The sequence below is a fragment of the Pelodiscus sinensis genome, chromosome 20 (genome assembly GCF_052426305.1).
Source record: "Pelodiscus sinensis isolate ZL-2025 chromosome 20, ASM5242630v1, whole genome shotgun sequence".
Classification (NCBI taxonomy): Eukaryota; Metazoa; Chordata; order Testudines; family Trionychidae; genus Pelodiscus; species Pelodiscus sinensis.
In genome coordinates, this window is record NC_143071.1 from 4,809,732 (window position 1) to 5,097,205 (window position 287,474).

Genomic DNA, 287,474 nt, shown 5'->3' on the forward strand with positions numbered 1-287,474 from the left:
GGAAGTGGCACTGGGCCAAGTCGCACACCCTCAGTAAACAGCTAGGCTGTGTCTACACTGGCAAGTTATTCCATAAAATCAGCCGCTTTTCCGGAAAAACTTGCCAGCTGTCTACATTGGCCGCTTGAATTTCCGGAAAAGCACTGACGATCTAATGTAAAATCATCAGTGCTTTTCTGGAAAAACTAGGCTGCTCCCGTTTGGGCAAAAGTCTTTTTCCGGAAAACTTTTCCGGAAAAGGGCCAGTGTAGACAGCACAGTAGTGTTTTCCGCAAAAAAGCCCTGATCGCGAAAATGATAATCGGGGCTTTTTTGCAGAAAAGCGTGTCTAGATTGGCCACGGACGCTTTTCTGCAGAAAGTGCTTTTCCGGAAAAGCGTCCTGCCAATCTAGATGCGCTTTTCCGAAAATGCTTTTAATGGAAAACTTTTCTGTTAAAAGCATTTCTGGAAAATCATGCCAGTGTAGACGTAGCCCTAAAGTATAAGATCACTGGGAGTCCCGCCCCTTTGTGAGTCTCACCAGGGACGTAGACCTCGAAGGGTGCCCTGGATCCCCTCAACTGGAGCCACGTGCATTGCGGCCTGATGTGTGGTGACCGGAATGGCACTCCCCACAGACTGAAGGGGTGTAAGTATTTCCAAGTGCCTGTTACTCTTTTATGCATTGCTGTGCCTATGCTAATCGGTGTATTACTTTGCAGTAGCTGTGTACCCATCTGGCAGTATTAAGCCTGTAAGAGTAGTGACATAGTGCGATTCATAAAAGCAACTATTCCTAATCGACTTTGTCTTGAAGCGAATCCACAACTCTGTTGGGCCTTGCCCCTGTGAGTTGACACCGTCTACCATGGCAGCCTGAACGGGGGCGAGAGGGCGTATTATGGGATGGCAGGTCCGCCACAGCTCCTGATCCGGATGAGGACTGGAAAACGGAGCAGGAGTCGGAAGGCTGGGGAGGCATGGGGTGCGCTCTCCAGACTGCTGAGCTCGTCAAGATCAGGAATGAACCTCACTCACCCCCCCGGGCACCCGCCAGTGGTCCCTGCGTTAAAAATCCCATGGGTACATCTACACCGCAATAACCTGTCCCTGGTGTCGAGTCTCAGCCGGGATCAGCAGATTTGGGCGTTGGGCTTTGGGGCTCAAAATTGCAGTGGAAACATACAAGCTTAGGCTGGTGTCTGAGTTCAGAGACCCCCCTGCCATACCCCGCACACACCTGGATTCTGCATCCTGCGTCCGAATGTCTCCACTGCAAGTTTTCACCCCAGGAGCCCACGTCAGCGGACCTGGGCCAGCTGCAGCCACGCCAGGGACTAGTATTGCCACGTAGATGCATCCTACCAGACCCTGCTCTAAAGCAAAAACAGTCCCACTGCTTTTCCTCCCCCATCTCGGCTAGCCCGCCATGCCCAGATTAGCACCTGGCCCAAGACAAAAGACTGCATCCAGCCACCCCCGTTCCTCTCTTCTGCCGGAGCTGTCAATTCTGGGGATTTTATGATGGGTCTCGTGGGACTGGGTTTCCTGGGGTTAAGGGATGGTCTGCAACTCTCCATCTTCATTAAAATAAAAAGGAAGTTTCTTGCCTTTATGGCTGTAGAGAAAAGGTTGAAAATGTGACCCAGGTGCACCTTAAAGACTAGAAGGCAATAAAAATAATTTTATTCTGTGCCCACGAAAGCTCATGATCCCATCTACATGTTTTGTTAGTCTTTAAAGTGCTGCCAGACTACTTGTTGTTTTTTAAATTCTTCCTGTTATAGACTAACCTGGCTACCCGTCTGACATTTTTATTATTATTAAATCTCATGATTTTGGGGGGCTTGATTTGTGTTTTTTATAATAGCTTCTGCATGTCCAGAGCCATACCAATGTTCCCTCTAACCTTTTCCATTTTTGTGCGGAATAATTTTGATGTGCACCATGGCATGGGTGAACGTGCACCACCAGTAGAAACAAACAAACAAACAAAAAAACCCAAAACAAACCAACAACTAGCAGTGGGGGCTTCGTATGTCAGCTGGGAAGCATTTGAATCTCCCCTGAGTGGCCACACTGTGCTGCTTTCTGTGTTGTACCAGAGCTGAGCTGAACTATAGGGATGTTTGGATCCCGCTCAGAACTCAGCAGCTTGGTTCCCATCTATGAGTCTGACGGGAATCCTACCAAGCTAGGGCCCCCTCTCCAAACCTCAGCCCTTGTTTTTCCCTCAGGCGGTGGCCGCGGGAAGCAAGTGGACGTGTTCGTTGTCCTCTAGCTTTGGCAGCAAGGGGCCTGCCTCTCTCCAGCCTGCGTTTCTGCCGGTCCAAAGCTCAGGCAACAATATTGTTCAGTTTTGCACAAAATATGATCCCTCAAAGGGTGGCTTTGTGTGTCCCCACTCTCTGGTCTGGTCCAACAGAAAGCAAACAAGGACTCGGGTGGCCGAGAAGGCAGCTCGTAATATTTGCCCCTCGGCGGGCTTAGCTCCTTGATTCTTACGGAGGAATTTTCTGACATTTCATTCACAATTTTTTTTGGAGCGGGGAGGCTGGGGAGAGGGCAATTAAATAACAATTTTCCCTCCCTGCCTTCCCCCCCCCCACATTTTTTCCATTGTGTTGTAAAACAGGGAGAGCCAAAGTTGATGACATCTTTATGAGGATGCCTCCGGTCAAGACTATTAGCATCTATTCAGTCTGCTGGAGGGGAATTTTTCCTCTCTTCCATCCCCCCGCCTTCCTCTTTGCGCACAGGCTGGGGGAGAATGACCTCGCGGCTGCTTTAATTCACCACACTTCTATAGTTTTGAATGGGACTGACTTGGCGAAAAAGGGTGGAGGGGAACAAGCGGGGGAGGAGGGGAGGGAAGGCGATTACATCACCAACTCAGCTGCTGATTGGCTGCCTGCCTCCCACAGAGGTGACATCATCTCTGCCCCCTTTTTTATTCTCTGCCCATCATTCCCTCCCTCCCCCTGGGATGCAAAGTTGCCAAGGCGACAACAAGTTTTCAGGCTTGCTGTCCAAAGGAATGGCTGTTCATTATATGTCTGACCTGGACAGGGGGAGACAGGGAAGGGGGGATCTGTGATGGGTGGGAAGTAGGTTTGGAAGCAACCCCAATCAAATAGCTATAGTTTTATGTTTTAAGAAGCTGGTTGACGTGAAATATGATGGGGAGGGCGATAACGGACAACATTTTAGGAAGACTTTTAGTTATGCATAAAAACAACTCAGTTTCCTCTTCACTCCAAGGTCTCTGCAGCATTAGGACGGCTCCCATTTGAAAAACAAAACTCCCGGCTGAGAATTTCAAGCAGATTTTTAGCAGAGGACTGCAGCCCTGTCCTACTTCAGAAATAAAAGGTACCCAGCATCATAGCCAAAGGTTTGAAATCTGCCTCACCAACCCAGCAATAAGTCCCTTCAAAATTCTGAGCTAACACCCATCAAAGCAAGTTGAATCCCTTTCGGAGCAATGTGGAGTTAAAAATCCAGCCCGACATTTAAAGGGGCATGGTAGCTTGAGATGTTAGCCAGGTTTTGAAAAGTGAGCGAAAAGTAACTGCCCGTCTCTTCTTCAGAAGGGACAATTTGCGCCCCTCTCCAATGCCAGTGCACATACATCCAGCTGCTGCAATTTGACTATTGTGTGGCGATTGGCAAACTCATTAAAAGGCTGCAACAAAAACTCTTCCTCTAGAATAGTCTTCTAAGGAGTAAAATTGGTTGAAGATAAACCATTTGCTTCCAAGCAGTTAACGTGTCTGGTTTTATTTCTTTACCGACTGGCCTGCTTGGTTACTGAGAAAGCAGAGAATCATAGAACACTAGAACTGGAAGGGACGTTGAGAGATCAATGAATTCAGTGCCCTCACAGCGGGACCAGGGACCATCATCCCTGACTGGTGTCTGTCTAACCTGCTCTTAAAATATCTCCAGTGATGGAGATTCCACAACCTCTCCAGGCAATTGATTCCAGTGCTTAACCGCCCTGACAGACAGGACTTTTTCCTAATGTCCAACCTAAACCTCCCTTGCTGCAGTTTAAGCCCACTGCTTCTTGTCCTATCCTCAGAGGCCAAGGAGAACAATTGCAAAACCAAAACAACCTCCCCCACCTCAAACCCTCAACTGTAGGCCAAATTTCTGAAGGCACAACTGTCGGGACGGTGGCACAGTTGAACAGACACCATTTTAACAGCACTGTTTGAAATACAGAGAGGATGGACTCCCTCTTCCCCTTCACAGGTTTGTCTTGGCTCATTTGGGCATCTTCTTTTTAAGCTTCTCTTGAGAGACTGAGCATAGAGAACAGAACGGGGCATGGAAGAAGCTGTTGAGGAATAGAGGTTTTTAAGTCTCGGCTTGACAAAGCCCTGGCTGGGTTGATTGAGTTGGGATTGGTCCTGCCTTGAGCAGGGGGCTGGACTTGACCTTCTGAGGTCTCTGCCAGCTCTATGGTTCTATGAAAGCTATTAAAGGGTGTCAGTGTGGTATCAATGCTAAGTGTGACCTGTCATGGTTCTTTCCCCTTTCTACGGGTGTCTCTGTTCCATGTACCACGGGAGGCGGGTCACAGATTTGCCTGCGCTGGCTGGGAACTGCAGTTGAAAATGGAAAGTCGAGTGGTGCGTCTTCTCTCCTGTATGGGTTGAGTGAGGGACGAGCTGGTCTGAGCCGGACCTGAGGAGATCTGGGACTTCAGCTACCAGCTCTTCAGTGCTCCCTATGCAACCTTGGCAAGCGATTTAATCGGTTAGGCCCCGGTGCCCTGGGCAGGGGCATCGGATGGGCTCGCAGAGTGGGGTCAGGGGTGAGGCATGAGGAGAGCCCCGCAGAGCCATGGGGTGGGCCTGGATGCAAAGTGGGTCACAGCCCACTCAGGCCCACCTGTGGCTCCTCCCCTGCTTTATGCAGACCTCCTGTCGTGGGTCTGTGGAAATGACAGGGCTTGGAACTGAGCAGGCCTGGTGTTTCAAAGGGGGCTGTGGCTCCTGGCAGCTGGAGCGCCAGGCCCTTTTAAATCGCCGCTGGAGTGCCGTGCGCTCCGTGAGGCTCTGAGGGCTGGAGGGGGCGGGATGGAGGAGAGGGCTGGCTGCCCCAGCCCCACCCCTTCCACTCGAGGCCCCACCCCTTCTGGGGGAGTGGAGCTGCCCCCCCTCCACCTTGCCCAGGAGGCTGCACAGGCTGTCAGCTCCCCTGGGCTTGAGCCACAACAGGATTTGGGCTCTGCCCCATCTCCTCAGACCTGATACGTGAGTGCCTGCTGACCCTGAGTGTGTGGACGGAAAGGTGGCTTGGTTTCAACACAGAATCAGATCCCAGGGTTGGTGTGCAGTATAGCCACACCCGCTGAGCCTGATTATGGACTCACTTGCTAGCCTGTTCTGGACCTAGCTCGATTAACGTTAGTGTAGCTACGTGTACCCACAGGGCAATCACACCTCAGATGGCAGGTGGGACGCAGAAGGCCTCTGTTCCTCTTCTGGTCATAAATGGGCCCCACGGCCATGTCTGGTGAAAGCGCTTAACTCATCAGGAGACAGACTCTTCCTTTGGGCACGTCCGCACTAGAAAGTTTTACCAGGGGCATTTTGGCTGGTCTACGGCCACTGATGTTGTCACTTTGCTAATGCGCAGGTGGGCGTGGCCGCTATCACCGTGCATCCCCTCCGCAAGAGCTTGTCCTGCCAAAAGACACCCACCCCCTGGGTCCTTTTGTCTCCTGCACTGCCTGCTACATTTTTACAGAGCTCTGTATGGGCACAATGGCTCCGTGCTGCTATTAAACAAATATTTAGCAATGACTAGAACTGGCCAACACTGATTCTTTTTTTCCCACTGGAGTTTTCACAAAGCCCTCCTCCCTTTTCTAATGATGCCTGAAATGAGAATAATTTGTTCGCCGATGTTTCAAATTTCACAGACGCGTTAGCTGGTCAAAAACATTCACAAAATATATTGGTCACAGTTTCATTCCATTCCCCCCCCCCCTTTCCTCCAAATAAAACCACATTCCTGCCCCTCCCCAAACAAAGCAAGTCCACAAGCTCTCCCTTGCCGCGGCAGGTCCCAGGATAGTAGATAGACGAGGAGGGGAAGGTTGGGTCAACTTCTGCGGGAGACAGAGAGAGACAGGAGTTGGTCCAGTGAAAGATGTTACCTCCTCCTTTTTGTGTCACTAACCAGCTCTCATAACTCTCGGGTGGTGTTTACATGAGCCTTTTCCGGCCACTGGTACCACCCTCCAGCTCCAGTGGGGTAGTGCAGGCTGTTAAAACTGACGGCTGGGGGATTTCGTCTACACAGCTGCCTTTCCTATCACAGGCACATCTGTAGAGCCCTGCACGGATACACCGTGTGCAGCCCTATCCACAGAAATGAGCGGTAGCTATCTGGGTAGGCAGGTTCCTGTTCCCAGTGTAGGCTGCCAGAGACGGCTGGCCAGCAATTAAGACAGGCAGGCACCTGGGACTCATTAAGAACCGGCCTGCAGCAGCAGCCTAATTGGACACCTGCAGCCTGTTAAGGCCCGCTGGGCTGCTATAAAAGGTTTCCCCTCGGGTAAGGCAGGGGCAGGAGAAGAATGGTGGACCAGAGAGGAGGAAGCATGGGGTGGAGGAGAATGGAAAGTGAATCCTGGGAGAAGTTCTCTTCTAGTGGCCCAGGAGGAGGTAATGTGGGGAGCAGCCCAGGGAGAGGGGGGCTATTCTGTGGGGACAAGGGCAGGAGCCCCACTAGTGGCTGCTACCTAGGGCCCTGGGCTGGAACCTGGAGTAATTGGGTTGGGCCGGTTTCCCCCAAACCCTTCTCACACCTGGTGGATGGTCCCTGGGGAAAAAAGGAGGCCTAGGACCACGGAAGAGTTTTTTTTTTCCTCTCCCAAGCTGGTGCCTGCCCTATGTGAAAATGGCTCATTAAGCGGGGGACCTATGCTTCTGGGAGAAACAAGAGGCAGTGGAAGGGTCACCACGAGCCTCTGAGGCACACTAAAAAGCCACCCGGGAGCGCAGGACCCAGGGCATATGGCCAGAGCTCTGCCACGGTAGCTATTCACAAACTTGCAGTAGTCTAGGTACAAAATCTGTATCTGTATGAATGAGCTGAGGATAACTGCATTCACATCCACGAATATGGATACCCTCGGGCATAAAGAGGAGATCCACGGATTTGCAGGGCTCTAGGCATCTGTGCTAGTGGCGGCAAAGCTAAAGTGGCAAAGTCTGCTGTAGCTGAGTGCTTACAGACCTTTGCAGATGAGTGGGACAAATTTTCAGGCGTTCAGACCCTTCCCTAGTAAAAAATGGTGTCGCTTTATTGCATTTTAGTTAACATCCTAATGTGCACAGGGCACTTTTATCAGGTTGAGGGAACCTAGCCCAAGTCTACACTAGGGAGTTGTTCAAAATAACCTCCCTTATTTTGAAATAATAAGCGCACCGTCCACACGACCAATCCCGTTATTTTGAAATAGGCTGGTTTTTTCAAAATCTGTTCTCCTGCTTTCCTCGGGGGGATAACGCTTGTTTCAAAATAGGTATTTTGAAACAACGGTCATGTGGATGCTCCGCTGCTGCTATTTTGAAATAACGACCCTCCAGAGTCATTAGAAGTAATTACTCCCCAGTGCTTCCTGGCGTTAAGTCGAGGTAGCGTGTCCACGGTAACGGAGCCTGCCTTGGAGTAATTTTGAGGCTCCTTTGTAGCGGGGACACGTTAGTCTGATTTTGAAACAAAAGACAGGACTATGCAGCACTTTAAAGACTAACAAGATGGTTCATTAGATGACGAGCTTTCGTGGGCCAGACCCACTTCCGCAGATCGTCTGACCCACAAAAGCTCATCACCTCATAAACCGTCTTGTTAGTCTTTAAAGTGCTGCATAGCCTTGTCTTTTGTTTCAGCAAGACCAGACTAACACGGCTACATCTCTATTACTATTCTATTTTGATTTTGTTGTTTTGGGAGTTATTCTTTCACATTGAGTTATTTCAAAATAATTTCCTCGTGTAGACTTGTTCCTCGTGTTTACCTCGACCCTTAAAGTGTTAAAATCACAACTGCCTTCTCCGCGCTAAGATTTGACCACACACTGGCTAACGTGATAATCCTCTTCCCCGACTGCCTCCTGGTGTGGCTGCCCCCTGAGTGGGAAGCGGAGAATCCAGAGCTGCAGGTTTGCTCTTCCCTAGCTGTGGTTTCTGGCAGGGCTTCTCTTGACACTCGGCAAGGCATTTTTCATTTGTTATATAATGGGTGAGCATGACTAATGAACAATTAGGCTGGATGTGTGTGAACCTCCACAGAAAAGGCCTCCGAGCCTCCTGAAGAGGATGATGCAGATAAATGATTTCCTGCCTGTCTAGTTGCCAAGGCTGAGCTGGCGGGGTTCTGTCAAGAAATAGCTAGCAAGCTGCAGGAACGTAGGGGAGGGAACTGATTGCTAAGGACTTGCTACTGCAAGGGGCCATGCGCCGTCCGTTTCCACCACGCCTCGGGGCAGTGGAATGTTCTCCATCCTTTGCAGGGTCAAGACTTAAATGCCAGCAGATTTGTGGTGTGTGTGTGTGTGTGTGTGTGTGTGTGTGTGTGTGTGTGTGCATGTGTGGGAGTAGGGAGGGGGTGTGGAAGGACATCAGCAGGACGGGCTAGGACGGCGTGTCCCTGATGCTACTGTCAAGAGAGTGACTCAGGCTCTGCTGAAGTGGAAGGCTTTTGACAGGCTGCTGCTTTTGTGTGGCAAGAGAGGTGATTAGCCGTGTTCAAATAACCAAGACGGGATTACGAACCAGGGCATGGCTTGAGAAGTGCCTTCCCCCAGACTTGCTGAAAGGGGGGTTCATATTGTGTTCATTTGCCTAGCACGGCAGCTCTCCACCTTTCCAGTGTACCTGACCCCTTTCAGGCGTCTGACTTGTCTAGCATCCCCCCAACTTTTACCTCACTTAAAAATGGCTTCCTTTCCCATTTTATCATATCCTCTACTATAAATGTTAGAGAGTTTGTCTGTTGGTGAGTTTGATCAAGAACTCCTCCTAACTGGTAAGAGCTAGGACCACCAAATTTGGTATGCAGCTTCCTCTTATCATAACTTAAAGCCAGGCCAGGGTTCGGTTGTGCCAGGGAGCCTGGATGTGCCTGGAATGGGATTGGTTCTCAGAACACTATACAGAAAAAAGACAATCACCATATCAAGCACACCTCAAAGTTAACATAGTGTATGGAGATAGACCATCTCCTAGAGCAGGGAGAGACCTTAAGAGGTCATTGAGTCCAGTCCCCTGCCCTCACAGCAGAGCTATGTACCATCCCTGAGAGATTTGCCCATGGCCTCCTCAAGGATTAAACTCACAGCCTTGCTATGAGCAGACCAATGCTCAAACTACTGAGCTATCACTCTCCCTTCCATCACTGAGCACCTGTTGAAAGAGATTGAACCAAGATGAGTCAGAACTATAAAATGAACCTGGAATAGGACTGCTTCTCAGAAAAGAGATAAAACAAACACTGGGAATAGTGCTTTGTTTTGGCAAAGCTAAATCAATGTTTAAAGGTTGGAAGCTAGAAGATCATGTTATGCCGTTTTGTTAAAACATAGAAAATGATAAAAGTTTATTGGAATGAAGAAAAAATACACTTCATGGAATGCTCGTGTAAAAACTTTTGCTTTTGCTAAGATTAACTACATAAACATAACACTGTAGTTTTGAAAAATGCAATCATTTCAATAAAGCATGTACATTTTCCTTTATAAAAAAAAATAGAGTTGAGAACCCATGTAAAACTACTAATAAAATCAAGTAGAATATAAGTATTGTACTTACCACTCATCAGTGTATATAGTCTCTAGAACAGCATGAATTGTATGAAATTTTAGTTTGTATGGACTTTGCTTGTGCTTTTGATGTAGCCTGTTGTCAAGAGGCACATATCTTAATGCATCCTCTGGAAGGCGACTGTATAATACATACCCCTGGTTAAGAACCATAGCTCTAGAATAATGGTGCCACATCGTTCTTGACGCTGGGCCGATACATACGAGGGAGTCCCTGCCCCAAAAAGCTTACAATTTAAGTAGCCAAGAAAGACAAAGAATGTTAACCCCCATTTTTACAGATGGGGAGGGGGAGGGGTGAAGTTGCACAGATCAAATCAAAGGGGTTTGGAGACTGAACTGATAGAGATGCAGAGTCTGCCCAGATTCATATTTGGGGGACTCCGTTATTCTATTCCCTGCTGATTGTGTGCCACTTCTTTGACAGGGGCCGGAGGGAGATGGGGGATGAATTATGTGACTCCCCCCACATCAACAGTACTGATGGGAAAGGAATCATCTGGCACCTGTTTTCCCCCATCCCTCTTTCTTCTTCTGTGCTACATATTTGCCGCAGCCCCTAATCAGAGCCAAGACTGGAGTGCTCCCTCCTGTACCTGGCATTAGCTCTGTCACAGGGCGCTGAGCCGTGCGCCATGGTCACCGCAACCTGGAATCAGGTGTGATCCATCCGGTTTCGTACCTTGCTGCTGCTTGTGAGGAATTCTGGGGAGCTCTGGGAGGAGGAGATGGAAGCCATCACATGACAAAACATTTGACAGACTTTGAACTTGGGGTGCAGGAGAGGCTGGGTTCCCACCATGACTCAAGACCTTTTGAGACAACCCAGAGCAGATCTGTGGTTCAGCTGGGAAGGCTGGACGGGACCTTGTCGGTTTCGGTGTGAAACCAGAGAGGCGTTCGGCACTTTGGAACTGTTTTGCTTGGCGTTTGGGAGCGGGGGATGGTGAAACCCCAAACTCAGGCCTTGGGGGCGGGAAATGGAGGGGGAAACGAAAGAAAAGGCTGGCCTGAACCACTGAGACCCCAAACCATTCAGCTAGGTGGAGACAGAGACGAAGGTCTGATTCTATTTTTGCCTTGCACCAGTGAAAGACAAAAGCCACTTCATGGCCCTTCAGATTTCAATTGCTTCGTATAAAACCCTGTAATACCGTCAGAGAACTGAGGGAAGAGGTGGAGAAGGGGAGGGAAAATCTCGTCGTTTTCACCCCCTGGCATTACTAAGCAGCTGTCCTGAAATTCACAGACCAATGGGGAGAATTTTGTTGACCAGGAAGAAAACAGTTGAGAATCTTTGGCGGAAACATGGCTGGGATCAACATGGGGTGGCGGGGGTGGGGGTGGCAGAGTTTTTTCATGTCTGGCCTTAGCGCTTCAGTTTGCCTTTAGCAAGTGCCTCACTCCCTGTCTAATTCAGACTGTGGCCTTGGGAGCCGGATGGGAAGCTGGGAGGGAGCAAGATTTGCCAGTGCAAAAAGGAGACTGAGATTATCTGGTTAAAGGCAGGGGGAGTTGGTCGTTAGATGCTGTGTTTTTGGAAATCCTGCTGTAGTTAATTTTCTCCTGATTTAATTAGAGGACTCTTGGGGAGTGGGGGGAAAGGACAGGGAGGAAAGGACTTGGTGATGCTTTTCCAGGGCGATGTAGAGATGGATGAAATTAAAACGCAGAGCACAATGGTGGTAATACACCCAACGGGGCCCTGTTTAGTCTTGAGAAAAGAGGGCCAAGGGAGGGGCTGGAGAACACTCTTTGAAAAGGGCCCCCGGCAAAGTGGGTTTTACCCACCAAAGCTTATGCCCGTGAGAATTCCAGGTGCCACAGGGATCCCCGTTGCTTCTCCGGTCACAGATCGGCTACCTCCCGAGGTTAGCCTTCAAGTAGGTGAAGACAGAGCAGCTGACAGGACTGCCGGGCCCCTGGGCGAGGTGAGTGTGGGGGCCCGCTCAGCACTTCCAGATGGGGCAAGACCTCAGGCAGAGGGGGCAGACCTGGGCGGCCAACCCCCCCATGCCACCCACCCCCAGCGGCCCGCAAAGCAGGCCGGAGTGTGCCGCACAGGGCTCTGTAGTCAGGTGACACTCCTGGGGTAAGTCTTTCGAATTGCCAGGCCCCGGGGAAATTATCCCCTTTGCTCCCACTGTCAGCAGGCCCGCGGGAAGGGCTGTTCTAGAAAGGATGGGACTCTGTTGCTCTCCAGGTCCACTGAAGGCAGGGCAAGAAGCACTGAGCTTAATTTGTAGCATGGGGCATTTTCGTTAGGTGCCAGGAAAAACCCTGCTGTAAGGCCACGTCGGCGCCGGAGCTCCTTCCCCAGGAGGAATCCCCCTCACTGGCGGTTTTGAAGAACAAGTTAGACCTGTTGGGGCTGGTCTAGGGAGACTTGGTCCCACCTCAGTGCAGGGGGGCTGACCCCTGGAGGGTCCTTCCAGCCCAGTGATTCTGAGATGCGACGATAAGCCGAGGAAGAAGCCAAGAAGCAGGTGACATCTGAGGCGTGGGCCGCTCTCCTCTTGTGGCTTCCGGACGCACAGGGGAAGCAGGCCAAAACGCGCCGTGCGGGGCTCGAGAGGGCTGGGTTCTCTTCCTGGCTTTGCTTGTTGGGTGACTGTGGGCCAATCACGCTCGCCGTTCTGTGCCTCAGTTTCTCTATCCGTCAAGTAGGGGCAAGAGGATATAGTCGCCTCAGAGGGCATATCCTGGGCTCGCAAGGCTCCCAAAAGGCCAAGGAGCTGGGGGAGAAAAGAGGGTGGTAAGCAGTGGTCTGATTTGAGCTGCAGAACTGTCATGAGAAGGGAGGTGGATACGAGTCGGAGACGGGGCGCAGGGTCCTGGATGATGAACCATGCAGCCTTTCAAAACTACCCAGAAGGCGTATAGGGGAGGTGGGGGGAGGAATCCTGAGCTGTAAATTGGCATGACTCCCTTGGCTTTAACTGAGCTAGCTTGATTTACACCAGCAGGGCATCTGGCCCTGCATGGAGGTGCTTTGGGGAAGGAGCTGGGTTAGGTGTAATCTCTCCTGGGAAGGTCTTTCCTCTGCCACTGCATTTCTGGGCCCTGGTGGCCAGCTTCCGGACTCTTACCTGCAGCCAGCGCAACTGAAAAGGAGACGGGATGGGGTGGTGTCGGGATCCCACCTGCCTTTCACCTGCTTCTCCCGCGCAAGAGGACTGGTGCAAAAGGCACCCTCCTCCCCAGCAGCACTGGCCCATTGCTCGCAGTTAATCCGTCCTCCCGGCAGAGAAAGGGTGGGAGGAGAACCCAAACTGACAAGCCTGGGAATCTGGACGGCTATTCAGCAGTAATGATCAGCCTCAATATGGAGTGAAAGCGGGGGCCGGGAGAGAGGGGAAGACCCAGGCAGGAAGGCAGCTTTCCAGGGGGAGAGCGCTCCGGGGCGGGGGGCTAACTCGAGAGGCGAGTGCATGCCTGCTCGGAGTCGGGGGAAGATGAGGGTCTAAAAAGGGAGAGTGCAGGCCAGTGGGGGTGGGGAAAGGAGGAGACGGCACTAGGAGCAGAAAAATAAAGAGTTGAGAACAAACTTGGCTGAGACCTGATGCTTTGTCCCTGCATCAGACTGTGTGGGGAGAGGGGGGAGTGAGAAGAAGCTGAGAAAATGTGACAGGCCAAAGGTTTTCCATTGGCAGAGGCTTTGTGCTGGTGGGACTGGGCCAGGTTAAGGGATGGGCACGGCCCTGCTATGACACTGCTGATCTTGTGCTCCGTATCGGAGGCAGCAGCACTGGGCGACAGGCAGCTGGTCTGCGAGGGGAGCTGGTTTTTAAACTGGCTCCCCTTGTGGACCAGCTCCTGCCTGGCACCCCACACTGCTGCCTCTGTATTAGAGTGGCAGGGAGCTCCATTGGGAGCAGGGCCGGAGCACACTAGTCAGGTAACTGATAAAAATTCCTGAGGTTAATCGACTAATCAATTAACTGATATTTAACATCCCTAACTGGGAGATGCCTCTCAGAACAGCAGCTAGTCCTCTGGCTACTTGAGAGAGGCCCACGGACTCCTTGGTGGGAAATGTCGATCTTTCTCGACTACCTTCCCTCCTAAAGATTCCGTGTGGCTAGCGACTCGCATAGGAACACAGAGGTAGAAGCCGCAGCCTAAGCTGTAAAGTTTGGATCCATCCAGGGTCTTCAATCCCAGCGTTCTGCTTTAGGCCTCCCACTAATGTACATTCACCACCCATCACTGAAATGCAGCCACCTCTGGGGGAGAAAGCTGTCGTGGGTTCGCAGGGCAGAGCAACGCCATGGAATGATTTGTTTCACGGCCATACGTTGTGGACTCAGCTGAGATTGTGGCCATTTAACAGAGAGCTGTGAAACAGCAACAGAAAAAATGTGAAGAGCCGTGCCAGAACTGTCAAGCAAAAAAAAAAAGAGGCTGCCCCTTTAAGAAATAATCTTAGGCTCCTGTCAACAGCCACCATCTTGGCTGCCATTTTGAATCGCTGCCCCGGGGAGCTGGGGGGGGGGGGGCAGTTTGGCAGGGACACAGGAGTGGCTTCGCGAGCCACGCTTTTGGGGGAGAAGAGCCGCATGCTGCTTGTGAGCTCCGTGTTGGCCACCCCTGTGCTAGGCGTTCTGTGCAGGCACTGGTGGAACCGAGCCCCGAAATAAGCAAGAAGGGAAAAATGGTCAAAATGATGTCCCATAGCAGGTTAGCTGTGAAGCTAGGACTTAAACCTGCTTCTAGCATCTCCACTATCTCTGCTCTAGCCACTAGACCACGCTACTTGCAGCAAAACAGGTTGGGCCAGGAAATGAAGAATGACATCTCCTGTTGGAAACCCAGGCAGGGTTAAGTTACTCAGCTTGTAATCTGGCCAGGACCCTGAAACTAGCAGAAACAGTCCTAACTGACATCAAGTAGTAAAGAGCATAGGCACGTCTCCAGCAGCACACCCGCTGGTTACACCCTGCGGGGGTATCGGCTCTGTATGAATTGCCCATCCGGCTCCCTGCAGCAACCTGGTATGCATTGGAGGTTTCTCATTCCAGTAGGTCGACCCAACCTAGCTTAGCTATGGAGATTCAGCAAACCGCTAAAATGGTGTGGAGCCATCAAAGAGATGTGCTCCTCTAGGAGAACGTGCCTGGTTCGAAGTGCTGATCTCTTCTCAGGATTCTGTTCACAGGAACTGAGGGGGGGGGGAGGGAATCTTTATCTAGGTTTTGAGCCCCACCCTGGTCTTGTTTCTAGATCACATTTTCTTTCTCTAAAAATATTTTAAATTTGAGGAGAGGGATTTCAAAGGTGTCTTACGGCATGTCTACATTAGGAAACTATTTCAAAGTCGATTTTTAGTTAATTTCTGAAATAACAAAATTGAACTAGAGTGGACACGCTATGAGGGAGGCTTGAAATTAGTCCGAGGCAGGCTCCGTTCATGTGGATACGCTATCTTGGACTTTATTCCCCAGTGCTTCCTGGGGCTCTTAGTTCAAATGACTCTGGGGAGTCGTTATTTCAAAATAGAGGCATTGGCGTGTCCACACTAACACCATTTTGAAATACTGTTACTATTTCAGAATTAGCATCATTTCCCGAGGAAAACAGGAGTGCCGATTTCAAAATAAGCAGCCCGTTATTTCGAAATAATGGTCCTGGTCGTGTGGATGCTCCGCTTATTAAATCGACCTAAAGGGGGTATTGCCAAATATTAAGCCCTGGTCTACACAAGGGCTTTGAAGTAGAGGCCCAAAGTTTACTGAAGCGCCATAGAGCCTGACCATTCCTCTCCAAGGTTCCTTTGATAGCCCCAGACGGATAGTAAGTTTTGCAAGTTTGCTTGAGCGATCTCGGTACGTTCACACTAAATCTTCAAAACAAACAGAACCAGGTAATTAGTAAATGACCCATCCCCCGCCGTTCGACCCAACCTTTGGCATTTGGAGAGTTAGGGACACTGAGAGCATGCGGTTGCATCCCTGATCATCTTGGCATTGACAGATAAAATCATGGAGATTAGATCCATTTCCTTCTTGGACATTAAAAATAAAACACAGACTTGAGCAATAACCGCAGGTGCAGACTCACCTACAGTTTGAAAACTGATTTATGTATTGGATTTCATAGTAAGTAAACATCGAGGGCAAGGATGGGGACTCTAATGCGGCCTTCGAGGCTCAGGGGGCTGGAACACACAAAATCAAGTAGCCCAGCCCCCTCCCCCTGTCCCCCATGTTCTGGCATGTGAGTGGGATTTAGGGAGTGTCTTTCTCGTTTGGTTTGGTGTGTGTGTGTGTGTTTCTTTTGCTCCTCCTCCCTCCCCGACTGATTGATTTATTTTTTTTCCTGTGTGGTCAGCGGCCCTGGCCCAAAAAAGGTTCCCCTGTTCTAGAGTGAGGTTCCAATGGCGTACGTGAAATGCTAACCCAAGAATGAAAGTGGCAAGTGACCATGAATAAGTGGCTAATGTTGATTTAACTTCCTGACAGATCCCTGGATAAAAGAATAGCAAGACATACCAATAGAATGTACACGGCAAAATAAATACATAAATAAATAAAACATTCGAAGTGTTGAATGCAATTTAAGTAACCATCTTAACTCTTTGGAGGTTTAGATGAGGGGAGTGATGCATAGTTTATTCCTGAGATCCCTAGCTTTGCTAAAACCTGCAGAATAGATGCCGTGAAACAGCCAGGGTTAAAACTCTCTCATTCTGATCTGCAGTTCTTCCCTCCGCTCACTGGACTACCGCTGTGCAACAAATTGTAGTTAAATATTGCAGATTTTCATGTGCTCCTGTTTGCTGCTTTTTCAGAGCCTAGCCAACAAAGAGGCAGAAATGTGACATTGAGAAACATTCTGCAAAACCAATGCACTCGCTTGCTTTGTTTACCTTGTGGCTGGGCATATATATAAAACACTCTTGAAAATTTAGTTTTCTCCTGTGTTTTGTATGCATAAGCTGGGCTTGCTTAGCAAAGGCAAAGCCTGCTTCCTCGGATTAAAACCCCCCGTAAGTGCATAGCTCACCAAAAGGTCCTGCCACACACGCTAGCTTTTGAGTTGATACAGTCCCCAAAACCTTGCTTTGAATTTCTATTTTGTAACCAATGTGGGCACACCTGCCCTAAGACAGGTGTAGCTTAGATCCGTCCACACTCGACTGCGCCTTTCTGGTGAATTTCAACTTTGAAAACCAGGAGGCTTCCTTCTTTCATCTTAATATTAGGGTTACACCAGAGAGAATCTTACAATATCCAGCGGATTCAGGAACCTGGAGGCCAGGCCTGTGAAAAGTGTGTGTGTGTGTGAGTTGGCTCTGTGTCCCTTCCCACGGGGAGGCTGTGGAGTGCAGTGAGTTTTCGGAACTGTATGTTCCCATTCCAGTGTGCGCTGTGAATGGAGCTTTCACCCTGCAGGAGCTAATCGCCGTATGAGTCACACTCCCCTCGTTTATAGTTTATACGGGGTATAATTACAGTGGAGACAGGAGCACACGGGCTATGCCAGGGAGCTTTGTGTACCAAGTAAAAGGAGGTGGAAAGTGATGGGTTGACCTGATAGGGGCCTGGCTCAGAGGGCTGGGACAAAGCCATCCAGCTTGTGCAAACCCCGCCTGCTGTACTCTGGGAAGGTGGAGACCTACATCGGCGCTCTCTGCTGAGTGGGTCTCCTGTCATTTAGTGGGTGAGAATGAACTCAGCCCATGTGGTTTTCAGGGCACTGACTCTCTGCAGTGGTCGATTAGCTACTGGGCCAACGGGCCCTGACCAAATGGGGGGGGGGCCCATATACGGACCCACGCTGCCTGCCCCATGCTCCTGCTGGGGGTCAAGGCATAGGGCCCTGCCCTGTTCTGCCTGCCTGGTATTGCTGCCAGGAGCATGGGTGTTGGGCAAAGGTAGGGCAAGCTCCCAGCCCAAGCCCCGCCCCTTCTGTTCAGACCCCGCCCTACAGGATCCAAGTTGTCTCAGTAGGTGTTCTGGGGGCGGGGCCAGGATGGCAGTCTGGGAAGTCTGTGCCCTCCCCCTCCTATTATACTCTCTGCCTCTGGGGGGAAGCCTCTGTACCCCACCCCATTTCCCTGGGAAGAGTGTGTGTGGAGGGGGAGGGGGACTATAGGCAGAGGCTCCCACTTGTTCTGGCCCAGGGTCTCACAATCAGGGGCGGCCCGTCCATATAGGCAAACTAGGGGGTCGCCTCAGGCGCCAAGTTAAATGGGGCACCAAATGGTGGCGCAATATCATTGAGGGGTTGGGAGGTGGGGGCGCCGATTGTGTGGTTCGCCTCGTGCGACAGTTGCTGGCAGCTCGTCTAGGGCCGCCCCTGCTCACAATCGCTTAATCCGCCTCCGTCTCTCTTGGCAAACCTAGCATATAATGCGCCTCTCTATCCCCCAGACTCAAACCTGAGGTCTGCAGTCCAGACAGCTCTGAAAACTGACCTGCCAGCAGGGGGTGCTGCGGAGTGACGTGAGCCTTGCGACCCCTGTGTCCTTCCCCGCTCGGAGAGGAAAATGACAGACTCTCTCCGAAACGGATTTTTCCGTTCTAGAGCTCACACGACCCAGCTCAGGAGAAATCCAGTGTCGTTTCCCAGGCATCTAAGGGACAGCCTAAGGAAATATCAGATGAGCGTCCTTGTGTCAGACTCCCTTCGAAGCGCCGATGCTCCCTCTCTCCTTTGGTTGTGTAACAATCTAAGCACTGAGCGGGGGCTTGGCTACCCTCTTCCAAGTGGGCCCCGCACAGCTGTGAACATCAGGTGTGTGCCGCGTTCCATGCTGTCGTCTCAAGCGATGCACTGGGAATGCAGAGCCCCCTCTCCCTTTTCTCCTTCTTCGGCGCTACAATGACTAGGGTAATGAAAAACGGCGAGGTTCCTCTCCCCACTCTGAATAGAAGCTTTGTCTTTGCAAAGAAATGACTTGAAACCTATCCGGGGAAAGGCGATTGTTATCGGAAGGCTCCTGAACTGTTTGGATCCTGACTTTGTTAGGGATCTTGTAATTTAAACTTCAACCCGCTTATTAGAAATTTGAGATAATAGTTTAATAATAAAAAAGCAGGCTTTTTTTCTCATTCCCTGCATTCCTGTCCTCTTCTTTCTCTCAGCCGCTTCAGAGGTTGAATCAGCCAACCCCATTTTCTCCCCTTTGCTTTCATGATTATTATTATTATTATTATTTATTATTATTTTAAACCTCACCAGACCAAATGCCTAGATAAGTCTTTGGTAGGTCTCACAGAACATCACCCAAGGCCCAATCTTCAAAAACCCACTGGGGGCCATGGATCAGTCCCATCAAGTATTAAAGGGGGGTGGAGAGAGAATCTCTGTCTGTCTGCTGGGTGGGAGAGACAGAATTCAAAAGTCTGATTTGTTCTTAGTTCAGCCAGACCATTCAGCCCATCCCCTTGCTAGGCAAAAAGCCTGTTTGAAATCTCTGTGTTACAAGAAAAAGACCTTTCTCTGCTTAGGACGGTTTCTAGAGGTGAGAGAAATTCATAGTCCTGCCGGCCCCCGGGCTCCATTCTTGCTCTATTCCTCCCCTGCCCACAGCCCCATAGGTTTGGGGTGTTCTTTTTTTTTAATAGATCTCATTAGCTCCTTCCAAGAAATTCCACTCAGCAAATTCTCCCATCTGAGCAGCAGCGTGCTGGCCCCCCTAAATGCACAGAACCAACGTGTTTGGACATGTGCCGTTTGTGTTCGCTCGCCCGCTGGCCTGTCTCCTAACATGACACAGTGGTCAGTCACTGTAACCTATTTGTATTAAAGTGGAAACCAGAAACCCCCCGCTGCGTCTGAAATTTGTAAGAGGAGGAGGGCTGGGTGGCATACACTATAGGTCCCCGGGGTCTTTTTATTTGATGTGGGTGGGCAGGGAGCACATCAAAATCAGTTCTGCTGTGTCTTGATTTCCTGCGGCTTGCTCCGATTAGCACATGTAGCTGGACACACTCGGCCCGTTGCTGGGAGTGCAGTGCCAAAGGCCTTTGTCTGCCGAGATCGAAGTGGCTTCCAAGGGCGTAAGAATGCAAACAGTTGAGGAGACGGAGGAGGAAGTGCCACTGGGGTGACTTGTGTGGGTGTGGGACCGACCAAGACGGAAACCAACCAAGCAGACACATGTTGATCTCTGAGCTCTTTACTTTTAATCCGGCTCCTTCTTTGCTGCACCCAGTAATAAGGAACATAAAAATGACCAGGCTGGCTCAGATCAAAGGTCCATCTAACCCAGTGTCTTGTCTTCTGACAGTGGCCAGTTCCAGGTGCCCTGGAAGGAGTGAACAGAACAGGGAATGATCACGTAATCCCTCCCATCGCCTATTTCCAGCCCCTGACAAACAAAGGCCAGGGACACCATTGCTGCCTCTCCTGGCTCATAGCCATTGATGGACGTAACCTCCATGAATGTATCTAGCTCTTTTTAACCCTGTTAAAGTCCTGGCCTTCACAACGTCCTCTGGCAAGGAGTTCCACAGGTTGACTGTACCCTGCCTGAAGAAATACTTCCTTTGGTTTGTTTAAAAACTGCTACCTATTCATTTTGTTTGATGACCCCTAGTTCTTGTGTTATGGGAACACGTTATGGGAATAACTTTTCCTTATGCACTTTCTCCACACCAATTATGGTTCTATCATGTCTCCTCTTTTCTAAGCTGAAAGTCCCAGTTTTTTCATCTCTCTTCATATGCAGCCGTTCCAAACCACTCATTATTTCTGTCGCCCTTTTCTGAACTTTTTCCAATTCCAATATATCTTTTTTTGAGATGAAGCAACCACATCTGCACGCAGTATCCAAGATGTGGGCGTCCCATGGAATTATACTGCAGCAATAAGATATTTTCTGTCTTATTCTCTATCCCTCTTTTTCCCGACTGGGCTTTTTCCCAGCCCCTCCCTTGGGAAGATTGTGAAGTGGGCTGCAAACACTCATTGGATTGAAACAACGTGCCCGTGAGGCTGATGCGGATTCAACCCATTTTCTAGACTGGCGCATGGCAGCAGAGAGGTTAAACAAGTTGACCGAGGTCATGCAGAAAGCTAGTGGCAGATTTGAGATGGGGGAAATCTGGGCCCCCACGCTGGTGCTCTAAGCACATAGACCGGCACGCTCTCTCATTGGAGGGTTCAGCTTGTTTGCACATTACAGAGCCAGACTGTCAATCCAGCTATTAAAATTCCCCAGAGTTTGGACTTCATTTTGGGCTGCTCTGAACATGTTGGCTAAGTGATTTGAACCCTCCCTCCCCCCCCCCCCCCCCCAAATAAAGACATCCTTAATTATCTTAATCAGAGAAGGATGGAACAGTCTGAGACCCAGTTAAAAGGATGGAAAATAGACACACAGCTCATGCCTGCTGTTTTTTGGTGCCATGTTCCTGTTCTCCAATGCAAACTTTTCTGGTTTTGGACTACTTAGCAGGCTACAGACTGCAAGGCTTATGTTACAGGGATGGGGAACCTAAGACCTGGGGGCCGGATACAGCCCCTGGCTTGCCTGGATCTGTCCTCCAAAGCTCAGGGATTCCCCCCTGGAGCCCCCTAGGCTCTGGGGTGCATGGGCAATGCAGGCGTGTCTGTCTTCTCTGTCCGGGGCAGCCTGAGTAAGGGTTTGTTTTGTTTTCTTGCGGGGGGGGGGGGGGGGGGGGTTGCTTCTCACTTGTGTGCAGCCCCCGACTGATTTTTCTTTGGGCCAGTGGCCCCCAACCCAAAAACAGTTCCCATCCCAGCTTCCAAATCGAGGCTCATGTTCTGAGGTGGTGGGCACGTGAATGTTCAGTGCCCTTTTATAACTCCCGGGGTACTGTGGACCAGTGAGTTTGTGGGCACTGATCCCCTGCAATTCATCCTTTCGGGAGCCACTCTGCGTTCTCCTTCCGAGTCAGCTGTTGGTGGAATTCTCAGGTAGGTGTGGACGTGCGCCAAAAATCTTCGGCTTTCCTTTCCCTCATGTATCCCATATCCTTGAAGGCGGATACATCGAACATTCAAAAGCTAATGTGTCTCTAATCAGAAAATAGCCACCTACAATCTCCCTCCTCTGTCCAGCCCTCTACCCCACCCCACCCCCATTAGCAGCCAGACTTAATGCGCTGGGTTTTGCAGCCAGCTGACTGCTTTTTGCCTGGCTTTCCCTTTCCCCTGCTTTTGGAGCTGCCTGCTTTGTCGGCTCGCTAGCAGAGTGAGAAGTGATTTGACTGGGGCGCGTTGGCTTTGTAGCCATGCGCTGCAGCGAGTCTGTGCAACTCTTGGGTAACAGGCAAACCTACACCAGTGGCGCTGAGTTTTCATTAACTCGCAGGCCCACGCGGTTCTACTGCTGCATTTGCAGAATGAATCCGACCTTTTCCAAGTGTCCCTTTAGACGGTCATGTTGGGGGAAATTGTGGCCGGCACAAACTTTTCCAACCTCCCCGGGCCGGCAAATGAACATGCCGACATGGCACCAGGCTCCCCTGCTTTTGTGCAGAGCTCCTGAAAGAGCTTTTCCGGCTGGCACGGCAGTGGAGTTAAGCCCATGAGAGGTCCCTCTTAATTAAATTTGAAAACGGCTCAGCTAAGAGGGCTTTCCAAGGGAGTCAGGCGGTAGGCCGTGGGCCTGAACGACTGCCACAGGCTAGCACCGCCACCCACAGTCCTGATCCTCAGGACATGTGTTCAGATTATGGAGAAATCCCTCAGCAATGAGGTTGCTTTAACTCGTGAGCACGTGAGGCGTTTGGAACACAGCGAAGAAATATTGCACAGACTTTGCAGCGTTGACCCAGCGCAGGCTGGCAGGGACGACAGAGGAAGGAAACTTGGTAGATTTCTCCCCTGTAGCTCTGCACATTCCCAGTGAGGCCACGATTCCGCACAAGCTCTTGGGTGATAACGTGGGCCCTGAGCGGAAAAGCCAGGTGAAATTGTTTGGGGCAAACCTTTCTGCCCTGAAAACATGCGTATTTGGCTTGGCCAAACCATTTTGTGAATTCGTGGCAAATTCACTGATTTTTGTGGTTGTGGTTGTTCAGCCTCTGCCCTCCAAAATCCCCCCCCCCCCCCGAGTTTTTGATTGTTTTGATTTGAAAGGATTTCTATTAAAAATGCCCCCTCCCCCATCCGATCTCAAATTCTGAAAACCAGAAAGAAGCTTTTCCCTGAAACTAACCATTGTCGGCTTTTTTGTCCCCCTCCCCATGTAAAAAAAAAAAAACCCCAAAAGTCTTTCAGGTTCACCCAAAATGAAATTATTTTTCAAGGCTGTTGGTTCAGCCAGCGAATCGGAGCGATGACGGATCTGCACACCCCCAGCTCCATCACAGCCACACTTAAAAAAAAAAAAAAAGCCAGATATCCCTCCCCTCCCCACCCAGCTCCTTCCGTCTGACTCTCGAGTTCCGTCAGAACTGTCACTTCCCCCCATGCAGGTGAGAATGAGAGATGCTGAACTGTGCATCGTAAGGAGGCCTGGAAGCTAAGGTCGCGGTGTCCCCTCGACTCAGACCCCACAGTTTGACTCCTGGATCGGTTTGTTCATCCCACCTCGTTTGTTTCTGCATTCTTATATTTCGACCCCCCCATTCTTAGCTGATCTTAAGGAGTCCTGAGTTTGCCGTGAGCATAAAATTCCATTCTGTCTCCCGGCCCGACTGGAGCTGCAAAGGGAAGAAAAACAAATACGCGGCATGGGACCATTAGGGTCTTGTTTTCTCCTCTTCTTCGCTTCCCTCCTTGGTGCTTTTAGACAGAACTGCGATCCCCTTGACCTTCGGCTGACTCAGTCCCATAATGTATCTGTCTTGCAGGAGTGCAGGGGCCCTGCTGAGATCAAGGCCCTGTTGTGCTAGGGAAGAGCATGTCCCTGCCTCCAGAACTGTACCATCTAAATAGGGGCTGTGTTGCAGAACGGCTACTAGTAGCACAGAAGCACTAGTTGAGGTCAAAATGTATTTGAGAAAGTTTGTCTGACTCTAACTCCTCATCCCCACCCTGATTTGAGCCTCCCACCCCACCAGGTGCCCTGCAGGGATGACGGGGGGGGGGGGGTTGAAGCTCCCTCCCTGCCCCCCAATTCGTACGGGAACATTGCGCGAGGATTCACTCATTTGCTGGGAAGTGCGAGGGAAGCACCACGGTCATTTCCCAAATGCTGACCGGGCGCCACTCTACTTCATGGAAGAGCTGTGTCCTGAGTCGAGCTGGGGCGGCGTGGCTGTCGGAGAGGCGGATGCACGAGTCTCCTCCACTCCTGGGGGCAGGTGGGCGGCCGAGGGCACATGCGGTTTGGCTGGCAGAGTGTGTGGCGTCTCCTTTTTCCATAACCCCTCGTTTTGAATCGCCCCCTTGGTTTCCCTTCCATTCACATTGCCAATCCTGGATGGGAACAGGCTCCGAGGGAATACCGAGAAGCCACTAATGCCGCCTGTTGAAGGAAAAGCCGTCTCCTTTCAGCCTCGAGTTGGCTGTTTCAGTCAGCCTGGGTCTCCTGTGAAATCACACAGCCGCGAGGACCCTCTGAGCGCAACAGGGCTGTTGTGCGGTTGTAAGCCAGGCAAGTTTCAGAGCCCGGCCAAAATCAACAGTTATCTCCAGTTTCAGGAAATTTAAAGCTGCGGTGAACGGTGTCTTCTTGAGGACTGACAGATGACACAGGTGGCCAAGCGCGCGGCCAGTGCAAAAGCAGCTTTTTGATGTTATTAATCATCTTGACAGGTCGTTGGGTGGCACACGGCTTAAGGTGGGTCTCTTATTTACAAGGTCAGGGGGGTTCAACTCCCCAGAGAGGCTTGCGTTAACACCGGCTTGCAGCCAGCCATCTTTCGAAGAAGAAAGGGCTTTCTCCACTTACAACGCTGGCTTCAACAGGTCCGAAGCATGCTGTTCACCAGCGTGGCTCTCGATTGACTGGTCTCCCCCATAAGGATTTTCATGGGGGGCTAGGAGAAGCTGCTGGGTAGCTTCCTTTCAGGCAGGGGCCTCCAACCGTTGGAAGCACAAGCTCGCATTTTGAATTTAAGTCAGTCCAGGATCCAGGAGCGGCCTGAGGTGGGCTGCAGCAGCTGGTGCCCCAGGCAGAACGCATGATCGGCACCCCTGCCTGCACGGCCATCAATGGAGTGACATCATCGGACGCCCCGTAACGTCATCATCGGGCACCATTGAAGGCGACGGCCGAGTTGGCCTATAGTGATGGGCTGCCCCGGCTAGGATCTACCTCAGAGCTCAGCACCCTGGCCCTACCCCTGCCTCTGCCCCACCCCTTCTCCGGCATCCTGCTCTGCTCAGTCTATGGAGATGGGGCACAGAGAGAGACACCGTCACATCCGCAACCCACCCTTCGGCCCCCCACCTTACACATGCCGAGGGCAGGAGCAGACCAGCAGTGGTGGGGAGGGGCAGCTGAAGTGTCGGCACTTGATAGCCTCCTGGCCAAACCAGTCACGATCACCTGTCAGAGGTGCCAGGATCTACCAGTAGATGCCAAAGGAGGTTGTGAAGGCCACGACTTCAAAAAAGAACTAGCTAAATTCATGGAGGTTAGGTCCATCAATTCTTATTAGCCAGAATGGCATCCCTAGCCTCTGTCGGGCTGCGAATGGATCACTTAAAACTGTGTTTCTCAATCTTTTTTTTTTTTTTAAATAAAGTACCCCTTAAAAAAAAAATAACAAGTACCCCCCCGTACCTACAGTTTTCAGGCTCACAATTTTTTTCCTACCATTGCAACACATTTGTTTAAACAGCTTAATCGTAGCCGGGTGCGGTAGGGGAAATTTTTGGGTGTAAAAAGTAGAAAAATAATAAAGTGCTGTAAAACTTAAAACAAAACTTCATTTTTCTCCAAATTTCAGTTGTTGATATTCCCCTCCCCCCGACTTCTCTCGAGTACCCCTGAGGGTACTCGTACCGCTGGTTGAGAAACACTGACTTAGAACATAAAAACAGCCATACTGGGTCAGACCCTTCACCTAAGGGTCCGTCTGGCCCAGTATCCTTTCTGCCGACAGTGGCCAATACCAGACGCTCCAGAGCAGTGTTTCCCAACTTTATTTGGCTACGGAACCCTTTTGAACTCGAAAGAATTTCGTGGAACCCCTGACTGACTGCGTGCACAGCGCTGAGTAGTGACATCATCGACCCCTCTCTCTGGCTAAGCTGGCATTCCACAGGGATTCTTATCGTGGCAAACAGATGAAAATGGTTTTCAATAAAATTCATGAATGAAAATTCCATTCCATTACAATAATTCTAGTTTTCTACCGGAACCCTTATTGTCACTCTGCAGAACCCTGGGGTTCCGTGGAACACCATTTGGGAAACAGTGCCCAAGAGGAAGGAAACACAGCAGGTAATCATCACATGATCTGCCCCTGTCACCTACCTCCAGAGAAACAACAGCTAAGGACACCATTCTTACCCATCCTGGCTCATAGCCATTGATAAACCTAACCTCCATGAATCTATCTAGCTCTTATTTGAACCCTGTTAAAGTCCTAGTCTTCACAACATCCTCTGGCAAGGAGTTCCACAGGTTGACAGTGCACTGAGTGAAGAATTGATGATTCCCTGCTCTGTTCATTCCCTCTGGGGCACCTGGCATTGGCCACTGTCGGAAGATGGGACACTGGGCTTGATGGACCTTTTATCTGACCCAGTATGGCCGGTCTTATGTTCTTAGTCTGATCTACTAGTTCGTGACCACTGCTTTAAGGAAATGGAAGGTGGGCAGTACAAAAGCAATTTCTTTACCAATAAGTCTTATGTTAGCACTAGCTCATAACAAGACAAAGTTTGAACCTGCTGCTCCTGTCAAACTCTTGGCTTTCTTGTAAGGGATCCCCTCAGCTGCTGTTATTTCTGGGGACAGCCCCAAGAGGCTGGGTTGAACATTGAACAGGAATTAAAATCCTAAATGTCCGAGGGAGGTGGGATTTTGCTGGAAGGCAACTGTGTGGTTTTGTGAAGTGCTTGTGAGGTCTTTGCCATCTTCTACAAGAAACAGGCTATGACACGGATATATTTGCCCACCTTTCTTCTCTTTTTTTTTTTTTTTTCTCCGCTTGTCCACTCAGTTGCCTACATGCCGTCCTAAACCCTGTCTCCTAATGGATCTGGTAATCTGGGTATCGGAGAATCTCTCCCATCCCGCTACTGGTGGTGGCATAGCAGATGAACACCTGAGGGAATGCTTTCCGTGTGCAGCTAAAAATAATTATTCTTCCTTCGGCTTTCCACTTGAACACCATTCAGTGCAAAGAACCATTTTGGCACTTACGAATGTGACCTGGGATTAATAATAAAGAACCGAAGGCCTGGCATATGATAGAATTGAATCAGCAAATCATGGGCGGCTGTGGGTATTCTGCACAGCAAGTCATATTGCAAAACTTCCGGGGCCCAGACTTATTGTTATCTTGTTGGTATCACTTTTCACTTCCTCTGGGCTTGTGGGAACTGGGAACAAATCAAATTCCATCTGTTTCCACTGAAATAAGGAATTGAGTGAAGGGAGTTGCTCGAAATAAGGAATTGAGTGAAGGGAGTTGCTTGGGATTCCCAAGAATCAGCAGCAAATGCCTCTTGGTGTCCTCTAGGATTTTGATGTGCTTGGGCAACTTGCAGAAGGGAAACAAACTGCTTGGGTGGGAAGAAATCTGCACAACCCGTTCGGTTTTGCCTACTGCTCCCCATCTAGCGTGAAAACTGAAACCACCTTGCTTTCTTCAGCTTACAAGCTGTGGGCTGACGTCTGAAGGGCTGCAAATGTGATTGGCTGGCCAGAGTTATAAGAGCATTTATTATTCGGGTTGCCGACTTTCTATTGGTACAAAATTGAACACACAGCCCTGCCCCTTCCTGAGGCTCCGCCCCTTCCTTGAGGTCCCTCCTCCAGTCACTCCATCCCTCCTCGCCCCTCAGTGGCGTGCTCTCCCACACCCTCACTTTCATTGAGTGTGTGTGGGGTGGTGGTAATTGAGATGTAGCCGTGTTAGTCTTGTCTTGCTGAAACAAAAGACAGGACTATGCAGCACTTTAAAGACTAACAAGATGTTTTATTAGGTGATGAGCTTTCATGGGCCAGACCCACTTCCTCAGATCAAATTGTGGACGAAAATTGGCACAACCATATATACCGAAGGGATACAATCAAAAAAGGTGAACACATATAAAATAGACACATCAGATTTTAGAACAGAGTGGGGATGCGGCGGGGGGAGGTTAGTGTCTATGAGATAATGATATTAGAGGTGATAATTGGGGACGCTATCTTTGTAATGGGTAAGATAATTAGCATCTTTGTTAAGGCCCACTGGTAAAGTGTCAAATTTAAGCATGAATGACAGTTCAGAGGCTTCTCTTTGAAGTCTTGTGTTAAAGTCTCTTTGAAGCAGGATGCAGGTAGTCAGGTCGTTGAGACAATGCCTAGTCTGGTTGAAATAGCAAGAAATTGTTTTTTCTTTGTGAAACTGTCTGATGTCTGTTTTGTGGGCATTGATTCTTTGGCGAAGTGTCTGAGAAGTTTGTCCAATATACATAGCAGACGGACACTGTTGGCACATGATAGCATAAACTATATTTCTGGATGAGCAGGAATATGTGTTCTTGATCTTATAACTGAAATGGTTAAGTCCAATGATGGTGTCAGCAGAGTAAATATGGGGACAAAGCTGGCAATGGGGTTTGTTGCAAGGGAAAGTTCCAGGGTTGGTATTAGTGTGGTATGTCCTGTGGTTGTTGGCAAGAATCATCCTGAGGTTAGGTGGTTGTCTATAGGAGACTATGGGTTTGTCTTCCAGAGCCTCTCGGAGTGTAGTATCCTGTTCCAGTATAGGCTGTAGTTTATTGATAAGTGTTGGACGGGTTTAAGTAGGGGGCTGTAGGTGATGACAAGTGGTGTTCTATTGTTGGTTTTCTTGGGCTGTCTTGAAGTAGGTGATTTCTGGGTTTTCGTCTGGCTCTTTCAATTTGTTTTTTTTTTTTTATTTCTCTGGGTGGGTAATTGAGGTTTATAAATGCTTGGTAGAGATCCTGAAGTTTCTGGTCTCTGTCAGTGGGATTGGAGAAGATGCGGTTGTATCGAAGGGCTGGGCTATAGACGATCATATGGTGTGTTCTGGATGGGAGCTGGATGCATATAGGTAACTGTATGAGTCAGTGGGTTTTCTGTACAGAGTGATATCTAATTTACCATTGGTGATTTGTACTGTGGTGTGATTTTTTGTGTGGGGGTGGAATGGGGAAGGGGCGAGGGAGGCAGTGAGGGGGATCCAGCTCCAGGTGCAGGAGACAGTGAGGGATCTGGCTAGGTTTGGGTCTGGGTTAGGGCTGGGGATGAGCGGTTTGGAGTGCAGAAGTGGGCTCCAGGCTGGGAAGAAGGGGGCAAAGGATTTGGGGGGTGGGGGTTGGTGCAGAAAGGGGTGAGGGCGTGGAGATGGGGTTGGGGATGAGGCGTTGCAAGTGGGGGAGGGGGCTCTGTATGGGGGCACTAGGTTGAGGTGCAAGGGGGTGAAGGCTCTGGGCTGAGGTTGTGGGCTCTGAGGTAAGTCCAAGGATGAGGGGGTTGGGATGCAAGAGTGGGTTCCAGGTTCAGGGAGGGGCCCAGGCCTGGTGTTTGGGGGTCTGAGAGGGGTTTCAGATTTTTCTGAGAGGCGTGTGGGGGCGGGGGATTGGGACTTGGGTGTCTCCTGGTCTGTGGCAAAAAGGCAAGCAGCTGGGAACCCACTAATGGGAGCATGGAGTCAGCAGGTGCAGTGCATGGAGGCCCGTGGGCCCCCTGCCTAGGAGCCGGACCTGCTGTCCACTTCTGGAGGATAGCCTGTCTCAGCTCCACGGCAGCACCGTCTGGACTTTTAATGGCCACCCGGATCCCTTTTTGACTGGGTGTTCCAGTCAAAAACTGGACGTCTGCTCACCAATGTTCTCTTTAATTTTTTTGCACCCATGTGTGGAGTAATTTTTGTTCTGTGCACCAAGGCAAGTGCAGATGTGCACCACCAGGAGGAACACATGGTGCTGGCTGTGGGAGACTGTGGGTGCTCTGCTAAGCAGCTGGGTAGCATTGGACTCTCTCCTGGATGGCCCCTCCCCTTCCCCCAAGCGCTCAGCTTACGGGGAACACTGCTGGTCACCCTGTTCATTATAAAACTATAGCATCAGAGAAATTTCGGGCTTGAAAGGACCTTGAGAAGTCTTCAAGTCATGTCCTCTGTGCACATGTGGTCAGTGTTCATATAGCACCTAGCATAATAGGATCCTGGTCTGACACTAAAATGCTACAGTGATACAAATAAATAATTCATGTTCAACTTACTTTTGTAGAACAAAGAGCAGAGTTTGGCCCACTGCAGCTCATTTAAATTTCTGGGTTTAATTTAGGCGGGTACCGAGAGAAATAAGGAACAAAGCCCATTTCGAGGGGAAATGTTAGCTCCTGAAAACAAATCCCACACCAAGATTTGCTGATATCTATAGTAATCCAAATAAATCCAGAACTTAACTGTATTAAAATATTTTTTCTGCTTCTTAAAAACTATTTCCACCTTCCCTTTCCCTTGTTATCCATGTTATAAATGGCCTAATTATTGAAAGTGATGAGTTCCTTTCCCAAGTACATCTATAAAACCAGACAAGCTTTTTTAAAAAAAAAATCTTTCTAAAGAGTTGCCAATTTTTTTTTATTTTGTTAAACATTTAAATATAAAACCGAGCTCCAAACATTCCTGTTAAGGATTGTATTTCAGGTGAGCATAGACGGATGCTTCCTGCTGAGACTTTTTTCCTTTGAGGGTAATGAACGTGAAATGTTTGGCTTGTCACCATGCCATTGGGTGCCTGCTGCCTGTGCCATGGTACATGATGGTGATCAGCACTTGGACCTACCCCATAGTTCCTCATGACATGCTGGGATTTGAAAAGAGAGACATTTTCTGCATAGGACTTGCCTGTAGAAGAATGCTGAGAAATAAAGGTAACCACCACCTGGTTGATTTGAACCCAGGACCTCAGCCTTGGAGCCTCTACAGATTGATCTATAAAGCTAGGCTCTCAGCATACCCTGTAGAACTCCCTTGCATATATCTCTCACTTTAAGTGGTCTAAGTGCCGCTATATGGAACAGTGAACCACACTAAAGTATGTGGGTTATATTATCTGGTTCCCTTTGCTGCTTTACTTAGTAGCACTATGGTGGGGGTGACAGTCCAGCACTGGCCAGAAGGGGTTAAAGCAGGCAAGGGGGAGCCTGTGGAGAGCCCAAGCCAATCAGAGAGATGCTTTGAAGGAGCCAATCAGGGTGTAGCTTGCTGTGGCAGTCCTATATAAAAGGAGCTGCTCAGCACAAAGCAGACAGTTAGGCCATGACCAGGGATGGTGCAGGCCTCGGTTGCTGGAGGAGCACCATCTGGGCAGGCTTGGGGGGAGGGCTAGAGAGGGAGGCTGACGCCTGCTAGGCTGCTGGACTTGTTTCAAGGGTTTGGTCCTGCCTAGAGCGGGGGGCTGGACTTGACGACCTTCTGGGGTCTCTTCCAGTTCTATGATTCTATGATAAGGGGATGGTTGGATGAAATAACATGATCTTGGTAACTAATTGACCATTCATTATCAGTTGGAAATAGGTCAATGGAGGGATGATAGGAGTTGCTATAGGGAACTTTCTGGGTGTCTGGCTGGTGAGTCTTGCCCACATGCTCAGGGTTTAGCTGGTCGCCATATTTGGGTCGGGAAGGAATTTTCCTCCAGGGTAGATTGGAAGAGGCCCTGGAGGTTTTTCACCTTCCTCTGTAGCATTGGGCACAGATCACAGCTGAAGGCCTCTCTGCATGTTGGGTCCTTCAAAGTATTTCAATGCTTCAATATCTTTGATATAGGTGAGAGGATTATTCTAGGGGGGTGGGTGAGATTCTGTGGCCTGCACTGTCCAGGGGGTCAGACTAGATGATCATAATGGTCCCTTCTGACCTTAAAGTCTATGAATCTAGGGTGCAAAGAGTCACAGGGGAAGTGGCTCATGGAACTAGAAGTGGTGGAGGGGAGTAAAGGAGGACAGGACAAGAGGGCCCCTGGGTTGGGACCCAGAGTAGTGGGCAGGCCTGGGTTCCCCTCTTCCCCATGTCTAGCCACCATGGTTATGTGGCCTGGAAGGCTGCAGTTGGCCTTCGTGGCAGGCGCTGCATGAAGGACTGTTGATAACTCCCAGACGGGGGAGGAAAGACCGCTGATGTGGGCACTGCCGGAGGGCAGTGTCCCGAAGAGGCTGCTGTGGTCGGGGAGCGGGACCGGAGCGTGGAGTGAGGGCAGGGGAGACAGCAGCCCGACGGAGGTGCCCTATGGGCTAAAGAACTAATTCCCCAGAGCGACCTGCAGGAGGCGCCGCAGGGCTGAGCTTGCCCCGTGACAAGCGGAATGCTCTGTTCCCGGCACGTTCGGTCTGAGGGCTTGGGGGAGCGGCCCTGCATGTTTTGTTCGGCCTTTCGCTGTTACTGCAACTTGACTTTGAGAACTGGGGTTGTCTTCATATCTGGTCCTCTTCATGACCTTACCTGTGTTGCAATCTGTCCCTTTTGGGGACAGAAAATGACAGGTAAGGTTGTTGAACAAATGGAGCATCGTTTTACTCCCTGCCCAATCATTATTCCATATTTCCAAAGGGGCTTTCTTAAGGTCTATATAAATCCTGTAACTTTCAGAAGGATGGATGGGCAGGCTAAGGAGGGATCCTGACTGGCTGCTTTTCAGTGGATTATACTATCGGGGAGCGGGGTGTACGTGAGCCATTATAATAGCTCAGTGTCCAGCAAAGAGCACAGAATAGTAAGATCCAATTCTTGTTCAGGGCTTCCCCTGGTCTTGCTCTCGCTTCTCCACAACATCTCTCCTAATTTTCATGTGGCACCACCTCCCAGTCACAAATTAGCACTGCTTTCTAAGCCAGCCTTTTTCTGTCTGTCTGTCACTCTCCCTTCCTGCCAATCACTCTTGCAACTTTCTTTTCACACAAAACTGAACACCTAGCCCCGCCCCTTCCCTGAGGCCCTGCCCTTTCCTTGAAGATAATCAATGGGGCATGGTAGTTCTGGGGTACAAAATATATTGGGCAGAACAGGTCATGCTGGTTGGGGAGTGGCACTGTATGTGAAAGAGAGCATAGAATCAAATGACGTAAAATCTTTAAATGAACCGAACGATTCCGTGCTTTAATAATATGAATATAACAGTAGGGATATACTACTGACCACCTACCGCAAGGGATATACTACTGACCACCTGCCACCCAGGGAGAAGCAAGGCACAGTTGGGGGATGGGTGGGTGGGGGCTTAGAGGAGGGGTGGGGCCAGTGGTGGGGGGTTGCCATGGGCCCTATACTGGAGACACTGGGGGAGGATCCCCCAGGTCCCGCATTCCCCTTGGTGTGCCCCGGGTCTGTTTAAATTTCAACTTCAGTGCCCGTTGGGGTGAGTTACTCGATCTGCTGCGCCTCTTTTGGTGGGTGAATTACCCCAAGCCAGCCTCTCTCCAGCTCAGTGGGCCTCATGCACAGTTGATGCATAAGTAGGGTGCTGTATGTTCTGGGTTGGGAACCGGTGACGGATCCAGGGTGAAGCGTTGCTGGGGCTGTTGGAAGACCATATTAGTTATACGGACCAAGGCATCCCGTAGCCCCACTCAGGGTCCCAAGGCCTCATCTCTGAATTTGCCCCAAGCTTGATCCCCTTGTTAACTAGCATGAAAGGGTCGGTTGCTGCTCCCCCAGTCGGCAGATTGCCGTTGCGCACTCGTTCCTTCTGGCTGTCGTTTCCAAAGGCATTCCCCTTGCAGGCGTCCGTGTCGCTGACAGGAAGCAAAGTGCCCTGTTCTAGTGGCTTGCCAGCCATCAGCTGGTTAGATTCCTTTTGGGCCTTGCTCCCTGAAAGGTTCCGCCTTTTCTGAAAGAGCTCGTTACTAACGGCATCCCGAGACACAGCTGAAAATTGTCCTTTTTTAAAGAGACGTTTCCCTCCTCTTCCTCCACCACCCCTGTTGTTTTTAAAGCCCATCTCTTCCTCCTCCCGAGCAGGCAAGCAGCCATGGGGTGGGCGGATCAGTATCCAGACGAGGTGGTGCCAGATCAGCTAGCCCTCAGGCTCCTTGCGGTTTTTCATTATTTTTTTTTCCCCTTGGGGAAAATGGTGGTGGTGGGGCGGGGGGGAATTACAGGGAGCTCTCAAGACTTCCTGCAGCCGGGCAAGTGATCTCAGGTTTCAACCTGAACAAAACGAGCTGTTGTTCCCCTGATGATTACCTGTCCTTGGCTTCCAAATAGGTGTTCTCTGTCGAGTCAGAGATTGCGGTTCAGAGCAAGGACAGACTTAGGTACACGTTGCCGTGACAACGTTTAGGCAAAAGCCGTGACAAAGCACTCGGGTGCACACGGGGGACTGTTGTCTTGTTGTTGGTTTTTTTTTTTTTTTTTTTTAACCTTTACTGACTCCACCTTATGAGGCAGGTAACCCCTCAGTTGGATTAATTGGCTTTTGTGCCTCGGTGTTTTTAAACCCCCCCAGCCTGTATTTTGTGCTGGTTTAGTTTGATTCCCAACATGTTGTCGCACTTCAGGCAAGGAATCGCTATAGCCAGATGAAATTCAGCATGCCCAAACTGGATTCAGGATCAGCGTTATTTAGGTGAACTATTGGCCCAGTATAAAAGTAAGTGGGAGTGTTTCGGTTGGCTTTCATGGGCCTTGGATCTTTTTGTGTTAATGTCCTGAGGTCTAATCCGAGAGGCAGGGCTGCTCTGAAAATCGAGGGAAGGATATCTGTGAAAAACGAAGGAATTTCATTTGTGTTTCAACCATTGTTGAAAGCCTTCCTCTCCCGCTGACATCTGTGGAACGATTTGCATATATGCACATGATAAGAGGCACTCTCTGCTCCTAAAAGCTTACATTCTAACAGGCCCGTCAACAGCAGACGGGGAGGGAAGGAGGACTGCTCAAAAGGACCCAGGCCTCCCGGCCATTGTTACTATGGCAACAGCGGCGGATGGAGCCCCGGGCCCTTTAAATTGCCACTGGAGCCCGGCATGGAACATTCCAGAAGCGCTGAGGGTTGCTGGTGAAGGCACTGTGAGCTCCAGATGGTGCTGAGAGCTGGCTGTCCAGACCCCGCCCCTTCCACCTGAGTCCCCACCCCCCGTTGCCCAGAGTCCTGGTGAGTCTGTTGGCTCTAAATGGACAAGACCGAAGAAATAGTCTTTATTTAGTTACATTTTACAGATTGGAAACTGAGTCACTCAGATGACGTGACTTGCCCGAGGTCATACAGGAAGACTGTGGCAGAGACAAGAACGAGTTTAGTGTGGTACCCTCACTTCAAGACCATCTTCCTTCTCTTCCTCACCTTTTTTTGCCTGATAAACCAGAATTATTAAACTTCTGCTTAGTGAGGATTATCTAATACATGTTTCAAACACCTGCATTTGATCATGAATCATACATTCATTTTAATAGGACACTTTGAATGGCCAAATGGACCTGTCAAAAACACAGCACAGCATGGTAGCAAAGGGTAGACATATGAAGATAGGATGTAGTATGCAACCTTCGATCCGTGAATGTGTCTTCATGATCCAATATTATTTGACGATTTGGAAATACCTCATTAAATTGTTAATTATATGAAGTGCATGTGTGGGAACATTCATTTCAAGGATAATACTTAGTGTTTCATCTGAAGCTGCTCTTAATTCTGTATCCTTCAGAAAATCCTTCTCCTTAATTACTAGATCTTAACGATGGTAATTGGTGGTAATAGCGGGCTAGTGAATTGAGCAAAGCCCTGGAAGTCGCAGCCTCCTGATTTCAATCTCTACTCTGCTAATCCTTTTGTGGCCCCGGGCAAGTCTCTTATCCGCTCTATATCTCAATTTCCCTCTCTACAAAACAGGGATGAGTAAACCCCAGCCCTTCTAAGAGGGATGTGAACAATACAATGTTAATATTGGCATGGCACTTTGAAAATGAAACACTATGTCTTACTATATATTTTAGACATGTGTGTCTGTCCGTCCATCTGTGAATCTATTGTTCAAGATCTCCTCCTAAGTGGTAAGAGTGAGGACTGCCAGATTTGGTAGGCAGCTTCCTCTTATCCTAACTTAAAGGAAGGTCAGGGTTTGGTTGTGCCAGGACAGTGGGATGTGCTTGGAATTTAATTGTTTCTCATAAAATGGAAAGGGAGGGGGTCTGGCAGGAGAGGCCGTTATACTTCAGAATGACCACAGGGGGCAGCAAAGGGCCAGAGATGGGAACTGGGACAGCTATAACCCGTTTGGGTCAACTGGGGGCAAGGGTGGAGAAAGGGAAAGCTGTCTACTATATATTTCTGTTTGTGTATCTGTTTGTCTGTGTCCCCCGGCTGAGGGACATGGACCCCTCCCCTAGCTGCAGCAGCCATGGGCAGGTGCTTCTCACCTGGCCCCACGCTGATGTGGTAAGAGAGGGCTGGGGTTGTCCTTTCTCCCTGGGGCTCCTGCATACTGAACCCCTCATCCCCAGCCTTACCCCAGAACAATAATTTTAAATGAAGAAAAACAAAACTTGAGTTCAGTACCCAAGCAATGCTGGGTAAATCTTCTAGTAAGATTATATATGTCAAATTATTACCTTGGATGGATTAGATAAAAGTATAATCCGAAGAGATACTCCCAAAATACAAGCCCATTTGCAAAATAGAAATGGCATGTTCGTTCTTGTCTAGGTGCAAAGCAGTCTGCTTGCTCAAACCAAGCGCTTTGTAGTTTATAGCTCTCTGGAAGATGCCTGATGATACAAATATGTTTCAAACTGAAACGAAGCATTAGCCAAACAGTGTCTTCTTGTGCCTTTCAAATTCATGGTGAGATCACTGACTCTTAAGGGACGGGGAAACAGAGTGCAATAAAACTCACTTTTCAATTTTAATCGTTCCAGACACACGGGAATTTGGAGGATATCAGTTAAGCATCTTTGGTTCCTTGACAAGTGCTTGAGAAGGGCCCATGTACAATATATTCTGTGGCAGCAGTAGGAATTTATAAGGATGAGTAGAATTGTTTCCAGGCAGGCTGTTGAACAGTTTTTCATCGTAAAACGCTAGTTTCAATAAATGGGAAGCAAGAGACTTAAACTCAACCTTTGATTCTAAGAAGTAAATCACGTGGTTCATCCTAAAACGTCTTTCTATGTTGTTGTTTTGCTGGGTAAATAAACACTGGCCTTATACCTTGTACAAAGTGTATGGAAGGTCAACAAACGTCTCTTGAAAATTGTTTCACTTCTCTGTTGGGTAGCCACACACGGTGGTTTTGTGAGTAAATAAGGCCAACAGCAGTGAACTCTTCTGGTGATTTTGAAGGGTGGATTTCCAAAAGCAAAAACCTCACCCGGCTGTTGTGCCAAGTAGCACGTGAGACCTACCGGACTCTCTGGGGCTATTACCAGATGACTGGCCATTGGAGAATATTTTACGATTCAGTTAATTAGAGGGCAACTACTTCATTACTAGGCCAGATCCTCAGCTATGTAAAGGGACATTTTTCTGACGTCAATGGAGCCTTGCTGATTTTCACCAGCTGTAGATCTGGTTTGCACGACTCAGGCCAGAACCAAGCTTTGGATAACATGGAAAGGTGGATAGATAGGATCAGCGGGGTGACAGCCACCGTGGGCCCCAGGGAGCAAGGTGTCGGGGGCGGGGGCTGTGTTCCAGAAGGGGTGGGCCAGAGGACAGTCAGCCCTTAGCACTGCCCACACCATGGCACCCCTCCTCAGGCCTCAGAGCGGTGTCCCTACATTCTGTCAACCAATCAAAGGGGTTTGGGGCACTGTTGCCATAGTAACAGAAGCGCTGGGCCCCTTTCAATCTCCGGGCCCTGGGGCAGTTCCCCCTTTTTGCCCCAGCTTGTGGGCAGGCCTGGATAGGATTCAGAAGATGGGGGTTTGCCTTTACTTAGTGTAGCAGTTCGGTTTCACTGTGAGGCGTAACCCGGGGTAAGTAATGAGTTTTGTGGCAGCGATTGCTACATGGGATGGTGGCTGATGCAGCTAGGCATTAAAGACTTTAAAAGGACCTATGCCTGAATGAGCAGTGTAGCACGACTGGGTCCCTAGTGGGCCAAAAGATAAAACATAAGCCATGCAGCCCACACTTACTAATGTTACATTGCAAAGAGACTCAGTATTGTACCAATGGTATGTAACATAGTTCATGGCTAGAGGGGTTAGAGCAGGGGTGGGCAATAATGTTTTCGGGGGGGGGGCACTTAATGAATTTTGGTAGGTGGTCATGGGCTGGTTCCACTCCCAGAAGGGATCGGGCCTGGGTGGAAGGGGGAGCTGTGGATTAGCTTCCCCCATCAGAGTTGTCTGGGGCTGGAGGCTTTGAATTAAAAACACAGCAAAGGGCTCACAGCTCTAGCCACACCCGGACTGGATCAAAGTGTTAGGTGGGCCAGATCTGGCCCCCGGGCTGCATCTTGCCTAGCTCTGGGTACGATTGAGGTCTGGAGATTTTTCAATACAAAAGGGATCTTTAGGCTAGCAGACAAAGGCTTAACAATATCCAGTGTCTGGAGGTTGAACTCAACAAAGTTCAAGTTGGAAACACCAATTTTTAACCATGACGTTTATTAACCAGAGGAAGAGCTTCTCACAGGATGTGATCAGCAGTGTTCCCTATAAAGCTGAGTGCTTGGTCGTCCACCCAGGACAGATTTAAATGCCACCCAGCTGATTAGCAGAGTGCCCACTGCTGGCAGGGTGTGTTTCTACTGGCGGTGCACATCCGCACATGCGCTGGTGCACAAAATAAAAACTTTTATTCCGCACATGGCTGGAAAAATAGAGAAAACATTGGTGGTCGGGTCTTCTTTTCTTGGAGCCTTTAATTAGTGCTGGACATCTTTCTAAACAATCTGCTGTCATTCCAGCACATGGTGGTGAGCAATATACAGAAATTCACTGGCTGAAATTGATGGGGGGGGGGGGGGGGCGGTATTTCAGATGAATGATCACAGTGATTTCTTCTGGCTTTAAATGAGATGGAGGAAAAAACATCGAGTTAGTGGGCCGGATTCTTAGCTGATAAAAATCTGTAGGTCTGCCTTGACCTGAATAGCGCTATGCTGATTTGCCATTAAAGAAGGAGCTACTCCTGTGTTCCAAGAACTGTCGTTAAGGTTGCTCCTGCTGGGCACACCTGATTGCCTCTGCTCCCTTTTTTCACCACCTTTATTGCCTCACTACAGGGTCGCTTTTCCTGCCCACTGGTTTTCAGTGGTTCCCCCCTCTGCCCCTAGTTCTCTTTTTCCCCATTGTGAAATGGTTTTCCTTTCTGTTTCTACCTGTTCCAGCCCTGAGGCAGAGAGCAGAAAAACACATTCATTAGGATTTGCCCTGGCCTCTCACATGCATCCAACTACAGTGAATGAGACTCTGCTGTTTGGCAGGTATGTGGTGTTGCCGCTTGACTTGGCTTTTACCCTTACATGGTTTTGGGGTTTGAAGTTACTCTAGTACAGTGTTTCTTAAACTTTTTAAGACCAAAGAACACCAAACAATATTTTTTTTTATGAGGAACACCAAGGAAAAAAAGGTCGGGGAGGGGGAAAGGGGAAGGATCAGGGGGAAGTTATTGAGGAAAAAACGGTTTTGGGAAAAGTTATTGAGCAAAAAAAAAAAAGGTTGCCTGCCCCTTTAAGTGTGGCCATTTTGAATTCTGTTCTCCGTGGCACACCTCCAACTGCTTCGCATGCATGCTACGGAACACAGTTTAAGAAAGATCTACACTGCTCTAGTACATATGGCCATACCAAAGGTCCATCTAGCCCAGGAGCCTGTCTTCTGACAGTGACCAATGCCAGGTGCCCCAGAGGGAATGCACAGAACAAGCAGTCTTCAAGTGAGCCCCCCCGTGTCGTCAAATCTAAATTATCCTTCTAAGTTACACAAAGGGCTAGACCCTCATGTGGTATAAATGTGGATAGTTCCACTTGAAGTCAATGGACTCATGCCTATTACAGCAGCTGAGCATCTGGCCAGGGTAGTTCTACATCTATTCTACTATATATCTGAGAGAGGGTGTGCTTCTGTCTGTGTGTCCGTCCAGCTAGCTGTGAGTCCTTTTGTTCAAGAACTCCTCCTAAACAGTAAGAGCCAGGACCACCAAATGTGGATGCAGCTTCCTCTTATCAGAATTTAAAGCAAGGGCAGGTTTTGGTTGTGCCAGGGCAATGGGTTGTGCCTGGAATTCGATTGTTTCTCATAAAGTGGAAAGGGAACGGTCTGGTAAGAGGGACAGTTATGCTGTAGAATGACCATGGGGGAGGGGGGGAGCTAAAGGCTAGAGATGGGGTGTGTCTAGACTACAGGGTTTTGTCGACAAAAGTGGACTTTTCTTGACAAAACTATACCTGTCTACACACTACGGCCGAGTTCTGTCGACAGTAAGTCGACAGAACGCAGCAGTTTTGTCGACAGCGGTAAACCTCATTCTACGAGAAATAACGCCTTTTTTTTGACAGAGTTATGTTGAAAAAGGCACCATTGCATCCAGACGGTGCTTTTTCCAAAAGAGAGCATCTAGACTCTCTGTCAAAAAAGCAGCTTGCTTTGTCGACAGAACTGGCTGTAGTCTAGATGTACCCATGGAGACCAGGACAGCCGGGATAGCTGTAATACTAGGGACCTGGCAGGGGTGAAGAAAGGGACAGCTCTCTACTATATATATCAGAGAGTTTTTCTGTTTGTCTGTGTGTATTTCTTCGCCCTGGTTGGGACATGCACCTCTCCCCCAGCTGTGCCCTCTGCAGCTGCAGCAGCCACGGAGAGGCGCTTCTCACCTGGCCCCAAGCTGCTGTGGTAAGAGAGGGCTGGGGTTGTCCTCTCTCCCTGAGGCAGCCTGCACCCCGACCCCACCCCAGAGCAACGATTTCAATGAAGCAGAACAAAACGTATTTGCGTTAAGGACCCAAGCAATGCCGGGCAAATCTTCTAGTCAGATGACATCCATGGTTGGTTAAACCGCAAAAGAGACAATGGAAGCGTCTCCCTCCGAGGTTTCCCCATTCAAACTCACTTCCTCTGTCTGGGGAGGTGTTTTTAAGAAGCAAGTGCCTCCCTTCCCACAAGCGACAGGTGTTGCATCACAGCTGCTGGGCCTTCCCCTGTTAGCTAAGAAACTCACTGAGCTGCTGTGTGGAAACGCTGAGCTGTCAGTGACCGAAGGGCAAAAGGCACTTGGTTCTTGTGAGATGGTTTCCCACATCTACATAAGCCTGTCTTGAACACTATGCAATTAACTCCAAGTAATGGGTTTATAATGACCGAAGAGAAGCCCCGTGAAAAAGATTGCAGTGGCCTTGATTTCATAAACTTTATTATCCCAGGCACCTACCTCAGCTAAGAACGGCCGGCTGCTCGTCTGAAACCAATTTAAATGTTGCCAGACCACCACCATTGAGTCCTGGCTTAGGTTCCAGGTGCCATAAAGTAGTTGTGTGATTTTTTTTTTTTTCCCCTCTAGGTTCAGCGTCAAGCGACTGAGGAGTCCTGCAGCACCGTAAAGACTAACAGATTTCTTTGGAGAGAAGCTTTCGTGGGCAAAAACACAACTGGGGCACCGTAAAGGCTTCAGCCTTGTCGACACTAAAAGGCAGATCGCTGCTGCCACGATGGATCTTCCAGAGTTTGATTTAGGTATGTGTGGGTTACACTGAGTCTCCTAAATGTTATTACTTTTGCTGGCACACAGTGGCTCCCCCGCAGAGGTAGCTGCATTTCAGGCATTTCTGGCAAGGGCTGCTAGCCCCTCCTCCCAGGGAGGTGTCGCTGTGGGCTCTTGCTCCTGGGGAGTCAGGATGTAACCTGCGGCGTCAGGGGAGGCCGGACCCACCACGGGCACAGGCTGGTTAACCAGAACTGGTAAGCCTCACACGTTAAGAGTGAGGCTTTCTGGTTAACTGGTTAACCGTTTACATCCCTAGACACTTACTGGGTTGAAGATGCTGGGTACCAAGTAAACATGAGTTGATTCGATTGTAACCTACTCAAAGAAAGGTCTTCATCTTTCAGGAAATCCTGAGATAGCTACAATATGAGATTTTCCAGGGAAGCCTCCCTGAGACTTTTTCTCTGTCCAAGTATGCTCGCTGTCTTTCGGTTTCAGAGGCTGGAGAGGGATGGCAGGAGACAAATCGCTTGATCATTGTCTTCGGTCCACCCTCTCTGGGGCACCTGGTGCTGGCCACTGTCCGCAGATGGGATACTGGGCTAGATGGATCTTTGGTCTGACCCAGTATGGCCGTTCTTATGTTCTTATGTAGGGTTCAGTAGGAAGGCGCTGACAAAGCAGTGCACGTTTGGTTATTGGTTCCTCGCATAATCAGTTCTTAGCTCAAGCCAGCCTTTGGGATTAGTGTGCCAAAGGGTAATCAGTCTTTGCAAAAGCAATGCTTCAAGTTCCCCCGTTCCCTTCTCACTTGCTTTGGCTCTCGGGAAGAACCCAAGGACGCACTGCATCATTATGCCACATTCAGGTGACAATAATAGGAGGGATCCTCATGAAAGCACTAAATGAAAGAAGAATATTTCCTCTTTTGTCCAGCTCTGAGTGCTCCGTGTCAGTGGTGCCATGGATTAGATCACTTAGTGGTTTTAACCTTTTCAACACGCGGGGGGGAGGGGCATGTTATTAAGAGGAGATTGGGAAGAGTTGTGATGTGGAAGAGACGGTCACTTTCCCCGGGAATAAAGGTCCTTGCCTGGGATTAGCATCACTTAATTTTCAGTAATCCATCTACCTACGTGGTTTCGCGTGCCTTTCTGCAGGGGAATGGCAGGTGCTGAGTTAATCAAGCGGTGTTGTAATTAGAACTGGCTGACTAAGGCCTTGTGTACACTGGTATGTTTTGTTACCAAAAACTGCCTTTTGACGACAAAACAGTGAGAGCGAATTTGTTGTGGAAAGCGCCCAGGTTTTGGGACAAAAAACTTCCAGTTTTGAGAGACACTTTTCTTTTCCCCTCCCTTTATTGTTGACAAAGAGCCAATGTGGACTTTGTTGTTTGTTTTGTTGAGAGAACTGGCTTCCGCCAGTATCCCACATGCCTGCCCTGATGGCTGTGCTCAGTGTTTTATGATCTCAGCTGCCCTGCAGACATGCACTCCTCTTTCAAAGCTCCAGGAAGTATCTCACAGCTGAGTGAGCTGCTCTGCTTGGGGAACAAAGAACAAATTGTAGAAAGGCTCCTGTTCTGCTCGGCTGGGAACACAGTGGCAGGTAGACAGCTGCTGCAGAGGAAGGGCTGAAGAGACGGCCGTGCTGCTTTGACATTCCTCAGCCCGGAGAGCTCCCAGAGCTAGGAGGGAATCCCAAGAAACCCAGGGATCACCTCTGCTTTGCCACAACACTGCACTGTGGAATGTCAACATGGTGCTGGCGATGTGGCCATGAAATGTCAACAACGGGAGGCAAAAAAACCTGGTTTGACCAGTTTTCACTTTTGGCGACTTTTGCATGTCGGCAGCACTGTTGTTGCCATCCCTTCCCAGTGCAGACCTAACCTAAATGGTGCCAGTGAGCGTGGCCATTCTGAGAAGGAGCTGGGATTTCGATACAACCGATTCTCTCATGTTTTGGACAAACCAATCCAGTTTTTTTTTTTACCAATCTGATTGGATTGATTTTTTTTGTGTGTGCACGTGTTTATTTTAAATGAAAGAATTTGGGGCCTAACATTTAATTTTCATCTTTGCATCTCTAAAATGAAGAACAGTGACCCTCCCCCCCCTTGAAGGTCCATGAGTCGATCTTGAAGCATGAGTCAGTACGATGACTTATGAACATTACTGACTTTGGGTCTTCACTTTGTCCCCTTCCTGCACTTTGATTTGTTCTCATTCTTAGATGAGACGATGAACAGCTGCCTACAGCTCCCGCCTGCTTTGCTCCTTCCTGACTCACCTGGTTCAGTTCCCACCTTTGGACCCGGCGGTTCCTCATTTAAACCTCTGCTGTGATCTTGCGCAGGATTCACCTACGTAATCTAGACACGAGATAGGGATTCCATGAATCGAGCAGACCTGGTCCCATCTCTGGCCACCAATGAGCACTTCTACAAATGTCCTATGAAGTCTCATCTTGCTGTTTTCAAGAGTTGGCTGCCATCTTCATGGAGTGCAACTTCCTTGGCTATTTATTATTGCTTGTGTTGCAGTAGTACCGGCAATCAAGGCTGAGGGCCCCATGGTGCAAGCCACTGAACAAACTCATGGTGAAAAGCATGCCCTGCCCTGACAAGCTTGCAAAGTATTGTGGCCATCAACAATGCTAGATCATGAGCTGGGATGTGGTGCAGCACGTAATCTTCCTCCAAATTCACAAGTGTTCAAACCTGGAACAGCTGGTTGGCCACAAACAACAGCTCAGGAGCCACACTTTGGAAAGCTGAGGGGGCATTTCTGGATCTGATGTTCTGGTTGAAGACCATCTCTAGTCAACACATGGTGGTTTCACCCTTCCTACTTTCTCCCTCCCCTCGGTCTGGTCTTGTCTAATTATCCATTTAGTTTCAAAATGCCAGAGATGAATGAGCTTGCAAATCTGGTCTAATTTAGGGATAAGCTCTGCTGCTTTGTGGTGCCCAAAGCCATAAACTGCTGCTGAGATTAATAGCTCATATTTAGCCAAAACCGTCCAAAGCTGTTTCATGCCAGTGTGCTACAATGCTGCTGAGGTAATAGCAGTTTATACAACAAATTGATACGTCAATAAAAAACTTTTCTTTCCCTTGTTAGGGTTGGAAAATGCTACTTGCATTGGTTCTTGGAGCTTTCCGATGATCTTGGATCTGATATCCTTGGCTGAATCCCAGAGAAAGTCCAAAATGGTCACTTTATTTTTTGCTGAGAAATTTGAATTTTGTGTGTGCACGTGCACGTTTATGGTCGTTTGCTGTGAGAATTTGTTGGTTATGATGAACAATTGAAATATATAACTAAAAAAAAATAGTTTCCATTGAAAAAATGGCAAGTTCTGAAGGAAATGAACATTTGAGGCCACAAATCAAAACTGTTTTTCCAACAAAAGGTTTTGGCCAACTGTATGGAATAGTTAAACAGAAGCGGGGTAAGGAAATGGCTTTATTGGGAGGAGATCCGGCCGGCTGAACAGTTCTTTGACATAGCAGCTTGTGTATAAACTAGAGAGATGAGGAATTTTAGTTCATTTGTGAAAGAGTTAATCTTAGACTCTTAGGATAGGTTGAAATCTCACGATTACCATATAATAAAGTAGGGATGTGAATGACTGGTCAACACATTAGTTGACTAGTTGCTTCCCCCCCCTTGCTGCCTCTATCAAAAAGAGGCAGCAAGGTGGGAAGAGGGGAAGAGGTAGGGGTACTTCAAAGTGGCAGATCCACATGGAGCCCGGGGTCAGCTGGGGACTCAGAGTTCCCAGCTGACCCCAGTCTCCATGCGGTGCTGCCGCTTTGAAATGCCGCTGGGAGCACGGGGCCAGCGGGGGACTGTTTGAGTCCCTTTGTCACAAGTCACCCCGTAGGGCAGCTAGTGTGACTGTAGATACCGCCTTCCGGGCGGAGTGGGGGTCCAGGCCCACCCTCTCTCCGGACCCCAGCCCAGGGCCCTGACGCCAAGCGCGAGGCTCTCAGCGGTAGCAGACGGGGAGATTCCCCCAAACGCGCCTGCTCTCGGGTTTCACGGCCCGCCCTGGGCCTTGGTCACTCTGCCCTCAGTCATGGTCGGGAGCGTGCTCTCCCCTCTTCTCTTCCTGCTTGCCACCCGACCACCAACCCCTGGCTAACTCAACGGTGGCTTTTAAACCCAGCCCTTCCGGGTCGCCCTCCCCTCTGACGCACCCGGGCGCGCCCGTGACGTCAGCGGCCGGCTCGGGCGCGCTCGTGACGCAGGCACCCTGTTCTGGCGCCTGCTGATGCCGCGTTACCCCGCTGTCCTGTTGCGCGCCTGGGGCGGTTTGGGTCCCGGTGCCATTTTCTACCCCCCCTCTTTGTCTTGCACTAGTGGGGGGTGGCGGGGTTGCTCCACCCCGTCACACCCTTGCTAGCCCCATGCTCCCTGCAGCCATGGGGCTGTTGCTACGCTTCAAAGGCAAAGGCGCCCTTATCGACACTTCGATTAGTCAATTAATGGAAATGAAACATCCCTATAATAAAGAACAAACCTCCTTCAGGCCTGGTTAGCCAGCGAGTGGGCATAAGAAATGAAACTTTTCGGCTAGAGTTTTTCTCAGAGTCCAGCTCCCAGTTGTGGCCACGTTTTCTAAAGCTTGGGGAGCTCCCTTGAAAACCTGGCCCAGTCTGGGCATTTTTAAGTCACCCCATTTTGGTAGAGCTTGAACGTTGCTAACGTTGGATGGTGTTTGGAGGAAATGAGTTGGTGGTCTCAACTGTTTGCCTGGTGGCGGAATCTCCGTGGCACTCAATCCACCTTGCTGGGAGTCCCCATAGGAAGCTCATGGATCGAACGGCCATGGGGAAGGGGCGCTAATGCCTCCTTTCGCCACAGAGTAGTGTTCTTTGAGGTCTGACGTTGTGGTGTCTCCAGCAACCGATGCTCCATGTTCCATGCAGGCTGCTACAAAGCCAGCATACTGGCGAGGGCGATTCCTGGCTAATACAGTTCTGTGGAGAGGCTCGTCAGTCCATTCTGTGGGGGCGCCAGCCTCAGCGCATCTCATAAGTGTTACCTTGGTGGGTGATCATAGCTAAGTTTTCTTTGTGAGATGTCACAGTGTCCACTGCCCAAACGAATCATGATGCAAGGTGTTGCAGGTGACTTATCTTTTAAACCATTATAAGCAAAAACCCAAGGAGATATGGAAGGCCTTGAATTACCTTTTACTAGGGGAAGCTGGAATTCATCTGCCAACATATATCTCTCTGGATGCCTGTGCCTGGAGAGGCATAGGTCCAATATCCCCACTAATTTTTCCATCCACATGTGGAATAAATTTTGTTATGTGCACCAATGCATGTGTGGATGTGCACCACCATTAGAAACACATGGTGTGGGCACTCTGTTAGTCAGCTGGTCGGCATCTGAATCTATCCTGGGTGGCCACCCAAACGCTCAGCCTTCAGGGAGCTCTAGTCCAAAAGTTGGTGGGGTTCTGTGTTAAGGGCTTCATCCGTGTTTGTGCTGTCCTGGTGATACGGTGAGTTCCCTGTTTGGTTTGCTAATGTGTCCTGGATTGTAGAGGCTTTGCTGGGATACCGCTAACGAAAGCTTGAGGCAGCAATCTGCCAGCCCTGGGCTTCTGTGTAAACCATTGTTTTCATTCCAGATTTGTTGTTTCTGGCTTTTTTTGTTCGTGTGCGGTGAGAAACCAGCTGTGAAATGATGGTGCCTGTCTCATTGGGAACAGCGATTCCCAGCCAGTGTCGTTTGCGACTTGCCCTCTTTTCAAATGTCTCTCGGCAAAAGGAAGGATTTACAGACAATAATCTGCACCACTCACCTGAACAAGTTAGACATGGCAACTTATGGCTGTTAAGAGGTTGTCCCATTGAGTTGAGCCTTTCTTATCAAAGTGATGTTCAGTATGCTTGTCTTTTCCTGCGTATAACCAGTGGCGCAGGAACATTTTTCAAAGTGGGGGTGCTGCGCTCTGTGTCCCCCCTCCCCCCCAACCTCAGCTGACACCGACAGCAAAACCCCAACATGTGGGGCCAGCAGCTGGGATCGTGGGCACTGGATTCTCGGCTGCCACCCTGCACCAGGAGCTCTGCTGCTCCCTGGCATGTGGAGCTTTAACCGGGACCCCAGTTTGCGGCGTTGGCGGCAGAGCCTGATGGAAGCCAAGAACCAGCATACGGGGCCAGCGGCAGCATACGGGGCCAACCTGGTGCATGGAGCGGCAGCCAGGAGCCCAGGGCTGCTACAGCACTTCCCACACTCCTAATTCCCATGTGTATGTTTATAATCCCTTATTGACAATCCCTTATTATTCTGTCCCAGGAGGCCAATGGGTGTTGGCCAGGTTGAGATGGATCGGAATTGAAAGCATTTCCCTGAATGGGGCTCTGATTTAAGCCACCTTCTGGAGTTTGTTTTGAAAAACGGAACCCTGACTCATGCATTAGGAAGGGCTTAGAAATTCGGCATCTGCAGAGTTGAGTCTGAGAGAGAATGGGCAAGCTCCCCTCTGCGGCTTTCTCGCCCCTACGAAGAGGGCACAGCGGTGAAAAGCTAGACGCGCCCTCGGTGCTCGAACATTACTCATCAACAGCGCCCTGCTGCTGATTAAAAGAGTTAAACAACAGGGTTATTTCACTTTGCTGAGAACCTCACACCTGTCGCCCACGTAAGATCTGCCAGAGGCCGTTCAACATCTTGTCATTCACCACATTGGGCTGTTGCTTTATGTGTGACCGTAAAGATACAGCTTAAGGTAAACCACCAAAATCTTCCACTCTTCATCGGTGGCGGAACGATCCACTCCATGCAGCGACTCTGGGCGTTGTCAGAAACATCACACCATATTTCTCCAGTGTAGGTCTGGCCGGGTAAAGAGTAGGGCTAGACCTAGGAGCCACAGTGTCCTTCTTCCGGCAGTGTCGGTGCTTGAAGCCAAAAGTGTCTCATCACTTACCTGATCAATTGCACGTTGCTGCACTGGGTGCCAGGGGGAATTCCCTGTGGACATGTGTGCTAATCAACTCGTAAGAATGGCCAGACTGGGTCAGACCAGAATTCCATCTAGCCCACTGTCCTGTGTTCTGACAATGGCCACTGTCAGGTGCCCCAAAGGGAGTGAACAGAACAAGAACCATCAAATGATCCCACCCATTCCCAATTTCTGATAAACAGAGGCTAGGGACTTATCCTCCATGAATGTATTTAGCTCTTTTTTGAACCCTGTTCAAGTAGGAATAAAAGATCCTCCGGAAAAGGGTTTATTTTCCGGAGAATCACGTCTAGACTGGCGCTTTTCTCCGGCTTATCCCCAAGCTGGAAAAAAGCGGCAGCCATGTAAATGCAAATGCCGTGGGGGATATTTAAATCCCCCGCGGATTTGCAATTCCGACTGGTCTAATCTGCATCTCTTTTCTGGAAAAGGGGTGCAGTGTAGACACAGCCTACATGTTTTGTTAGTCTTTAAGGTGCTACTAGACTAGTTGTTGTTGTTTTTAAGCTTCAGGGGGTAGCCGAGTTAGTCTGTACAGGATAAACTTAAAAAACAACAAATGGTCTGGTAGCACTTTATAGACTAAGAAAACAAGTAGATTTTCCTAGTTCTTATGTTATGGGAACAAGTAAATAACTTTTCCTTATTCAGTGTCTCCACACCAGTTATGATTTTGTAGACCTCTATCATATCCCCCATAATTCTCCTCTTTTCTAAGCTGAAAAGTCCCAGTTTTTTTTAATGTCTCTTCATATGGCACCTGTTCCAACCCCCCCGTCATTTTTGTTGCCCTTTTCTGAACTTTTTCCTCTGCGTAGATATCTTTTTTGAGATGAGGCAACCACATCTGTACACAGTATTCAAGATGTGGGTGTACAACTCCTTATGCGGAAGAATTTGTTGCCCTTAAGTGAGCACATGGCACTAGAAAAGATGATGGTGTTAATAGAGTGGGGCCGATGTTGTCCAGAAGCCTTTGCAAACTTTCTTTCATATAAAGAGCCTGAATTCAGCTGTGTTAGTGCCCCATGGTACGTGCTTTCTGAAAATGTTGCTACCCACTGCAAGGGTGCTGTTTCCAAAATTGTTCCTGGAATCTGAAAGTTGTGCAAACACTTAGGTGAAAAAGCTTTCAATGCTGGATATTTTCATGCAGCATCCCCGAAAATAATTGGCTATTTTCCCTTTCCCTCCATTGATAAATTTCACTCTCCATTCAGGGATCGGAAACATCCTATGTGACCTGGGTGCCCAATCATTATGAACGGTGCATAGTCAAATGCCTAATTGCGGTGGTTAGCTTGTAAGCAGCCTGTAGGCTGACATACCGTGGAGGAATCAAGGAACTTTGAAAAAGAAGCCAATTGGTAAAAATCTCTGTATTAGCAGAGAGTTTGTGAACAAAAAATGAAAATTGAACTATGTGGCTAAAAACTCTTCACTAATTATAACTTCCCTGGTCGTTACGGTTTTTCAATTTGTTTGAAATCTTGGTGTCATGTTTGTGAGCCCAACCAAGAGGTTAATAGAGGAAGGAGGCTTTAAAGATTTGGGAATTATTCTAGGACAAAGGAAGCTCAGTTTCAGCTCCCTGCTCTACTGCCGACTTCCTGTGTGGGACTACACTTTAAAAAACAACGAATAGTCTTGCAGCACCATAGAGACTAACAAAAAATGTAGATTGGTAATAGAGAGGTAGCCGTGGTATCATGAGCTTTCCTGGGCACAACCCACTTCTTCAGATGAATGGATTTAAGGTGTCCAGTTTTCAAATAAATAGCACAGAGAGAGGATGGGGGAGAGAAGGAAAAAAAGGAGAAAGAAATTGTCAATTAGAGAATCCATGCTAAATGAAGCTGATAACAGTACTTAGTACCCACTCTATGTACCCTTTGATTGGGTTTTTTTGTCATTAGGATGTGGAACGTAGTGGGCCATCCAGCCAATGTCTTTGTTTAGACTTCTGTTGTATGTATCAAACTTGTCAATGAAATTATGTTCTGTCGCTTCCCAGTTGAGCTAGCTTTTGAAATTGCTTTGAAGTAATACAGTGACTTTGAGATCCATTAACGAGTGCCCGGGCAAGTGAAAATGTTCCCCAGCAGGTTTATGTGTGTTGCCTTTTTGGATCTCTGATTTGCGTCTATTAATTCTTTCTCGTAGAGACTGTCCAGTTTGGCCACTATACATGGCCGAGGGGCATTTCCTGTGTGACCTCAGTCAGGTCACATGGCCTCTCTGTCCCTCAGTTTCCCGTTTGCAAAATTGTGATTCCCTACCTCTCACCGGGATGTTTGAATAAACACGTTAAAAGCTCGCCAGGCACCGAGGCAATGCAAATACTAAGAGTTCAGGTCGGTTTGGCTTGGACTAGAGTTTCATGATGAAAAGTTAATTTGATTGTAAAGTAATTCCACATGGCCCGGCCTGTTAAAATCACAATCTCAAGAACTTGATTTCTTACGGGTAGGAATGTTGTGCTCAAAGCCAGCCACTGTTTTTATAATACTTCATCTATAGATAGATAGATAGCCCATCTAGTGCTAGCTTCATCTGAAAGGCTCAAGTGAAGGAGCAACTTTTCAAACATAAACTAATTAATGAGAGCCAGTGGCTGGGGAGTCACAGTCAAACAAAGTCAAAATAAGGCACATGTTTTTAACGGGGAGGTGCCCCGGGGCTTGGCCATTTAAAAAGACCATCAGCAGTAGTGGCAGCAGGAACTCTGAGCCATTGAAATCACCACCTGAGCCCCGAATGGTATGCTGTAGGTGGCACCGAAGGGCCGACTGGGGCAGCCTAGTTCCACCACCCGCCCCTTCCAGGGGCATGCAGCTGCCCCTCCCCATCTTGCCCAGGGGCCTGACAAGTCTGTCAGCCACCCTGTAATAGTGTGAGTAACCCCTGGAACAACGTGCCCAGAGAAGTAGTGAATTCTTCATCTCTTCAAGTCTTCAGATCAAGAAATTGTACCTTTCTGGAAGAGACGCGTTAGCTAGACACACGTTCTTGGGCTCAAAACAGGATTAACTGGATGAAATTCTGCCTGTGTCATACAAAAGGTCAGATCAGATAACCTAAAAGTGCCTTTAAAAAATCCACTCATTATCTATGGCCACGAGAGTTTGTAACTCCTGGTTCTTGTCTCTCGCGGCTCTCTGAGGGGGCGTCTATAGTAAGCTACGCAACTTGTCGATTTCAAAATAGCTTATTTCATAATTTATGCCAAATTTCAAAATAACCCGCTATTCTGAAATGTCCCATACTCCTCGTGGAACAAGGTTTACAGATCGTCGGAATAACAAGCCCGTTATCTTTTGAAATAACGGGTGCACTGTTAAGATGCTGGATAGCTATTTCGAGATACCACCGGTATCCCGAAATAGCACCGCAGTGTAGACGTAGCCAGAGTGTTTGGGGAGGAGGTAGACTGTGGACTGTATTGGATATAACTGAAGGTCTGACTCCTTTGCAGGTAATGTAAGAGTCTTGGTGCAGGTCTAATATACAATGAAACTTTTCATTGTGGTGTACGCCAGGTGAGTTTTAACTTCTCTGTGAATGACTGGAGAACAGGATGGGGACTTATAGGTATAAATAGGAAGGGAATTAATTACATATGTCTTTGGAGATTCCCAGAATAAACTATGGTGCAAATTACTTCTGCGTTCACCTCCTTGCTATCCTTGTGTCCTGGAAAAAAAATTTCATATCTGCTTTGCACTTTAATTTAACTCCCTCCCCCCCCCCCCAGTTCTTTGGTTTATGTGCGAGGAGGGTGAGATTTTTCTGATGACTTTGCAAATCTTTTGAAATACCTGAGGTTTCCCCACCACCCCTGCCCAGCCCTGTCCCTTCCCTGCCCCCTTGCCTCGGTGTCAGTTCTCCAGTCTACGTGCTGAGAAGAAAAGTTACAAAGGTAAAAGTCTGTAATCCGACTCCCCGGTGACCTGTCCCATCCTGTTCCGCAGCACTGTAAGAACTGAAATACCTGCACCGCAGAACTGTGATTCCAGGAGACGAAAGCAGCCAGGTGGGAACCAAAGGTTCCTTCGTCATTTTCCTTCACGCTTTCTGACAAAAACCTGTCAATGCTGAGAGAGTTTACAAAGGTGAAAGAGGCCTCTGCAGCCAGAGGTGGTTATTAATGAGGCTAACAGGAGGTGTGCACCAGCTTCGCTTGGGAGTGTACGGTTCAGGATCGCAAACTTTGAGTGAAAGGCGCTGGTCTAGCAAAAAGCTCTGCACTGTGTAGATTTCGAGCTGCACGGTTTTACCTCTGCTGCGATCTCGGAAACACATTCTTCTCTTGTCCCTTTACACATGTCCCATAGGCTTCCCCAGGGCTGGGGACAGACTTTGTTGGCTTTAAGGGGGCCTTGGCTTTGGGACCCCCAAAAGGGGCGGGGCCTCAGGCAGAAGGGGCGGGGCCTTGGGATAGCCAGCCCTCAGTGCTTCCTGGAATGTGTTATACCTGCCCCAGCCAGCCTTCAGCACCACCCAAATTGCACAGTGTAGAGCTCTGGCAGTGATTTAAAGGGCCCACATCTCTGGTTACCACTGCAGCAGCAGGGACAGTGGCCTGGAGCCCTCAGGCTGTTTTAAATCACTGGGTCCTAGCTCAACTGTCTGTTTCCTCCTGCCTCCAGCAGCAGCCCTGGGCTTCCCCCATTCTGGACTTTTTTTCCCTTTCATTTCCTTTCCTTTTACCATTATCTAGCAGCTTGGTTCCTTTGTAGGCTTATCACCTTTTAAGACATCAGAGTCCAAGGGGACGTTATGGATTCCATCCTTTTCACGGGGCAGGATGTGACAGCTTGCAATTATGACAGTATCTCTGAAACTCCCCTGGGCATGTGTCCTTGCTGTTGTGGAGGGCTTGCCTCTCATTCTGCACGGTAAATGTCTTCCCCGTAGCGCTGACGGGAGGGGGGGGAGAGGAGGGGAAGTGTTGTGCATGTGAAATCGAGTAAGAAATGCAAATTGTTCATTTTGTTTGAAATTTTCTGTAGAACTTTATTTTTTTTGATGAAAAAATACCAATATTTTGAAATGTTTTTAAGTGTTTCATGTCATAAGGAGAAACTGCTCTCAATGTTTTTACTTGCTTCTCTTCATCCTGTGGAGGAAAAAACCCAAGTTTCCAAGATTTTCGACAACTTCTACCTTCAAACATTCAAGTTCTAATTTCAAACTTCAAATTCAATTTCCCATAGGAATTAAACTGCTACAGGTAGAACTTCTTCCCTTGGGGTCTGACCGGTGCAGAGCCAAACCATGGGAGGTCAATGTTGTCTGGCAGCATTAGCAACTCTTCCACTGCTTGGGGGGCTCTTAGAAGACAATGGGGGGTCAATTAGAGTTAAATAATAGCACAGCACACTGAGAGCCAGGACTGGTAGCTGTAAACAAACTTTATGGGACCACAGAAAATTTTGCCACACCCATGACAAGAGGACATCCGGCTCACTCAAATCATACCAGACTGGATATGTTGTCTGACCAGACTAGGGAGGTTCAACCTGTACTTTTTGAAACACCTTCCTTAGAAATGCAGCCCCTTCTTTTAATAGGAGCAAGAACTTAAGAGAACATACGGGCTGTGTCTAGACTGCATCCCTTTTCTGTAAAAGGGATGCAAATTAGACACATCGCAATTGCAAATGAAGCGGGGATTTAAATCCCCCCCGCTTCATTTGCATAAACATGGCTGCCGCTTTTTTCCGGCTCGGAGCTTTGTCTAGACGCGGATCTTTCGGAAAATAAAACCTTTTCCGAAAGATCCCTTATTCCTTATTTTAAGAGGAATAAGGGATCTTTCGGAAAAGGCTTTATTTTCCAAAAGATCCGCGTCTAGACTGGTGCTTTTTTCCGGCAAATTTCCGAGCCGGAAAAAAGCGGCAGCCATGTTTATACAAATGAAGCGGGGGGGATTTAAATCCCCGCTTCATTTGCAATTGGGATGTGTCTAATTTGCATCCCTTTTATGGAAAAGGGATGCAGTCTAGACAGAGCCCCGGTGGCGCTCATGTTTCCTGTGAAGGCTCCTCTGTTCCCTTCTGACCCTTTTTACCAGCGCTCTCTTTGTTCGGGATAGCGTTGTTCTTAATTTTTTAGGCATGATGCCATCTATCCATGTCTATCATGTTGGCCACGCCCCAATTGCTGTAGCCACGCCCTTTGGATGAGGGTTCTGAATGCTGATTGGCTGGAGCTGGGAGAAAATAACCCAAACATTCCATTCTGTAGAATTAGCCACACGGGAGCGGGAGGAGATTCTTTGGGGGCATCTGGACAGGAAAAGCGTAACTAGAGCTACGATTTCTTATGTCAAAATTCATCCAGGAGAGAGCGTTTCTCATGGAGGTCATGCGAATAGGAGTCTGTCCTCAAAACCCTACCACACCCTAATGATATGGTGTTACTCATGAGCACTTTACTGGTAATTAACAGAGTTAAATACTGGGTTTATTCCACCTTGTCTTCAATCTAACAGGTTCGCATATCTGAGATGCATCAAAGGCCAGATGTGCTGGTGGTTTCCTTCTAAAGGTAAGCAAGGTCGCCTTGCTCGCAGCACATCAGGAGTTTTAATGGATCTGACGTCATTTTAATATAGTTGTCATCCACCAGCACGTACACAGTCCCTACGTGGATGGACTGAAATTCACATTGGCATCGATGCAATGCTAACATTATGGTGGTGGTTACACAATGCCAACAGTTCTGGATTTCATCAAAACTTGTACGAGGCTGCGCTGCACATCCTTGTATTTCATAGTTGACATGTAACAACCAAAGTGCAATTAGGTCCCAATGCAGAACAGGGGAGCCATCTCATGAAGCACGTGGACAGGGGGTTACGTCCCATTGGGGACAATGGGGACTCCGGCAAATGGTTACAGTTAAGCATGTAAATGCTCTCTTGAATTGGGTCGGATTTAAGAATGTGCTTAAGTGCTTTCCTGAATCAGGTCCTGAAAAAGGAAATGAGATCTCCCGCCGCGCTGCATGCAGCTTCTCCTTGAGGGCAGGAAGCCGAGCACCCTGCTTCAGGGCATTCGAGTTCCTGACGCCTGTGGAGAAGCGAGGCACAGCAGGCTGGGACAGCAGTGGGGCAAGGAGAGCAGGCGGCAGGCCTCTCTGGCGTCCCCTGTCCTTGTGGTGAGTGGAGGGGGGTGGGAGTCAATTCCTGCTGCCCCTATGGCAGGCCCCCGTAACCCCTCAAGCCACATTGCTCAGGAGAGGGGTTGAGGAGGGTTGGCGGGGGAGCAGGATTGGGGTTTGGGGGAAGGGTAGAGTGGGGCAAGGGAAGGGCGTGGCCTGCGGCAGGGGGGTTGCCCAGGGCCTCACCCCTTCCATCGCCTCTGGCACAGGCAGACCCCGCCTGCTTGGCGGGGGGGGGGGGAGGCTGGGAACGGTTTGGGCGTCAAGCGGATTGTCCCAGGCCTTACCCCCCACCTCCCTTGAATGGTTCATTAGCTGTTACTTTTGCTGGGCACAGGACCATCGTCGTGCTGGGGAAAGCTGGCATTTCGGGGCCACTCAAGCGGACTCTGGCACGGTGATTGACTCCCAAACCGTTCCCCACTCTCCCCTGCCATGCAGGCCAGGGCTGCCTCTGCCAGAGGTCATGGGAGGGGGTTACCCCTCACTGAAGCATCCCAGCCGGGAACACAAGGGAGCTCCTCGTCTGAAATCCCAGCGGCTGCAGTACCCGTTTGGGAAACGCTCCCTGAGCAGCTGCCCCAGCTGCTCGTAGGTAGCCCGTCTCCTTTAACAAAGGCCTCACCTACTGGACAACTTCATTAAGGTGCCTCTCAAGCCGGCTGACATGCCTGTCACTTTGCGTTTGTCAGAACATGCCGAGCTGGCCTGGGCCGGGCTGTGCAATGAGGCTGCTCTGTAACGCAGAGCAATCCGGAGGGGCCCCCCGGAGAAAAGCTGCAGCTCCATCTTTTGTCTCGTAGGCAGGAGCTTGGGGACCAGCCCCAGGGGAGGACTCACTCGCATGGGTTTGCAACGCAGCGTGAAACGTGACGAAGAGAAGCGTGGCGACTCCGTGTGTCTTTATTTTGAAAAGCCGCTTTCATTGTTACTGCCCTCTTCTCTCGCCCTGGCTGGGACCAGAAGCAGAGACTTGGAAAGGCCGAGAGAGAGAGAGACTGTGTGAGTCACGTTTCCAACCTGAGTAGCCATGGGAGCTGCAAGGAATTGTGCGGAAAAGCAGGCATCTGTAAGATTTCCAGCTGGGGTCTCACACTCCGGATCCCCTAAGGACAGGCCATTACCAGGGCTTTGGACCTAGGCACTTCAGTTCAGTAAGGACTGGCCTTTGCTGCAGAGCTGAAGGAGGAACTCCCTCAGCTGATAGCAACACTAGGCTATTATCCTTTACTGCACCAGGCAATGGAAAGAGAATCAACACAGCTTATATCTGTGTGATAGGCAGGGGAGTCGACAGCTTCCATAGGCCCCTGGGCAAGGTGGGGCGGGGCCTGTGCTCCCAGAAGGGGCGGGGTCTTGGGTGGGAGGAGTGAGGTGGGACAGCCAGCCCTCCGTGCCTCACAACACGCCCACAACACAGTGCTCTGGTGGCACTTTAAAGGACCCAGGGCTCCAGCCACGGCCGCAGTAGCAGTAGGCAAGTGGCCAGGAACCACTGGGTCCTGGGGCAACAGCCTCCTGTGCCCACCCTGTTGGCAAGCCTGGTTACCTGCACTCGAGCTATTTGGTGAACAAGTGCCGCACCCCCCCGAAATTCATCTACTGCTGCTTTCTAACCCCTTGCCCGCAGATCGGAAAGTGAGCAAAAGGGCCAGATTCTGGTTTACACCAGTTAATCCTTGGAGTGACTCCAGTCTGCCAGCGGAGTTCAGCTTCTGGCCTCCCCCGGTCTCAATGGCCTGGTCCATTTCGTTACGTAGCACAAAATAGACTCGTTAGGGGCCTCAGCACTAATCCACTTGTCTGAGCAGCATTACCCGGGTTCTACAACTCCCCTTGCCTCTAGCCCAACAGCTGCATTTGTCTCGCTCCCTGCTTGTAAATGTCACGCTCAGGTTGCTCCCCAGAAGTTTCACCTGCTTGGCTCACCTGTTCTATCCTTTTTTTTTTTTTTTTTTGTAAGATAAATAATGGCTTGTCTTCTTCAAAAGGGGGTGAGAGAAAGGAAGTACAAGAGTGCTGGCAGAGAAAGAGCGGTTAATATTTCCCCTTGTAAAGAAAACATGCTTGTTGCATGTACATTTAGGAAGCAACGAAGCTTTTTGCAGGATAAGATGTGACAGCAAACTGCTAAATTTAAAAGTGTCTCTGCAGCATGTCTCAGCAGGATGACCGGGTTTGTCTGTATCTGCAAGAACAGCAAGGAGTTTGATAGCACCTTACAGACTAACAGAATTATTTGGGCATAAGCTTTCGTGGGTAAAACCCACTTTATCAGATACATTGGGGTGGAAATTATAGAGGCAGGGATACAAGTACTAGTATGACAGAAGAAGGATTTACTTATCAAGTGTAGGTCCAGTGTTAATTCTGTCAGGATAGGTATGGCTCACACCCAGCCGCTGATGGGGAGGTGTGAATACCAGGAGAGGGAAAATTGCCTTTGTAGTGAGAGAACCAATCTAAATCCTTATTCAGTCCTAATTTGATTGTAATACATTTGCAAATGAATCACAGCTCTTCTGTTTCTCTTTGTAGTTTGGTTTGGAAGGTTTTTTTGTTTTGTTTTTTGCAGAAGGTGTGATGGACCGGGCCAGGTCTGGGCACAGCTGAGGGCATCCCCTTAGGGCGAATTGCTCAATCTAGGGTCTCCTTACACCCCTGACTGGAGGCCCTTGCCAAATAGGCCACAGACCGGTCACACAGAGCATTTCAGCTGCCAGCCTGGTCAGCTAGAAGCCTCATGAGCAAAACCCCTCTGACACCCCAGTTCTCCCTGTGCCCCAATCAGTCCCAGGCCTGCACACAGGTGAGGGGTTATAGAACCCAATCTCACCTACCCCGAACGGGTTCTTCCCGGTCCCAAGAAACCAGCCACAGTTCCAGGTCAATTTACACTCTGGATCTTACCCACAAGATCACGCTGGGCCAGTCCTTTAGAATCTACAATCAAAAGCTTTATTACTAAAAGGAAGTAAAGCATGAGAGTAAGGCTGTTAAAGGAGAATACATTACATGCATCGAATCACCCAGTTCTCAATGCAGGCTCTTAGCAAAGATGTTATAACTGCTGGCTTAAAAGTCTCTGGTGTACATCCTATGTCCTAATAGCATAGCCATTGGCTGAGCATTCCTTGCTTATTGCTCAGCCTAGGACAGAGAATTTTCCAGCATCCATACAGAGTACATGTGTATAACTCCACATACAAACATTATACAATGGCATGAGTAGCCTATGCAGAATCAGTAGAACATAAGCTTCTGTTTGACACCTCACATAGCCCCCTTTGTACACACTTTTGGGGCAAACACCCCCCCATGGGCTTCTGGCTGCTCCCCTTAAAATCTAGTAACGTGACAGAAGGATGGCTACTTTTAAATCCATTTATGGAGTTTCATGACCGCTGCAAAGGGCGGTAGGATGAGGAAAGTGAAGTCACTGGAGCAAGACCACAGTGGAGTTTGGATCTCAGTTAAGATGTGGTCTGACCCCTCCCTTGATAGCGCAGACACCTGCAAAAAGAGGGGGAGTTTTAAAATGATGCACTCCATATAAGCCCTCCTTTCTGATGCCTGCATCTCACCTCAGTGTCTGGGTCGAGGGTTCCCCCTCTTCATAGGCGATCCCGCTTTTGTAAAAATATCTTCCAGAAGCTTCTAAGCGGCGTTCTTACGAAGCAAAAAATGCTGCAAGTTTTGTAAATTGTTTTTGGTTTAAAAAAAAAAGGAAGAAAAAATATTTTGGTTTCTCAGCCAGAAAGAGAAACAAATTAAACCAAGCTGGAAATTTCCATTAAGCTTGAAAAGCCACGTTTTGATGGAAACATTCTGACCCATTGTAATACTGCAGTCCTTGGCAGGGGGTGGATGAGAGACAGAAATTTGTGGGTACCAGCTGACTGTATGGATGTAGCTTTACTGGTTCCTTTGCTACTCGTCTCTGGGGCCAATGGCCAGAGGCTTTGTTTATTAGCGGAATGGTAGGAACTGGGAATGCTCAGCATTTCACAAGCAGCCACTCTGCAATGCACAAGAATAAGGCCCCCTGCAAACTGAATGTGCATTTATGGCCCTATGCAAAGGCTTTATGTCAACCATGACTGGTGTGGAAAAAGTAACTAAGGAAGTGTTAGTTACTCCTTTCCATAATGCTAGAACTAGGGATCACCAAATAAAATGAATTAGTAGGTTTAAAACAAGCGAAAGGACATAATTTGCACAACAGTCAACCTGTGGAACTCCCTGCCAGTGGATGCTATGAAAGCCAAAACTATAAAAGGGTAAAGGAGGAGCTAGATAAATTCATAGAGGACAGGTCCATCCATCGTTATTGGTCATGATGGATAGGAACGGTGTCCCTAGCCTCTGTCAGAAGCTGGGAATGGGCAACAGGGGATGGATCATTTGATGATTTCCTGCTCTGTTTATTCCCTCTGGGGCACCTGGCATTGGCTACTGGCAGAAGACAGAATACTGGGCTTGGTGAAGTTTTGTTTGATCCAGTATGGCCGTTCTTATATTAATAAACCCAGAAGGGAAGGTGGGGGAGCTGGTGTTTGCAGATCAGCCAGAGCTGAGCAGCACAGAGCAATCCAGAGACTTACCGTCCCCCTCACCCCCACACACACCTTCTGGACTCCCTGCCGCAGGCCTGGACGTCTCTGCGTTCAGCAGGCAGATCGGGAGTTGAGTTTGGTCTCACGCTGTGACGCTATGTAGATTCTGAGCTCTTCGGGGCAGGGTCTGGCTCTTCCTCTCTGTGTATCCAGCACCTAGCACAATAAGGCCGGGCCCTTTAAGAAACACAATGCAAATGACCCCTTTGGTTTTTTTCCTCCTTCAAAGGAAACCATCCCTCCTGGCATGGGCACTGCACAAACAGGCAGCAAGAGAAGGCCTTTCAGGCTTCGGTATTGGCTGCAGTTCATCTTAAACTACTTAATTCCCTCCCTCCCCAGCCCCCCCCCCCCCCGGAATAATTCATTCTGAGGGTGGCAGAACTGGCTGCTTACAGTAGTTAAACTCCAGCCTCAATCTCCCTCCCCCCCGCCCCTCTCCCCTAGCCCTGCCTTGCCCTTTTGTGAAGATTTATAGAGCCCAATGGTCTGAGAACAAATGAGCGATGTGTTCTGCATACTAATGACAAGACACTGCTTCTGTATCGCAGGGCATGGCTAGGTCAGGCCAGTTTAGCCATAAACTTTCTTTATGTGCGTATTACACCGCAGCTGCAGTTTGTTGGCCTGGGATGCAGCTTTGGAGATGTGTCCTGCAATAAATTGTATTTATTTATTTGAAAGAAGGGCCCTACCATATATCAACACCACCGGAGGGGGGGAAAACGCCCTTCTTTACCCTGGCAGCTTTATTTATGAGCACAGCTGGCAAGGTAGGTGCGAGAGAAAGATCGGGACAGGAGGAAGTGGGTGAGAGAGGGGGAAACGGAAGGGTCTGTCTTTCAAAGAAGTGGGGTTGATTTTCTTGGCGTCCAGTTGGTGTGATAATGAGCCTCCAATTTATGCTCGCTGGGTAACGGCAGGCTCTGAGTTCAGGATTGCAGGCTAAGCAGCTATCTTCGTTCCGCCTTGTGGGGTGAAAGCTCTAGATTAGGGCTTTGGAGCTGGCTCCGATTGCAGGAGACGCCTTTGCCTCTCCGTGCCTTACCTCCCCATCTTCAAAATGGAGCGAATGGGCCTTGCTTGCTCTGCTTTGTAAGTTCTGTGAGGGCAGGGGAAGAGCTGGCCTTACCATGAGGCGAACTGAGGTGGCTGCCTCAGTTGCCAGACTGGGGGCACCACTAGGACCCAGAGAATGGAGACTTCACAAAGTTTTGGCCCAAGCGAGGGGGCATCATTTAAGCTCCCCGCCTCAGGTGCCAAAATATGGGCCGGCCCCGGGCAGGGTCTGGACATGACTTGTAGGTTTTAAGGCTAGACGGGATCATCATAATGATCCAGTCTGGTGCTTTTCAAACGACAGGGTGCAACCCAGGACTGGTTGAATGTTGGGCTTTAGGTCCCGTTGCTGCAGGGGGATCAGGTGAGCAGCGGAGGCCAAGGGGGAGGAGGGTGGTTAGGCAGTTCCCTGCCTGTCCTGGCACCGCAGACTGCGCTGCGCCCCAGACGTGGCCGGCAGCAGGCCCAGCTCCTAGGTGTGTGTGTGTGGTGGGGGGGGGGTACTATCTCCACACTCCCATGGGCTGGGAACCTGCTTCTGGGGTGCAGCATGGTCTGCGGTGCCAGGAGAAGCAGGGAGCTGCCTTAGCCACGCCCCCGCTGCCCCACTGCTCGGGATCCGCTCAAGGTAAGCCCCTCCTGCCCCCGCCCCAAAGCCAGAGCCCCCTCCTACATCCCGAGTGCTCATCCTCAGCCCCACCCCGGAACCCACACTCTAGTCCCATTATGTCGGGTTGTGGCATCAGCAATTTTCTTGAACAGGGTGATGAGGAAAGGTTTGAAGGTCACTGCGCTTGTCTGCCCTCTTGCACACTGCAGGCTGCAGAACCTTAGCCCTCCTCCCCCCGTAATAGACCCCAGACCTCAGGCTGAGCTCCTCAAGCGACAATTTAAAGACTTCAAGTTCCAGAGAATCCACCCTTTGTACTGGTTTATACCCGCGCGTGACCCACGGCCCATCCTGCAGAAGAAGGTATAAACCCCACAGGCCCTCTGCCAATCGGATCCAGGGAGAATTCCTTCCGGGGTTCAGAACCGGCAATCAGTGAGACCCTGAGCGTGTGGGCAAGACCCACCCGGGAAAAAATTCTCTGTCGTCACTCAGAACCTCTTCACCTCGCCTCCCATCCCAGGTTGTGGGAGGTATTTGGGACTGGCCGTTGCAGTTGGCCATGTGCCGTGGTAGGCTGAGGTCCCTGCAAGCTGTGCGCTTGTGCCACCGCTCAGGAGAAATTCCAGTGCTGCCCCGCGGATTAGCAGAGCGCCCACTGCCGGGGGTTTTGTTGCTACCGGTAGTGCACGTTCGCACGTGCCCCGGTGCACGTGAAGAATGTATTCCGCACACGGATGGAAAAGGTTAGCGGGAAGTTGGTTTGTAGCAAGCCTATTATACCATCCCCGGAATAAACTCATCAAGCTCAGCCTTGAAATCGGTTTCTTGGCCCCCCTGCTCTCCCTGGCAGGCTGCTCCAAAACTTCCCTCCTCTGATGGCTAGAAACTTCCATCTAATGTCACCTTGGAGGTGGCCAATTTATGTCCATTTGTGCTGGGGACAACATTGGCCTTTAATGTAAATAACTCCTCTCCTACCTGCCTCTGTTGGATCTCACAGCGAGCAACCCTGTTTTGCTCCAACTTCCTTTCGTGCAGGCTAAACAGGTCAAGCTCTGAGAGTCTCCTGGATAAGAGGTTCTCTGTTCCTCTGATCATTTCTAATACAGGTCGGGCCTCTCAAAACTGGGACTCTCTGGTCCAGGAACATCTGTGGTCTGGCAGGAGCATGGATGATCCAGGACCAGAGAGCCCTGGTGCAGGGCTGTTGGCTGGGAGCTCCTGTGGGCCGGTTGGGCAGCAGGCTGCCCAGGAGGGTCAGGGACTCAGTGTGTGGCGGTGGGGCTGCCCACTGGAGCAGGGAAGCCCAGTGGGGCTGGCAGGACAGTGGGGCCAGCAGCAGGAGTCAGCCGGGAGCTGGGAAGGCCGGTGACAGGGGGCCAGAAATGACCTCCCCTGATCTGGCAAAATCCCTCATCCGGGACAAGTCAGGTCGGGAGGATGCCGGGTCAGGGAGGTCCGACCTGTAGCCCTTCTCTGCCCCTCTTCCCTTTTGCCTTCCTTCTCCTTAAAAACGTGCAGCGCCTTACACAACGGACCCCCATCTCCATTGGGCCTCCAAGTGCGACTGGGATCCATGCAATAACAAAATCAGAGACGGAACGAGTGGGAAGGTCTCAGCCTTGTTTTCTACAATGGAACCGGAAATGTGGCTGCCCATACACCGCCAGCAGATCCTGCCCCCCCCCCCCCCCCGGGCGGAAAGGGACGTGACGTGCAGGGTCTGAGCAGACAGCAGTGTGTGTGTGATTGCCCCGTTCCTCTGAGCAGATGAGACTTGACCTAGAGTGGGGGAATTTAAGGCGCCGGGTCCCAACCAGCTGTTTGCATGGCTTCGACTCAACCCCCGGGGCATTCGAGGAGTGGGTGTAGCTCCGAATGGTTTCATGTCCTCGGGTTTCAATGATAACCCCCCAGAGGGACCCAATCCTGTAGTCTCAATGCAGCATCACTCCCATTTGGTGGGGCGCTTAGCCAGCATAGAGGCCATAAGACCAGGTACTCTATAGATCCCGTATAGGATCAATAAAAAGTGTGGGGATGATCCTCCGGTTGTCCCCTCTTTCTCCTCCCCTTCCCCCACTGTCTGTTTCTGCCTTCCCATGTGCAGGTTGCTGGGTTGCCGTGCCGTAGCCCTGAGCTCTAATGGAGAAGGATTTACGTTCCCAGGGCCCTGGGCTTGGCAGGAGCTGTGTGTGTCACAGAGGTGATGGCCCCGGAGCTGAGGTGGGGCAGGACAGAGGTGGGTGGGGAGGAGGGGCCGTGCTATTGTGCTATTCTGGTAGCCTTCGCCGTCTGATCCTTGGAGGGGGCTTTGGCAGCAGCTTTGCTGGAGCTAGTTCCTGGCGAGCGTCCAGCTCGGCCAGCTGGAGGTAATGAGGTAGCCGCAAGTGGCTATAAGGAGATGAGCCAGGGGGCTTAGAAGAGGGAGGAAAGAAAACAACCTTCAAAAGAACATCTTTTGTTTTAAATAGGGGAAAGGCACCGACTTCTAACGAACTGTCCTCTGCTGCTGCCGAGAGCAGACACACCACGCCAAATCCTCACATGGTCCATAGTGGGAAGAGTTTGCAACCGCTTGGCTGGCAGTCACCTCCGTCTCAGGCACATTTGGTGCCCCCGTGCTTTGAGTGGTGAAAAAAAAGAAAACTGGTGGGTTAGCCCGAGCTATTTGCCTGGAAGAATTGACTCCCGCCCCATCCCTGCCATTGTGAGTTTTCTCCACGTCCTTGGTTGTGTCTAGACTACATGCCTCCGTCGACGGAGGCATGTAGATTAGACAGATCGGCAGAGGGAAATGAAGCCGTGATTAAAATAATCGCGGCTTCATTTAAATTTAAATGGCTGCCCCGCTCTGCCGATCAGCTGTTTGTCGGTAGATCGGGGCAGTCTGGACGCACCGCGTCAACAAAAAAGCCTTTCTTGATCGGCACAGGTATGCCTTGTGAAACCAGGTTTACCTGTGCCGATCAAGAAAGGCTTCTTTGTCGACGCGGCGCGTCCAGACTGCCCCGATCTGCCGACAAACAGCTGATCGGCAGAGCGGGGCAGCCATTTAAATTTAAATGAAGCCGCGATTATTTTAATCACGGCTTCATTTCCCTCTGCCGATCTGTCTAATCTACATGCCTCCGTAGTTTAGACGTACCCCTTCATTCTGGGTGCTTTCTCTTAAGATTGCATCCTGGGTTTGGGTCTTGGCTGATTGAAAGAGGGCTCTGTGCGGTAACGAGGGAGTGGGTCTTCAGTGTGGGCTTTCCTCCGCTTGTTGACGGCCATTTAGACGTGTCACGCAATTTAAAACCCGCTTTTCTGTTTGAGGGTTTGATTGCTAATTGTGTGACCAAACTGCTACAAGAAACGGCTGGACAAACCGATGGCCCATGCGGTCTGTCATCCGGCCTTCTTCCAGCGAGGCCTTGTCTTGTGCCACGAAGCATAAGGCGCGATAGCTGTTGGAAAGCGGCTGCTCTGCGTTGAAACAGAGTCTCTTTCACGTGGGTTGCTGTTGTTGCATCATTGAGAAATTATGCTGTTGTGAAATAGTGTGCGCTCAATAGCGTGCAGAATCTGAAGGCTTTTTTCAGTCCAAAAGATCTGTTTCTTTTGCAGCTTGTAACTTACAAATCCCCCTGTGGATTTAAATACTCATTGAGGAGGCTTTATCTATAACAGGGCTACTCAACAAGCAGCCTGTGGTGCAGTTTGGGTTTACACGGGGCTCAACATACTGCCCAAAGGTGGGATCCTTTGAACATGGGCTCCACTGGGAACACGCTCCACAACAGCAAGATGTCTCCTAGGCAGGGTGAGCACGGAAAGACACAAGCAGACAGTCTGGCTGGAACAGACGGGTACAGGGTGTCGGCATTTCTAACCCCCAGGGAGGAGGTGCCGGGAGCCGCAGCATTGTGGGAAGTGCTTTGTATTCATGCCCATCAGAGTGAAAAACGTTACTTGCATATATTTGCATATATATATATATATATATATATATATATATATATGTCTATACAACCACACTTAAGTTGCGGCCCTTGGCCTGTGCTGTGAGCAATGTTGTGGCCCCCTGGGCTTCCAAAGTTGAGTAGCCCTGATCTATAGCAAATCCTGGATGGGTCTTGGATCCTTTATTGTTTGGTGCTCCTTAACTGTTTCACTTCTGTATTTATTCCCACAGTTTATAGAATCATAGAACACTAGAATTGGAAGGGACCTCGTGAGGTCATCAAGTCCAGTCCCCGGCTCTCATGGCAGGACCAAGCACCATCTAGACCAGTGATTCCCAACATTTTTCCCATGGAGGAACCCCTAAAATAATTTTTCATATCCCAAGGAACCCCCACCTATGAAAACGTTCTGCTTGGCCAGAAAAAGTTGATAGCAGGGAGCACAATTTAATTACTGCTAAATTATTGTCAAGAAAATGTATTTGTAAAGAGCTGTTTTTTATTTATATATGTCAGCTTACATTGTAAGGAAAAACATTTATTTATTTATTCCACGATTTCTCGCGGAACCCCTGATGATGGTCTGCGGAACCCCAGGATTCCGCGGAACCCTGGTTGGGAAACATTGATCTAGACCATCCCAGATAGATGTTTATCTAACCTGCTCTTAAATATCTCCAGCGCTGGAGGTTCCACAATCTCCCCAGGCAACTTATTCCAGTGTTTAACCACCCTGACAAGCAGGAAGTTTTTCCTAATGTCCAACCTAAACCTCCCTTGCTGCAGTTTAAGATACTCATATATCCATGGCTTCTTGTCCTGTCTTCAAAGGTCAAGGAGAACAGTTTTTCTCTCCCTTCCTTGTAACACCCTTTTAGATACAGGCAGTCCCCAAGTTACGCGGATCTGACTTATGTCGGATCCGCACTTACGAAACGGGCTTTTCTCGCCCCAGAGGATGCGGGCGGCAGGACCGCCCAGACGCGCCGAGGTCCCTCCGCCCTCGTCCTCCGGGGCGAGAAAAGCTGCCCGCGTCTCCCTGGTCTGGGGGGGGGGCCAGCAGACCAGGGAGACGCGGAGCAAAGCCACGGAGGACCCGGGCGGCGGGACCGTGGCGCATCTCGGTCCGCCGCCCGCGTCTCCATGGTCTGCTGGGGGGGGGGGGGGGAGGGCGCAGCTAGTGCGCCCCCCCCCCCCAGCAGACCAGGCTTTTCTCGGGACTCCTGGGGCAGAGCAGCTGGGGTGCTGCCGGTTGGTCCCACAGCGCTGCTCCTTGGCGCTACTGGACCAACTCAGCAGCACCCCAGCTGCTCTGCCCCAGGCGTCCCCAAGTCAGCTGCTGCTGAAACTGATCAGCGGCTGACTACAGGAAGCCCGAGGCAGAGTTGCTCTGCCCCAGGCTTCCTGGAATCAGCCGCTGATCAGTTTCAGCAGCAGCTGACTTGGGGACACCTGGGGTAGAGCACCCGGGTTGCTGCCGGGTTGGTCCCCGCAGCGCTGAGGTGCGGCGCTGCCGAGACCTACCCAGCAGCGCCCCAGCTGCTCTGTCCCAGGCATCCAGATTCAGCTGCTGTTGAAACTGATCAGCAGCTGATTCCAGGAAGCCTGGGGCAGAGAAACTCTGCCTTGGGCTTCCTGTAGTCAGCCGCTGGTCAGTTTCAGCAGCGGCTGAATCTGGATGCCAGTTCCGACTTAAGTACAAATTCGACTTAAGTACAAACCTACAGTCCCTATCTTGTACGTAACCCGGGGACTGCCTGTACTTGAAAGCTGCTAGTATGCCCCCTCTCAGTCTTTCCTTTTTCAAACTAAACAAACTGAATTGTTTCAGTCTTCTCTCATAGCTCATGTTTTCTAGACCTTCAGTCATTTTTGTTGCTCTTCTCTGGACCCCCTCCAGTTTCTCGCGTCTTCCTGGAAATGTGGTGCCCAGATCTAGACCCGATACTCCAACTGAGGCCTAATCAGCGCAGAGTAGAGCAGAAGAATGACTTCATGTCACGTGGAAAGGTCTCTAGAGGGCTGTTTTATCTCATTTGCAAACCCACTCAACGTCTCCCTGTGCAGTTAACTCTAAACTGCCGGCTGCCTCCCTTTCAGAGTCATCGTTGGTTAGGAAAATGCCTTTTAAATTTTGGCTCAGGAAATTGCTCCTTAGATCACAGCAGATAGCTATCAACCCTTGAAAGGAAAACTGAGCTTGCCCAAACTTGAGACAAACGTTGGGGGGAGGGTGAGAAATGAGACATGAACAGCATCAGTGTTTTATTCAGCCTGTAGCTTGAATTCACCTCACGTGAGTAGGCGGGGGTGGTGGTAGTTCTGCACTCGTACACACCAAGGGAATCCCAAGGAACCCTACTGCTTTCTCTGGCGTTGCTCTGCATTTACGCCAGCATAGCCGACACAAGAATTTGGCTCAGCAACTGCTCCATTTGACTGGGTCTGTGTGGACAACGTCATTAGCACTGAGAAAAAATGTCAGAGATTTGTAGTTTATAGATTCATAGAAATGTGGGAAGGGACCTGGGAGGCCAGCTAGTTCACCCTCACCTCACCATGGCAAGCGTGAGTGTAGGGCCAGATTCACTGAGGCTTTTGAACCTTTCAGAGGGAGTCCTGTGCCAAGGGTCATGAATGTGGGCTGACTTCTGGGTTGGCTTTTGGTTTCAGTTAGAAACCAGGTAGAGCGCTGAGGTTTGGACTCAGTTTCACTTTGGGTATGTCTACACTACATGGCTCCGTCGATGGAGCCATGTAGATGAGCTTTGTAGACATAGCAAAATGAAGCAGCGATTTAAATAATCGCCGCTTCGTTTACATCAAAATGGCTGCCGCGCTGTGCCGATCAGCTGTTTGGCGGCACCGCGCGGTAGTCTGGACGCTCAGCGGTCGACATCAAAAGCCTATGTCGACCGCCCCGTTATGCTTCGTGGGATGAGGTTTACCGGAGCAGTCGACAAAGGCTTTTGATGTCAACCGCCGAGCGTCCAGACTACCACGCTGTGCCGCCAAACTTGTGATCAGCACAGCATGGCAGCCATTTTGATGTAAATGAAGCGGCGATTATTTAAATCGCCGCTTCATTTTGTTATGTCTACAAAGCTCATCTACATGGCTCCATCGACGGAGACATACCCTTTGAACGTTGGAGACTTGTCTGCATTGTAAACACCAAAGTCGGAAGAGGGAAGGGGATGCAAACATCCTCTGCAAAGCAAAAGTCCTTTGCAAAGCTTCACTCAGCTCTGATCCTCAGCTGTAAATGAACACCTGGATGACTATTTTTGCAGTGTTATTGCATCTTTTCTTTGCATATCCCGTCCTATCATTTTTGATTGACTTGATTGCCTGTACAGGGTGAACCTTTCTAGTCCAGCAGCATCCATGGTCCAGCAGGATGTTAGTGAGCCGGATGTCCACTTTTCATGAGTGTGGCCAAGTTTCCCACGGTCCCATAAAATTTGTTTACAGCCACCAGTCCTGGCTCTCAATGTTCTGTGCCGTTATTTAGTGCTAATGTACCCCTAAATGTCTTCTAAGAGCGCAGTAAGCAGCGGAAGTGTTGTTAATGCTACTAGACAATATGAGCCTCCCGTGTTATAGCAAATTCTCTGGTTCAGCATCGGTCAAGTCCCAAGGGTGTCGGATTAGAGAGGTTCAACCTGTATATGCAAAAGTTGCTCACCTTTTCTAGCTATCCTCTGCCTCCTTTTTTTTCCATTCTGTGATCAAGTGTCTGTACGGCAGTGGTGGTTGGCAGAGAAAGGATTAGGAGGAGCCAATGGATCTAGGTTTGCAAACATACCAACTGGTTTGCTTCTTTTGGGATAGAATTACCAAGTTAGCAGCGGAAGGTGAACGAAGATGATTGACTGAATTTGAATTTTCAGGCTAACACACAAAATATTACTTAAAAATTAATTTTTAAACTGGCTTGGACAGGGGGCGTTGTCATGAAGTCTGAACATAAGTTAAAGATCCACTAATAAACACCCATGGTAAATGGCAATATGTCATGTTGGAGGGAAGGTACGGGAGAAACCAGGAGAGATGCCTGCACTAGGAGAAATGGATGATATTAGCGAAACACAGACTTTGTCGTTCCCCGGTGCTTAAACTCCTTCCCCCCCGATGACAAAAGAGTTGTCACGGCAAGTACTAGTGTAAACAGCACTTTGTGGGCAGGAGTGTTCTCCTGTCCACAAAGCAAACACCACTCATACGGGCGTGGAAGCTTTCTGTTGGCAAAAAGGCCAGCAGTGTTTACACTGACTGCCTGGCATTTTAGCAACAGGGCTTTGTCCACCCCCGGTGCTAAAAGCTGCATAGTGTAGACATACCCCTGCTAACCATGACCTTTCTCCTAGGTCGCGCCAATTTAGCTCTTTCAGAGTAACTCTCCGATTGACTTTAACCAGCGAGGTTGAGGTAAAAGGTGTTATCCTGTGTCTACACTAGGAGAAGGTTGAGGTCAGTTACACCGTGTTAACTACCATTCTAACCTTTCCCCTACTCTAGCCATGCCCATTGTTAAAATGAGTTTTATTTAGCATGCCTAAAGAGCGTGCTAATGCAGTTCACAGAGGATGACAATGGGAGGAGTTGGGAAGATACTTCCGAAGAGAAAGGATACTGTTAAGGGGCTTTCATACTTGAGAAATGTGAACCAAGACAAGCTCACTGGGATTCTGTTAGGAGAAGTGGAAGCCAATACCCCGGCAGGTGGAAATAATCCCAAACTCAATAGGCAGAAGCATTTTGGGAGTTGGCATGGCAAAAGAAAGCTAGAGGTGAGGGTAGACAGCTGATCAGAAATGAACTGGGAATACAACAGGACTGTGAGAAGGCGTGATGGGGTGTTCCAACCCTGCACTGGAGCAGCAGGGGTTAAGCTTGGCTTCCTGGCTGAGAAGGCCCCGCCCCCACAACCCTGCTGGGCATGCTCCAGATGGAGGCCGGCTATAAAGGCCCCGGGGTGCAGCTCATTCTGTGCCGACTGCGGAGGACGAAGGAGGTGCCGCAGGAGCTCCTGAAGGAGAAGCACAGGTGCATGCAGACGCGGTCGCCGGGGATGGCAGCAGAAGCCCCCAAGCTGGGAAACGGAGCCGGAGCAGACTGCAACTGGTAGGAAGTAGCCCAGGGCGGGGAGTTGAACCCTGGGTGCTCTGAATATTTTGGCCGAATTCTCTGCTGAGCTATTGGTGATGCACTCCACCATTGACAGGGCCTTGGGCTGGGAACTGGTGGAGAGGGCAGGCCTGGGATCCCCTACTCCCTCCACACCAGCCCCATAAGGGTCTGGAGCCTGCCCTGTACTATGGATGCTGGCTGCTAGGCCGCACTGCCCTGTGGGCAGGGGGCTGTACTATTGACTCTGGCTGCTAGGCCGCACTGCCTGGAGGCAAGGGAGAGGAATTATTGACTTGGAATGTTAGGATGCATGCTGAGTTGAACTCCAAGTGAAGGACCTCATAGGCCCAGTGCCCCCTTCTGAGGGGAACAGGCATGCTCACCCTTAACTGAAGGGTAAATAGTACAGATAAATGGGATGGAATACCGGGAATGGGATGGATTGCAGGGAAAAGTGGGGGCTAGAGAAACTGACCAAGGCCTGGTCCAGCCTAGCATGTGTTGTTGTCAAAAACTGCCTTTTGCTGACAAAACAGTGAGCGCATTTACACTACAATGTGACTTGCTGGGAAAAACACCCAGTTTTAGTGACAAACACTTCCAGCCCTGCAAGAGACTTGTCTTTTCACCTCTCCTTATTCTTGACAAAGAGCCAGTGTGGACTCTTATTTGTTTTGTCGAGAGAACTCTTCTGCCAGTATCCCACAATGCCGTGCTCAGTGTTTTGTGATCTCTGCTGCCTTGCAGACACTTGCCCCGCCCCCACTGCCCTTTCAAAGCTCTGGGAAGTATCTGTCAGCTGAGGGAGCTGCTCTGTCTAGGGAACAAACAAAGAACAAATCATTAGACTGCTTCTGTTCTGCCCTGCTAGGAACACAGCGGCAGGCAGGTGGCCGCTGCAGAGGGAGGGCTGGAGAGACGGCTGTGCTGCTTTGACATTCCTCAGCACGGAGAGCTCCCAGAGCTAGGAGGGAATCCCAAGAATTGCAGGGATCAGCTCTGTCTTCCCACAACACTGCACTGTGGGATGCTCACCCACAATGCTTTGCTCTATGTGTCAACAACTTGCTAGCGATGTGGCCAGGACATGTCAACAATGGGAGGCAGAAAAACAGGTTTGACCAGTTTTCACTTTCCGCGACTGTTGCATCTCGACAGCACTTTTGTCACCACCCCTTCCCAGTGTAGACATCGCCTTAAGACAGCAAAGGCCAAAGCTTGGATGCTTATATTGAGGCATCTCAATGAAAGTGGATGGCTTTTTCAGAGAGACTGAGCACCCCCAGTTGGCTTCAAGTGGAGTGACTCTTGATTGACAAACGAGAGGAGAATCAAACCCTTCAACTTTAGCCGACTCTCCTTCCAAAGTCTGAAAAGCTTTCCGTTGGTTTTGCAGTTGCTTCTCTTAGCACGGCCTGATCTGCCCACAGCTTTTGCTCAAGCAGCCTCCTTCTTATGGGGTCATGTTTAGAAATTGGGGTGTTCTTTAGGTGACATCCTGCTGTACTGAGTGGTGCTAGGGTCTGTGTCTCTCAGGGTCCCTTCCCCCTCTGTGATCAGCTAAAATCTTAGGCAACACTTTGAGATGTTGGTGCTTCCCCTTTATGGCTTCCAGGTAACTTGCCCACCTGTGCTATTTTGACTCAAACGGAAACCTGTTATTGCAGCAGCAGTTCATAAGGAACTAGAAGGCATTTTACTGGAATGCCAGTCACTAGTGAAACCTGTACTATTTAAAGCTTCCCCCCCCCATTCCACCCCCAACCCATTAAAGGCTAGTCTGCAGATGGCGTGAGTAAGCAAAGTTTAACCCTTGACTTTCCAAGTCAGCTGAGACTTTAGGACTCAAACCCTGGGGGCCATACTCAAGCACTGATATAAGTGGGAGAAACTCTTTTGACGGTGGTGTTGCAAGACCTGCTAAGAACATACCTGAATTTATCCCTTCCTGTTAAAACCCCGGGGCAAAGAAGTGAGAAGTGGCCACAAGGGTTAATATTTCTCCAGCAGAGGAGTTTTCTGCTTTGTTGTTAGCTACAGCCTCCCGGTACTACCAACGGGAGCTATTAGCATGCAAATGCACTTTGCCTCATGTTTTTTAATCTTTTACTTCTCATAATTGCAGAGACCGGTAGTAATTTTTGGACACGGCCAGGAATCAGAAGGTAGTTTCCCCTCAAAAGCGTCCGCCATAGGGGCTGTGTTTTTGTGCTTGGATTTTTTTTAAGCGACCAGATTCAGTTAAATGAATTACTTGCCTCCTTTTCCCTCCCACAAAGCTGGGACTTATGCCAGTTAACACCAAAGTATTAGAGTCTTGAGATGTGTCATCAACAACAAAAATACCAGTGCAGGCTACCTTATAAAATGTTGCAAATGTTTTTGCCGTTCATGTAAGTCACCAGTAAATAATACACGTAAGGCAGTTCCTCTGCTGGTGTAAACTGGTGGCACTCCATGGACTCCAGTTGAGCCATGTGGATTTACACCAGCTGATAATCAAGCTCATGTAAACTTGGTAGATAATATGTATCAGTTACACTTTTTGGTGGGGGTAAATTTGTCCCAGAATTCCAGATCCAAACTCTGGATCTAAATAGACAAGACAAATAAATGACAGGAGGAAAAGCAAAGGCAGAGAGAGAAATAAAGTGACTTGCCCAAGGTTATGCAACCAGTCAGTAGCACAGCTCTGTTGTCGATTCATGTCTCCTGACTTTCCTAGTCTGTTGCCTTCATTGCTAAATCACGCTACCCATGGCTGGTGATAGACGTTGCCGGGCTCTGAGTAACGTGGCAGAAAGGTACTGGCAGAGTGTGGGCTACAGAAGAATTAAACTCCCCTAATACATGACTATGTGATAGATTAGGGATGGGCAAGATAGTCCAGATCCAGCCTGCCAAGCCTTTCATAGAATCATAGAATAATAGGACTGGAAGGGACCTCGAGAGGTCATCGAGTCCAGCCCCCCGCCCTCAAGGCAGGATCAAGCTCCGTCTACACCATCCCTGACAGATGTCTATCTAACCTGTTCTTAAATATCTCCAGAGAGGGAGATTCCACCACCTCCCTTGGCAATTTATTCCAATATTTGACCACCCTGACAGTTAGGAATTTTTTCCTAATGTCCAATCTAAACCTCCCCTGCTGCACTTTAAGCCCATTACTCCTTGTCCTGTCCTCAGAAACCAAGAGGAACAAATTTTCGCCTTCCTCCTTGTGACACCCTTTTAGATATTTGAAAACCGCTATCATGTCCCCCCTTAATCTTCTTTTTTCCAAACTAAACAAGCCCAGTTCATGAAGCCTGGCTTCATAGGTCATGTTCTCTAAACCTTTAATCATTCTTGTCGCTCTTCTCTGTACCCTTTCCAATTTCTCCACATCTTTCTTGAAATGTGGTGCCCAGAACTGGACACAGTACTCCAGCTGAGGCCTAACTAGTGCAGAGTAGAGCGGCAGAATGACTTCACGAGTTTTGCTTACAACACACCTGTTGATACAACCTAGAATCATATTTGCTTTTTTTGCAACAGCATCACACTGTTGGCTCATATTCAACTTGTGGTCCACTATGACCCCTAGATCCCTTTCCGCCATGCTCCTTCCTAGACAGTCGCTTCCCATCTTGTATGTATGGAATTGATTGTTCCTTCCTAAGTGGAGCACTTTGCATTTCTCTTTATTAAACCTCATCCTGTTTACCTCTGACCATTTCTCTAACTTGCTAAGGTCATTTTGAATTATGTCCCTATCCTCCAAAGAAGTTGCAACCCCACCCAGTTTGGTATCATCTGCAAACTTAATAAGAGTACTCTCTATCCCAATATCTACATCATTGATGAAGATATTGAACAGTACGGGTCCCAAAACAGACCCTTGAGGAACTCCACTTGTTATCCCTTTCCAGCAGGATTTAGAACCATTAACAACAACTCTCTGACTACGGTTATCCAGCCAATTATGCACCCACCTTATCGTGGCCCTATCTAAGTTATATTTGCCTAGTTTATCAATAAGAATATCATGCGAGACCGTATCAAATGCCTTACTAATGCCTTACTTTGAATCCAGCCTGCCCTACTGGGACCCTCACGTAGGGAGCAGATTGCTTAAAGTGGCTGGTTCTTGCATGTGCCTCTCTGCGCCATGCACTGGGGCAACGTCTACACTGGCACCCTTTTCCGGAAATGCTTAAAATGGAAAAGTTTTCCGTAAAAAGCATTTTCGGAAAAAGTGCGTCTACATTGGCAGGATGCTTTTCCGGAAAAGCACTTTTTGTGGAAAAGTGTCTGTGCCAATGTAGACGCGCTTTTCCGCAAAAAAGCCCCGATCACCATTTTCGCGATCAGGGCTTTTTTGCGGAAAAGACTACTGTGCTGTCTACACTGGCCCTTTTCCGGAACAGTTTTCCGGAAAAGGACTTTTGCCCAAACGGGAGCAGCATAGTTTTTCCGGAAAAACACTGACGATTTTACATTAGATCGTCAGTGCTTTTCTGGAAATTCAAGAGGCCAGTGTAGACAGCTGGCAAGTTATTCTGGAAAAGCAGCTGATTTTCCGGAATAAGTGGCCAGTGTAGACACAGCCTGGGAGTGAGGAGACTTTGTGTCCTTCCCTTGCTCCCAGCACAAACTCACAGGTCCCATGGCCAGTTTCTGGCCAATGGGAGCTGAGAGATTGTGCTGGGGGTGGGGGCAGTGCGTGAAGCCTTCCCCCCCAGGTATGTGACTTTGAGTTGTTTGGAGCTGCGGCAGGCAGGGAACCGCCTATGTAAGCGGCTCCTGGCCAGAGCCTGCCTCTGGCACCCCACCCCCTCCTGCAACCCAAATCACTGCCCTCAATCACCACCCCTTCCTGCCTTAGGGTCACCACCCAAACCTTCTGCACGCTCACTGCCTTAGGTGGCAACTCCCTCCTTCACCCAAACTCCTGCTCAGACCCCACTCCCTGTCCTGCACCCCGACCCCCTGCCCCGAGCTCACTTCTGCACCCAACCTCCACACCCCCTCAGTAGACAGGTGCGGCCCTTGAGCACTTTCCAAAATCTTGGAGTGGCCTCCCCCCATCAAAAATGATTGCCCACCCCTGTGCTGGACGGAGAGACCTACCAGCGTAAATGCACCCACCATCTCGAGCACAGATCCTGCTCCTTTGCTGGCCAAGAGGTTTAGCCACCAGGCATCCCTGGCTCCTGTTGTGATGAACCCCAAAGCGACGGGCTCCTTCCTGTCGTGGATCCAGAAATGATGACCTGAGCCCCTTTCCTTTGAAGCGGGCTGCTGGGTTGCCGCCTGTCATATGAGTGGGATGAAAGGAGGAAAGAACAGCCCCAGCTGCTGCAGAGGTTACTGGGGACGAGTCAGGCAAGGATGAAAGCAGTGACCCCAACCTTACAACCGAAGTCACAGCGGCGGTGACCCTGCGGGGTCTAATCTGTGGGGCAGCCGCGTCGTGTGGGTGTGAGTCAAACCCGCAGGGCCGGACCCCACTTCTCCTTTGCATCTCCAGTTTCCGGCTCAATAGAATAATCAGGAAGAGGGGTCGGAAAAAGCTTGAGTAGAGCTGGCTGAAAACGACTCATCAAAGCATCCTTTCAGAGTGAAAAACGTCTGTTCAGAAACCATGGCAAGATAACGTAACGTTTCCGTGAACACACTTTCTAGTTTTCGTAAAAGATCTGGGTAATGTTCAGTCTTACCCCCCCCCCCCCCCCCAATTCACAGAACAAAATCATGGGTTTGGAATTTTGTCTGAACATTTCAAATACATTTTCCTTCCAGCTCTGCTAGGAGGCCATTAGCTTATCACCTCAGCAAGCCACACGGGAATTGTTCCCTGCTGAACGTTGTCCCATGTTTTGTCTATCCTAATCGTAAGAATCTCAAGGGGGAGCCACTTATGAATCCACTTTTAGCTTAAATGATTTTGGGACTCTACTCTGGGATTTACTTGTCACGGTTAAAAAGATCTGCTCCTGAATTCTTCCAGAACTTAGAAGGATTGAAAAAACTTTAAAAAAATCCAAATAGTCCTGCAGTACTTTAGGGACTGACAAAAATTGACTGATGGCATCATGAGTTTTCCTGGGTACAAGCCACTCATGATACCTTCTACAATTTTTGTTCGTTCCTAAGATGCTGCATGACGATTTGTTGATTTTTTTCAGTTAGTCTATGTCTACACTGCAGCACTATTTCGGGCTACCAGAGGTATCCTGAAATAGCTGCTAGTCCACGTCTTTTGAGTGTGGAATATAAATATAATGGGTTTGCTATTCCAACGTCCCTGTAAACATCATTCCATGAAGAGTAAGGGATATTTCAGAATCACGATTTATTTCAGAATAAGTGCTGTGTAGACAGTGCCAAATTTCGAAATAAGCCATTTTGAAATTGACTCGAAATTAGCGGCACAATTTGCGTAGCTCAATTTGCATAGATTATTTCAAGCTATGGGTGCCGTGTTGATGCACCCTTACAGACTAATACAGCTACTCCTCTGAGGCTTTCAGAAGGATTGGTGTAATGGATTTAATTATGTCACTCTTGTGTCCTTCTATTCTTTGCACTGCACCTTAACATCTCTTAAGGACTGCTTTGTGTTCAGTTCTTATCTATGGATCACTGCTGATGTCAGCTGGGGGCAGGGATATTCTGTGCGCTTTAGCCTGTAGACTTTACTTTTGTTCTTTCTTGGTTGATTTTTCTCTTCACTGAAAATGACATGAAAAATATGAGTGGTTGCTCATGGCCTGTCTGCAAGCAAACTACGATTAGTACTTTGCCTTTTTTGATACTATTAACTATTATGCCCCTTTTCACCTATTCCACTTCCCTGATTAATTTTATCTGTGCTCTAGGCCTGAAAATCAGCTGCCTCTGGTGTGTTGGAGGCTAGCTCGCTCTCTGGGCCAAGGCATTTCTTATCTGAGCACCTTCTGAATTAACACACCGAGGCAAAATACAATGGTATCTTGGTATCTACAGCCCATTCCAGCTCAGGAGCTCAAAGTAGCTTTGGAACTTTAATCCAGCGAGGTGTGTAAGGACTAGCCCGTTATCCGATTTACTGCAGCACCAGAGGGATAAGTGACTTACCCAAGATCGGAGCAAGTCGGTGGCAGAGCTGAAAGTTGTTATTATTCGCAAGGCTCCCATCACTGTGGTGTCTTGGGTGCTTAAACAGGGCAGCTCACATTCCCAACAGGAGGCCCAAACACATTGGGGGCTTCCTTTTGTATCGGTGACCTGTCTCACTTGTTAACAAGCTGGGATTTGAGATGCTGGAGGAAGTGGCGATACAATTCAGGCGTTTGGTGTGTTCACCGCAAGGCTGCATGCAGCCGCGGACATTCTCCCTTCAAAATACTCACATTATGTTTGTAAAACTGACCTTCCTCTCTCCCAGCCCAGGCCGGCCTTTTTGCCAGCACCGATAGGAGGTATTTTGTGTCACCAGGTTTTGTGCCACCAGTCCTGCAGGTTTGGGTGCACAGTTCTAGCCCACAACATTACATAAGAACATAAGAACGGCCGTACTGGGTCAGACCAAAGGTCCATCTAGCCCAGTAGCCTGTCTGCCGACAGTGGCCAGCACCAGGTGCCCCAGAGAGGGTGGACCGAAGACAATGATCAAGTGATTTGTCTCCTGCCATCCCTCTCCAGCCTCTGACAAACAGAGGCCAAGGACACCATTTTATCCCCTGGCTAATAGCCTTTTAGCACCTGAGGCGGGGAGCTCAAATGACGCCCCCAAATACACCATCAGCAGACACAATTTTCTACACTCGGGTCCTAGTGGTGCCCCCCACAGTCTGGCACCTGAGGTGGCCGCCTCAGTTTACCTCATGGTAAGGCCAGATCTGTGGGTGCCGTTGGCCATATAGACACATCTCTGCTGTCCCTTTCTCTCTCTGTTACTCCCTCCCCCCGCCCGACCACCTTCCCCCTCCTTCTCTTGCTGACAATTTCAACTCGGAAGAAACACGACTGTTTCCATTGATGGAATTTGGCAGCCACCAGTGCGGTGTGACACAATTTCCCACTCCGAGCATGCCTCCGCGCAGGGACCAGGGCTGCAACAGCGCGCGGCCCTTTTCTGAACCATCCGTCTGACAATACCCGGGTCCGTGCTCCCCTTCGCTGCCCTTTCGCTATTAGTACCTAATGAAAATGTAACCATATTTAACCCCCCACAGGCCCAGATTAGCGAGAAAGGGGTCTAAATGGATTGAATTCTTTTGTATGATAAGCATCAAAACTCTCCATTTGGATTGCTCCATCCCCTCTCAAGAGAGAGTCCCTAAAGCCGTGTCAGGCGAACTCTATCCTCTCAGCTGTCTACCACACAATGGGCAAAGTATCTTTTGTGGCATTAACGGCTTTGGTCGGGGAAGGGGGGGGAGCTGAAGAGGAGAACAATGTGTGAGAAGCTGAGGCTGTGGGTTTCCCACACGGCCAAATATGTCTCCCTGCACCCCCCTCTGGGACAAGCAGACCCGCAGCAGCCCTGCCCACAGCTGATCCCAGCTTGATTGGCTTTTTTTTTTTTTTTTTTGGTCATTGTGCTCTCCAGAAATTAAAATCCTTTCCTAGCGTGAAAAAGGAGGCGTGCCTTCAATCCCCTCCCTCAGACTGATTGGCCCTGTCATGTGGTAGCCAAAGCCACTGTGATTAGATTGAGAGGCAGAGAGAGAAAGTGTGTGTGTGTGTGTGTGTGTGTGTGTGTGTCACACTGGGGTGAGGGGAGGAGGGAGGGAACAACCGATCTCCACATATTTTTTTTCCACATTGCTTTCTGCTGAGTTGTTTACTCATTGCACCTGCTGGCAGCCTGTATTTCTCCCCCACCAGGGCGTCTCTTTCTGCCTATCCCCAGCCCACCAGTGGTGGGGCAGGGGAGGTGGGCATGATCCTGAGGATGTTATTCCAGCGGAGGAAGGCAAAACCCTGCGTACTCCTCTGCTCTGCAGGCTCGACAACCTCAGTGACTTTGTAGGAGGGAAATTTGGTCCCCTTGAGTTGACAGGAAAATGCATCTTCGCAATTGTACGGGGAAGGCGTCTCTTGAGCGCCCTTGTCATCACTGCAATGGGTGAATGGCTGGTGTTAGGTAAACCCGCATGTGCCGCTCTGTTAATCCTGACTTGCAACTAGGGTTGCCAGATGGTTTCTGAAAAAATACCGAACAAAACAAGCAAAAAAAGGACCCCGAGAGTTGCTAAGCAAAAAAACCAACCCCCCCCCCAAAAAAAACCCAAACCACCAGCATGGCCCCCTTAAGAAACACTTTTGAGGCTTTTTGGCCCTAACAGGCTGCTAGCGGCCATCCGCCGTCTTACTTCCCTGTGCCGGGCCAGATAGCTCCCCTGCGGAACCCGATAAGCACCCGGGATTTTCGCCTCCTGGCCGGGAAGAAAATCAGAAAATACCGGACATAAGTTCACAATACCAGACTGTCTGGTTCAGTACTGGACACCTGGCAACCCTACTTGCAATACGTCTTGACTCCTCATGGAGCTCTGCTAATATGCCATGCTCCGAGGCCCCTCTGGTACACAGTCGTCATCATCAACAACAGCCATGGGCTCAGCACCCATTGGTGTCCTCACTATTCCCTTCCATCTTTCCCCATCCAGTGCCGAGTGGCTTAGTTTCTGTAGAGTAGCTCTGCACAAATCTACTATATCACCTACCCATTCTCTGTGGGGTCTGCCTCTCCTCTTTGGTCCATCCATTATGTAGGATACCAGGGTCTTAACTTTTTGCTTGGTGTTCATTCTGCAGATATTCCCGAATAGCTGTAACTTCCGTTGTATGCACACAGTCGGTTGCCCGCTATTGTCTCCGCTGAGGGCCAACCTACTCCACAGTTACAATCAAATTAGTTACAACACAGCTCCTATGTGTAATGCAGGTGGGATCCTTAATGATGTGCCCTCTGTGGGTTAATGTCTTGGATTCTGGTAAGACAACTAAATATGTGTTATCTCCTTCTAGCAGATGGGGAAACTGAGGGTACGTCTACACTAGCCCCCTAGATCGATCTAGGGAGGATAATGAGGGCGACCGGAATTGCAAATCAAGCCCGGGATTTAAATATCCTGCGCTTGATTTGCATGTTCCCGGCCAGTCGCCGTTTTAGAAATTGACTAGCCCGAAGTAACTGCCCGTGTCTACACCCGGCAATGAAATGGGATTCCAATTTAAAGCCCCTAATTTGAATTAGCTGGTAAACCTCCTTGCAGGAGGAATACCAGCTAATTCGAGTTAGGGCTTTAAATCGGAATCCCGTTTCACTGCCGTGTGTAGACATGGGCAGTTACTTCGGGCTAGTCAATTTCTAAAATGGTGACCGGCTGGGAACATGCAAATCAAGCGCAGGATATTTAAATCCCGGGCTTGATTTGCAATTCTGGTCGCCCTCATTATCCTCCCTAGATTGATCTAGGGGGCTAGTGTAGACGTACCCTGAGGCACGGAGGGGTCAACATGACGAAGCTAAAGCCACATAAAGAGTCATCCTCAGAACCAGGAAGTCTGTTTCCCCACCCTGTGTTTGTAACCACTTCTCAAAGTATCTTGACTTTGCTTTATGTGTTTATTGGGCTCATATAATATTTTCTTACACTAAATTTGTGATCTTTCCGGTCAAACTAGAACAAAAGTTTTACATATGGAGAATCAAAATGGCAAGGCATTCTGTAGGAGGAGGGGTGTCAGGCTTTGTACTGCGACTTGGTCTGTTTTGCACTTTTGGATGGTTTGGTTTCTGTGCCCTATTTTTAAATACTGCCTTATATTGTGGGTGAGTTTGTAGCTTTGAGCAGAGCCCACTTAGTCAAAACAAGCCTGGATGGGCTCTGTCCCAGTCCCTGCGTCCACTACATACACCAGTTCACAGGAAAAACGCTGCCTAAGAAAGCACAAAGAGGCGATACTATGGGTCGTAATTGAGGGTTTAGGGTCCTATATTTGGTGACAGACCGAAGCCATCTTAAGGGTCTGGGTCTGGAAACAGCACCAGCTCAGGCAGAGCCGTAGGAGAGGGGAAGTTCTCTCTGTAATTAACATCACTAGTGTTGAGGCAGCTTTGATGAAACCTCCATTTGGCTGGGCTGGCCATTGTATGCAGATGGCTGATACAGGCTGAACCTCTCTAGTCCAGAACTCTCTGGTCTGGAAACATCTGTCGTCCGCATTGATGTGAGTTGGCCAGATGGCCACTTCTTCCGGGTGTGGCCAAGTTTCCTGCGGTGCCGTAAAGTTTGTTTACAGCCTCTGGTTCTGGCTCTCAGTGTTCTGTGCTGTTAATTAGCTCCAATCTACCCCCAAATGTCTTCTAACAGCCCAGTAAGCAGTGGAAGGGTTGATAATGCTGCTTAGCAATATTGACCTCCTGTGGTCCGGAAAATTCTCTGGTTCAGAACCGGTTAGGTCCCGAGGGTGCTGGAGTAGAGAGGTTCCACCTGTACTCGTCTTCTGCAGCAAGTCCTCTTTTCTCAGCTTAGTCATGGTCAGAGGACAGAGGGAGCTCTCTCCTGAACGTATGTCTTGAGGAGAGGGGCGGACCCCTTGAATTGAGATGCCCTGACTGGCATTAGACTGCAATGGTGTCACATCGCACATCAAGCCTCGACCTGTTTCGAAGAACGTTGCCTTGCTCAAGCGGCTGAGAAATGGCAGAGGAGGAAAACAAGGGACCAGCATCCTGGCCAGCAGGTGTGTGTTCTTCAAACAGCCCCCTGTCCTGTACGGCACAGAGTTAATAAACAACCTCCATTTCCGAGGTGTTCGTAACTCAGGGCCATCTTAAGCCTCAGCGAGGACATTCCCCCCCCCCCCCCTCCCCGGCTGCCATCATCCTTGCAAGGAGGAATAGCTGCCACCGTTGGTGTCCCAGCAAGGGCATAGCGGGGCTATGCTAGGCGAGGGCTGCAGTGAATTGGCAGAGTGGTGTGTGTTGGGAATCCAGGATGGAATAGCCAGGGCCGGAGGGTTCAGGAGTATGTGGCGAGGATAGGCCAGGGCTCGAAGAACAAGAAGGACTCCAGAGGTCAGGATAAAAGTCCTGGGCAAAGTTGTGTGAAGGAACCCTCTGCAGCCCAGCTCCTGCCTGCTGTGAAGTCCTACGAGCACTCGCGCTTTCCTGATTTGGGAACCCAAACTTCGAACTTTCCCTCATGCAGCCCAGCGCCGTGTGAGCGATCCCCTGGTGAGAGCCCACCAATTCTCTTGCCCGATGCCACTTCCCACAATCCCAGGGAGGCAGCTGGTTTCCTGTCTGGAAACACAGGCAGGTGGCACAGTCTGAAAGGCCACGACTGGCAGGGCTGCCCACCTGCTCCCCATGGACACCCCCAGGGGAGAGCCCCGTGGGGAAGGCATCTCAGGCTTTGGGGAGCAGGTCCATGTGGTGGTGTGTCTGTAATCCGGCTAGGCACAGGGGAGGCTGGCTCCTGCCTTCCTTGCTTGTGCCAATGGGAGGTTAATGAAGAGGAGACTGTGTAATGTTGCCAGGCAGAACCGAACCTGGGACCTCTGGAGCTTGGTGCACGCACCTCTACCCCTTGAACTAAAAGCCAAGGCAGTAGAGCAGACGCGTTGTCTCTCTGGAAGTGGGACAGTGCCCCAGACCCAGGCAGTGGGTGGGTTACACCTGCACACTGCTCTGGTGCTCTTTCCTGACGTGTGCTGACGGGTAGAGCTTTGCCACGATATAGCAACATCTGGGCTCATCTTATCCCTGTTGCAACTTCCTGGACTAACACGGGGGATGCATTTGGCCCTGTCAAGTGGCCAGGGAGCCAGACTGCTCGTAAGGAGAGAGAAGTTTAGGGCCTCCTTTGGGGCTACCTATGAAAAGTATCCACCTCCATAACAAGTTCCCCTGATTGGAGTGTTCTAGACGGTGCCGGGTCCTGCTGGGAGGGCAGGGGGCTGGACTTGATGACCTTTCGAGGTCCCTTCCCATTTGTGTGTTCTATGGGTGAATGATTCTGTGTGGCAGGCCACAGCTGGCTAGAGGAGGACAAGACATGTGTGTTCCCTTCCCTAGGAAGGAAGCTGAGGGGTGGAGAGACGAAAAGGCCAGGAAGCCAGAGTTCCGAGCCTCCAAGCAATGTGGCAATTTGGAGCCTGGTCCCAGCAAGAAAGATGTTCCCTCAAGCAACAGAGTAATCCGTGGTGGGGGGAAGGAGTGGGGGGGCTGCTGGCTGTGTGAATGTGAGCAGCTTATTGTTCTGCAGCTTTATTCTTTGGGCCTTGGATGGGGCTGATTTAGAAATCCTAATCAGGGAGCAGTCTGAGCGCCTTGCGAGTGTGACACAACTTGAGCTGGGCCGGAGCGCCTTTGTTCTCTAATGACAGCTGACTTCATGCAGCAATGGGAACAGTTTGAACATAACTCCACACTGCACGGGCTGGCAGCTGCACGCTTAACTCTTTCTTGCCCACCCGCATAGATGTGGGGCAGGAAGGAGGATCAGCCAAAATGCAGACTGCGGGATGCTCCGCGTTAACCGAAGTGCCCAAACATTAGTCCCGCTCCTGGAAACTGGTGGAGCTTGCTGTGGAAACCCTGGAATCTAGAAAATGGGAAGGACCAAAACCCAAACCCTGATTCCATCGAAGTCAATGGGAGTGTGAACGAAAGAGCTCAAATGTGTTTTTCCAGGAAATAACAAATATGCGGGAAGTTGGGATGGTTGGAAGATGAGACAAAGTTTTTCTTTTATTCCCTATTTTGGTCGGGTCAAAATTGAAAAGGTGAATGTAAAAATGTGTCGGCATTTTGAATTTAGAAGAAGCTTCTGCTAGCTCTAATGTAAACCATGAAGGGCATGTCTACACTGGGAAATTGTTTCGAAAAAACTAAATTGGAAATAACTCCCGATATCACAAAATCGGAATAGCATGTCCCCACTACAGGGGGGCCTCGAAATTAGTCTGAGACAGGCTCCATTATTGTGAAGGCCCTACCTTGACTCAGAGCCCCAGGAAGCACTGGGGAGTAATTACATCAAATTACTCTGGGGAGTCGTTATTTCAAAATAGTGGCAGTGGAGCGTCCACACGGCTGCTATTCAAAAATAACTATTTTGAAATAAGCGTTATTCTTTGAGGAAAGCAGGAGTACAGATTTTTAAACAACCAGCCTGGTATTTCAAAATAACCGGCTTGAGACAGTGCATCTACACTGCACCCTTAGCTTGAAATAAACTATGCAAATTGAGCTATGCAAATTGCGTAGCTTATTTTGAGTTAATTTAGAAATATCTGATTTTGTAATTTGTCGCTGTCTACGCAGTGCCAAATTTCAAAATAAACTGCTGTTCTGAAACATCCTCATGGAACGAGGTTTACAGAGACGTCGGAATAGCGAGCCTGTTATATTTCGAATTAACGGGCTTGCTTAAAAGCTGCGGAATAGCTATTCTGGGATACTGAAATAGCGCCTCAGTGTAGATGTACCCATGGGCTGTGTCTACACTGGCGCGATCTTGTGCAAAAGCGCCTGCTCATGCGCAAAAACTTGCTGCCTGTCTACACTGGTTACGTGTTCTTGCGCAAGTAAACTGACGTTCTAATGTATAAAATCAGGGCTTCTTGCGCCAGAACTCTGACGCTTCCGCTCAGGAATAAGCCCTTTTGCACAACTGTTCTTGCACAAGAGGCCAGTGTAGACAGGCAACGTGAATTTCTTGCGCAAGAAAGCTCTATGGTTAAAATGGCCATCAGAGCTTTCTTGCTCAAGAGAGTGTCTACACTGGCATGGATGCTCTTGCGCAAAAGCACATCTCTTGAGCAAAAGCACGTGCCAGTGTAGACGCTCTCTTCTGGAAGAGTTTTTGCAGAACTCTTCTGCAAAAGAGTTTTTGTGTGAGAACGTGCCAGTGTAGACATAGCCATAGTGTAGACACTCTGCTTATTTTAAAATAGGGGGAGTTATTTAGAAATAACTCTCTAGTGTAGACCAGGGCATACAGTAGAACCTCAGAGTTATGAACACCAGAGTTACAAACTGATCTGTCAAACAAACACTTCATTTGAACCAGAAGTACACAATCAGGACTGAGCAGACACACACACACACACACACACACACACACACACACACACACACACACACACACACACACACACACACACACACACACACACACACACACACACACACAGAGCAAATGTAATGAAACCGACTCTGTGACTTCTGGGGCTTCGTGCCTGAGCCTCTACTGCTTGAGTTAAAAGACAGCTGGCTTTCAGCTAAGGCTGCAGAGCAGACTCATTTGCTCGGACACTACAGTACCGTGTTAAACATAAACTATTAAAATAATAAAGGGAAAGCAGCATTTTTCTTCTGCGTAGTCAAATGTTAAAGCTGTCTAAAGTCACTGCTCAGCTGAGAACTTTTGCAAGCACAACCAGAATGTTTTAGTCAGCCTTCTGGACAATTCCATTTCTGAGAGATTCGTAGGTCTCAGGTTCTACTGGGGAAGAAGTTATACGGAGCAGAACCAAAAGTTGACTTCACTTCTCGCACTGTTGCGTTTGCACCGGTAACTCTTACAGTCCAAGAGCCGGGTCTTTCTGAGCACCCTGTTCGAGCAGATAGTCACTTCCCTTTGCATTGCCTCAGTTTTCCCCTCCACAAAATGGGAAGAATGACACTAACCTCCACCTAGCACAGGGCTTAATTCGTTACTATTTGAAAAGTGCTTCTGAGCTCCCTGATGGGAGGGCGTTAGGGAAGTGCTAAGGGCTAATAGCAAGAGGCTTTCTGTTGGGTGTTGATATTATTGTCTCATGGCTCACAATAGCTGTTCATCCAAGGACATACCATTAATCAATTTGCCATTCTTAGTGAGGGAAGGCAGGCCATTAAGAGTATTTCTACACTGTGATTCACACACACACACACACACACACACACCACCCAGCACTGAGTCTGGGGGTGTTTGGGCCAGCTGGCTTGGGCTGCAGAGCTGAGTCTAGTACCTGGGCTCTGACTTCCACGGACCCTGTGAGTCTGAGTCAGCTGACCTGAGTCAGCCATGGTTCTTGCCTCAGTGTCCCCCCTATGCAATGGGGATAACAGCTGTTCCCTACTTCATAGGGTGTTGTGAGGATGACTGTGGTAAAGTGTGAGGTAATAAGATACTGTGGTTTTGAGGCCATAGGAGCATTGAAGTTAAATTGCTTGGAATCTCTGCTAGGACTCGTCATGGTGACTGCACTCAAGGTGGTTTGGTTTCCAGTTCATTCCCCTCTCTGATAATGAGCAAGCGGCTGGGCTAGGCAATGGGGCTGATACACAGTGTATGTGGAGCATGGTCGGCCCCTCAAGAGTTCCCTTGAAATGCCCTGGGCTTCACATCGTTTAGCTGAAAGGTGCAAGAGGAACCAAAAGTTTACCTTGCCGATTGCTGACTCTTGCCGCTTCTCGCTCTGACTTTTGTCATGCAGGAGAAATGAGTTCTCACCGCCCCCTCCCTGGATGGCCTTGGCAGGTTCAATTAGTGGATTGATCGGTATCGATTTGCAAGCACCTGTGTCCCTTGTGTGGTCCCTTATTGACATTTCCCAATCGCCTGGCCGCGCTTGGCTGATGTCCCCATGGCAACAGGGACAACGGGATGCTGGGCAGTCCGTTTGTCACCGATTGTCACTGTGTTGTTCGGCCTTGTAGGCCCGCTCGGTTGTGACACCAAGGAGGAGCAACGCAGCCTCGTCTGATAGGCCTGCTGTGGGGAAAAGCTGGCGAGCCGGTTTTGGAGGGAAACGAAACCCAGCGCCTGAGCTTTGATCTCCACAGCCCAGCCAGGAGAGGAGACAGCCCCTCCCAGACGTTAACACCAATGCATGAGCCGTGAGGCCGCCTGCCGCTGCCATGACACTTTTATTGTTGGGCCAGAAATAATTCCCCTTTGGGTGGAGTTAGGCCAAGGGTGAATTGTGGGTCTTGGGAGGTTGGTCTGTATCCGCAACCCTTTCCTCGTGCCCAAATGAATTTCTTCATCTCTGAGGTGCTACAGGGCTCACACGGATACTGACAACACGACAGCGCTGCCGCCCGTGGCCTGTCCGTGTTACCAGGGTGGGAGTAGGCCTGCTGTGAGAAGAGCCACAGGCCTCACTAGGGAAACCATCCCTCAAGCTGCAGTCCGTGGGGGCTCAGTTTGGTGGGTCCCAACGCTGAGAGTCTGGATTCACCATGTTTCTGACTCCTACGGGGGTCCTGCCTAGATGGGAGGGGATGCCCGTATGGAAAAGGAAAGGTTCAGAAGCATTGCTGTCACCGGTCCCATATTGATGTCCTCCAGCCCTCTGATGGCCTCCCCTCTCAAGCCACACAAATTGGAATGTGGTGTTGTAACCCACAAACCTAGTGTGGTTACTGAGCAATGCAAGTGGTACCTACACCACAGCAACGGTTAAGCTCAAGAGCCCTCTACAGCATGGGCTGGGAGCCAGCTGGCTTTTAGCTCAGAGGGTAGAGGCTCCTATACTCAGCTCCAGAGGTCCCAGGTTCAAATCCACCTGGTGGCCATTAAAGTGTCACTCCAGATGCTCAGGAGTGAGTGCTGTAATCCCAGAAAGAGAACAGGCTGGGGTAGCCTTTCTAAATATGGATGTCTGCTGCATGTTGATATATCTGGGGGTCTGCCCCATGTCTCCTGTGTGGCTCACAGTGGACTGGGAGCTGGAGCCGGAGTAGCTGCTGTAGGATTAAGGAGGTGGGTGAACCAGGCTTTCATAAAGCCCACATGAAAGAATTTCCCTTGTAGCCTCTGAAACACTGTGAAGTGAATCTGGGCAGTCCGGTCAACAGAGCCATTGCTGATCTGGGGGCCTTACCGTGTTCTCTTTAGGGCATCTCTCCTCCTGGCACCCGAGAGCCCCTCCTCTGCTCCGCGCTTTTCCTTAGGCGTGTGCGAGCCGGAACTGAGCCGGGCTGCCTACCCCACCTGGCTCCTAATACAATTTATATGCAGAGCCACAGCGGGGGTAGGTCCTGGACCCGGCATGAGCCAGGACTGAGCCAGGCTGCTAGCCTGCCTGCTAAAAATTTTGCTGGCAAGCGGGAAGGGGAAAATATGTGTAGTCTATATCATTAACCTATAGACTTTTATGTGTAGTCTGCTCCAGCCCCATAGGGCCCGGCATGGACAGGGACGCTCCAACCCAGGCGCAGTGCCCCTGTCTGGTGCACCCGGGCCTGCTGTGGACAGGGGCTGCTCTCGGTGTTCAGAGCAGCCCATATCCATGACCGTCCCAGGCACGCTGAGCGCAGGGACTGCTCCGGCTGGGTTAACCCGTTACATGGGATTTTACATCCCTAGTCCTAGCTGTGTCCAGCGCAGATCCAGAGCAGAAAACACCTGGGAGAAGAAGGGGACAGACGGAAACTGAGAGGGACGAAGGAGGCAATGGAAGAGCTGGCTGGTGATTTATCTCCTGCGTGATTGGTGGGTAGCACCGCTAGCTTGCCAGAGCCCGTCCACAGCTGGTAGATGAGGTCAGTCGGGCGGCTGGGAGAGGTTCATTTGATTCTTTGCACTGGCTTCTAATGTCCTTACTCCTCAGGGGGGAAGCTCTTTCTCGGGAGCTGCGGAGGTGACTGGGCTGAGGCAGTGCAAGGAACACCGGAAGCCTCTCCGGCTGTGTAACCCCAGTGCTGCCGGACCCCCTGCAGTCCATGGTATAGGGACTTTGGGTCATAATGCTCTGGCACAGAACGGACTCTTTTTCTTCTCGGGTCTGCATGGGGCAGCAGAAGCCGCCGGGCTCAGCAGAGCGCGAAGGGGAAGGTTCGCATTTGGGTGGAAGTTCACCGTCTATTGTTGCCAGATCGTCTTCCGGTATTTTTAGGTCCCAGGCTGGGAGGCGGGGCCACTATCGTTGCTGGAAGCCTGTGATTGCGCAGAAGCCCGGCAGGGATGGATTCCCAGCCACTCCCCGCACCCCCACCAGGCTTCCGTCCAGTGCGCAGCCGGAAAAATCAGAGAATACCGGACATTGCACATGTTCGGTATTCTCTGATTTTTTTTACCAGACAAAGAGTGCAAATACCGGACTGTCTGAGGGTATGTCTACACTACCCTCCTAGTTCGAACTAGGAGGGTAATGTAGGCATACCGCACTTGCTAATGAAGCCCGGGATTTGAATTTCCCGGGCTTCATTAGCATAAGCAGGGAGCCGCCATTTTTAAATCCCCGCTGCTCCTCGTGAAACGAGGTGTACCGGTAGTTCGGAATAGGCACCCTAGTCCGAACTACCTAGTTCGAGCCCCGTGTAGCTGCGCTACACGGGGTTCGAAGCAGCGGGGATTTAAAAATGGCGGCTCCCCGCTTATGCTAATGAAGCCCGGGAAATTCAAATCCCGGGCTTCATTAGCAAGTGCGGTATGCATACATTACCCTCCTAGTTCGAACTAGGAGGGTAGTGTAGACATACCCTGATAGAATACCGGACACCTGGCAACCCTATGATGTCAGGAGCCACAGAGCAGGCCACAAAACTAGATTTGTTTCTCATCTTATGGTAACAGGAAAAAACAGCCTCCTTCCCTCTCAAAAAAAAGATGGGAGAAGAGACCAGCTTTGGGGACTGCTCCAGCTTGACTGGGCTGCTGGTTAACCGGTGCCGTCCCGAAAAGGCACAGTGCCCGGCCTGGCTGGGAGAGTTGCTACTTACCTCTCAGCCCCACATCTATACCCATGTGCTGGCTTACTGTCCAAAACTCCAAAGGGGTTTCCCTTTAAAAAACAAACTGTGAAACTTAGCTTCAGCTCCTGCCTGAGCCAGAGGTCTTCCCAGGATTCCTCTCCCCTAATAAGACTTCCTGCCTTGCTGCTTTCATCTCTCTGGGGTTACATTTAGACTGCAGACTTCTTGTGGAAGAAGCTTTTCCGGAAGAGATCTTCCAGAAAAACTTCTTTCGAAAGAGTGTCTGCACAGCAAAAGCGCAACGAAAAAGCGATATGCTTTTTTGAAAGATGGTGTCCACATTGATTGGACGCTATCTTGCATTTCAGTAGTGATTATTGTGGACAGATTATTGTGGGCACCTGTGCTTTTTCCTGGAGGCCTCTTCTTTCAAAAAAACCACTCTCTTCCATGTCCACACACGCCTTTCTCTGGAAAAGCTTTTTCAGAAAAAGGCTTCTTCTTCGCAGAATGAGGTTTACTCCTGTCAGAAAAAACCCTCCATTCTTGAGCCTTTCTGTCCAAAGAATGCAATAGCAGTGTGGACTTAAGTATTGTTTTTCCAGAAAAACGGCCCTTTTTCTGGAAAATCTCTGCAGTGTAGACATACCCTGGGTCAGAGATGCAAAGCAGCCAATTTCATGCCAGAGCAACATGGATATAGCGCCCTGCTGTTCTGATCTGGTGGCATTTGATCTTCGTTTTGCTACATGAGGCGAAGGGGAAGGAGATTGGGGCCAACGCACATTTAGGTGCCTAAATTCTTGCTGGGAAGACTCTGGTCTCAGCTGCCAGGAGGAGTCGATCAGAAGAGCCCTGCATCTCCACCTGGGCTCATGGAACCCAACATCCTGGGGTATGAAAGTTCTGGCCCCTGGAGCGATGGGGGATGATGAGGTGCAAGAGGGGTTTGGCAGACACAATTTGTGCTAGGCAGCATGTGCCTGTCGCTGAAGGTGTGTAGATTTCAGCTGCTTGGGATAGCAGCAGGATGAGTTTTTTTAGTGGATGGGGTGTGGAATAGGGTCTGATTTATCAAATGAGGATGTAGGACAGTGTTCCCTCTAATCTTTTCCATCCACGTGCATTTTTCCCATCCACGTGTGGAATAATTTTATGTGCACTGAGGCATGTATGAATGTGCACCACTAAGAGAAACAAAAAAACCTAGCTAATCAGCTGGGCGGCATTTGAATCTCTCCTGAGTGGCCGCACAAGCACACAACTTACAGGGAACACTGGTTGCAGGAGGATTTTAGGAACTGAGTGCATTGTGGTTACTAGTCACTGAAGGTGAAGGAGGATTCTAGCAGCTGGGGAAAAGGGCAAAGTTGGAAGGGGTTTGAAATTGATTTCAGGGGTGTGGCGCTTGATTTGGGGTCATCTCTCTCTCTCTCTCTCTCTGTAGCCCCTATTCCTGCTTCTAGGTCTGGAATGTCCTGATGCCTAGTGAATGGGCTGATCCACGCCAGGCTTTCCTTAGTGGGTACCCCACATGTGTCGTGCTGTAGGAATTCCAGCAGGAACAATGTAACCCGTGAAGGGTGTGTGGGTGTTGGGGGCAGGGGGCATGTGCAGTTTGGATATGATTAAGTTCAAACGAGAGGAAACATAATTTATATAGATCTTTTAAAAGGACCATATCAATCACAAGAGATGCCAGCTTCGCAGCCTTGGGTGAGGCATCTGTTAATCAGTTCTGCTCCCTCGTCTCCCCCCACTTCCTGGCCATGTTTTTCACCAGGTATAGTGCTAGAAAGTTTTCTTTCAATCTAAGCCAATTTACACCCGAGCTCTGGGTGTTGTGCTTCATTACACACGTCCCACTGCTGTAGATCTGAATTCCTTCCACGATCCTCAGCAGTTGTATCGCCACAATTCCTGCCTGTGACAGGGACTGTATTACTAGAGCGTCCTCAAAACTTTCCATCAGGTTGGGTTTTTTTTTTGGGGGGGGGGATGGGGGAATGGCTTTTTGAGCAAACGGAAAAATGATCTGCTTCGAAAATTTTAATCTTGACTAAAATGTTACTGGAGATTGTACAACTACACAGGGAACTAAAAACATTTTGGTGATATTTTAGAGTTTAGGTTCAAATTTTCAATTTTCAAGAACTGAAGGCTGAGTTTTTTAATGAACTCTGGAATATATACATATACATATGCATATACATATACATAATGTATATGTAAAAGTTTTCAAAATCTTTCAAAGTTTTTGGTGTTCCAAACCAGTACATATTTCACTTTGCTCTGTATTATGGAATCCCTCTCAAAGTATGTTGTGGGAAACAGAGGGTGGAAAGAGATTTTTTCCCCCAAATCTCCTGTGGAAAATTGAATTTTTTTCAACCAGCTCTAATCATCTCCACTTTGCAGATGGGGGGGCCAAGGCTCAGACATGATGTCTATATTAGCAGTGCATTACCGGTATGGGTATGCAAGTATATTCTACCAGCAAAGCACCGTTAGCATGCGCAGAGTGGATCTCTGAGAAGCTCATTGTATGGCTTATTCCTCCAGGCCTGAATGAAACAAGCCATATGGGTAAAAACGCAGCTTTGCTTGTGTAACCCACACACCTACTGGGCGTGGTGCACTGTCCCATGTAATGGCACTTACAGAGACTGAGTTTGCTCTACAGCCTTAGCTGAGGTCCGGCTGGCTTTTAGCTCACACACGGCAGAGGATCACGTGTTAAGCACCGGAGGTCCCTAGCGCGGTTCTGCCTGTCGGCGTTACACTAGGGCTACATCTACACTGGCCCCAAATTCCGGAAAAGGGATGCAAAGCAGGTAAGTCAGAATAGGGAAATCCGCGGGGGATTTAAATATTCCCCACGGATTTAAATAAACATGTCCGCCGCTTTTTTTCCGGCTTGGGGAAAAGCCAGAAAAAAGCGTCTAGACTGGAGCGCTCCTCCGGAATAAAGCCCTTTTCCGGAGGATCTCTTATTCCAACCTGAAAGTAGGACCAAGTAGCTCTTTCTCATGCAGGTGGGGACCCATAATAATGCCAGGACTCTTTCTAGCACTTCTCAGCGTGTATCTGTAATGAGGGTGTTCCTGCCGTACCTATTCATGTTGATGCATAAACAGGCTCCTGGATCATCCAGTAACTTCAAAGGAATCTCTGTGGACTGTGCTTTTCTAATCTGAGTGCATATGGGTTTGGAGTTTTCTGTTTTATTTTCAAGGTTATTTTGCCCGTGAATTTTTTTTCAAGATATGGAAAGAATCAGAGGAAGTGGCAACCCTGAAATTTTTCAGATTGGGGCTCTCCCCCTGGGCCTGCAACCTACAGAAAGGGACCGCCGGTAGATTGCAGCGGTGGGTATCGGTTGTCTCCAGGGATGAGAACAGACCCGTCTGCGTCATAGGGGGTTACAAAGAGAGAGCTGGTTAGAAATTCTAATACGTCCGTTGGTTGAAATTGAAACTGAAATTGAAGTTGACACTGATCTTGCAAAAAATAAAGCCTTTTCTGAAAGATCCCTTATCCCTCTTGAAATAAGGGATAAGGGATCTTTCAGAAAAGACTTTATTTTCCGAAAGATCCGCGTCTAGACTGGCGCTTTTTTCCGGCAAAGCTCCGTGCGGAAAAAAAAGCGGCAGCCATTTTTATGCTAATGAAGCAGGGGAGATTTAAATCCCCGCTTCATTAGCAATTGCAATACGTCTAATTTGCATCCCTTTTACGAAAAAGGGATGTAATCTAGACGTAGCCTAGGTGTCACCCTGAAGAATCCCAAAGCACTTTACAAACTGGTTGGAAACTTTATATACTTTGCCCTGAAATGCAGCTACCTTAGATGTGGCATGCAGGAACCATTTCGGCAGCACACAGAATGCTGGGCGGGGAAAGGAAATGAAGGAGAACACCATATTTTACTAAAGTGGCATTGGGAACTCGGGGTAGCCGAGTGGACGTTGCCCTTTTTGGCCTTTAGCTAGGGTGCCAATGCTATGAGGGCTTATAGCAGGGGTGGGCAAATACCGGCCCGTAGGCCAGATCTGATCCACTAGGATTATCCCTTCCCAGGCCCCCCACAACACTATAATTTACCGGCGCCTTCCCAGGTATGAGGAATCCCTTCTCCCGTTGGCTGCAGATCACTGTTCCTGGCCATTGGGAGCTGTGATCGTCCATACCTGCGGAGGTGCAGGTGAATATAGTGGCACCAGCCTACCAGGGGCTACCCTGGTGAACCCTCAGGCTTTGGCTGTATTGCTGGCTTTGCCGGCAGTACCTATGCAAATGAAACTCGGATTAGCATACTGATGGGCTTCATTTGCATAATTTATTCACACTGTTTTTGGGCAAGGGGTTTTTGCGCAAAAACAAGCTGTGTGGACTTTTTTTTTTGCGCAACCCCCCCATTTTTTGCACAAGATCCTTATGCCTCTCCCGGAGAGGTTCTTGCGCAAAACAGGTTTTTTTTTGTGCAAAACCACCCCCGTCCACACTGCTTGTTTTTGTGCAAAAACGGCTTGACTAAAGTATGCAAAAGAAGTGCAGCAATATAACATGCTGATCCATGCTTCATTTGCATAGGCACTAGATGTAGCACTGTTTTATAGCCTGTCCTTGGCTTACAGCAAAGGACGACGAGACAGTGAAATGGAGATGTATTTGCATTCCCAGATGCAATAGTTCAGGCGTGTGGAGTACACAGCTGCCTTGCTGATTGGTTTATATGTGAGTCAGGGACTTGCTCTAACCACTGGGGAGACCTTTCTGCTCCTACCATGTGGCATACCAGGGAGATGACAGGGAGGAGGTGACTCAACACGGTTGTCAGCTTCGCTGTGCAGCTGCTCGTCCGAGCACGGGCTCCAGAAAGCTGAGTTTGCTTGGGCTGTGCGTATTGCATAGGACCAGTAGTCTGCAATGTTCAGAGGGGAGGGGGAAGAGGATGCGATCTTGGGTATTTCCAGCAGCGATAAAGTTCTGCTTACAGGTGGTGACAGGGCTTCGGGATGCCTTTGATATCGGATTGCAGCTTGGAGGCTTGGTCATAGCTTATGGTTAGTCACAAGCCTACCCCCAAGCAAAAACGACCCCCAAGTTATTTAATGGAATCAGTTGGAAATTTTTTTTAAAGCTTTGTTCTTTTCATATACAAAAAATTCTCTCTCTCTCTTTTTTTTTTTTTTTTTTTGGCAACACATTTTTTTTGTAAAGTTTTCTGACTTTTCAACGTTTTTCTCATTTTGCCCCTCCTCCCAGCTTTTTCCTTTGAGCCTTTTCCAACTTTTAGTTCTCCATTGCCAATTTGCTACTAAAAATGTGTGTGTGGGTATGTCTACACTACAGCGCTAATTCGAACTAACGCATCCAGACTAAAAAACTAGTTCGAATTAGCGTTTTGCTAATTCGAACTAGCAAGTCCACATTGAGGGGACCCTGAACCGGGGTTAAGGATGGCCGGAAGCAGTGCCGGCAGGGCATCAGAGTAGGACTTAGAGCGTGGAGCTGCTGTCTCAGGCCAGCCGAGGGCTGTGCTTAAAGGGACCCGACCCCCACCCCGGACAGACTGCAAGCGGGGCATCCCTGAGAATTAAGCAGTCCTGGCTTGGATTGCCCCGAGTACCCACACTGGGCACATCACAGCACTCGGCCATCAGACCGGCTGCACTTGCCGCAGGCTGCCATCTGGGGAGAAGGGGCAATTGGGGGGCTGCAGGAGAGGTTCCACCCCCAGAAGCCCGCAGAGCCAGCCCAGTCCTCCCCATCAGGGGCTCGTACCCCATTCCTCCCTCACCTCCTTCCACTTACCCCTCCCTAGCCCCCCTTACTGATGTACAAAATAAAGGACAATTGTGTTAAAAAATAGAATCTCTCTTTATGGAACAAAACTGGGGGAGACTGGGAAAAGGAGGTGGGAGAGGGGAAGAGAGAGGGTGGGAGAGGGGAGGGCAACTAAAATGATCAGGGGTTTGGAACAGGTCCCATATGAAGAGAGGCTAAAGAGACTGGGACTTTTCAGTTTAGAAAGGAGGAGACTGAGGGGGGATAGGATAGAGGTCTATAAAAGCATGAGTGGGCTGGAGAGGGTGCATCAAGAAAAGTTCTTCATTAGTTCCCATAATAGAAGGACTAGAGGACACCAAAGGAAAGGAATGGGTAGCAGGCTTCAAACTAGTAACAGAAAGTTGTTCTTCACAAAGCAAAGAGTCAATTTGTGGAACTCCTTGCTGCAGGAGGCTGTGAAGGCTAGAACTAGAACAGAGTTTAAAGAGAAGTGAGATAAAGTGATGGAGGTTGGGTCCATGGAGTGGTATTAGCCAGGGGGTAGGAGTGGTGTCCCTGCCCAAAGTTTGTGGAAGGCTTGAGAGGGATGGCACGAGACAAATGGCTTGGTCACTGTCTTTGGTCAATCCCCTCCAGGGTCCCTAGGGTTGGCCGCTGTCGGCAGACAGGCTACTGGGCTAGATGGACCTTTGATCTGACCAGTACGGCCATTGTAAGCTCAGGGCTCAGGGTCGGGGGTCTCAGTGGACCACCTTGATTTTCATGCACACCTGCTCCTGGGTGGCCAGGCTGGAAGCTCTCCTGCCCTAGATGGCCACTTTCCTGTGCCTAGTGCGGAGGTCGTGGACAAGGTCCACGATGTCTGCACTAGACCAGGCGGGTGCCCGCCTCTTGCGGTCCAGGGCAAGCTCCTGGGAGCCGCCAGCCTGGTCCCGGGAAGAGGGGGAAGGGCTGGGGGGCATCGGGTGGCTGGCTCGAGCCGTGCCAGGTGCAGGGTCTGCTGGCTGGGTGCTGGCAGGCTTGCACCTGGCACGGGCACTGTAGCCAGCCCGTGCCCCTTCAAGTGATCCGGGGCGGGGAGGGGGGCAATAGAGTTTCCCTGGTGTTGGCCAGAGTGGCCACCAGGGAAAGCTGGGGAGGACTAGCCTCCCACTAGTTCGAATTAAGGGGCTACACACCCCTTAATTTGAACTAGTAAGTTCAAACTAGGCTTAGTCCTCGTAAAATGAGGTTTACCTAGTTCGAACTAAGCGCTCCGCTAGTTTGAATTAAGTTCGAACTAGCGGAGCGCTAGTGTAGCGCCTATCAAAGTTAATTCAAACTAACGTCCATTAGTTCGAATTAACTTTGTAGTGTAGACATACCCTGTGTGTGTCAGGGGCAGGGAAAGAGTAAAGGGAAGGGATAAAAATCCCAACCAACTGACTGACTGACCAACCAACCAACCAAAACCCTCTCCCACTCCACCCCCAAAATGACTTTAAAAACTTAGCATCTTGGGGTTTTCTTTAACTGGAATAACATTGGAAATGTTTTAATGGAAATTTTTTAAAAATTCCTTTTTTGGGGGGTGGGAAATACCATTTTGCTACCTGCTCCATTGTTAAATTTCTTCCTGGGACCACCGCAATGATGGGGTAGTAGGCAGAATTCATGCAACGTACACTTGCACTATGGATGTGGGAGGTGGGTCTTGAGAGAGGCTGTTTTTAGAGTTTGGGACTTAACCAGAGTCAGAGACCAAGGTGTTAGACACTAGACTCTCCTTCCTCACAAATGACGTGCCCAAAGCTCTTCCACTGTGTTTGGTACATGCTGACCCCTGAAAACCTTTCATAATCGAATGCCAGTCCTCAGCAAGGGAGAAATGAGCCACAATAGCAGCTTTTACGAAGCATTTGTTCCTCTTTTCTAATTGCATCTTAAGCGGGGCATCTGTACGAGGCAAGAAAACAGTGTCCTGTCTGGTTCTAACACCTTTACAGGCATTGACTGCACGTGGCCTTCAAAAAATAAAATAAAATAAAATGTGGAGTCTTTGGTCAGCAAATAGATGGTCTTACATCTGAGAAGATCTCCTGCCGGGACAATATCCTCCCAACATTGGGACGTAGGAGTGGGTTGCCACAGACATGTGTCCTAGCAGAGTCCCTGCCTTTGTAAAGGAAGGCAGTTAAGAGATGGTTGCTTTCATCCAGGAGTCATTATGTGGAGTGAAGCTTTCTGCTAGCGTCTCCGAACTCAAGGGGTTAACAGTTCTTTAGCAAGTGGGAAATGTGGTTAACACAAATTCGGTCCAGAATGTGAAAGCGCCGTGCCAGCAGGATACAATTAATGTCTGTGACGAGAAGATTGTTACAGTATGGGCCTTGCTTTGCCCTGGTTATCCCTGAACTTTGGCTACTTTCTAATTTGCAAAATAGCCTATCGGCGTTAAGTGCGGAGTTACTCGCACCCAGCCTCTGGGTTCTAGGACACACCGTGTAAAAGTTCAAACTGGAAGTATGACCTTGAATTTAACAACAATGCACCTCATGGGGGGGAAAATGTTTAGATGTAGCTTTAGGTATTAAAGGCTTCAGATAATTTTTAAAGTTTGAGACCCTTATGTAAATATGTAGAAACTTTTGGCATTAAGGGTTTTATTTAGCAGTTGCAGGAATATTTTGAATTCCACTGTTGCTACAAAGTAGAGAAGGATCTAAGGGTGTAAGAGAAATTGCTCATTATTTGCCTCATAAAATATTTAAAGAGTTTCTTTTGAAATCATGTAAAGTATGCAGCACTGGCACTATTGGGCTTTTAATCTTGATACACTGGACTTGTCTTTGGATACACTATCTTCACAGAAAGCATAGGATGTAAAGGCTAGGTTTGTGAGGTGGCATATGTTGTAGCTTCAGTGGCTTATAATTAAAGATAGGGGAGCAGATACACCAAGCTATTTAGATGTCTGAAGATACAGATTGGTATCTGCTTAGATTTTTACAAAAGTGCCTAAGCAGGTTAGGAACCTAACTCACTTAGTGTTATATAAACCCTAGGCCATGTCTTCGCTCTGGGGAAGATTGACACTCCTGTGATTGATCTTCTGGAGTTTGATTTAGTGGGCCTAGTTAAGACCTGCTAAATCTAACTCAGAAGGTACCCCTGTCAGCGGCCAGTGCTGATGCTGCTGCGAGGAATAAGGGAAGCCAATGGGAATATTTGCTCCTATCAGCCCCCTCAGTGGGAATGGTGGAGAAACTTGAATCAAGGTACATTGACTCCAGCTACACAATTAACATAGCTGGAGTTGTGTATCTTGATTCGGCCTTTGTGAGCGGTAGGGGGTGATGTAGACCTTCCGAGGCCTATTTTGGACTGACCAATGAGAAGACTGAACTTGTATGGATCCATTGGGCATGAAGAGAGAAGGACTGCCCCCATCGCCTCAGGAGACAGCTTTGGGAAGATGTGAAAACCATTCAGAGCAGAGAATCATGTGTCAACAACTGGCAGGGACAGGCATGTGCATGTAGACAAGCAACGTTTTGACCTCCATTGGTGCTGGGGATTTGGGGCACAGCAGGGCAGGGAAATGGGACAGAAACGGGGACCACTGAATGTTCAGCGTATCCCCAGCCAGAAGGCAGAGGAGCAGGGTGGTGGGGAACTGTAGCTGTGACGTGCAGAATGAGGCAGTCCCTGGAAGCCATGATGGTTCCATCAGCCAGGGCAGATCCGGTCCCCGCTCCAGGTGTGACCCATCATCCACAAAGGAGCAAGAAGGCTAAAGGGAAGATAGCTGTTGGGAAAGCAACCAGTATGTTAGTGTGGCCCACTGAGGACTGTCTGTTATAGGGACCTGATCTGCAGAGGCTATGAGTCTGTTACAGCTCCAAGGCGGGGACCTTTAGGGTACGTCTAGGCTACACGCAGTTCTGTTGACAAAGAAAGCCGCTTTTTCGACATGAGAGTGTAGACGCAAAGGACAGTGTAGATGCAATAATGCCTTCTATCGACAGAACTCTGTCGACAAAAGGCGTTATTCCTCGTAGAATGAGGTTTACCACCATCAACAAAACTGCCGAGTTCTGTCGACATTATGTCGACAGAACTCGGCGGTAGTGTAGACGCAGGTATAGTTTTGTCAGCAAAAGTCCACTTTTGTCAACAAAACCCTGTAGTCTAGACACACCCTTAGTGGCTCATGCTCTCAGCTTCCGAGGTCCCCCGGGTCTTTCTCCCGCCCCTTTGAATGAATTGTAAATGCTTTAGGGCAGGCATAGTCTCTTACCGTGTGTCCATACGGTGCCAGCTCTCTAGTATCCTGATTTTGGTTAGAACCCCGCCCCCGCTCGCCCTCCGGTGCTAAGATAATACAAATAAATGAATGTGAAGCCATGTGGCTCCCCAGCCGTGGGCTAAGGAGTTTTTGCCTCACCAGGGCTCTGCCACAGCTGTTGAGCAATTGTTCCCCCTTGAAAAAGAACTAAGGGGCAAGTCTGGTGACCAAATGTTGGGGGAACATTATAATGATCGATAGCACACCGCGTTTCCAGTCCAGGGTGGCTCGGCAGGCCAGATGCAGGATGTGTCTTTGTTTCGCCCGTCTAATGTGGAGATTTCTGAAGTTTGTTGCCTGGTGTGGCAAGAGGTGTGTGACGTGAGCACTTTGTCCTAGAGCAGGGCAACCTCTTCTTGGACTTGTGTTCTACCTGCCGCTTGAGCCTTTCGGATGAAGGTGCATTCGCTCCCCAGTAGCATCTTGTTGCGGTGCTTCTCACTAGGTAAAACTTGTCGATTTTTCTTTGCAGCTCGGCAGGGAATGTTCTTCCTTGCGCAGTGCGCAGGCTTTGTGCTCACCTGTGTTTTGCTTTGAGTTTCCAGCTTCCCTGGGAATAGAGGCAAGGTTTGCTTGAAAGGTGTTCTGCAGATTCCCCGAATTGTTAAAGTGTGGGGATGCTATCAGCCTGTGATCTGTATTGGTCATGAAACCCCTTCCCAGGCAAACCAGGCCAACACATGACACCAAAGATCATTTAAACTGAAAAAAGAATAGAAAAGAAAACCAGGGGAAAGCACCCTAAGATGTTTTATTTAACTACAGGTTGGGCCTCTCTATTCTGGCAGTCTCTTGTCTAGCAACATCCATGGTTCGGCATGATGGTAGTTAGCTGGATGTTTACTTATCATGGGTGTGACCAAGTTTCCTGCAGTCTCATAAAGTTTGTTTACAACCACCAGTCCTGGCTCTCAGTGTTCTGTGCTGTTCTTTAGTTCAAATTTACCCGTAAATGTTTTCTAAGAGCCCAGTGGATGCAGTGGAAGTGTTGGTAACGCTGCTAGACAATATGGACCTCCTGGCGTCTGGCAAATTCTCTGCTTTAGCACCGGTCAGGCCCCAAGGGTGCTGGACTAGAGAGGTTTAACTTGTACTAACTAGCATTTTTCTCTCCTTGGATAATGAAAAAACACAGTTAAACGTACTTTTGTAATTCTAGACAACTTCAATTTCTGGTTCCCCTAAACTACAATGCATATTATGTTTGGCTTGTAGACATTGCAGGGTATTTTTGATTAATTGTAAACCAAATATTTCCATTGCAAAACATATTTCCAAAATTTTAACATTTTAGAGTGCTAGTAGGGCTTGAAAAAATTTGAAATTCAAAATCCAACTTAATGTGTTATCAAAACTTTGAATTTTGGATGAAAGAGCTGGGGAAGAATATATCTCAAACATTTTCTCTATGGTTGACCAGTATTACAAATTAGTGTTAAAGCTTTTTGACTTTGTTTTTATATGTGTTTGTTTTTACATTTTGACATGAATATTCAGTGTGCAGTCCCTTCAAAGTAGAGCTAGAAGTTGGAAAATGATTTTTTTTCTTTTCCATGAAAATCTTTGAGTGTTTGAACAGTGCTCTCATTCTGAATCCGAATGAAAAGTCCAAATGATGACAATTTTCAGAAACTGAAAATAAAATCAAATGTACAAAATAATTTCTGGTGAATTGAAATGTTTTATTCCAACCATTCTGAAATCTCTTGTCTCAATTTCAACACTTTTTATCTTTTTTAACTCTTTTATGCTATTATTAGGTTTAAGATCAAATCAGAAAGTTATTTCAAACTGGAAAATTGAAATCTTTTATTTAGAAACTTTTGAAACAACACATTTCAACAATGGCTAAATTCTTTGTTGTTTTTCAAAATTTTGAGAGTAAAAAAACCCTTGTCAAAATTACCTTTTCCCACAAAAACAAACAAACAAACAAAAAACAAACCAACCCTACTTCAATTCTGACTAATTGGCTTTTTTGATACCCACTCCCCATAAAACCCAACCACAACAATGAAACACAACATTTTGGCAAATTCACAATCAGCTCTGCCTTAAGATTCAGGAGAAAGGGCAAATCTAACTTTGGTTTGGATTAGGGGTGAACAGTTGATAGGGATGCTTTGTCTTCAAACCAGTTTTTCCATCCCTAAAGATACGTGCGTACATATATGAGTTATTGGCACTGGTGCATAAATGACAGGGATAGCAGTAGAGAAGAAATAGTGCGTGAAAAAAGTAACCTTGCGAGATTGGACTTCATACATGCAAATGCTCTCAGCTGAAACATTCCTGTTTGGGCCAGAAAAGGAACAAGCAGCAGGTAATTAAACCAACTGTGAAACTGAAACGTTATTTGTACAAATGGCTGCAGCTATCTGAGTTTTCATTATGCTGCAGCAGAAGCTGGGGTTTGGTGTGTGAGTCTCTCTCTGTGCTTTTCCCTTTGTGCGGCTTGCAATGAGATAATCAAGTGCCCATCCCACAGTTCTGCTGGGGTTGGCACCAATTCAATGCAGCTGCTATTAGTACATGACACCGCTCACGCAGGGCAGAGGGACAGGCATGAGAGGTGGTAAATGGAGGGGGAGAGAGGCTGCCTCGATGTCTTTACATGGGACAGGTTCTACTTACGCAGTGAACGACTGTGGAAACTGAAAAAATGTATATGTAGCAGTTTAGGGTAGTTCGACTTGAATTCACTTTGGCTACGTCTACACTGGCAACTTCTTGCACAAGAACTGTTTTGCGGAAGAATTCTTATGCAAAAACTCTTCCAGAAGAAAGCGTCTACGCTGGCATGTGCTTTTGCGCAAGAGATGTGCTGCGGTTCTAGAGCAAACTTCACCCTTCCATCTCAGTGTAGGTGGCACCATGTTTCAAGCCATGCCCCATTCTCACCCCTCCCAGCCAAGTCCACTGTGAAGATCATGATAAAAAAACAGGCAAGTCGCTCAGGGGGACAGGGTGGGAAAACCCCCATGGTCATGGGTGAAAAGCCTTCAGCAGAAGGGGCAAAGTATGAACTGAATATTAGCCAGGGGAGCCTCCTTTTAATGGCACAGACCGACGGACACTCTTGAAAGCACTTAGAGGAAGGCGTTTTACAGGCTTCATGGAGAGAGTTCACCTGGGCTTTCCCTTGCTGATCCTTCAGATGTTTGAAATTCTCGGCCCTTTTGGGGATGGGGGGAGCTAGATTGGGGTGGGGGCTTGCCAGCCTTACACTGTTGCTTTAAATGGGCCGAAATTAGATTGGAGGAAAGGGAGATTGCAATATTAATATTAGAGTTCTTACACTTGGGTGGCAGTGAGAGAATCAGCAGGGGGCTGATTAATTGCCCAAATCCCTGCAAAGCCTGGAGGCCCCCCTGCCAAAAAAATGAGCAATGGCTGGAAAGAACTGTGCAAGTGGGTAGGAAAAAGATGGGGAAAAGGGGAAAGCTGAGTTCTGGAAGCTGGTGCATATTTAAGATTATTAGAGCACACGCGTTTCAAGCTGAGATCTCTCAGCCTGGCCTCGGTAAAGAGCCAATGTGTAGGAAGTGCCTGATCTTAAGTAAGAGGCATGAGGATGATGCAAAGGTGAGGGCAGGGCTTTTTCACAGCTGATTTGATTATAGTGCAGGAGAGTTTCTTATTGCTCGCCTCCCTCATGCTCTGCCCAGTCCTTGTTCTGGCTGTAGCGTTTCATAGACTCACAGAACACTAGAAATGGAAGAGACCTGGGGAGGTCATCGAGTCCAGTCCCCTGCCCTCATGGCAAGACCAAGCCCCATCTAGAGCAGGGCTACTCAACTTTGGAAGCCTCGGAGGCCACAATGATACTCTCAGCACGTGCCGAGGGCCGCAACTTAAGTGTGGTTGCATAGACATGCAAATATATGCAAATAGCTTCTTTCCCTCTGTCAGGCATGCATACAAAGCACTTCCCACAATGCCGCGGTGCTCCCGGCACCTCCTCCCTGGGGGCTAGAAACGCCAACACCTTGGACCCTTCTTCTTCCAGCCAGCCCGTCCGCTTGCGTCTTTCAGTGTTCACCCCACCTGGGAGACGCCTCGCCGTAGTGCAGCATGTTCTCAGTGGAGGCCATGTTCAAAGGATCCCACCTGCGGGCTGCATGTTGAACCCCGTGAAAACCCAAACCGCACCGCAGGCTTCAAACAAATGGGTCACAGTAGCCCTGGTTTAAACCATCCCTGACAGGTGTTTGTCTGACCTGCTCTTAAACATCTCCAGCGATGGAGATTCCACAACCTCCCTAGGCAACTTATTCCAGTGTTGAACCACCCGGACAGTTAGGAAGTTTTTCCTAATGTCCAACCTAAACTTCCCTTGCTGCAATTTAAGCCCATTGCTTCTTGTCCTATCCTCAGAGTCCAAGGAGAACAATTTGTCTCCCTCCTTCTTGTGACACCCTTTTAGATACTTGAAAACCGCTCTCCTGTCCCCTCTCAGGCTCCAGCTAAACTATACCTCTCTGTCAGGAGAGTAATGTAAATTATATGTATCGAAAGTGCAAATGAAGCGGAGATTTAAATATCCCATGCTTCATTTGCATAATTGCATCATGGTGCTGTTTTGAAGCGCCATGTCGAAAGTGAAACCGCGGTTTAGATGCGTCTTTTTTCGACAACGGGGCGCTTTTTCGATAGATCCTGTACTCATTCTCGATCTATCGAAAAAGCGCCCCGTTGTTGAAAAAACCCGCATCTAAACCGCGGTTTCACTTTCGACATGGCGCTTGTTGGAAACAGCGCCATGACGCAATTATGCAAACGAGGCGCGGGATATTTAAATCTCTGCTTCATTTGCACTTTCGATACATCTAATTTACATTCCTCTCCTGACAGAGGGGTGTAGTTTAGATGTAGCCTCAGTCTTCTCTTTTCCAAACTAAACCTTATCAGATTTATTCATTTAGCTCAGCGATGGGCAACCTAGGCTAGTGAGTGGGCTGCATGAGCAGCCCTCCATCTCCATAGGCCACAAGGTTGTTGCAATCCAGGGCAGTTTCCTGTAACCGGGTCGTTTTGCTAACTGTGCTTACATAGCTGGAATTTGCAGGGGGTGCTGATTGGCAGCTAAAAAGCAAAACCCAAGTCCGGTGCACGTAAGCACTTAGGTGAGACTTGGGAGGCAGGAATGTTTTGAATAACACTGCAGATTAAGTGTGGTACAGCGAGACCATGTCAAGAACACATGACAAGCCACTTTGGACTGGTACTTCTGTTTCTGATCAGCAAAAGTTACAGCTGCAGCCATACAACTGTCCACTACGCACACAGCAGTAACATCCGGAGTAGCATGTACTCCAAATAGGGGCATTGGCCATTTTATGTATCCTACACAATACGCAATCAATTGGTAAATATTATTAGAATGACCAAGTCTCGCTTTGCTTTAAAATGGGCTGAGTAAGAACAATCCGTGGGAGAGAATGAGCAGGGTTGACCCACGTGGCTTGCTCGATGTAACTAGAAGCAAATAGATCCTTCACACTGGCGATCCAGTGCATGGGAAGAAAAGGACTCACGCTCTCCTGCCTGGTACTGTAACTAGCATATGGGTGAAGTGTAAGTGAACTAGGCTTTATTCTACTAGCTCTAGTATTCTACTAGATTTTATTCTATTCTAATAGATCTTTTATTAATTGCTTTTGCATGGCTTTGCGCTGTATTAATTGCTTCAGAATTGACAGTATTAAAGGTTTAAATTGTGTAGTCATTGTTTTTAAGGCTTGTAAACTTAAACAACTATGTTAACAGCTTAAAGCTTGCAGTAAATAAGAAAGTGGTTAAGTATCTCTGGAGTGCCCTGGTTTCCCTTGGATCTAAAGTAAATTGAACCACACATGACAGGCTGCTATTACACTTCAGTTGCTAATAATAATCAACATCTTGCAGAATCAGACCCTATATGTAAAACTGTCTGTTTGGCCCAACCCAATGTCTCATCGGTTTTATTACGGAGCCAGTTCTAGAGATCACTACCTGGCTATCCATGAATACCGGCCATCTCCTCATCCCATCTGCGTGATCTCAAATCCTACTTATGCAAGGGACTTGGTTAAAAAACAAACATGGTTTCTTCTCTGCTTGGCTCAGACATGTAACTCTCGTTACTTAACAAAACAAACAACGTTGCAGGGCAGAAAGAAAATAGGAGCCCTCCCACTACATATTTCACACACAAAGCCCACGCGCCCTTAGTCTTCTGGGATGGCTGGTGGCCCCAGGAATTTGCCCTTGGAGGCTAACGAGGTTTTCTGAAGTTCCGAACCCAAGCTCCAGGGAATGTCTTAGGGACTGCGTCTGCAAGAAGGAATTGGAATCTTGAGGTTTTCTCACTTCCTCATCTGCCCTTTCTTTCCTCGCAGGGGTCCCTGGAGTACAAAGCCACATGTGGGACCTGATCCAAAGCCTTTCTGGAGAAACCCATTGACTGCAATGTGCTTTGGATCGGGCCCATGCTGCGCTTTTAAACATTTATTTTTGCTTCTGTGGCAGGACCCAACATGAGTTCTTGGAAAAGAGGATAAAACCTCTGACATGGAAATATGAGATGGCTCTGAGAGGAGCTGATCAACAAATTCCTCTTGTGCTCTGGGGAGAAGGAAGAGGCAGAACACATGGGAGAGGAAAGATTTTTGCTGGTTTGGTTTATTTGTGTTACAGTAGCACCTAGACTGCCCCCCATGGTGCGAAGTGTCACACCAATGCAGGATCAGCGACTGTCTCCACTCTGAAGATTTTGCAATCAAAACAGACAAAAGGTGTGTGTGTGTGTGTGTGTGTGTGTGTGTGTGTGTGTGAGCGGAGGGAGGGGCAATTATATTGAGGGAGGTGAGGTGACCCACCCAAGGACCAATAGGAATTCAGTAGCAGAGCCAGGTCTCCTGTGACCTTCCCAGGAGTTCTAGTTGTAGTCTTTTCTTCCTCCCCCCTGAAGTGACCTCTACCAGTTGTTAGGTGCCATCATATCCATGTACCAAGGCCAAAGCGTGATGTAGATTCACCAAACTTGCTGTTTTTGTTTTAAAAACATTGATGGTCTGGAAAGGGGATGGCCCCAGGAACAGTGAGTTAGGGGTAGCGCTGTGTGATCCCAGAGAGCACTTCTCCCCCAAGAGGGCCTGCCTTTTCCAACAGCAATCATAATTCATTACGGGGCTTACACCCTCTAAAGCCCATGGGAGTCGGTCCATTGTCTTCAGCAGGCTTTGGAGAAGGTGATGTGAGATTCTAGATGACTACAGTTCTTTGCGCCACTTGTGACTTGTTCTCCCCCCCCCCCCCTTTTACCTGAATAGCAGTCTGAACCTCTCTATTACCTCAATCAATAAGAAAGTGGTTAAGTATCCCTGCAATGTCCTGGTTTCCCTCAGATCTAAAATAAACCCAACCCCACGACAGGCTGCTATTACACTTCAGTTGCTAATAATAATCAAAGTCTTGCAGAATCAGACCCTAAATGCAAAACTACCTGTTTGTCCCAACCCAGCGTCTCATCCGTTTTATTACGGAGCCAGTTCTAGCCACCCATGAACACCGGCCATCTTCCCCTCCCATCTGCCTGACCTCAAATCCTGCTTATGCCACGCGCCTCTGGTTCTCTTCTCCCGTTGGCAGCCTGGCATCATAACATGCCCACAACACCCCCCACTGCCACCCTTGTGCTTCTGTAACGCATCCCTAGGTCCCTTTTAGCAGCTTCTCCCTCAGGGTTCCACAGGGCCCATGCTACTTTCCTGGGAACCCGCACCCTGGTCTCTCATAAGAATGTTTTTTCCAGGAACATGCTGTGCGAGCCTAATTAATGCCCCGCATTTGCATAGTTGTTCCCACCTGGTGCGACGGGCATTTGCATCCCTTCGTGCTTCTTGTGTAACGGTTACGCCATTGCACGTTGCTTTGACGTGGGGGGTGGCTTGCTAGTCATTCATTCAGCTGGCTGTGTAGTGGTTTGGGTTTTTTTATTAAAGGGAATATTGTGCCACAGGTTTACACGTGCCCTCTGATTTTGGCTGCCCCGCTTTCTGAATGCCCAGCGGGAAAGATCGCGGAGTGACAGTGTGACCAGGTGGAGCATGTGCTCGACTGGGCCTTTAAAGACCTGGGCTCTGGCTCTGGCTAATGGGTTGACTTTGGGCAAGTCACTTGATTGATCTGCACGAAGGATGTTAAATATCGGTGAATTGAATAGTCGATTAACCTCGTCAATTCTTATTGGTTACTCAGCTGTTCTATAGTCCCTGGGGGTGGGGCTGTCAGCCAGTGCCCTCTGGCCTCACTCCCGAGGAGACCCCTGACCCCAGCGCAGGGTGCCAGGTGGGAGCTAGTCCACGAGGGGAGCCGGTTTAAAAACCAGCTCCCCTCACGGACTAGCTGTTGCCCCTCTGATACAGAGATGGTGGCAGCCCCTGTTCAGGGGGGTGTCTACGCTCCTGGACCTGGCCTGAGCCAGAACTGAGCCAGGCTACCTGAATTCCTGGCTTCTAATACCCTTTAAATGCAGAATCGCAGTGCGGGTAGGTCCCGGACCCGGCGCGAGCCAGAACTGAACTGGGCTGCTGGCCAGCCTGCTACAAAATTTACTGGGGGGGGGGGGGGGGAGGAATGCATGTAGTCTCTAGAATTAACTGATAAGCTTTTGCTTATCAGTTAATTGACTACACAATTACCTCCTTACTCTGCACCTTGGCTTCTCCCTCGGACTGATCTCCTTTGTGTAATGCTTTGAGATCTGATGGGCACGCACAAGTGGGACTTCTGACATTAGAAGACATTTTGTTTTTTGAAAACCTCACCGGGTCTACTCTGCTAAGCCACTTTTCAGTCACCTGGCCTCTGTTCAAACAGCTATGATGCTTCCTCCTATTTACATCCTCAAAGGAGAGCGCTCCTCTTCTAAACATGTGTCCTATGCTGTCCACACACCCCACGTCTCCCGTTAGAATGGCTGTGCCCAACAGAGACAATCGCATCCAGCCCTTGGCTTTGGGTGAAAACGCAGTTCGGCATCAGGCTCTGATACGATTTCATTAATCAACTGGCTTTTTCACCTTTTCGCTGCTGGAAAGAGTTGAGTTATAGCATCCGTGGCCATCTAAACCTCCCTTGTTTCATACCGGAAGCAGCTGCCGCATCCAGATAGCTGGGATCCCTGAGACTGGCTCAGGCTACAGCTCTTGAGTGGTGGTTTCCACTACAACGGCCGTGATGGAAGTGCAGAATTCCCAGAGCAGGAGAACACCGCGACCAATTCCTTCCTGCCCGGGAAGGTGCCTGCAAAGCCTCCTGGGAAAAGAGGCCGCCCCCATCTCCTTGTGCTTCCCCACCAGTCTTGACAACTCTCTTAGCTCTGTGGCAATCCTGGGTGTTTTCTTAACACCCTGGCTCAGCCGTGAGGTGAAGGTTTGCCATTAGTTATACAAGAAGCCCATAGCTGCACCCCATAGCCATAGTGTCTGCGTGCTTCACAAGCTGTGATAGTGTGGACCTTCCCAACACCCCCATGGGGCAGAGCAGTGTGGCTGTCCCCAATCATGGAGTGGTTAAGTGACTTGCCCAAGGTGTCTCAGACAGTCGGTGCCGGAGCAATTTCTAGGCTGGGGACCTAATCGTTAGATCCTCTTTTCTTTTGCTCTCTGTTGCCTATGGGTGTGCTTTTCCTGGCCCTTGTGGTTGCAGGGAAAAAAAGTCAAGACATGGACATCTGAAGGCTCAATACCCACAAATAAAAGGATCCCCCCACTCCCTGCATGTACAATTTGAAACAATCTAATGATATCACTGGCCCTCAATATCCTGGGTTTGGGAGGGCTGGGTGCATGGGTTTCGAATGGGTGGTGTTGGCGGCGCTGTTTCCTGAGGCGTAACAAACCACAATGCTTCAGCAATGTCCCGTGTACATTCCGCCCCCCCCCCCCCCCCCAGTTGCACTGCAGTGGACAGAAAGAGGCTTGTCATGTTAAAGCCGTAATATAAATTAAACAAAGGCCAGGGGAATGCAAAGGCTGTGTAAACAGGGAAGGGAGAAATAGGTGGGGCTAACTCCGAGGCAGCCAGACCTACCTGGGACACCCACATGCCCTTTAAACCAAAGTTGCGTGGAAAATGGCTATGGATGTGCATATAGCCCCACCAGAGTGGAAAGGGCACCTCTGGGATTTTCAGCTTTTATTAGTCTGCCCTATTTATAAACCCTTAAGGAGCCGGACACCGAATCCGTGTGAATGGCATTTTCTTTCTCTTATCCTAGACAAACATTTGCGATTGTAGGGCAGCACCAGAGAGTTGTACCGCACCTGGGTGGTGTGTTGCCGTTTTTTGCTCCCTAGGGTTATGGCACATGCATTGGTTGTGTTACTGTAGGCTTGCCGACAAGGTTAAGTGCCGTCTGTGCTGCTGGCTTGTCTTGGTAGGGTTGCGTTGCTGGTGTGTTGTGCTAGTTTGGGAAAGGAGTGCTTCAGAGTTTGCGGGGGAAGTCGGTTGCATTCACACGAAGACGTGAAAAAGCAGAAGGCAGAGACTGACCAGTAGTGAATTGTCTGACCCAAAGAGGCAATGGGGAGAGTTCACTTAGTATCATTTACAGGCCGGTATTCTTTTCAGTTCAAGACACGGCTTGCACCAGGCGTTGGAAATCAGCATTGCCTTTCAAGCCCAAAGGGCCGGAATAGAGTTTACAAGCCATAAAAGCGTCTTATCAAAGCTGATTTCCTCGGTCCCACCTTTCATCTTTTATAATATTTGCTTTGCAAATCCTTGAACTTAAAAGGATTAAACCAGTACCCCAAGGAAAAAGAGGGAGGAGGAGAGAGAGCTGGCTAGGATGTATTGAATGTAAACTGTCAGACTTATAAAAAGTTTTCCCTTGTGATAAAGATAATTAAAGTGCTGTCATTTTATGAATGTTAAAGTGTGGGGACGTTTCTCTTTTCACAGCTTGAAGGCGGGCTGTGTGCCATCTCGTATTCTTGCAGAATAAATGAGAGTGGAATGGAAGGAGAATATTGCTCTTCTCCAATCACTTTTCCTCTAGACTAGACTAACATGGCTACATATCTCTTACTTTTCCTCTAGGAGGTAGTTTCTTGACTATCGAATGCCATGCTTCCGTCTACGCTAGGGAGTTATTTCGAAATAACTCCCCTTAGTGTGAAATAACAACAGAGCATCCACAAGATTGTTGTTTTGAAATAACAGGCTGGTTATGTCAAAATCTCCGCTCCTGTTTTCCATGAGGAAGAACACTGATTTTAAAAAAGTTATTTCGAAATAACGGTCATGTGGATGCTCCCGTGCCACTATTTCGAAATAACAACTCCCCAAAGTCATTCAAATGAATTACTCCCCAGTGGTTCCTGGGGCTCAAAGTCCAAGGTAGTGTGTCCACATTTACGGAGCCTGCCTTGGACAAATCTTGAGGCTTCCCCATAGTATGGGCACGCTCACTTGAAATTATTATTTCGGGAGTTATTTTGAAATGAAATGATTTCCTAGTGTAGAGCCCCATTAAAGTGAGTTCCCATTAAAAGAATACACTGCCAAGAATATATTCCCCCTGTAGGAAACCCTGCAGGAAAACAGCAAAGCCCTCATACAAAAAGAGCTGAAAATAAGGTTGCCAGGTGTCCGGTTTTGAACTTTCTGAGCTTTCTGTTTGGGAAACAAATTGAGAAAATATAAATGAGGAAAATATAAACATCCGGTCTTTTCTAACTAAGATGTAATGTAGATTGTGATGTAATGTCAAGTGTGTCCAGTAGTTCTGTTGAAACCACCTGGCAACCCTAGAAAAAGGAATAGGCCTGTTACAGAAATGAGCCCTCAAACAGGGGAATGGAAAACCAACCAGATGAGAGGAGCTGTTTTGTAAGCAGAAGACCGTTTCCAGGTACAAGACCAGCATGGCTGCGTAAGCTCAATCCATGTTGCAGGAACCTGACGAAAGGCCTGAGGGAGAAAGTGTGGGCAGGACGCCTGGTTTCTATACATGGCTCTGCCACTGACCGGCTTCCCCTGCATGCAGTTACTGCTGGGCCTATCATGTGACCTTCTGAAAAGTCACCTGTGTGCCTCTGTTTCCCCATCTGTCAGGAGAGAGACCAATACTCACTTTTCTCAGTGCAGGAGGGGCCAGGAGACCGGGAGGGTGAAGGCATTAATATTTGCAGAGTGCTTTGGGCTAAGTGCCAGCATACTTGGGTGTGTGTGTGGTGGGGGGGGGTGCGACGGCTCCTACCCCGTCACTCTTTAGCCAGGCTTAGCTGGTTGTTCTCCCCTCCCGCCCCCCCCCACCTTGACGCGTGCACAGTGGGACCAGAGTCACTGGCTGGCAGCTCATTCTGGCGTGCCCGGCAGCCAGGTGGCGTGTGTTAAAAGCCGTTACCCCATCCAGAAGGTTGCAATCAGGAGTGCGGATGGCCCAGTTACGGGTCACTGGAAGGGTCAGCCCCTGACTTCTCCCTGTGTCCTCTCTTTCTGTCAGAGGGTCCATGGGGCAGGCAAAGCAAACACTGTGGAGCGCTCCAGTCAGAAGCAGTTTGTGACCTCCTCTGCCCCTCGAGTCTCCACGGTGATCGAAATTTCCTGTGTTTTGCCCAGGATGGTGCAGAGAGAAGTGTGTGTGTGTCCAGGATGGTGCAGAGAGAAGTGTATGTGTGTGTGTGTGTCCAGGATGGTGCAGAGAGAAGTGTATGTGTGTGTGTGTGTCCAGGATGGTGCAGAGAGAAGAGTGTGTGTGTCCAGGATGGTGCAGAGAGAAGAGTGTGTGTGTGTGTGTGTGTGTGTGTATGTGTGTGTCCAGGATGGTGCAGAGAGAAGGGTGTGTGTGTGTGTGTGTGTGTGTCCAGGATGGTGCAGAGAGAAGGGTGTGTGTGTGTGTGTGTGTATGTGTGTGTCCAGGATGGTGCAGAGAGAAGTGTGTGTGTGTGTGTGTGTGTGTGTCCAGGATGGTGCAGAGAGAAGGGTGTGTGTGTGTGTGTGTGTGTGTATGTGTGTCCAGGATGGTGCAGAGAGAAGGGTGTGTGTGTGTGTGTATGTGTGTGTCCAGGATGGTGCAGAGAGAAGGGTGTGTGTGTGTGTGTGTGTGTGTGTCCAGGATGGTGCAGAGAGAAGTGTGTGTGTGTGTGTGTGTGTGTGTGTGTGTGTGTGTAATTCCAGCTTTCTGCATCAGGCACAAAGCCTCTGAAGATGGCTGCAGAGTTCAAAGGGTCCCATCCCCTTTTTTATGTGGCTAAACCGCTGCCTGTGACCATTTCTAGGCCCATGTCTAACACACCAGCTGCTTGGTCTTTTCCTTCTGTCAGCCAATTAGTCAGTGTTAAACAGTTACGGGTTCCTTGGGATATCCCCTCTTTGCTGCCACAGCTGCATGAAAGCTAGACGGTGTTGTCAAGAGGTGCCAGGGTTCATAAAGGAGGGGGAGAGAACTGAGAGGCCTGGGTCCAGGTTAGAGTTGCCAGGTGTCTGGTTTTCGCCCGGACTGTCAGTTATTCGGGTCCTCCATCCAGTAACAAAACCCCAGAAAAGCCCAGACATAAGAAACATCTGGTTTTTTCCTGTGTCCCTCCGATGGAAGCTCAATGGGGACAATTTTCCCTTGCCACGTCTGGCGGGAGTGGGACGGGGGACGGAGAGTGAGGAGTGTGGGGCCATTCAAAGGTGCAGCTTTGATTTCCCCCCCCCCCTTTTTTTTCTCAACAGATTTTTTTCCCAGTGTGTGTGGTGGTTTTTTTTTTGGGGTGGGGGGGGAGTGTTTGGTATTTTTTGTTAAACCATCTGGCAACCCTAGTTCAGGTTTCATACCCAACGCTGCTACTGACTTAGGATATTAATTGGGGCAGGTCACTTTGGCTTTCTGTGTCTCGGTTTGCTTGTCTGCAAAATGGGTATAAGCCTTTCCAGCCTTCAGAGATCCAGGGCTGGCACAAGGCCCTGGGATAGAACGGACGCCTGTTCAGGTTGTTCACTCCCCACCCTAGCTAGGGAGCGTTGGGACGCCAACGTGGGCAGGCACTGTAAATAGGAGGTGTCCTTTTTTATTTGGCCAGCCCTCTGTTCAGCCCCCTCCCCATGCCTTCTGGCAGATGCATGCGGCTCCTTTTGGAGCTCTTGCTGTAAATGCTTCTGCTTCCAGACCCGGTGGGGGTGGCGGGGCGGCGGGTTCACAGAGCGAAACTGAAGAGTGGAGCTCAGGGATTAATGATTAAGCCAGCACACCTTGCAAAGCTCCTTGCTAGCACTGGTGTGTTCCCACCGTCTACCCCACGGTGCCTTAGGAGAGGGTTTCCGAGATTCCAAGGCCAGAAGGCGCCATCTGTGTGATCATGGGTCATTGAGCTCCCCCCTCCCCGCTCCCCTTCTCCCCTCCGAAATAAATTCCATTTTGAACTGGAGCATATTTAAGAAAAAAAATGGCAATTTCAAATTGCTGGCGACAGCAACTCTGCCGTCCCTGTTTGGGCCTCGAGAGGCGCTGGCACCTTGAGGAAATGCCAGTGAACAGGCTTTACAGGGCAGTGGTCCACAGACCACTGGTGGTCTGCCATCACCCTGCAGGTGGGCAGAGGGCTCAGGGCTTGCCCCTCCCCTCCTGCAGACCACACTGGGCCCCAGAAGTGGCCGGCAGCAAGTTCCCAACCCATAAGAGTGCGGAGCGAGTGTTTGGAGCAGGAGCACAGAGCCCTGTGTGCTCTCCCCTTGTGCCCCTCATCTAGGAGCCAGGCCGCTTCTGGGGCGCAGCGCAGTCTGTGGTGCCAGGACAGGCGGGTAGCTCCCTTAGACCTCCCACTGCTCCCCTGACCCCCTACAACAAGAAGACCCAGGGCTGGACATTCCACCCTCCAGTCCTGGGGCATGTCCCGTCCTTTGCAAACCACTGTTCTAGGGTTTGCAGCCTGCCCTCGGCCAACGGATGTTTGCAAACTACCCGCCACAAGGCTGGAGGAGAGGGGAGTGATGCGTGTTACATGACACAGGATTACAGTTGCCTGCTCCTTCACTGAACACGGTGACGTGCCAGGGCGTGGCTCAGAATCCCGCAGAGCCCTCTCTGGGCAGGTGAGGAAAGATGTACCGGTGATGACTGGCAGGAGCCAGTGCCTTGTGCTGGCTGATTGGCAAGTGTTTCAGGGTACAATGCACCCTGGGAAGAATCCAACGCAGAAGTGCTTATAGGGAAGCCTTTTTGCTTGGGCTTCGTGGACCGCCTGTCTCTTCCCTCTGCGCCTGATGGAGGGAACATCCTGTGGAGATCCATAGGGCTGCCCCTCTGAGCGGGCCCTCGCTGGTAGGTGGGAGGACAGCCACTCGTTTTTCCCAAGATGGCGGCCAGTCGGTGGGCGGAGCTTCACCGGCAGTTCTACAAAAGCCCCATGAGGTCTCGTCTGCAGACACACTCCCTAAATGCCTCTGAGGAGCAAAGCCCAAATCCGTCACACCTGTCGCTGTGGGAGATAGAAAAGTTCTTCCTTCCTTCCTCAGCCTTTGGGCCCGCCCACCCTCAGCCTTTGGGCCCGCCCACCCCTGCCTCACTTAACCTGCAGCCAATGCCAGGCCGGGAGGGAGGATAAAAGGAAGGAGCCTGGCTCAGTTTGAGGCTGACTGGCAAAGAGGCAGGACCGTAAGTCAGTAGTCTAAGGACACGAACCAGAGCCTGTCGGCTTAGCAGTCATGGGAACAAGTAAGCCTCCACTCTTACCCTTCTGGCTACCCAAGAATTGATGGGGGGTCGAGGGTGGGGAGGAGAACTGGGATTTTATTCTGCTGCAAGCTTAGCCCTTCTCACTGAGAAACTGAAAACCCATTGACAGTGGAAAACCATCAGCTGTTAACTGGAAACTCACATTTTCAGCGTAGTGAAATATTGAAGCACTTTCCATGGGCTCTTCTGTTGCTCTACGAGCCCAATTTTCTGATGAAAAAGGTTTATGGAAGCTGTTTCAATCCACCCTTGGTGGGGAGGGGGGAATTTCAGAGGTGCCTAAAGTCCCATTTTCAGGAGCGACTTAGGTTCCTCAATCTCATTTTCAAAGGGATTTAGGATTCTTGTTGGCTTTCAGTGAAATTTTGGCTCCCAAGTGCCTAAGAGCCTTTCGGCACCTTTGAAAATGTTCGCCCCAGTCCACGACTTTTTAGAACCAGTGTGGCCAGGTTGCTGGTGGCTGAGTAGCCTAGCGGTTAGCTCAATGAGTAAGCAGGTGCCATGGGGACTTCCCGTGCTCTCGGTGTAGGAATTCCAAACCACTCCCTGTACATGTCCTTATGTTTGGGGTGTGGCCCCAAGAATTCAGATTGTCCTTTGTGGGGGCTTCTTAGTGGATTCTCCTCCTCTTCCCAGAGTCATGGGCCTCCAAACAACCACAGGATTACACGAGCTTTCTTAGCCACCTGACTGGGACTCCAGGTCCCAGCCAGGAGGGATGACTGTGTCTGTTCAAGGCATGAACAGCCAGAAAAAACTTTCTCTACGGATGCTCGTATTTTTCCCCTCTGTATCCAGAGGCTCCAGTCCCTGAAAATCAGGCCCAAGTGCCACTGTGTATTTGATTATGATTTAAGAGCTTGGGAATGTAAATGCATTCTCTGAGCACACAAGCTGCTGCCTCCTGTGAATGTGCTCTCGTATTTATCTTCCTCTGAGCGCAAAATTGAAATGTGAGATTAAGGCCTCGGTTCTGTGCCAGCCAGTTTTTTTTCCCTAGTGCTCAGGTCAGTACATGGCCTCTCTAGCCAGATTTCATTCAGCTCTGCTCCATGTCAGGAGGACCGTTTGCCTTGCTTGGGACCGGCGGGATAAAGCCTTTGATCCACCACGACAAACGGATTTTCTTGAAATAAACCCACCCTTCAAAACAAGGCTACTCAACACGTGGCCTGCGGGATGTTTGTTTGTGGCCTGCGATGCAGTTTGGGCTTATGTGGGGCTCCACATGAGGCCGATGAGTGGGAGCCAAAACAAAAAAGTAGTCGCTATAACGGTCCTGTGTTGATGTCCATTTTAGTAGTTAAAGCCCTGGACTGTCCTTGCTCATTCAAAGTGCTGTCGTATGGGTGTCAATCGGGGAAATATTGCATTTTATTAATATCAGCAGAACTGACTTACATGGGGCCTGCGTGTTGTGTAGTCTTGCCTTAATTTTTGTATTCATGCCCGTCAGTGTGAAAGAAGCTATTTGCATATATTTGCACATAGATTTGCATGTCTCTGCAACCACACTTAAGTTGCAGCCCTCGGCATGTGCGGTGAGTATCATTGTGGTTCTGCTTAAAAAAACAAACCCCAAACCCCTCTTGTATTTTGATGCAAATCTCTTTCATTCGGTTTATGCCTCTGAGGTTGTATCTCTTGCAGGCAGAGCTGATCCTGTCCTGGCAGAGATCAGCCTGGATCCAAAGGACCCCAAAGTTCAGTGGAACTGAATTGAAGTTTTGGGCTTAGATCAGTCTAGTATTTGCGTAGGCTCATTTTAAGGGAACGTTGTCACATTACTGAATTGGAGGGAAGCAGCCAGATCGCTGCTGCACCCCTAGGTGGGGGTGTTGGCCCCAGAAATTGGTATGAAAGGGAGCCATGTGGGGTATTGAATGGGAGATTATTGTTTGTTAATCTTATGTACGCTATTTATGTGAGTATATAATGTCTGTGTGTGTAGGTAGGAATCTGTAATCTGTGTGGAAGCTGAATGTTTCTCTGAATGTGGTTAAGCATTGCTATGGACAGGCTGAGTAGCAAAGCCCTGTGGGACAATGGCCCTTGATGGCCCAAAGACACACCTAAAGCAGGAGGGCGGAGACCCAAGAGCTGCCAGCAGAGAGAGGCTGAGGACCAGGTGACCGGCTGAGACCAGAAGAGGCCAGGAAGGGGGTATAAAGAGGCCATGTGGTAGATGCCATTTTGTTCTCAGCTCAGCACTTCATCCCAGAGGCAGCACTGCAGGGATTGAAGAGCCCGGAAGACCTGTGAACCCATCCTGATCTCAGGATGTGCAATAAGAACTTTTAAACCAGCAGCTGTAACATCTCTGCTAGAGCCTGCATCGAGAACTGGGAGATTCGGTGCATGTAACGTACTGTACTTTAATAACCTTACTCTCATGCTTTTCTTTCCTGTAATAATAAACCTTTAGATATAGATTCTAAAGGATTGGCCCAGCGTGATTTGTGGGTAAGATCCAGAGGGTAAATTGACCAGGGATCTGTGGCTGGTTTCTTGGAACCGGACAGAACTTGTTCGGGGTAGGTGGGATTGGGTGCTAGGACCCCCCACCTGTGTATGAGGCCCGGGGCCATCGGGGGCACGGATATTGCTGGGGTGTCGGAAGGGTTTTGCTCGGGAGGCTTCAGGCAGGCTGCTGAAGCGCTCTGTGGGACTGGTTTGTGGCCTGTGTGGAGAGGTCGCCAGTCGGGGGCTGTAAGTAGCCCCGGATTCGAGCAGGTCGCCCTGAGTGGACGCCCTCAGCTGTGCCCAGACACGGCCCGGTCCGTCACAGGCGTGCTATGAAACCTGGATCTTCTTCCAGAATTTGAGGGAAGAGGTTTGGGCCTGGAGATTTGGCTTAACCCAGTGTTTCTTAAACTGTGTTCCGAGGCAGTCGGAGGTGTGCCGCGGAGAACAACAGAGTTCAAAATGGCTGCCCTTAAAGGCAAAAAATTCTTGGTGTTCCTCATAAAAAAAATTGTTTGGTGTTCCTTGGTCTTAAAAAGTTTAAGAAATACTGGCTTAGCCCATGGTAGACCTAAAGTCTAGCCATCGAAGATCATTCCTGTCTCTCACCCATCCCTACAATTGGAGCCAAATTTTGCCACCCTGATTCGTGTAACGTTATTGTGGTCCCTGCCATCAGCTGTTTTGTCCTGATGAACAAAGGGCCCTCCCTGAGCAGGGTATCATTGTGCTGGTGGTGGGACACACACAAATTAAGAGACGGTGCCCGCTCTTAAGAGCTTTCAGTTTAAACAGGCAAAGGGTTGGAAGAGAAATGGAAGTATGAAGAAGTGAAGTGACTTGCCCAAGATTACACAGTGGGCAGGCCTGCCAATGGGGTGGGGGACAAAGGAGGCAATTGCCCCATGGCCTGGCAATTGTGGCGGCAGCGGGTGGATTCCCTGGCCCTTTAAATGACCGCTGGAGCACTGTGGGAGGTGTTCCTGGCAGCTCACAGGGCTGCAGTGGGGGGGGGGGCAGTGTGATGCACTCTGTGTGGCACTGAGGGCTGGCTGCCATCAGTCCTGCCCCTTCCAATGGAAGCCCCGCCCCTTCCACCCAAGGCTCCACCCCTTTGGTCAGCTCAGAGCCGCTCCCATGCACCTTGCCCGGGGCACAGTGAGTCTATCAGCCCCGCAGGCAGAGTCAGTGGCAGGGCTAGGAAAAGAACCCAGGCGTTCTAGTTCCTTTCCGTGTGCTCATTAAGTCTCGCTGGCATCCCCAGAGAAATGAGAGCAGTGCCATGTGATGGCAGACTATATGGCGTAGAGAAAGAGAGAGCCAAAGCTACAGTGTGCCAGGCCTACAGCACCAGGTTGGTGGGCTGTACAAAATTGCAACGGGAAAACAAACAGCCCAACACGCAGACCTTTCTCCCCATTCACTCGTGGTGTTTTCTACTCGTCACCCCTCTCCCACCGAACCCACCGACCTTGCAGAAGAGTCACTTTCTCAGCTGACGGGGCAGCTCTCCGACCTGCCCCATGGCTTCCCCGGGTGCCCGCTGCCTCCCACAAAGCCAGAAACTGGTGCCTTGTCAAGTTCCTCCAGAGCTGTGCAAAGAGCCAGTGCAAGGGTCTCGTCTCTGTTCACTGCAGCAGCCGGGAACCACTCCAGGGCAGTGATGTGGTCGCGGGCTGATCTGTTCAGCTGAGACTTCAGAGCCCACTGAAACCAGAACTCCTCGGAGATAAGAACGGCTCCTTCCAGCTGGAGTAACTGGAGTGTTACTCTTCCTCGCCCCTGCTTCATTTTTAATGTGGGCTCCTGGATCCAGGCTCTGGGGGGGATGTTGTATGAAGAAACCGCGTTCCTGCTCTGCAGAGGCTGAGGTGGGGAGGGAGAGGGGGTGTCGCAGGAATGAGGTGGTACCATGCAGGTGAAGGCTGTAGCGGTTGTGATGGCAAAAGGTGTTTGGAGGGCACCATCTGGGTTGTCACTAGTTCCACCCCCACCCCCTCACCGTATGTCGCCCGTGGCATTGCCCAGGAGGCTGGGGAAGGTTGCTAATGGAGAAGAGGAGTTTTAGGAGGAAGAGGGACGGGGGAGAGAGAAGGAATTCTTGAGGAGAGTGCTGTCAAGTGGTTAGAGCAGGACCACCAAGAGCACACCCTTCTTATGGCAGACAGTCTCTGCCCTGAAGAGAGAGGCTGAAGTAGGCAAGGCAGAGACAGGCTGGAAGGAGCAGTGGGTGCACAGAGAATAGAAATTTCTTGCCCAGGTTCCCACTGTAGGTCGGTGGCAAGTTCAGGAACAGAAGTGTCCCAAGCCCCAGTCTGGTCCACAGTCTACTACAGGTTGAATCTCTTTCATCCGGCACCCTCGGGACCTGACCGGGGCCAAACCAGAGAATTTGCTGAACCATGGGGGGTCAATATTGTCTAGCAGCATGACCCACACTTCCACTGCTGACTGAGCTCGGGGCTGGTGGCTGTCAACAAACCTTATGGGACCGTGGGAAACTTGGCCACACCCAGGATAAGTGGACACCTGGCTCACTAACATCATGCCGGACCGTGGATGTTGCTGGCCAGAGAGGGCTGACTAGAGAGGTTCAACCTGTAGACTCTTTTGCCTGCTTTGCCTAGAAGGCAGCTCCCTCTAAACCAGTGTTTCTTAAACTGTGTTCCGCGGCTCACTGGTGTGCCTCGAGGCAGTCGGAGGAGTGCCGTGGAGAACAACAGAATTCAAAATGGCTGCCCTTAAAGGGGCAAGTGGCCTTTTTTCTTTTTTTTTCTCGATAACTTCCCTCCCCTCCCCCCCCGGCTTTTTTTGTTTTGCTCACCAAAAAATCCTTGATGTTCCCCATTAAAAAAAAATATTGTTTGGTGTTCCTTGGTCTTAAAAAGTTTAAGAAACACTGCTCTAAATACTCTCTCTGGACCCCAACTCTTCCTTCCACGGACAGCATTTTTATAACACGCTATTGATGTTCTAACCCCACCCCCAAATCTGACTAGCCATTTTTTTGGAAAGAAATATCATTTTCTAATGATGGGGAGAACACCCCAGGGCCTGATTCTGCTCTGGTATAACTCGGAGGAGTGACTCCACTGAATAAAGCTGAGTTACACTCCTATCCAACTGGAAGAAGAAACCCCAGAATCATGAGCCCTGGACCCAATCCGTTACCTATTGCAGCTAATGGGAAGATACCAAGCAACTTCAGCCGGAGCTGGATGTGAGCAGAAAGTCAGCGAGAGACTCCTCTCTTTGTGTGAATTGCTAGAAGCTGTGTAGCGTAGCTAGGTCCTTAGCAGGGACTCAGCGCTGTGACTGAAATGCCGATCTGACCCTGCCTTGATTTGTGGGGGGTACAAAATGATTTTGCTGGTTTTTGTTTTATTTTAATGAGCTGCAATTCTAAAAAAACCCCAACCATAGAGATTAACGTTGGGCTATGGAAGGAGAACAGCTGGGAGCAGAAATGCATCTTTCTCAGACCAGACTTGGTAGGGGGGGGACCCCAACTAGTTGAAATGAATTCATTTAAACCCCTTGCAAACTCCAGTTTGCATTGGCTAAAACAGTGTGAGAAACTGCCTTGCGGGTGTTTGTGTCGTCCAGGATTCAGTGTTGTCATCCGAGGCTGTTTTGCATGACAATGCGTGGGGCTCTAATTATGCACAAAGATGCTAATAGGCACAGGGCACATTGCATCTCCATGGGAAAACTATCTCTTTGCAAAAATAAAAAATCCACCCAAACAAACTAAACCACGACCGCTTGGCAAAGAGGCGGAGGAGCTGGGGGATAGGGGAGGGCGTGTGATGAATGTAATAAACCCCAAGCTCAGTTTGTCTGGGCCTTTTCTCCATGGGAAGAAGAGTAATTTCCTGTTGGTGGATCTTGAAATGTTACCTGCTGCTTAAAGTTTTATGGCAAGTGAAACCAGGTTGCTAAACTGCTGAAATATTAGGGGGTATGTGTGTGTGAAATTGCAGTTATTCCGCTTCAAAGCACTTTTCAGACATCGCATGGTTAATCCTCATTTCCCCTGTGCAGGGTGTAGCTGTGTTGCAGGTGGAGAAACCGAGGCACAGACGTGATCTTATTTGCCCAAGGTCGTGGAGGGAATCAGTGGCAGAGCTGGGATAGGTGTTTTAGGTCTTGGTGCCTTGGGCAGGCTACCACATCATTGTCTTTCCATTACTGCAGGGCGCGGCTGCCTCACAGGATGACCACAATACTGGAAAAATGAAGGCCTAAACCTTCAATGGTATTTGAATGCCTAACTCCTTAGAGGCCCTAGGTGTAAATTATTTGCCGAGAATCTCCCCGGGGAGATTTGACATGAATCTGTCTCTGCCAATCCCAGGCGAACGCTCTGACTGCTAGGCCAGCCTGCCTTTCTCCCGAGCAGTCTTTTATTGGAATTAGTGTGCGTGTGGCGAGTGGTGGTGTCAGATGCATCTCCAGACCTTCAGATCGGTGCGTTAGGTGTCGTTGACTCTCCTGGAGCCCTGTACATTTATGCCCCCTTCCTGCCTCAATCATCACTGTGACATTTTCCCTTGAGTAGCACCAGCTCAAGGGTTTTAGCGCCCTGGGTGAACTTTGGTGCCTCCCGTTCAATAATTTGGGGGAAGTAGTGGGAAGTCGGCGCTAAGTCCCCTGCGTGGCCAGGAGGGAGGGGTAATGGCAGCTCAGAGAAGCGGGCTCCTGCAGGATTTCCCCCACACGCAGAGGCAGGTCTTCTTCCTCTCCCCTGCCAGGCAGGGCTGCCCATGCAGGGACCTAGCACCGGCTTCCCCTGGACAGGTTTTGGGTGCCCTTTAAAGCTTGTTCGCCTATAGGGTTGGGCCAGCCCTGCCCTTGGGGAGGATGGGTCCACGTTAGATGTCCAGCATTACTCCTCAGCCTACCCCGGCTTGAGCATCACCTTTCCTTTTTCCCTGCTGGGCACAGGCCGGCTGAGGTGCCTCTGGAGGGAGGTGGGGAGGGCACACCTCTGTTCCTCAGTTTCCCCATCTGTAAAAGGGGCAACGAGAAGGCTCTTATCGCATGGCTGCGAGACAACATCGCTCAAACCCTTGGATGAAAATGGCTAACTTAGGCTATGTCTACGCTACCGCTTGTGTCGACAAAACCACTCCGGGGTGGGAACGGTCCATGCCTTGGAGCAACATAAGCGATGACATAAGAATTAGCGGGCAGGAGAATTTCTGCCGCTGTAGCTACTGCTGCTCCTTGGGAGTGGGTGAATTATGTCAACGGGAGAGCTCTCTCCCATCTGCACAGAGTGGTGACCCTAGCTCTCTAGCGCAGACACAACCTCAGGGTCATGATTACAGAGACCAGGCTGGGGAGGGAATATCTGTTGTTGGACTAATTTCTGTTGGGGAGAGAGACAAGCTTTCGAGGTTTCCCAGAACTCTCTGTCTGATCTGGGGTAAGTATTCAGAGCATCCCAGCTCAATATTTGGTGGAATAGTGTGTAGAGCAAGTGGTTAACATTTTTCAAGGGACTGTGAAGTGGGATTAGTGGGTTACAGACTGGATTTACAGCAGTGTGTGTATGAAGACCATGATCTTTTAGTGTCTACGAAAGTTATGAATTTAAGCTCAGAGGCTCAGCTGTAGAAGGTGCCGTGCAGGTTTGCTCAGAGGATGAGAGCTCACTTTTTGCTATGATTACAACCCATTAAAATGCTCTCCTGCTTTATAAAAAACCCCAGCAGATTTAAAGCATATTCATGGAATAAGGAGATGAAATCTTCCAGTCTCTGATTGCATTGACACAGGTGTCTGGCTTCCACGATATACGCATTTGCCAGTGCTGAAAATGATCTTGGCTTTAATTGTCCTGTTTAAAATGAAATATTTATTTATTGTTGGTTTTTTTGTTTTGCTTAAATCTGAAAATGCTGCAAATGTCTCTAGCATGGGCCCTCTCCCTTCCGTAGGCAGAAGTGACCAGGGAATGCACAGCTGAAAAGAGCCAGGTTTTCCTGATCAGGCAAGTTACTAAGCCAGGAGTGGGCAATACACAGCCTGCCGTTTGAATGCGGTTTTCCAGGGCTAGCCCCTGGTCGGCCGCTGGACACTCAATTTACCTGCCCATCTGAAGGTATGGCAGGCTGCAGCTCCCATTGGCTAGGGATTGCTGTTCCCAGCCAATGGGAGCAGTGTGAAATGGCGTAGACAGGGACACCACTTCCAGCCTTCCAGGACAGAACCCCGGCAAACCGTGTCTGGCCCACCGGCCACGTATTGCCCACCCCTGCAATAAGCAGTCCATTGGCTGAAATAGGAATGGAGAACATTGGAGTATCTCTTTACCCATCTGCCATGTAGTTGAGTGGCTGTTGGGCTGTGATGGAGACCTGTGTCCAATCCAGAGCTCTACCACTTGACTTCAGGCAAGTCAACCCCCTCCTCTGGGCCTCAGTTTCCCCACCTATAAAATGGGAGCAGTGGTCCTGACCTGCTTTGCAAAATGCTCTGAGATCTATTGATCGGGCTAATTACTAGAGCCTCACAGGATCAAACCCTAGAGACCTATTTACATACCCAAGAAGTACTACGTGCACTAGGCGGGTACAGTAAAAGCATACAAAGACAGTGTGGGCACTCAGCTATATCGGTATAAAACATTTATATTCATTTACCTTCTTCCTGGATGGGAAAAGAAATATGCCGTAGCGCTGAAAGTGTTTTTGATGCTAGAACTGTGTCCACACTGGGTTTTTTTTTATTGGCATGATAATGTATTATAAATAATAGTTTTGTTAGTCTCTAAGGCTATGTCTAGACTGCAAGCCTCTTTCGAAAGAGCGCGTCTAGACTACACGCGGAACTTTCGAAAAAGTGGCTTGCTTTTTCGAAAGAAAGCACCCAGCGAGTCTGGATGCTCTCTTTCGAGGAAGCCCTATTTACATTCAAGAACGGCTTCTTTCGAAAGAGGAACTTTCGAAAGAAGGCGTTCTTCCTCGTAGAATTAGGTTTACCGCCATCGAAAGAAAAGCTGCGTTCTTTCGATTTAATTTCGAAAGAACGCGGCTTGAGTCTGGACGCAGGTGAAGTTTTTTCGAAAAAAACCCTGAGTCTGGACACAGCCTAAGGTGCCACATAGGACTGCTCATTTTTAAAGTTACAGACTAACACAGTGACACCCCCCCTCCCCCTGAGACTTTCCTAACTACCATAGTTACTGGTGAAACTCTGTGGAAAATCCTGCTACTTCACTCATAACGGACTAACTGATTCAGGCAAAATAGGGGCCGGCACTTTGTTATCTCTGAGTGCTCGTCAACAAAAAAACCAAATTCACCTAAGATGCCTCCCTGGACATCTTCACCACAGTATCTGAGTCCCTCACAATCTTTAGGGTATTTGCCCTCCTCCTCCTTGGGTGTGGTAGAACAGTAGTGTAATCCTCATTGCACAGAGGGGGAAACTGAGGCATAGAAAGAGGCGACAACTGGCCCAGGATCACACAGGAAGTGGAGGGGAGAATTGTTCCAGGGTCTTTGGAGGGCAGCTCTGTCCACGGTTCCCTTTTTCCCTGTCAAGCCCTACTTTGACATCAATCCTGACACATCAGTAGAGGTAGGTAAATGGGGGAAGAAGACCAGGAGTGGCTGGGAGGTAGGTCTGTTACAGGGAGCCAAGACATGTCTCAGATTCTGCTCTTAGCTGCACACGGGCACTAACTCCTCGGCCTTCCTCCTCGCTCCCTTCAGCTCGGAGCATCTGTGTCACTGTGATTCGGGACCCCGCCTGCCTCTCAATCGCCCTCCGAAGCTTGGGGAGCAAACGGGAATCTACCACTCTGAAATAAGGGGAGCAGGGGGGTTGGAATGGGAGAAATAACCATATTTGCATATGGTGTCTCCTGAGAAAAGGGGGGAACCCACCCTGCTGATAGACCAAATTTGAAAGCCCCCCCCATCCCCTCCCCAGTGCTGAGAGATGCTCCATTGTTGGATTTGCCTGTGAGACAGATTAGCAGCCCCAGGTGGAAAGTCATAATCTGCATTTCAATGGGCCGGTTATAAAAGGTAGGGGACCCAGGAGCCTGCAGCATTATGCTCTGTCTTCAGGGCTTGATAATCTCTCTTTATTTTCCCTGCAGGCTGACCTGGGGGGAGGCGGGGGGGGGCGCAGCTTCTAATTACCAGGTCACCCTGCTAATATCGCCATTTCCAGCCAGTGGGTGGGAAACCATGGCAACGCCCCTCTTGGTTCCAAGTTCCTGGAGGAATGAAATTTCCCTTCTAATCACAGCAATGCCTGGGCGCCTGTTTCCACCCCCTCTGCCACCCGCCCCTCACACTCCTCCCCTCGCTTCCCTACCGCTTCTGGCATCATCCATTCCTTAGAGGCCCTTGGAAGCGCCAGGCCTCCGGCGTGCTCCTGAGATGGATGGACTCGAGTTGCCCATGGTCTTGCTCTTCCACGTAGTGGTCAGCAATGCCCGGGGCTCTGAGGGGAGGCCAAGCTTCAGGAAATGCCTGTTTTGCCCCATAAAAAAGGAGCGGTCCTAAGCATTCTGTATCTACACAATTCGGAGTGAATTTAGTGCTGATGAATGGGACGAGCAAAGAGTCCTGGGCCAGGCATAAATTCCGCTTGAAACACCACAGTGGTTCAAACTCTGGTCCATTTCTATGCTACCTTCATGCTGCTTAATGCGCCTCCCTCCAAACCTGCAGCGCTCCCTATCATACCAGTCCAGACAGACCCGCCCCTCCTCCGCTACAGCTTGTCCAATGCACCCCAGTCTGGGCCTATCCCCTCCCACCCCGGGCTCGGTGTTTACACAGCGATGCTGAGCACTTTTCTCTTGACTGCAGCCTCCCACTGCTTGCTGTTCCTTTCCTTGGCCTCTTCCATAGCCCGGCCCATGCACCTCAAAAGGCGCAATACCCCTCCCACAGCCAATGTTGAGTGGTGACCATCATTTCAACGGGGGTGGTTTTGACATGGAGATAAATATGATTGCACCGGTGTTGTCAGAGCATTGTTTGGTGCTAGTGATGCTGCTGAGGTGTGATTGTTTTGTTTTTGTACGTAGGCATAGGAGCAGCCACAGACCAAAGGTCCATCCATCCCAGCATCCTGTCTGCTGACAGCAGCCAATGCCAGATGCCCTAGAGGGAGTGAACAGAACAGGCAATCAGCAAGTGATCCCTCCTCTGTCGTCCATTCCCAGCCTCAGACAAATAGAGGTGACCCATTCCAACCCAGCCTGGATAATAAGTATTTATGGACCTAACCTCCATGAATTCATCTAGTTCATTGTTAAAGTCCAGGCCTTCACAACATCCTCTAGCAAGGAGTTCCACAAGTTGGCATGGAGTGAAGAAAAGCGTCTTTTTGTTTGTTTTAAACCATTCATTTCATTTGGTGATCCCTAGTTCTTATGTTATGGGAACAAGTAAATAACTTTTCCTTATTTACTTAGGGCTGGGGGAGGAGGGGCAAGCTCCAGCCCCGCCCCTTCTTCCTGAGGCCTTGCCCCCCCATGGATGCCAAACCCACCTCCTCATCACAGGGGCAAGCCTCCCCCTCAACCACAGGAGCTTCCGCAACAGGGGCCCACTGCCCCAGCCTCAGTGCAGCTGAAGCCCGGGAGCCGTGCTGAAGCTGGGGGCCGAGTGAGGGAAGAGCCACGCCTCCCGGTTTGGGAAGGCATTGCCTTCCCCTGCCTCTTATCCCCCCCCCCCCGTACGTAAGGGCCGTGTTGTTTGAAAGACGACAGAGGGCTGTTGGGTGGGTGGACTGACTCTCCAGGAGCCAGGTCCTTCTCCCTCCTTCAAAGCAACCCAGGGAAGGCCTGTGGAAAGTCTCATGATTTGGTGGCCAGTTGCTGCCAGCCGATACGCCCCACGGAGGTTCGTTTCGCCGAGGTGCGTGAGCGGCTCACGCTTTGTGGCTTTGGCTCTTCCACGGGCGGCGGTTCCTCCCTGTGGTCTGAGCTGTGATGGGGACTCCTGTTCGCTCCGACAGAGGAAGCCAAGGAGAAGGGGGATACACTCACTTGAGATGGGGCTGAATCAACTTCCTGGGCAGGGCCACCGACGGGGGGGAGATGGGGAAAAGGGGGCAGCTGCCCGGAGCCCTGGGCCCTTTAAATGACCTCTGAAGCCCCTGGCAGCAAGCACACTGCAGTGCTGAAGGGCTGGTTGGTGGAGCTTAGCCTCACCCCGCCCCTTCTACTGGTGGCCCCGCCCCTCCTACCAGAAGCTCCGCCCCTTGGGGGGCAGAGCCAGCTCTCTCCAGGGCCTGACAAAGTCCCTCCGCCGTGCCCATGGGCCAAACAGTTGTGACCGTTGAGGAAGTTTATATCCCAATTCCCCATGTGGCCTTTATTCCTATAATAAACCACCCCAAGTCCTTCTATGGCAGGTCAGGGCAAAATACGACCCGAGGGCCAGATCCGGCCCACCAAGCCACCAGATCCAGCCTGCAGGCACTGTGGGGAGCCCCGGGCAGGCTCCCCGCTTGCCCCGCCCCTCCCACTCGCTCAGAAACGCAGCTGCGGGGCGGTGTTTCTTTAAAAACTGTGAGTACGGAGGGGAATGTGTGTGTGTGTGGGGGGGAAGCTTTAGGAGTTGCTCACGCCCCCAGCATAATCCCCTTTGCCGCTGGAAACCAGCCAATGGGAGCTGTCTGTTTCAATAACTGGCTGCCAGGCAGCACAAGGAACTCCAGAGCACATGGCACGGCAGGCAGCAGGGTTCCCTCTAAATTGCACAGCAGCTCAGCTTCATGGGTGACTAATTAGCTCCACCCAGTCAGAGGCTCCGAGCTCCATGCATGGAGCTGAGTGACTGAGTGGGGCTGGTTAATCACCTGTGAAGCTGGGCTGCTGGTAGAGAGGCTGATTCAGGAACGGGCTGCTGGCTGGTAAGTCTCCTGACCAGACCCCGCCTCTGGCACTCTAGCCCCTCCCTTCCCCAACCTTCTGCCCCCACCCCCTGCACCCGTAACCCCTCCCAGATCCGGCACCCCAATTCCCTTCCCCAGATCACCGTCCCCTCCTGCCCCAGCTCACAACCCAAACCCCTGCACCAGTGCACCCCCTTCTGTACCCCAATTCTCTAGGTCACAATCCAACCCCCTGCACCCCAATTCAGTGCCCCAGATCACAACTGCCGCCTTCACCCAAACTTCCTCCCTTACCCCAAGCTCCCTTCTGTACCCAGCCTCCATCTCAGACCCCCACACCCTCTCTCTTAATATCAAGTGCGACTCTTGACCATTTTCTAAATTCCTGGAGTGGGCCCCCCCCCATCGAAAATTATTGCCCACCCCCTGATTAATGCAAATGCTGGGAAAGTTCAGAACAGGATCTGGTTCTGAGCTTTGCCTCTTGGGCCCATCTCAACATACGGACCTCTGTGTGTCTACTTGGTTTCAAAGGACACTTCTAACTCAAAGTGAATCAGATGTGAGCTGGAATGACATGGAAGTTGATTTTCCAGCTGACAGGAGTAGGTTAATTGTAAAACTGTCTGCTGAAGCCTAAAACCTGCTGTCCAAGCTTATTACTAGTGTTTAAAATTTATGGCGTGAGATGTGCCTTGGTGATAGTTAGTTTCTGCCCAGACAGCTCAGTGTAATGAATCCCCATAGTAGGGGAAGAAAGTCCAATTTAAGACTCCTGTTCACCCTCTAATTCATCCTGCTCTGCCTAGGTTGTACAGGGGATCTGAGATCCACATGTGTTTTGTAACCATGTGGGTTGAAATCTCAGGCAGTGATGGAATGAATTTGATTGGAGCATCTCCACCTTATCTATGAATACTTTTTCATGTGTTATAGTGAGATACTTCATCCTAAACACTTCCACCAGGAGAAGGTAGGTATCTGATTGGAGGTGTAGTCCTGTGACATCTTAGAGACTTACGAAAATATGTAGAAGCTTTAGGGGGTAGCCGAGTTAGTCTATAAAGTGCTACCAGACCATTTGTTGGGTTTTTTCCAGTAACAGACTAACAAAACGGCTGTGGCTACACTGGCATGAATTTCCAGAAATGCTTAAAATGGAATACTATTCCGTTTTTAGTTTTTCCGGAAAAGGAGAGTCTACATTGGCAGGCTGCTTTTCCAGAAAAGCCCTTTTTCCGGAAAAGCGTCTGTGGCCAATGTAGACGCGCTTTTCCGGACAAGAGCCCCGATCGCCATTTTCACGATCAGGGCTTTTTTCTGGAAAAGACTACTGGGCTGTCTACACTGGCCCTTTTCCGGAACAGTGTTCCGGAATAAGGACTTATGCCCGAGCAGTAGCAGAATATTTTTTCCGGAATAGCGGCTGATTTTGTACAGTAGAGCATCGTTGCTTTTCCAGAAATTCAAGGGCCAGTGTAGACAGCTTGTAGCTTATTCCGGAAAAGTGGCTGATTTTCCGGAATAAGTGGCCCAGTGTAGACACAGCCCACATGTAGATGGTATCACTTTCGTGGGCACAGCCAACTTCTTCAGATGACCGGAGTTGTGAGTTTGGGATATGTACACGCAAAATAAATAGGAGAGGGAAAGTGGGGGAAGGGAGAAAAAAGGAGGAGGGTGAGACAAAGCATCAAGTATCTGATGTGTAGGATCATGAGCTTTCATGGGTAAAACCCACTTCCTCAGACGAGTTGGAGTGGAAATAACAAAAGCCAAGATATATATGCAAAAATGTAAAAGCATTTACCTGTCAATTGTAGGACTTGTGTTAATGAAGCTAATTAAGTGGGCTGAATGTGTCCCATTCATAGCTTCCGATGTGAAAATGCGAATGTCAAAGGAAGTTGAAATTGGATTTGTAGTGCGTTAACCAGTTAATGCCTTTATTTAAGCCCAGGGAGACAGTGCCAAATCTGCAAATGAATTTCAGCTCAGCAGTGTCTCTCTGTAATTGGGTAGTGAAATTCCTTTTAAATCCAATATTGGCTGGCCAGGAAAGTTAAAATGTTCCCCTATATGTTTATTTGTGTTACCATTCCTGAAGTCTCATTTGTGACCATTTGTCCTTTGTCGCAGAGACTGTCCGGTTTGGCCAGTATACGAGGCAGAGGGGTATTGCTGGCACTTGATGGCATAGATCACGTTAGAGGATGTGCATAATTGAAGGGGAGTTTTCTAATCCAGCAGATGAATGTATAACCAGATCCAGAAGCTAGAGAAATACACATTGGAAATAAGATGAGAAATGTGAACAGTCAGGATCATTAACCGAGCTACCATGGGAAGTGCAAACCCTCATCACTTAACATCTTTAAAACAAGATTGGAAGACTATAGTCAGCCACAATGTGGGCACAATAAAGTCCTACCTTCCCAGCAGAGAATAATTCCTTCTGCTGCATTAGTGGGTAAAATTCTCTGCCCTGTGTTTTGCTGGTAGGGTGGGCTTAATGGTCCTTTCTTACCCAAAAATTTATGATTTAGCCCTTTAGCTATATTCTCTGTGTGTGGCGATGTCAACCTGACCTCTCGTTGTTCAGTCTGTCTGTCTGTCCCGAATGCCTGAGTCAAAACTTTGTTCTTGATACCTGAAGGAATTCCCTTTATGTTGGGCTTCATAGCCCGTTACACAAAGGTGTGAAGCAAACCCAGTGAATGTATGTGATTCTTTCTCATGGTCTGTGAGCTTAAAAGGTAAACTGAAAACCAAGAGATTGGTTCTGCACTGGGAATGGGTGCCACAGTTGCTATCTCTTTTTGTATTATACCAAGTGGCACCATTACATGTAATCTTCCTCGTTCTTTTGAGCAGTATATGAGCAAATGCTCAGTCTTGGGAAGACATGCTGTACAGTGGTGGTGGTTTTGTTATGCAATATTCTGTGGGCAGCGAGGGCAACAGGAAAAGTTACTCTCTGCTTTTGTCTCTGATTGGAGTAAGTTTTTGATGCAGTGTGGCTCTTTTGAAACAGAATGTTGCGATTGGACTGAGCTTCCTGAAAGAAGGAATTGCTTTGCATGCTGTTTTGGACAGTTTTGTTCCACGAGTGGGGTATATCTGTAAATAAAACAAGTTCAGCTTAGATCATACTGATTTCTCCTCCACTAGGAAGGCAATTTGTTCTGCGGAGGAGCGATGTTGGTGTCAGGATGGGAGTTTGATGTCAGAAGATAGGGCAATGGTATAATGGCAGTCCCACACTGTGGTCTGAGCCCTGTTGTGTTAGGAGCGGTACAGATTTAAAGTCAGGAACGTTCCCTGCTCTGAAGAGCGAAACAGGCAAGATGGGCAAAAGATGAGCCTCCTAATCTTAAAGGTAAGAAACTGAGGCACAGAGCTATCCTAGAGAACCATTGCTTTAGAGCATGGGCAAACTCTTTGGCCCATGGACCATCACACTCAACACAGACCTTTCCATAGACCACCAGCCAACCACCCAGGATGACAAAATGGGTGCAGGATGGGGTAGGGTTGCGGGGTCTGGCCGGGAGGTAGGGTGCAGGAGCATGCTGAGGATGGGAAGGATGGCCGGGAGGTAGGGTGCAGGAGCATGCTGAGGATGGGAAGGATGGCCGGGAGGTAGGGTGCAGGAGCATGCTGAGGATGGGAAGGATGGCCGGGAGGTAGGGTGCCGGAGCATGTTGAAGATGGGAAGGATGGCCGGGAGGTAGGGTGCAGGAGCAGGCTGAGGGTGGGAAGGATGGCCGGGAGGTAGGGTGCAGGAGCATGTTGAGGATGGGCAGGATGGCTGGGAGGTAGGGTGCAGGAGCAGGCTGAGTATGGGAAGGATGGCCGGGAGGTAGGGTGCTGGAGCATGTTGAGGATGGGAAGGATGGCTGGGAGGTAGGGTGCTGGAGCATGTTGAGGATGGGAAGGATGGCCGGGAGGTAGGGTGCTGGAGCATGTTGAGGATGGGAAGAATGGCTGGGAGGTAGGGTGCAGGAGCAGGCTGAGTATGGGAAGGATGGCCGGGAGGTAGGGTGCTGGAGCATGTTGAGGATGGGAAGGATGGCTGGGAGGTAGGGTGCTGGAGCATGTTGAGGATGGGAAGGATGGCCGGGAGGTAGGGTGCTGGAGCATGTTGAAGATGGGAAGGATGGCCGGGAGGTAGGGTGCTGGAGCATGTTGAAGATGGGAAGGATGGCCGGGAGGTAGGGTGCTGGAGCATGTTGAAGATGGGAAGGATGGCCGGGAGGTAGGGTGCTGGAGCATGTTGAGGATGGGAAGGATGGCTGGGAGGTAGGGTGCTGGAGCATGTTGAGGATGGGAAGGATGGCCGGGAGGTAGGGTGCTGGAGCATGTTGAAGATGGGAAGGATGGCCGGGAGGTAGGGTGCTGGAGCATGTTGAAGATGGGAAGGATGGCCGGGAGGTAGGGTGCCGGAGCATGTTGAAGATGGGAAGGATGGCCGGGAGGTAGGGTGCCGGAGCATGTTGAGGATGGGAAGGATGGCCGGGAGGTAGGGTGCCGGAGCATGTTGAGGATGGGAAGGATGGCCGGGAGGTAGGGTGCCGGAGCATGTTGAAGATGGGAAGGATGGCCGGGAGGTAGGGTGCCGGAGCATGTTGAGGATGGGAAGGATGGCTGGGAGGTAGGGTGCCGGAGCATGTTGAGGATGGGAAGGATGGCCGGGAGGTAGGGTGCCGGAGCATGTTGAGGATGGGAAGGATGGCCGGGAGGTAGGGTGCTGGAGCATGTTGAGGATGGGAAGGATGGCTGGGAGGTAGGGTGCCGGAGCATGTTGAGGATGGGAAGGATGGCTGGGAGGTAGGGTGCCGGAGCATGTTGAAGATGGGAAGGATGGCCGGGAGGTAGGGTGCAGGAGCATGCTGAGGATGGGAAGGATGGCCGGGAGGTAGGGTGCAGGAGCATGCTGAGGATGGGAAGGATGGCCGGGAGGTAGGGTGCAGGAGCAGGCTGAGGATGGGAAGGATGGCCGGGAGGTAGGGTGCAGGAGCAGGCTGAGGATGGGAAGGATGGCTGGGAGGTAGGGTGCAGGAGCAGGCTGAGGATGGGAAGGATGGCTGGGAGGTAGGGTCCCGGAGCATGTTGAAGATGGGAAGGATGGCTGGGAGGTAGGGTGCAGGAGCAGGCTGAGGGTGGGAAGGATGGCCGGGAGGTAGGGTGCAGGAGCAGGCTGAGGATGGGAAGGATGGCTGGGAGGTAGGGTGCAGGAGCAGGCTGAGGATGGGAAGGATGGCCGGGAGGTAGGGTGCAGGAGCAGGCTGAGGATGGGAAGTATGGCTGGGAGGTAGGGTGCAGGAGCAGGCTGAGGATGGGAAGGATGGCCGGGAGGTAGGGTGCAGGAGCAGGCTGAGGATTGGAAGGATGGCTGGGAGGTAGGGTGCAGGAGCAGGCTGAGGGTTCGGGGTCTGGCATGAGAAGGATGGAAGACACTTACTTGGCTCCATGCTTCCTGCCTCTCCCAGGTACCACCCCCCGCTGCTCCCATTGGCCATGACTCCAGCCAATGGGAGCAGCAGGGAAAGCCTCCATGCGAGTGGTTTCTTGGGCTGCTATTCCCCAGCCAGAGGAGATGGGGAATGGCAGAGTGCAAAGCTGCTTCCTTCCCCTCCAAGCCGAATCGGCCCCACGAGGCTCACTCCCCTCCCCGCACTGTGAGAAACTGGCGTGGGGCTGGAGCGCCAGCACAGGCTCTGTGCTGTGGGGGAGGGCACGTCCCAAGCCCACGGCCCACTGCAAGATAATTGTGGTCGACTAGTGGTCCACGGATCACACTTTGAGAACCACGGCTCTACACAGAGTCTTGGCAGAACCAGGAATCGAACCCAAACTTCCTAGGTCCTCAGCTAGGGACTGTGGATATGTCTACATGGGGCGGGGGGAGGCTTATGGGGCTTGGGACTGTGGAGCTAAAAATAGTGCAGGTTGGACCTCCCTCATCCAGCACCCAGGTCTCGAACAAGAGGATTTGCCGAATGAGGGGAGGACCCTCCTCGTGCTGCTCCTGGCTAGGACTCCAGCTGAGCCTGCTGCTGCCTGCCCGACCCTGGCTCCCCAGGCTGGGGCTTTGTGGCTGGCAGGGCTGCCGTGGCTTCTGGAGCTGCCGGGACCAAGGCTTTGTGGCTGCAGGGCTCTGCTGCTACTGTCAGCCCCCCGTGACCTCCCGGCAGCAGGGGCCAGAACTCCCTCCTCCGACCAGCGAGTCCCGGTTAGGGGAGGTACAACCTGTAGTGTACACATTGAGGCTCGATGGCCCTACAGCCCATGCCTCACGACCCCGAGTCAGTGGACCTAGATTCTGAGACGTGACATGAAAGGTTAACTTTTACAATGTAGCTGTCCCCTTAGGGTACGTCTAGACTACATGCCTCTGTTACAAGACCATTCCTCTTTTCCTGGGTTAATCTCTTCTGCACCTCCCATTCCACTGGCCCACCTGAGGCACCCCTATTGAAACCCCATCGTGAGGGTCATGTAATATTTCCGGACCAGGCAGATCTTGCAGATAGATCCACACGGGTGCCCCATTGGGTGAAGGTCCGGCTGCAAGATCGGACTTTGTGTTTCCAATAAAGGACTAAGAAAAAAGGTAAACAAACAGATGTGGTCTCTTCACCTCAAAAAAGATATTTTGGCCTTGGAAAGGGTTCAGAAAAGGGCAACTAAAATGATTAGGGGTTTGGAACGGGTCCCATATGAAGAGAGGCTAAAGAGACTGGGACTTTTTAGTTTAGAAAAGAGGAGACTGAGGGGGGATATGATAGAGGTCTATAAAATCATAAGTGGTATGGAGAGGTTGAATAGAGAAAAGTTATTTATTAGTTCCCATAATAGAAGAATTAGAGGACACCAAAGGAAATTAATGGGTAGTAGGTTTAAAACTATTAAAAAGAAAGTTCTTCACACAGCGCGTAGTCAACCTGTGGAACTCCTTGCCACAGGAGGCTGCGAGGTCTAGGACTATAACAGAGTTTAAAGAGAAGCTAGATAATTTCCTGGAGGTTAGATCCATAAAAGGCTATTAGCTAGGGGATAGAAATGGTGTCCCTGGCCTCTGTTTGTCAGAGGCTGGAGAGGGATGGCAGGAGACAAATCGCTTGATCATTGTCTTTGGTTCACCCTCTCTGAGACACCTGGTGTTGGCCACTGTCGGCAGACAGGCTACTGGGCTAGATGGGACTTTGGTCTGACCCAGTACGGCCATTCTTATGTATGTTCTTATGTTCTAAACGACCAATCTACCCTGCCAAGAGTTAAAAGTAAACACGACCGTTAGGGCTTTTTTTTTTTTTAACTTTTTAAAATGGGAAATGCATGAGGTGGAGATAAAACTCCTCCAAGACTCTCCAGAAAACCTCTCCAACAATCATCAGAATGAAGGAAGGGATGCCAGTCCTGGATGGCTTTTTAGTCCCTGAACAGTGAGAGCAGCGCCCAGGTAGGTCACTCCTAAAAAATGCGCTTTTGGAAGCTTGCATCCCGGCCCTTCGTTTAGCTGCACAGCTGCCTGTTATTTCATAGTTCAAAAGGTTTTTATTGAATCCTTAATTTTTTATGGGGAAGTCGGGGATTTTTTTCACACGGCTTCACTGTAACCCAAGCTTTTTGCTGTCACCAGAATCTGCCTCTTTCAGTGCATTAAAACTGCCCCAGGATTTTATTCTTTAGCACGAACAGTGGAGTTTCACCCTAAGTGACCTATCTCAGTGGCTCTACCCCAACCATGCTCACGAGGGCCAAGCCCCTACTGCTGTCCATGCAGTTTTGCCTGTAAGGTGTAACCCTAACAGGGCTGCCGTATGTCATGCTCATAGCGTGGTTAATGACGACAGATGATATGTTACTAATTTGTATTAGGGCAGTGGGTAAGGGCCCCGTCAGGGATCAAGGCCCCTTTTCTGCTGGTCCTCGGACCAGGAGGTGGTGCCTGCCCCACTGCGTAAGTCAGTGTCTTCCACCCCAGCGCCCCATCAGCCCACAGTTGGGGCCCTTGTGACATCCCTAGGGCCGTACAGGTGGTCTGTATTCTGTGGATGTGGCCTCTGTAGCCCCCAATGGTAACTGGGTAGAGAGCTGTGTTCCCTCTACTTGTTTCCACCCATGTGCAGAATAAATTTTGTCCTGTGCACAGAGGCAGGGGTGGACGTGCACCACCAGGAGAAACACATGCTGCCTCTGCTAATCAGCTGGGAGGCATCTCTCCTTTGGCTGCCCAAGCGCTCAGCTTACAGAGAACGCAACTCTAAGTAAATACATCTCTCTGTTTGCCTTGTGATCAAATACTTATGTGACCACTGCAGCCACTAGGTGCTATTGAGATGGGGGGAGAAGCATTGTGGAAGGTCCATACAGTAAGGGATGGTTCTGGTTCTATCCTTGAAAAGGCAAGATGTGGGTTTCTCCCCCTTCCGCCTTGCCACGCCCCATCGGGGTAGGGTGTCCAGTGGTCTGGTTTTTGCCGAGACAGTCCAGTAATTGTGTCTTCTGTCTGGTAAAATGTCCAGTATTTTCTGTTTTTTGTCGGAGAGAACATCCTGTCGCTTCTGGCAGGGGCGGGACAGTGGGAGAATTTAAAGGCGCAGTGACTTTTTTTTTTTCAGCAAGTTTGGTCCTGTCCTTTCTTTTTTCTGCTCAACCAATTTTTTTCCCCCACCATGTTTGTTTGTTTTTTGTGAAGGTATCTGGCAACCCTACAGTGGTGTGCATTAGATGTCAGTAGGAAAGTGTATTCAACAATTTCCCATGCAAAGCTGTACTCGGTGTGAATTTGGCGGCCGAATTGTGCTGGCTAGAGGCCGGTGGAGAAGGTAGAGGCAGAGGGGAGTTTTAGTCCCAGTCTTCTGCAAGGTCTGGCTACACACAGATTTGCCATGCCTGATTCGCAGCAGCCCCCAGTTTGGGGTGGGCCCTTCAGCAGCTCTGCAGAGACAATCCTTGCCTGCAGCAACAGCTGTCGCAGCCCTGAGGTCCCCAGCTTGCATCCCTCAAAATCATGCGATTTTTGAAAATAACCCACTTTGGGTTCTTTTTCATTGGCCTTCTCATTTCTGGAGCCTTTCTGGCTTGCAGGCATGTCGGTGTCAAGCTTATTGAGTGTTTACTGCCACTGCAAACGTTGCCCGCATTGTGGCTGGCTGTTTCTCAACCGCAGCTGAGAAATCCTCCGGACTCCAGGAGCTGGGGTTTGAAGAATCAAAATCCCAGCCACCACACAATGGGTTAGACAATCTGGACAGCTGCATCCGCAAAGGTTAGAGCGGGTAGGAAGTCCCATGGGTCGCAGGATCCCAGCAACCAACCGGCCGCGGCCTAGCTCCCCCTCAGAAGAATCCCTGGCTTGTGAACAGCTGTTTGACGTGATGCTCTCTCAAGCTGCATTTATTGGAACAGAGAGCATGGCAGGCAGGGAGGTAGCTAGGTAGCCGGCTCACAGCGCTAGTTTGAGACAGAGAGGCATTTTCAGGCTCCAGAGCAGAGATCTGACAAGCCGGGTGGGAGGTCCCAGGAGTTGGGTCTCTTTTCCCATCTCCTCCCTCCTGTCCCTCTTTTTGGAGTTTCTTAGCCCTGGTCTTTATTTCCAAATAACCCCCCGTAGGTCGAATTTATAAGCGGAGCATCCACACGCCCACACCCGATATTTCAAAATAACGGGTCGCTGAATTCGAAATCTGTACTCCTGCTGTTCATCAGGAGTAACGCTAATTCCAAAAGAGTTATTTCGAAATAGAGGTCGTGTGGACACTCTCGGGCCGCTATTTCGGAATAACGACTCCTCAGTGCTTCCCGAGGCTCTAAGTCTGGGGTAGCGCGTCCATGTTAACGGAGCCTGCCTCGGACTCCTTTTGAGACTCCCCCGGAGCGTGGCCACGCTAGTTCAAACTTGCTAAACCGGGAGTTATTAAGGTGAATTTAGTAATTTCGAAATGGTTTCCTAGTGTAGACGTGGCCTTGTGTAGACTAAGGGATGGGGGGCGGGGTGGGAACAGTTCTTGGACTACAGCTAAGGCCATGGTTCCAGCTAAACACCTGGGACTGGTCACATTGTTCTACCCACTTTCTTCTCCTGCTCAGCCCTGCCCTGTAGCTTCGCCCCCACCTGCCTGTTCTCAAACCTGCCCTGCAGCATTGCCTGTGTTCCCCACCATCCTTGCTCTGGGAGCTGCTTTTCGGCTCCAGCCTGCCCTGAAGCATTGCAGCAGTTCCCCTGCACTCCGGGCTGCGATCGTCTCCCCCCCCCCCACCTTGTCGCCTCTGCTTTCTACGGGAGCCCTGCCCTGCGGCAAGACAGGTCTCCCCATCCATTCCCCCGCACCCTCCATCAGCGCCCACGTACCCTTCGGTGCTACGGAGCGAATCTGGTGTGTTTACTCCGGGGTGCACGCCAGGAACAGTGGCACGGGAGAGAGCCTGCTGAAGCCATTTTCCATTCACGACCCAAGTCCACCCCGGGTGGCAGAGATGGAAACCAATGCTGCAGTAGAACGTACAGCGCCTCTTATCCAGGGTGGGGTATGGCTACAGCAGGAAAGGGACTTGGCTTTTCCAGCCAGTTTTTCCTGGATGCACCACACCGAGGCGAGCTGGCCATCTCTGTTCTCTTCCTGCACAGCCCTACTTCTGAAGGAATCTTTTCTTCTTGCTACAAAAATGGAAGGAAAAACATAGCAGCAGCAGCAAAGGCAATCATCTGCCTAGGAACCCAACGCTCCCCTCCTACACCATGATTTTCAGCTGCAAAGTGGCACAAAGGCATTTTTATTGGTTGTTCATTACAGCTTTTAGGTTAGTTATCATTATACATGGTGTCAGGAAAGCACTGCTTTCAAGTCAACCTGTGGAACTCATTGCCAGAGGATGTTGTGAAAACCAGGACTTGAACAGGGTTCAAAAAAGAACTAGATAAACTCATGAAGGTTAGGTTCGAGAAAGTGCTAAGTTGGAAAAACGCAGCGGCCATTTTTAGGCAAATTAGGTACAGGATATTTAAATCCCTGCCTCATTTGCAATGTTGACCTGCCTAATCTGCATCCCTTTGCCGACAGGGTATGTCTAGACTGCATCCCTCTAAGTGAGATCAGGGTCCCATTGTGCTGGTTGCTTCATAGACATCTTGTAAGAGACAGCCTCTGCCCCAAAGAGCTTACAATCGAAGTAGAACAGCCAGCAGACTGGTGGGGAAAAAGGAAGCTTTATTTATTTTATTATTTTATCCACATTTTAATGCAGTGTGGAGAGATTAAATGACTTGCCCAAGGTCACATAGGGCAGGTCTACACGAGGAAACTAAATCAAAATAACAAAAATCGATTTAATAATTCCCAAAATAACAAAATCGAACTAGCTCGTCTTCATTATGGGGGAGCCTTGAAATGAGTCTGAGACCAGCTCCGTTAATGTGGAAGCCCTGGAGTGTTCTTAGGTTGAATGGCTCTGGGGAGTCGTTATTTTGAAATAGAGGCACCGGCACATCCACACGACTGCTATTTCGAAATCACGAGTTTGAAATGAGCGTTATTCCCCGAGGAAATCAGGAGGACAGATTTCGAACTAAGCAGCCCGTTCCTTCGAAATAATGGGCTTGGTCATGTGGATGCTCCGCTTAGTCATTCGACCTAAGGGGGGGTTATTTCGAAATAAAGCCCTAGTGCCAACCAGGGCAGAGTGAGTCCGTAGCAGAGTGGGGAAGTGACTGCAGAGCTCATGGCTTCCTGTCTAGTGCCTTCAAGACCATCCATCCGGTACCCAAGAAAGGGTTGGGCAGAAAAGTGACTGGTAATGGGCACCACCCACTGAAGGATGGAAACGCCAACATCCAGCATCCAGCTTTGTCTCCTGTGCTCATGGTCCCGCATACAGCAGCCAGCTGGGAGGCAGGGAAGTTCTTGGAGTCTGTCAAACACTCAGGGACATGGCAGAACAGGTGTTGTGGGCAGTACATGGTGGCAGCTCCCGAGGAGACCTGGAACGCATGTCCCTTCCCAGCATGTGGTTGTCTCTGTGCGTCTTCCAGTTAGCGTCTGGGGCTCGCTCCTCTGGGGTGTCTTAGCTGGATGACCGAGCTGTCGCGACACGAGTGAGGTAACGCCGTGCGTTCCTGCGGTAGCCTTTCCCCTCTGCAGTGAAGCCACGCTCCTGGCGTGAGTGCGCATTGCTCTGTCTCTCGAGACCACGAGGCAGAACATCGGGGAAGGCCGGCTTCACGGAAGCCGCGATGAGTCCTGCAGCTTAGCCGGGGCCATCCTTAGGGTTTGCGGGGCCCTACGCAGGACTGTTAAACTGCGCCCCGGTGCCTGCGGCGGCTGATGTTTTAGAGCTGTGCTTTTATCGTCTTCACCAACGCCCTAATGATATAAAACCATTTGAAACTAAGGCCCTGTCGACCGACACAGTCAATTCAGAAACCGACAGTCTTGATCTGGGCTTGGAAAATGCCTGTTCAATGCCTCTGTTACCATTTGAACGGCTCTTTCACAGATTCAGTGTTGTGCTAATAGCTCTGGCTGGCTTGGTCACTTTTTAGTTATCCAGATCCTCTCCCAAGGAAGGCGGGCGGGTGGACATTAAGTCTCAGCGGTGCCCCACATTTTTGGGTGCCCTATGCAGTTGCGTGTTCTACATAGGGGTAGGGCGGATCTGCAGGTGCATAGGCAGAGCTGTGCCTGGATAATCTAACCCTGGAATAACGGGGTGGGGCAGCAGGCCAGCTTTCAGGTGCATTTGCACAGCGATGTGTAGCCCTGGAATCACAATGTCAATCGCGAGCTGTAGATTGGGCTTGTGCGCTCGGTAGCTTTCCCACCACCGGAATAGCAGCAGGAGCAGCAAATCGGGCCAAAGGTGAATTGGCCGAGCTCAGTGACTGCACAGATTGGGGAGGTGGTAACGGGGCTGCGATATAACATGGCCAGGAGCGGTGTGGCAAGCCCAGTGTTCCAGCCAGAAGGATTTATGCCGTTGCCCACAGTTCACTTGGTGATGTCCGCGTCAACCTGGATGGGCAGTGATGACATTTTCAGAGGCTCTGTCTATATTGGCAAGATTTTGCGCAAAATCTTGCCACCGGTTGACGCTGGCCGCGAGTTCTTGCGCAAGAACACTGACGTTCTAATGTAGAAAATCAGGGCTTCTTGCGCAAATACTCTGACGCTCCCGCTCAGGGATAAGCCCTCTTGCGCAAGTGTTCTTGTGCAAGAGGCCAGTGTAGACAGGCAACCTGAATTTCTTGCGCAAGAAAGACCGATGGCTAAAATAACCATCAGAGTTTCTTGCACAAGAAAGCGTCTATACTGGCACAGATGCTTTTGCGCAAAAGCACATCTCTTGCACAAAGGCACATGCCAGTGTAGACGCTCTCTTGCGCAAATACTTTAACACAAAAACTCTTGCGTTAAAAGTATTTGCGCAAAATCATGCCAGTATAGACGTCGCCTGGGCTGTGTCTACGCTAGGAAACTATTTTAAAATGACTAAGTTCGACTTAAAGCCTCCCAATTTAACACATTCGAACTTGCATGTCCTTGCTATGGGGAATGTCATCCGAAGCAGGCTCTGGTAACGGGGCATGCTATCTTGGCCTCAGAAACCCAGGACGCACGGGGGAGTGGCAGGAGACCTCCTAGAGGCCAATTAATTCGAATTAGCGGCACCGGCGCATCCACACTAGCGTTATTTCGGACTGTGTTTGGAATTAGCGTTATTCCTGATGAAAAGCAGGACCTCAGAATTTGAATTCTGCGGCCCCTTTTTCCAGAATAACAGGCTTGGGAGTGTGGATGCACGACTGGCTAAATCGAACGAGGGAGGGGGCGGTTAGTTCAGATGAAGGTCCTAGTACAGACCAGGGCTCACAGACTAAGGCGCCTGCAAAATTCTTACCCGTGCAGGTGGTGTTTGCTCACAGGTGTGTTTTCACTGATCTCAGGCAACTTGGGTGAGGAGTTGCAGGAGCAGGAATAGAAGCAAACCAATCCTGAGAGAGGGAAAGGAGAAAGCAAGTGTATCCCTTGCTTGGTATTACCTTGAGAGCTCCCGGTCCCTCCTCCCAGCTCCCTTCCGATGCTACGGGAGCTGCCCTGATGGAAACCTGGCTCATGGCTGGTGTTCAGATTCTTCCAGCAGGAAGCCTGACAAAACAGAGTCAATATAACACACACCTGAATCTACGTGGCCTTTAACAACCCCAGCCTGCCCTCTGGCTGGGCGGAACAGTGACATCATGGTCCAGAGGCTGATACCTGCTCTGTTCTGCTGCTCGGGGGCGGGGAGGAGGTGAGATCATCGGCTCGAGTGAAAATGACCTGAGAGCGTCCATGCGATCTCGGAAACTCCCCGAGTGATTCATGCCAAACCTCACAGAGTCCCATCTGCTATAACCGCCCTGTCTCCTCCCCCCCGCCCCCCCGCTGTGATGGGTTTGTACCAGCTCCCTAGGAATTGCCTAACCCTGCAATGCAGGTACGGGTGGTGCACAGCAAATCAGGTTCCTGCCCCGTCCTGCAGGTGGCGATGTGAAGCCCATTGCCCCGCTCTGGTGAATGGGTTTCCTTTGCAGCTGGGGCAAGTCAGCTGGGCCTTTCTCTTAATCACTTTCACTTCCTGGAGCCATGCCAGGGATTAATCTGTCTCTGCAAAGAGAAGAAACTGACAAGAAATTCTCGTGGCTTCCCACTTTTTTGGGGGGGTGGGGGGGAGAAACGAGCTCAGCCTTTGGTCGATTTGTGCTTTTAGCCCAGGGAGGGGAACTCTTTTTGGGTCAGGGGCCGCTGACCCACAGAAAAATCAGTTGGGGGCCGCACACAAGTGAGAAGCAAAAAAAAAACCCACCTCACTGACATGGCTCCTGACTGACAAGGAGAAAGACACCCCCCCCGCCCCCCATCCCCTTGCTTACCAAAGCCTAGGGGGGTAGTAGATTCTGTGTGTTCCAGCCCCACTGGGGGACTGCAGGAGGGCTGGAGTGCCGGTACGGATTCCCCAAGCCTTGAGGGTTGGATCCAGGAAAACCAGGGGCTGCATCCGGCCTCTGGGCCTCCCCACCCCGATTTAGACCATCTGACAACTCCGCAGGTGGCGTCTCCTCCATTTATCTGCCTAAGGGCACGTCTACACAGCAGGGCGAAAGCCGAAATAAGCGACACCTCTTGCACTATGTCGATAGCTTATTTCGGCTTTTGGCGCTGTCGACACAGCAGGAAGTCCGAGGAAAGGCACTTCCTCCGACTTCCCGTACTCCTCGTAACATGAGGGTTCCAGGAGTCGGAGTAAGAACTCCTCCAGCTCGCCATTATGTCGGAATAACAGCTTGTAGCGTAGACACCGACTATGTTATTCCGAACTAACACTGCTGTGTAGACGTAAAGTAACAGGCCCAAGAATCAGCAGCAGCAATGCAAATCCCACTCCCGATTCATTTAAATAGGCCTCTTCTGGAGCTGGGGAGATTGCTTCCTAGAAGGTAAGAGGGGAATTTTAGCTCCATTCGGTCCCCTTCTGCCAGGGGCGCTGGAACAGTTTTGGTAGGAGGGGTGCTGACAGCTGTTGTACCAAACTGGAAACCACTTAGCGACAAGGGATGCTGCCCAATTCCCACGCCCACTCTGGCAACACTTAGCCTCAGACGTGACCATGGTGTTTGTGAGAGGGACATTTGGCCACCAGAAACAGGCCTGAGACCACCGACTTGTGTAGGATCCCATGTGTACAGGACACAAACACCAGCACAGAGGAGTATCTGACCCACTGTAATATTTTCCTGCAACACATTACTAGGAATGCAGCTTTTTGAAGGTTTTGCATACTGGCCTTTCTGAGAGGCAGTAGGAACCAGGCATCTTTCGATCAATTACCAAGCCCTCCATGGGATTAACACTGACCACAGAGGGCTATGGCTGTAGGAGGAAATTAACACAGGTGCTTGGCTTTAATGGGAGTCTTGTGTAAAGAACCTTTGTGGGATTGGGCTCAGTTAAGCGGGCTCTGGTCCCAAGACTATATAGTGATAAAAGTTAATCAAGGCAGGAGACAAAAGTTTACAAGTCACTGTATCAATCAAGCAGGGCCGGCTCGAGCCAGGCAGCGGGCGCATCACGCATGCGTGGCTCCGCCCCTGGGCGCACGGCGCATGCATAGCCCCACCCCCGGTGCACTGCGCACCTTACAGCTGCAATAGGGTGCGCGGCGCCTGATGGCAGCTCTAAGGGGTGCTGTGCGGCCCCCGGCTCCGGGTGCGCAGTGCCTGATTAAGGGGTGCCGTGTGGCTGGGCACATGGCTCCCCTTAGAGCTGCCATCAGGCGTCCCCAATAGGTTGGTGCCCCGGGCAGCTGCGTGGCTAGCCCTCCCACCCCCCCATAAACCGGCCCTGCAATCAAGGCAGGAGGCAAATCAAGGTTACAAGTCTCTGTATCCAGCCCCCACTGTATCCCTCACATCCTGTTGTTTTTCAGTGAATGCACTTAACATTTTTAAAAACCAAGTGCGTATTTTTCATTAATACAACGTATATTTATTGCAAACAATAATATACAAAAAAGGTAAGTTTCAAAAAGAGAACAAATGGTCTTGTGAACAAAACAAAATAAAACAAACTTACCTAAAGACAAAATAGGATTTAAATGACAGGTCTTTTAAGTTACAGAAATACTTTAAAAAGATCTGCTTTTATACAGAAATAAGAAGATGCCATAATATGAGTGCTTTAAGATTTTTTTTCTACTGAATCCCTAACAAAAAAACCAAACCAAACTCCTCAAAAAAAAACCAAAAAACACCTCTCACAACTGTTAACAAATATATCATTTTTTTAAATAAAAAAAGTTTGCTGTCTTTTTTAAAAAGCAATCCATAACTGTTTGGCCACAGCTTTTACCAAAGTCAATTTTCCCCACCTCTAAACAACATCAGGGGTGAGGCAGGGGGAAGGTCAGCAAGGTGACCCCCCCACATTTTGTCAATGGTGTTTTGTGTCTCACATACACACACGGTCGTGTGTCCAAAAGAGCTGAGGCAGAAAACGAGGCAAATGATTCAGTGATACACTACATTTGCAATCTCTAGTTCATACAAAACAAAATTCCAGTTTATCCTTAAAGAAAAAAAAAAAAAAAAGGAAGAGACCGCGTTTGTACAAACCTTGGACACAGATTCCAAATAATAATAATAATAATAATACAAAGGAATTAGAGATAAATAAAGAACTGGTTACAGTTTAGACCATAATTTAATAGGCATCGTACCCTCCAAAAAAGACTCCAACAAATCTATTGTTTTTAAAGGAGTTAAAAAATGGAAGGGAGATTAAAAAAAAAAAAATCTGGATTAGAATGGCATTTCTCACAAAATAAATAATTTAAAACGTGTCTGATGTTTCCAATGCGCCCTCCGGGTTTCATTCAAAGTCCATTGAAGCCAATAAGGGGCCTTTAAAGAGCTTTGAGTGCTAACATCAGGGCCTGATCCAAAACCCATTCAAGGGCTGGGGAGGTGATGCAAGGGGTCTCCAGCATCTGTCAGGCACATGGTGTCCAAAGCAGGAAGCTGAGGAGGGTGATGCTGGTTGGGGCATCGTAATCTGTTGCTGATTGTTGGGAAAAGGGTCAGACGTTCATTTTCCCCGAAAACAGATCTACCTCCCTTTTGGGCTCTGTTTTTCTTTTTGCATGGGAGGGTAGCAACTGAAGACTCTCCGGGAGGGGAAAAAACCTAGCTGCTATTAAGGCTTTTCAACAGCGCTCTGCTTTAAGGCTCACGATCTTTGAAAAAATAAAACTAACACATTTTCCTCCTGCCCTTCTCTACGTTAGAAAAATAAAGTCTATTTGGCTTTTCACCCCTTGCGTCTCCTAGGTTGCTCCGCTGACCAAAACTTAGCCAGATGCTGATCACCGTTTAGCCATTGTTGTTCCTAATGAATGTGCACGGTTTTATTTTATTTTTCTTTAAAGAAAAAAATATTTTAATCTATACAAAAATACCTCTGACTGCAAGGATTGCTCCACTAAGTGTCGTTTTAGCGGTCGGAAAAATAAGAGCATTAAAAAAAACCCTCTAAAAATACGTATAAATCCCCTCAGATTGGTAACGAATCATACACAGTACATACTAAAAAAAATTTAAAATAGAGAGTATTCCTCACAGAGGACTCTGGGTATTTTTTTCCTTTTTTTTTTTTCTCGCTTTTCAGTACTGCTAAAAAATAATTACAAAAGTCCAATCACTGGCAGACGAGTTGGCCGGTGAGGAAGCTCATCTCTCGCCCCCCCCATCCAGGTTAAAGTCCAGTCTATGCAATGTCTGTACCGAGTTTTGCTGGTTCTCAGCAGAGTGGTCTGGCCACACCCTGATGGGAGCTGTAGTGCAGAAGGCCCGACGTGGTTTCTTCTTTTTCATCACCTTGAGCACGAGTGTCTTTTTAAAAAAACACACACACAAAAGTTGGAGACAGTCTTGTTTCTCTCTCACTTTTTGTGGCGGTGGCTGCCTTTAGGGCCGAGTCAGCTGTGTGTAGACAGGCTGTTCCCAGTGTTGCGGGCTGTGGGTCTGGGGGATGGAAGGGACCCCGGTAGTGTCTGCAATGGGCGTGTACATGGGCCGTTGGGTGGGGCTCATGTACGTGAAGGTGGAATAGAGGCTGGTGCTCTGGCCGGCAGCGTGGCTGTAGTAGGAGTTGGAGCTCTGGTGGTCGGTGTAGTCATACTGTGAGCGGGTGATGGTCGGGTAGGAGGAGCTGTAGTGCTGGAGGTTGAAGGAGCTGTAGTTGAGCTGCTGAGGGGAATGCTGTTGCTGCTCGCTGTAATGGCTGGGGCTGAGTTGCTCGGTCTTTATGTGTGTCCTCTGCTGGGCCTGGCCTGGCTCGCTGCTCAGGGGGGTCAGCGTGTGCTGCGGTGGGGGCGGGGCCTGCGGCGGTGGCTGCGGCTGTTGCTTGGACAGCCACACGTGCCCCGCCCCCGCGGGAGTGGCGGCCGTGCTGCTGATCCCGTAGCTCCCGCTGTAGGTGACTGGCCCGGCTTGCCCGTGTGTGGCCGGGACGCCGGGGTGACCGTTGGGCGGCAGGTACTGGTCAAACTCGTTGACGTCAAAGGTCTCGATGTTGGAGATGACGTCGCTGCTGAGCTCCCCGATGTCCACGTCTCGGAAGTCAATGTGGGGCGGCTGTCTTCCTCCTTCCTGCAACGGGCGCCCTTCTCGCTTCAGGTCCTGCTTACCCGGCTGGACGTCCGTTTTGGGGGTGGTCGGTGGGGTCGGGGGCCCCTGGGACTGCCCTGGAGAGAGAAAGAGAGCACATGTCCTTGTCAGCTGGCTGGTTTGCAGTGAAATTCAGTGAGCTCTGTATCCCCGAGCATCCCTTTAGCTGAGGCCCTGTAATCTAAAGTGAGCCGGTTTTATAGGCTGGAGGTGTTGTATAATGGTGATAACTCAGTTAATGGCTAACTCAGGATCTTTAGGGCCCCAGGCCGATATCACTGCTTTGCCCCTGAAGCCCGTGGCGATGGGTAACCGACCTTTCCCGCTTTCTAACCCGAATGTGATCTATACCTGTGTACAGAGGCAGCATAAAACACGGGGCTTTTGAGACGGCCCCGGGTCTCAGCGTCAGTTCGAATTGAATTTCCGAACTAGAAAAAGGGGAGAAAGTTGATTGAAACTAAGAGAGGAGCTGGGGGGAACCGTTTTGAGCTGTCAGAAGCCTGTTTGGGGGAGGGTCTCGGAGGCTGCACCTGGCTCTCTCTAGAGTGTTTGCTTGACTGTCACCCTCTCCCTACACAGATTGCTTTTCGAGTCCGGTTCAGCACCCTGCTTTCGCTGTGGTGCTCTCACCCAGCCCCTCGGTAAGATACGGCCGCGGGTGTGTCTCCCTAGCAGCCTCGTCCAGCAAGCGGGGCCCAGGAGAGCGTGTGTGTGTGTGTCTCGCGGTGTCAGGTTGCGGCTTTACCAGAGTGCTCTCCCGGAGAATGAACCTCGCTCATGCTGGAGGAAGACTGAGGCGAATCGGCCTGCAGGGCCTTGAAAATGGCGTTGGGGGAGATGTGGGTTTGCTCGGCCCCCTCCTCCTGCTCTGCCTGCCCGTTCTTCACGGACTTCCTCCTCCGGGGCTGGTACTTGTAGTCGGGATGGTCCTTTTTGTGCTGCACCCGCAGCCGCTCGGCCTCCTCCACGAAAGGGCGCTTCTCGCTCTCGTTCAGCAGCCTGGGGGAGAGACCGAGGAGCCAGGGGGTGAGTTTGGCTCACTAGAGCGCAGGCTCCCTGCCTTGACTGGCCATGAAGAACCATGCACACCGATGGGGCTCCCGCCTGCACCGTCCCACACCTAATAATCCACACCCCCAGCCTCCCTTCTGCACACAGCTCCCTTGCTGCGATCTGCTGTCTCTCTGAACTGCAAGGGAAGGACCCCCGGAGGTACCCAGCTGGGGCTGCTCTTTCTCCCCTCCCCTTGCCTCATAGGAAACAGGCAGCTGACTTGGCTCTGCTCCCCTGGGCCGAGGAGCACACGCTGATTCAATACAGAGAGGAGGTGACACAGGCGCGGATGGCTCCGGGCACTGCTGCTGGAGGTCCCAAGTCACCCCGGGGGGTCTCCCGTCTGCTGCAAACTGCACTTTCTGGGTGGCTGGATTTTTCTCCTGCACTCCCAGAATAAGCCCTGGGCAGGTGACTCACTCTTTTTTTTTTCTAATCTCCCCCCCTCCCCCGGCCCGGCCCAGCCCAGCCTTCACTTTTAAGGCTAAAGACATCGGGTCATGCCCACACCCACCCACCACCAGCCTGGCACAACTTTGCCAGCTTTCTCCTCCCCTTCATGGATCATTTCTTCTCTTGTGCAAATCTGATGCAATGTGGGCGAAGCAGCCTGGTTTGTGTGGGTTTAATACACACTCCCCCTCCCCCTCCTTGTGGGAACACACTCACAGGCACACCCCCTCCAAGTAGTTACACACACACCCCTGCTCCAGGCAACATCCCCCCTCCAGATGACAACACAGACACACACACACAGCCCTCGTGGCAACACACACACACCCCTCCAAGTGGTTACACACACACCCCTCCTCGTGGCAACACACACACACACATCCCTCCTCGTGGTAACACCCCCCCCCCCGCTCCAGGTGACAACACAGACACCCACACACAGCCCTCGTGGCAACACACACACGCCCCTCCTTGTGGCAACACACTCACACCTCCTCGTGGCAACACACACACACACACGTGCCCCTCCTCGTGGCAACACACACACGCCCCTCTCATACAAATACACCCCCCCCTTGCGGCAACAGGCACACACACACCTCCTCGTGGCAAGACCCACACCCCTTGTGGACACACACACACACACCCCTTGTGGACACACACACACACACACACACCTCCTTGTGGCAACACCCACACACACACATCCCTTGTGGACACACACACACCTCCTTGTGGCAACACCCACACACACACATCCCTTGTGGACACACACACACCTCCTTGTGGCAACACCCACACACACACATCCCTTGTGCGCACACACACACACACACACACCCCTTGTGGACACACACACACACACACACACATCCCTTGTGGAACCACACACACACCCCCCTTGTGGACACACACACACACACACACACACACACACACACACACCCCCCTTGTGGACACACACACACACACCCCTTGTGGACACACACACCCCTTGTGGACACACACACACACACACACACACCCCTACACCCCTTGTGGACACGGACACACACACACACACACGCTTGTGGCCCCGCTGCCAGGCGATCAAAGGGCTTTTCCCAGCATCTCTCCGCATCCCCCTCCCGGGCGCCCTGGGCCCCGCCAGGCAGCGCAAGCCCCTGGCCCGGGCTGCAGCCCCGCTCACCTCCAGAGCTTGCCCAGCGTCTTGCTGAGCTCGGCGTTGTGCAGATGCGGGTACTGGTCGGCCAGCTTCCTGCGCGCCGCCTGCGCCCACACCATGAAGGCGTTCATGGGCCGCTTGACGTGCGGCTTGTTCTTGCTGGAGCCGTTCACCCGCACCGGCATGGGCACCAGCGTCCAGTCGTAGCCCTTCAGCACCTGGCTGACCGCCTCCCGGATGCACACCGGGAACTTGTCCTCCTCGCTCTCCTTCTTCAGCTCCGGGTCGCCCTTGGGGAAGGTGTTCTCTCGGGGCCGGGTGTTCTCCGTGTCCGACCCGGAGCCCGAGGGGCAAGGGGACCCCGCGGAGTCGTCCGACATGGTGGGGCTGGGGGCGCCAGAGACGCATTTGTCCTGCTCTTCTGTCATTTTCAGGAAGGGGTCTAGGAGATTCATGCGAGAAAGCGGCGGGGGGAAGGGGGGGTAGGGACAGTGGGGTGAAAATCAAGGGGTGCGGGGAGGGGGGGAAGGAAGGCGTGGGAGGGAGGGATGAAAAAAAATAATACAGCGGCACAACCTCTTGCAAAGCAGCCTGAAGCAAGGGAGGGATGGAGGCGGGGGAAGGGGAAGGGGAGAAATCAAGCAGCAAAAAAAGTTTGCAAAAGAAACAAGAAAGTTTTGCCTGGTCGCTTGCAGCTTGCAGGAGAGAGAGGGGGGGGGAGGAAAAGTTTGTTCCCAGCCCACTGCAAAGTTGCTGCAGCAGTAACGTGGAAAGACCCAGGGCGTTTTCCTGCCGAGGAGAGTCAAAAAGGGGGTGGGGGAACAAAGTGGGGAGTTAGTCTGATTCCCCCCCCGGATGTCCCTTCTTTCTCTCTGCCTCCCAGAAGAAGAAGAAAAAAAGTTCCTGGCGTTTGGAAAGTTTGAAGGCTCCCAATCAATTTCACCTAGTCAGTTTCAAGCTCGGCTCTCCAACTCTGTCTCCGAGTCTCTGTAATAAATACTCTCCTCTACTATTTCACCTTAGAAACTTTCAGCCAATGACAGCCCTGCCCCTGGGGGGCTGGCACGCGGATGATTGGCTGCAAGTTTTTTGAGGGTGGGGAGAAATGCGCGCAGCTCTCCGAGAAGGGGAAGAAAAAAAAAAGTACAGACAAGTAGAAGTGTCCGAGTGACTCTTTGTACTTCAGAACTTTTGTGATGCCTGAAAAGTAAACTCTTCTTCGTGTTGTGTTTGCCTAGGCAAATGTTGATTGTTTTCAGGGGGGCTATGGACATGAAGTCTCCTGTTCTAGACAAAGATACACCCGGGGTAACTAACATTGCATCAGACAGGTTGTGGGCTGCCGAGCTGCTCAGATTTTGGCGTGGAAAAGAAGGTCGAGCTTTTTCGGTGAAGGGAAAGCTTTTGTGATTCACCCCTGTTTGGTTTGCCTTATAAAACCGAGGGATGTTTTTTTTCTTTAAATAAAGTTGTCACCCAGGGGATGGTGTTATGCGCACCGCTTTGCTGCTGTTCTTTAATTAAAACCAGCATGGTTTAAATGCACGCGAAGGCTTAGTGGCTACTTAAGGGCTTTCAATTCTCGACACACACATGCAGTAATAGCTGAGTTCTGCAAAGTTATGTGTCAACTTATGGCTGAGAGACCTTGTACAGAGGCTGGTCTTCCGGTAGTTTTGAAGACTGCGGTAATTTACCCTGGGTCAGTGTGCTGTAATTGGGCTAGTACTGTAGTCTTCAAATTAAACTTTAACTATCCAGTGGTACGAAACATACCAGCTACAAGTTGGTCGCCTTTTTTTAATACACTCCCACTATGTACAGTCCTCTTCCCTCGCTGTAACTTGCATTTATAGAGCTAATTGCATACCAGATCTTCATAAAGTTAAGCTATCCCGGAAAGGGACCACCCTTTGCTTTCAGAATGAAATAACGAGGCCATTTCGGACAGACCTGCTCAAGTTAACTGCTAAGCTAGAACACCGTTTCAAAATATGCAAAGACTGTATCTAAAATAGATGCAAAACATGGCAGTAAAAATGCACCGCTCATGCACCGCTCTTTCCCCACTATTTAAACCGAGAATCTCCCCTCCTGTTGATTTTCTTGCTGACACAGAATGCAAATCGTCGCCTCTAGATTTGCAGAAAGACTATTTTCCTGGCTGCAAATGTTTATGTTTTCATTAAATGCTTTGAATAACTTTTTGATGCTCGCTAGTAAAAAATTAACTCCAGTTCAGTTTGCTCTTTATCTCGGATGCTCTGCACCAGTTGCCCGGCCTCTAAAGAGCGGTAGGTACAGTTTGCAAAAGCTGGGGCTACGGAAAGAAACAGGAAGGGAAAACTTTTGAGATCTCTCCCCCACCCCCTATTTTATGATAGAGCTCAGAAAGCGGCGATCTTTACACACGTTTACCGAGTGATAAAAATAGCGAACATGGTTTTAAACACACCTGTGTGATTCTTTCTTTTCATAACACACGTTAATACCTCCACCTCTGTAGATGCACAACCATATCAGACGCACACTTTCAATCCCAGATCATCACATATTTACCAGAGCTATTGCAAAGGAAACTTAACAATGTGGGTGCTTCTATTTTAAGCGATTTAAATCCACAGCTGTCAGGCACCATTAAATGGGGTTGCTTTGTTTTCTGTGCCTTTTTACACTCACATTTCGTACCCCCGTTTCTTTCTCTTTTTTTGGGGGGGGTAGGGTGGGGGGGTGGATTTCTACAGTTGTCAACAATCACCTTTCTGGAGCTAAAAATGAAATCCTTTTCTTCGTCCATAGGGAGCGCCAAAAGCCCAGAAACTAGCTAACTTTTTTTTCCTCGGGACAATTTTTTTTTTTTTTAAGAACAGGCTTCTTGCTGAATCTGGACTCCTCTTTGACAATCAGATTTTATCAGCTCGAATAATTTTTCTCTTTACAAGATTGAATAGCAAACGTTACTTAGCAAACCGGGAGGAGAAACCGACCGACGTGTTTTCAGCCAGGGATCAATGAAATTGACAAGATACCAAAATAGTAATACTGTATATACAGAGGGGAAGGCTTTTTTTTTTAACTTTTGGGTAAAAATCTACATATTCCAATGAAGGTTATTTTGGTGCATTCCTCCCCCCTCCTTTCTGACGGTACATTTTTGTTTAAATAGCTCTTAACCCCTAATTTACTGCTGATGTTGCTCTAAAAGAGCGCCTACTATTCTTTTTCTAAGGTTCATTTGGGAAAATTAAGGAGCAAAATGAGAAAGAACTAAATAATTTTTAAACACTATATGTACCCAAGGATACAGCATTTCGGCCACACCATAACGCACTTTGTCTAAAATGCTATCATTCAGATTTATAATCGAACCGTGCACGTACGATTTCCGAATGCACGTCTCTGTCAATTTCGCTGCGTGTTTCTATGCCTTGCCTAGGAACTTTAGATTGGGAGATATTTATTTCTATCTAGCGTTTCTCACTGCCCAGATTGACATTTTCACAAAGACTTGTCCCTGTCCTCCGACAGAGTTTGCAAATTGGACAACCATAAATGTATAGCTGCAGCTTGTAATATATGTGGCGAGATGTGCTTTAAAAAATCCCCAGGGGTTTCCCTCCGCTTTGTAGTGAAATGTTTAGCATCTACACTTTTAATCGCAGTCCTCCCTCCCACCCCCAAGACAGCAAACGAATTGTCAGGGAGCATAAAGTGATGAGAGTTTGGAATAAGATGCAAGTTTTGCTACTACTTCAAAGACTAAACTGAGAACTGAGTTTCAGAGCAGAATCCTTTTAAAGCCTACATTGAGAATTTAATATGAGGGTCTTCCTCCCCGCTTGCATGTAAACGAAGTGATCAGCCCTACTAGAGTCAAACTAGGGGGACACATTTTTGCTGTAGTTTTCCTTCTAAAATATACAGTGCCTAATTCTTAATTCAGTTCAAGCCCTAAGGTCGGGTTTTCTCCTAAATGCTTTACTGAAACTGCCTCTGTTCACAGCCTTTGTTCTGTTAAACAATTCCGATGGATAGCATTGTCATGCTGGATAGTGGTACATTTGGGAGGGGCCTTTTATTTTAAAGTGCAATGATTTTTTAAATGGAATTCCAATTGTGTGTTCAAAAAAGGGGGGGGAGGGACCTCTAAAAAAAAATTGAAGAACATCTCCCTGTTAAACCCTTTCTGTATTTACTATCTTTCTCTGGGAATTTTGGCTTGCAAGCTTCTGGAGAACACTCATATTTGGGTGAGCTGAAAGGTAAGTGTATGTCTTATTTATAAAGCCTTTGTCAGAAATAATAGGGGAAGCCAGAAGATTTGTTTTTCCTTCTGACCGTCCGCAACACTTAAAAACATTTCACAGTGTTACTGATATGACTGGACTAAATAGGCAGCGGAGACTAAGTTGGAAAAGAGATTGAGATCTGCATCAATATTTGGGATGAACGTGAGCACTATTGGGGAAAAAAATCTTATCGATTTCAGATGCAGATTAGCTATTTCAGGAAATCATTTTAGCCCAGAAAGCCTATTTTTTAACATGTGGTATAGAACTTTTTTTTTCATTCTAAAAGTCCATTTGTTAAAATAGATTCTCTTATCAGAGACAGGCAGAATTCTTTCAACAAAAAACAAAGCAGCTTAACAAGTTTGAACAATAAACAAAAGAAAAATGTAAAGCAGATCTCTTGTGCTGTTTCATAGTTTGCATATTATTCTTTTAAAAGGCCTGATCTGCAGAATAGCGAGACCCCTCTGGACAATCGGATCAATCAACTTCACTTTTTAAGGGTACAATTGTTTTATTGCCCTCCAGTTTTTTTACAACAGGAGGACGCGTTTTAGAATTAACCTTAGTGTGTTTCAAGAAAGATTTTTGACAAATAAAAATGGGAATTACATTTCTAATTTGAGTTTCCCTTCCTCCCCAATTAAGGTCATTTTGTTATTTCAGGAAACTCTCTTTCTAAGCTATTTAACACCGCCAGTTTAATAGCAAGAGGACGAATATCCACACAAGACATTAAATAAAGATGTTTTTCTCAAACCCTATAAATGTTTACCGTAGCAATACTGCTGTGAATCAGATGTGTTTGCTGAGAGCTGGCTTCTGCACTTACATGTCAGTCAGCGGCAGTAAACTGAAATGAGGGGAGAATGGAGGGGGAAGAAAACACAGCGAGAATTCACCTTCATGTTTGCCTTATGATGTTCGGACTGTAATTTCTAAAGTATGTTGTGTCTCTTCTCTACCCAGACTTAATGCCCCCCCCCCCAGTTGTCATCATGAAATAGCTGACAGCCACTCATTTGCATATTACCGGCTGTGATGTCACCAACACCACCCTGGGACCTCTCTCCTGGGTCAGAATAGGCTCCTCAGTTGAACAAAAAGTTCTTCCCTGACAGGATAGGAAATGCAGGGAAATGCTGGCTCACTGCATTTTTCCTGGGAGAAATGTTTGCCTTTTCATCTCTGCTGCCGTGTGAAAGCCCTCTCTGTGATTGTTTATGCTCAGCTGCTTTGGGGGGCAAAGCAGAGAGGCGAGGGATGGACGGCAGCCCTTTAAAAATACACACCAGGAAGCTCATGCAAAAATCTCTCTCGGAATTTTACTGCATGCAAAACTTTTTCATGGCTGTTCCATGGCACAAAAGCAAAGGCCGGATAAGACTGCTCTTCCTAGAGTCCTCTGTGCTTTCCTCCCTTTGGAAGGCAATATACAACTGGAAAACATGGGGGTGGAATGGATTTTTTAATCATTTTGCCCACCCGTAAGCGGTGAAATGGGTTTTTTGGGTCATGCCAGTGTGCATAAGGCAATTTTATCAATGTTAAAACACGGACACATTTTTATTTCCACTTACTCAAAGGAGTGAGGGCCTGGAGGTGCACTTTGAACCGGTGTAAATCGGGCAGGTCCGTGTTACCCTTGTAACTGTTTTCATCTCTTGGTGCAAGGTGTTAGCATTTTAGTGAATTGAGCTCTTTCTCATTGTGGGTACCCAGGTCTCTGGGGCAGGGACCGTGTACTTTTCCAAACACGTTGTTGTCTCTGAAACAATAAATCATTTTTTACACTCTTTTTAATGGACACAAATGAATAAATATCACTTGAGCTGAGAGAGTTACAGGGGGAGCATGAAATCATTCCAGGACTCAGGCATGCCGTTTGAAGGTGCACATCAGGGTTAATATTAGACTCCGCTGTGTTGCCTAGAATTGTCTAAGGCCCTTGTGACACTTACAGAGATGCCAGAAGAGTGGCTGCTTTAAACTAGGGCATTTTTGGCTGGAAGTGATCAGTGGCTGCAAGAATTATCTTGTCTAGGAATAGCCCTTCACATACTCCTCTGTCCGGGTTATCAGTCTGCCTTACTGAGAAACCAAAAAGCACAGGGAGGTTTCCTTTTGGTCTGTAGCTATTTATTTTGCAAATGCCTGTGAATTTCTTATCGCTTTCGGAGGAGCCTTTGTCAGGGGGAACATGGGCCTCTGATCTGTTTTAACAGTGAATGTGGTAGCTGCGTTCTAGCAGAATTGTGACTTTTTGCAGCCTGAACTAAGAATTCTTTGGTATTTGAGTTGAATTGTTATATTAACCCGAACTCTTCAGTAACAACACTCTTCAAAATCAATTTCTGACTTTCTGTTTCTATCTATCTATCTATCTATCTATCTATCTATCTATCTATCTATCTATCTATCTATCTATCTATCTATCTATCTATCTATCTATCTATCTATCTATCACCAATTTGTCAAAGTAATTTACAGCTGTAAACTGCTGCTAAACCGGCAACATGTAGGTTGATTTAAGCTTTGGCTGTAATTAAATGTAAAGCAATGAGGCTGAAAGCTGGACCAGTGGCATTTTCCTCTTTCTTTGCACTGTAAGGTGAAGGGAAGACTACAGATTACAAGAGGACTTCCTGAAGGACAGTTAGGTGTGTGGTGGTGTCATTAATCACTGAAAATGACTCCCTCTCTTCGCTCGCCATGCCGAACACAATGTAAAAGTTCCCTAATAAAAGTGTAAAGCAAAGGCAGGGAGTGCTGCAGTAAAAATTCTGTCACTGCTTCTAAGGGTTGGCTACTTTTGGGTGGCAGGGCTGGACTTTATTTCCCTACCAAATAACGGTGGACTGAACCTTGCTTATGAAAAAACACCATTCTAAATAGAATTGAGATTTGCTTCTCCTCACTCCTCCCCCCCCCCACAAATAATGCCAGGAATATGAATTCACTCTGGGGCAGATCCTTTTTATGCTGCACGTAAATCACTTGCATCTCCCAGCCAGCAGCCAGTACAGTCACCGTCCCTGACTACGAAAGCGTTTTTGCTGGGCAAAAAGTGTCAGATGCACTGCAAATGTATAGAGACCAATTATTGGAACAGGTGAAATAGACAGGGCGTTTTAATTGAGCCATAGCAGAGCTGCGCAGAAACTCCAGAGACTGGTTGATTCTATTTTGCAGGTTTGAATTCAGATTTCTGAGCTGGTGGCTTGAGATTACAGACCGAGCCTATCTTGTCCAACACACTCTGGTCTGGTAACATCCGGGGTCCGGTGTAACTTTACTTAGCTGGATGTTCACTTAACATGGGTGAGGCCAAGTTTTCCACAATCCCATAAAGTTTGTTTACAGCCACCAGTCTTGGCTCTGTGTTCTGTGCTGTTACTTAGCTCTAATTTACCCCAAGCATGTTCTAGGAGCCCAGTCATCAGTGGAAGTGACCTCCTGTTTTTCGGCAAATTCTCTGGTTCGGCTCTGGTCAGATCCCAAGGGTGCTGGATTAGAGAGGTTCAACCTGTAGTTCTGTAGGATTTGAGCTTCTTGGCTCAAGGGGCAGACTTTACCATTATGTGCACATGTGCACCCCCCCCCCCCACCCACAGTTTTTGTTTTCTGCCCCTTCCCGCGCACTCTGAAACAACTGCGCTCAAAGTTTGTAATTTACCAACGTTCTCTTCTAAGGACTCATTAAAAAAATAATATTGGTTTCTAGCTCTGTGAATTTGGTAGGCCTAGAAGATGTATCTGACTCAGTTGAAAGCACAGCAACAGTGCAGAATTTCCCCCATGATAGTGGAAGAGGGACTTTTTACAAGCCATGTTCAAACAAGCTAGGGCACATCTTATTTTTGTTGGTCTGGTCCCATGCTCTCATTTCCCCCTCCTGATGCGAACATAGATATTTTGTTCTGAAGGCGCTCTTGAGATGTGTGATCCAAAGACGCCACCAGGCACAAGAACCATGCCAGAAAATGTGGCTTTCTACTAGCTCAGAACAGTGAGCTCTGAAGAGGTTTCCAGGAGCTGCTTTTCTAACTCAAGTTCATCTGATGTTGGTTCCCACTTTGGAGTGGATGTTGCCTAGAAATTCATCTGAATCAGATGCATCAATCAATCAATCAACTTGTGGTGATTAATTTTATTATAAACCAATCAAAGAAAAAAAAAAGATCAAACTCCTCTGCTTAAGGGGACCAAAAACCTGGGCCCAAATTTGTAACAGCACAGACATGGATGGAAAAGAGAAAGATGAACAACCAGGATTTTTTTTTCTTACAGTCAGCCCTCTACAGCAAGAACACGATAGTAACAAACACCTTCCCTGATTTTTCCCATGACTCCTGTGTGACAAAAAGATCTTTCATTCAATGTAACACATGCTCTACATTCAGATCACCTGTTCATCTGCTTTCAACCTCTATCACAGCCTTATATATTCCAAAGGAGGGAGTATTTTATACTCCAATCAGTTGTGTTGCTCAGTTGTATTGGCAAAGAAACAAACAGGCTGCTGTGTCTGGCTTCCTTTAATCAGCAATAGGAACTCTTAAAACTAAGTATGATTGTTTCAAAAGGTGTAAAACACTATTTAAATTTAAAAAAAATCTGTCAGCAGCATAATCATCTCTGGTTGCTTCGTCTCTTTGTAAGTTTTTCAACTAACATAACACATTCATACGAGGGGCTGTTCAGTTATGTGTAGTGAAGCGAACATGCTGTAGAAATTGTACCTGATATTTCTAAGTCACCTACAGCTTAATAAATGGGGAGGGGAGTTAATTTAAAACTGGCGGGCCCTAGTATATATTTCCAAGGAACAGTTCATATTACATAGCCCCGCAATGGCTTACAAGAAATCCATGAGAATTGGAAGGGGGAATAAAACGACCATTCTCTCTACCTGTTTGTGCAGCTCCTTGCTAATGCAGGGAGAACTCGACTGTTTATTTGGAGAGCTAAAGTTGTGGAAATATACTTGGAGGGTGTAATGTGGACAGCACGTGTTTCTGGGAGCTACCTGAAGTCTGTGTCCTAATAGCTTGCAGATGTCTTCAGCCGCCACCCCTCCCAGCTTTTCAAAAAAAAAAAAAAAAAAAAAAAAACAACAACGGGGAAGGGGTATTCACTTCTGGAACTTGTAAAATTGTTTGTTTGGGGCTTTTTCCAGTTCACTTGCCTCCTCCCCCAAAACCTGAATCATTTATAAATTCTAACTGCCAGGCTCAGGTTCATTTGGAACTCTGATTTATTTGAAAAATAGAGAAATCTGCAATGGGATCCGTTTTTGTTTGCTCAGGGTGGGGAGTTTATTTACACTGGAATTATTTATTTAAAAACTTCAATTTTCTGTACTGCATAATAAATAGGGATTCATGTATGTACTTATGTGCGCATATACTCTGTGTATATGTGTATACACACACACACACAGACTTGGAAGGATTAGGTTTTTATTGGTAAATGTCAGTTTTGCTGTGCACATAAACCGATGATAAATATTTCCATTAACGATACTTAAAATTAGTAGCAAGGCAAAATAAGACAAATGCTCCCTGAGACGTTATTAGAAGTTGATTGAAGGATTTGTACTTTGCATATTTTGGCAAGCAATGTTGACAAGTTGTGCGTGTTTCAGCTGTTATAAAGCTTTCGCTTTTGGTGTTGTAGCATTTGTTATTCAATGACTGTTGACTGGCACCCACCATAATTTCCACCAACTGTGAAAATTTAGATCAATCAAAATTGAAAAAAAAAACCCAACCCCTTAATACACATACTTTTGTTTGACCCTGAACATTTTAAATTTAAATTGATAAAAATGTCAATATTATCCACTGAAATTATATAAAAACAATGAAATTCTACCAAGGGCCCCCCCTTCTCCCATATCTATGTGTGTGTCTGTCTGTCTCTGAGTGTATATCTATGTATATGTGCGCATTATACACATAATATTCACATAAGTTTGCAGGAACATGATTTAAAGGCAGATAAAATATTTCCTTTTCAGATGGTATTATATTACTGGAAAAGGACGTAATGAAGTTTTTACAGCATGATCAGCATATGGAGAACTAACTCATTTTCTCTGTTTCTCATTTATATTTCTCTTGTTAATGAAAGACATGGTGAATCCTTAATTATGATTGCTGATAAAGCTTGACATTTTGCTCACTGATCCCTCTCTCACAGCATATGCCTTTGCGGATCCTGACCCCAAGTAAACAAACTTTAAGCATTTTAGTAACTCCATCTCTGTTCTGTAAAAACAGGGAAATACTTGAAGCTAGGAAGGCACCTAAGTTCCTTGCTGAATTGGGGCCCTAATTTTGTTCCTCTGTTCTCAGCTTTAATGAGGAAAAATGGAGTGAAGGGAATAGGAAGCCCGTAAGTTAAGGAAAACCGATCTCTGCCTTTAATTCCAATGGAAGAGCCACTGTCAGGATTTTAACTAGCCCCCTTGACCAACTTAAATTCAGTCATGGGAAGGCAGCTGGAGCTTGTGGACAATGTTCCCTCTAATTTTTTCCATATACGTGCAGATTTGTTCCATTCATGTGCAGAATAAATTTTTTACATGCACCAAACCATGTGCACTACCAACAGAAATAAAAGAACTCAGTGGTCGGTGCTCTGCTAATCAGCTGGGTGGCATTTGAATTTGTCCAGAGAGGCTGTACAAGCTCCCAGCTCACAGGGAACACTGCTTAGGGAGCTGGCTGGACACCCCAAGAAGTAGGGTTTCAAGGATTAAATTGTTATCACTAAATGTTGGTAAACATGGATTTCGCCAAAGGGAGACATGATGGGTGAGAAAATGTTTCTTCACAGATCAGCCTCAGCGGGAGGAAGAGACAAGATTTTTGAGCTGACACAGAGCTCTTCCCCAGGCTTGGATTTCACTGTCCTCACACAAACGGATGCAAAATATGCCTGGATAGGCAAAGTATGGAAAATATTGCTTGAGAATGCTCTTGAGTTTGACACTTTGTCACTCTTTTAATCTCAAACACCAGTGTCATTCATTTTTGCTTGGCCTCCAGGGATTTCATGCGAGAATGAAAATGTATATCAGTTAAAAATGTTTAAAAAGAAACATTGTCTGTCAACATGACGCCAAAAACAGTGAATTCTGCCCCATTTCCCCACCCCATTTGCTGCTGGCCAGAAGCTTGAGGGTGATGGATCCCCTTGACCTCAGGGATGGTCAAGCAACCAGTATCCATTGACTTTCAATGAGAGTGAGAGGCCTTCAGTGCCTTTGAGAACCTACTCCATGTGGGCTGAGTGAGTTTGAAATTCTCTCTTTCTGAGCATGTTGGGCCTAACCTGAGCCATGCCTAAATCAATGGGCATCTATATGTTGTCTTCAGTGAGCTTTGGGTCAGCACAAGTATTTGCATTATGGTAGCACCTGCCAGGTGCAGGGGCCCGATTGTGCAAGGGGCCATGGACACGTATAGCAAGGGAACACCTCCACCCTGCAGCGTTTAAACAGACAAGACAGATGACGAGTGGGCAACAGGAAATATGATCCCTGCTCTCTAGAGGGGGAACTGAGGTTCAGAGAGATGGTGACTTCCCCAGGGTCATGCGGGAAGTCTGTGGCAGAGCCAGGAACAGCATCTCCTGAGGCCCAGTGCCTTAACACCAAGAGCATCCTTCCTTTCACATGAAGTCCTTCATCTGCGTTCCAGGATGCTACCTTGCTGATTGCCAATTGCTTGATCATCTGTGCGTAAAAAGTTTGGAAAAAGGCACTAGAGAAACTCAAACCGGCCCCTGAAAAATATAACAGCTTTCAGCTCAAAGCAACGAGCACCCCCTCATGTTTGATACAACTGCAACCAGAACACACATTCCAATTTTAATGGCTAATAGAATCCTGCCGGGGGAATTATTTGTTTTATACCAGACATGGATGCATTTGGTATCTGCTATGTTTATTTCCCAGGACAAGTAGGCTATATTACAGATAGCAACGCTGGCTGTAGAAGAGAAAAAGATAACATAACAATCATCCCATGAAAGTCAATAGAATCATGAAAAATGGTAAAGAAGCAGCACAGAATTTATATGGTCAAAACCAATTCAGGGACTTTTCTCTTTCCCCCTGATAGATTTTAACCACGGTGCTGGCTATTCAGCTTGGCAAATGCCACCCTTTTTAGTGAAGATTTTTTAAAAATTCACCATACTGCTAAGTGGGGAGAGATTGCACTGAGAATAACAGATGTCCCAATTCTTTAATAAATACACTATTAAATAATAATCATTACATTTACTACAATCAAGGCAGGATGCTGAAGGAATATCATTACATTTTCTGGTAGAAGGAGTAATCTAGTGTAAATCTGTCTCAGAACAGTATATATGATCTCAGCTTCATTCACTTTCAACCTAACCTCACCCCTCCTAACAATCCCAGGTCTCTCTTTCTTGTGTGTAGAAGAAAGAGGAAAGCAAGCGGTACAATAATGCAAACAAGAATAAGAACGGATAACTACTACAGAGCCTGAGTTAGATACCGTGGAGTTATTTTGCAGAGCTGAAGGAGTAAGCTTGCTTTAAGACTTCTTTGCATTGCAGATTTGAAACTTGCAATATAGGAAGCAAAAAAAAAAAAAAATCTACTTCCCCCACCCACCCAAAATAAACTCCAGATGAAGAATAATATTTGAATGGAATAAATGAACCAGCAGCAACAAGCAGCCTCAAGAGATGAAAACCTACCTTCATGCGGAGGATAGTCGACTCGGTTCCTTCTTGCTAACCTCTTGTCTTTTGCAAACCCTGGTGTTGGAGGAAGTGTGCGAGGAATTCAGGGGGCTCCAATAAGAGAGCTCTTTGAAGCATAGCCCCTGTGCACCAAAGTGTCTGTGATTAGCTCCGCACACAACCCATCCTCAGGTGTAGCTACATTCCCCAAAATATTGATGGCAGTCATCTTTTCTGCCAGCTCTTATCTGAGTGGGCTTGAGCCGGAATTTGGCAGTGCCTGAAAGGAGGCATTGTTACTTTTTTTTTTAAATAAAACAGCAGAGTTTAGAAACAAAGGAGGAATTTGGGTCTTTTCTAGCCCAGACAGCAATGCGCTGACATTACTTAAGGATGACTTATTATTTCATCCCTTGACGGAGAACGATTCCTTGGCAATATAGAATTTGTATCTGGTGAAGTAGCAGGGCCCTTGGATGAACAGGGGTGAGAGTGGTTTGCATTTGCTCGTTATAAAATAGGGATTGATTCAGGTTTGTGGATTTGTTACTGGAAGATCTGCCCAGCGTTGCTCGGGTCCTTAACTCACATAAGTTTTGTTTTTCTTCATTGAAATCCTTGTTCTGCGGTGGGGCTGGGAAGGAGGCTGCCCGGGGAAGAGAGGACAACCCCAACCCTCTCTCACCAGAGCAAGTTGGGGCCAGGTGAGACGCGCCTCTTCATGGCTGCTGCAGCTCCAGCCGGCACAGCTGGGGGAGGGGTGCATGTCCCCTGGCAGTGGGACAGACAGATATACAGACAGACAAACTCTCAGTAACGAGCTGTCCTTTTCTCCACCCCTGCCTCCTACTGGCTCAGTGGGGTTATAGCTATCCTGGTCCCCCTCTCTGGCCCGTTTGCTGCCCCCTTGTGGTCATTCTGCAGTATAACAGTCCCTCCTGCTGGACCCTCCCTTTCCATTTTATGAGAAACAAATTCCAGGCGCACCCCATTGTCCTGGCACAACCAAACCCTGGCCTTACTTTAAGTTATGATGAGAGGAAGCGGCCTACTACATGTGGTGGTCCTAGCTTTGTGCCGTTTAGAGGAGTTCTTGAACAAACAGCCTCACAGATGGACATACAGACAGATGCATATTGCTAAAATGTATGGTAAGATTTATGGATACTTACACAACCGTAGCACTTTGCCTGAAGTGGCTGAAGGACTTGGGATCCCACTTGTCCAGTTGGGCCTAGATTTTCAAAGACATGGGATGGGGGGGCATTTGCATTTTTTGAGTGCCTGACTTGAATGACTGCAAAGGGAACATCTCCACTGCAGCTGGGAACAAGTCTCCCAGACTGGCTAGACAGACTGGCATTAGCTTCACCCACACTGGGTTAAAGCCAGCAGGGTGGACGTTATGGCTCTGGGAGGGGGGGGAAGATGCTGCGTTGTTACCCAGGCTCAGACTTGGGGGGCTGTTAGGAGGTTGAACAGCAGTCTCCCCACCGCTCTTTCTTGCGTGGTAGCTTGAATGGAGCTCGCATGACTCAGTCCACTAGGTGGAGAAACAGCTGTGGTGGACACCGTTCCGAAGAGCCATGGTTGCCTGTGACAGGTGATCACATTCACAAAGCCAGGCCCCTTTCAGGTGCGTCCATCCAAGCATCCAAAAATCATCTGTTACTTTGGAAAACGTAGAGCCAGGTTCTTCTTTGCAGAGTTGGCGTCGGACCAGGTCCAACCCATTGGCTTTGTGGCATGGCGTGAGAAAAAACTGAGGTGCGTCTCTAGAGGAGTATGAAACAGACAGGTATGTCTGGGAAAGATCCTTTCCTGCTGGAACACACCCTTCAAGCATGCATCAGACCATGGGCGCCATGCCCTAAAACGTTTCAGGAGAGCTAAAGGGGCCTCCAAATGGATATCTGAAATACGAGTGCAAACTCCATGCCGGGGATCGTCTCCCTCTGGTTGACTCCTTCCAGGGAAGAAATTATTCATTCACATTTAGGGCCAAATCCTTCCCATCCAATAGGTTATCCTCTTAATGGAGGCCATCAGCCTTTGGGGCCGGCTCGCACACTGTGTGGATTCCTTGAGTCCAGTGGGAGGGAAGGGGGAGGGGAGGCAACTCGTCAATACTGACACTAGTCCCACCAGGTGGGTTTTCTGGTGGGATTCCCATGGGCAGGTTTTAAAAGCACAGGGGCTTGATTTGACTGAGCAAGCTGGCCAGTCTGGATCTCCTTTGGTCCCCCAACCATATCGTTCCCTGTCAGTCCTGCATGCTGATTAATTTTCAACATCTTGTGCTTGACTTAGTGATCTTAGATCGTTGACTCAGAAAACAGGAAAGGTCAGGTTGACTAACATCTAAACCAACGCACCAGGCTTCGCATCCAAACCAAACAAGACGCAGTGAACGGTGTAACTCTCCCTCCTCGCCCGCCCCGAAGATGATTCCCGCATGCAAGGAGGGAGCCTATGATGTGATTTCTCAAGCGCGCTGGTGCCCCAAAGAGGAGATGACGCGATTTCTCAAGCACCCTGGCGTCCCACAGTGAAATGAAGCCATCCATTTTGAGTGCTGGCTCAGGAAAGCAGAGGGGGTGAAGGGAGAAAAGAACGTCACAGGATGGAAAATTAAAATCCTATGGCAGGGAAATTGTTTTTGTTAACAAAAAGGAAAACGCACTAATCCTGCTGAGTTCCAAGACAAATAAAGCACCATTGTTTTGGGTAGAAGATCCCAGCTTTTTGCGCAATGTGGGACAACACCCAGCCGGCTGTGGGACTACAGGAATGTTGGCTGTCCCAACAAAGGCTAGGTGAGAGGCAGAGACAGCCCTCCAGAAGGGAGAGAAATTCCCAGGCTATTTACAGGCGGATGACATCTCTGCTTTCTGGCCAACATGTGGACAAGGAGATTGACAATAGAGAAGGCAGGTGGTCACGGAGATGAAGATGTCCTAGCTGGCTCAGGAGCTGGTTTCGAATGGAAATGTGGGATTTGTCTAGATAAAAAGTTAGTGTGCGGGAAGCTGGTGTGTACACTCCAGCGCACTACCAAACCACACACAAACTGGCCATATGGACACTGTGAACCACCCCTGAAAGTTAATAGAATCATAGGACCGGAAGGGACCTCGAGAGGTCATCAAGTCCCGTCCCCTGCCCTCAAGGCAGGACCAAGCACTGTCTAGACCATTCCGGATAGATGTCTGTCTAGCCTGCTGGTAACTGATTTAAAACAAACAACAGGAATACTTCACATAACATGCAATCTGTAGGACTCATTGCCAGAGAATGTTGTGAAGGCCAAAAGTAGAACTGGGTTAAAAAAAAAAAAGAATGAGGTAAGTTCATGGAGGATAAGTCCATCACTGAATCATAGAACACTAGAACTGGAAGGAGCCTTGAGAGGTCATCAAGTCCAGTCCTCTGCCCTCACGGCAGGACCAAGCACTGTCTAGATCATCCTTATTAAATGTCTGACTAACCTGCTCTTAAATATCTGCAGTGATCGAGATTCCACAAGCCCCCCTAGGCAATTTATTCCAGTGTGTAACCACCCTGACAGGAAGTTTTTCCGAATGTCCAACCTAAACCTCCTTTGCTGTGATTTAAGCCAGTTGCTTCTTGCCCTATCATCAGAGGTTAAAGAGACTACATTTTCTCCCTCCTTGTAACAACCTTTTAGATACTTGCAAGGTCTTACATCCCCTCTCAGTCTTCTCTTTTCCAGGTTAAACAAACCCAGTTCTTTGTCTTCCTTCATAGGTCGTTTTTTCTATGCCTTTAATTATTTTTATTGCTTTTCTCTTCAATTTGTCTACATTTTTCCTGAAATATGGTGCCCAAGACTGGACACACTACTCCAGGTCCTAGCGTATTTGATTTACTCTGCTTTGAAACAAGAGAACGTCAATATACGTTAGAGAACATCTGCTTGGTAACAAGGTCTGCCTATACAGGTGATGCATGCTATGCTAGTGCACTGTAATCTTAGTCCATGTCTTCACTACTGGGAAGATCAACACTGCCCCAATTGATCTTCTGGCGTTCGATTGAGCGGGTCTAGTAAAGATCCGCTAAATCGAACTCAGAGGGTGCCCCTGTTGGAGCCAGTACTCCTGCTTCTGCAAGGAGTAAGGGAGCGTGAGGGGAGCATTTGCTTATCTTGACCTCCCGCTGAGGGGACCGCAGGGAAACTCAAATTAAAGTATGTTGACTCCAGCTATGTAATTAATGTAGCTGCAGTTGCATATCTTAATTTGACTTTCCCAGGAGTGTAGATTTGGCCTTAGCTATTCTAGCTTGCTGTGCACTGACTGTTCATCTGTGCACTGGATACACTTGTGTTAGAAAATTAAACAGGGCTATGAAGGCCCTGTGTTCACTTCCCACCTTTGCTCTAAACTCTCATGTGACTTTGGCTAGCCTCCTAGGGCTAGATTTCTAAAGGAATTTAGGGGCTTACATGCACCTACTAGTATCTTCAAAAAGATCTACTTAAATCACTTGCTTTTGTAGAGCAATCCAGAATCCCACTACCTCTCTATTGGCTACATTCCGATGAAGTCTTATAATTCCCCCCTGTATAAAACTAAAGCAAGGAACTATGTGTGGTCTTGGGAGCAATGAAAGGATTAGCAGGACACAAGAATAGCCCTGTACAGCTGTATCACACTCGTCCTTTTATTACATTGTTGGAAATTGTCCTACATCTTTGAGTCACAAGGGCGAATACATTGAAATAGATTTAGAGATTTAAAGGGTCCGTTTTACGGTGGAACACAGGAACGTAATGTCATTATCCGAACAAATTGCCATGACAGTTTTGCAGTGTTCACCAGAAAATAAACTCCATTGAATGCAGGGCAGCTCTGCAAAGCAACAGAGTACTTCACTTCTGCACTGAAAATTACAGCCATCCAATAGCTCCGTTGTAGACTTATTTTTGTGTGGCCCCATTTTCTAAGCTGATTGAGGTGTAAGTACCTGGTATTTATTTCTTAACTTGCCCAGACAGTCATAAGGCATGCCTACACAGCAGGGCAAAACTCAATTTAAGCCAGGCAACTTCCGCCACGTCAATTGCGTAGCTGACGTCGAAGTAGCTTAATTGGGCTTTTGGCGCTGTCTACGCAGCAGGAAGTCGAAGGAAGAGCACTCTTCCTTCAATGTCCCTTGTAAAATGAAGGTTACAGGAGTTGGAGTAAGAAGTCCTCTAGTTCGCCATTATTTCAAAAAAATGGCTTGCCATGTAGACTAGGGATGTAAAAGTCTAGTCAATTAACTGATTAACTGATAAGCAAAAGTAGTAGGTTAATGCTCTAGGCTACATGCATTTCCCCCTGCCTCTCCCACCACTTGCCAGTAAATTTTTAGCTGGCTGTCTAGCAGCCCAGCTCAGTTCTGGCTTGCGCTGGGTCCAGGAGCTCAGACCACCCCATAGACAGGGGCTGCTGCCACCCTGCGCCGCTGCCTCTGTATCAGAGGCAGCAGCACATAGTGACAGAACAGGTCCTCACAGAGGGTCCAGCGGAGGGCAACCAAAATGATTAGGGGGCTGGAGCATATGACCTATGAGGAGAGGCTGAGGGAGTTGGGTCTGTTTAGTCTGCAGAAGTGAAGAGTGATGGGGGATTTGGGAGCAGCCTTCAACTTCCTGAAGGGAGGTTCCAAAGAGGATGGAGAGAGGCTGTTCTCAGTAGTGATGGGTGGCAGAACAAGGAGCAATGGTCTCAAGTTGTGGTGGGAGAGGTCCAGGTTGGATTTTAGGAAAAACTATTTTCCTAGGAGAGTGGTGAAACACTGGAATGGGTTCCCTAGGGAAGTAGTGGAATCTCCATCTCTAGAGGTGTTTAAGTTTCAGCTTGACAAAGCCCTGGCTGGGTTGATCTAGTTGGGATTGGTCCTGCCTAGAGCAGGGGGCTGGACTTGATGACCTTCTGAGGTCTCTTTCAGTTCTATGGTTCTATGATTCTATGACCAGCTCCCACCTGGCACCTCGTGCTGCTGTCTCTGATACAGATGCAGCAGTGCAGAGTGGCAGGGGACTTTTTGGGAGTGAGGCCGGAGCACACTGGCTGCTGGCCCTGGCCCCAGGGACTATAGAATAGTCATCTGACCGATAAGAATTCATGAGGTTACTCGACTATTCAGTTAACCGATATTTAACATCCCTAGTGTAGACGCGCTCTTTGTTCTTTCGGAATAACGTCCGTTTTTCCGAAATAACGTTGCTTTGTAGACGTACCCGGAGTGTTAGCAAAGCAGATGTGACTATGCTACAAGGAGATCTAAGGGGTCATGCCGCTGTCTTGGAAGCATCTCAGTGTGGGATTGTCCCATATGTGGTGGTAGGAAGCTCTGGAGAAAATGCCTGTTCAAGATCCATCCCTGGAACATAGGCTAATGAATAAGGAGGGACGAACTTGCTGGCTTAATTGTGCAGTGTTTATATTTGAAAAGGGATACTGCATTTCCACTCTAATTCCTGGCAGTCCCCGTCACCCCCTGCCCCTCCAGATTAGATTTCCAAGCTATCTAGGACATTATAGAGAAATCAGTAGCTGATTAGCTGGCCTGCTTGGCTGCAATCACACCTTTCAATATTAATTATCCTCTCCTTGAATTTGATGACCTCAAGCATCCGCAGCGAGGGCTGCTCAGTGTTTTGCATCACCAGCCAAAGACAATGATTTAAAGGGACAAAACAGGCTGGCTGTAGCCTGGTAAGCAGGAAATGAGAGCTCATTTGCAAATATGATTGAGGAACTCAATCGGCTCTTCCAGTAGGTTTAGCCTGAGGGTGACTGATCCGAAAACTCAGCTCTGGGTATAAAGAATACCAGGAGGTACAAGATCGTGAGTTTTTAAAACTCCAATGAAAGGAGAACGGGTGTGAGGAAAAGGCAGAGCTCCCTAGGGTATTTTGGGAAGATCTTTTGCGGTTGTAAATTGGGGCAGCTCTGTGGAAATCCTGCATCTGCCTCTGTGTGCAGAGTGATGGGAACCTCAAAGGTATGTAGGCTTGGTTTGGAAAAAAACGTGTACATGTTTGGAAACTCAGCCAGACTTCAGAAGTTAGGCCGGAAGTGTCACCTTTCATTGGATTTCAAGTTGTTGTCGATTGTGGATGGGAATAGTCGTTCCTATGATATGTCAATGCTTCTCCCTTCGGACAAGGCTGGGGAATGGAGGGGCCCAAGAAAGAGAATAAAAATGACAACAACAAATGAGTGGGTTATTTATTCAAGCCCTAACAAAGTTCTTGATGAGAGTTTGAGCTGACATGTACCAAATTAATTTGGCGCTTCCCCCTTGCCTGGTGTTACTAGGTGAAATTCATCCCTCAGCAGAAGGCTTACGTACCACTCAGGGCTTATCTCCACTACATCGGGGATCACCGCTGCAGTGATCGATCTACTGGCTGTCGGTTTATCATCTCTGCTTAGACGTGATAAATCAATCTCCGAGTGCTCTCCCATCAACACCAATATTCCACGAGTAGATGGGGTTGATGGGAGAGCAGCCCCCGTTGATCATACTGCACATAAGATGCTCCGGGGTTAGTGTAGACAAGGCCTTAGTGTCCCGAAACTCTGAGGAAATAACTAAAAGGCTTAATTAATGCTCCCTCCCTCTTCCTAGGGGTACATGCAATTCTTGAGGAAGAATGTCAGATGAGTCCCTTCACTGAAAACAAAGGCGTCACAGCTGCCTAGGCAAGCGGTGAATTTAATGCCTGGTTTTGCATCTGGTCTTTACATCCTCATGAACCTCTGAGGCATTCTATAAAATAACGCTCTAGTAATAATAATAAAATCAATACTAATTAATTATATTTGAGGCCGGCCCAAGCCATCAAGTTTTGATCCAAATCTAGAGTTTAAACTTCAGGAGCTGGAGGAGTTTGGTTTGGCTCATGTGTTTAGCGTTTGGGATTAATTGTGAAATTTGGATGTGGGTTTGGATCCCAAAGTCCAGCTTCCAGAGTGTTCAGAAATGGGGAATGTCTTCAGACCAATCTTTGCTCATTGCGAAAAACACTTTGCTTTAAGGACTCCGGTCTGTTTGTGGGAATTGCTTTTGCTGGTAGGTAATTGTTAGGAATAAATATTCATGGCAAGTGTGTGGTAAAGGTGGAAGATGTCACAAAAGTTCAGGTTTTGTTTGGGGGGGGGTCAGGTTGACTCCCCCTAAAATCCATTGTTTAATTTGAATGGCCTAAGGAGACCTTGTAGGGCTTTTATAAATATTTGCGTGCCGTACAGAGAGCTGTGTTTCCTATGTCCCATGCCCCTTGGCTGCTGGCAATGGCATCAGAACAAACTTTGCCTCAGGCTGAAGAAATGTGGCAATTAACACAATTACAGAAAACAAAAGGGACGAGATTTATGGACAGAATGTTTACAAGGTCTCAGTACCTGCAATCCGGGCCAGATTTTTGAAAGAGCTCAGTACGTCGGTGCAATCAGGAGTCTCAAACTCCCAGTCCACGGGCTAGTCCCGGCTGGAGCAATTGGACAATCCAGCCTGGGGCAGGCCAGGAGGGGTGTGTGTGTGTATATCTATTACCTGCCACCAAATCCTGCCCCTTCCTATCTTTACCTGGCCCTCTCCCTTCATGGCACCCTGTCCTCTGAGGATGCATTTTTGAGGGTCACCTGGGGGGGGAGGTGCTGGTACCACCCACAGCAGCTGTTGCATCCCCTCATGTGGGAGGAGCCACAGGGGAAGTGAAGAGCACTTGATAGGCACCCTTGCTCCTCTGCCTTCACTTCCCCTGCGGCTCTTGCCACCATGGGGCGTGCAGGGGTGTGTGTGCAGCCACTGCTGTTGTGAGGTGCCAGGCCCCCCCAAACATCCCCAAAGCCCCATCCGTGGGGACAGAGTGCCAAGGGGGAATGAGGCGGGGAGAGGGCCAGGGGATGGCAGGAAGGGGTGGGACTTGAGGGCTGATAATGGACAGCGCCCCCCCCCCCCCCCCAAACTGCCAGAAGTCCTGGGACGGATTGTACCATTGTTCTGGCTGGGACTGGAAGTTTGAGACCCCAGTCTTAGATGGTATGGTCTTCTGACTTGGGTCAAGACGAGACGGGGTCTTTCCGGTTTCAGAACCTGATTTTCTCGTGTCCAGCCCTCCCGTTTGCTTCGCCTCAGAGCTGTTGCTCGTCCTACAGAAACGCCCGGAGGCCCACGCTGAGGTCGGGGACGCGTTGCAGTGGGGGATGTTCCAGCACTGAGGAGACGTGGGTACGTCTAGACTACAGAGCTGTCTTGGGAGGCCAGAGGTATCCTGGGAAAGTTCTGCCGCGTGCAAGGAATGTGTCTGCTTTTCCGAAAAAAACTGCACGCCACCCCCCTGCACGGTCTGTGTGAGGGAAGGCTGGGGCCATGTGCCTCCCACTGGCCGGGGGTGGCTGTGTGTGTATGTGTGTGTGTATCTGTTACCTGCCACCAAACCCTGCGCCTTCCCACCCTTACCCTGCCCTCCCCCAAAAATGCATCCTCAGGGGACAGGGTGCCATGGGGGGAGAGGGCGGGGTAAGGACGGGAAGGGACAGGGTTTGGTGACAGGTAACACACACACACACACACACACACACACACACACACACACACACACACGCCACCCCTGCCCACGGGAAGCACCTGGCTGCAGCCTTCCCACACACATACCGAGCATGGGGGTGGCATGCAGCTGGCCCCAATCTTCCTCGGTCCCAGGAGCACAGGGAGAGCGAGCGCCTTCCCCCAGCCTTGCCGGGGAGCCGGCCTGTGTTGGGCAGCCCCCCCCTGCCTCCAGAGTCCAGGTGGTAGCAGGCCCCAACCTCCTCAGCTCCAGGAGGGCAGCCAGTGTGGCCCCCGCCTCAGGGGATCTGCAGCCCAGTCAGCCCCAGGACGCTGGGGGAGCCGCATGGAATGGGGAGGGGGAGAGCCAGGGCCAGCCAGGCTGTCTGGGAAGGCCTTGCCTTCCCCTGCCTCTGATTGGCTGTGCGGCGCTGTCCCAACTAGTGGAGCCGAGACCACTTACAGAGAGAAGAAGGAGTCTGCTCTGCAACCGGCCAGCTGGCTTTCAGCTCATGCGGTAGAGCAGGGGAGGGTAACCAAAGGCCTGGGGGCCAGATGCGGCCTCCGGGGCCTCAGGGCCCCCCCCCCCCAGCACTGGGGAGCCTGCGCTGGCGCTCCAGTCCCCACTGCCCCCCGTCGGGTCTGGATCACACAAAATCGACAAGCCTGGATCCTCCTAGTTCTCAGTCTGGGGCCACCCTCCCGTTTCCCCCCACAATGCAATGCCTTGTTTTTGGTAATTATTGCATATAGGGCTGGTGCGTGGGTCATTCTGCCCTATTGATTCTGAGCAATTAGAAACCAATGAAAAAGACCACGGAAGGGGAGTCGTGATCCCGATCCTCTTTCACCCATTCCGCTCAGGGTGAACGGAGAGGAAAGGGTCCGAACGGCTACTTCAGCGATGCACCCATCCCAGACGTCTCCTATTTTAGTCCCGAGACCGGAACTTTCCACGGCTAACCTGGATCCAGGATTGGGCAGGATCGAGAAGAGATGTGGCCTGAACTAGAATTGTAGAATTCTAGCATCGTAGACTGTGTTTTATCCTCTTGAAGGGGTCTTGCGTTGACGCTGAGGTCAACAGCTCCATTCGTTTTGATCACTATGTACATATCCCTTGACAGCTGACTGCCAAGACACGCCAACTGCACTGTGCAGCAGTGGCCAAGAAAGGCTGGGGGAGGGAATGAGGCGGTGGTGTTGGCTGTGGGAGGAGGACTGAAAAATTCCTCTCCTGATCTGGTGGAGGTAAACAGCAGGGTTGGCATTTGTGTGACGGACCTCTGTGCTTGGACAAGGGCTTGAGAAACTTCTCAGCTCCACTTCAAACCTCTCCGTAAAAATTCGGGACAAATGTTGGAGGTAAACTGCTAACCCAGGTCGGCAATCCTTTCCTCCCCAGTCAGATTCCACGCCCAGATGCTTGACCACAACAGCTGGAACCTGGGTGTCCAAACCTGCAATTCATTCTACCCCCTTTGCCCCGCCTCACTTCAGCCAATATTGGACCTCGTTGAGAGTGGGGGGTGGGGCGCAGCATTTATTGATGTGCTAAATGTGAATAAGTTACAGCAACTACTAATACAGGCATACGTTTATCTGCTGGCCAGTGCCAGATTTATACACTAAGAATGAGTCTACGCAGTGCCCTAAACTTGAAACGAGATACACAATTTGCGCTGCTCAAATGGCGTATCTTATTTCGATTCTATTTCGAAATAGCTTATTTTGAAATTTGGCACATCTACACAGCACCAAATTTTGAAATAACGCACTATTTCGAGACCTCCCTTAGCCCTCATGGAACGCGGGTTACAGGGATGCCGAAATAGCGCGCCTGTTACTTTGAAACATATTTCAAAATAACGGGCGGCTTGTTAAGAAGCAGGGTAGCTATTTCGGGATACCTGTGGTATCCCAAAATAGCTGCTCAGTGTACACGTCCCCTAAGTAAGCTACTGTTTAAGGCCTCAGATTATGAGGGGCCTCTAAATAAATTTAAAAAATTACTGGTTTGTAGTTTCATCCTCACCTATGTACTGGTATTTATGCAAATATAAAGCTTTATTATTTCTATTTTCATTGCCCTTTGTTAGAATGCTACACATTTTTTTTTGGTAGTGCTATGGGGCAAGGGTGAGCAAGATATGGCCTGCAGGCTGGATTTGGCCCACCAATCCATTTGATCTGGCCCGCGCCCACCCTCCCGCTCCCCTTCCCCCCAGACTCTGACTAGCCGAAATCTCCTCCAAGGGTGCGCGGCACCTACAGAATACCTCCCCTTTCTCCCAAAGCCCCTCCCCTTCCGGGGGGCAGAGCTGGCCCGTGACCATGAACCAAAGTTTGTGAAGTGGGCCCCTGCAAAAATTATTGCTCACCCCTGCTATGGGGCCTCTTACACTTGACATATTTTAGGGCTGCTTTTCTTCCGAACGAGACTTTTCCGACATTTGGCCCATCTACACGGGGCCCAATGTCAGGAAAAAAAAACCCATTTGGCCCATCTACATGGGGCCAAGTATCGGAAAAAAACCCTCTTTCAGAACATTCCTTCTTCCTCATCAAATGAGGTTTACAGGGATGCAGAAAAAAAAGTCTGCTTGTCTGAATTTTTTTTCCGGAAAAGCAGATGCATTCCTTGGATACAGCAGAGCTTTTCCAGGATAGCGGAGGTATAGCGGAAAAGCTCTGTCGTCTAGACGTACCCACTGCATGCACGAATCATAGAGATGTTGGACTGGAAGGGACCTCGATAGGTGTTCCAGTCCAGTCCGTTGCACCGAGGCAGGGCTAAGTATTCTAGACTCTCCCTGAGAAGTATTTGTCACGGAAGGCTTTTACTCAGAAACACCTCAACCTCCTTAGCTGCTTTCTTCCAGTGCTTAACTACCTTAACTTCCCGTTAGGAAGCTTTTCCTAATGTCCAACCTGAATCTCCCTTGATGTAATTTAAGCTCATTGCTTCTTGTCCTGTCTTCAATGCTTAGGGAGAACAATTTATCACCCTTCTCTTTAAAACAACATTTTATGCACTTGAAAACTATTATCATGTCTCCCCCACACCCGACTTCTCTTCTCCAGACTAAACAAACCCAGCATTTTCAATCTTTGCTTATAGGTCATTATTAGACCTTTAATCATTTGTGTTGCTCTTCTTTGGATGTTCTCCAATTTGCCCACATTTTGGGCGTCTGAAACCTTATTAGTGTTGAGTGGAAGAATTACTCTGTGGCTACGTCTACACTGGCATGATTTTCCGGAAATGCTTTTAACGGAAAAGTTTTCCGTTAAATGCATTTTCGGAAAAGAGAGTCTAGATTGGCAGGACGCTTTTCCTCAAAAGCACTTTGTGCGAAAAAGCATCGTGGCCAATCTAGATGCGCTTTTCTGCAAAAAAGCCCCGATCGCCATTTTCGTGATCAGGGCTTTTTTTGCGGAAAAGAAATCTCTGCTGTCTCCACTGGCCCTTTTGCGCAAAAGTCTTTCGGAAAAATACTTTTGCCCGAACGGGAGCAGCATAGTATTTCCGCAGAAAGCACTGATTTCAGACAGTAGGAAGTCAGTGCTTTTGCGGAATTTCAAGCGAACAGTGTAGACAGCTGGCAACTTTTCCGGAATAAGCTGCTGATTTTCCGGAAAAACTGGCCAGTCTAGACACAGCTGTGTGTCTTATTTACCAGAGTCCTGCAAATATATCCTAGAGTGATGGGTGGGTTTTTTTAAATGCTACCACCTGGATGACTCATCATAGTTAGTTTGTGGTCCCCAGATTCTGTTCTGCAGTACTCCTTCCTACGCCGTCATTTCCCATTTTGTACGTGCACAACTGATTATTCCTTCTTTGCATTTGTCCTTACGCGACTTTCATCCTGTTTCTTTCAGATCGCTTTCTCCAGGTTGTTGGGAGCGTTTTGAATTTGAATCCTGTCCTTCAAAGTGCTCGCAACCCCTCCCAGCGTGACGTCATCTGCAAACGTTGTACATGTAAGTTCTGTGCCATTCTTCAAAGCCATGTATGACGCTATTGAATGGAACCAGATCCAGAACAGAGCCCTGCAGGGCTCCACTTGGTATGGCCTTCCGGCATGACCGTGAACCAGTTTAACTCCCCTTTTAGTAGTAGGAGAAATCAGAACAACGGACTTGGAGAACTTTATCTTGAATAAATGGGTTGGGTACGTTATTATGAACAGGATCAAACCTTCCGTCATTCTTTTTTCTTGTGGCAAAGAGATTCCGCTCTTGGGGACAAACCTGGCTCTGCTGTCAATGGGGTTGACAGTCCAATGGTTCTGCTGCTGTTTTGGAAGCTCGTGGAGGTGGATCCTCAGGTGTGTACGCTGCTGTTGGCCTGTAGGGTGACAAATCGTTTCGGCATAACCACGCTAGCTTTAGGAAGACAGTGACACGGGCTTCCACGCGGGTGGGACAAGCAGGGGCGGCCCTAGACTAGCTGCCAGCAACTAGCGCCCTAGGTGAACCATGAAATCGGTGCCCCCACCTCCAAACCCCTCAACGATATTGCGTCATCATTTGGTGCCCCATTTAACTTGGCACCCTGGGTGACCACCTAATTTGCCTATATGGATGGGCCACCTCTAGATACAAGCCAGCCCGGAACCTGAGGTCTGTACTTCCATACGGCCTCAACTTCACCGCTACGTTTAGCTGTATGGACTGGATCAGAGCTAATTTAGCTGTCCAAGCTGTGATCATGTCCAGCTGTGATCAAGCTGGAGCGTAGCAATGGTCTTCATCAGACCAGGACAGTCCAATGGAAGGGAGGGAATTCAGAGTTAAGACCAGAATGTGGAGTAATGCAGAATATACAGTAAGCCCTATGTCTGGGACAGACCTGCGACAGGTGTGCAGAAGGGGAGGGGAAAGGACGGAGCTCCCTGCAAATTTTGGGTTGGTCAGGCCTTTTCCTAATTCTTCTACAGCCTCAGACGTGGTTTTATATTGGGGACACCAGTGACGCCAATGGTGAGGGCACATAAGAACGGCTATACTGTGTCAGACCAAAGGTCCAGCTAGCCCAGTGTCCTGTCCTCTGACAGAAGCTGATGCCAGGTGCCCTCAGAGGGAGTGAACAGAACAGCAAATCATCAGGTAATCTACTCCCTGTCACCCATTCCCAGCTTCTGACAAACGGAGGCTAGGGACACCATTCCTACCCATCCTGGCTAATTAGTATTGATGGACCTATCCTCCATTAATGTATCTAGTTCTTTTTTGAACCCTGTTAAAGTCTTGGTCTTCACAACATCCTCTGGCAAGGAGTTCCACAGGTTGACTGTGCGCTGCATGAGGAAAAATGTCCTTTCTTTTGTTGTAAACCTGCTACCTATCACTTTGAAAATTCACCTCCTCACCGTCCCTTTAATACTTCAGGGTTAGGGGGATGAGGGATGGGTTCTATTTCCTGGTTCTTTGACTCTTTCAGCAATATGGATGTGGTTGTCAGCTAAGGAGGAAAGGAAGGTACATGAGCAGCATTGGAGGGAGCAGTCCTGGTGGTTCAGTAGGCGTCTGTCTCTGAGTCAGCCCTGCACCATTGCCACATGTTAAGCAGGCATTTTGCAGACAAATCGGCGCTTCCTCCAATCCCCACCCCCTTTTGCACAGCTGGTGCAGGTTTGTCCCAGGCATGGGTATTGCTATATATTCGGCAACACCCTACATCCCGGGTTTTACCTGTGAATTCCCTACCTTCCATGGGATTGTTCTGGTCTGACTGAGCATTGCTACACTCCAATAAACAATAAAACAATGTCCTAATTGGTATCTATCGTAGGGAATTACATAGCCCGCATGATCATGGTATCTGAGCAAGTCACAATTATTCCTGCATTACCCTCATAGCCCTCCTGTGAGGCAGGGCGGTGCTATTTTACAGGCGGGGAATGAACCACAGAGAGACTTAAGGCCTTTCAGTAGGAGTTAGGAGCCTAAATTCCTTTGAGGATCTAGGTCTAATTGGCTTGCTCCACGTTACATAGGACACACAGGTTCAATTGCGTGTTCTGCCCCAGATGTAGCAACTCCCAGGCTAACACTAACGACTAGACCTGCCTTCTTGTCTTTTAAAGTTTCACACTGGCACTTTTTGAAAGACCAGGGTTTGGTTGAATTCAGGGGCCTGTGTATGCTAGTTTTGCTAATCACTTTCTTTCTGCCGGCATTCCCCCGGCAGCTACGGGTGGACACGGTGCCCTTTTAAACTTCTCCTCCTAACAGGTGCCTTGCATGGCTGTGTGTTGTTACAGGAGCCGTATTCCACTCCAGAGTTGGCGTCATTTCCCAAGTGGACAAAGGGATCTAGGGGGCAGATAAACTGGCCATGATTTTCCAGAGTGGGGCACTGAACCTGAGGAAGCTTCAGACACATGGCCTGGTTTTTCAGGCACTTCGGAGCCCTTACCCATGAGGAAATAAGGCCCTTTTAAGAGGTCTCATGTTGGGCACCCAACAACTCGGGCCCCCAAAATCACTAGCCACTTACTGAAAAATGGTACCCTTAGGGCAAGTGCTTGGGGTCCTCCAAGATGAGAGGTGCTGCATAAATTATTATTACTGACGTTATTACAGAACGGCAAAAGAATGGTACCACAGACAAGAAAAGGCAAGTTACTAGTGCCCTAAAGATTCCTCTGGTGTGGAAGTTTAGGCAGCTATGGGGTTAGCCAGGCTGAAATGTATGTTCTACATGTTGCCACAGCTCCGACGGCCTAAATGCAGATTTAAACCCAAGGTGCAAGGCCAGGTTGTTATTTTTGATGATGGTCTGTATGCTGCAGTGTTCAATATCTGGAGTGGGTGGACAGCAGGGCTGGTGGGGAGGGAGGGGGAGAGGAAGCGACAGCTGCTCCAGGACCCACAGCTCCATGGTGGCAGCTAGTGTGGCCAGAGCCTACGGCTCTTTAAATAATTGCTGAAGCCCTCGGCAGCATGCACCCTGCTTCCCGCAACAGCAATGAAGGGCTAGCTGGGGGAGCCTGCCCCTTCTGCCCAAGGCCCCGCCCTTCCAACTAAGGCCCCGCCCCGTCCAACTAAGGCCCCTTCTGGGGGCGCTGGAGCCAGTCAAAGGGGAGGGGCCTTAGGTGGAAGGGGCGGGGTCATACGACAAAGTCTCTCCTGACTCCTGGTGGACAGTGCTTTGTTTTGGACCACTAGTGCTTAACTTCAGGTACATGACTATTCCCACTGACTTCAATGGGAAAACTCAGAGGCTTAAAGTTTATCACACACTTAAGTACTTTACCGAATAATGGTTTTAGTCAGATGCTTTCCTGAGACTTAACGGTATTTAGGCACCTAGCTTCCACCGAGATTGCTTTGTGGATCTGGGCAGACGTTCTTGGGTCTTGGAAGAGGAGAGAACAGCTCCCATCTGGAAAGGTGGTTTCTATGATTTTTTCATCAACTTGCCCACTGCAAATCTTGCGAGGAAAAACCTAATCTCATGAGAGTTGCACTAGCTCTGTCCCAGGAGGTTCTGATACGTTTCTGAGCTGATGTGCTTATCTGCCTGAATCTGATGATGGTCTCCCATCTCTTGCTGAAGCCCAGTGTGGCTGTCTCCACAAGAAAGTTATTTTGAAATAATAACTCCCGAAATAACTATTTAGAAATAAGCTATTCCTCTTCACAAGCAGGAGTTGTTATTTCAAAATAACAACCCCTTTATTTCGAAATAATGGGCTTGGAAGTCTGGACACTTGCTTTCAAAATAAGGGTAGGAATGCCCTGAGAGTGATCGGAGGCTATGTCTAGACTATGTTCTATTTTTGAAAGAGAATATGCAAATTCTGCAGGAATTTGCATGTCTTCTTCTGATCTCACTTTCGAAAGAGGCTCTTTCGAAAGTGAAAGTAGTCTGGCTGCGGTTTTTTGGGGAAAAAAACCCTTTTTCGGAAAAAAACGCTCTTCCTTAAAAAATGAGGTTTGCGTGTTTTTTTCCAAAAAAGGTTTTTTTTCCTGAAAAAATCACATCCTGACTACTTTCACTGTCGAAAGATCCCCTTTTGAAAGTGAGATCGGAAGAAGATATGCAGAATCCCACAGAATTTGCATATCCTCTTTCGAACCCCCCCCCCCCCGTAGTTTAGACGTGCCCAGAGTGCAGGAACAGAATGGTGCGCTTGGAGTCACCCACTTGCCGATGAAATGCTCCACTGGGTTTCCATTCCTTGGGAGAATGCCAAGTATTCTTCCACCCCTCGATCCGTCTCCTATTTCCAGAGCCCCGGGTGATCTATTTCTGAGCTCCCAGTGCATAGCGCAAGTCCATTACTTTGTAAGTCACTTTGGGAAACATCAAGTCTGAAAAGAGCTACGGAAAAACAAATCTATTCAAAACCTTACGAGTATTTTCATGAGAAGTCGGCGAAACCCAGTGGAGACAGACTGAGATAATTAGCCAGGCCGGGCATCCTTGTTCTGAAAACATAAGGCCAGAACTGAATGCTGCCTCTTAGAATAGCAGGACTGTGCTGTTTGGGGTGATTATTCTAAAAACAGTAGTAATTTTTTTTAAAGGCGCTATTAAAGGCAATGGCCAAAACTGCACAGTGCCACGCTTGGAAAATCCACTGCCTGAAATAACAGCTTTATGGGGACATTTGTCAGGGTGGACTACAATTTGGACTTGTTACTTAGATCACAGGCTGTCTGCCCATGTAAACCAGAAAGCTCCTGACAGAACAGTACCACTTACGTTGCATCTTTTATCGGAACATTCCAGTGCACTTAGAAAACTTTTGGTTAAGGCAGGGGTGGGCAGTAAGACGGAGGTGGTTTGCTAGCATTAGACCCCCACTTATTTATTTACTTGCACTTCCGGAGGTACGGATGTTTGCAGCTCCCGTTAGCTACGAATCACCATTCCTGGCCAATGGGGAAGCTGCGTTGACCGGGACTCTGCTTCCTGCAACTCCCATTGGCCGGGAAGAGTGATCAGTGGCTGACGGGCACTGCAAGTGCCCATACCCGTGAAGGCGCAGGTAAATACAGCACCGGCGGCCCGCCAGAGTCAAAGCCTGGTGAATCGCATCTGGCCCGAGGACTAGGGATTGCCCACCGCTAAAGGGCAACATTGTGACTTTGTTCAGGGCCAGAACTAAGGAGCAGCATGCGGCTGCGTCGCCCCAGGAACAGAGCCGGGAGATATTAGAATCATTTCTGTCTCTGGCTCCTGCTCTGCTTGCAGAGGGCGGTATTGTGGGATTGACAGAGCAGTCGCCAGTAATTTCACACTCTGGGCTGGCTGAGGAGTGCCGGCCTCAGACAGGTGCCTTCACAGTGGAGGTGTTTATCCAAGGCCTTGCTGGTTGTTTGCCCTCTCCCTGCTCCCCTCTGTGTTTGCGAGGGTGAGGGGGGTAGTGGCTCTCTTGCTCTCCCTTTATGGGCACATCGAGAGGGAGAGACACACTCACCGGAGTAGGCGCCACTAGTCCCCTGGGGTGGGGAACTGTTTTGGGGGTTGGGGACTGCTGCCGGCAGAAAAAACAGTTGAGGGATGCACAAAAGTGAGAAGCGAAAACAACACAAAACAACAACAACAAAAACCAAACAAAAACAACCACAACCCCCCCCCCCCCACGCAAAACAGCAACCACCCAAACCAACAACAAAACCCTGACTGAGAAGCAGAAAGGAAGACCCTCCCATGTTCCACTTACACATCAGAGCCTAGTAGGGTTCGGGCTAGTAGATTTTGTGGCCCCCCCCACGCTCTGAGGTGGGGCCAAAAATGAGGAGTTCAGTGTGAGGGAGGGGGCTGCTGGGAAGCAGACTGGGGGTGTGGGGTCTGGGCGGGTGCAGGAGCAGAGCGGGGTTGGTCTAGGCATGAGGGGAGCCACGGGGCTGGAGCACCAGCCTCAAGGTCTGAATCCAGGCAAGTCAAGGGCCAGATCCGGCCTCTGGGCTGTAGGTTCCCCACCCCTGCTTTATCCCCTTTGCAAACAAAGGCCCAGAGAAGTTGACTAACCTGTCCAGGGACACGCACTGATGAGGTGGCAAGGCTGGGAAAGGGGCCCACCCCTCCGTTAGCCATTAGAAACGGGACTTGTTCTCATTGTGGCCGGTGAAGCTGTCTTGCAAGCGAGCCATGAAGTGACATTTTCTAAGGCCCCTCCAGCTTTATCATTCAAGGGGCTGCAGACCCGTGTACATCACTGCCCTGTGCTGAATCCGCTCAGTGTGAGGAGATGGGCCTGCAATCGTGAAGCGAACGTGGTTTTTTTAGTGTAGGCCTGCAACTCGTGAAATCAATGGTATTGGCGGCTCTCCTGGACACTCAAAAGGCTCACATTCATTTGACGTCCGAGCGCGTCACGTTTTTTTCAGCCTGGCAGAGCGACTTTGAGGCAGGCTACTGCCTGAGCTGCTAACAAAACACGACCGGCCTGCAAGTTGCAGTTCCAGTCTCCTTGCAGAGACACACGTCCTGAAAATTACATAAGATTTATGAATTTTCTTTGCCATTCCAGCCAACGAAGAGGATAAGTATCCTTAACCCCAACTAAAGAAACAGTGAGACCATGCCAAAAGATACAGAACACTCTGTACTGCGTTTCTACCCCAGGGAGCGCATTCAGATCCTGCGGCCCAATCCTGTGAGGAACTGAGTGCTTCGTAGAGCTGCCGGGCCCCCTCAGCGCCTCCTTTAATACATGGAAATTGAAGGAACGTGGCACCTTGCACAACCCGGCAGTGTGAAATAAGCAAAGTGTTTCTAATTGAGTCTTCTTGCAAAACAGCCTTTTCCGGCTGCTGGAGTAAATTTTCTCCTTTAAGTTCCAAGAAGCCATTTATTATTAGTCGTGCAGCTAGATGTCCCACTCAAAGGTCAGGTCCCTGATAGGCATTTAGTTTTAGGGAAAGGTGGGGAAAATAAGAATCACAGTAGAACTGCCTGCCCAAAACTGAAACCAAAGTTTGGGGACGTTCATAAAAACGTTGGAGTCGCTTCCCCCTGCTAGGAGTTATTTTTCATCTTCCCTCCGAGCCTCCTTATTCCAGCGGGGATGCTAAAATGACCCGCGAGTAGAACCATTTCCAATTTATCTCCAGCCCAAGAAAGTGGGTGAGAAATCTGGGGCTCTGTCTAGACTGGCCAGTTTTTCTGGAAAATCAGCCGGTTTTCTGGAAAAACTTGCCAGCTGTCTACACTGGCTGCTTGAATTTCCGCAAAAGCACTGACGATCTCATGTAAGATTGTCAGTGTTCTTGCGGAAATACTATGCTGCTCCCGTTGGGCAAAAGTCCTTTTGTGCAAAACTTTTGTGCAAAAGAGCCAGTGTAGACAGCTGAGATTTGTTTTCTGCAAAAAAGCCCTGATTGCGAAAATAGCGATCGGGGCTTTTTTGCAGAAAAGCACGTCTAGATTGGCCACGGACGCTTTTCCGCAAAAAGTGCTTTTGCAGAAAAGCGTCCGTGCCAATCTAGACGCTCTTTTCCGAAAATGTTTTTAACGGAAAACTTTTCCGTTAAAAGCATTTCCGGAAAATCATGCCAGTCTAGACGTAGCCTGGTTGTAACAAATTTCCTAGCTGAGGTGTGCAGACTCGGAGGTTGATTCGCTTGGGTTTTTTAGAAGTGTGGCTGAACCAGAACCTCGCCCTGACGTTTGCAAGGGTTCCCCATCAGTTATTTTGATCATAATGAGATGATATTATGCATCCAAGAGCTTTCCCATCTCTATCTGTCATCTTAGTCAACCCCTCACCATGGTATCTGGGCATAGCAAGCTTTCCTAGTCTACTCTCAAATGTCCTGTTTCACAAGAAAACCACGCTGCCTGTCTTTGAAACCAGAGTGCCGTTTGAGTTCCACAGATGTGCTGCGATTCTTAAGCCGGTGCTTTGTAACATAACTGGAACATATAAATATGACTGTTTTCCAGTTAGATTTGGGTTTAGGGTTATGGTTCGCACAGCCGGAGGAACTCCATATTAATCAGCGGTGTTACAAGGGACAAGAAGGCTGCCGCCATGTTGGGGTGCATCAGTAGGAGTGTTGTCAGTGGATCTAGGGAAGGGATTATTCCCCTTTATTCGACACTGGTGAGGCCACATCTGGAGCATTGCATCCAATTCTGAGCCTCCCGTTACAGAAAGTGGACACGTTGGAAAAAGTCCAGCGGAGGGCAACAAAAATGTTGAGGGCGCTGGAGCACATGACTTAAGAGGAGAGGCTGAGGGATTTGGCCTTGTTTAGTCTGCAGAAGAGTGAGGGGGGATTTGATACCCGCCTTTAACTACTGAAGGGAGGTTCCAAAGAGGATGGAGAGAGGCTGTTCTCAGTGGTGACGGATGGCAGAATGAGGAGCAATAATCTCAAGTTACAGTGGGGAAGGTCTAGGTTAGATATTAGGAAAAACTATTTCACTAGGAGGATGGTGAAGCGCTGGGATGGGTTCCCTGGGGACGGGATGGAATCTCCATCCTTAGAGGTTTTAAGTCCTGGCTTAACAAAGCCCTGGCTGGGACGATTTAGTTGGGGTTGGTCCTGCTTTGGGCAGGGGGCTGGACTCGATGACCTCCTGAGGTCTCTTCCAGTGCTAGGATTCTATGATTCTGTGACATAAAGGGACAGTAACTCACAGGAAAACTGGACCTCTTTAATTTCCTCCCATCTTCCTGAAAGTATGTCTTGTCTGCATGAACTCACTGCTTTTCAGTAGAATGCTCCAGGGTCTCTGTGCGTCTATGCACGGAAAGCAGAAGGATGTTTCATGGTGGCAGGTGAGATAAAAAGTGGCTTTTCTTTGCTCTCAGAGCTGAATTCTAACAACCGGGCATATTTTGCCCCTTAAAATAATACTTGAGTATTCCTGTGAGCTGCTCAGGGAAATTATGAAGGACCACCTGCGGCAAGGTTAAAAATCTCCACCCGCGATGCCGATGCCTGTTAGGCCAGAAAAGCACCTTTGGCACCATTAGAAAGTCCTTGACCTGTTTGTCAAAATCCTGATAATAAAGTGTGGGAAAGTCTGCTGGATTGATTGAGCCTCCTCCCCGCCCCCCGCCTACCCAGGCTGGCAGGGAATGTCACTCCGGTGTTTGATCTGAACGGTGAAAGTCCTCGTGAAGAATGAGCGGAATGCCGCAGGACCTTCGCTGAGGTGATAAATGAGGCTGGGAGCGGGGAGGTTTGCAGGCCCATGGCGAGAGGGGGCCTGTGCTTCTTTCTGACGCTGTCGGGGGGGTTCCGTGACACTGCCTGAGGCAGGGGAAAGAAAGGGCTGAAATGGACAGGCCTTCCTCAGCTCTTTCCTGTGGCCCATATGACAATGACTGGAAAAACTCGCCAAAGCAGGTGCCTCCATTTTTGTGTGCCCCTCCTGAATGAGCATAAAAGGGCTTGCGTCTTAGATAGTCCCAAGAGCTTGCCCCTCGGCCGTGTCTCAGCCTGGCTGTGCCGATGCCCATCCTGCTATGCCATTAATACATCTAGCCTACTTCCTGAACATAGATCCAACCAATTCCCACTTTCGCCTCCTCTTGGAGCACACCGGTTTCTCTGCCCACGGTCTTCTCTCTCCCGAGGAATGTTTGCCCTTCGAAGGCTCAGCCCTATCAGTTTTCCCCACCATATGTTCTCATTAAAAAGTTTATTGCCCATTTTATCTTTGAATCATTTGCCTTCAATTAATAAAGCTCGTTGCCTGCTTTGAACGGACACACACTTTCTAACGGGAGGAGGAGGGGGAGAAGAAATATAAAAATCAGGATGTTACCGTGACAGATGGTGTTTTCTAATTTGTCTTTAGCCCAACAATAAACAAAAGCTTAGAGGTGTTGCCAGAGGAGTGTAATATATTCAGTCACTTAAGGACTGAAGGATCTGATTGGAAGCTCATCGAAATTGATGCAAAGATTTTCATTAACGTCAAAAGACTTTGGATCAGATCAAAGAACATGTTGTCATAAGATGCTCATGAATATATGAGCATCTTAAACTGCAGCAAGGGAGGTTTAGGTTGGACATTAGGAAAAACTTCCTGCTTGTCAGGGTGCTTAAACACTGGAATAAGTTGCCTAGGGAGGATGTGGAATCTCCATCTCTGGAGATATTTAAGAGCAGATTGGACAGACATCTATCAGGGATGATCTAGATGGTGCTTGGTCCTGCCGTGAGGGCAGGGGCCTGGACTTGATGTCCCTTCCAATTCTAGTGTTCTATGATTCTATATTGTCCTAACCTGATTAGAGGCTTCCAATGAAGGGGAAGCAGGTTATAAACCAGACGGCGCTTTTGCCATTGTGAACAGATCTGAAATGTATTGGGTGTTGTCACAAAACACAATAGGTCACCCTCGGTAATATGATCCTTTCACAACCACATTTAATCATATCAGCCATATATGCCCAGACAGAGGCAGGACCTGAAGTTGTGAGGTCAGGCAGCATCATCTGTTTATAACATTCGGCCTCCTCCTGAACCGTTACCCTCTTCTAGCTGAGGGGTTTCGGCTGGGGATGTTTTTCCTCTTAGTATTCAAACCTGTGGCTGAATAGACATCAGTTCCTGAGCCTGGCTTAATGCTTGCTAGGTAGACGGGGCCTGGAGGACAGGTGAACAGGCATGAGGCATGTGGGAGATGCCCTTTTGCACTGGCGCAGCTTTGGTACATGATGTCCATTTAGAAGCTATTACGCCCTGTCCATGTTTACCCGAAGGGGGAAAAAAGATGCATGCGGCAGGGTGTCTTGTATAAACAGATGCAGGGGAAAGAACTGGCAGAGGCTAACCTGCTGGGAAGTTAAATATTCCCACCTCCCTTCGACTATGTCTCAGCTTTGATTGATGCTCCTGATTGGCCCGATCAGAGAGTTTGGGCATGAGCGCCTGTTGACATTTGGTATTTAGCTCTGGGTAAAGTTTAAACAGGACTTATCACAGCTCTCACGCCTTTGGAAGGCTACGCTGGTTTAACAGTATGTTTCATGCCACCGCTTGCTTGATTTTTTTCCCCCCTCTTCCAGTTTCTTATGATGCAAAGGTCGCTGAAAAATAAGGAACTCCTTTATCAAAATGCATTTCTATCTTAAAACCTCCTCATTGCACCGCGTATTGAGATGTTATTTACACCCATAAAATATAAAGCAGAAACTCCTCCACCAAAATCAATGGAATTACACAAAACTGTCATGAAGTATCCACTAGTCATCCTGTGGCACCTTAGAGACTTAGAGACTAACTATATACAATATCAAAAGCTTCAGAGGAGTCGCCAAGTTAAGTTTGTAACAGGAAAAACTTAAAACACAACACATAACACCTTAAAGACTAACAAAACAAGTAGATGGTGTCATGAGCTTTCGTGGACATAACCCACTTCTTCTTTTATATATATAAAGAGAGAGAAAGAGAGTATCATGAGCTTTTGTGGGCAAACCCCAGCTCATATGAAGGAGTGGGTTTTGCCCATCAAAGCTCATTATAATATCTTTTTGTTAGTCTCTTGGATGCCACAGGATTACTCATTTTTTAAATCTCTGAGACTTTTATAAGGAATCAGGCCAACTTTGTCTGTTAACCAAACCTTGTTGACTTTTTTAGGAAATTTTCTGTTAATTTATTTTATATGATTTTTCATTCTTTCCCTGAGAGCGTCTGGAAAAACCAAATAATAAAAGAAAAGCCATTCTCGTGTCACTTCTGGGTTTATCAAAAGGCGATAACTATAGAAATTGCACAGGAAGGCTTGTTTTTTGAAATGTCTCAGTAGACATGGTCAAAAATGGCCCATGTTTTCTGCAAATAATTTATTAAGAATGAATTACATTAATTAAGAATTCATGTAAGAATATGGACGCTGCTTAAAAAAAAAACCCCAAACAAAAATCCCTGACAAATTGCTTGTGTTCTGTTTTTCTCTCTTTCTTTCCTACCAATTTGTGGCAAAATGGAAGGAAGCGAAAAAGGAGGGACAGGAAACGTGAAAAAGCTGGAAGCCCAAAAGAATGAAACATTATTTTAATTTGGATAATGTGAAAACATTGAAAAAAAAGTTCTTTTTAAAAATGCCGTTTGGAACGAATGGAGGTATCATTTGCAGAGCTATTTCTGAGGGGTCTTTTGCAGGGTTACGTGGCTCAAATCATTCTTGCATATGCCCAGTTCTTACTGTTGTTATTACAGAGATACCTGGTGAAATAACAACACAATCCTGTTATGTGCAGTACACACATTTAGTAAAGTTGGAACGGGAGCTCTCAGGCTGGAGGTGGTTCACCAAATTAGTCCCTGGCAGGCCGCTTTATTTACCTGCTTGTCCACAGGTACAGCTGCTTGCAGCTCCCGTTGGTCGTAGATCCCCATTCCTGGCCAAATGGGTTGTGGGAAATGGTGTTCCGGCCCATGCTGCTTCCTGCAGACAATGGGCGCTGCAAGCGGCCATCCCTGCAAGTGTGTAGGTAAATAAAACACCAGAGCCAGACAGGAGCTAACCTCAGTGAACCACCAACCCCCAATCTCACAGAAAAGGCAGGCCATGGTAGGAGAAAAGGACAGGCATGTAGAAGATGGGAATGGAGTCAAAGAAACACTGTCTACACTGTATTGTACTCAAGGTTTGCAAACCTGGCCTGACAACTGTTGGAGCTGGGTCTCACGGTTGTGCGAATGCATCCACGTTGCTCTGCGTAGACCTTCCGACTTCGGTCTGTGGCCGGACCTGTGTCCACACTGCAGAATGACGGACCGGAGACACAACAGGACTCAAGGTCTGACCCATCCCCTCAGCAGGGCCTTAGCAGACGGGTCCCACCAACTTGTGGAGCTGAAACTGATTTGTGTGTGGACGGAAAGGGGACTCAACCAGTCAGGCCTCAGGCTTAGTGTTCAATGTAGACATACCCAGCGAGATCTGGTGGCTTGGCCAGGGTTGCACAGAAAGCCCAATGTGGAGCTGAGAGGTGAAGTCACATAGCTAGAGTACTGCTCCAGCAATTCACCTACCAGGTTATCTTCCTTCCACCACCATGGGTATGGAAAATGCACTCAAACTCCAGCTCCAAACTCCTTTCACTCTTCAGATTCTGATTTTACCATTCCCTACCACCCCAGCAAACCACACCATCCGGCTGCATTTAAACCCCAAATCTGAGGGAGCTTGGAATCCAACGTTGAAACAATTATTTATTTTCTTTCATCTTAAGACATGGAAAACACTTTCTCCACAAGTTCTGAGGGCTCTGTCTGTGACTGAAAACGACAAGCTCAAACACCGTTTCACTTCTTTTAACAAGCAGCACCTCTAAATGCAAATGCAAACACTGTAGCATATGAGCAGGCTCTCTTATCTGAGGCTAGATACAACAAATAGGTCCTGGAGCATGCTCTAAATTTGGCAATTCCAGGCTATTTCAGACTCATGTGGTAGGGTATTCTAAAGCTTGGGTCCTTCCAGAGAACAGCCTGCCAGTCTTCCTTCGCCATGATATGGACATCACAACAGTGCTTCTGCAGTTGTGGTAGCGGAGGACAGAGATGGAGGTGACATGGGAGACAGGAGAGATTCCAGAAGACTGGAAAAGGGCAAATATAGTGCACATCTATAAAAAGAGAAACAAGAACAACCCAGGAAAATACAAACCAGTTAGTTTAACTTCTGTGCCCGGGAAGATAATGGAACAAGTAATTAAAGAAATCATCTGCAAACACTTGGAAGGTGGCAAGGTGACAGGGAACAGCCAGCATGGATTTGTAAAGAACAAATCACGTCCAATCAATCTGATAGCTTTCTTTGATAGGATAACGAGTCTTGTGGATAAGGGAGAAGCGGTGGATGTGGTATACCTAGACTTTAGTAAGGCACTTGATACGGTCTCGCATGATATTCTTATCAATAAACTAGGCAAATACAACTTAGATGGGGCTACTACAAAGTGAGTGCATACCTGGCTGGACTCAGAGAGAAGTTATTAATGGTTCACAATCCTGCTGGAAAGGTAGAACAAGTGGGGTTCTGCAGGGGTCTGTTTTGGGACTGGCTCAGTTCAATATCTTCATCAACGATTTAGGTATTGGCATAGAAAGTATGCTTATTAAGTTGCAGATGATACCAAGCTGGGAGGGGTTGCGACTGCTCTGGAGGATAGGTTCATAATTCAAAATAATCTGGACAAATTGGAGAAATGGTCTGAGGTAAACAGGATGAAGTTTAATAAAGACAAATGCAAAGTGCTCCCCTTAGGAAGGAACAATCAGTTTCACACACACAGAATGGGAAACGACTGTCTAGGAAGGAGTACGGCAGAAAGGAATCTAGGGGTTATAGTGGACCACAAGCTGAATATGAGTCAGCAGTGTGATGCTGTTGCTAAAAAAGCAAACATGATTCTGGGCTGCATTAACAGGTGTGTTGTGAGCAATACACGAGAAGTCATTCTTCCGCTCTACTCTGCGCTGCTTAGGCCTCAGTTGGAGTACTGTGTCCAGTTCTGGGCACCGCATTTCAAGAAGGATGTGGAGAAATTGGAGAGGGTCCACAGAAGAGCTACAAGAATGATTAAAGGTCTAGAGAACATGATCTATGAAGGAAGGCTGAAAGAATTGGGTTTGTTTAGTTTAGAAAAGAGAAGATTGAGGGGGGACATGATAGCAGTTTTCAGGTATCTAAAAGGGTGTCATAAGGAGGAGGGAGAAAATTTGTTCGATCCTCAGAGGCCAAGATGAACAAGTAGCAATGGGCTTAAACTGCAGCAAGGGAGGTTTAGGTTGGACATTAGGAAAAAGTTCCTAACTGTCAGGATAGTCAAACACTGGAATAAATTGCCCAGGGAGGTTTTGGAATCTCCATCTCTGGAGATATTTAAGAGTAGGTTAGATAAATGTCTATCAGGGATGGACTAGACAATATTTGGTCCTGCCATAAGAGCAGGGGATTGGACTTGATGACCTCTCAAGGTCCCTTCCAGTCCTAGTAGTCTATGATTCTATGATTTGACTTACGACAGTTCTCCTGGCACGAATTAGGTCGTAAGTGTGGGGGTTGCCTGTAGTACTGAGCCCTTTTCTAGTGGTTTCCCTTGATAGATGAGGGATAGCCATAATATAATACACTGTTGAGAGCTACTAATGAAAAACATCATGGCTCTGTCTACATTGGCGGGTTCTTGCACAAGAACCCTTGCGCAAGAACACGTCCACACTGCCATGTGCTTTTGCGCACGAGCATCTATGGCAGTGTGGCTGCTCTCTTGTGCAAGAGAGCTCTGATGGCCATTTTAGCAATAGGGCTTTCTTGCACAAGAAATCCCTGCCGCACGTCCACACTGCCCTCTTGTGCAAGAGCTAGTGCACAAGAGAGCTTACACTTAGAAAAGAGTGTAGCTCTTGTGCAAGAAGCCCTCTCTTACCACACTTAACTGTAACACTTCTTGCGCAAGAGCGGGCGGGCAGTATGGATGCTCTGCGGAATGGCTGTTCTTGTGCAAGAACCCGTCCGCGTAGACATAGCCCATATAAGCAAGTGTTTTACCCAGGAAGGGTCATTATTTCCATTTGGCAGTGGGGGGAAACTGAGGCATAGAAAGGGGAGGTGAGTGGTCCAGTGTCACAGCCAGGCCCAGAACCCAGTTGTTTTGAGTCCCAGTCCAGTGCAATTTGGCCCTGAATCGATGCCTCCATATTTTGTTCTGCCATAAAGGGTTATGATTGGAGGAAACATTTGGGAGGGATTATATACCTGTCCTATATCACCAGTGGTTTCCACCAGGAGAGCTGGGTTGTCAATGGATCTTGTCAGCTGCTGTTCCGGTGCTCTTCAAGATGTTCTGTCCTGCTGGTTTGGTGGGAACGTTGCTCCTGTTATAAACATCATCAGTCAGAGCTTCCACAAAGAACTTTTTCTCTCTGCTTAAATCGCTCTGTCAGATTCACATAGTAGCCAGCTGGCATGATGGTGCCCTTCATATACGTTGTGTAGACCAGTGTTTCTCAAGCTTTTATTATAAAGTACCCCTTTAAAAAAAATTAAGTACCTCCAGTACCTACAGTTTTCAGACACACACAATTTTTTTCTACCTTTGCAACACATTTGTTTAAACAACTTAATCGTAGCCGGGTGGACAATGACATTTTTGGGTGTAAAAAGTACAAAACCAATAAAGCGCTGTCAAACTTAAAACAAAAATTTAGTTTTCTCCAAATTTCAGTTGTGTTGACGTACCCCCCAGACGTCTCTGGAGTACCCCTAAAGGTACTTGTACCACTAGTTGAGAAACACTGGCGTAGACACCTTTTATGCCTTTGCATCCAAGCTCACGCCAAATCTTGTTGCACTAATTGAATTTTATGCTTCGGATTTTTTTATGAGTAATAATAACAAAATAAATAAATAAAAAAATCCACGGAAGATAATTACAGCCCCTTGAAGTTGACTGTTCCTGGCCCAAAGAGCAGAATGAGTTTACATTATGACAGCCTTTTATCTTGGATCTGATAGCGGTGTTATTCGTTGTATTAAAAGTTTACCACCTCCTGCCAAAAGAGACTTCACTGAAAATTAACCCGTGTTATCACTGTGAGTAATATCCTGGTTTTATCATGGAGCAAAAATAAATAACAGACTTTATGCTTTTGCTTAATGTGGTTATACACTGAGTGCAGGGCAAGGCAAACAGTGTGAACTCCAGTCCAGAAAAACATTGATTAGGAAGAGCTGAAATTGGAGCAGAAAGTACCTCAAGTTTTCTTGCATCACAGTGTAAGCTTAAATGACTATTAATTACATTATGCAACTGGAACAGCATGGCTTTTGGCTTTTAGTAGCTGGGGAGCTGGGTGAATAAGGATGAAAACTATTTCCAAACATTTTGGTCAATTCTAAGTAGGATTTCACTTCACGTCACATTGTTCACAACTCCTTTTTTGTTAACATTCTGGTATTCACAGCATCCTCTGGCAAGGAGTTCCACATGTTGACTGTGCATTGCGTGAACAAAAGCTTTCTTTGGTTTGTTTTAAATGTGCTACTTATTCATTTCATTTGGTAACCCCTAGTTCTTATGTTATGGGAATAAGTAAATCACTTTTCCATATTAACTTTCTCCACACCCGTGTCGTTACTCTCCTGCGCTCGTTTATACCTGGATCATATCCCCTCCCCCCGAGTTTCCTCTTTTCTAAGCTGAAAAGTCCCATCCTATTTAATCTCTTTTCACCCTCCATCAATGCATGAGATTCACTTAAAATCATGATTAAAAAAGATAGAATACACGTTGGGTTATTTTTCTTTGCCTTTAGGCTGCATTTGCTTCATGCTTTCAAGCTTTTCTCTGAGATCCAGAGGGCTAGCAATCTTCTTGTTTTCTTTCAAATGGAAAACAAAGAGTCTCGTCCTATCCAATTCCATCGACAGGGGCGTTAAGGCCAAGATACAACCATGAGGCTTCTGATACAATTGCAAGAGCTAGGAGATACTTGCAGAAAAGCCCATGTTCAAGCTGAGATTTGTTTAATCACTAAACAAAATCACAGAGGCTACGTCTACACTGGCCCCTGTTCCGGAAGGGGCGTGTAAATTTCACCAGTCGTCGTAGGGAAATCCGCGGGGGATTTAAATATCCCCCGCGGCATTTAAATAAAAATGTCCGCCGCTTTTTTCCGGCTTTTAAAAAAGCCGGAAAAGAGCGCCTACACTGGCCCCGATCCTCCGGAAAAAGTGCCCTTTCCCGGAGGGTCTTATTCCTACTTCAAAGTAGGAATAAGACCCTCCGGAAAAGGGCACTTTTTCCGGAGGATCGGGGCCAGTGTAGGCGCTCTTTTCCGGCTTTTTTAAAAGCCGGAAAAAAGCGGCGGACATTTTTATTTAAATGCCGCGGGGGATATTTAAATCCCCCGCGGATTTCCCTACGACGACTGGTGAAATTTACACGCCCCTTCCGGAACAGGGGCCAGTGTAGACGTAGCCAGATGGTTTGTGAGTGGCTCGGAGCACAGTTTCATTTGGCCAGGAATGCTGTGGCCAACAGGCAGTTCCCAAAGAGATGGAGGTATCCCTTTAAACTCTGATCCAGCCAATAAGGTCAGGTCCTATGGGAAAAAACCTTGTAATGCGTTTGACAGCACACAGGAGAGGTGGTTTCAATGAGGGACACAGGCAGTGCTCAGCTCTAAGGGTCGTGTGTCTACCCTGTTATAATGGTATGCAATCCAAGGGCATCTCGTCATTACAGAATATAAAGGAAGGTAGAGGGGGTTGATACCTAGAGGTAGATGATCTTTTTGCTGCTAGCTTGGTTTGAGATTAAATTGGACTGATGGAGGCACTGATTAATAAGGAGTTGAATGGCTTGATTCCGGACTTCATTCGTCCTTTCACTTGAGCAAAAGGATAGGCCGTGTTGTTACTCTCCTGCGCTTGTTTCGTTTTGTCCCAAAGCCATTCTGCTCTGGCTTGGATCATTTCAGATGGACACGATACCCACCAGGGGATAACACTCCCAAAGCAGCGAATGTTTCTCATTCATCATGCTTCTAAGTCCACTTAAATAAATAAATTAAATTAATGGAGATTGCCTATCTCCTAGAACTGGAAGGGACCTTGAAAGGTCATCAAAGTCCAGTCCCCTGCCTTCACAGCAGGACCAAGTACCATCCCTGACTTGGCATATCACAGCCTTGGATACCAGGGCTGTTGCGTAAGGAAGCCTCCAGACGTTACCATACACATTGTACAGAGATTGTGTCGTAGGATCATAGAACCCTAGAGCTGGAAGGAACCTCGGGAGGTCATTGAGTCCAGTCCCCTGCCCTCACGGCAGAACCAAGCACCATCTAGATCAGGGCTACTCAAAACATGGCCTGCGGGAACCCATTCCACCTCCCTAAGGAACCCATTCCAGGGCTTTACCACTTCTTTGTAAAATAATTTTTCCTAATATCCAACCTAGACCTCCCCCTCTGCAACTTGAGACCATTGCACCTCGTTCTGCCATCCGTCACCACTGAGAACAGCCTCTCTCCAGCCTCTTTGGAACCCCGCTTCAGGGAGTTGAAGGCTGCTCTCCAATCTCCCCTTGCTCTTCTGTAGACTAAACACACCCCGTTCCCTCAGCCTCTCCTCGTAAGTCGTGTGCTCCAGCTCCCTCATCATTTTGGTTGTCCTCCGCTGGACTTTCTCCAGTGTGTCCACATCCTTTCTGTAGTGGGGGGCCCAGAATTGGACGCAGTACTCCGGATGCGGCCTCACTAGACACCTCGTTCCCTACATATTTTGGCTCAATCTAGGAATGACCGGGTGCTCCTCCTGGCCTGGGAGCATGAGCCCTGCTTTGAGAAGCTCTGCAGAGGAGTCATTTTGTTGTCGTCTTTTCACAAAACACCTGTCCCTTCAGACTGGTGGATCGTTAATAATACCAGGAATACTATTAACGTCTTGATTCTCTATCATCATATCTAATACCCCCCGAAATTGCTTGGAGAGCTTTAATTATGTCGGTGCCATTTCTTTCAGTCCTTGTTATCTTTTGCGTTCCTTCGGGTGGGGGCGGGGGAGGGTCACAGCCGAGATGCATGTTCTCTAAAGGCTCTTTGTTTCCCCTGCTCAGGTATTAAGCTGATGGCACAACAATCCCCAGCTACCTTAGATTCACTTTCCTGCCCTCCCCTACCTGAATGCAGAACTTGTGTTACCCCCACCCCCCCTTTCCCCGTCCGCCAAAAGTGAACCCTGCGTGAGCAACCCAAAGAATAGGCCACAAGAATGTGCCCAGAACAGAGGCAGATTGTTCGAGCGGCGTGAAGGAGGGAGGGGAAGAAAAAGAAAAGGGTGGGGGCGGGGAGGCCTACAAGAGGAAAAAAACGTCCCCCGGATGGCCGAATTCCTTTGGTGATAGTTAAAGGCGAATACGGTTATTTTTTTTTTAAAGGCGGGGGAGGGAAGGAAAAAAAACCCCACCACGAGCCGGGTTTCGCCGGCGCCGCGGCCTACCTAGAATGGTGATATTTGAGAGAACAATTGGGAGGCTGTTTGTCCATGTCTGCCGCTCTGAAAGAGGCTGAAGAAAAGGTGCCCTTGTTCTCCCGCTCACAGTCATCATCTTCATCCTTCCCAGGCTAGCGCTGCCTTATGAAATAAGGGCACTCGGCTAATAAACAAAGCCCTATAAAAGATCCGATTGGGTGGACGCGGCTGCCGCATTTCATTGCTGCCAGCAGCCACCCAAGCTGCTCACCGACCGCGGTCCCTGCTTGAAGCCATGGAGACTGGCTGGGGACCCGGCTGCCCTCTCTTAGCTCGGGGTACGTCTCCCACTGCTGGGTTAGCGGCGCTTTCTGGTTTCCAGCCCAGAAAAGCAACTGGAAACGGGATGTTGGACAGAGCAATCGGGGTGGGTTAGGTTGGTCAAGGTGGCTCTTTACTGGGAGCTGGGATTTGGGTAACGTGTCCTTGTCTGAAATATCTAAAGCCACATGTTAGTTAAGAAGCTGCCCCGTGGAAAAGGCTGTCCCTGCACCTCACGGCGACGCTTGTCTGGCTCTCTCTGTTGAAGGCGAGGCTGGGTCTGAATTCCGCAGCTGCAACAAGATGGCTTCCCTGAGTCTGCCTTTGAAAGAACGAGAACACGGTCTCTATGATGCTGTCATGCTATTCCAGAGAGACTAGATAGCTCGTCACGTGCCGCTCGGGTACCAAACTACAACGTAACGAAGAGGATGAAAGTGAGGATTCTGATTACGGAATGGCTCCCCGCTGGCAATATATCATAATAACATTCCTTTCTCCTCCTCCTGGCCTGGATCTAGAGTGGCAAACTCTTGCGCCCGCTCCTTACCACCCTTCTCCCCCCATCAGCTGCCTTCAGGATCAGTGAAAAAGGAATCAAACCAGGATGTGTGGAGGGCTTACAGGACTGAAAGGTAAGGCGAATAATTAGCCTCGAGTGCTCTTAGCAACAAAGGACCCAGGATCCACCTTCCTCCCCCCCCACACACATCCACGCCCAATGTGATTGGCTAAAAACTGTTGAAACTCAGCTTCTGTGAATTGAGTCAAAATAGGCCATGGCTGAGAGATGTTTATTGGGCTGAGTGTTTCCCAGGTTATTACCTTATGCTTTCATGTCCTTAGTGGTTTTTTTTACCCCCTCTCAATTTTCTCTTAATGTTTTGATTTCTTTCAAGAAGCCTGGCTAAGACTCAATACATTCATGAAAGAAACGAGCAAAGTATTATCTACGACCATAATGCACAGCTTGTATGTATGTGCGTGTCTGCGATATTGACGTAGATGCAAAGGAGGGAACAAACATACAATGTGTATATATGTATAATAGCATTTGCGTAGTGATCTCATCTAATAATGTTTGTGTGGTTCATGATAGAATTCTGTTGAGTCCGTGCTAGTGGTTTGATGAACATATTGGTGTGCATGTGTTTGAGTGTGTATCGAGCATGCAGGGCTTCAAGTGGAAACAAATTTGAAGAGCTGTTCACACCACCAGGAACTTTGTTTTTGCTTCACCAATTCCCTAAGAGCAGAATGAAGTCAGTTTATAAAGATTGGGAGGATATGTCTCCATATGAGAAATAGAAGGGTTAATATGTCCAGATACACAAGCATTGTCTAGTGGTTAACACACAGTCATTGGAAACAAAATCCCCAGTTTCCATTCCTGCCAGTACTATAGGCCTGCTTTTCAATCTTAACTGGGCAAGACACTTAATTTGCCCCATGCCTCAGTTTCCCCCTTGGTATAAGGATAGTACTGAGTATGGGACAATGATGAAAATCTTCATGAATTAATGGTCTGATGCCAAAAGACTTTGGAGTCCCTGCAACAAAATGTGTATGGAATTACATGTGAGATAAGTTATAGTTGTTAAAAATCTGGACCTGCAACCTGCTGAAAAGAGAGAAACCTCTCTAAAATGGCTGTTCTGAGCAAGAGAATGGAGAAAATTTTGATAGTGAAAAAATACAGTTGGGGGGAGGAAATATAGTTATATCCCTGAAAAAATATTTGGGGGAAATTTTCCAAGCAGCTATACTAAAAACCAGTCAGAAGCTGTTGAAAAGGAATTTCTTTTAACATAGTATCTGATTGAACATTTTGTGTTTGGAAAGTGAAGCAGTACGCTGTTGTTATGCTCCTAGTTAAAATATATTCTGCTTGTATGCTCTTTGGGGGCAGAACCATGGTGTATGTTTGGAGCTGCTCGCTGGTGATAAAGCATTACAATTGCATATGCACTGCACACTGGATACATTATAATAACATCTCATGCAAATGCCAGCAGTTAACGTAGCTGTCAGCTGCAGTCAATGCATTACACCTGTCTTTTACTCATTGCTGGCACATATAAGATTCGGCATCTTCATGCTGGGGAGATAGGAATAATAAAGAATTTGGTCAGCTTTATAGCTCTGGCCAGGTACAAATGCACCAGCCCCATTTTAGGCATGGGAAACTGAGGCACGGGGTCAGTCATGTGACTGGTCCAAAGTCATACCGGAAGAGTCTGGCTGAGGCAGGTAGTGAAGACAAGGTCTTCTGAGCCCAGGTCAATTAACGTATCTATTCCCCTCTGTAACTGAAAGGACTAAGAAGAGATACGGTAGCCCGAAACAACAGAAGTATGGCCATTCCTAGCATGCCCCAAATTGTGGGTCTTTCACTTTAAGAAATGACGGTGGTTGAAACTGCTCGGGGGAGGCCGTTGATACTTGGTGAGGAGAGAGGGGTGGTGGGAACAGAGATTGGCCCCTAGCCATTTTCTGTTGGCAAATACCTCCAATAATCTTTTCTATGGCGTGTTTATTATTATTTTATATTTTTTCATCAGAGAACAGGAGAGTTATGTGTCTGGGTCGTACTATAAGACAGTTCAGGGAGTTGCTACTGAGGGGGGCAGGGTGACTGGGGGGGGCCCTAATTAGCAGTAGCCTTAGGCTGTCATAAAAGAAACTGAAACCAGAGTGTTAATGCTTCAGCTGGGATAGAGTGAAATGGTTTTACGGCCGGAGAAGAAACTGAAATGGCTGGGACTGGACTGCCCGGCCGTCTGGGGATCTTTGGCGCAAGTAGAAGGCTGCCAAGGTTATTTGGGAGAGCAAGCGGGGCGTGTGAGTGTGCAGAGCAGGAGGGGGGGACCTTTTTTGGGGTTGGGGGCTGCTGGCCCACAGAAAAATCAGTCGCACACAAGTGAGAAGCAATCCCCCCAAAACCAAAGCAGCAAAAAAACGGACGTAGCCCCCAACTGAGGAGAAAGACACTCCCCACATTCCCCTCGCTCAACACAGCCTACGGGGGCCCAGGAGAGTAGATTTTGTGTGCTCCACCTCTGCAGTGGGGCAGCAAGGGGGCTGGAACACCAGCTCAGGCTCCCCGGTCCTGGGGAGGGAGGGACCCCTGAGCCTCAGGGGCTGGATCCAGGCAAGCTAAGGGCTGCTTCTGGCCCCCGGGCCTGAGGTTCCCCACCTCTGGTGTAGAGACCCCCAGGTGGGGTGAGATGGGGTTTGTCCGTTTCTTGCTTTAAGATTTTCCTATGGGGCAAATCAGATACTTTGCTGTCCCCGTGCATATGAAGTGGAGAAAAGGGCAGCACCTCACCGTACTGACACGTTCTGAACCACTGGCAAATCTGCTGGGGAAAGGACCCAGGTGTGCCGGCATCCCGGCCGCCCTCCGAACCGCACGACAGCAGCGAGCGCCTCCCGCTGGGTCCTCGACGGGTGGGGTGTAAATTCTGAATGCACTTGATCTGTCTTTGGTGTGAAAATCAGCCGGGAGGGAGAGCCCCGGGCTCTGACTGGCTACTTCTACAGTTATGGCCTCTCTTTCAGGCTTCAACCTGGAAATGCTGCCTGTGACATCCCTGAGACTGCGTCTGTCCCATCACACTCACGGAAGTCCCGTCTTCTGAGACCCCGGAATACCGGATTCAGACCCAGCAATCAACTGGCCTGACATTTCAATCCGGTGGATGTGTCTGTCCTTCTGCGGCTCTCTCTCCCGTGCGTAACCCGGGAGTCTGTTATGGCATGTGAAATACAACCTACTGTGGTAATAATAATAAAGAATAAAGAGAGATAACAAGAATCCTTCAAGGGTGAAATCTGTGTTAATGACGCTTTAGAAACTTGGCAAGGTCTTCTAGATTACTAGAGTCCACTTTTGGCTCGGAGGAAGAAAAGTTTTCTGGATTATAGCGTTGTCTCTCATCTCGACTCCTGTATTACCCGCTAACATGGGCCCAAAGTGGAGTATGGAAATGGATGCAAACTTTTCAGGCATGTTAGGATTCGGGATTTTGGTCTTAAAATCCAAATGTCCCTGAAAAATTTGCAGTCCACTGAAGTTAAAATCACCTTTGAAATAATCTATCGGATATTATTAATAGGTAAAAATCTATATTGTTTGCTTTGCTTTTCAGGTCTGGCCGTATTTCCCTCAAACTGCAGCAATTTTCCACTTGCTCCGACAAGTATGTTTTAAAAAAACCCAGTGAGGTGATTATATACGTAGATTGGTACTCCTTTCTTTTAATATGTTTGTGTATTTATACCTGCCTCTGGAATTTCTACGACATGCATCTGATGAAGAGGGTCTTGGCCCATGAAAGCTTATGATCCAATAAATCAGTTAGGGTATGTCTACACTTGCTCCCTAGTTCGAAGTAGGGATGCAAATGTAGGCGACCGAAATTGCGAATGAAGAAGGGATTTAAATATCCCGCACTTCATTAGCATTATCTCGCCGGCACGCTAGTTCGAATCACAGCTGATTCGAACCAGGAAGTGCGCATCTGGACGCGTTAGTTGGAACCAAATCCCTTGGTTTGAACTAACGTTACTCCTCATTTTTTGAGGAGTAAGGTTAGTTCGAACCAAGGGGTTTGGTTCGAACTAATGCGTCCCGGCGCGCACTTTCACCTTTGAAACAGCTGTTGAGAGGAATAACGCGCCGGCGAGATCATGCTAATGAAGCGCGGGATATTTAAATCCCCGCTTCATTAGCAATTTCGGTCGCCTACATTTGCATCCCTAGTTCGAACTAGGGAGCAAGTGTAGACGTACCCTTAGTCTAGAAGGTGCCACAAGACTTCTCGTTGTTTATATACCTAGAGTTATACACATAATGGCTACGTCTACACTGGCCCCTAAAAACGGAAAAGCGATGCAAAGCAGGTAAGTCAGCATAGGGAAATCCACGGGGGATTTAAATATCCCCCGCGGATTTAAATAAACATGTCCGCTGCTTTTTTTCCGGCTTGGGGAAAAGCCGGAAAAAAAGCGGCGGACATGTTTATTTAAATCCGCGGGGGATATTTAAATCCCCCACGGATTTCCCTATGCTGACTTACCTGCTTTGCATCGCTTTTCCGTTTTTAGGGGCCAGTGTAGACGTAGCCATAAGGTGCAATATCAGGGGAGTAACTTTAGGTTCATGTGTAGCCCAACCCAGTCCAGGCTTCACATTTTCTTGCCTGATTGTATTAAGAGCCATTTAACTCAAACACCTTGCAAACAGCTGGAAGAAAGATGTTAAAGATGTGGTGCTACCACCATTTCATTTAAGGGTTTGAGGTAGGTCAGTCTACGGCTACACAGACATGTTACTGTGCTGCATCTTTCTGGCTGAGGGGTGTGTGAAAGAACACCGCACTCCACCCTGAATGGAACAACGCGCCCTGCTGTGAAGCATCAGTGTAAACCGGACTACAGTGCTGAGAGTCATGTTCCCAGTGTTGTTAGCTACTCCACGCACTGAGGTGGTTTACCTACTATGCTGGAAGAACTGTCCCAGCGCTCTCACCATGGCCATTTGACCACGTTAACAGGCTGCCGTGGCTGCGTTCAAGTTTAGACTAAGCCTACCTCAGAGGCCTCCTGGGAGTTCTCCAGACAAAACCAGGATTGGCCAAACTTCACCTTCCTGATCTTTTTAAGATAAAGAAGAGGCTGAAAATAACAACTACCAACCTTTTAAGAAAAAAATTCCTTTCATGGTGGGGGGGAGGGAAGAAAGGGGGATAGAGAACAAGCCAGAAAATATCTTAGGGTATGTCTACACTACCCTCCTAGTTCGAACTAGGAGGGTAATGTACGCATACCGCACTTGCTAATGAAGCCCGGGATTTGAATTTCCCGGGCTTCATTAGCATAAGCGGGGAGCCGCCATTTTTAAATCCCCGCTGCTTCGAACCCCGTGCAGCACGGCTACACGGGGCTCGAACTAGGTAGTTCGGACTAGGGGGCCTATTCCGAACTACCGGTACACCTCGTTTCACGAGGAGTAACGGTAGTTCGGAATAGGAACCTAGTCCGAACTACCTAGTTCGAGCCCCGTGTAGCCGCGCTGCACGGGGTTCGAAGCAGCGGGGATTTAAAAATGGCGGCTCCCCGCTTATGCTAATGAAGCCCGGGAAATTCAAATCCCGGGCTTCATTAGCAAGTGCGGTATGCATACATTACCCCGCTAGTTCGAACTAGCGGGGTAGTGTAGACAGACCCTTATTGCCTCCATGGTACACCCACATACTGCGTACAGGTGTTGTCTCCTCATCTCAAAAAAGATTTCTTGGCATTGAAAAAAGTTCAGAAAAGGGCAACAAAAATGATTAGGGATTTGGAATGCCCACCATATGAGGAGAGATTAAAAAGACTGGGACTTTTCATCTTAGAAAAGAGGAGACTAAGGAGAGATATGATAGAGGTCTGTAAAATCATGATTGGGGTGGAGAAAGTAGATAAGTAAAAGTTATTTACTTGTTCCTGTAACATAAGAACTAGAGATCACCAAATGAAATGAATAGGTAGCAGGTTTAAAGCAAACAAAAGGAAGTATTTCTTCATGCAATGCACAGTCAACCTGTGGAACTCCTTGCCAGCGGATGTTGTGAAGGCCAGGATTTTAACAAGGTTCAAAAAAGAGCTAGATACATTCATGGAAGATAGGTCCATCAGTGGCTATTAGCCAGAATGGGTAGGAATGGTGTCCCTAACCTCTATTTGACAGAGGCTGGAAATGGATGACAGGAGAGGGATCACGTGATGATTCCCTGCTCTGTTCACTCCCTCTTGGGCATCTGGCATTGGAAAACAGAATAATGGGCTAGCTGGACCTTTGGCTGGACCCAGTGTGGCCTTTCTTATGTTCTCATGTAGATGAGAATCAGAAATCAGATTAGATGGAGCTGCTGAACGTGGGTGGTTCAGAGGCGTCTGTACAGCATGTGAGGGCAAAAAGCAGAAGCCACGGAGACTTTGAGAGGAAACGAATGGGATTTGTTGCTTTCAATTAACCACATTTCCTCTTTCCTTTCTTTTTCCTTTCGGGCTTCTTAGAGAATCACTGTCGAGGCATTTTCGACCCCTCACATCTCCTACCTCTGCAAGAAACATGACCCCATTAGTGACACTTGTTGGACCAGCATCCTCTAATATTTTCTTCCTCCCCCTTGCCTTCCCACTCTCTGCAGGATGCAAAGGCCAAGATTTCCAAAAGTACCTAAGTGACTAAAGGGCACAAGTCCCATTAACTTTCATTGTGATTTATGCTCCTAAGCCATGCAGGCTCTTTGGAAAAACTCACCTGCTGTGCATCTGCAAAGCTTAGTTGAATTAAATAGCTGGTTCCCCCCCCAATTTCCCCTTGATATGTTTTGTTCTTTCTTCCCTGTCCGGGCAGTGCGTTCAAGGGACAGCAAGGACCTGTTTGGAGATGGGATGGTTCTGAAGCAAACCTCTGGTTTTAACCCTTTGCAATGATCACGAGATATTGCTCTTGACTGGAAGTGCCCTTTTAGGGCCTGTTCCAAAAGCCGATGGGAGTCTAACACGCACCAGTTGCCGTCAGGTGAGCCTGCAAATACCCAGTCCCACAGCCCAGTAGCCTCTCTAGTGACGCATCATTCAGTGAAACTGAATGACAGAGCGTTTAAAACCAATAAAAGGATGGCAATCAAATTAAACTTTGGAACTCATTGCCACTAGCTATGAGGTCTTTGCGGAGGCTCAGACATTAGCAGGATGTATAAGAACGAGAACATCCAGAGTTACGAGAGTAAACACGTTTAAAAGGTGAGAGTTTTGAAGGGCATGTAAGCCCTCTCGCTCCAGAGCAGGGGTGGGCAATAATTTTCGCAGAGGGGGCCACTTAATTAATTTTGGTACATGGTCACCGGTCAGCTCCATCCCTGGAAGGGGCGGAGTTTGGGGTGAAAGGGGCGGGGCTGAGGACTAGCCTCCCCCAGAGTTCTCTGGAGCTAGAGGCTTTGACTTGAAAACACAGCAGAGACTCATGGCTCTACCACTACCTAGGGAGCCCCCGGCTTTCTGCAGCTATTTAAAGGGCTCGAGACTCTGGCTCCTGCCAGGGTAACAGTGCGATCATGAGCCATGTAAATAGGATCTTGCTGCCTGAGTCACCCTCTGGAAATTTGGTGGCACAGGCAGCGGGATATAAATAGAAAGCAGCCAGATGCAGTCCACACGCCAGATCAAAATGTGAGGGGGGCCGGATCCGGACTCCAGGCCGCCATCTTGTCCAGCCCTGCTTTAGAGCATGAGCCAACCTCTAGCAAATGTGAGTGAGGAAAGAACTTTCTCTGTGGTAGGATATCTCACATACATGTTTGATCCCAGTGACTGTCAAAAACTGGAGGCGGGATTAGATATAGCAGAGAGCCATTCTCATTGGCTAGTGTTTCTGTTTTACGTCTAGTGGTTTTGTGGTATTGCGGGTATCAGCAAAAGAATCATGTCCATCAGGAGTATGGATGTAGGGTGATGTGGAGAAAATCCTGAAAAGATTACACTGCAATGCTGTTTAGAAGCTGCTTTACACTGAATAATATTCTTTCCCCTCCATAAATATATAGAATTTTTAACTCTTCCCCTTTTATAGGTGGGTTTCTAAAATCTATTTTATTAGGGGAAAAGATTTGAGTGTGTTAGGCAATGTGCCAGTAGCCATGGCAACCTAAGATTTTTCCATCTTCATTACAACCTCAAGTAAAACCTTCATATAAAATCTAACTGAAAGGGTACATTATAAGTCAATTTTCAAATGTTTGCCTGGAAGTTAAAATTTGGACTGTATCCTTCCTCCCCCCCCCCCCCCCCCCCCGAACATTCAGGTTCTATGCAGGACACATTTTTAAAGTGAGGGTTTGATTTTATATTTGCCTTCACCTTTTTAGTCTGTTTTCTCGAGCAGAGTGTGTTGGTCAGTTGTAAGAGCAAGGTAACTCGACACCTGGATTCTGACCACTTTGTTCACTTTTCTATACAATAATGATGATCATAGAATCATAGAGCACTAAAACTGGAAGGGACCTCAAGAGGTCATTGAGTCCAGTCCCCTGCCCTCATAGCAGGACCAAGCCCTGTCTTGACCATCCCTGATAGATGTCTATCTAATCTGCTCTTAAATATCTCCAGAGATGGAGATTCCACAACTCTTTAGGTAATTTATTCCAGTGTTTAACCACCCTGACAGTTACGAACTTTTTCCTAATGTCCAACCTCAACCTCTCTTGCTGCAGTTTAAGCCCATTGCTTCTTGTCCTAACCTCAGAGGCCAAGGAGAACAATTTTTCTCCCTCCTCCTTGTACCACTCACTCTCTTAGGTACTTGAAAACTGCTGTCATGTCCCCTCTCAGGCTACGTCGATACTGCAGCCTTCTTCTGCAAAAGCGCATGCAAATGAGGTGCCGAGTAGTATATCACCATGCTTCATTTGCATAATTAATTAGCAGCTGTTTTTGCACAAGAGGCTTTTGTGCTAAAAGGAGCTGTGAAGATGACTCCTTTTTGCGCAAAAACCCCTTCTTGCGCAAGAGCCGTTCTTCCTAAAAAAATTAGGAAGAACGGCTCTTGTGCAAGAGTGGGTTTTTGCCCAAAAAGGAGCCATCTACACAGCTCCTTCTTGCGCAAAAGCCTCTTGGGCAAAAATGGTTGCTAATTAATTATGCAAATGAAGTGTGGCGATATTCTACTCCACGCTTCATTTGCATAAGCTTTTGTGGAAGAAGGCTGCAGTATCGACGTAGCCTCAGTCTTCTCTTTTCTAAACTAAACAAGCCCAATTTTTTCAGTCTTCCCTCATAGTTATATATGTCACAAGACTGTTGGAAGGATCCACTAATTAGCATAAGCAACGTGCTTTGAGATCTTCTAGTTAAAGTAGTTATAAGTAGAGCCCTGCAAATCCGCGGATATCCATGTTATATCAGTGGGTGTCTGCATCTGCGGAGGTCAATGCGGCTCATTGTTGCGGATACAGATGCAGATGCCGATGTAAATTTTGTATCCAGGCAGGACTCTAATCATAAGTGTGCTAAGAGCAGCTGATCTCTTGCATGTATTTCCTTCTTCATCTAAAAAAATCTTATCAAAAGGTTAAGGAAACGTGTGGGTGAGAGAATGGTATGAAGTGTCTGTTTTCTTTTCAAAGAATTAATTATCTGAGAACCTAAAGAGGAAAAACAGCGCTGTTTGTTTGGTTAAGAAACTGATGCAATGTTAGTCTAGTAGCGATTCATCATGAATAAAATTCTTAGGTGTCACTCAAGGGGATTAAACAATTAATTAATTGTTTCATTTTGATGTGCTTCAGGTCCAGAGAAGAGACAAATTTGTAGCAGCATTTCTTTTCCAGCCACTTGGGCGGACATAAGAAAATAAGAATGGCCTTATGGGTCCATCTAGCCCACTATTTTGTCTTCTGTTAGTGGCCAAAGCCAGAAGCCCAAGCGGGAGTGAACAGAAAGGTAATCATCAACCGGGTCCATCCTCTGTTGCCCTTTCTCAGCTTCTGACAGAGGCTAGCGACACCATCCTGGCTAATCCTGGATAATAACCATTGATGGACCTATCCTCCATACATTTATCTAGCTCTTTTTGAATCTTGTTATAGTCTTGGCTTTCACAACATCCTCTGGCAAGGAGTTCCACAGGTTGGCTTTTGTTGGCTTTAAACCTGCTACCTGTTAAGTTCATTTGATGGCCTCTAGTTCTTGTGTTATGGGAAGAAGTAAATAACTTTCCTTTATTCACTTTCTCTATACCAGTTATGATTTTATAGACCTCACTTATATCCCCCGTTAGTCATCTCTTACCTTAGCTGAAAAATCCAAGACTTATTAATCTCCTTTCATAAGGAAGCCCTTACTTAGACAGTACTGCCGTAAGGACAGGGGACTGGACTCGATGACCTCTCGAGGTCTCTTCCAATTCTAGTACAAGCAGTCCCCGGGTTACATGGATCCGACTTACATCGGATCCTTACTTACAAACGGGGTGAGGCAACCCCGCACTTGCTGCTTCTCCCCAGCAGACCAGGGAGACACGGAGCGGCTTTTCTCAGCAGACACCTCAGATTGAGAATAAAGGACTGAGGGAAGTGAGGTGTGGAAGAATAAAACTGAGCTCTGGAGAAATGTTTGGCTAGAGTTTCCCCTACAATATGCACCAGTTCCGACTTACATACAAATTCAGCTTAAGAACAAACCTACAGTCCCTATCTTGTACGTAACCCGGGGACTGCCTGCATTCCATGATTTTATGATCCCATATCCCTAATCATTTGTTACCCTTTGCTGAACTTTTTCCAATGCTGAGATATCTTTTTTGAGATGAGGAGACCACATTTCATGCAGTATTCTAGATGGGGGCATCCTGTGGATTTATAGAGGCAATAAGCTCATCTCTGTCTTGTTTTCTGTCCCTTTCTTAACGTTTCCCCACATTTTATTTGCTTTTTTGATTTTGGCTGCAGTCAGCAGGGATATTTTCATGGACCTCCTGCACATTCACGTATGCTGTTCAACAGGTTCTTGGGGTTGGAACCAGGAAGAGACATCGCTCCTCAGATCTCTCCCTGCCTCTTCAAAACCTCCCGGACCACAGGGGGAGGAGGGGAAGTAGGGCTGTGTTTTATCCCCTGATGCAGGTTCCCAGGGAAAGGCCCAGGTCTCTGCATGTTCTGAAATGAAATCGCAACCAAGCCCAGAGCTGCAGACCTCAGACACGCCTCAGAGCCGAAGCCTGGTCCATAAAGCACTCTGGCTTTGGAGTTTCAGAAGCCCGATGCGTGTGCACACTGAGGATGAAACGTGCCAAACGTGTGCACCAGACACCTGTTTGCACGCATAGATCAGCGGGCTGTGGTTTCCAAACGCAGCCCCTCCCTCTGGAAACACACCTGTTCCTCTTGCCAGAGCATAACAGATCATGGGCTGGTCGGCCGGTACGTCAGGCTAGAACCTCACAGCCCTAGTGAGAGCACGTGGAGGCCTTGTGGGCCAGACCTGGGACAAGCCCATAGACTTTCCTGAGTGCTACTAAATCAAGGCCCTGAAGCGGAGAATCATTGTTAAGCAGGGACCCGGCACAATCTGGCCTTGGTGCTTTTCTTTGCTGCACATTTCATCCTTCCTAGGCTTCAGGGAACATATTTTCTAGCTCCTCCGTAAGGATGAAAGGAAACCCCACTCCTGTTTTATCTGATTTCCTTTCTACCCTGCTACAGTTCAAGCTACAACCTGTTGCCTTCTAATATTGTACATTTCAGGGGGGAGAAGGATTAAAAATGGCAGGGGGTTCTTTCTTTTTTCTTTCTTTTTTTTTTGATACATCCTTCCTTCCACCCCTCGCAATCAATTAGCAGGCAAAGACTTCCGAAAAGCTCTTTCCTCCCTAACCTTTTGCAGACTGTGGTGATAATGACTCTAGAGAGCATGAGCTGGGCTTTTGCATGGGGTTTGTTACCTTCCTAGGGCAGCGTCAGGCGACCTTCCTCGCTCCCTTCTTTTCCTTTCCTACCCCTGCAGCTCAGGAAAGGGAGGAGGGCAGGGATAATGTTCTCAAACTGGCTTGACAGCAGCCAATAACATTTCCTCTTTGGTGTCATGTCTGCAGTCGGAGGTAAGAAGACGGCTGCAGAGACTATATGGGCCCTCTCTTTTCCCCCTTCATAAATAATAATTATGCATCTCTGGAGTCGAGGGGAAATGGGGGGGGGGGAAGAGAGAACATGCTGGTTTTAATTTATATTCCCTTTGTCCCTCTGTCAAGTCAAACTGCTTCTCGGAACCCAGCCTCCAAACTGCTGCAGCTTTGTCCCCAAAACCCAGACAGATTAGAACACCCAGGAGTCCGGTGGCACCCGAAAAACAAACACATGTACTAGGGCATAAACTTTCGTGAGAATCCATGCACTTCCTCAGGTGCTAGAAGAGACAGTTCAAGCATCACTGATCGGGCCTCTCGGAGGGTCTGCGGAAGTGAGTGGTATCTCTCGGAAGTTTATGCCCTAATGAATATGTTTCAAGTGCCACTGGGCTCCTTGTTTTTGCTGAAACAAACTCACACAGCTACCTCTCCACACAGATTATAGGTATGGCATTATGTACGTGACTCACCTTTCCGCCCCTCAGTCTGCTCAGATGTATATGTATATGCAGTGCTTTTTTTGTGACGATTGCACTGGTATGGCACCCTTTTGTGGGAGCACTCGCTGCTTTCCCCCGGCACAGCTCGCAGCTGGGCCTGGGAGCACGGAAGCCCGCTTGGGACATGTGGCAATTAAAGGGGCCGTGACTGCATTTTGGCTTTCGGCCCTAACCTCCCAGGTCTCTCTGGTTACTCTTGGAGCTTTTTTGTTTTTTTGCTCAACAAATTTTTTGAAGATCTAGTACAAAAAAAGCACTGTATATGTATATGTATATGTATATGTATATGTATATGTATATGTATATGTATATGTATATGTATATGTAGGGGATCCCTTTGCAGAGTTCTGCTGGGTACCTGGTCTGTTCCACCGCCAGGTTGTTTGGTGACGGCTGTATCGTTTGAGGAGATGTTTCAGTCTAAAGTGTTTCTGTGTTATGGTGTCTGTCTCCTGGGCATCTGCATGAGAAAGACAGAGACAAAGAAGGGGTGGAGGACAGGTTCTCAGCAGGACTTTTTAAAAGCAGGCCCTTCCTCAACAGGATTTGTATAAGGTGCGCCACACTGTACTGCCCATCTATCCCAAACCTGGCAGCAACATTCCCGCAAGATTTTTCTATTTGTGTGCAGAATAAATTTTGTTATGTGCACCAAGGCATGTGTGAATGTGCACCACCCCTACAAACACATGCTGCCAGTTATGGGCAGTTGTGGGCTCTCTACTAATCAGCTAGGTGGCACCCAAATTTCTTGCTCAGCTTACAGGGAACACTTCCTGGTGGGAATCATCTCCTACTCCACTAGCTTTGGGAGGCCCACGAAGCCCTGTTCCCTTGCCTCAGCCACATTGCACTCTCCCAGTCCCATGGGGGACACACACGTCTCTGCCAAAGCACCTTAGCCTTGATCTGCATGACCCCGGCTATTCCTGGTCCAGAGTCACTCCTGCACAAAGCTTGTCCCTGGTGCCTTTCCGGAGGTTTACTGACGCAGACCAGTGTCTTTGAGGAAGTGACCTCCACACCTTTTTTTGCTTGTGACTGCATCAGGATGCACTGACTGCCTCCTCCTTCGCCTTCCCATTCTGCCAAAGTTCTACAGCTTTAATTGCACACACAGCTCGCCGGAGAGATCTGCCTCCAAACTGCTGCATCTCTGTCCCCAAAAAACCACACAGATTAGAACATCCAGGAGTCCGGTAGCACCTGAAAAAACGAGCGCATTTACTAAGGCATAAACTTTCGTAAGAATCCATGCACTTCCTCAGGTGCTAGAAGAGACGGTTCAAGTACCATCGATCGGTTCTCTTGGAGTGTCTGAGGAAGAGAGTGGGATCTCACGAAAGTTTATGCCCTAATAAATGTGTTAGTCTATTCCATGGCTGTGGTATGCCATTCGGTGTTTCAGTTCACCGGCATTCACTTCCACCTCCTTTTTTATTTCTCACCATTGTGGGGTTCTTGCTCTCTGAGTTTTGGTTTGGGTTTTGGGTTCAAAGTACCCCCTGACCCAACACACACCCACACCAAAAAAACAAAGAACATTGCCCTTTGGACTGTGTGTTGCCTTATTAATTTTTTTTTTTTGTAGCTGCCAAGCAAACAACCTTAGCTTCCATAATGTGACAGTTTTAAAACTCCCTTGACAGGAGGCAAAGTGGCCTACTCCATGGGAAAACTGATTTCTGCCCTTCCCTCCTGTTCTGGAAAGCTGCTAAAATTTGCAAAATTCCAAGGTCTGGTGCAGCAAAAATCACTCATTCTGTCTTAGGCGACGTCTACGCTGCATGCGTATTTCAACGTAACTCCCGTTATTTCGAAATCACAGCGCGCGCGTCGACGTAGCCAGCCTGTTATTTCGAAACAATTTCGAAAGAATGGGCTTCTTACTCTGACTTCTGTAACTCTCATGTCTTGAGGAGGAAGGGAAGTCCAAGGCAGAGTGCTCTTCCTTCGACTTCCTACTGCGCAGACAGCGCCAAAAGCTGAGTTAAGGTACTTCGACTTCAGCGGCGCAATTAACGTAGCGGAAGTTGCATATTGTAATTTGACTTTAGCCCGCAGTGTGGACGTACCCTTAGTTATGTTTGTCTGCGCCTCACCTTTATTTTAGACAAATCTTCGTTCTCCAGAGACAGAGATAAGGGCTGTTAGTTATTAGCTCATATTCAACCTGAACTTGGGACAGAGAATCCTTCACTAAATAGTCTTTACGTTTCCAGCGCCCCCCCCCCCTTTTTTTCTTTTCAAGGGACCCATGAAATCTCCTCTCTGACCACTAGAAGGAGAAGAGAAAGTCCAAAGACAATTCCCACTCCCCCGCCCCCTCCCTCACCTAAAATCTAATAAAGATGATTAAATTACATGTCTTTTCCTCCCATTGAAATCACCGCACACTGCTCAAATATTAGGACTCAGGAAATAAGGCATGACAACTTCCCTCGTGAAACCTTAGAAGGCAGAGCAGGGGGCAAGGGCGACAGGCCTGTAAGACTGGGCTGGTCTAATTAAGAAATCACCCTGCTGAGCAGAACCTAATCTAAATAAAATAGAAAAAGGAACCTAGTTCAAAACTGGGCCTCCCTTCCTTCCCTTCCTCCGCCCCCCCCCCCCGCCACCCCAGCAGGCCTGCCCCAGCCCATTTCACCCCTTCCCCCCATACAAAATCCATCCAAGTCACATTGCGTTTTTCTCCTCTGGAGTTTCTTGGAAGGTAAGGTTGGCTCACACAGAGCTCTGTGTGTGCTTAGGGTGGCCAACTTCCAAAGGAAAAATATACCAGCCATGTATGGCAGAAGGCTGCTGTTTCTTTATTGGCAATGTGTTAAAATGCTACTTGGCCTGCGGTGTGCTAAGAAAAATTCTGGCGTCTCAATTATTGGTTAAAATGGGATTTCGCTAGGTGTCCTCTTGCCAAATGAACATTTTGATTCTTTGGGGAAAAAAAAAAGACTTTTTTTTTAAAAAAATGTAGACTAAATATCAAAATATTTCCTCCAAATGCTAAAATATATTGACTCGCCTATACTGCCCCCAGTGCCTCCTGGGAGTTGTAGTCTGCTGTCCTCATGTTCTCATTGTCCTCTATGGACGAAACTGCCCTGTTAGACTACGTCTCCCATCTGTGCCAAGTAGCTGTGGCGGAGAGGGTTCCATGATATTAGAGGCAAGTTGGGTGAGGTAATATCTTTTATTGGACCCACTTCTATTCATGAGCAAGAGAAACTTTGGGTCCGATAAAAGCTATTCCCTCACCCGCCTTGTCTCTCTACTTCTCCCATGAGTCATCAAGACCAGTGACTCCTGCGATGTGAATATCTCCCCTCACTATGGAGCCATACCATGGGGCCAGGCTGGAGAGAAGACCGGGCACATGAGGTGCCCATTGGAGGCCAACTACAACTCCCACAAGGCACTGCAGCAGCGTTCAATGTGAAACGTTTTGCTTTGTGAGCCCTGGTCCACACTAGAACTTTATTTCGTAACAACTCCCGTTAGGTCGAATTTATAAGCAAAGCATCCACACGACCAAGCCTGTTACTTCAAATCATCGGCTCGCTTAATTCAAAACCTGCACTCCTGCTTTGCATCAGGAGTAATGCTGGTTCCAAAATAGTTATTTCGAAATAACGATAGCATGGACGCTCTGGTGCTATTTTGAAATAATTACGCCGCAGAGTAATTACTCCCCAGTGCTTCCTGTGGCTCTAAATCCAAGGTAGCACATCTGTAACCCACATACCTAGGCTGTGTCTATATTGGCAAGAGAGTTCTTTTGCAAAAAGGCGTGTGTGGACGGGCAAGGGGGGGGAGGTTTGCACAAAAAGAGGACAGAGGAAAAAGCACTGGTGGCCATTCTGTGCGTACCAATCAGTGCTTACCTTTGAGAGCGTCCATGCAGTCTGGACACTCTCTTTCGCAAAAACGCATTGCCTTTTTCGATGCACTTTTGCAGTGTGGACGTGCTCTTGTGCAAGCAGTTTTTGCAGAAGATCTCTTCCGACAAAAGCTTCTTGTGCAAAAAGCCTGCAGTCGAGACATAGCCTGGGTGTGGGTGTATTCCATCCCCAGTTTAGGAGATGAATGGGCAGCGAATACAAAGAAAATCACCCAGGCTGTTGAGTACAGTAATTCCTCATTTAACACTAGAGATATGTTTCAGAAAATGATTGTGTTATGTGAAAATGTGTTATGCGGGGTCAATTTTCCCATTGAAAATAATGGAAAAGGTGGGGGTTGTGTTTCAAGTGGTGGGGTCTGTTGAGACCGGGACATAAGGTTGGGGGAGACAGAGGGCTGGGTTACAGCAAGGAGGGGAGGTGTTTGGCTCTGGGGAAAGGAAGGGGAGGACAGGGATTGGGTTGGGAGTATGCGCCTGTGACTGGTCTGCCGTGGAAACAGTGTGGCGAGTGGCGGACCCTCTGCCGCTTTGCAGGGAGATGGGGGAAGCCTCGCGCAGCCCCAGTGATGGGCCAGCTGGGGAAACCCAGCTGCTGGCCTGCAAGAGGGTGCAGAGGAGAGGGGGGCAAGGCGTCTGGCAAGGGGGAGTCAGCAGGGAATGGTGCAGCGAGCGGCGAACCCTCTGCCGCTTTGCAGGGAGGCGGGGAAGCCCCGCACCGCTGCTGGCAACGGGCCGGCTGGGGAAATCGTGTTATTCCAGGGATGGTCGTGTAATTCAAAAAATGTTCCCTAAAAAAAAAATTGTGCTATTGCGAAAAACGTGTTAGGAGTGGCCTGAGGCGGGTTGTGGCAGCTGGCGCCCGAGGCAGAACGCGCGATCGGCGCCCCTGCCTGCAGGGCCGTCAGTGGACTGATGTCATTGGTGGGCACCCCCGTGACATCATAATTGGGTGATGGCGCCCTAGGCGGTGGCCGTGTCCGCCTATAGCCACGGTACGCCCCTGAGCGGGCATGTGTTAAATGAGGAGTTACTGTAATTGCGTATGACAATAATGTTAGGGACTAGAGTCAGCCCAGAGTATACGGCAGTGCCTGCTGTAGGAACACAATGTGGAACTGCCTTTGCAGTGACACAAGGACCCGAAGAACGGTCAACGCTTGTGCTCTCTTCTTTGCCGGCTCACCGGGGTCTTATCAATGCAGCAGCTCTGGGGACGTAAAGAGGCACGGCCCTCCGCCAGCACCATGTATTTTAAACATATGGTTCTGATTTTGCAACGGCCAGCCCTGAAAACACTTTAATCATCACACACCTAGGGATTTTTTGTTTTGTTTTTGTAAAACACTGACCGGTGTCCACAGAGCGCCGAGTCAAAAAAGGAAACACGTTACGTTCGAAACGAAAGAAAGAATTAAAAAAAAGAAATCGTATCTGTCCCGCTGCAGTGATCAAAGCAAGGAAGCATTGAGATTCAAGCGATCCAACACATAAGCCTTGCGTTTTGTCTGGAGAGCATTTTACTGCTCTAATCATCAGTGCCTGACAAACTCGCTGACATTATTGCTGAAAGACATCCTAATAAGCCATTTCAAGGGAGAGGTTATTTGAGAGGATGAAGCAGGACATCTTGTTATCCCTAGACATCCGAGTCTAGCACAGTGATTCGAGCAGATGGTATTTACTACACACAAGGGTGATTTTCCTGTTCGTCATGTACGGAAGGCTCTATCCAGGCTATTGGGAAAGAGATAAATAAGGCTTCTGGGTCAGAGTTAAAAGGAGTCAGAGAGGAAAAATGATATGTACTAAGGGCCTGATTTTCCCCTTTTCTGGTGTAAATCTGGGAGAACTACACTCAAGCATGCAGAATTGCACTGGTGTAAATCCACAAGGAGTAAAAGGTGAATCAGGTCCTGTCTTTGCAGGACAATAAGCGGAGGGGGAAAGATTAACGCCCTGATGCAGGATTTTGGCAGGTCACTTGGTGTTCTCTGCACCGGACAGAGAGGTAGAGCAGTGGAGGTCAGCTCAGCTTGTGGGAAGGGACAGGAAGTGCCTGGAAATGAATCACAGGGAAAACTTCAAAGGAGATTCCTCCTCTTCGGAGGCCAGTGCTGAAGGAACGGCTCAGGATGACTCCCCCTGCGCTGCTGAGAGAAATATTTCTCAGGGCATTCCAGGTTTAGCAGCACATGATGAAAAGCAAAAAGCAACAGATTGCAAACGGGCCAGAAGAAGAGCTTTTTTAGAGGATCCTACAGCTGACCAGTGGAGCGAAGAGGCTAGATACGCAAGCAGGATGTGGGGCTCACTGCAGCAAAATGTCGTTCAGGCAAGTGGCTTATGATCAGAGGTGGAAGTCCGCGGGTGCACGGCTCTGACAAGAGCAGGCCGAGCTGTGGCAAAAGCCAGCGGGGAGCTATTTAAGGAGCTGGCAGGGACCTGGGTTGTGACAGGACAGTACCCATAAGAAACTTACATTCCTTTCACCCTTGCTTATGATTGTGGACCACAAGCTAAGTATGAGTCAACAGGGTGACGCTGTTGCAAAAAAAGCCAACATGATTCTGGGTTGTATTAACAGGTGTGTTGTGAGCAAGACACGAGAAGTCATTCTTCTGTTCTACTCTGCGCTGATTAGGCCTCGGTTGGAGTATTGTGTCCAGGTCTGGGCACCACATTTCAAGAAAGATGTGGAGAAATTGGAGAAGGTCCAGAGAAGAGCAACGAGAATGATGAAAGGTCTAGAGAACATGACCTATGAAGAAAGACTGAAAGAACTGGGCTTGTTTAGTTTGTAAAAGAGAAGATTAAGGGGGGACATGATAGTGGCTTTCAGGTATCTAAAAGGGTGTCAAAAGGAGGAGGGAGAAAAATAGTTCTTCCTGATATCTGAGGATAGAACAAAAAGCAATGGGCTTAAACTCCAGCAAGGGAGGTTTAGGTTGGACATTAGGAAAAAGTTCCTCACTGTCAGGATGGTTAAACACTGGAATAAATTGCCTAGGGAGGTTGTGGAATCTCCATCTCTGGAGATATTTAAGAGTAGGTTAGATAAATGTCTAGCAGGGATGGACTAGACAGTACTGGGTCCTGCCATGAGGGCAGGGGACTGGACTCGATGACCTCTCGAGGTCCCTTTCAGTCCTAATATTCTATGATTTAAAGAAATCCAACACAACTTGGGAGTTCACAAATGTTCCGGACATTTTACCATTGGCTGCAATGGAAGCAAAGTTAGGCACTTTTGAAAATACCCTTCTCTATTAATGCATTATTTTATGCACAATTGTGCCCACCACCTTAGCATGTGGCGCATGGCCCTTGCTAGAGTAAAACCCACCAGCCATTAACTCAAACCACCTATAAGTGACAGGCTTAGCAGCCTTTTCCTTGCACCATCCCTAAGTAAAGTACTAATGGTCCAGAGTCAAACAAATGTTCAACCCAGTAGATATTTCTTGCACCTCTGCCAACACAACAGAGCTCTGAGAAACTCCTGGAACAAACATACACATGCAAGTAATCCTGTGGCAACTTCAAGACTAACAAATAAATATATGTAGGATCATGAGCTTTCATGGGTAAAACCCACTTCCTCAGATGAGTTGGAGTGGAAATAACAGAATCCAAGAGATAAATATAACAGCAAAAGCGGTTGCCTGTCAATTGTAGGACCTGTGTTAATAAAACTAATTAGATGGGCTTGATGTGTCCCATTCATAGTGTTTGATGTGAAAATGTGGATGTCCAAAGCAGGGAAAGTTGGCTTTGCAGTGTGTTAACCAGTTAATATCTTTATTCAAGCCCAGGGTAACTATTAAATCTGTAGATGAATTCCAGTTGTGCAGTCTCTCCCTGTAATTGGGTGGTGAAATGTAATTGGGTGGTGAAAGACTGGCTACTTTTAAATCCATGATTAGTGTGACCAGGTTGGTTAAAATGTCCCCTTATAGGTTTTGGTGTATTATCATTTTTGGTGTCTGATTTATGTCCATTCAGCCTTTACCGCAGAGACTGTCCAGTCTAGCCAATAGACATGGCAGAGGGGCATTGCTAGCACTTGATGACATAGATCACATTAGAGGATGTGCCGTCATATGAGCCCCTGGTATTGTGGCTTATGTGGTTAGGTCTTGTGATAGTGTTGCTTGTATAGATGTGCAGACAGAGCTGGCAATGGGGTTTGTTGCAGGGGTAAGTTCCCGGGTGAATGCATCTGAGGCATGAGCGCACGATACTAGATATTTTTGTTAGTCCCTAAGGTGCTACAGGGCGACGTGCTGCTTTTAAAAATTACAGCCTCGTATGGCAACCCCTCTGAGACTTTTTATGCAGTGTGCTTAACAGGGGAACCCATCTCCGAGGTAGTAGCCTTCATATTCTCAAATATGTGTATATGAAACAGGGTGAATTTCTTCCTTCCTTCCTCCCCCCCCCCCCGGCAAGAACGGTCCCTTTAGCTCCCCAAGTTTCAATACTGCACCCTGCAAAGCAGCAAGTCTAAAAACTGCTCCTGTTGCACCAGGAGTTAAGAGGATTGTGCAGCTTTGAAGATGGGAAACAGATGATAAAGGTTAGACCAGGGATCACGTTACCATTATGCAGCCTCTGAATGCAAACTCATTAGAATGCAGCCCTGCTTCTGGGCAAAAAAAAAGAAGAAAAAAAAAGCCAAGTGAACAACAATCCCATGGAATAAAGGAGCAGCACTCTGAGTTTGCTTTAGGCCAGAAAATCCAGGTTGGCCCATGTGTGTACAGATTCCCTGAGGCCGTGGCTGCCCCCTCTTGGGTCTCTCGTCAGCACTCCTGGGACACCTGTTCTAATTAATGTACGTTTCGAGAGTAGCAGTAACCTAGAACCAGGGGGTTCTGTGCGCTGTAGTTTAAAAGCAGCTACCTTCTGTGCAGAAAGTGGCTGCCTTACATAAGGAAAGTAATTGATTCCCATGTAGAGTGGGCCTGATTCACCCCCACTCCGCTTCGGTTTGCTGCTGCAGGATCCTGCCGTTTGAGGCTGCAGGCTGAGAATCCCGCGCTATCGTTCACGCCATCGGTTTGTGGAGGGCTGTATTCAGAAAAGTCTTTAAGCATGTGCTGAAGTCTCTCTCTGCCATGGCTGGATTAAAAACGAGCTTTAGTGGCTGAAGCCCCAGGCCTCTGGCTAAGGGGGCCCTGCAAAAAGATCTTTGGGTGGCCAAAAGTGCAGGTCTTTTTGCGGGGGGCCCTTAGCCGGGGTGGGAGATACTAAGGCCCATTTGTTCCGGCCCTGTCTGGTGAGAGGGAGGGACATGACTCCAGGCGCTCCCGTTTCCCACCAAGAGTTCCACACACACGTTTCCCTCGCCGGCAGGCTCCACCCCCAGGAACGGCAGCCAATGGGAGCTGTGGGGTTGGTGCCCGCAAGCCAGTGCAGGAAAGCATGCAGAGCTGCCTGTTCCCATCCCTCCTCGAGGCCTGAACCACCAAAGGGAAGCTGCCCCAGGTAACAGCCCCGCCCTCGCCCTGAACCTCAACCCCCCCCGCCTCATCCCTGAGCTCCCTCCCACTCCAAACCCCTGAACCCCAGCCTGGAGCCCCTTCCTCATCCCTGACCCCATCCCAGAGCCCACACCTCCAGCCAGAGTCCTCACCTCTTCTCACACCCTGACCTTTCACCGCAGTCTGGAGAACTGTTCCCTCTAAGCTGAGTGCTTGGGCAGTCACTAGAAGAGATTCAAAGGCCACCCATCTGATTAGCAAAGCACCCACAGTGCCCCCAGCCACATGTGTGGTGCACATCCACACGTGCCTCAGTGCACATAACAATATTTATTCCGCTGCACTCATGTGGAAAAAATTGAGGGGACTTTGGTGTAGAGCCCCCTCCTGCATTCTGAAGGCCTTACTTTCAGCCCCACCCAAGAGTCTAGGGGAGCCCCCAAACTCTAGTAGCCTCCTGTCCCCAGAAGAGTTAAACTGGCCCTGATCCCTGCCCAGCAAAGCCCTCACACAAATGCTTAAGTCCCATAGCTGTGAAAATTAAGCGTGTACTAGTGCTTGCCGAACCAAAGTCTTGGACCTCTGGCTACAGGATGCTATCTAAACATCCGTCATTATTATCTAAGGGACTGTAAAGGCCCCTATCTTAATCCCTTCAATTCATAAACACACAGCCAGGCTAGCGTCTACCTTCACCGGGACAAACTCTGATAGTACTTGAAAAAGTCGGCTTCCAACAGGAGTTTTCAAATGTAAAGTTTGATTTTTCTTTTAAAACTTCCTTCCCCCTCTTCTGCTGGAAACCAGCAGTGTTTCACCGTCGCTTGCCAAATGATTTCTATCTCAGTGAAAAAGAACTTGCTATTTCCTGAAAACCTACCACTGTTTTTTCTTTAAATACATTTTAAGCAGGGACTCAAACCCAGGTAACTTGATAAGGAGTTAATGAAAACAAATGAATTCTGTCTTGCAAAGGTCCAGTAAGGAGAAGAACAACAGCATCTGAGTGGGGCATCCTTGTCTATTCTGGAAAGAGATTTCAAAGGCCATCTGGGTTTATAGTTTGGGGCGTCAGAGTCTTGCTGTTCCAAATTTTGTCTGGGAGAACAGGCAAAAGTGAAATCTCGGTACTTTTCCACTGGTGCCTGCGTCTTTATTTTAAGCATGGCGTGAAAACGGTGGGATGAAAGATATTGGAATAACTTTTTTTTTAAACGAACAGGATGTTTTGTCATTGAAAATGTTGGGATAGATACACTTTTCCTAATCCCTGGGGAAATTTGAGTCTTCTTTCAAGGTACAGACAGTACAATTGCTTTTCTGACAAAAAAAAATCAAGCCATGATTCTGCTGTATGAATATTATGCCTAGTGGCGGCCAGCAGACGCTTTCTTTGCTATTACAGGGGCTATGTCTACACTATAGAGTTTTTTTTTTTTCGGAAAAATGGCCGTTTTTCCGAAAAAACTTCATTTAGGTCCACACTTTGAAAAAAAATCAAAAGAACAAAGGGTTTTTTCCGACATTGGTAAATCTCTTTCTATGAGGAAGAAGCCTTTTTCTGAAAGAGCTCTTTCGCAAAAAAGCATGTGTGGATGGGGAAGAGGGAGCTCTTTTGAAAAAGAGGAAAGAGGAAAAAGCACAGGTGCCCTGGTGGCCACTCCGTCCATAGCAATCACAGCTTACATGCGAGAGAGAGTCCATTCAGTGTGGTAGCTATCTTTCGAAAAAGCAGATTGCTTTTTCGATGCACTTTGGCAGTGTGGACGCTCTCTTTTGGAAGAAGTTTTTTTTGGAAGATCTCTTCCAGAAAAGCTTCTTCTGAAAGAAGCCTGCAGTCTAGATGTAGCCAGGGTCATGAGAAATCTATCTGTCCCTTGTTATGCATATATAGGTAACCAGGAGCCAGTGGTTCATGGAAAGCAGTGTGCTCTAATAGTTAGACACAGGGACGGAAGTAAGGAATCAAGGTTTCTCTTCCCTGCTATGCCATGGACGTGTGTGAGCTACAGGAAGTCACTTTGATGCTGTGTCTCAGTTTAGCCATCTGTTAAATGGGTGTAATAGCACCTGACCCGCTCACAGAAGATTGCAGACTGATGTTTGCAAAGCTCTCTGGGCCCAATCCTGCAGGGAACAGGGTGCCTCTTGTCACGTGCTGAGCACCCTCAGGTCCAAATGAAGAGGAGGGGGGTTGAAGATCCTCATCCGCCTGTTCAGGAATATGCTCCTCTGAAGCCTTTAGTAAGATGCTAAGGCAGGGCAACGGGCTGTTGAAATGTGCCACACACGAGGCATCCCAGCACTCATGGCATCAACAAGCTGCTAAATCGTGTTATCACCTGAACCATGGGACGTGTCTGCCAATTCTTTCTCAGTATCCCTGCGGAGGCAGCAGGTCTCACAAGGGTCTAACAAGGCATTTAAAATAAAAAATACCACGATACATGTAATATGGATTAGGCTGTTGTCCTAGTTGTGTGTGTGTGTGTGTGTGTGTGTGTGTTGAGAATAGATTCCACAAACACTGTCTTGAATAATGTCATGGAGAAATAAGTTCCTGACAAAGTGCAGGGGCTGTTTCTTTCAACTATGCTGCACATGAGATTTTATTTAACTAATTTAGCCCAAATCTGCCTTTCGATAGATAGAGACTCACCTTTCTTGACCCCCCCGCCTTAACGTCTATGGACGACTCACTAAGTCAAACAGCTGCCCCAAATGTGAGCCAATAAAAACCCCATCCCCGCTGTTATCAGTGGTACGAGATGTACTGCTGAGCTGTTAAAACACAAAACAAGAATTCTCGAGTCTCATTTATCGTTTTGACATTTGTCGTTCCATGAGACATTCGCCAGTTCGCCCAACCCTCAATGATAAAAAATGGCCTCTAAAATTGCTCAGCAAGTCTGGAAATCAGGCCCCGTGTATTATCGGTCAGCATCCAGAAGTTAACACATAATGTAGAGTCTCACAGGGGTGGTCATGTTAGTCTGTATCTGCAAAAACAATTAGGTGGCACCTTAGAGACAAACAGATTTATTGGGGCATAAGCTTTCGTAGGTAAAACATTCCGCTCCAATTCATCTGATGAAGTGTGTTTTACCCACGAAAGCTTATGTCCTAATAAACCTGTTAGTCTCTAAGACTACGTCTACACTAGGGGATATGTTCGAATTAAGATACACAACTCCGGGTACGTTACTTGTGTAGCTTGAGTCTAAGTATCTTAAATCAAATTTTGGCACCACTCACACTGTGGGAAGTTGACAGGAACATCCTCTTTCTTCGACTTTCCTTTCTCTTTGTAGGAGCAGGACTACCAGCATCGACGGGAGCACCCCTTTCAGTTAGAATTCGTATGTCTTCTCTAGATCCACTAATTCGAACCCTGGAAGCTTCGATATTCTCTGTAGTGTAGATATGGCCTAAGGAGCCACAGAAGTCCTCATTGTTTTTACCAAACTAAAGGACACTTTTCGGCTACGTCTACACTGGCAGCTTCTTGTGCAAGAACTCTTCCAGAAGAGAGAGTCTACACTGGCATGTGCTTTTGCGCAAGAACATCCATGCCAGTGTAGACGCTCTCTTTGCAAAAAAGCTCAGATGGCTATTTTAGCCATAGGGCTTTCTTGCGCCAGAAATTCATGTTGCCTGTCTACACTGGCCTCTTGCACAAGAACAGTTGCACAAGAGGGCTTATTCCTGAGCAGGAGCATCATAGTTCTTGCGCAAGAAGCCCTGATTTTATACAGTAGAACGTCAGTTTACTTGTGCAAGAACACACGGCCAGTGTAGACAGGCAGCAAGTTTTTGTGCAAGAGCAGCCGCTTTAGCGCAAGATCGCGCCAGTGTAGACACAGCCTTAGAGTCTCGGGGCCAGCTTTTTAAAGGTCTGTTTAGCTATGTCTACACTGAAGCACTATTTCAGGATACTGGATGTTTCCCGAAATAGCTATCCTGCATCTTAACAGAAAGCCAGTTATTTCTAAATGTAACAGGCTTGCTATTCTGACGTCCCTGCAAACCTCATTCCATGAGGAGTAAGGGATGGTTCGGAATAGCGGGTTATTTTGAAATTTCAAATGACAAAATGAGCTATTTCGAAATAAGATTGAAAAAAGTGTATGCAATCTGCATAGATGAAATTGTGTATCTTATTTCGGCCTATGGTGCAGTGTAAACACATCCTTTTTGCCTCAAGAAGCAGATGGATGCGTTCTGGAATTTTCAAAAGCTCCTAACTACCTGATTCTATTGAAATCACTGGGACTTAGGGACATATGAGGATTCTCCTTAGGTGCCCATGTTAATTTTTAAGTGCCTAACTGCCTTTAAAAAACAGGCCCTCTGATTCTCTTTTGACCTACTTTCCTAATGGGGGCTTTGCTCGATTTAAGTTACCGGTGTATGAAATGCCAGATTTCATTATTCCAGCAGATTCTTTCATAGGACTTTGTTTTCAATAGACGCTGCTGTTTTATGAAGCAGACTTCAGCTTGGAGCACAGAAAATGTCTTCATTTAACATGCCAGTTCTATTAGGGTGATTTTCAATTGCATTTTACCTTTTTGAGCACACGGGAAGTTTATTTTTTAAGAAGTTTATTTCTTTATTGCATGTTCATTTCGGAGGGCTTTACTGTATCCTAGTTTAGATTTTTCTTTAGCTTGAGGCTTGGAGAAGTGATCCTTTGAACATATCTGTTTTAGGATAAGGTGATCTGTTTGTTACGGGGGGGGGGGGGGGGTTCCCATACCACAGTACTCATAAACATTATACTGTATTTAAAATGTATAATATTTTTCTCTCCCTAAAAATCTTCCATTTCCCCCTCCCCCCCCCCTTTTTTTTTTGGTCCATGGAAGTAAACGAACCTAGGGAGAGATGAAATCAAGCCCGTCAATAAGTGCTAAAAATATTTAGTGTGGCAGGCTCTGTATTTTCTTTTTTGTGAAACACTGATTAATATTCAGTGGTTGAAGGTTAATACCCCATTCATTTTATTCCCTTTACATCCTCTACACAGCAGTCACTGCTCCAATTTCGACTTCTAATTCACACAAATCTGGTTCCAATCAGGATATTAGTAACTCACTGCATAAGCAGGAAGACAAATTGAAATCACACCATTGTTAAACTTATCTTTCAATACAGGCGCACGGGCACACGTTCTCCAGAGAGTAAATCTCAAAGTTCAGCATCACAAAAGGATGCTTTTTAAGAGCCCGGCTCCATTTTTTTTCCAAGATAAAAAGACACATTCATTCTGATGTTGTTCTAAAAGAGCTGCTAGAGAAGTAAAGAGCTTGATGAAAATTCTATGGCTTATGTGCGGCAAAAGGTCAGAGTACCTGACCATAGCTGACCTTTCTGGCCTTAATATCCGTACATTGATTAATTAGCGCAAGAAAATATGGAACTAACAGAGGCAAACCACCCTTGTTTTCGGTTATTGCGGCCAACACAATGGCAGCAGGCACCTAGTGTGGGGAGCAATCCAAAGACATGAAGTTTTGTTGGTTTTTTTTTACATAACTTGCAGCACTTTTCAATATTGACCCAAAAGTCACAAATATTTGGCATCTGCTTTTTGCTGCTCTCTCTAGATGGAATCCACAGAATACTTGAACTGAGAGGGACCTCGAGAGGTCATGAAACCCAGTCCCCTGCCCGCACAGCAGGACCAAACCTCCTTTACAGAGATCAGTGCCCTACTGGTTTCCAAATGACACCTGCCCTGTGCAATTAGGCACACTGGCGATACTAAGGGCTATTTTTATTTGGCAGAGTCCAGTATATTTTGTAGCATCAGAATTGTCGCCTGCACTGTGATGTTCGGGAGTTATGCCAAACAAATAATTGATCTAGGAAGCAGGTAGCCACCCATGGGTATGTCTAGACTGCACCTCTTTGTCGGCAGAGGGATGCAGATTAGACAGGTTGACATTGCAAATGAGGCAGGAATTTAAATATCTCACGCCTAATTTGAATAAAAATGGCTGCCCTGTTTTGCCGACTCAGCATTTTGTCGGCAAGAAGCAGTCTAGAAGGGGATCTGTCAAGAAAGAAAGCCTTTTTTGACTGATCCTGTAAACTTCCTTGCAGAAGGCATAAGAGATCTGTTGAAAAAGGCTTTCTTTCTCGACAGATCCCCCTCTAGACTGCTGCTTTTTGCCGACAAAGTGGTGAGTCGGCAAAACGTGGCGGCCATTTTTATGCAAATTAGGCACGGGATATTTAAATCCCTGCCTCATTTGCAATGTCAACCTGCCTAATCTGCATCCCTCTGCCAACATACCCCAAGTTTCTACTGCTCTGTACCTTGTACCATCATTTATACCAGTGGGAGCAGGGTAAGGTAACTGGTGAGTATTTTAGAAACTCTGATTCTTACAGCCTGGAGCTTGTGAAGTGCCAATGTCTCCACTTGGTCTGCCTTCTCTGGGGATGGAGGGCTCCCTGGTCTTTGTGTGTCTGACCCCTCATTGGGCAAGGAGGGAGAAGTCCCAACCTCTGTGTGAGAGGTGCCCTTGATTAGAACAGGACAGGCTGGGATCAGCAGGGAGAAGAACAAACACGGTGCCGCATCAGGTGTGGTGATTCGACACGCACCGCAGTGAAACCCGAAGGAGATGGCTCACATGCTGAGCGGTGCATTATGGGCTCGCACAATGTGTCCTGGCACCTTTGGTGTCTCGGCAGAACAAGCAGGCTTCCTTGAAAGGCCTCCATAGAGTAAACTGCATGGAACTCAGTTTATTTCTTTTGGAAAGTCTGAAGGGCTCAATCTACTCTACCCGGAATCTTGAGCTAGGCTGGATGCCAGGGTAGGTATGTCGAAATCTGAAGCTCGTGTTTCTAAGCCGTCCCCTTTAGGATGCAAAATGCCCTTCTGAAGGGCCAGCATTATGGTGCGTCAGGAGTAAAATGGATTCCATTCAGAACTGGGGAAAAAAAAAAGTTCTTTCAGGACCCGATCCAACTTCCACTTCAGCCAACGGGAGTATTTCCATTGCCTTCAGTGGACTTTGGATCAGCCAAAGCGTGGAGAGGCATTGGATGGAGGGGGACTTTGCTTTGCAGCACAGATGAAATTATGAAGATAAAGCCAGCATTTTAGCTGTTTTTAGAAACGGTCGGTACAGAGAGCTGGCTTTTCCTTCGAAAATGCTGTTTAAAGGTTGCATTGTAATGTTTACCATTGTTTCCTGAACTCATTGCTAGCCCACATTAGCAGTCACCTCCGAACATTGCCTCTTTGCAGTGCCCGTGTAACACCGACGGGCGGAACCGCACCTGGGACCTCTGAGCTTAGTGCACGACTCTCTATCACTTGAGCTAAAAGCCAGCTGGTTCTCAACTCAGGCCATAGAGCAAATTCATTCTCTCTCTGTCTGTAAGTGGTCTAAGCGCTGCTCTACGGGACCATTACCCACCCCCTTGGTGTAGTGTGGGTTATACCCTGCAATGGAAATATATTCATTTATTGCTTTGGAGAAAAAGGAAGAATGCTCTTTGAGTGGCAAACATGAAAAATGGTCCTCAAGTTTGTAGAAAAGAAAAAGGTATGCAATTGTAATCTCTTTCGGGTTGGAACATGCTTTTCCTACAGGCTACGTCTAGACTGGCATGATTTTCCGCAAATGCTTTTAACTGAAAAGTTTTCCGTTAAAAGCATTTGCAGAAAAGAGTGTCTAGATTGGCACGGACACTTTTCCACAAAAGCACTGTTTGCGGAAAAGCGTCTGTGCCAATCTAGACGCGCTTTTGCGCAAAAAAGCCCTGATTGCCATTTTCGCGATCGGGGCTTTTTTGCGCAAAACAAATCTGAGCTGTCTATACTGGCCCTTTGGGAGCTGCATAGTATTTCTGCAAGAAGCACTGATTTCTTATATGAGATCGTCAGTGTTCTTGCGGAAATTCAAGCGGCCAGTGTAGACAGCTGGCAAGTTTTTCCGCACTTGCTTTTGCGGAAAAACTTGCCAGTCTAGACACAGCCATGGGGTCTAGTGTGTAGGGTCTTTGATTGCGTATCCAGGTCCTTAGGTACTAATCCAGAAATGTGTAATAATACAATATTGATAAGGTACGTACATTAAAACCAATCCCAGAGCCTATAGTTCCAAACTTCTAGTGCATTTGCAATCGGCCTTGAGAACTTTGTTTTGACCTTATGGGCTAGAAGAGACTAGAGTGAGAACTGGCTCCAACTCACCCGATCATCCAAAGCTGACACCCAGCAGAGTGGGGATGCAAACTGGGGCTAGACACTTTGGAACGGTGGGTTGGGGACTTGATGCTGTTTCAAAGAGAAGTGGATTGCCACAAAACCCAGTGGATTCCTGATCCAAGGTTGGAGTTTGTACCCAGCTTTGGAAAGACCACACACAAGATCTTGAAAGGAGGCAGGTAACATCCCGTTTTTCAGAAAGTAGTTATTAACTGTTCACAATCCTGCTGGAAGGGCATAAAAAGTGGAGTTCTGCAGGGGTCTGTATTGGGACTGGTTCTGTTCAATATCTTCATCAACAATTTAGATATTGGCATAGAGAGGACACTTATTAAGTTTGCTGATGATATCAATTTGGGAGGGGTTGCAACTGCTCTGGAGGATAGGGTCATAATTCAAAATGATCTGGACAAACTGGAGCAATGGTCTGAGGTAAATAGGATGAAGTTTAATAAGGACAAATGCAAAGTGTTTCACTTAGGAAGGAACAATAAGTTTCACACATAGAGAATGGGAAGCGACTGTCTAGGAAGGAGCCCTGCAGAAAGAGATCTAGGGGTTATAGTGGACCACAAGCTAAATATGAGTTAGTGTGATGCTGTTGCAAAAAAAGCAAACCTGATTCTGGGCTGCATTAACAGGCGTGGTGTGAGCAAGACACGAGAAATCAGGCTTCCACTCTACACTGCACTGATTAGGCCTCAGTTGGAGTATTGTGTCCAGTTCTGGGCACCACATTTCAAGAAAGATGTGGAGAAACTGGAGAAGGTCCAGAGAAGAGCAACGAGAATGATTAAAAGGTCTAGAGAACATGACCTGTGAGGGAAGACTGAAAAAATTGGTCTTTTTTAATTTGGAAAGACTGAGAGGGGACATCATAGTGGCTTTCAGGTATCTAAAAGGGTGTCACAAGGAAGAGGGAGAAAAATTGTTCTCCTTGACCTCTGACGATAGGACAAGAAGCAGTGGGCTTAAACTCCTAGGTTGGACAGTACAAAAAAGTTCCTAACTGTCAGGGTGGTTAAACACTGGAATAAGTTGCCTAGGGAGGTTGTGGAATCTCTATCACTGGAGATATTTAAGAGAAGGTTACATAGACATCTATCAGGGCTGGTCTAGATGGTGCTGGATCCTGCCGTGAGGGTAGGGGGCTGAACTCGATGACCTCTCGAGGTCCCTTCCAGTTCTAGTGTTCTATCATTCTATGAAAAGAATCTACTCCTCTGGAATCTTCCTCAAAAGGAAAAGTATATTCTCATTTTATGGCTCACTGGTGACTTAAACCTTTTTAAAAATAAGCCAAGGGTTCAGCACAAGCCTGCACGGGATGTCTCGCCAAAATGCAAAAATTGACCGCACTGTACAAGTGGGCTGTGTTTTTCAGACCAGGGAACGGCGCTAGGGCCCTTTCATCGCCTTTCTCAGCACTTCTTTAAAAATGATTTAAATTGGAGGCAATGCCATTGAACGCGGAACATCCGACACAAGATTTAAGGAATCATGCACTTAAATTGCATGAGAGGGGTAGCCGTGTTAGTCTGAATCTGCAACTGACGAAGTGGGTCTTTGCCCACGAAAGCTTATGCTCCAGCACTTCGGTTAGACTATAAGGTGCCACAGGACTCCTCGGCGCTTAAACTGCATGGATTTTCTATCAGCACTTTACTTGTGTGTCCACCCCGCCCCCACACAGCTCTCTAACATTTGTTTGTTCTGCTTTCTTTGCTCTTTCTGTTGCTTCTCAAACTTTTTTTCCCTTCCTTCTGTGTCACAGGCAGTTGGCAGAATTGGCTCGGATCATCCAGGGATCCCTAGAGTTTCTTTCACAGTCGTGCAGCTAACACACATACAAAGCTCCCCAAAAAATCTTTAGTGGCAACGGTACCAAAATGAAGCATTTCAAACCCTCCTCCCATGTCTGGAGAAGCTACACAATACAAGGAAGTGAAAATGCAGGCTGGTCCAATAAGGAAAGAACCCTAAAAATATTCCAACCAATCATCTCACAGACCTGTTCTCAGCTCCTGTTGTTTTAAAAGATTTGTCACCAGCTGAAAATCTGGCTGCTCCTGTTTATATCCCCGATTTTCACGCAGCGCAATGAAAATAGTTGTGGGCAGCAAAAATAGCCACCACTGAGAAACCTGTGTGTGCTGTGGGTGGAAATTGCCGGGTGTTCCCCTCTTGCTGCAGCTAATTATTAGAACCTGTGTCATAAATAATCCGCGGTTGCTGAGCAGCGTGCTGCGGTGCTGTGCCACCGGCAATCGGCATAACTGCCCTCCTCCGAAGGGCATGGAACATGAAGCGTACGGAGTTGGGGCTCACAGGCGGCTTTTTGGCCACAGGCTTTGGGAGCATGGTTGTGCCCCTCCCATGGAGAGCCCGCGGAGGGCATGGCTGTGGGCATGCTGGAGAAATGATGACCAAGAACAGCTCCTTTGAGAAGATGCCCCACCCCACCACAGCAGCCCACCTCTCAATGCTAGCCTTGGGGCGCTTGGCCCTTGCTTCATCCCACCCCTCACCACTGCCTTTTAGAATATACGAGCAACTAGATTGGGTCAAAACAAAGTTCCACCTAGCCCAGTGTCCTGTCTGCCAACAGTGGCCAATGCCAAGTGCCCCAGAGGGAATGAACACAACAGGAAATCATCGCATGATCTATTCCCTGTCACCCATTCCCCCTTTCTGATAAACAGAGGCTAGGGACACCTTTCCTGCCCATCTTGGCTAATAGCTATTGATGGACCTGTCCTCCATGAATGTATCTTGTTCTCTTTTTTGAACCCTGTTAAAGTCCTGGCCTTCACAACACCCTCTGGCGAGGAGTTCCACAGGTTGACTTTGCGCTGCGTGAAGAAAAACTTCCTTTTGTTTCTTTTCAACCAGCTGCCTATTAATTTCATTTGGGGTACGTCTAGACTACATGCCTCTGTCGGCAGAGGCATGTAGATTTGTTTGTTCAGCAAAGGCAAATGAAGCCGCGATTTAAATGATCGCGGCTTCATTTACATTTACATGGCTGCCGCGCTGAGCTGACAAACAGCTGATCAGCTGTTTGTCGGCTCGCGCGCTAGTCTGGACGTTCCCCCTGTCGACATCAAAGCCCTTTGTCGGCAGCCCCGGTAAACCTCATTCCACGAGGAATAACGGGGCTGCCGACAAAGGGCTTTGATGTCGACAGGGGGAACGTCCAGACCAGCGCGCGAGCCGACAAACAGCTGATCAGCTGTTTGTCGGCTCAGTGCGGCAGCCATGTAAATGTAAATGAAGCCGCGATCATTTAAATCGCGGCTTCATTTGCCTTTGTTGATCTGTCTAATCTACATGCCTCTGCCGACAGAGGCATGTAGTCTAGACACAGCCTTGGTGACTCCTAGTTCTTGTGTTGTAGGATGCTATTGCTGCCATCTGTCTAACATTGACCGCAGACAGCGCAGGACTATGATTGCACACAGGCTGTTCTCAAAGACAGAAACTAGAGCAGCTTCTTATGTCCTTATTGTTAATCTAGCACTTGTCCCTAGTGATAGAAATGTAGCCGTGTTAGTCTGGTGTAGCTGAAACAAAAAACAGGACTAAATAGCACTTTAAAGACTAACAAGTAACTTGTCCCTAGTATTACTCTAGCGCTTGACAGCGTAGTAACAGTGTTGGCTTTATAAAGCTTCTGGGTTTTACTTTAGCTTTACTTTACTTTAGTTTAGCTCTGAGCATTATTTAGCCCTATGGGTATGTAAATGTGCCAAGCACACATGTAACCAAGATTTTAATTCATGTGATATAATGTATTTAAACAATATACTCTGTCACCCTGAAGTTAAAAGGCAATGCTGTGTTAATGCCGTTTACACAACTTTATTTGCTGAGTCAAGGTAGCCCTGTGTCAGAAAGTGTGCCGTATTCTCTGCAAGCGGCTGGTCCATCAATGGATAATAGCCTACTCCTGCTGGTCGCTAAAAAAGAGGAAGGATTGTGCTGAATTTTGGGTGGCTATTATGGTTGGGATAAAATAAGAGAGACGTGTTCAAAATGGTTTTATTTTTATGCAGGTGACTATCGCTTGTGCGCTCATTTGCATACGCAAATCTGCAACTGTTCATCTAACTTTCCCATTTGTGTATGTGCAAATTTAATCCATCTCTTACTTTGTTTCCTAGTTCCCACACCAGCCTAATTAACGGGGTCCTGCGATGGAGGGCATTCCTTGTGGTCATTAGCTGGCAGCAAGCGGAGTGCTAGAGCACTGAACTAGAGATTTGGCACTACGTCACACGTAAACGGTAGCTATATTGTTGTTTTATTTCTCAGCAACAATGCACTTTAGAATTACAAACGCTCCCATCGGCCTCTCGCTGTGGTATGGTGGGGAAACTCAGAACAAGCTACATCGACTTCAGCTACATAATTAACATAGCGGGAAATTTTCAATAAATTGCTGATACCTGAATTTCTATCACTTGGTGCCTAATTTTTTCACAGTTTCCCGTGTTAGTCACTTATTTGAATGTCCTACTGAAATGCTTGAACCTCTACTCCAACATTGTGGCTGGAATAATTTGCCTCACATGGCATCTGACTGGTAATGTGACCAACCCTGATTTTTTACTTCACCAACTTGTTTGTTTCAAATCTCGATTTGATAGTGAAACCGATTGGCATTTCCTGAGGCATCTCAGCTGAGCTGCAGGGTGTACCACCCCCCGCTGAAACAAAAAGTATAATCATCACGTCGGCCATGCAATGTTCAATTTGCACCTCAAAGCCCGAGGAGGTTGACGCTTACTTGCTGAAACTCAAATCCTCGTAGGTGCCATCTTCCTAACTGTAATGGGGGAGCGGGAGTAGAGGTTTTCGACTTTGAAAACCGCTGCATCCCTTGATGCTGTGAAAGAAATACACAGGTAGGCACTGCACATCCTGAGGTAAAATCCCGTCTTGATGGATCGATCGTAAAAGATCCACTTGTTGTTACAGATGTTCTAAACTTTCTCTGTCCGCCTTTCCCTCAGCCCTAACTGAGAATAGGAACCCAATTAGTCCATGAGCTGGTCCCCTTTGAAGCCCCGAGCTGATGTGCCATATAATATTAAACTGTGGCTCTCGTACTAGTGATGGAACCAACTGGCAACACTACGGGTACGTCTAGACTACAGGCTTTTGTCGACAGAAGTTTTGTCAACAGATACTGTCGACAAAGCTTCTGTCGACAAAGAGCGTCTAGACTACATTCAGTTCTGTCGACAAAGCAAGCCACTTTGTCGACAAAACACTGTAGTCTAGACACAACCCTAGATGCAATAACACCTTCTGTCAACAGAACTCTGTCGACAAAAGGCGTTATGCCTCGTAAAATGAGGTTTACCAGCATCGACAAAACTGCTGAGTTCTGTTGACGTTATGTCGACAGAACTCAGCGGCAGTGTAGACACAGGTATAGTTTTGTCGACAAAAGTCCACTTTTGTCGACAAAACTCTGTAGTCTAGACACACCCAGAGTTTCTTCTCTGACATGGGTAGCAACGCAGTTTTTTTCTGCTCCTCCCACTGCAGAGATCCTAGGAGTAAGCATCAGTTGTATGCGGCTATGACCGGGGCATGGAGCAAACATTCTGGCATGGTCTTAATTCCTATGATTGAGTCCTTATTCCTTTTATTGATGATTGCTGCAGAAGATAAGCTTAAAGATACTTATGCTGTTGTTCACACAGACTAATGCACTGGATGATAGGACGGCCAGAGCTGTCCCATCCATAGGTAGCCATCCCAGGTCCCGATTCTCATGAATTTTGGGGGCCCCACCATGGTCACCCAACTGTTCTATGGATGGAAGGGACCAGGAGATTACAGGGGCCTGGCACAGTGTGGGAGTGGGGGGCCATGGCTCCCTACATTCCCACTCCCCATGTCCCCGCCCCTTCCCAGCCTGCCCTGCTCCACCATGCTGCCCCTGCCCCCCTCTTCTGGGCCACTGCACGTGACTTCTCCACGGTGGCAGGAAAGAGAGCGCCCTGCTCCAAAGCGCTCTGGTTCCCACCACTCAGGTGGTGAGTGGAGAGGCCCCCATAATCCCCTGGGTTGCAATGCTTGAGGAAGGAGATAAGGGAATGGAGCAGGGGGCGGGGCTCGTGGGGGCAGGGAAGGGGCGGGGCTGGGGGCAGGGAAGGGGCGGGGCTTGTGGGGGCAGGGAAGGGGCGGGGCTTGTGGGGGCTGGGAAGGGGCGGGGCTTGTGGTGGGGGGAGTTGCCCCAGGCCCCATTCCTGAGTCATGGAAGGCAGGAAAGGGGTTGCTGCAGGCCCCACACGCCCCTCGGGACAACCCTGGGGATGGGGGCATCTATTTTGAGCAAGGCAGCTGAGGCAAACAGGCCAGGGGAAGCCTGTTTTAAAGGAGGCTTTTCGTAGCTTCGGCACTTTGAAGAGGAAAAGGCGCCATGACGCGCATCGAGCCTGACCTCCCCCACGACACGAGCCAGAGGGGTTTCAGCCAGAGGATTCCTGCCTCAAGTCCGTCATGTCCGGCGGCACGAAGGCAGAGCTTTTAGAAAGACACTGAGTCTTGAGTCACAGGCTGCTGCGGTGGCGAAGGCACCACACTGCTTCTTAATTTGTTCCCGTGGTGAACGACCCTTGCAGTTACAGATACGCTCCTTATTTTAGGCCCAATTGGTCTAGGCCGGTGGTCTCCAGCCTTTTTAAGCACAAGAATTTAATCGCAATCCAGTGTCGGCCTCAGAGCCAAACATCCTTGCCCCAGCTCCTTCCCCGAGGCCCTGCCTGAACCTCCCCGTCTCGGTGGCTCTGCCCAGCTCACTCCATCCTTCTCCCCTCCCCCATCCTCACTCCCTCTCACCAGGCTGGGGGCAGGGATTTGGGGCTCAGGCTCTGGGGGGGGTCCCAGTGAAGGGGGGCAGGTGTCTCCTGGGTGGTGGCGCAGCAGCAGGGCTAAAGCAGGCTCACCCCTACGCCGGCCCTACGCTGCTCCCAAAAGCAGCCCGCAAGTGCCATCTTGAGCCCCGTTTTGTCCCCACCCCTGCTCTGTGGAGATGGGTTACAGACAGGGCTGGCCTGAGCCATTCATGCGCCCCGGGCCCCCCGGTGCATGCGCAGTCCCGCCCTGGCCCGGCCTGGCAACCCGGCGCCCTGGGCGGTAGCCTGGTCAGCCCATAGCTTGGGCCGGCTCTGGATGGAGGAAGGGGGACATTATTGCCCCCTCTTCTGCCTCTTCCTCCCCCCTCCCCACCCCGCACAGCAAACAGGAGGCTCCCAGTGGGTAGCTCCAAGGTGCAGAGCAGGAGCATCATGGACGTAGGGGGAGAGGCAGCTGAAGCACCAGCGCTTGATAGCCCCCTGGCCAAACCCGACAGGATCCCCTGTCAGAAGCCCCAGGATGTACCAGTAGATCCCGATCTGCTGGTTGGTGACCACTGGTTTAGGGGTCCCATTAATGCTCCGTTTGCTAAAATAAAAAACCCTGGTATCAGAAGGGCCTCTCCTCTCATGCCTGCTGTTCACCCTCTCGTGAATAAAGGAAGCGCTACTCAGAACGACGTGGAACAGGCACCTTCAACTTTACAAAATAGGGTGCTAAACAGTCAACCTCAGTACAGTCGGCCTTCTGTCGTCATGGAGACGTGGCCTAAGTAGATGATCTAGCACATTCTAGTCCAACCACACCCCGGCAAGGTAGGAGACGTGGGCTCTAGGGCTGGTTCTGTTCCTCAGCTTTCCCGCCTGCAGACCACGCTGAGATCTTCGCAGGAAAGGGGCAATTTTACCATCGCTGAGGTGGACGCAGAATGCGAGAAGAAGCCGGTGCAAAGCGGTCATCACGCCGAAGGATTCTCTCCATTGAAAGGGAATGCTTGATGCTGTCGAGGTGGGATCGAGGGGCTTTGCTGTCTCTCCTGGCGCAACATGGGGCCGTGGATTTTCACTGTTCTGTGTTACCAGACACTCCCCTACTTCCTCCACCTCCACTTAGCGCTTTGCTGGAGCACGGGCCAGAGTTCAGTCTTTTTGGGACCTTTCAGAAAATACTAGACAGGCTGAGACCTCAGGGCTGTTGCATGGAAAACCCCCATTGGTAGATGGGCATTGTCTCCCATCAGTGTGAAAGAGAGATGCTGCTGATGTTTCAGGGTTCCTGGAGCTGAGACACAGAGTCATAGAATCATCCAACCATAGAGCTGGAAGAGACCTCAGGAGGTCATCAAGTCCAGCCCCCTGCCCAAGGCAGGACCAATCCCATTTAAATCAACCCAGCCAGGGCTTTGTCAAGCGGAGACTTAAACACCTCTAGGGATGGAGCAAAATGCAGGACAATGTAGCACTTTAAAGACTAACTACCCCAGACTAACATGGCTACATTTCTATCACTATTCTAGGGATGGAGACTCCACTACTCCCTAGGGAACCCATTCCAGTGCTTCGCTACCCTCCTAGTGGAATAGTTTTTCCTAATATCCAACCTGGACCTCTCCCACCACAACGTGAGTCCATTGCTCCTTGTTCTGCCATCTGTCACTACTGAGAACAGTCTCTCTCCATCCTCTTTGGAACCTCCCTTCAGGAAGTTGAAGGCTGCTATCAAACCCCCCTCACTCTTCGCTTCTGCAGACTAAACAGACCCAACTCCCTCAGCCTCCAGCTAAGAGCCGTGTCTCCGTCTTGCTGCTTCTCTGCCCCTCCCCTGCAGAAACAAAGACAAAGTCATGCAGTGGAAAGAATGCGGGTTACATTTGCATCTGCTAGAGGGGGATAGGAGAAGAGAGGGCCAGGCTAGAGTGCTGATGTACTCTGGCTAATCAGGCTGCAAGGTTCTGTGCCGGGGCCCTTCTTCATCTGCATAAATATGACTCCCTTAGTAAACACAATATGCCAAATGAAATCAGGCGGGTTGTTTGATTTGTTCCCAGTAAGACAGCTCTACCCGCAGCTGAGCTGTGCGTATGGAATCTCACCCATCTGGGGTTTGCAACAGGACTGTGCAAAGCGTGTGTTTGTGATGGCAGGGAGCAACTGGGCACACCCAGGTCTCCTCTTTGTCTCACTCTACACAACTCCGTTTAATACAACGGCTGCTGACATGGAAGATGCAATTCATAAGTTAGAATGACAGGAACCCTACCCTGCAAACTGCATCATTACAAATTAAATGGCTGAATAAATGCGAGTGACACAGTGTCCTATGTACGGGGGAGGGATAAGGGGACAATTTCCATCTACTTATTGGGGTTTTCCTGGCACTAGCCCTGAGGTCTCACCCTGGGTAATATTGTATGAAAATATTTTATTTTAGTCTAAATTGGCAGGGGCCTGGAGGGCTTAATTAAGAAATGGCATCATTGCTTTTAAAGGCAATTAGTTTTCAAACATCAGGCTCATGTTTTAGTAGAGGGTAGAGCTGCTAAACCTGAGGAGATTAAAGTCATGTTCAGTTGCAATGCTTAGGGTGTTATACCAGCTCCTAATGGGCTGATTAACCCGGGCCCATGTAGGCCTGAGAGGCCAAAGGCTTGTCAAAATACAAGGGGAAAAAAAATTGCCACAGCCAGGCCCAGAGTTGGAAATACCAAGAGGTACATTGTGTAACGGCAACCTTACAATAAACAAAGTGCGTCAGGTTTGACATTAACCATGTCCCTTGGCTGAAGCTGGTGCTGGAAGCCGACTCAGGCCCCGGCTCAATTGGGTCTGTCAGTCCAAAAACACAACTGCAGCAAGTCAGAGCCTGCAGAAGCGCCTATTAGCTTCTCCGCCGTTTCTCCTCAGACCTGGACCGAGACAAACAGGAAGCTGCCCCAAATTAGTCTGCAGCCGAGCCTCCCGACAGCCACAACATGGCAGTACTAGACACTGCTCAGTGGCTTTTTTTTCCTATCCTTCAGCAGAGCAGTTCAATACTCCAGGCCTTCTGCTGAACTGTTTTTCTCCCCGTCACCTCCTGGAAAAACAAAACAAAACCTGAAACCATTTTTCTACCCAATTAAATTAAGGCTGAACAGAGGACAGAAATGACACTGTCCAAGTAGTGAGGCGTTTGCACCTCACTGGCAAAGGCAGAGCGGGCTTGTTATAAAATTAGCTTCGGTGCCTTAACCTGTGGAATTTTAGGAGTCGCTCAAGCAGAGCTTGGCTCCATCCAGAGCTGTAGAATTGCTGATTCAAGGACAATTTTGCTGTTAGCAAGTTTCCATAAAGCAGGGGCCAGTGTCTATAAATAGGAAACTGTGATGCCTTTTGTGGTTTAGTGCTCTTCACCTTGACATTTGGATATGCTGCCATTTTGTTGTCAGATCTGCTGCCGATGAGGGCAGGTTTACACGTACTAGGAGATCGGCGCTCCGGTGCTCAATTCCAGAGGGCGCTGATTTTAGCAGGTTGCGACTGTTGATTGCGTTCTTGTCGACGATGGTGCTCCACCAGAAGGAGAAGTGTAAGGCAGTCAACGGGAGAATTTCTCCCATCGACCCTTCCGGAGTGGGGACCCGCAACAACTTGATCTATGCAACTTTGACTCCAAGTACAGTATTCTGAGGTCGACATTTCCCCATAGAGTAGACCTGCCCTAAGATGCACATGTCCTCTCGTGGATACTTGACTTCTTTGTTGCTTTCCTCAATATAAAATAAAAGCGACATGGCTGAGCCTTTGTATGTCGAAAAACATAACACAAGGAAACAGAAGGCCATAGCCAGATAAAAAACTAAACTTCACACTCCCATTTTGAATCATATCCCTGGTTTCAAGTGGCCTGAGCATATTTTCTTGTGCATGGGTATCTACAGCACCATCAGCAACACTATCTCACCAGGGGAGGCAATCAAGTGAAAGGACCATAGACTCCTTCTCTCTAAACGCGAGGGTGTAACCAAATTGTTGCAATTCACAGGAGAAATTTGCAAGGGGAACAAATAAAACTGATCAAGGCTGACATGTCCAGGGCAAAGCAGTGTAAGAGGAAAAAGATGGTGGGTTTCTTGCAAATCTTGCAAATTGTAATTAAAAAAAAATGAAGTACCATCCAGTGGCACAAGCCGCTACAGACAGTTCTAAAAAGGGCTGATTACATTGAGGGGCGGGGAGGAGGGCTATACAATAATGCTTTCCCAGCACCCTCTAACTGACTTCAAAAGCATACCAGCCAAAAACCATAGAGCTTAAAGAGAAAAGGAGAAATCAAATTCAATTAAAAACCAGATTGATTCTAATGAGGAACTCAGTCTAGAGTTTGTGCAGCCAGTTGTAGTGGCAAACAATATTATGCATGTCAGTGTGCCAACCTGTTACATTTCACTAGAGCAGTAAAGACTTGGTCATATTTCATAGATTATCCTAGTAATTCTTTGGAAGCTCTGTAGAGGCTGGTTGATTTAAAACCTATAAATGGCTCCCTTACAGAACATACGAGAAGTTCTGTGGCACCTTAGAGACTAACAAAAATATATAGAATCATGGGTAAAACCCATTTCATCAGATGAATTGAGAGTAGAAATAACAGAAACCAAGATAGATAGATATAGCTATATAACTATATATATATATGTATAAATCTATATCTATATTTATAAACTATACAATATCTATATCTATATATTGATTTCTGTTGTTTCCACTCCAGTTCATCTGATGAAGTGGGACAAAAACTCATGATTCTATGGCTGTGTCTACACTGGCCACTTATTCCGGAAAATCAGTGCTTTTCCGGAATAACTTGCCAGCTGTCTACACTGGCCCCTTGAATTTCCGGAAAAGCACTGACGATCTACTGTAAAATCATCAGTGCTTTTCTGGAAAAACTATGCTGCTCCCATTCGGGCAAAAGTCCTTTTCTGGAAAACTGTTCTGGAAAGGGCCAGTGTAGACAGCACAGAGTTCTTTTCCGCAAAAAAGCCCCGATCGCGAAAATGACGATCGGGGCTTTTTTGCGGAAAAGCGTGTCTACATTGGCACACCATTAGCCTTCTTGGCTACAAGGGCACACCGTTGACTCATATCCAGCTTCTCATCCACTGTAACCCCCAGGTCCTTTTCTGCAGAACTACTACTTAACCGGTTGGTCCCCAGCTTGTAACTATGCTTGGGATTCTTCCGTCCCAAGTGCAGAACTCTGCACTTGTCCTCGTTGAACCTCATCAGATTTCTTGTGGCCCAATCCTCCAAGTTGTCTAAGTCACTCTGGACCCTATCTCTGCCCTCAAGCTATCTATCTCTCCCCTTAGCTTAGTGTCATCCACAAACTTGCTGAGGGTGCAATCCATCCCCTCATCCAGGTCATTAATAAAGGTATTGAACAAAACCGGTCCTAGAACCGAACCTTGGGGCACTCCGCTAGAAACCGACCACCATCCTGACATCGAGCCGTTGATCACTACCCGCTGGGCCCGGCCTTCTATCCATCTTTCTATCCATCTTACTGTCCATTTATCCAATCCACATTCCCTTAACTTGCTGGCAAGAATATTGTGGGAGACCGTATCAAAAGCCTTGCTAAAATCAAGGTATATCACATCCACTGACTTTCCCACATCCACCGAGCCAGTTACCTCATCATAGAAGCTAATCAGAGTGGTCAGGCACGACTTGCCCTTTGTGAATCCATGCTGACTATTCCTAATCACTTTCCTCTCTCCCAAGTACCTCAAAATGGATTCTTTAAGGATCCCTTCCATGGTTTTTCCGGGGATTGAGGTAAGACTGACCGGCCTATAGTTCCCTGGATCGTCCTTCTTCCCTTTTTTGAAGATGGGCACTACATTTGCCTTTTTCCAGTCATCCAGGATTTCTCCCGATCTCCACGACTTTTCAAAGATAATGACCAAAGGCTCCTCAATGACATTTGCCAACTCCCTCAGTACTCTCGGATGCATTAAGTCCGGACCCATGGATTTGTGTACGTTTAGCTTTTCTAAATAGTTCCTAACCTGTTCTTTACCCACCAAGGGCTGTCCATCTTCATCCCATCTTGCGTCACTGAGCGCATTAGTCTGGGAGCCCACCTTGTCCGTGAATACAGAGGCAAAGAAAGCATTGAGTACTTCAGCTTTCCCCACATCATCTGTCACTAGGGGTGTGTCTAGACTACATGCCTCCTTCGACGGAGGCATGTAGATTAGCCAGATCGGAAGAGGGAAATGAAGCCGCGATTAAAATAATCGCGGCTTCATTTAAATTTAAATGGCTGCCCCGATCTGCCGATCAGCTGTTTGTCGGCAGATCGGGGGAGTCTGGACGCGATGCGCCGACAAAGAAGCCTTTCTTCATCGACACAGGTAAGCCTCGTGAAACCAGGTTTACCTGTGCCGATGAAGAAAGGCTTCTTTGTCGGCGCATCGCGTCCAGACTCCCCCGATCTGCCGACAAACAGCTGATCGGCAGATCGGGGCAGCCATTTAAATTTAAATGAAGCCGCGATTATTTTAATCGCGGCTTCATTTCCCTCTTCCGATCTGGCTAATCTACATGCCTCCGTCGAAGGAGGCATGTAGTCTAGACACACCCTAGGTTACCTCCTTCATCCATTATTGGCCGCACACCCTCTCTGATCACCTTCTCCTTGTTAACATGCCTGTAGAAACCTTTCTTGTTATCCTTCACATCCTTAGCCAGTCGCAATTCCATTTGTGCTTTCGCCTTCCTGATAACCCCCCGGCATTCTCGAGTTATACATTTAAACCCTTCCCTGGTCATTTGTCCAAGTTTCCTTTTTGTGCTTAAGTTCACCAAGGATTTCCCCTGTAAGCCAATCCAGTCTCCTACCATGTTTGCCTCTCTTGCTACGCGTTGGGATGGTTTCTTTCTGTGCCTTCAATAATAAATTGAGATAGCACATCTAGACTGCAGGAAAGCCTCAAAATTAGTCTGAGGCAGGCTTCCCTAATGTAGATGTGCTATCTCAATTTATTATTAAAGAAACCTTATTGAAGGCACAGAAAGAAACCATCCCGATGCACAAAAATAGGCTGTACAGATTTAGCAGATTGTAAGGTTAAAATCGATATGTTACCTGATGCATTTTGCAACAAGTCTCTGCGAGTTATGCATATTCATATTAATGAGTTATGCATATTCATATTCATAAGCCGATTTTCATAAAACATGGGGGGGAGGGTGCCTGACACATAGGAAAATGGGGACATTTTGAATGCTGAGTCTCCACGAGGCCTGTATGAAATAAGTGAAGGTATGTCTACACTAGCTCGTTAGTTCGAGCTAGGTAGGCAAATGAGGGTGACCGGGGTTGCAAATGAAGCCTGGGATTTAAATATCCCGGGCTTCATTTGCATCTTCCCGGGCGCCGCCATTTTAAAATCCCCCTTAGTCCGAACTCCATGCCCACGGCTACATGCGGCACAGAGTAGGTAGTTTGAATTAGGATCTTTAATTCGAACTACTGTTACTCCGCGTGGAGGGCAACTCCCCGGTTGCCCTCATTTGCCTACTTAGCTCGAACTAACGAGCTAGTGTAGACATACCCTGATCTATGTACAATATCAGTGTCCTGAGACGGGGTAATGGGGCCTGTAGACCAGCCCTTGGAATCCGAATGCTTATCTGTACCACTTGGGAAAAAAACCTCTTTCTAGTGCAAGGCAGAAGTTCATCTCCAGGTGCAAGGGGAATGTTTGTTGTTACACAATGCCAGCCATCACCAAGGCTTTGCCTTATGGGCCCAATTGGACACCACAGAAATGTCCCCTCGAATTTTTTCCACCTATGTGTGTGGAATAAATGTTGTCATATGCACGGATTCGTGTGCAGATGTGCACCACCAATAGACACACATGCTGCCAACTGTGGGAGGCTGCGGGTGCTCTGTTTATCAGCTGGGTGGCATTTGAATCTCTCCTGGGTGGCCGCCCAAGCAGTCAGGTTACAAGGAGTTACTGACATGGGTTTCTCTGTGCAGTGCAGATGTACTCGTAGGCTTTGACTACACTGCAGAGTTTTTGCGCAAGAAGCTTTTTGCGGAAGAGATCTTTCGCAAAAACTTCTTTCCAAAAAGCGTGTCCACACCTCAAAACCACATCACAAAAGCGATGTGCTTTTGTGCAAGAGAGCGTCCACATTGCATGGATGCTCTTGTGCAAGAAAGCTCTGATTACCATTAACAGAATAGCCATCGGCGCACCTGTGCTTTTTCTGATAGGCTCTTTTTGCACAAGAAACCCCTGCGGCGCGTCCATACGTGCCTTTTTGCGCAAGAGCTGTAGTGCAAAAAGGAGTTATTCCTCGTGGGGGAAGGAATAACTACCGCAAAAAGCCCTCTGTTTTGCCATTGTACTGTAAATTTTCTTGCGCAAAAACATGCTTGAGGTGTGGACGCTCCACTGGTTTTTGTGCAAAAAGAGGTGTTTTTTTGGCGCAAAAACCTTGCAGTATAGACATAGCCCTAGAGTCTATATGGAGAGGACAGGCAGAGGAAGCATGACTATTACTTGTTTTTAGAAGGGGACTGAGAACCAGGGAGATTAAATTGCACCAGTGCCTTAACCACAAGATAGTCCAAATGCTGCCTAGGATGGTCACTGTCTTTTCACTATTCAACTCCCTTCTTAGGCAGGTCTAGAAGCGTGTCTGGCGAACAGACAACTCTGATACATAATGCAGTGTATAGAAAATGCCCCACCCCTTCCACCCGAGGCCCGCCCCTGGAACCAAGCCCCGCCCACCCACAGCCCGATTCTTCTTTGCCACCTAGAGGACCAGGGCTGCCTTGCTGTGGCCCCAGCCCCAGCCTTCCTGGTGGCCGGGGTATGTAGTCAGTTTTGGGAAGGCTGTGCTTTCTCTTGCCTGCATTACCAGCCACCCACACCTAGACAACTCTTTGAAGAGGATCCTGATTCAAACTCCTCCCCCTCCCCCCGTCCTCTCGGCCTGTCGCTCATTTCCAGTTCTGCTGCCAAGCACTTCCACAGCTTTGGGTGAAATGAACAGCACAAAGCGGAAGTCCTCGGCAGGACCAAATCCTCCAGCCTTTCCTTCAGCTTCGAATCCCTTCCCTCCCATAACATCTCCGCTCCAGGCTGTCCCTGTTTGTATATTTCCACCGGCCTCAAAAGCCACCTCCCTTCGCATCTGCCGTTGTGGTTTAGGTTGAGGCTGCTCCCTCTTGGTAAGAAACATGCAATTGCAACCTTTTTTTCATTCCTTTCCTCTCATTGAACGTAAAACAAGCAGACATCCATCACCGTCCCTTGCCTGGGCTCTGCCACAACCATTTTCCACCAGGCAGAGTTCGCCGCTCAAAAATATCAATAAAAGCTTTTTTTCCCCCAAAAAAAGCCCGTCAGGGAAGGTATTTTTAAACTCATGACACAGAGGAGTGTGACACATTCGGTGTTCTTAGTGGGTGGGTGCCGTGTTATTTCATGTTATTCTTGTCTCCGGGCCCAGCATTACAAGTGTGCACTTTATTAACTGCCTCCGACACTAATGTGCTGCAGGGGCGTTTGTTCCCAGGGCTGAGCCTGGTATTTGTCTGGGTTGGGGGAGGCATTAGGTGGTCAATCTGTGTCTCGGTGCGAGCCCCTTTGCGATCACTGCCGTTCGGAGGGGTGCAAGTCCTTAGGATGCTAGTGAGTATTTCCGGACAGCTGCCAACACTGACAGAGAACAAGGCAATGTCGCAAATATGGGTGTATTGGTGATGTGTGGGAGTCCATACCCATCCATCCCTCCATCAATTTGTCTGTCTGCTGATCTGAATCTTGCCTGAAGGTCTGGGAAATGCTGCATCGGCTATTCGGCTCCTGTGTCATCTAGTCCTGGAGCTTCTGAAATAAATGCCACTGTGTCATTCCTAACCCTCCCCCTGCTTTGGTTGGGCAAGGAGCAGCAGGGCCCAGACTGTCAGGCAGCAGTGGTGGCCAAGTCTGGCCACCTCCCCGAGGCGCTGGCCCAGCTCCTCGTACGTGAACTCTTGGTTTTATAGTTCTATAAAAGGCAGCTTATTGACGAGGTCCCATTTTAGGCGGTTCCAGCTGTGCCGGGGTGGGGCCGGCAGCCGTCTCCAGAAGCCGGTGCCATGTGTCCAGTGCTGATGCTCAGCCCTGACGTCAGAGAGAGAAGCAGGTTGGAATTCTCTGCGTGCCAGAGGGCGGGGGCAACGGGCTGATCCAAGTCATCCCTTGAGCCCTGCCAGCAGCTCGAGCTGACTGCTTTTCTGGCTTGCCTCCTCGGAGACGCTGCCACGCTGGGACGGGACGCGCCATCCCCTCGCTCGCATCGCAGCAGCGGGACAGGGCCCTCCCTCGAAGAGCTTCTCCTGTGCCCCGGCTTTGCTTTTAGTTTCAGTTCAGTCTGCAGAAGGATGACGGTCAGCGGGCCCAAATTCTGTGGAGCCTGCTGTTCATCTGCACACCGCCTGCTTATGTAGTTTTCGTTTCTGAGCTACTCCCCTGACTCTCTGGAGTACAGGGCCGCATCCTTCCCAGGTCTGAGGCAACATGGCTCCATGCTCTGCCCCATACATTCTTTATTCCTGTACCGGAGTAGCACTTACCTCTCAGGAACACCCCTGTTTGGCTGAGAGTGTTTTCCTGCACAGCCTCTTTAACCGCCTTTTTGGCTACTCAGCCCTCTGGCTGAGTCACGCTCTGTTGAAGCACAACCCCTTTTGGGCAGATACTTTACCAGGGGCCCACTCCGGTGCCCCCTGTAGTCTCCCAGTTTATTTCCTCACTCAGGAGTGAGTGGTACCTCCAGAGCCTCTTCTCCAGAGACAGTTTTTTGCCCCTAGCTCAGGGCTCTACCCCAGTTCATCATAGTCTCAAAACAGCTCTCCATGGGGAGCTGTCCGTTGTGCCAGCCAGCCACCCCTGACTTTCTCCTTTCCAGGTTTGGGCTGTAACTGAGCTGCATCTAGTCTTGCAGCTCCTTTTGTAGGCCTTCCTGGCCCCTGATTGGCTGGTTCCTCCAGAGCCACTCTAGCCTCCTCGAGGACTTCTCTATGGCTTTTTATGGGATGAGGTGTGGCAGGACCACAGGCCCTCCAGCAGGGGGCCTTAAGGCCTGGTCCAACCTGTCACAATTCTCCTCTTTTTTGGTATTTCCCTAATGTGGCATCTTCCCAGATCCTTACACTTAGGAATTTCTTGGCAAGTGTCTCTTCTGTCCCTGTCCACCCTGTTGCATAGACACGTGGATTTTTTTTTCAAGATTAATTCACTAGGTCTTAGAGGGGTAGATCTAACCTGATGATGTTTCTAGATGCAATTTTAGCTGACATGGAATCAGGGCTTGTCGCAAGGTTCACAACCAGGTTAAGCTCTGAGAGTTGGTCTCATCGTTATCATGACTATAGAGGTTCTGGAAATGTACCAGACTCATTGCTAAAGGGGTTTATTGAGAAGAGTCCCATCCATTAAGCAGCAACTACCCCGAGGTCAAATAAAGGGACCCACTTAAGAAGAAGTGGCATTCAATTCTTGGGTAGATGGACAACCGAAATTTAGAAGGCCTTAACTAGCTAGGGGGAGAAAGACTGCAAAGAGAGGTGAGACCCTCAGTTCTCCAAATAGGCCTCAGGTCTTATGGCATGAGAGGGTTTGAGACTCTCCATAATACATTGAATCAAAACTGTGGCCTCACCGATGTATCCTGTAGAACTGGATGAGGTCAGTAGGGTTCCGGAGAAATGTCATAGGAGCTGCTAGACAACGAGATCCATTTTCTACATCTTGTAAATAACGCTATGGAAGGCTATCGTTGTGTGTTCACATAGAATCCCAGGGCTAGAAGAGACCTCAGGACGTTCAACGCCTCTCCACCCCCGCCCAAAGCAGGACCAATTCCAACTAAATCATCCCAGTCATGGTTTTGTCAAGTTGGGACTTAAAAACATCTAGGGATGGAGATTCCACCCCCTCCCTAAGGAACCCATCCCAGTACAGCTGGTCCCTGACTTATGAACAAGTTATGCTCCAAGAACTTGGTTGTAACTTGATGTGTTTGGAAGGCCGATTACATTCACTGATGTATGGCCGTGCTGTTCATAAGTGCGGATTTTGTTCGTAACTTGGGTTCCGGCTGTATAGGAGGTTGGTCGTAAATACAAACGGTTGTAAATGGATGCATTCCTAACTCAGGGACTGGCTGTACTTCACCACCCTCCGGGTGAAACAGTTTTTCCTAATATCCAGCCTTGATCTGCCCCGCTGCAACTATAGACCATTGCTCCTCGTTCTGTCACTACTGAGAACAGCCTCTCTCCATTCTCTTTGGAAGCCCCTTCCAGATAGCTGAAGGCTGCTCTCAAATCCCCCCTCACTCTTCACTTCTGTAGAGTAAATAAGCCCAAATCCCTCAGCCTCTTCTCATAAGTCATGTGCTCCAGTCTCCTCATCATTTTTGTTGCCCTTTTCTGGACTTTCTCCAATGTGTCCACATAGGACTGTGCCATGAGGAGGGAAAATTCTTCGTGTGCTGGCCCGTGTTTCGAAACGGAAGCACAGAGAACATACTACTTGTAAAGCAGAAGGCATGGTCTTGTCCAGCTTCCCCCATCCATGTTCAAAAGCAAGAAGGGCATCATATCTTAGGACATGTCGACATTAGGAAACTATTTTGAAATAACTAAAATCGATTTAATAAGTCCCGAAATAATAAAATCAAATTAGTGTGTCCACACAATGGGGTAGCCTCAAAACTAGTCTGAGGCAGGCTCCGATAATGTGGACGCTACCTCGACTTAGAGCCCCAGGATGCACTGAGGAGAAATTAGTTCAAGTTACTCTGGGGAGTCGTTATTTCGAAATAGTGGCACTGAAGAATCTACGCGACTGCTATTTTGAAATAATGATTCTGAAATTAGCATTATTCCCCAAGGAAAGCCGGAGGACAGATTCTGAAATAAGCGGCCTGTTATTTCGAAATAACGGGCTTGGTCATGGGGATGCTCTATTTAGTTTTTCGAAATAAGGGGGGCTACTTCAAAATAAAACCTTAGGCTGTGTCTAGACTGCATCCCTTTTCCGTAAAAGGGATGCAAATTAGACACATCGCAGTTGCAAATGAAGCGGGGATTTAAATCCCCCCCGCTTCATTTGCATAAACATGGCTGCCGCTTTTTTCTGGTTTGGAGCTTTGCCGGAAAAAAGCTCCAGTCTAGACACAGATCTTTCGGAAAAGGCTTTATTTTCCGAAAGATCCGCGTCTAGACTGGCGCTTTTTTCCGGCAAAGCTCCGAGCCGGAAAAAAGCAGCAACCATGTTTATGCAAATGAAGTGGGGGGGATTTAAATCCCCGCTTCATTTGCAATTGCTATGTGTCTAATTTGCATCCCTTTTACGGAAAAGGGATGCAGTCTAGACACAGCCCTAGTGTAGACCAGGGTTTAAAGAACTCCAGGGCTCCTGTAACTCCACTGGCACTCACACTGATCTACCAGAAAGGAGAGATAGTCCAAGCCTCAGAGGCTTAGTGAGGGTGTTATGCGCCCGGGGGCAAAGGCAAAATTTGCTCCGCCCCTTGCCACTGCGTGGCGGGGCCCTGATCCCGGCTCATGGCTGAGCCCGACCCTGGGAGGAGGGGGGGGGGAGCTTGTATTGTGTCTTCCCGCGCCCCCTCGAGTTTGGGGCCGGGCCCCCCCACGCACTAATCCACCAGCGGAGATGGAGGAGAGTTGGGCTGGGGGCAGAGAGGCAGGGAAGAAGCTCCAGCCAGAGGCGGCAGGCAGAGGAGGAGCAGGCGAGTGGAGGGATGACAGGGAGAGCGGAGGGGGACTAAATTGGTGCCCCCCTAGCACGGCACCCGGGGGCAACTGCCCCCCCACCCTCCCTCGCTACACCACTGCCCAGCCGATTATTTTTGTTCCCTGCTCAGAAATCCTGTTGGCGTTTCTATTTCTTGATCCCCCACCAAGACCAATGGATCCTGGCTCTGATTTTATGTAGACTCCCCACTGAGGCAGACGCTAGTTAAAAGGTTACTACCCAGCTGTGAAATGTGTAGACAGGGTAACAGCTAAATGGTGGAGTGACCTCATATTTCATATTTATTGGCTAAATGTGGCTTGAACTAGTCAGTACTGGTAAAATAAACCGCAGCCCCAAGTAATGCAGAAATATTCCATTGCAGAGAGAGGGCTAGGACGTTTGTTCCCTCCCATTCTCTCTCTTTTATAAATCTTTGTTTCTACTGCCCCAGCTACATCTCCAGGGCGTGTAAGTCCTGCATAGACCCTTTGAGCAAACTCACCTTCTCCAGACTGTGTCAGAAAAAGGAGCCTCTTTGATCTTGACAAAGAGAGAGAGCTTAGAAATTTGCTACTTCTTCTATCCAAGTTATGCCAGTTATGGCTACCCTCAGCTGGGGGAGATACCTTAGACCCTCAGGGTAAGTCTACACGGCAGGGCAAAAACCGAATTAAGCTATTATTATATTAGGTTGGACATTAGGAAAAAGTTCCTAACTGTCAGGGTGGTCAAACACTGGAATAAATTGCCCAGGGAGGTTGTGGAATCTCCATCTCTGGAGATATTTAAGAGCAGGTTAGATAAATGTCTATCAGGAATGGTCTAGACAGTATTTGGTCCTGCCATGAGGGCAGGGGACTGGACTCGATGACCTCTCGAGGTCCCTTCCAGTCCTAGTATTCTATGATTCTATTCAACTTGAGCTAGGTCAATCTCATAGCTGGAGTAGAAATAACAGCAGCAAAAGCCGAATTAAGTTGACACAGCAGGAAGTCAAAGCATGAACACTCTTCCTTTGACTTCCCTTACTCCTCGTGAAATGAGGGTTACAGGAGTCGGAGTAAGAAGTCCTCCAGCTCGACAATATTTTGAAATAACGGCTTGTCGTGTAGACACACTCTTTGTTATTCCGGAATAATGCTGCCATGTAGACGGACCCCTACAGGCCAGGGGGTTACACTTGTCGTAGGACATAACTGGTGGTTGGAAGCCCACAGCTTCCGTCATGGGAGGGTGGGATGGAGCGAGAAGGCTAGGAAAGAAGTCCATTGCTCTCTCGTGCGTGGGGGAGGGCTGGAATAGCAGAGGGTTCCGAAGGTTAATAATGAGGATTAGAAGAGCTATATGTGAGGTGCTCCAGGTGAGGGGTAAGGTATGTTGGCAGGGTTGAGTATGCTCAGGAGGAGGGATATTGCAAAAGTAAGGTGTATTGCCAATGCTATAAAGGGGGAAGATAAACAACTTTCACAATGTCTGAGTACGTCCTCCTTCCCTATTTGTTGAATTTAGGGTTGGGTGACAAAATTCTGGGTGCTCTCTTATTCCAAGCTCTAGGATTTGCCACATAAGAACTTAAGAATGACCATATTGGGTCAGATCAAAGTCCATCTAGCCCGGTAATACCAGGTGCCCCAGAGGGAGTGAACACAACAGGGAATCATCACATGATCCCTCTCCTGGCATCCATTTCCAGCCTCTGACAAACAGAGGCTAGGGACACCATTCCTACCCATCCGGGCTAACAAGTATTGATGGACCTATCCTCCATGAATGTATCTAGTCCTTTTTTGAACCTTGTTAAAGTCCTGATCTTCACAACGTCCTCTGGCAAGGAGTTCCACAAGTTGACTGTGAGCTGCATGAATTTAAACATCCTTTTGTTCGTTTTAAATCTGCTACCTGTTAATTTCATTTGGTGAACCCTAGTTCTTATATTATGGGAGAAAGTACATACATTTTCCTTATTTACTTTCTCCATTCCTGTCATGATTTCATAGACCTCTATCATATCCTGCCTTAGTCTCCTCTTTTCTAAACTGAAAAGTCCCAGTCCTTTTATTCTCTCTTCATATGACACCTGTTCCAAACCCCTCATCATTTTTCTTGCCCTTTTCCGAAACTTTTCCAATACCACATGGTACCTTTCCTGAACAGCCAACTCATCTTTAAAATAAAGACGGGAAGAAAACGTCAAACAAACCACAGGAGTTCTGGATCTTCAAAAGCAGCGTTGCCTCAGAAAGCTGAAACCCACCATGCACCGTTGATTTGAAGAGCTGTTTTACCTCATGTGAGCCCTCTGCATGGGGGTGGAGTGTGAATTTCACCCTGATTTCGGTTCTCTTGACCTTCCCTTTTACAGTCTCAGCAAATGCCATTTGTCTTCCCTGCGACAGAGATCACTGGTAACGTGACCTGCTTTTCAGGGTCTTGTGACGCCAACCTGCTGGCTGATGTAAACAGTCTGCCCTGTCGCTCATTAGCTCACCTTGGTCTGTGGGTTCCCTGAGGGGGCAGTGGCAGCCTTATACCATATTAACGGTAGTCTTGGCTGGAAAAGCCTCTTTGCCTTGCAGGTGTTACTATAACAGACTGCCTGGGATTAGCTTTTTGGTTAAAAATTATGACACAGTGTTTCCCTTTGGAGATTTACACGCACATGGAGGGGAGACCAAGCCATGGAGAAAAAAAATGAAATAACCCGACTTGGCACCGCGACGATACAGATGTTACAACTGCGAGCCCACATCAACACTGGCTATAAACTTCAGAGGTCCTGGGCGCAGAGGGAGTCAAACAGCTTTAAATGGTCGACTTGTACCTCATTTAATGCCACAGAAATCAACTCCCCCGCCCCCTAGAATCATACAATCCAGGGCTGGGAGAGATCTCAGGAAGTCATCAAGTCCAGCCCCCTGCCCAAAGCAGGACCAGTCCCAACTAAATCAACCCGGTCAGGGCTTTGTCAAGCCGAGACTTAAACACCTCTAGGGATGGAGATTCTACCACCTCCCGAGGTAACCCATTCCAGTGCTAACCCCGTCTTTCCCTTCTCCCTGATCCCCCGGTGAAGAGACACACAATTCCAAGGGCTGGTGGTGGAAGAATGATTGCTTTGAGGTTACGCATGAGATATGGTCATGAAAGGAGAGACCAGTCAAAATCTTTCTGCTTTGAGGAGCCCAATGCTTGCTGTTGATGGGGTCCATTTTAATGAAGCTTGCTCTAGCTAGGGGACAAGTACGGTAGAAAGGAATCCTCTTTTTTCCCCTTCTCAGGGCTTGGGATCCTTTGTTTCTAGCAGTTCTGGTCCTAAAGTGGTGGGGAGGATTGAACCCACCACCCAGAGGTCCCCAAGCAAACGCCCTCCCAACGTAGGCCACTCCAGAAAGTACAAGGGGGCAACGGCAGCTCTGGGCTGGCGTTCTGCCGACAGGGATCCGCAGCCAACGGAAATTGCTCTCCACAGTGATGTCCTATGGGTGCACCATATAAAATGGAGCGTCAGAGCTTCACACCACCTCTCCTTTACCAATGCAGACGAGGGGTAGGTGCGGCATAGACAGGGGTTATACGCACTCTCCAACCAGTGCCCATGCCCTGCAAGTTCCCTAACGCTCCTCCAGATTTCATCCTGCTGGGGAGCAGGCTGGCCTCAGAGCCATTCAAAATGCTGACGCTGCAGGTTTGGACCTCTGTGGTCTGGCACCCTCAGGGCCTGACTGGGAGGGAATTTTATGGGAGGTCAATTCTGGTCTGCCCCCTGCTCGGCTCTGCTCATGGCTCCAGCTGCAACACTCTCCCCCCCCGCCCCCGCATTGGCTACTGGTCCCCCCACTGATTCTGCTTACGGCCCCAGCTAGGCTGCAACCCCAGGCTGACTTCTGGCCCCTGCAGGACTCTGGACACAAGCCATCCTACATCCTGATTCCTGGCCGCTGGGGCTTTGTGGGCCAGGAACATGTTGTTGGACCAGGGAGTCCTGGTTTTAGAGGTTCAACCTGTAGCTAAAGGCTAACTCCTAATCTGTTGCGTAGCTTTCTGGCTTAAATAAAAATCTCTCGCTCGTTGGCATGATTATTCATTTTTGTGGCTGTTTCACTGTAGTCCTGATTCAAAACCGTACATCGCTTTCCTCTCGGTGTCTTTGGTAGGACACCGGTTTGAACTAAGGTCCCCTTGTGTAGGCTTAGCTTTGCCCAGCGAGGACGAACACGCATTGATCCTTTCATCTGGCCTGCTGATTAGCACAGGCCTCAGAATGTCCCGGAGTTAATCCTGTGTGGAACCAGCCAGGTCTTCTGGCAACACAACCAAGCTTGCTTACAAAATTGCCAGGGGATAAAGAGAATTCACCACCAATGGTTAATGACCCCCGCCCCCGGTTAAAAAATGGGGTCTTATTTCCAGTCTGAATTTGTCTAGCTTCTGCTTCCAGCATTGGCTCATGATCGACCGTTGTCGAAGGAATGTTCTCTTCCCCATGTAGGGACTTTAAGGATTTTAATCAAGTCACTTCTTTAGCCTGTTAATTATGCTAAACAGGTTGAGCTCTTGAGTTATCGCCAGGGGATCTGACGGGATCGCCAGGCCCCTGGGCAGTGTGGCTGTGTCTAGACTGGCCAGTTTTTCCAGCAAATCAGCCGCTTTTCCAGAAAAACTTGCCCGCTGTCTACACTAGCCGCTTGAATTTCCGCAAAAGCACTGACTTCCTACTGTCTGAAATCAGTGCTTCTTGTGGAAATACTATTCTGCTCCCGTTCAGGCAACAGTCCCTTTTGCACAAAGCTTTTGCGGAAAAGCGTCCGTCCCAATCTAGACGCTCTGTTCCGAAAATGCTTTTAACGGAAAACTTTTCCGTTAAAAGCATTTCCTGAAATTCATGCCAATCTAGACGCAGCCTGTGTGTGTAGGGGGCAGCTTTGCACTCCCAGAAGGGGTGGGGCTTGCGTAGAAGGGGCGGAGCTGGGCAAGCAGCCCTCAGAGCTGGCTGGAGTGTGCGGTGGGGGGATCGGGAGCACACTGCCTGGCACTCTGGTGGCGATTTTAAAAGGCCCGGAGCTCCAGCCACCGTCACTGCTGCAGGAAGTGGCAGCAGCGGTCAGGAGCCCCAGATCTTTTGGAATCACCAGGACCTGGGGCAATTGCCCCCTCTCTCTGCCCTCTCTTGTCGGTGGGTCTGCCTATCACTATGAGCAGGGGTAGGCAATAATGTTTGCAGGGGGACCGCTTAATGAATTTTGGTGCTGGCTCCACCCCCAGAAGGGGCGGGGCTGGGGACTAGCCTCCCCTCAGCGTTGTCTTGAATTAACGAAAAAACTGCAAAGGGCTGCCAGCTCCCCACCCCGCTGCTTTTGCGTTGCCAGGCAGCCAATGAGGGTTGCCATGGCTATTTACAAGGCTCATAGCTCCGGCCTGTGCCGGGATAGTGCCACAACTGGGAGCTGGGAGCCATTTAAATAGGATCCTTCTGCCTGAGCCACCGCCTGGAAATTCAGGGGCAGGAGCAGCAGGATATAAATAGAAAGAGGCCAGATGCAGTCTGCAGGCCAGATCCAAGTGTGAAGCAGTTTGGATCCGGCCCCAGGGCCGGATCTGGCCCCCGGGCCGTGTCTTCCCCAGTGCTGGCTATAAGGCACATTTTCCAATCATTAATGATCCTCCTGGCTCTTCTCTGAACCCTCTCCACTTCATGAACGTCCTCCTTGAACGGTGAACACCCAAACTGGGCACAGAATTCCACCAGCACGCGCTCCAGCGCCAAACGGATTTAATACGACTTCCAAGTTCTACTCAAGATTCCCCTATGTATTCCTCACAAAAACGTCTGTCCTCTTTAATTTCATAGAAATTTTGCAGCCTGCTAAATGGGGCCAGCTCCCTAAGCTGTAATGATTCTTGACTGAAACAGCCGAGGTGCCCCTGCGTTTGCATTGAGTTTCATGGTTTTCCACCTAGAATCATAAACCAGACTGAAGTGAGATGCTCCAAAAGGTTTATGACCTTCAGTGAATTGGCTACAAGTTTAAAATGTGTGATCATTTTGCACAGTCTGTCCTCCCAGCTCAGGAAGAGGATTGAGCCAATACCAGGTGATCACACCTTCCTAGCCTCTGTTTGGTAATCCCATCCGACTCTAGAGCAGTGTTTCTTAAACTGTGTTCCGTGGCCCACCGAACAACAGAGTTCAAAATGGCCACCCTTAAAGAGGCAGGTGACTTTTTTTTTCTCAACTTCCCCCCCCCGACCCCCCCTTTTTTTTCTCTTCTCAACAAAAAATCTTTGGTGTTCTTCATTAAAAAAAATATTGTTTGGTGTTCCGCGGTCTTAAAAAGTTTAAGGAACACTGTTCTAGAGACATTAAGGATCTATTGTAGAAGTAGTGTCCAGCCTTTAGAGTTGTGAAGAAAGTCTTCTGAATGTGACTTGATTAAACAAGCCTGCAGCTATAGAAATAATCAATGTCCAAGACAAGTATGAATGATCCCCCTTCAGTTTCACTGAAAATGTTAACTCTGAAGCCTACAAATGGCAGGGCCAGTTCATTCACTGTTCATCACTTTAGCAGAAATGTATGGCAGAGGGCTTGCATAAAGTAGACACCTTTATTCCCCCCCCCCCATCTTAATTTTAGCTAGAAGAGTCAGGAGCAAAAGGGACATACAGAGGAACTCCCCCATACACACAGGCTGCGTCTAGACTGGCAAGTTTTTCCGCAAAAGCAGCTGCTTTTGCGGAGAAACTTGCCAGCTGTCTACACTGGCCACTTGAATTTCCACAAGAACACTGACTTCCTACCGTCTGAAATTAGTGCGGAAATGCTATGCTGCTCCTGTTCGGGCAAAAGCCCTCTTGCACAAATGCTTTTGCGCAAGTGGGCCAGTGTAGACAACGCAGTATTGTTTTGCACAAAAAAGCCCCGATGGCGAAAATGGCTATCGGGGCTTTCTTGTGCAAAACCGCGTCTAGATTGGCACGGACGCTTTTCCGCAAAAGGTGCTTTTGTGGAAAAGCGTTCGGGTCAATCTAGATGCTCTTTTCTGCAAATGCTTTTAGCAGAAAAACTTTTCCGTTAAAAGCATTTGCGGAAAATCATGCCAGTCTAGACGTAGCCACAATGTTTTACTGTAGTATAGTTATCTGAAAGCTTTCATAATTGCTGCAGGCATGAGTCAGTTAGTAGGATTCAGGGGTGACTCGTGACTCTGTGAATGTGGAAGTGAAGCAGTATTTCCTAGTGGTAAGAGTACTGGACTGGAACTCAGGAGACTTTGGACAAATCATTATTCGCCTCGTGCCTCACTTTAGCCACTGTAAAATGGGAATAATGGTGCTGATCTCGTTTGTGGAATGTTTGGAGAATCACTGACGGAAAGCACCAGATCAGAATCATTTCGAGCTCTTATTATGAATGTGTTAGAAGGGGGAGATCAGGCATGGGACCCCCTCCATCACTCCGCTACCTCCTAATTTTACACACACACACACACACACACACACACACACACACACACACACCACCACCACCACCACCACCCCCCCTCCTGATTTGTTCTGGAGGAATCAGAACCGTTCACTGCATCGCAGTAAAAAATAATGAAATGCCATCATAAAAAGACATGGAAAAGCAAATATTTATTTATGCCTAGGGAACTAGGAATAATACACCTGCTTCGAAGGGATGGCTGGCACAAAGCTGGCATTGCACAGGGCATAATGGTTTTTTTTTCTAACCACAATTTATGGGCTCTTTCCTGCAATTAATGCTAAATAAAATAAACATTTCTCCAAACTGTTGTGATTCTGGCTCTCATTAACTCCTTTCTAGCCATTCACCAACCCTCTTCCCTCTGGAATGTCTTCAGTTCTGTTAGGTTTCATTTCTCTGTCGGTCTTTCCCCAGCTTTTCTCCAGCCCAGTCCTTGCTGCTATACTTGCTCATAAAATTCAACCCTTGGAAGAGTCCTCCGGAGGTCACTGAGTCCAGTCCCCTGTCCCAATGAAAGTAGGGCCAACCTCAATGAAATCATCCCAGCTAGGGCTTGGTCAAGCCAGGCCTTACAAACCTCTAGGGATGGAGATTCCACCCACTCCCTAGGGAACTCATCCCAGCGCTTCCCCACCCTCCTTGGGAAATAGTTTTCCTAATGTCCAACCTAGACCTCCCCCACTGCAGCTCATGCCTACTTGTTCCCCCCCTTTTCCTCTCACTTTTGTTTCAGTCTCTTCTTCATTGAGCAGATTCTACTTATTCTCTTTCTCCATGTGGCTCTGACTCCTGTTTTAGCTCCATTTTCCCTGATCTCGTTCGCTATTTCTTATCCTTAGGCCAGGACCATACTAGACTTGGAAGCTCGGCTTCAGGTGTGCAACTCCAGCTATGTAAATAGCACCGGTGTCTTCCAGCGTTCTCGCTTCCCCCTCTACTCTGGACCCACGTCATTCTCGGACCACAGAATCCTCTTCAGGACACTGCCCTCGGGCGGTGCCCACTCCAGTGTCTCTGAGCCCCCTTCTGGGGGTTGGGTATTTATCTAGTTTTACACTCCAGGGTCCTCCCCTCCCAAGGGGCATCCTGTTCTCTTTCCAAGGAACACCCACTTCCCCTGGACCCACCTTGCCTCAGTGACCCACTGTCAGTCTTCATCTAGCTGCTGCCTCAGGGCAAACTGCTGTCTGCAATGGCCACTCGTCACTGGCAAAGGGATATGGATCTGCTGCCTTTGCCTAGTGGTTTCAGGCCTTGCTTCAGGGCCCTGCAGCCTGGCAACTAGCTTGACCAAATCTTTTCCCTAGCAGCCAACTCCCTCCTGCTCTTTATCCAGAGCAGCAATAAGTCCCCTGCCCTTCTTTATATAGCCCCCAGCTGGGCCTTCATTAGCAACAATTGCCTCAGCTGGAGCTGAGCTGCAGCCCTCACTCAGGGCTGGGTTTTTGCCCTTAAAGGGCCAGTGCAGGGCAAGTGTCCTGTCACGCCCTTGAATAGTTTCTTATTGAGAGGCCTGTCAGAAAGCAGCCCTTCCTAACTCTTCTCTGTGCAAGGAGGGAAGAGCTGGATTTGGACCCATTTCTTCTGGATTCCTGGAAGGCCAGGAGCTGACTGTGTTGTGGATCTGGGTCTAGAGATTTAAGGGTAGAGGGGAAGGACAAGGTCCTGGTGGATGCAGAAGCTGCTGGCTTTGACTTGGTTGAGAGCGTGGGAAAGGCACTGGAGAAAGGCACCGGAGAATTAGGAGGACAAACCCTGAACCCTCTCAAGAGAACATAAGAACGGCCAGAGTGGGTCAGACCAAAGGTCTGTCTAGCCCAGGATCCTGTCTTCCGACAGTGGCCAATGCCAGATGCCCCAGAGGGAGTGACCAGAAATAGGTAATCATCAAGTGATCCCTCTCCTGTCACCCATTTCCAGCCCCGGTCAAACAGAGGCTAGGGACACCATTCCTACCCATTCTGGCTAATAAGCAGGGCTTGCCAAGTGGCGGGGAGTGTCCACGGCTGCATGGCTGTGCTGGCTTGTAATCTACTCGCCACTGGCGAGTTGATTACACTAATTGTTGAGCGCTGCTAATAAGTATTGATGGACCTACTCTCCATGAATCTATCTAGCTCTTTTTTGAATCCTGTTAAAGTCCTTGTCTTCCCAACATCCTCTGGCAAGGAGTTCCACAGGTTGACTGTGTGTTGTGTGAAGAAAAACTTCCTTTTGTTTGTTTTAAATCTGCTACCTGTTCATTTCATTTGTTATCTTGTCTGTCCTCCTGTGAGACTCGGGCCTCAGAACTTTACTCAGTAATTCCTGCTGTGCTTGGAATTCTTCTTTCCTATGACAATCCCACTCTGATGGCAGGACCCCCTCCTGTCTATTTCCCAAATGCTGGCTACATTGCCGACCCAATGCATTGCAGACTGGTTTCACATATAGCAAATTCACACAAACTGTTACCAACTTTGCTGGTTAAATGAACGAGTGAAATTCACAGCTGCTCTTCTGGGTTTCAAGTTAATGTGGCTTTCCCCTGGGGCTTGTTTCTCCATAAGCAATGCTTCTCCTTGCATCAGTCCACTTGTTAAAAGTATACATGCATCTCCCCGCCAGCACCTGAGCTAGGAGAAGGGGATTATTGCATGTCTCTGGAATCTGATTCATCTTAACCTAGACATAATATTCATACTGTAATATTCCCAGTATATTATATTTCCTGTTGCCTCACACATGGCCCTAGTAAATGGCTAGGGTTCATAGAGGTGAAAAAAAGGAGACTGGAGTGCAATGTTCTCTCTAATTTTTCCATCCATGTGTGGAATAAATTTTATTATGGGCACTGATGTGCACCACCAGCAGAAACATGTGCATGCTAATCAGTGGGGGAGCATTTGAATATCTCCTGGGTGGCCACCCAAGCACTCAGCTTACAAGTAACACTGCTTGAATGATATTATTCTGCCATTTCTCTATCCGGTGTCTGAATCTGGCCAGCTTTTTCCATTTCAGTGTTTGGGCAGAGCAAAGCAAAGCATCCTTTGGTCAGAAATTGAAAGTGTTTTACAACTACCCCTGAAAATTCCCTGCTGCAGGGTCCCTTGTGAGCCTCTGCTGGTTGTATGCTCTAGCTTCCTAAGGGAATCAATTTTGAGCACGGTTAAGCTGTGAGATTCCAAGGGCCATCGAAACCCATGGAAAGATGCTTTCCTTTCACCAGGTTCTAGCTGGAGCCAAATGTTCCCAAAGCCCAAGGGTGAAATCCCCACCCTGACTCCAGCCCCTTTATACCGGCTGACTGGATAAAATGGTATAATAGGGAATGAAAACCCCATTTGTAAAGATCCCTCCACATGCCCTGGAAAAGGGGAATATGCCAGGGATTGCAGGGGGGCCGGGAAGCAGGACCAGACTAAGCCATTCCAGCACCCTGGGCAGACAGTGGAATTGCGCCCCGGGTTGGGGGAGGGTGCACGCATGGCCCCGCCTCTGCCCGGCACATTGGGGAGGGCATGCGGAGCTGGCGGTGGCAGGACGCACGTGCCTGGCCCGACCCAGTCTGGCTAGCGCTGCTGGCGTGCAGCCCGGGCAGGCCGAGCCTGGCCATGCAGGGCCCTGCAGCCACGGGGGGAAGGGTGCTGCTGGCCGGCGCTGTGGGGGTTAACACGACCCCCGCCCTGGGGCGGCCACTGCAGGGTGGCCGCTGGGAGCTGCTGCAGCTCACAATCTGGGAGCCAGGTGCGCGGCACCTGATGGCGCCCCCCCATAGATTGGCGCCTGCCCGGCTAGCGCATGCCGGGCCCTGCCTGGCTAGCCCATGCCTTCGGGAAGCGGGGGGAGACATGTAGGGATGGGCACTGAGGATTTTTGGTGCAACACTAGTTCAAGGTTGCCCAGAGCTGTCTCTCCTTGGTGCTCAGAGCCATCCAGGTTCAGCAGGGTATACAATTAACTTCAAACGACCATAGCTTCCACACCTCCCCGGGTTGAGAGTGCTGCGCTGTGCGGCACAGAATAACCCCCTCCACCCGCCATCCTGTATATTTGATCTGAGTTTTGGGATTGGACCTCAGTCCATAGGCTGTTTTGATTTCCTTCTTAGAATCATAGAACACTAGAACTGGAAGAGACCTTGGGAGGTTGTCGAATCCAGTCCCCTGCTCTCACGGCAGGACCAAATCCCATCAAGATCATCCCTGACAGGTGTTTGTCTAAATATCGTGTGGTGATGGAGATTCCACAACCCCTCTAGGCAACTTATTCCAGTGTTTCACCACCCTGACAGGTAGGAGGTTTTCCTAATGTCCAACCTAAACCTCCCTTCCTGCAATTTACAGCTTCTTCCTGACTTATGAACCGGTTACGGACCAAGCAATTGGCCGTAACTCAGTTCGTTCATCAGTTGGACCCCACAGAGTTACACACGACTGCGCTGTTCGTAAGTGCGGATCGCGTTTGTAACTTGGAGTCCACCATTTACGACAGCTTTGGTCATAACTACGAACGGTTGTAAGTCGATTGTTCACAGCTCGGGGACCGGCTATAAGTCCATTGCTCCTTGTCCTATCTTCAAAGGTTAAGGAGAATAATTTTTCTCCTTCTTCCTTGTAACTCCCTTTTAGGAACTTGAAAACTGCTCTCATGTCCCCTCTCAGTCTTCTCTTTTCCAAACTAAGCAAACCTAGTTCTTTCAGTCTTCCTTCACAGCTCATGTCTTCTAGACCTTTAATCATTTTTGTTGTTCTTCTCAAAGCCCACCCACATTTCTCCACATCTTTCTTGAATGGTGGTGCCCAGAATTGGACACAATACTCCAATTGAGGTCTGATCAGCACAGAGTAGAGCAGAAGCATGACTTCTTGGCTACGTCTAGACTGGCATGATTTTCCGCAAATGCTTTTAACAGAAAAGTTTTCCGTTAAAAGCATTTGCGGAAAAGAGTGTCTAGATTGGCACGGACGCTTTTCCGCAAAAGCACTTTTTGCGGAAAAGCGTCCGTGCCAATCTAGACGCTTTTTTCTGCAAAAAAGCCCCGATCGCCATTTTCGCGATCGGGGCTTTTTTGCGCAAAACAAATCTGAGCTGTCTCCACTGGCCCTTTTGCGCAAAAGCATTGCGCAAAAGGGACTTTTGCCCAAATGGGAGCAGCATAGTATTTCCGCAAGAAGCACTGATTTCAGACAGTAGGAAGTCAGTGTTCTTGAGGAAATTCAAGTGGCCAGTGTAGACAGCTGGCAAGTTTTTCCACAAAAGCAGCTGATTTTGCGGAAAAACTTGCCAGTCTAGACGCAGCCCTTGTGTCTTGCTCACAACACTCCTGTTAATGCAGCCCAGAAATTATGTTTGCTTGTTTTTGCAACAGTGTCACCCTGTTGACTCACATTTAGCTTGTGGTCCACTATGACCCCTAGATTCCTCTCTGCAGTGCTCCATCCTAGACAGTCGCTTCCTATTTTGTATGTGTGTACCTGACCATTCCTTCTTAAATGGAGCACTTTGCATTTGTCCTTTTTAAATTTCCTGCTATTTACCTCAGACCATTTCTCCAGTTGGTCCAGATCATTTTGAATGATGACGCTACCCTCCAAAGCACTTGCAATCCCTCCCAGTTCGGTATCATTTCTGTTCATTCCTTGCCCCAGAACTGCTTATCTGAGGGAGAAATAGGGTTTCCCTGCAAAATATGAATGTGCCCTCCGTACCACCTATAAAATCCGGAGGCTGTGACCTAAAGCTCCTAGCTCTGCTGGTGTTGACCGGAATGGGATTGTCACCACGGAGTTTGTCGAGAGCATGATCACGAAGACAGGCATCTGACAATGATGGCTAGTTTGTCCCTACTGTTTGGTACTGCCTGGAGCTCTAGAAACGTCGTCAGCCAGTTGCGTTTGTCACAGGCCCGCTGTCTTTTGTCACTGCAGCCACTGTGTGAAATGAATTGTATCCTTTCTTCCCGTGTTTGGAACTTTGAAAGGCCCTTGAGTCGTGAAGAGGGCACAAAATCTTAGGCCAAACAAAAAGGTTCTCTCTCCCCACACCAACCCAGGCCAAATGATTCCAGATATTTCCCAAACAACCCTGAAATCAAGACCTCAAGAAGGGTGGCTTGGCTGCTCCCTGCAGCGTAGTTTATAATTCACTTTTTGGATTCACCGCACCGCCCTCATGAGGCAAGCACTCTGGAGTCAAGGCATTTGGTCAGTTGGTTCCCCTCACAGGGCTAGTCTAGAAAAAGGAAGAGGAGGGGCTATACATTTCTATGGTTTTTGTCAAGCAGTGAAAGCTCTTTCATGCCAGCAACCACAAAGATGTTTCATTAAGACTTACTTGACTATTTTTACCATCAAATTACACTTTCACCTCGTGATCTCTAGCGGGATAGCTTAGATTCTGCTATGCTCCCCACTCCTCCATCCCATGAAAGTTTTTAATGTGTTTATCCTTGCGCTCAAGTCTCCTGTATCCCAAGCTGTCACTCTAACTACATGAGTCTCTTTTAAAGAGGCTTCTTTTAGGCTCCTTGCTTCTCCACATCTCAGCCATCAAGTCTCTGTGGAAGGGGAGCGCTTATTTATGAGCCGAACTAGAGCTGGTGGAAAAGTTTCAGTCTAAGCATTTTAAGGAGAAATAAGGACATATGAGTAGAAATAAGGACATATGAGTGTGATTCCTGCCTCCGCCACTGACCTCCTGGGTGGCCGTGGGCACCTCCCCTAACCACTCAGTGCCTCAGTTTAAATATCAGAGGGGTAGCCATGTTAGTCTGAATCTGCAAGAACAACGAGAAGTCCTGTGGCACCTTATAGACTAACAGATTTATTGGAGCATAAGCTTTCGTGGGCAAAGACGAAGTGGGTCTTTGCCCACGAAAGCTTATGCTCCAACACTTTGATTAGTCTATACGGTGCCACAGGACTCCTCGCCGCTTTTAATGATACTACTGGTCTTTCTTACTAACGCATTCTGAAACGTGGATAGATAGGGAAGTATAAGAGTGGGAAATTATTGTTATTAATAATAATATTATTATGAATTCTTCAGGGAAAAATAACTACCCCATCGTTAAAACAAACTCTATGTGGCTGGCAGAGCTCGGCGCTGAATAAAATCGGGGTACACACAATTCCCCACAAGGTAATGCAAAGGGGCTGAAGGCCACCAGGCCAATAAGTTGTATTCTCCGAGGCTGGTTTCCCTCGCCCTCCATAGTAGCCATAGCAGAGTAGCCCACAGGCCTGATGAAAAGAAAGGCAGGCGGTCCATTTCCTGCTCTTCATGAATCGCACTCCTAAGAAATAACAAGAGAATGCTCCACGCTGGCTGGCCAGGCTTCAAGCGGCTTTCAGCTCCGGTAGGATCTCAGCCAGCCTTGCTGAATTGGTTTTCCTCAGGTTGGCACATGGGTAGGTGTCAGTTAATGCTGGAGAAAGCCAGTTCTAGGAGCCATCAAAGCAAAGAAAGAAGGGCCGCGGCGCACCACCTCGCGTTCGGCCGAAACAAGGCTTTTCCTTCGGTGGAGGGGGATGAAAAATGGCTCTGCGGCTTCCCCTCGGTTGCCTTGTGTGCGTTCGGGAGACAAAAATAGCTTTTGCTGAGAGACCGACAAGATTACATATCCTGGTGAGTCAGCAGGCTCCGAGCTCTCGCTGCCTTTTGCCGCGTGTGGGCGTTCGGTGGTGCAGCAAGCAGGAGACACCGGAAGAGGGGGCCTGGCTTTTCTCACATTCGAGCGGTGCACTGAAAATCCCCTCCACCGGAGCCTAGACAGCCCCATGCCAGTTGGCTTGTGTCCTGTTGCTTTTTAAGGGCCCCGATTCCTGCTAGGGGCATTTTCCCCGCGTCCCCCTAACTCTCGCTGAGGAATAACGGATGCATTGTCCAGGGACAGACCTTACATGCAGACGGACAAGGGGGGAAAGTATAAACCAGAGAGATGTCTGTCTGTCTGTCTCTCTTTGCTTGCTTGCCTTTATCAGATCTACCCACGTTTATACGGAGACAGGAAAGGCCTGGCTTCTCGTCGTCCTGGTATAGAGGACTGTGCAAGGTGCAAAGCAAAGTGTCTCTGCTTGGATTTAAGATCATGCTCCGTTTAGTCTGCAGGTGTGTAAATGAGGACCCAAGGGGTATGTCTACACAACAAGCCGTTATTTTGAAATAATTTCCAGCTGGAGGGCTTCTTACTCCGACTCCTGTCGCCCTCATTTTATGAGAAATCAGGGAAGTCGGAGGAAGAGTGCTGTTCCTTCCACTCCCTGCGGTATGGACAGTGCCAAAAGCCGAACAAAGCGATTTCCACACCAGCTATGCAATTGACATCGCTGACGTTGAGTAGCTTAATTCAACTTTTGCCTTGCAGTGTAGACGTGCCCCAGGAGAATGAAGCCCGAAGTCTCTGGCGATGGGAGTAGTGGCGTTAAAGAAAGGGGGATTCTTTCAAACTGGGCATCCTTCCTCCCCATCCAACCCTTCTTTACCCTACTCCACGTCCATCGCCAAGATGTGGGAGAGACTCCGCATTCCAATAGCCAGGTGTATCACGTGTGCCAAAGACACCCAGGCTACATCTGGACTGGCATGATTTTCCGCAAATGCTTTTAGCGGAAAAGTTTTCCGTTAAAAGCATTTTCGGAACAGAGCGTCTAGATTGGCACGGACGCTTTTCCGCAACAGCACGTTTTGCGGAAAAATGTCCATGCCAATCTAGACACGGTTTTGCGCAAGAAAGCCCCGATCGCCATGTTCACGATCGGGGCTTTTTTGTGCAAAACAATACTGCGTTGTCTACACTGGCCCTCTTGTGCAAAAGCATTTGCACAAGAGGTCTTTTGCCCAAACGGGAGCAGCATAGTATTTCCGCAAGAACACTGACAATCTTACATGAGATCGTCAGTGTTCTTGCGGAAATTCAAGCGGCCGGTGTAGACAGCTGGCAAGTTTTTCCGCAAAAGCAGCTTCTTTTGCGGAAAAACTTGCCAGTCTAGATGCAGCCCCAGTGATACGGGGGGGTGACACAGCTGGCTCCCCTTTCTGGCTGTTTGCCAGAGCCTCAGCTGAGCAGGTTCACATCTCTGGCCATGCTTAACTTCCAGGGCCCTGAAGGGCCACTAGCAGCAGACATGTGTAGGACAGATGTCGCTCAGTGGCAGGGCTGATGGTAAGAAACCCGGGGGATGGGTTCTGTGTAGAAGCGAGTGGGTTGGAGCGCTGGATGGGAAGCCTCAAACTCTGGTGTCTGGAGAAGCTGAACAGGTTTTCTGGTTATCCAGACAGTCAGGGCCACTTTAGGATTAATGGGGCCCTGTGCAGGGTTATTAAACTGGGCCTCTGGGCCCGAGGTGGCAGGGGAGTGGGGGGGAGGGTGTCGATTTTTTTAAAGATGTGATTTTATCATCTTAATCTAAGGTCCTGTAGACCAGGGGTCTCAAACACCCAACCTGCCCATCTGGCGCAATTGTGCAATCCAGCCCAGGAGTCCCAGCAGGTTGTGGGAGGGGAAAGGCTATCCATTCCCGTCCCCTAAGCCTCGCCTCTGCCTGCCACTGCCCAGCCCCCCCCCCCCGGGCACCCCATGCCCCAAGGATGCGGCTTTGGGGATTTTCAGGAGGCCTGGTGCCGGGCAGCAGCAGCACTTAGGCCCCCCCGACAGTGACAGATGCAACAGGGAAGCAGAATGAGAGGACCTGCCAAGTCTCTCTGCTCTGCTGCCGTCCTGCACCAGGCCCCCCTGAGATGGCATAACTGGGGGGACAGGGCGCCATGGGGGAGAGGGCAAAGTGGTGGTTGGAAGGAGAAAGGCTTGGGCAATGGGAGCAGAGAGCCGGCCCCCCTCCCCAGCCTGGCAGGACTCCTAGGGGCATGTCTAGACCACGTCCCTCTTTCGAAAGAGGGATGTAATGCCCCTAGTCCAGATTGCTCAATTACTTCAGCCAAGGATGGCCCATGGGCCAGGAGTGTGACACCCCAGCTGTCGACGAACACCGTAAATTCAGAAACAGACAGGACATACCTGGGGCTGGCAAATGCCTGTTCGATGGCTTCATGACCACTGGAATGGCTCTTTCATAGGTTCCCTGTCTTCTCATAGCTCTGCTCGGCTTTGTCACTTTTAAATTAACTAGATCCTCTCCGGAGAAAGCTGAGCCACAAAACAGGGATAGGAAGACACAGGAGGGTGGACATTAAAACCCAGCGGTGCCCCACATTTTCAGGTGCCCTACGCAGCTGCGTCTTCTGCCTATAAGTAAGGATGGCCCTGCAGTGAGGTCAGTGTAAACACAGGCAGGCTGAAGAAACACATGTGCAGCAGAGAGCAAAATTGTCTAGCACCTTGGCTAAGTACGTCCGGGGCCCCATTTCACTCAGCAACAAAGAATGCTCGTCGGCTAATGGAGTTAATTTTTGTTTTTTCTAAAGGGGTTAGAGGTCTGTGCACTAGCACCAGCAAAGCCAGTATCAAGCCTTGCCAATAACAGAGGTGTTGAAACAGCAGCGGAGATCGGAATGGAGTAAGAAAGTCACCAAGAACAATAAATACCAGCCATCGTGTGGGAACATGTCTAACGCCGGCGTGTTGCTCACCGTAACTTCATTAACAATCAAAAGCAGGACGATTCCAGAAGCCTTGCAACAGGACGGTATGTCCCTCTGACATCACGAGGTTCTCACACTTGGGTGAAATTCTTCTCATCTGAACAAACCAAACCCTGAAAAGGCTGCTGGGTGGTTTCCTGTCTGGGATGAGCAAACAAACAAGGGAGTAGCAGAGGCTAAGAATAGGGCTTGGCGGTGCAGCGCAGGAATGAGTTCTGGGTTTTGAGGGACTCCTCCTCCCCTGCCCCCTCTCGCCTTACCAATGCCTTCATAATTTTCTGAGTATTTCATAAAACTTCTGGGGATGCTAAGGGAGAGATGCATGGTCCTGTGGCTAAAGACTCAACGTCAGGACTCCTGAGTCCCATAACCAACTCTGCCACAGGATGAATGTGTAATATTGGGCAAAGTCACTTAGGCCAGAACCCTCACTACTGGAAAAAGTTGACCTAAGGTAGGCAACTCCAGCTATGAGAACAGTGTAGTTGGACTTAACGTACTTTAGGCTGAATTTCTGCAGCATCCTCACTGGGGGAGGCTGACAGGGGAAGCTCTTTCATTGACTCCCCTTACTCCTCTTGACCTGGTGGAGTATCAGGGCTGACAGGGGCACCATTAGTGCTCCATTTAGTGGGTCCTTACTAGACCCGCTAAATCAAACCCTAAGAGATTGATCTCTGGAGTGTCACTCTCAGGGTAAGTAAAGACAAACCCAAAGTCTCAGTATTTTTCAGTTGCCCTTGCTGTCAAATGCGTATGTACCTCTTAGTAATGGGGTATTGTTTAGATTATTGAGGACACATCATGGCTATTCCATGTCTAGGAAAGAAGAGGACAAAAGTGTAACTGATACTTTATTTGTAATGGGGACCCAGGCAAAGAGCAGCCGTGTAAACAGAGGGTGAATGACCGTGGGGCAGGTCAATGGCAAACCCAGTTCTTCTCCTGACTCTCTCTCCCAAGTGCTGTCCACTCCCTTTCTTCCACAAGCTCCCACACTCCCCTGCCTTTGTGAAGGGGCCAGACAGTGACACTGGTCTCACCTGGGAGTATTACCCATAATGCATTAATCTAAGCTATTATTATGACATGCAAATGCAGTAGCCATACCACACCACCACACATACAATGCCAATAAAATCCAGTCTGGTCTTTCATAAGAACAAAAGAATGACCATACTAGGTCAGACCAAATGTCCATCTAACCAGTATCCTGTCTTCCAACAGCGGCCAATATCAGATGCCCCAGAGGGAGTGAACAGAATAGGGAATCATCAAGCGAGCCGTCTTCTGTCACCCTTTTCCAGCTTCTGACAAACAGAGACAAGGGACACCATTCCTACCCACCCTGGCTAATAAGTATTGATGGACATATCCTCCATGAATTTATCGAGTTATTTTTTGAACCTCGTTAAAGTCCTAGTCTTCACAACATCCTCTGGCAAGGAGTTTCACAGGTTGACTGTGCTCTGTGTGAAGAAATACTTCATTTTTTTTTGTTTTAAACCTGCTACCTATTCATTTCAGTTGGTGACCCCTAGTTCTTATGTTATGGGAACAAGCTTTTCCTTATTCACTTCTCCATACCTGTCATGATTTTATAGATCTCTATCATATCCCCTTAGGCTACGTCTAGACTATATCCCTCCTTCGACAGAGGGATGTAAATTAAACACATAGAAATTGCAAATGAAGCTGGGATTTGAATTTCCCACACTTCATTTGCATAATTAGAAAGGCAAATTGCAAGATTAGAAAGGCAAAGGCACCAAATGAGCTCAAACTAGCTACGGGAATAAAGGGAAACAAAAAGACTTTTTATAAATACATTAGAAGCAAGAGGAAGACCAAGGACAGGATAGGCCCACTGATCAGTGAGGAGGGAGAAACAGTAACAGGAAACTTGGAAATGGCAGAGATGCTTAATAACTTCTTTGTTTCAGTCTTCACCGAGAAGTCTGAAGGAATGCCTAACATCGTGAATGCTAGTGGGAAGGGGGTAAGTTTAGAAGATAAAATAAAAAAAGAACAAGTTAAAAATTACCTAGAAAAGTTAGATGCCTTCAAGTCACCAGGGCCTGATTTAATGCATCCTAGAATACTCAAGGAGCTGATAGAGGAGGTATCTGAGCCTCTAGCTATCATCTTTGGAAAATCATGGGAGACAGGAGAGATTCCAGAAGACTGGAAAAGGGCAAATATAGTGCCCATTTATAAAAAGGGAAATAAGAACAACCCAGGAAACTACAGACCAGTTAGTTTAACTTCTGTGCCAGGGAAGATAATGGAACAAGTAATTAAAGAAATCATCTGTAAACACTTGGAAGGTGGCAAGGTGATAGGGAAGAGCCAGCATGGATTTGTAAAGAACAAATCATGTCAAACCAAACTGATAGCTTTCTTTGATAGGATAATGAGTCTTGTGGATAAGGGAGAAGCGGTGGATGTGGTATGCCTAGACTTTAGTAAGGTGTTTGATACAGTCTCGCATGATATTCTTATCAATAAACTAGGCAAATACAACTTAGATGGGGCTGCAATAAGGTGGGTGCATAACTGGCTGGATAACCGTACTCAGACAGTAGTTATTAATGGTTCACAATCCTGCTGGAAAGGTATAACAAGTGGGGTTCTGCAGGGATCTGTTTTGGGACCAGCTCTGTTTAATATCTTCATCAATGATTTATTGGCATAGAAAGTATGCTTATTAAGTTTGCAGATGATACCAAGCTGGGTGGGGTCGCGACTAATCTGAAGGATAGGGTTATAATTCAAAATGATCTGGACAAATTGGAGAAATGGTCTGAGGTAAACAGGATGAAGTTTAATAAAGACAAATGTAAAGTGCTCCTCTTAGGAAGGAACAATCAGTTTCACACATACAGAATGGGAAGCGACTGTCTAGGAAGGAGTTCGGCAGAAAGGAATCTAGGGGTTATAGTGGACCAGAAGCTGAATATGAGACAGCAGTATGATACTGTTGCAAAAAAAGCAAACATGATTCTGGGTTGCATTAACAGGTGTGTTGTGAGCAAAACACGAAAAGTTATTCTTCCGCTCTACTCTGCGCTGGTTAGGCCTCAGTTGGAGTATTGTGTCCAGTTCTGAGCACCAAATTTCAAGAAGGATGTGGAGAAATTGGAGATGGTCCAGAGAAGAGCAATAAGAATGATTAAAGGTCTAGAGAACATGGCCTATGAGGGAAGGCTGAAAGAATTGGGTTTGTTTAGTTTAGAAAAGAGAAGATTGAGGGGGGACATGATAGCAGTTTTCAGATATCTAAAAGGGTGTCATAAGGAGGAGGGAGAAAACTTGTTTATCTTGGCCTCTGAGGATAGAACAAGAAGCAATGGGCTTAAACTGCAGCAAGGGAGGCTTAGGTTGGATATTAGGAAAACGTTCCTAACTGTCAGGGTAGTCAAACACTGGAATAAATTGCCCAGGGAGTTTGTGGAATCTCCATCTCTGGAGATATTTAAGAGTAGACTAGATAAGTGTCTGTCATGGATGGTCTAGACAGTGTTTGGTCCTGACATGACGGCAGGGGACTGGACTTGATGACCTCTCGAGGTCCCTTCCAGTCCTAGTATTCTATGATTCTATGATTCTATAATTGTGTCACGGCGTTCTTTCAAAAAATGTTATTTCGAAAGTGAAACTGCGGTCTAGACACGGTTCTTTCTTTTTTGAAAGATCCTGTAAATCTCAGGTCTCTCATAAGAACGACTGTACTAGGTCAGACCAAAGGTCCATCTAACCCAGTATCCTGTCTTGACTTTATAGACCTCTGTTACATCCGCCTTAGTCTCCTCTTTTTTTAAACTGAAAAATCTCAGTCATTTTAATCTCTCTTCATATGGCAGCTATTCTAAACCTTCTCCTTTTTGTTGCTCTTTTCTGAACCATTTCTCATGCCAGTTATGTCATTTTAACCCAACTCGCCACTGCTTATGTCTAAAATCAAGTAGTTACCTGTTGAACATGACTCCAACACCTCACGATGGCTAGTTCCTCCTCATGTTTACTGTTCCCATCCACGTCAGTGCTTGAATCTGGGCACTGCGTTGAACCAGTCGTACCCGTTACCGAATGCTGCATGAGGCAGAGCAGACGTCTCATGTGCCAGGTATGTTAGATCATGTAAAGCCGCACCAAGGGTATAATTAGGAGTGACCTCACTTGCCTTTTCCATGTGGAACTCGACGAGGCTTGTCATGCTACCACTTCCCCACCCGTGACACACAAGTAAACAGATTGCGGTGAAGTTTTCCCAGCGAGCCGACTGCTCAATTGATGTGGTGTGCCACGCTGTGCCCGGGTGGCGGTTTGGAGACGCCTCTCTGTGGGTTTTTGCACTGCAGACATGACACCCACTGGGGGATTCTCACCGTCTCAGAAACAGTTTCCATTCATTTGTCATGGACATGTGACTCTCGACGTGGACTGGGAAACTACTTGGTAATGCCTTGCAATTGACTATGGCTGGGCAAAGAATGCCAATTGCTTTTTGTGGAAAATTTCGAGACCCTTGGCTTGCATGTTGGCAAGCTACCTTTGAAGCAGGTGTGACCAATTTGAACACCGCAGCACGTGCCTTGAACTACGTGACGCCATTTGAGCTGGGCAAATTGCGTCGCTGATTTCGAAATCCGGCGCTGTTGCCACATTGCTAAATGTCAAAATAAATTGCGATTACGGCATCTTCCTTGATCCTTGCGCAACAAAGTTTACAGGAAGCTGGAATCAGAAGCCCGTTGGTCTGAATGTATTTCAAAATAACAGGCTTCTTGGGTGGACAGGTCAGAATGCTATTTGAAAGAGTGCCACTGTGCAGACGTATCCAAAATGTCCTCAGATTTTTTTTCATTTTTTTCTCTCTCTCACAAAAAGAAGCCAAAACTGATTGTTTAAAAAAGTTTTTGCTTTTTATACTTTTTTCCAATGACAAAATAGAAACAGAAAAAAAAAAGATTTTTTTTTACGGGGGAGGGTGTGACCAAAAGTTTAAAAAAATGTAAAAAAAAATTAAAGTTCATTTAGTCAGAAAAGGCCATTTTCCCTTGCAAATTAGGTTTGATGGATACATTTTCACCAGCTCTTGTTGAAAAAGAGGTGGATTCTGCATATTCAACTGGCTTCTGTAGTATAAAGTGCAACCTCTCTTCTTGCTCTGTTTCCAGCGTTTCTCCTGTCTTAGGTTTTGGTGCCATTTTTTTTCACTCTACATTTTCAAATGCTTCCAGCTAGTTGTCAGCTCTTTAGCATCATGTCCTTCTCCCTACTCATCCTATGTTTATTTCAGCTGTGAGGCTAGTTCTTCAGCATTAGGCCTTTCCTCCCTCTGCCAGCTGCTTTTGAAGCTGGTGCAGCAAATCTCCAAGAGAATGCTGCAATTGGGCAACTTCATTTGCATAATTAAAATGGTCCAAAAGTCGCCAGTGTAGTCAAGTCCACAGAAAACCCAGTATCTTTTCAGCGCTTGAATCCAAACTAGAAAGGTTTTAGGATCTGCTCAGGATCAAATCATTCATTTTATTTTATTTTTTTGAAACAGTATGTCCTCATAAAAATTCCAAGGCATCGGGCAAGCCAAAAGCAAGCGCCAAACCATGGATGTTAAATACCCAACCTACGTCAGCAAGAAACTTGCTCTGCATCAACAATCCACCTGAAATACCTCAGGGAAAAGACAAAATCTGTGGAAACATGTTATGGCAGACAGAAGCCACGTCGGAGAAGAGCTGCCACACAAAACAGAGCGCCGGAAGAGAGACACCACGGTTTGTCAATTTCAAAAGCCACTTGTTAACAGTCTTCCTTTTGATCCCAGCATAACAAAACACACTACATCTAGTCCAAAAATGCGCCTCCCCCTTCCACCCAGCTCAATGCAAAAAGTTTATTAGCCTAATTGACTTACAACATTCAGGTTTAAGTGAGGCTGTTTGGAAATGCGCTCAGCCAGCACCAGTAATTTTCTACTTTATGACATGCTTTTTAATAAATAATTTTAAAATAATCATAAATAGCAATAGCATTAGATCATCTGGGCTTGAAAAAGAACAGTACAGTACACAAAATAGGTTTTGCTATGGTCCATCCATGAAGCCATGTCTGTGTTCCTCTTTCGCCATAATTAAATTATTGCTTGTAAGAACTTTTGCTTGTTCAAAAAAGAGCATACAAAAATTAAACTAATTCCATTTCACTGTTTTCCGTGAGCCCCGCGCCAAGTTGGCCAATAACGAAGGCAAAAAAGGTATGTATTGTGTACTCACTTAAAACTTGGCTAGTAGCAGCCTTTCATTGTCTGATTTTTTTTCCATGCCCAACTTGGCTACTCCAAACTCACCCATTGCCAAGTTTCTATAGTGTGTTATTTTCCTATGCGTTATGTGTTGAAAAACATAAAAAGGCTACCCCCAAAATATTCTCCAATGATGCTGCACAGACCAAAGTGGAGAAGTTTGGGTAATCTCATTGCGATCAACACAGGTGATCTAAATGTTCAGGTCAAAAAACTAGCTACAGAGTGTAGCGCAACATTGGAAGATCCCTAAATATACAATTCTAGCAAATACATCTAAGTCTCTTAGGATTCCTATCTGAACTAGCTATACGCCTCGTGGAACGTGTACGCCTCGTGTACAGCTAGTTCGGATTAGGAAGCCTAATCCGAACTAGCTAGTCCGTGCTGCTTGTAGCTGCGCGGCACAGGGTCCGACCTAGCCGGCATTTAAAAATGGCGCCGGCTGGCTTTATGCAAATGAAGCCCGGGAAATTCAAATCCCGGGCTTCATTTGCAACTCCGTATGACTACTTTACCCCCCCAGTTCGAACTAGGGGGGTAGTGTAGACATACCCTTAGAGCCCTTTCCAGCCACAGTGGAGACAGCCAGTTGATGTTCCTACAAACCTCACTTGCCAGATTGTAGAGACTCTGGGATACGGCTGTAGGAATGCTGGATTGTTCAGAGTGTTGGCATTTGTTGGAATAACTCCCAGGAAGCCCTCATCTTGCCTACATGACACTCTGGGATACAGGTTCTGTTCCATTTCTCTCTGGATACTTGTACCACGTTTTGTGTTATGTATGAGCATAGCTAGGGCTTCTTAATGAAAGAGAGACAGTGATTTCAGTCATACTTGAAATCAGTCTAAAAAAAATCTTGTATTTTTGCCTCATATGTAATGCTTTAGTTCACTGATCTTTCATCACAGCAGGTACATCTAGACTACACCTCTCTGTCGAAAGAGAGATGTAGATTAGGCATGCTGAAATTGCTAAAGAGCCAGGGATTTAAATATCTCATGCTTCATTAGCATAAACATGGCCGCGGCTTTTTTCCGAAACGGAGATATTTTGAAAAAAAAAACGGCAGTCTACACATGGATCTTTCAAAAATAGACCTTTTTTCAAAAGATCCTGTAAACCTCATTTTTTTCCTCCAAAAAAGCTGTTTAGAAAAAAAGGGCGGCCATGTTTATGCTAATGAAGCGCGGGATATTTAAATCCCTGCCTCATTAGCAATTTCAACGTGCCTAATCTACATCTCTCTGTCAACTGAGAGGTGTTGTCTAGATGCAGCCAGCAAAATAGCAAATCCAAGTCCCTGCATACTGACAGACACTACACACTTAACATCCATTTCATTTTTAACATTCCATATGTCTATTAATGAGTACACTTAGATTAGTTTTACAACCAGCTGGGATCATTTGAAATCTACTATATTTTTGAGAGAGTCTGTGCATCTGTCTGTCTGTGAGTCTGTCTGTTCGTTCAAGAACGCCTCCTAAATGGGTAAGAGCTAGGACCACCAAATTCTGCATTCAGCTTCTTCGTAGCATATCTTAAAAGTGAAGGTTTTGTTGTGTCAGGAAAATGGGATGTGCCTGGAAGGGGAGTGATTCTCATAAAAGCATACAGAAAAGAGACAGAATCTCCAGGCAGGTGAAAGGATGGGACTACACCCTTTCCCACCTGGGATTTGGTGGGTGACTTAAATGGATACCTGTCTGTCAAGTAAGAGCTTTGCAGGAAGAAGAAGAGAAGAAATGAGTCAAGGAAGAGAAAGGCAACGGGATGTACACAATCCATCAAGCATATGCCTCTTATCCCAGGGATCAGATGGCAATCCCTTGATTAAAGGTTAGGCATCCTAACATCCGTTCTCTAGCCTAGGGCCTTGTCTACACTTACTGGGAGATTGGTGCTGTGAAGATCAATCTCAGGGGTTGATTTAGTGGGTCTAGCAAAGACCTGCTAAATTGACCACTGATCACATTCCCATTGATTCTAATACTCCATCGGGTAGAGAAGAGTAAGAGGAGTCAACGGAAGAGTTTCTCCCATTGACCCCTGCCTAGTGGAGACATGACTAATTCAAATGAAGGAACATCGACTCCAGCTACACTATTCACATTGCTGGAGTTGCGTACCTTAGTTCGACATTGTCTGGTCGTGTAGACTTGGCATAAAATGCTGGAGCTTGCTTTCCTGATCACAACACTGAACTATATGTTAGCAATTGGTTATGCTAGCAAAAGTTTCAGGGTGTGATTTTGGTAATATTCAGAACCTATCCCTTTCGAGACAACTGAGATTTCTCCTGCAGTTCTGCAGGCATAAGAATTGTGGAAAATCCACAAAGGGAAACGGCAAAGCAGCCAGACATTTGGTCTTTAGCCAAGCCTCTAAACTTTATGAACATTGGTGATTACTCATTCTTAAAAAAGGCAGTGGTCTGGGTCCCACCAGGTCTTCAGAGAACTGAGGACAATTTCTCTTGGAACTTCCATTCCTGGTGCTTCTTTTGGGGGTCTGAACCAAGACCTATGCAAAGTCAACGGAGAGACTTGTGCTGGCGTTGGATCAGGCCCTATATTTCTGCAGTTCGAGGCTTACGCCGGAGGCAAGACTCGCGATGCTGAGAAGGATTTAAGGTTTACATTGAAATTAGATCCCCATGGTATAGGAGCTGAGTAACACCTTCATCCCCTCCCATCTCTTCCAGGCCTGACCTTTCACAAACACCATTTCCTGACCAGCGACTCCAAAGAAAATAAAACCCCTCGTTGGTATTTAATGGAAGTCAGCGCAAAACTTGTCAAAATACCCCACCGTGCCTGTCAGATGCCTGGGACAGGACCTCTCCATTAGTTTCCAGAATCCCAGCCCAATTACTTACCATTGTAAATTATCTTTAATTGTCACATGTGAGCTACAGAAACATTCCCCCCCTCCTCTGAACCGAGACCTAGCTATTAAGAGTCACCCCGTAATTGCAGCTTTAATAAGTGTACTGTAGCAGGTCAACAGCGAAGGTTAGCCCAGGGTGAAGCTAGGTGAAACCAGCGGCTTAATATGAGTAAGTGAAAGTGACACACCACGCTAGTCCGATCAATTACGTATGGGTAGTTTGGATTGTAAACTTTTTAGTAAATGTAATTACATAACCAGATGTGTTAATTCAGTCTCCCCTCCTCATCCCTTCTTTGCCTTAGAATACTATTTTCCCCCTATTTCTTAATGTCAGAAAGTCCCCTTAACTACGGTATCTTCACACACAGCCCGGTGTTCATGGGAACTGAGCACTGATTTGATCCGGCACTGCTGTGGGTTGCAGAAGCTATTTTTCCCTCAGAGGCTCCTATAGCTGCACATCTTCTAATGTGAGAGAGCCAGCAAGGTCCCTCTGCCATAGATATTAGCCAAACTGGACAGACTCTACGGCTAAGGAGAAATGGACACAAGTCAGACATCAGACATGGTAACCTGCCTGGGCACTCAATCGTGGATTTAAAAGTAGCCATTCCGCTACAAAGGAATTTCACCACCCAATTACACAGAGAGATAGAGAGTGAGGCATTGACAATCCAATGCAAGTTTGACACTGTTTCCCTAGGCTTGAACAAAGACATTAACTGGATGCCCCATTATAAAACCAGCCTTCCATACGTTTAACATCTTATTGACATCAAGAGCTAAGTATGGGGTACTTCCAGCCTACTACATTAGCCTAATTAGCACCAGCACTATGATTGGCAGGTACTTCCCCCCTTCTTTTTCTGTTATACATTCTGGGTTCCCGGTTTTTTTTCACTCCAGCTCATCTGAAGAAGTGGGTTTTGCCCACAAAAGCTCTTGATACTCTATATTTGTGTTCATCTCTCAGGTGCCACAGGACTACTCATTGTTTGTAAAGTTACAGACTAACACGGAGATCCCTCTGAGACTTTTCATTTTTCCATAGTTCCAGAAGGTGCTGATATCACACAACGTAAGGGAAAATGTCAAGGGGAAAAGCCTGCAGATCTTACTCAAGCAAAATTCACATCGCAAACAATTGCTGGTCCTTACGAGGTTGGAAGGGTGCGTAAAAGATCACAATCTTGTGTGTGTTCCACCCAGGTGCTGTGGATATGGAATAGGTGCATTGACCAAGAAGGAACCAAAACATTAATTAACAAAGGTGTCATTAAGAATACACAAGCGGATTATACAAAATATATGAGACCAGCCAGGTGGAAATGAATGTCATGCCAATAAGGATCCGAAGGATGATGTTACGCAGTATCCATGAACAGAAATAGATACACTGCAAAAAGACCTTTAAATGCAGCCTCTAAATCAGCACCCATACTTTTGCACACAAAAAAACCTTGAAGCTATGTCTACACTGCGTCAGTTTTGTGCCAAAAATATGCCAATGAGTCAAAGCGTGGAATATGGCTGCACCTCATTTACATAATTAACTAGGCTACATTTTTGCGCAAGAGGCTTTTGCGTAAAAAGGAGCCATCTACACGGCTCTTTTTTGCGCAAAACCCCCCTCTTGTGCAAGAGCTGTTCTTCCTGAAAAAAAATGTGGAAGAACGGCTCTTGCACAAGAGAGGGTTTTTGTGCAAAAACATTAATTATGCAAATGAGGTGCGTTGATATTCCATGCTTTGCCTTATTTGCATATTTTTTGCACAAAACCAGTGCAATGTACACATAGCCTGAGTGTACAGGTACAAGTGATGTCACTGAGCGTTCCTGATTTGCACACACATACACAGTCAAGTTTTTAGCCTGGCAGTTCAGGGGGTGGCATGTGCTGTCATGAAAGTAACTTAAAATTTCTTACAGGTGCTGTCCAATTGCAACCCTGATCTCTGCCAACTCTTTAAAGAGTTCCCTCCTGGCTTTTGCCCAAGCTCAGCCAGCTTTTGCTGGAGCTGCGCACCAGGGCACCTCCACGTACTTTCACCTCTGCGTGTGAGCAATAGTGTTCTATCTGTGCATGTCATGGTGACTTCTAGGGTGCGTCTACACAGCAAGGCTTACCTCGAAAGAAGCGACGCAAATTGAGCGACATCCTTTGCGTAGCTTACGTCAAAATAGCTTATTTTGAAATTGGGAGCATCTACACAGCACTTACTTCGAAATAGAGCACCCTTCCTCCAGCTTCCCTTACTCCTTGTACAATGAGGGTTACAGGAGTCAGCGTAAGAAGTCCTCCAGCTTGAGGCTAAGTCTAGACTACAAGCCTCTTCCGAAAAACCTTTTTCGAAAGAATCTTTCGAAAAAGCTTCTTTCGAAAGAGATCGTCTAGCCAGCAACCACTTTTTTTGAAAAAGAGAGCCGTTTTTTCGACAGAGAGCACCCAGGCAATCCGGATGCTGTCTTTCGAAAAAGCCCTGTTTGCGTTCAAGAACGCCTTTTTGCAAAAGAGCACTTTGGAAAAAAGGCGTTATTTCTCGTAAAATGAGGTTTATTGCGGTCGAAAACACTGCCGTGTTCTTTCGATTTAATTTCGAAAGAATGAGGCGGCGGTCTAGACACCGGTGAAGTTTTTTTTTTAAAAAAAGGCGACTTTTTCAAAGCTCCCCCCTGTAATCTAGACACACTCTGACAGTATTTCAACATTATTTCGAAATAACTGCCTTCTGTGCAGACATGCACTAAATTATTTCAAAATAATATTGCGGTGTAGACATACCCCTAGAAGCTACACCCTAGAGAAAATAAAGAACCTTCTACTATCGCCAGCTAACGGAGATCTTTTCCTCCAGAGAGGTATGTTTCAGGAGTTGACGGAAGCTCTAATTATGTGTATATGATTTATCCAGCAATTCTTTATATTGTCTGCAGCTCATGGAAAATCCGGCCTTCTGTCTTTGGCAAGAGACTTTTTTAACTGGACTCTCAAGATTTTCCTTGCTGGGGATGAGGGGGAGGGGTTGAATAATTGTATGTCCTTTATTTTCTCCAGCTTATCACCTCAATGGCTGTTTTTCTGTCTCCCTCCCTTTCCCACATCTCGCAGAATGCTCGGACGTGTACCAAACATAACTTTAGTCACACACCCTTGGGATAGAAACATGCAGAGAAAACAATGAAACAAGACTGTTTATAAAGCCTTCAACACATTAGCCCCGTGGCGAGGAGCCCAAATTTCCATGTACAGTCCTGAATGGACGCGCGTGAGGTGAAACACATGGAAAATGTGGAGTAAGTAATAAAATTATACCTAAAACAAGTACAATGAATTGGGAATGCCGTGTTAGAGCTAATGATTTGTGTTCCTAGTAACCCAAAGCTCCCCTGCCTATGGAAAACGGTATGTTTTTCCAGTGGGACAACCAGGTGGAGGGGAGGGGTTGTCGTCGTATAGGGGGCGGATGTACCGTTTCATATCTAGAGCAGGAGGACTGGGACTCAGGGCTTCAAAGCAGCGCAGGTGGCTCCTCTATGAACTCACTGGTCTGGCAACATCCGTGGTTTGGCAGGACCATGGATGTTCCAGGATCGGAGAGTCCCGGCACACTACGGCGGGGGGGGGGGGGGGGCAGGGGCCCGGCATGATAGTGGGGGTGGCCCAACTGGGCTGTGGGGGGGCCAGGAATAGCTCAGCTGGGCTGCAGGGGGAGGGGAGTGGGAGCTGGCACCTAGCTTAGCCGGGCTGTGGGCATGGGGGAGGGGAGTGGGAGCTGGCACATGGTTTAGCTGGGCTGTGGGCATGGGGGAGGGAAGTGGGAGCTGGCACATGGCTTAGCCGGGCTGCGGGCATGGGGGAGGGGAGCAGGAAGCCTGGTGCATGACCCATTTGGGCCGCCAGGGAAACCAGGGAGCCTGATGGGATGGGCCCAGCATCAGAGAAGCCAAAAGCGACCTCCAGCAAAATCCCTCATCCAGGACCAGTCAGGTGCTGAGGGTGTCGGACCAGAGAGGTCCAACCTGTAACTCTGGTTCTCCCAAAGGCCTGGCAGTCTGTGGGAAAGCAACTCACTCGCTGGGACGTCAGTAGGACACCGCCCTGGCGTGGGCCCTTTGAACAGGAAGGGCTTCTCCTCTCTGCACAGCGGTTAGGCGAGGGAAAGGGGCAGCCATGTCTTTGTGGCACTCTGCCTCTCACCACGGCTCCCGTGCCAACTAGCGCGTGTGCCCCAGGGGCTGGCTGGGATCAGTGGGGCTGCAGCAAGGTCGGTCCTGTCTGCCCCACATGGGGGGCTGATGGACCAGAGCCCAGTGACCCAGTGGAATTCACTCAAAAAGGGGACTTTGGCTTATTTAGCGCACACCACCAGGATCCAGGGATATTTAATGGGGGGTGGGGGAGTACTCTGAGACCTGAAGATGATGTTGCTGTGTAAGTTCCAATGGTTGGGACCTTTACCCCCAAGCCCTATGCCGCCTCCTGCCCCCTTCCTGCCCTGCTCCACCCCCCCTTGCTGAAGCATCCTCCCCAGAGCAATGCAAGCCAGGGTATTACCCGGGGAGGGAGGGCCGCCATTCTGCTGCCCTGTCTCAGACAGCTGCGCTTTGTGGTGAATGTGAGGGATGGGGAGCAACCCCATCTGCCCCCTTGCACCAGCCTCCCATGTAGCTCCCCTGGGCCCCATCCATAGGGCAGTTTGAGGCAGCAGCCAACGCCCTGGGAGATTCTATGGACGGGACGGCTCTATACATAAGAACATAAGAACGGCCATACTGGGTCAGACCAAAGGTCCATCTAGCCCAGTATCCTGTCTGCCGACAGCGGCCAGCACCAGGTGCCCCAGAGAGGGTGGACCGAAGACAATGATCAAGCGATTTGTCTCCTGCCATCCCTCTCCAGCCTCTGACAAACAGAGGCCAAGGACACCCTTTTATCCCCTGGCCAATAGCCTTTTATGGACCTAACCTCCATGAAATTATCTAGCTTCTCTTTAAACTCTATTATAGTCCTAGCCTTCACAGCCTCCTCTGGCAAGGAGTTCCACAGGCTGACTACACGCTGTGTGAAGAAGAGCTTTCTTTTATTAGTTTTAAACCTGCTACCCATTAATTTCATTTGGTGTCCTCTAGTCCTTCTATTTAGGGAACTAATAAATAACTTTTCTTTATCCGCCCTCTCCACACCACTCGTGATTTTATAGACCTCTATCATATCTCCCCTCAGTCTCCTCTTTTCTAAACTGAAAAGTCCCAGTCGCTTTAACCTCTCCTCCTGCCTCCAGGCAGGGGCTGGACTAGATGACCGCTTGAGGCCTACGTGTCTAGGATTCTACGATTCCTGAACACAAAGTCATTTCGGAGCAAAACATCCAATCGTCCTCATAGACTTTATGGTCAGAAGGGACCGTTCAGATCAGATCAGCTCATGTGGGGGGGGGGGGCAGGGCATGTCTCAGATTTCATGGCACTGGGAACCCCTTCTGATGACAATAATTCCTACATGGACAGGGGACCAAAGCCCGAGGGTAGGGATGGGGGGAGCTCTCTGGTTTCAACTTCAGACCTTAGTGACAGGGCTTTGGTCCCAGGTGGTGGGGCTCAGGCAACAGCGTCATCCCCACTAAGTCTAATCCCAGCCCTGGCAACCCCACTGAAATGGGGTCATGACCCACTTTGGAGACCTGACCAGTCATTTTTGTATCCATGTGTGGAATAAATTTTTTTCTGTGCACCAAGGCTGTGGGCGGCTGTGGGTGCTCTGCCAATCAGCAAGGCAACACCTGAATCCCTCCTGGGCAACTGCCCAAATGCTCAGTTTACAGGGAACCCTGGTCCTCACCTACAGTTTGAAAACAGCTGATCCCATCTGCCATCCTGCATATCACAAGCCACAGAACCTCCCCCCCGCCCCGACTCCTGAAATGGACCCTGATATCCAGCTGAGTGACTGACAGCCTCAAATCATGGCTTCTAGATTTCAAGTTCCAGAGAATGCACCACTTCCACGAGTTTTCACCCTGAAAGTGACCCGTGGCCCCATGCGGCAGGAGACAGCCAAAAGCAATACAAACAAACCATCCATGGAAGTGTTCATTTGAAAGTATTTGATCAATTCCACCTGCTTCTGTGATTGCTTTTGGGTTCCCCGCAAAAAGCACTTGGGGGAATTTACGATGTGCTGAAAAAACTCCAGCCAGATCCACAGAGTAGTGAAGTAACCAGCTGAGTTTACACAACCAATCAACAGTAGAGACAGGAACAGGTCCAGCATCTCCATACTCACTGGTCAGTGCCCCGTCTGGTGCACCACACTCCCACTAGAATACATCAGCACATTTTGCCAACCTTAAACCTGAAAACACAAGAGGCAGCCCTCTTCCAGCATGTGAACACCTTGTAAAAGTTTCCATGGAAACATCTGTCCATCTGTGATTTCCGCTTCATGCATCTGACGAACTGGGCACCACATTTCAAGAAAGATGTGGAGAAATTGGAGAAAGTACAGAGGAGGGCAACAAGAATGATTAATGAATGTCTAGAGAACATGGCCTATAAAGGAAGACTGAAAGAATTGGGTTTGTTTAGTTTGGAAAAGAGAAGACTGAGAGGGGAGGTGGTAGCGGTTTTCAGGTATCTAAAAGGGTGTTACAAGGAGGAGGGAGAAAAATTGTTCTCCTTGGTCTCTGAGGATAGAACAAGAAGCAATGGGCTTAAACTGCAGCAAGGGAGGTTGAGGTTGGACACTAGGAAAAACTTCCGAACTATCAGGGTGGCTAAACACTGGAATAAATTGCCTAGGGGGGTTGTGGAATCTCCATCTCTGGAGATATTTAAGAGCAGGTTGGACAGACACCTGCCAGTGTTTGGTCCTGCTGTGAGGGCAGGGGACTGGACTCGATGACCTTTTGAGCTCCCTTCCAGTTCTAGTGTTCTATGATTCTATAAATCTGTTTGTCTTTTAGTTGCCACAGGACACGCAGATGCACCCCCCCCCATAGACTTCTGATGAGTCGGCTTGCTACGTTTGCAAGAAGAAACAGAAGAAAAAAAAAAAGACGTGCTAGCAATGCATGAATCGTGCCTGTTCTTTAAGGGCGAAGGAGCTGACTTTCCATGTCTCCGAGCCATTAGCGCCGAGGTTGTTCCGAGCGGATTAGCCAGCGCATGGCGAAAAAGCCGCTCTGCCTGCCAGCTTTTGAAGCTGTTTTTGCGTTAGTCAGACTCTTTGCCAGTGAAGTCATATTGTGTCCTTTGTTTATTATATTGAAACTTGATAAAAGAAAATGTCGGCGTCAGCGGGGGCTGGGGGGGAGGGGAAATGGTTGCAGTGTGAATTGAGTGTTCACGTCTGGCTTCCAGGATGCTGCCATGAGTAACGTCTGCAGCATCACTGAGCGTCATACGGTTAAACAAGGCGTTGTGCTGCAAACATAACCCAGGAGTTGATAGGCAAGGATGGTCTGGTTATATATAATGTTGTATTCTAAATTGAGTACAGGGAGTCCAGCCTTGGGAGTGTTCAATAGCCACGGGGGGAGAGGGGGAAGGTATAATGGCTCTGAATGACCCGTTTCTTCATCTTTTGTAACAAGCTTGACAATGGGACCATGAGTTTAGCATCTGTGACCCTCACTGTGTTCCTTATTTTCATAAAATCATAGAATCATAGAATTATAGGACTGGAAGGGACCTCGAGAGGTCATCGAGTCCAGCCCCCCGCCCTCAAGGCAGGACCAAGCTCCGTCTACACCATCCCTGACAGATGTCTATCTAACCTGTTCTTAAATATCTCCAGAGCGGGAGATTCCACCACCTCCCTTGGCAATTTATTCCAATATTTGACAACCCTGACAGTTAGGAATTTTTTCCTAATGTCCAATCTAAACCTCCCTTGCTGCACTTTAAGCCCATTACTCCTTGTCCTGTCCTCAGAAACCAAGAGGAACAAATTTTCTCCTTCCTCCTTGTGACACCCTTTTAGATATTTGAAAACCGCTATCATGTCCCCCCTTAATCTTCTTTTTTCCAAACTAATCAAGCCCAGTTCATGAAGCCTGGCTTCATAGGCCATGTTCTCTAGACCTTTAATCATTCTTGTCGCTCTTCTCTGCACCCTTTCCAATTTCTCCACATCTTTCTTGAAATGTGGAGCCCAGAACTGGACACAGTACTCCAGCTGAGGCCTAACTAGTGCAGAGTAGAGCGGCAGAATGACTTCACGAGTTTTGCTTACAACACACCTGTTTTCGTCCTTTGTTTTTTTATATTGAAACTTGATAAAAGAAAATGTCGTGGGGGTGGGGGAAGAATGGTTGCAGCATGAATTGAATGTTTAAACTCAAAACCAAGTTGGCCGATGAGCCTGCTTTCCAGTAAGAATGGGCCCGTACCAGGTGAAAGACCATTTTCAAAACAGAAATGTCTAGATTGGCGTGTTTTCAAGGAGAAATGGTCAAACCGGGATGGAAAAGCACCAGTGGATGGGTGCAAAGTTGCCTTCAACAGAAAGACCAGGAAAAAAAGGTGCCTGGGATTTGGAATGGGTCCCGTATGAAGAGAGATTAAAAAGACTTGGACTTTTCAATTTAGCAAAGAGGAGACTAAGGGGGATATGATAGAGGTCTATAAAATCATGACTGGTGTGGAAAAAGTGAATGAGGAAAAGTTATTTACTTATTCCCACAATGTAAGAACTAGGGGTCACCAAATGAATTGAATAGGTAGCAGGTTTAAAACAAACAAAAGGAAGTTTTTCTTCACTCAGCACACAGTCAACCTGTGGAACTCCTTGCCAGAGGAGGTTGTGAAGGCTAGGACTTTAACAGCATTCAAAAAGAGGTAGATAGATTCATGACGGTTAGGTCCATCAATGGCTATTAGCCAGGATGCTTAGGAATGGTGTCCCTAGCCTCTGTTTGTCTGGAAATGGGTGACAGGGGAGGGATCACATGAGGGTTGACTGTTGTGTTCCCTCCCTCTGGGGCATCTGGTATTGGCCACTATTGGCAGACAGGATACTGGGCTAGATGGACCATTGGTCTGACCCAGTATGGACGTTCTTATGTTCTTAAAAGCTCAGAATAAAATAACACTAAAATGGGGATGGGAAGAAAAATGTAACGAGAGCATAAGTTATTCAGGGGCAGGAATAATCTAATCGGTCCGTGTTTGTGTAGCATGTTATACAATGGAAACTTGCTTGTAGGCTGAGATTTGGCTGTTCTGCTATTCTGATTTGCCAGACAGTGCAGAACTTACCCTGTGCTGCTAGAATGCACCAATTCTTTGGCAGATCCAGGTGGAACCTCTCTAGTCCAGAACTCTCTGGTCCAGCAACCTCTATGGTCCGGTATGATATTAGTTAGCTGGATGTCCACTTTTCATGGTTGTGGCCAAGTTTCCCACAGTCCCCTAAAGTTTGTTTACAGCCACCAGTCCTGGCTCTCAGTTTTCGGTGCTGTTATTTAGCTCTAATCTACCCCTAAATGTCTTCTAGGGGCCCAGGAAGCAGTGGAAGTGTTGGTAATGCTGCTAGACAATATTCACGTCCCATGGTTTGGTAAATTCTCTGGTTCAGCATCGGTCAGGTCCCGAGGGTGCTGGACTAGAGAGCTTCAATCTGTATTAACTAACAAACACCATGAAGCTAGCTTGGGGTAACAATCCGAGGGCTAATCCAGCATCAAAACCAGCACTAACCCCAAAAGTGTAGAAAACGTATCATGCCGTTGAAAATGATGAGATGGGTTTAACTGCTCCTCACGCCCATAAGATTGTATTAAAAATATATTTGGGGTTCCTTTTTTATATGTTCTGTTATTTCTGTTCAAATCATTCTCAGTACATCTGCATTTCCAGTTTATTGTATTTTAATTATTTTCAAGCTTTCCCCTGCAACAGCGAGAGCTAGACATGGCCTCTTTAGTGAAAGCTGAGATTCTTGCATATTCAAATAATCCCTCAGGCTGGGGCTGTAAGAAAGCCACCAAATGTCACCAGACAATATCATAAGAACGGCCAGACTGGGCCAGACCAAAGGTCCATCTAGCGCAGTATCCTGTCTGCCAATAGTGGCCAATACCAGATGCCCCAGAGGGAGGGAACACAACAGTCAACCCTCATGTG

The 287,474-nt window shown here is 48.4% G+C and overlaps 1 protein-coding gene and 2 long non-coding RNA genes across 5 annotated transcripts; 2 read left to right on the top strand and 1 right to left on the bottom strand.

Annotated features, from left to right (window-relative positions):
- Nucleotides 1-5,160: 5,160 nt before the first annotated feature.
- On the top strand, nucleotides 5,161-202,729 carry LOC112544943 (uncharacterized). 3 transcript variants are annotated; one of them, XR_012896921.2, is made up of 5 exons: nucleotides 5,161-6,664; nucleotides 39,161-39,256; nucleotides 41,332-41,504; nucleotides 178,216-178,317; nucleotides 202,139-202,729. It is a non-coding gene; the product is annotated as an uncharacterized LOC112544943 (long non-coding RNA). The 3 variants fall into 3 exon arrangements; XR_012896923.2 differs by lacking the exons at nucleotides 178,216-178,317; nucleotides 202,139-202,729 and adding an exon at nucleotides 56,445-58,987; XR_012896922.2 differs by lacking the exons at nucleotides 178,216-178,317; nucleotides 202,139-202,729 and adding an exon at nucleotides 43,714-45,230.
- SOX9 (SRY-box transcription factor 9) lies at nucleotides 146,362-152,733 on the bottom strand. Its single transcript, XM_075904007.2, has 3 exons — nucleotides 151,763-152,733; nucleotides 149,813-150,066; nucleotides 146,362-149,141 (listed from the first exon to the last, which is right to left on the bottom strand). Exons 1-3 carry the CDS (start codon nucleotides 152,191-152,193, stop codon nucleotides 148,363-148,365), a joined length of 1,464 nt encoding a protein of 487 aa, XP_075760122.1. The 5' UTR covers nucleotides 152,194-152,733; the 3' UTR covers nucleotides 146,362-148,362.
- A 61,605-nt stretch (nucleotides 202,730-264,334) lies between the features above and the next one.
- Nucleotides 264,335-270,407, top strand: LOC106732432 (uncharacterized). The gene is made up of 3 exons (XR_001368687.4): nucleotides 264,335-265,654; nucleotides 267,968-268,188; nucleotides 269,372-270,407. It is a non-coding gene; the product is annotated as an uncharacterized LOC106732432 (long non-coding RNA).
- Nucleotides 270,408-287,474: the final 17,067 nt, after the last annotated feature.

Excerpts from the sequence above, each read along its gene's own strand:
- SOX9 (XM_075904007.2), bottom strand. The coding sequence starts at position 152,193 with ATGAATCTCCTAGACCCCTTCCTGAAAATGACAGAAGAGCAGGACAAA. Across the intron at positions 150,067-151,762 it reads ACGCTGGGCAAGCTCTGGAG|GCTGCTGAACGAGAGCGAGA; the intron begins GTGAGCGGGGCT and ends TCTCTCCCCCAG. Across the intron at positions 149,142-149,812 it reads TTCTCCGGGAGAGCACTCTG|GGCAGTCCCAGGGGCCCCCG; the intron begins GTAAAGCCGCAA and ends TTCTCTCTCCAG.